This window comes from Morchella importuna (genome assembly GCF_003444635.1).
Source record: "Morchella importuna strain M04M26 chromosome Unknown Morimp01GS039, whole genome shotgun sequence".
Classification (NCBI taxonomy): Eukaryota; Fungi; Ascomycota; class Pezizomycetes; order Pezizales; family Morchellaceae; genus Morchella; species Morchella importuna.
The window spans coordinates 199,176-471,602 of record NW_025763436.1 but is presented as its reverse complement, the minus strand read 5'-3'; the positions used below and the strand labels follow the sequence as shown (position 1 = coordinate 471,602).

Genomic DNA, 272,427 nt, shown 5'->3' with positions numbered 1-272,427 from the left:
TACTAAAACAGCTACACTTTTCGACGTCCCCAGGTAGAATAGGAAGGTTATAGTTTGACTGATCAGATATAACCCTATGCCATGCATACAGGCAGCCCAGCTAGCTAGCGCTAGTGCGGATCAAGACCTGCCAACCTGGTGTGGGCACTCTATTAGGCGTAACCCTGACCCTCCCGTGAACAACGATCGTTCTACCGCCGGCCATGAAGTCCCTATAGATGAAACGCCAACGCTGGAGTAACCGCAGTACGGCTCAGCCTTAGCTGAAGAATACACCTTCACCGCATAAATACTGAAGATTTTCCCTACCCCACTCTCCAGCCACCACTATAGAGTAAAGCTCCCGGAAGGCGCAGTTGCGACGGATCTCCCGTTGCCGATAATACGCGATGATTATATAAACGTGCAGCCTTTTGAGGATCTATTTTAACCACCTCTGTGCAGAATTAAGACTATCACTTACCTATTCGAAGTCCACGGACATAGCGTCTTAGGAAGGATATGCATATCATTTGAGTTTAGAAACATGAGCATGGTTTTTAAGCATATGGTTAATTATTATAAGGGTGCTTGATCGCGGCATTAGTTAGTATCCCAGTTTAACTTCATATAAAGGTGTGTAAAGTTATTGGATTGTCCATTGCTTCAATATTGTCGGGTCTACCCCTTTCTAGACACCGAGTTGATACATGTAGTTACACGGGCAATTCGTAGCACAAGCTATTCATCCCATGAAACGGCTCTGCACACCCAGCATTTCTGTGAGGGACAGAAAGTCTTTCGTCCCGACGCATCTTATAGGCACATGTAGGCTGTTGTGATTGCGCTCATCCTATAAATAGGGTCTGTGGCCGGGTCGGCACCTGGTTGGTAACAAATGTATAGTTGGGCTAACTCAAGGAAGATTTAAGCAATCCTGATTACCAAAAACTTCGCAGGTACGATAGCTGTGCTTACAGGTTATTAATCCTCTCGGGATTTGTGATTAATGGCCATGATATTGGCATTGGCCAAGTCCCGCTTGAATTGGCTCAGGTACGCCGCAATAATAAGCTTAAAGGTGTTAGTGTAATAGGATGCTGCACCGTATCCGTTACTTCCGATTTAGTGCCTTTTGAATCCTGAGGTTGCTCCTTCCTTCTTCTCTCGCCCCATGTGAAGTTCCCTGGATGCTAGTTAGTTTACGGTGAAAAAAAGAGTCGGTCGGATTCACCAATCTCTTTTCTTACATGGATAAGGTAATATTAGATTGAGTGACTCGAAGTAGCATCCTAATGATTGAGTGTCTATAGGGTAGTTACTATATATACTGCAAGCCATACCATGGTCAGTTGACTCATATATAAACCACTCCCCCATTTCAGCTCCTTATAATACGCGTTAACGATATCACCCATTATCTTTTTGCCATCATAGAAAATTCATCCATCATGCGTTCGATCTCTTCTCTTCTCGTAGCTCTCGCGCTCTCCCCTATGTCAGCAATGGCAGCGCGTGAGGTATTTGCGCACTACATGGTACGCCTACTCAAACCAGTTTCAAATATCCGAATCATCAAGGCTAACCGATTTAGGTTGGCAATACCTACGGTCAAACCCTCGATGACTGGGCAAAAGACATCCAACTCGCCAAAGCCGCCTCCATTGATGGCTTTGCCCTTAATGCCGGTCCCACCGACTCTTACGGTGAAGAACAGCTTGATCTAGCCTACCAGGCTGCGGAGGCAAATAACTTCAAGTTATTCATCTCATTCGACATGGTGAAACACTTCAATCGTGCTTGTGACTTCTGAGCCATGCTAATGTAAATTAACTGATAGCTCTGTTGCGGAACATGGGATGTTTCCACAGTTGCGAAATTTATCAATGCCCACAAAGACAGCTCTGCGCAATTCAAGGTCGGCGGAAAGCCCATGGTTTCGACATTTGAGGGCACAAATTTTGTCTCCCAGTGGAGTGAGGTCGAGTCGAGTACTGGACAATTGTTTTTAGTTCCTGACTGGGCTTCAATGGGGCCACAGACTTTTGCTACCCATTTGGACGTCGTCGATGGTGCCTGTGAGTATATGCTATATCCCGTATTCGCATTCAGTATCCTGTGCTGATTCGTGGTGCATAGTTGTGTGGGATGCATGGCCGCTTGGTACAACCCCAGCCACAAAGACAACCGATTCCGATAATCAGTGGATTAGTGCGATCAATGGAAAGCCATACATGATGGCTGTGTCACCATGGTTTTATACCAGGCTTCCGCAGTACTCCAAAAACTGGAATTGGGACTCCGACACCCTCTGGTTTGACCGTTGGGAGTCTGTGATTGATGTTCTCCCGCAATACGTTGAGGTGAGATTTCCTACATGCATTCCCTATATTTAGCTGATTAACTCTAACCGTTAACTCCAAGATCATCACCTGGAACGACTACGGCGAATCCCACTACATTGGCCCCATACGCAGCCAAGGTATCGTCTCTGGTGCCGAGGTCTATGTCAATAACATGCCCCACGATGCCTGGCGCTTCATTCTACCGTACTACATCGCTGCCTACAAAGCCGGTACCCGCGATGTCACTGTCCCGACCGAGGGGCTATGTTTTGGTATCGGACCACGCCCAAGGCCGTCTGCGGTGATGGCTCCACAACCTGCGGTAACGCCGGTACTGGCGGATCGGCGGTCAATTGTGTTAGAGATAGCGTATTCGTTGTGACTGCAAGCAATACGGCAACAAGCGTGGAGGTGACAATCGGTGGTCAAGGGAAAACCTTCTCTGTGCCGAAGGGAGTCAAATTGGTAGAATTGCCGTTTTCAGGAAGGGTGGGCGATGTTGTGGTCAAAGTCAACGGAAAGACTGCAACAGGGCCGGCGAAAATTACAAACAGTTGCCCGTCCAGTGGGTATGTTAACTTTAACGCGGTGGTTGGATCTACTTCATAGACTTTCTATGCCTAATAAGTTTGAGTTAATGGGGTTAGACTTGTATTTTTGTATATCTTATTTCTGAAATATGTAACAGACATGTTATATGTAGTTATGTAGTTGATGGTTTCAATTAAGGCGTATTCTTGAATTCAACGTGTGTACGTACCTGCGTTCCACCACTGCGAAGGCCCCGGGCTGCTACTTCTTGGGCAATTTAATTAAATATGCTACTACATTTGGGTAGAACTGCGCTGTTATGTGTCATACTGGGAGTTACATTTAGTCCATCTGAATAAGAGCAAGTATGTAAATGGATGTACGGATAGTAATGGTGATAACTGACCCACTCTCAAGCTCACTGTAGATGTTAGCAGCCATAAGACATATATTAATGTGGCGATTACTATAAAGACAGATCTAGATGACGTCGATTAAAGGCGGCTGGCATGTGCATGGACACGTTAAAAGTTCGGCACAGATACAAGTGCTGATCTGACGGGTACGTGCATAGAGGTGCAAAACCTTATTACCTACATACATACATGTATGTAGCATGACTGCTAATGCACGCATATATACCACACAGAATGCGTACTTTGAACTCGCTAATTTATGCCCTTTGTATGCGTCCACTTTAAAGACATCGGGGAATTAAACCACACACGTTCACGTATAGTTAACCTAGATCCCTCCACATGCAATATGTAGCTCTAGTCATCTCTGAATGCTGAAGTACGCTGATTTGCATGTAGTCTGATCAGCAACCAATGGAATGGATGACCCCTACTTTCCTTACTTGCGCGACCGACGTATCCACTCCATCATACCTTACTTTCGTAATCGATCGCGAGTGATAGTCCATGAACTGAGACGAGTAATTTTGAAGTATGCCTACAAACTTCATATGAAGTCTCGGTGTGGAGCGCTCTCTATTCCTCGGACCCCTTTCTACAGTTACTTTATCTTCTAGAACCTATGCCCCCCTGCTCCCCACCCCAGCTCAGGCATTGAGTCCAGGCGTTCAATAATAATTGTTACCCCGGGCGCTAGGGGCGTAGGGTCAGATATAGAACTAGTCAGGCAGAAGACACTATGGCAGTTGATAGCTGGAAAGTTGCTCTCGTTTCAGCACCGAAAACCAGGCCGCTACATAAGTACATGTAGTCTTAGGAAAAGTGGGCGTGATTTGCGTTGCGGGCCGGGAGGTTGAAACAAGAGTACCCTTCCAGCTGTTATTGGGTTAGGGTTTCGGGCTGCATGTGTACATTAAAGCTGGATCGACATAGTTTAGACTTGTGTTATTGCCTAGAAGTAGGATGGTTTTCTCAGAAGGCTCGACCCCAAAACAGTGGGAATACATAGTATTAATCGGGCCTAACAAAGGTTTTCAAGAAACAAGGCGAAATAACCTTTTGGCTGACATCTTGTAGGTCAGAGATGAATTGATGAAACACTACCGGGGGGCTTGGTCCCTCGTTTTCAAGATTCTCTACGCAGAACTCAAATTAAACATAATACTATATAATCCACATGACTCAAATATCAAGCACCACCAAAACCAAAGATCCACTAACCTCAACATCCATTAAACTTCTCAAAAGCAATGTCATCCCGATACGCCCTAAATCTCAGACCTATGAGTCCAGAAAATCCTCAAAGACCTCCTGTTCGCCCATCAACAGGCACCTACATTTTCTGTGTCTTCTTTAGCATTTCTCTATGCTTTCTTCTGCCATTTCTCTTTTCTCGCGAGATCCGTTTCCACCGTGATGAGACCTTGTTCGCATTTGTATTCGCAGGAGTCTTCCTCATTTTGACGCTCCTCTCGGCAAAATACGATACGCTTGTGTCTTCTTCTTCGGACATTTCGGAGCGCCCCAAAGCGCCCCCCCCTGAAGGGAATGTGTATATTTGGTTGTTGTAATAATGTTTTGTGTCTTCTTTATATACCGTTATTTCGAACGGCGTTTTCAGGTCCGGATTGATTGGGCGTTTTTATATACTGGATTTGTTGTTTTTCTCCAAGAAGAGGCATGTCTTTGCCGATATTACTTTACTTACTGCTCTCCATCGAGCGATCGGGTTCGTGAGTCGAGGCAAGGCCGTATCGCTGATGTTCGCATATTTGCCTGTCTTCATTATTCAAGGTTTCATTACATATGAATAAACTCGTTTTAAATCATACATGTGATTAATTACTGGAGAGCACTTACAGTACCAAAAAAGGGCCTGTGATCCCTACCGTATCTATTCTGTCTGCCGTAAGATACCGTAGAGCTACCGTGTTTAATCGGATACCGTGTTTCGTACAATAATTATTGCGACAAAGACGTATCGCTCAGGATGCTTCTTGCTGGGAATATCGCTTTCAAAATAGTATCGCATCACTACTGTATTTTTTAAACGACGAGAGCAATATTGTAGCACTACTTCTACATATTAACTAATACGGGATTGGGCCTGTAGTGATCCGGTATTTGTGGGATTATTTGTGTGGAGTGGTGCTGATCTGGCACGCGCATAAAAACTAGGCATTTGATCTGCCATGGTTCTTTGCGAATACTAGTAGAGTATTGCCTACTGTTTATACCACCCATTTATTATTTAGGTATTGCTATAGCATTCTACCTAATACGGTAGTCTCGGCAAAACTGTAAAACGGCATGTACGTCGACAATTACTACATGCAGTTCCAAATCCATAATAACAATACCTAGATTACTTGAAATTGTTGATAACTAGGGTGACCATCGAGCGCCCTAGTATGTGAAAGGTCGTTAAAGGCTCGGTTTCCGAATTTCTTTGCGTTGTTTCGTGGCGTAAACATTGAGTCCATGATCTTGGATAGCGCTGTGCTTTATTTTCTCTTTTCAGTGAGTCATCTTGATTTTACTTCTTACGATCGGAAGACCCTGATACTTATAGTAGAACAAAGAAGCCACTGTTTCCAAACAGGGTACTGGCGACAACGTAGTATGGATTTATACCATTGACCCTGCGCGTAGGAGCTACCAAGACTAGGTGTGAAGCAAGATTTTCCGTGTTCCAAGATATGGAGATTGGTCTGTATATCCCAAATTGAAATTTGAAAGGTGATTCGAATGCAAAAATGCGGCCATATAACGGGTATATATCATCCTACCTACATGGGTATGAAAAGAAAACTCCAAAGCATTGCCCCAAACCCTTAAACTTACCAGAGTTATCGATTCATCATATATATTATAAGGCAAATTAATTTCGCTAAATGCACACAACACTTTTTCTTTCTCTGGCTCTGCTTGCGCAACCTCTCCTCATTCTCGCTGAGCCTATCCCTAGACCAAACCCTTTCTCTCGTCTCAACCAACTCCGGATCCCAGAATGCTATGCCAGTGAAACCGCTCCTCCCGTCCCCGGTCTCAAATCCATAATTGAGACGGTTAAAGAACATAGCACTGAGGATTGCGACTTCATTCCCTGGCCTGGAAAGGACGGCGACGGGACGAAGAATAGGTGCGGCTTCACGATCAGCAAAGACGGAGTCAAAGTAATGATTTGCGGGACCAGCACGGTGCCTGTGCGGATGAAATGCGAGTCAATATGGAAGGATCATTTGCGGCTTCTTCTAAACATATGCACCAGGCAGAATAATGCAGGGATTGATGTCGCTGGAGGCCGGACCGCACCACCAGCATCGAAGAAGGCACGGATTTATGCCGTCAAAGACGAATGATGTGTAAATAGATGCCATCGAAGAACGAAATTAGCTGGGCCTATTCTTCGTTTGGTTTATAGTATTTTATGCTGCAGTTTTGATAGATGTCCTTCTTCGCCTATACATGGTTACATGTAGTTAGCACTGGTAGCTGTAGTTTCCTTTAACTTTATATATACTTTATCAATGTCATTTAGAGCAAACCCACAACTAGTCCACACCTGAGCTTAAATTCAGCCCGAATGATCATGATTTTTCACCGCGTTCTACGTTAACCAGCTTGCTTGTACATACCAGCAAGGGTAGTATAATCTCTAGCATTAATAAATAATGTAGGTACATGTAATTGATGCTCGAGTGAGCGGGGCTGTAATACCTTGATCATTATGAGTGATTCCACATGACACTCCCCCTCAATTAACGCACAGTACCGCGCTTAAGCTTCTTTCCAATATTTCCGTGTGCTTCGGTGAGTGACATCTACTATATGCGCACCGTACAGGTGAGCAGGTATCGTATGAACTCATGGCGTCGAGCGGGATCAATTTTATCACTTCCTTCCTTTCACTCGAGATTTGCGGCCGCGGGATAATCTCAGATGTATCATTTATATATACATGTACTCTTCAGGTGGGGATTCTTCGGTACGCGGTATCCTTTTCGGGACTCTCGATCTCGTCTCCAATGGTCTCGCGGTCCATAATGTTGATGAATTAACTCGACACGTGTCGCCCGATCAGTTTGTGCCATATCGTTTGTGTCGTGTAAATGTGGCATCAGTCGAAACTTAATTCCTAGCAGGAGCATACCACCTCTCTCCTCACCCTGCTTCTTTCTGCACTCCTTCTTGCGCGAAAGCCTCGGCATCCTCATCAACCACAATCCATGTCCCTTTAGACACTCTGATGGCTATTGAACATATTTTCACCAATAGATTCGGTTTATTAAAATATATAGATAGAGGGTATCCATTAAAACCCCCGGAACCCCCGGCGCTTTGGTGGGATGATGACGTCCTCCGGCCGCGGTCGTATTATATATATTAACAGTCACGCTGCCGCATGCTCAAACATATGACAAAAAAAGAGTGGCATTAATATTGATTTACCATACAAAGGCTGTATACCGGTACATGTCTTTGCACTGGTTTCTTCAACAATTAAGGGGAGTCCATGAGTTAGGTCCAGTCTATCATTTATATACTCAACTTTTTCCCTTAAGGACCAACAAACTTGGTACATGTAAGGGCCTAGAGCCATGGTAATATTATCATAATCCTACTTTTTCAAGTTAACAAGCACAACCACTGGTGAATACATTTATCCACCATATTATGCTTTGAGATAAGATATCATAAAACACCTGCTCTTTGTACTGGAAAAGCCAGTTAACTCATTGACTTTCCCCCACCCCCCACCCCCCAACCCCCTCCTTTTTTTCTCCTGCGTCTTAACATATTTTTAAATTTTGGTGCAAAATAAATAATGGCTACCTCTAGGTACAATTGCCGAAAGTACCCGTGCCACTAGAGTCATGGCCAATATACGTGTATCTAACAGGGGGCTCATTATAAACACGTACATGAATGTACATCTACATGTAGTTACCGGGACAACTACATGTACATATATTCATCCACCAACTCTCATGCGCACCTTCACTTCTCTTATCTACATCTCCTCTCTGTAACATTTCTAACAGGCTTTATCAACTTCACAAGTATTTCTGCCTCATATTTACGAGATTATTCTATCAGACAAGAAAACTAGTAAGCCAGCCCCATCCCCCATCTTGTTGTTTGTTACTCACAAGCATTTAAATATATATTCTCCACAAGCTAACTTCCACTAAAGCCCATCATCAATGGCTCGCAAAATCCGCATCTCCACTCCTGAAGAGATGGCTCTCCTCCGCCAACGCGTTACTGAAACCCGTAGCTGCATCGAAAGGTTCACCAATCGTCTTGAAGCTATCACTCATGAGGAACTCCCTTCTATCACTACTCAATTTAATCAAACATCAGCGACCTTGAGAAAACAATCCAACGAGAATATGGCTCTAGACCTTATCAGCGAGCGTGAGAGACTTTCGACCGAGATGAAAGCCCTGAAGAAGGAGGAAACTAGATTAAATCATAGTCTCAAAGGATGCTTGGCTTTGAACAACATTCTGAGTTTAGAATTGGATATCTCTGAGGCTAATGTCGAGATGTCTGGTGGAAACGCTGGCACTGCCACAAGTAAACATCCTACTCGGAAGTGATTGATTCTTCGAAAATAAAGGCGTCGATAGATGCTCCCCGATGAGTACTCTTACACACGTTTTATTATCCAAGTAAGTCTGTCCACCTACTATGGAACTGCCGTCTTCTTGAAGCTCAGTTTCTAACGTAAACTTATTAGCTAAATTATAACACTGGAGTTGGGAAAGCCAAAATGAATGCAAGGTATTAGATATGTACGGAAGAAATTGCCACATTAAGGTTTTACATCAGTTATTTTTATACTTTATGTATCAGAATACGCATATTCAAGTATCAATTGTCTACTCTATAGTTTTAGGCGAAAATAAGATGTTATCTAAGTTCACACGTCACATTGAAAAAGCACGAATATATTTCTAGTAAAGTGAATCTCCTTTAAATACCTCACTCAAGAAATTCCTTACGTGATAGACCCACGTTAATGTTTCCCGGTTCTATATATGAAGTAGTTCAAACCGATTCTAAAGACAGTTTCCGCAGTGCGGTTCAACTTGATTACAGACATATAAACTTTAGCGTTGAGATAAATGGATCACTCTCAAACATGATCATGACCAGGATTAACGCTTTTGAACTTGGTCCTTGCAGGGGCCCAAACAGGTGATCAGGAAAACTAGCCCTTATCCGGCCATTTTTCAAGAGTTCTAGGGCCAATATATTAATATGAATATCATCGGTCCCCTCAAGATCATATACATACCCTGAACGAAGTAAAGGGTTATGGGTGTATTGATCTTAGAGCTTATAACTACATCGCGCTCTAATTGGCTCCATGATCTATCCAGATTATCAACCATAACCCATGTTAACATAATATCAATATTCTAAATAGTAGATTTGAGACTGTGTAGCTCATGCATGCTCTCCTTACGAGAGTGGAGAAAACAAGAATTTCCCCAGCGATGCGGGTTCCTGACTGCAAGATAGGAGGCGGTTATCTACATGTAGAAACCAGTCAATCAGGGTCTTCATTCAAGGCTTACGACTGCTCCTGTGGGATAGGGTCAGCGTCCAGTGACGAGGTTTCTAGCAGCAACAGATTAACCTCAAACACTGGCGAAGCAAGATTGGATTGGTTGATTGGTTAATTATGTCGCCTTTGGTGGCAAGATTGATTGTTGGTTAATCCAATATTAAGCACATATATGCTTATTAGTGGTCAGTTCAGTCCCGCAGTTCAGTTCAATTCGATATCAATGAAAACCACTTCTGGATTACTTACTTGAGCTACACTCTCTAGAATAAATACTGCTTACTCCATTTAAATCTCCTTCGCGATATCTCCTCTCTTTGAGATTGGTAAGGCTAGGTTTAATGCAAATTCAACCTGTAGCAGATGAAACCCTAACCTCCATAGACCCTGCCAAGCTGAGAGGCTAAACATTCCCACCAGGGCCACACCCGGCCCCTTCCAGCCATGTTTCATTTTTCGTATGGGGCCCTTAAGATCCTTCTTAAGACCTAGATGTACACTCACGTAAGCGTAAGGCAATACTTGGGTATCTCGCTGTATGTATGTCCATGTCGGTGGGTGTCACGTACGCCCAAGGCCTGAGATGACATGGCGCCTGGGTAGAGTGCGCTTGTCATCGAGATTTGAGGAGTCTCCGTCAACTGGAATAGGTTCCCAATAACTCATATATTGTAGACTTGGAGGCTTAGTGCTGAAACCCAATGGAGTGGTTAACGTTTTAGAGATGACCACGGTACAGGGCGGAAAATATTAAGGCAAACAGGGTCCATGGATCCAGGATAGACCCTGGCCCGGTTTCCAAGATCAAGGGATAACAACCACCGTCCTGCGATTTGTGGATATCTTTGCCCAGGTGTGAATATTTTGAAGATAGATTTGGAATATCCAGACGATAACTGGATAGAAACGATACCTAGGCAAAGGCTCGCATGTGAGTTGCGGTTGTGCTGGCGGTTGCAGTTGTGGTTGTGCTGGTGGCAGGGCTGTGCCACACTCATGCTCAGCTGTACCATTGACACCGAACCCACCAATCTCCGGTAGGCATATTCCCACATACTGATTCGGCGAACCACACCGAGTGGGCGGTGTTTATTCTTATCCGATGCCGGCCGGCGAATAATACATTATCACAGGGCTATTTTGAGTGAAGAATATTTTCTATATCTATGGGTGGAGGGATTCAATTTTTTCAGGATGACCTTTTGCACACTGTTTGTTTGTAAAGTGCAGGCATAATACAACAGACGTACAGAAATAACCCACAACTTCGCGCACGCAGATTACGAAAGATACACGAGAGAGAACCTATATTACACAGACGAGTAAGTGCGCCCACGATATTTTTATCGATAACATGCAGAACGTAAGCTTAACTAAAGTCAGGATTCTAGTGTTAAAATCTCGGCCATATAACAATAACGAATAAAAAACGAAATCAACAACCTTCGCAACTTATAGGAACCTTCGAAGAGATTGATTTTGTGCATCGGATATAGGCAGCCATTAGCTCGATACCCTTACCACTTGTCCATCATGAATCACAGCCTCTCACTCGCTTCTCGCCAGGATACCGGCACAACCCGCTCTTCACATAAGAGACGTCATTCACTTTCCCGGTCCTTAGCAAAGGGAGGCCGTAGAATGTCTGGTTGGGTAGCTAAAGTATATTCCAGCAGTCCACGTCGTCTGCCTCCTCCAACCCCACTACCGCCTCTCCCGTCCAGGTATCCACAAAACCCTAGATTGAGCATACTTTCGTTTTCAACTCCAGCTTTTGGTGTGCACATTTTGCCTACACCTCCTCCATCACCACCAGTATCCGTAAACTCCTTAGAGACGGAATTTACAAAGTTTGAAATGGATAAAGGCAGAAAAACAAATGGTGCAGGTGACATGAATGAAAATTCATACGTGCCCGCAAGGGTGGATCTCATTCCAAGCATGATTTCTGCTGCATCAGAGCCACTTGCAAAGCCTTCAGGCCGGTTTGCAGGTCTGCAGTCACCTACATTGTTTCCATCTTTTAGTTTCTCTCAAACTTCACCAAAATCACATACGGTAAGCAATTCCCTGTTCCCAGGTACCATAGAATCTGACATCAAACATGTAATAAAGGAAAAACCAGCTTTTTTACCAACCCCACCTGAGTCACATGCTGGCTCTAGAGGTTCTACCCCACCAATGCTACCTCAGGAATTAGGGGGGCTCTCTCAAACCCCTAGTCCTCCACGTCCCAATACGGCACAAACTACAACCCCATCCTCCATCCCAGCATCTGACAGCCAAAATTTCCCTCGAACGCCCAGACGTTCTGCATCTGTCAATCTTGTTGATTCCTTTACTCTTATCGGCCGTCGGCGCCGTGCTGCCAACCCCGCCGTCCCCACAATCCCCCCTCTCACACTTACCATTTCACCGGCCATTACCACTACCCCTCCATCGAAGCCAAACGTTTTAAGGCGACGGTCTACTACATCTCCTATTGCCCCACCTGTTCCACCAAGACATCCAAGGGGTTTGGAAATTCCTATCACGGCTCAGAAGGTCACTGTTCCACACGTACTACCAGAGCTGCGTTTCTCGACGTCTCCGCTCATGCCATCACCTCTCAATATTACAGCAGCGTCCTCTCCTCTCAGAAGGGGAGGGTTGAGATCTCCCGGCTCACCAGTTAGAACAGGTGCAGTCAGAAGTTTGAAGATGGAAAGGAGAAGCTTACTTCTGCAGCCCTCTGAGCAGGAGAACAGGGTGTTCACTAGAGCAAACACTGAGAGGCTTCAATTGCAATCAGAGGAGGACGAGGAATCAAGTGCAGATGAACTACAGAGCAATTTTGCTCTGAAAGATATGGATCAAAACTTGGAGAGTTGGGATAGCTTTCCCGGAGTTCATGCAAGTGTGGAGCCTCCGTCTCCTACCTCTCCAGAAAGGAACTTTCCCACACGTTCATCTTCACTTTTATCTAGTCCTGTGACCCCAGATAGATTTGAAAGACCTGACGTACCGCCACATCTTCATATGGCTCGTGCTGCCCCAAGACAGGCAGTCCTAGTGCACATTGGGCGCGGTGTGATTGGGGTTCTCAAATCATCTCCTGATAGTGACCATGAAAGTCCTCAAGTGGCCACCGATTCACAATCTGTCATCTCAACCTGGACGATTGATGTTGAGGCTGCTTTTTCGAGCATTAGTGGCTTAGGCACCGGTGGTATTTGGCGCAAGATTGGTGTCTATGTAAGTTCTTGGGTTCTCCCTTCTCGATCCCTGCTTGAATCAAAGATACTAATATGAGTTCAGCTTGAGCCGTGGGATCTCGCCCGTCTTCTCAGGGTTTCAAAACGTGTCAAGAAATCCATTGAGCCGCTACTTTATGAGACAATTTGGCTGCGTCCCAACCCTCCACATGGATACTCCTTCTCATATTTAAGCCGCCTGTTGAAGTCCTTGAACAACAAGGCGAATAAACCAAAACTGCAGAAATGGACAAAGAATATTCGTCTTGGGATGGGCTTTGAAGAAAACCAAACTAGGCTGATGGATAACGGCCACTTTCTCCCGGAAGAAGCTATTCTTGGTGAAAATGGAAAGGTGACGATTAGTAGAAATCGTGTTAGTGAACTCATCGAAGATGAAGGTCTCGATAGTGACGGTGGGTTCAACGGAATCAACAGTTTCCTCGGCGATATCTTAGAGAGTACCCCGGGTCTGAAGACATTCTCCCTGGATTCCCCTGTCCCGATGAATAATGAGTCTCTCTTGGCTCTGGGTGGGATTAAATCCGTCACCACCATGAAGCTAAATCTCTCGCAACCAATGAGGAAGAAACGTCAACAACAGGGATCCAATACCCCCGATTGGGTAGCTTTGCCAAAGTACCGCCCAAGCATCCTCTTGCTCTGCAATCTCCCGCTTGTGGAGCTACGATTAAACAATCTTCCCACCAGAGGTGGAACATATTGGTTACAAGTCTGGAGTACCATTATATCCATGTCTGATACCCTCCGTATCCTTGAGCTTGCAATGCCACATATTGATCAAAAGCGTTATGGTCAATTATTTGACTCCTACCACCGTGTTTCCAACCCCCCTAATTCGGCAGAGGATATCAAGACTCCTCCGATCCTCGACTGGAAGGTCTATAAACAAGCAATGTCGCCGTTAATGCAAGATCGCAAAAAGAAGTTGAAATTACACACTCTTCAGCTTACCGGCTTTATAGTTGATACAGAGTTCATCAGCAATGAGATTGAGCCCGGCTGTCTTAAAACACTCGAACTCATAGGTTGTATGGAACATAGCAAGTTCAAATTCACCAAGGAGTGCTGGAAGGGCCTTGAGGTGTTCAGGTCCAGTGGACTAGGGTTCATTGAAGTTACCATTAATGCACTCTTCACCATCCCCGGTGGGAACAAGAAGGAGCTTACTTTCCTGACTGACACCCGTGAGCGCTGTGAGCCTATTCCTCTGGGCAAGTTGCGTACAGTCGTTCTAAACGCCTTTCCGTTTTATAGCCACAAGATCGAGAAACTAGGCTTGAAGGAACAGTGGGTCCTCAACACCGATGATCTCAACAAGATATTCGCAGATGTACACAACGGCGGAGAAGGCTTTACAGAGCTTGGCCTTGCCCTGATTAATACCCCTGTTGCCTGGCGAATCTTCCTCAATGGCCTTAGACGCTGCAAGAATATCCGCAGAGTCCAGGTACTCAATGGCTTCTTCCATGACGAAAACAGCGGCTACAGAGGAAACGTCCAAGACGGCGGCCCCAGAAGACGTGTTTATGACGACGCCTTGATCATCGCGAAGAACTTCTTCGAGGCACATGCAGAAGGACTCCCGATCCAGCTAGATGGTATCATCATTGCGGTCAGTCAGTGTGCTTGGAGAATTGAGCGTATGGGAGGGAAGTGGGGAATTGTTCGTATTCGTGGGCTCTTGAAGAGATCTGCGGTTGGGTGTGAGGAGCTTCAATTTGTGTAGGTGGAGGCTTCACATCAAGTTTTTTTTTTCTTTTTTCTTTTCTTTTTTCTTTTCTTTTCTTTTTCTTTTTTTTCTCTTCTCATTTCCAAGCTACTCAAGCTTCTCATTTCCAAGCTACTCAAGTAAACACCACAATCTTTCTGGGGAAATGGCTATATTTTTCTTCCTTGCTAGCCTTTTATGTATGTTTTTGTTTCATTTAGAATGGCGCATGGGTTTTATAGGGGTTCATATGGGGGCATATGCGGTGTTTTCTTTACAGGTGTTGGTCACCTTTTTTCTTTTGTGCATTTTTTTTTTAGATTTAGCGGGTGCTCCATAGGTATAGCCTATTACTTCTCTTGGAAGAAGTATATCTGTCTGTATTATCAGCAGCGCCAAGAGTGGCACATTTCTAGCTTGCTATAATTTGATTCGCACTGATGTCTTTGATATCAAATATATAAACCGATTAAATTTCTTCTCGAGGCCACAATCTTGAACCCAGACAGACCCGCGCGAAAACCTAAATGGCACACGTGTACACGCTTAAGCGCAATATGTAACTACTCAACAACGCTCTATCACCTAGGAAAATCATGCAATTAATGAATTAAACAAGAAAAAAAGAAGAAAAAAAAAGAGCGTTAACTACATGTATATACCTACAACAAAATTGCATGTCTTCATCAATCACCCAAGTCGATCTTCAAGTACGTATATCATTGAACCTGAGCAACGGCCAACCTGATTAGCGCCTTATGAAGTTGGCTTGAAGACGGGCTAACTGACTACATACATGTATCTTCAAGCAATATACCAATATACCTAGAAGTACTCCATTGCTTTACACCTCTATCCATCCCCAAAGATTCGCTCTCAGGGCTGTTTCATATCTAATTAATTCCCGTCTCAACAGGGACGTGGAAACTGCTGCCCATCAAGGCCGAGGAAGAATCCGCCCACATCAAGATCAAGGAGGGAGCAGCCCGTCTGAAAGCAGAACAAGAAGCCGAACCCGCTCGTATCAAGGCCGAAGAAGAGGCAGCTCGTATCAAGACAGCTCGTATCATGGCCGAGGCCCGAGGAAGGGGAATCCGCCCGTATCAACAACAGGGAGGAAGCTGCCCGTATCAAGGCTGAAGAGGAGGAAGCCGCGCCATATCTTGTGTTCAAAAATGTATGAAATCATAGAATTCAGGGTTAGGGCCGCCCAGATGGATCTTTGGTTGATAGGTATACCCATCCTATTGATGGTATCTAACTAACTATCGATGAAAGGAGTTTAGGAGCTAGATTTTCAATCTGGACCAGAACGCTTCACCATGGCGACTCGCGGCTTTCCGCCCGTTCTGTCCACCATAAATCACATTACTCCGTTCCACATTATTGGGGTTTGGATACCTGAAAGGCCGCTTACTAAATTTTATTGCACCAAATTCCACCTAAATTCCCACGGAGTCGTCCAATGACGTCATGGTTCTTCGAGAGCCAATGATCGCGGGTCATTAATTAAGGTCGGTTAGGGTTAGGTTTTCGCGTTACCTTCTCTGCCAGTGAGCTGCCCGACTTTCAAGCCCTCATCTCATATCGATTCTCCATACTGGGCGAATATTAACAGAGACAGCAGACAGTCTAATTACATACATACATCCATGTAATCATACTCCATATTACCAGGTTCTCCGCCATGCATCAATCTGATTACTTGGTGTAGAGCATTATTAGAGGCTTATATAATCACCAGATTGGCGTCGTGGAATAATTAATTACTATCTAGATAACTATCACGCCTTTCTCTGTACGTATGACTGGCCACTCTGTAGCACATCGGACTCTATCACCTTTCCGACGCACTGGCAGAGATAGCAAACATCCTCAAAATAACCCACATATATACTCGCATGTATGGCTATACTGCGCCACGCGGCACAGCCTCCCTCACTCACTGAATGAAATAATGACATACCTACAATACAGAAGTTGATATAAAACCACCAATACAGAATTCAACACGGATTCCTAGTGTCACTGGTTATTCTCTCTGTTTCCCGCTTCTGAACGAAAAAAATGCCAAATCCAATGAAAACCAGCGGTTTCACAAAAGTTGTCTACACCTCCGGCGCATCGCCGATGGAGGAGGATAAGGCGGTGATTAAGGACTATACGTTTGAGTGGGACGGTATGTTTTCAATCCGCCAATTTGTCCCCGCTTTCTGTTTTATGAATATGGACGTAGGACTGACGAGACCCCGCGGTTTGTTTTGTCCAATGAGGTAGAGAAGGGAGTAGTAAAGAGGCTGGTGGTGTTTTATAGACATTTCCAGGACGCGGCGGTGCTGAGTGCGTTTTTTAAGGAAGAATCAGAGGTACTAACACATATATTTACGACCCCATACAATTGATTTTCAGAAACTGACACCTCCCACTAGAAACTCCAAAAAGGCGAATCCGCTCCCGCCCCCACAATCCGCAAAATGTCCGTTCCCCCCCCCCAATATCCAACCCCACCCCGAAAAATCCCGCCATTGACTCGACCCTAACACAATATCTGTTGTACCCACAGGCTAGTAGACCGTCAATGGGCCGTTGAAGCCGCCAAAACCGCCTTCTTCGACGGATTTGGCGTCTACAACCTCATTACCTGCATCACGGGCAAGCGCGGTCCCACGCTGCGGCGCAAAGACTCCAACGAAGTGACCCAACGGCGGAAGCTACACACCATCGACTCGCGCCTCGACGTCAGCGCGAACTGTTCAAACTTCGTGTGTTCGCAGGACAGCGGGGGCTTTGCCGGCGACCTGTATGCCGTTTTTGATACGTTTGTACTGGACGACCGCGTGCCGACAATTTCAGTGAGGAGGCCGGTGGGGAAGCGTATGGTGACACTGGATTCATACGGGGAAGGCGAAAGGAAGGACCAGACAAAGGGGTCAGAACGGGAGCGGACTGAGTGGGAGGAGACGGAGTTAGGGGTTTATAAGACGTTTGCGGAGGAGCTGGTGGCGAGTGCGCCGTCGGTGAAGGACGTGTTGCGGCAGACCAAGTCGTTCTGGATCCCGTACTCGATATCGGAAGATAGTCGGATTGCAAAGACGATAGTACTGTTTACGACGGATGTGGAGCGGTCGTGGCAGACGTTCGATGTGTCGACGGACGATGAGGTGAAGAACTTCGTAGGTATTCAGAATAAGCAGCAGGCGTTTGATTTTGTGGGCGGGCAGATGCTATTTAGGTTTTTGAGTAATGAGATAGCATCGAAGTGGGCAGAGGTAATCTCGGCGTGTGAAGAGCATGTTATATCGCTAGTACGTTATATCTTCCTACATTACCAGCTAAGTATATCGAGCTAAAGAAGGCGGGGATGTAGAAAGCTCGAGTGATTGCGGAGACCACCGCAGAACTCGCCCAGAAGATTTGGGAAGGAGAGGTCTTTTGGAAATATCTGGACCAGACAATCGACAAACAGATTGAAGTCCTGGATATGTTTTGTAGTGAGCTGCAGGCTGGGGAGGGAAGGAATTCACTCATCAATTTGGAGGATGAGGATATGAGATGGATACGAGATCAGTTTCTGAGATTGAAGCGACAGATTGTGCAGAACTTGGTTGAGCCGACGCATACGAATTTGCAAATGGTGAGCGCGGGATGGCACTTTGTGGGTGCATGTATTTACTGATCATTTACGTGGCGGGTAGCTTTTTACTATTGCGTCTCTTCGAGAGGCGCAAACGGCAAATGCATATGGAGCATCGATGAACCGTCTCAGCTGGGTAACAGTAAGTGAAAACACCCCCAAGGTCCGAATTCTTATACCAGTGGTACTAATGCTCATATCCGTCCTAGTTCATATTTCTACCTCTCACCTTCCTAACGGTACGCCTAGTTAATCCTACTCACGAACGAAAACTCCAACTAACACATATATAACGCAGGGTGTTTTTGGAATGAATGTCGACACCTTCAACAACCACCCATCAATCGTATGGTACATAGTTGGGATAATTCCCCTCCTAATCCTCGTGTTTTTGGCGTGGTTGCTTATTCGACGATTCCTGCTGGTTGATCAAAACCAAAGCAAAAACCGTGCAATATTCCAACCATGGCGCATCATTCGACGAGACGGAAGCTTCGCTTAAGCTTGTGGTTGATAGGACGCTCAGGAAACAGGGGGTTGCATGTAGAGTGATATTTTATGATCCTTCGGTGTAACAATATTCATATCGTATAGCGTTGAGGAGTTCGTTTGATTTAACGATCTGTGATAAATAATGCGCTCAAAGGATTCAGAACAAGCCCAACTATCGTCACACCCGTCAGCTGTTAACTATCCGACGGGCGTTTCTCAATTAATTGCACCGGCCCAGGGCAGTATTTAGGTTGACCATGCCCAGCCAAGACACCAGCACGCTTGGGGTTAACGGAGATAACCAAACCACCGATAAGATGTGCGGGCAGATTCTCGCCGACCACCCTACTAGCAGTGTGGAGATAGTACAAAATCCGGCTCCCGCCTTTTCCAGGGGAGACACATATTTCAAGATCTGATCGTCAGTTAGGTAGATACGTAGGTAGCCTCTTACGTAGTTGTGATTGTGAAGGGGAAAAAAAAGGGCGAGACCTCTCTGGAATACTTAAACCGCGACCCTTCTCATGAGCTTCAAATCCTCAAATCCAACTCTTTCATCTCCAATCTTCATAAGCACTGAATAGTAACTTAAACAAAGAGCCCAGACACCCTCTCCTCGCTTCATACCCATAAATTCCCAATATCTAATCATCACAAAATGTCAAACATCACAGAAATATTTCTCCAAAGCCTCCCCCTCCCATATCCCTCCTACCCGTTCGACGACAAGACCGTCATCGTCACCGGCTCCAACACTGGCCTCGGCCGCGAAGCCGCCCGCCACTTTGTCCGCCTCGGCGCCGCCCGCGTCATCCTCGCCGTGCGCAACCTCGAAAAAGGCGAATCCGCCAAGTCCTTCATCGTCTCCACCACCGACTGCAACCCCGCCGCCATCGAGGTCTGGAAACTCGACATGAGCTCCTTCGCGGGCACGAACGAGTTCATCGAGCGGGCGCTAGCGCTCCCGAAACTAGACGTCGTGGTGCTGAATGCGGCCATCGCAACCAATGGTTGGCGAGTGACGGAGGACGGGTGGGAGTCGACGCTGCAGGTGAATGTGCTTTCGACGGCGCTGCTAGCGCTGCGACTATTGCCGAAGATGGTGCGGTCGGGGAGGGAGAACCCGGGGTGGAGGCCGCACCTGGTGATTGTTGCGTCGGAGGTGCATCGGTGGGGGTCTGTGGCGGCGCAGTATAACACCTGGCCCACGCAGGCTGAGAAGGGCATCTTGGCCCATATCAATGATAGAGCAAAGACGGAGAAAGATATGGGGGCGCGGTATCCGCTGTCGAAGCTGCTGGATGTTTATCTAACGAGGGAGATTGCGAAGATCACGCCGGTGAATGAGGGCGGGAAGCCGGCGGTAGTGGTGAATACGTTGAATCCGGGGTTTTGCTATTCGGAGCTGGCGAGGGAGCTGGGGTTGGGAATGAGGGTGTTGCAGATGTTCTTTGCGAGGCCGACGGAGAAGGGGAGTAGGACGTTGGTGGATGCAGCGTGTAAGGGGCCGAGGAGCCATGGAGGCTACTTGAGTAACTGTGAGATTGAGACGTAAGTTGTTTGTCTGTTTCGTTATGTGATTGCAATTGTGAAAGCGGGTTGTGCTAATATAATTGTTGCAATATAGGCCAGCGGATTGGGTGACGAGTGAGAATGGACAGGCGACGCAGAAGAGGTTCTGGAACGAGGTTCTGGATGTCCTAGAGCCAGTGTCGCCGGGGTTGAAGAAGTCAGTTCAAGAGCTGAAGTAGTAGGAGAGGATGAGGGGAGGAGGAGGGGGAGGAGACGTTGGCTTTGTAATAGCTCATAATTTTAAAGTTATATCGGCACGTACAATACAGATGCTCACTTCTGCTTTATGCATGTCAGACTTTAGCATCGCGCATCACATGACCAGCACTATAGTTACTCTGGATCCCAATGTACCTGCAGCCAATAAAACTCCGATTCGGAGATCTGCATCTGGGATATTGGAGACTGGAATGGAGACTAGTCCCACATTGTTAAACCAGAGTATTTTCTCATCTGATTGATAAACCCGCCAAAGGTGACCGCCAAGCCTCGGGTGAACACCAGAAGATTTGAATGGTTTGAAGATCAAGATAATTATATATCTCCAATGGATGCTATGTGGAGAGATAATAGGCCTACGGAAGGTGTCCTGGGTAATTTAATGCCACGTTGAGATATGTTGTGCTGAAGAAATACCAAGGCCGGCGCTCGACCGGGACAATATCATCCCGCCAGACTGCTAACGACCTCCATGAAGAGTGGAGGTTTGAGCTCTGCTCAAATTCTGTCGTTTGAAAGAGACATAGCTAACGGTGAATGTCAGCCTATAATTCGAATGTGTGGAGGAAACAAACGTCAGTTGTGAGGACGATATAAAGTGCTCGAGTCTGGAATAAGCTTTGGGTGGTACGTACCGAGTCTTCATGAAAGCCGCGCTCAGTGTAATGCGAATGACTTGAGGAACCCTTCTATCCATCAAGATATACCAGCTAGTCTGGTATATCTGTTTCACTTGTACGTGCCGAGTGCCCTCTCTAGCTATGAATACAGTGTTGCTAATATGTATTGAAATCGGTAGTCTCGTGATCTATCCTTACACTTCATTTACAAACATGTACTCAAAAGTTCAGATAACTCGTGAGCTTAACTACGCAAACCCGCAAAAACCTTTACCTCCCCTAATCCTATAGCAAGCACTAACACCGGTGCTCAATGCAAAGCAGCCCCGAACACCCCTCACATACTTCCAGTGGACTAGCATCAGGACGGACTGGAGCCCTATCTCCCATTGAGCCCAAATCCCGCCCGAGACATTGAGCGGCCGAGTGTCGCTCCATCACCAAGCACTTGCCACCATCGTCCCGCAAAGGAAACAAAAGGATTCTTGGTATCTTGAACCACTTCCCCTTTGTCCATCAAACTCAATTCGTTGGAGGTGTACAACTTATGAAATTGGTGTGTTTAGATACGGATAAGGTCCTAGGCTCTCCATTCATCTATCTCGAGCTTTCTCCTGCTTATATTCCTACAGGGCAGCGATGTTGCATTTAAATTTTCCGGCCGTCAAACATTGTTTCTTTTTCTCTCCAGTCGAGCGGGCCCCACCACTTGACATGTCCCAGGTTTGTATCCAAGGTACACGATTAGTGGTTTGGCTGCAGGAGACTCCTTGTGCTGTCACGTTACTTTGATTCGGACACGCCACATATATACTACCCCGCCTCCGCCTCCCGCCCCGAAGGTCGGAATTACTAGTCGGCAACGACACTATCAGCTACCATTTATTGACAGAATTAAAATTAAGCTTTGAATGCTAATAAGCATCTTACAGATGCGTTTCTTTTTGTATGCCGTTAATCCGAAAAGACTCGCAACTAAGGTCCGTTCCCTACAGTCACATGGGAGCAACAACCACCCCCTCACCCATCTCTCCAGCATTCTCAAAGCCTGAAAATAACCTCCTCTGAAATTTCTATTATGAGAAAATCGTTTTGGCCGCGCGTCTTGGAAATGACTTTTCGCCGTTGCTCATGAGGTATCACTCGGAATCTCATTCTGTCGGTCGCCAACACACAAATCGTCTATGGTGCGAGAGTGCTTAAAGGGCAACACCGCCAACCCTGTTCACACCAGTTCGGTAAGATAGCCCTTACAGTCATAGAGTCGAGTTCAAGGTGAGGCTCATCAATGTTTGCTCCTCGGAGCCAATAAAGAATTAGCTGAAGTTGTGTACGTACAGGGTTGTCAAGGATTCCCTCTACTCCTTCTCGCACCATAGCTATCCCACTTACGAGTAATAAGGCTAGGTGTGAGAAAGAGCGTCGAAGGCAATAGCTTTAATTACCTCTTCGCCTTTACATGCGGGTAACAGATTGTTTATGGAATACGTACGTATACGCACATAGATTCTGAAGCTTCCTACGTTTCGAAGAAGATTCGGCGGTAATATCTATGAGCCGCGCGCTGATGACAATAGCATCAAGAAGAAAGAAGAAACTTGTGCCTACAGCATTGGGTAGCTTAACTTGGGCTGAGGCTGTGGCTAGAGAATATTTTACAGGACATAAGCGCCAGAGTTGGCGCCTGTGTTTCTCAAACCGAGTGATTATCTATGGATCCTGTCACAGGTACCAGAATTGGGTCCAATCTTACTGCAGGTCAAGGAAAGACAGAACTCGATCGATACTTTACGAAGATAAGCTTGACGTTGTCAGTCTCAGTCTTTCCTCGTCGGCAGTTCTACAGGAAGGCTCGATCAAACCTCAGGAAGCGGCTCACATGTAGGTACAGCGAACATCATCATCATCATCGCTTCAACCTTAGATAACCAACTTCAGCCTTAGATATCCAAGACAGCAACTACTCCACTCCCCCTCCAATCCCAGGTACCCCAAGATCACAATCGCGACATTCGCTTCCTCACGTTCAATCACTCGCTTCCAACACGGCTCATCCCGCATGGTTTCCCACCGCTTTAGGAACACCAGTTTCCGATCACTCCATTGACGACACCACCTGGCTTTTTCTGGAACCCCCGACAACACATTGTCGATGTCTCAGTTCAGCTACGCCGCATCCGGTACTCGTACCGACGGGGTTAGGGCTGCATGACGACCCCTCCATGCCGCTTTGGGAAACTGAGACAGCCCTTGAGGGGTTTGCGATAAGCCTTACTTGTACCCTACATACACACAGACAGACAGCGGAAGTATCTGTATCGTGGAGTATCGTTCCTGCAAATAGTGTTCGCCAGAATATGTTGCTCTGCCAGCCCTGCCAGCCCGCGCAGAGACAGGAAAAATTTTCATTGTCCTCAGTGGGAAAAAGTTTGTCGGCTCGGGTTCATGTAGGTAGAGTACACATATGAACACGGATTGACGCGAGATCTGATTTGTGGGCTCTTGAAGCCGTCTTCTGGGGAGGGTTGTTCTTTGGAGATGCGTTGTAAGTAGTGTTGACGCGTGTTTTCGTTAATACATATTCTCGGGAAGTGAATGAATCCTCGGCGTCTAGATGAGGTTTAGAGTACCGATAACCCTAACCCTACTGTGGGTAATGGCAAATTGTGCCGGATCCGAGTGCTAGGTTGTGATTGAAACAAACAACTGCGTGGGGGTAAATAAACAAACACCTGACATTGCCTGTAGAGCCGACGGAGGATCGGATGGGTTTTCTTCCCGGAGTCGTCAGCATTTGACTTCACCGGTGATTATACAGTGATTGCAATCTCCCCGCCATCTATTCACAACCAACGAAGTGTTTTCCGATATATGGTATCACGATCGAAGCAGTAGCTAGCTAGCCAGCGAGAAATGTTTCACTCATTAAATTTCCATTACGAGATACCACATCTCCATGTAAATTATCAGGATCCTCACAGGCGCTCCCACTACATTGATTGTAGCTAGCTGTCTACTGTAGTAGCGTCGTGGGAGGTCAGAATAACCTAATACCCAACCGAAGGTCCCGCTCGCTAGCTACCTCGGATTTGCCCGGTCTCGGCTATTCGGGGTCGGCATGGCTGGCCATGGTCAACGTCAGCTCTCAGAGACCGGGGGTTGGGGGGGGGGGGGGGTTGCGGGTGAGACATGTCGGCGGTGGCTGCTCCGTGTGTTGCATAACTAGGTACATGTCAGTCCGGTTTTTATGCATACATGTACTAGGTAGGCTTTATATGTAACCAGCTAGCTGGCCATACAGCTACTCTACATAGTACCTACATACTCTACTGAAAACTACGGCTGCTGGGTGGACAGTTAGGCGAAAGACTAATTGGCGGTGTGGCATGTGAAGCCGATTGACGGGAATGAGGGTTTGGAATCTAGATATTGGATTGTAATGTTTCAGTACATACATGTACTCTAGATACAGTAATGGCTTTAAAATTTCCCTAGCTAGTACAGTCGCAACTCGATATGCCAAGTTGCCAAGAACAAAGAAATGCGGGATAACAAATTGGTCTTGCAGTAAGAAAAGTAATACCCCTACACAGAGAATCCCATACAGGGCAGCATTGAGTTCTGGCATACCGAGTTGCGACTGTAGTTTTTTTTCTCGAATTCCTAGATTCTAATTAGCACCTATCTAGCTGGCAGGATCCAGGCGCCCTGATTGGCTAGAGGGCTCTGTGTCAGTTATATAGGCGGCGTCTATAGGGCCGTAATATTTCATTTATGATGATGTGGTACAATGCAATCGTGTTAACCAATTAACCGTGGCCGCGGGGGATGTGGTGATAGATTGCAGGATTGGCGCGTGGGTACTGGTGATCGATCGTGGTGGTGTTGTTGGAGGTACTTTGTGCGAATGTACTCTACCTACCGGCTTGTAGGGCGTGTGTATCTGGATCTGGTAGGTAATGGATATCACAAACTCTGCCCGCGGGGGGGATGGTTTTTTGTCTCTGGCTGGATAAGGGAGGAGAGCGCTAGCTCCATGTAGACAATCCCAATTAATCGCATCTCACCTCCAGGTGCGCCATTGATCCTGCATTCTCTACGAACCCAGGTTCGTGCTCTCAGGCCTCTAGCTCTCTCTATCGGGTTTCTACCTAGGTACTTTACCTACCGAGCCTACCATAGCATACCGGGGTTCTTCATACCTGCTCATAATATTCCCAGGTCATGAAGGGAAAAAGTGCAGTTCTGAGACTGGGATCAATAACCGCCCAAGACAAATCAGCTCCAAGGTTCCTCCCATCGGCCCCGAGTATGTGGACTTGCGAGAGAGATGGAGGTAATGAGAGGGTTTAACATGTTCATTGTGCAATTTTGTTTTTCGGACATTGGATGGAATCGTTTGGTTTAATGAGTTCTCAAGCTTTTGGATCTAGACTGGGGATGGATGGAGATGGATGGAGATGGAGATGTATGGGATGGATGGGCCCGTAGTGCTAGCTAGTAGAGCAGTGGTAGTGGGTTAGGGTTCATGAATAACCCGCATTGGGAACTGTGCTACTAGAGTAGCTAGCTCGCCGCAGACGTGCAGTGGAAACTTTATTTGAGCCTCTCTACTAGAAGCACAGTGACCAGAAGGGGGGTGAATCCAATAGAGATCGATCTCGGATCCCACACGGCTAGCGAACGAATCCATCCACCAACCAACCAACCAACGTCAGCAGTGAGATTTTTTTTGTTTCCTCGGCTTCTAATGTACACAAGCATTGTAAGCTCCCCGGTCCCCCCTTTTGCGGAAGTACGGCTAGATATCGACAATAGCTAGCTAGGCGTCACGGTGTTTTGCGAGGCGATTGACACAGTGGAAAACAAAACAGAGATTGGGGGTTATTTTCAGCCAAGGCTATGCTGGGCGGATGGTAGCTACTGCTGAAGTTGCAATTGTTGGAGGCGGTGAGAGTGGCACTGCACTTCAACTCAGTACACATGAGCTCTCATGATAACGTCTATGGATTCGACACAGAATGAACCCAGATCCTGAGAGCGGCCACCACGCGCGCGTGGGCCCTCGAGCTCTCATTCTAGCTTCTAGAAAAGAAAATGTGAATGCGTTGCCAAGTATTGGTTTAGACTTTTAATGAGGCAGGGCCCAGCTTTCGAAACAAAAGTGTTTGGGAATTGCTTAAATTTCAGTCCCGACACTAGCTGAGAGCTCACCGACCCAATCACTACTTGTCAAAATTATAGCATGTGGCTTCTACGAAGGTAAAGTTTCCCCTTTGTTTCCCTCCCACCTTCCACTTTCCCCTATCGGCGGCCCCCTCTCCCCTCCCCTCATACTGATAAAACGCCCCGCGCAAGCTAGCCTACCCGCGCGATTGGTTCATGGTTCATGTCATAGATTAAAAAGTTATGTTAAACCGAGCGCCCCCTTCTCCCTACCTACTCTACCGTAATCCCGGTTTTTTTCCTTCACATGCGGGTAATAACCTTTTTTTCTCTTTCCCTCCCAGCAAATAAGGCTTGATCGCTGGGGAGTGAGTGAGTAATCCTTGAACCCTTCAACTGTCGCTCAGGGCATGTTATGCAGCGAACGATCCCCCACGATTGGAGAGTTAGACCCCCCGGGGGTGATTACTTACAGATGTAGGTACTCGCCGTTTACATACATACAGGTGGTTATGTAGACAGCATTCCGGATTCCGGTGCCGGGATTAAGCGCTTTGATCATGAGATCTCACCCTGTGAAGTGGGAGGAATTGGAAAGAGGGAGTTTGGGAGGTGAGATTTTTGATACACACGGCTCTTTGGATATCTGACGGATGAACGTTAACGGCGGCGAGCGGACGGGTAGGGAGGGACATGTAAGTCCAACGCATGCCAATCTACATACTACATGTAACTCAAAGTGACCAAAGAAACAAAAGAAGACATAAAACGGTAGAGTTAACGATGATGCTATAGTACATAAGTTACCTACATTGAGTATACGTACTCTGCTCTACTCCTATCCAAAGTACGGTAGGCAACGGGCAACTATTATACTCTGTTGCGTTAAACCACCATCTACCCCGCCCTTCGTTTCATGACAAGCCATCATCAATAAAATCCAGGACCGACGTGGCAAATAGCTTACCCCTGTGCCCTAGAAACGAACCAGTTAGGAAAGCCTTACGAACTTCTCTACCCCTTCAAACAGTTGGCCAGGGTTTCCCCCCTTATCCCTTATCGGTCGGAGAGTATCATCATAACGCCTACATACACCTTCTCTTTTGTCCCGCGAACGAGCGCTGAGGAGGGAAGGCATGTACAGGAGGAAGAAGAAAGGAAGGAAGCAATAAGGAATGATCATATTCATGAATAGATTGAAAAACGGAAAAGCGCTCCACACGTGTGCGTTACCAACTTCCTTTGGTACCAGGAAAAGCTCCTGACTGGTTCCTTGTCTGCTGTTGCCACGCCTTTTTCGCTAGGGAAAGTTGGCGGCGGTAGTACCTGACTGTCCCTGGCTCGGCGTCTGGATCTGATAAGCCGTCCCATCGTGCTGCCACTCGTCATTGCGCGTACCTGCAGCTGGACGGCACAGCCTGTTCGCTTGTCGGTGAAATATTCAGCAGATGTTTTCCGTGTGGCTTGGCCGCGGGGAATTAATCCACTTGTAGCTAGCGGTCAGACTCATATCAGCTGGAGTGACTTTGTGGCAGTAAAGCCTGTTTAAAAGTTGCTTGTGAGCAATGGAATCGTATCTACAGCGGGAGAAGGAGGATATGGTGGTCGTCGTGGTGAAAGAACTTGGTCCATAACTACGACGGCGACGACGACGACGGACAGAAATGGATTCCAAAGTAGAGCATGTATCCTTTACCGAGAAAGGACAGCAGCTGAGGTACAGAAAAGGACCTTTCCTGCCCTTCATCCTCGGTTCCATCACTCGGTTGCTAGCGTGGACACCCCTTACTCGCGCACACTTCGTAAGACTTCTCACTACTGCAGTCTCTTCTGCTGCTCTACGTTTCATGATGGCCTCAACTCGGCCCAAAAAAAATCAAAAAGCAACGTGAAGGTAAGGGTAAGTTGGGGGTTTCACGACACTAGTGGTGACTTGTTGTGCTTATTCGGGTGCTGATTGGATCACCCAGTTTACCGCCAAGCGCTCATCCTATCTAAAAAGTCAAGCTTCAGGCATCGAGTACGTATTTAGTCTGTGCGTGGTTTAGTTGGGTCAAAAAGTAGGTACATCTTGAACAAGTACCGGGGATGTGTCCTTGTGTACCAATGACATCTACGATCAATCTCGGCGCGAAAGAGATGGAGGAATGGGCGGAACGAATGTCTCTCCATGATGAATTCAGGTTAGCAGACTGCCGACCCCTCATCATCATAGATACATATACTAATTGAGGAATTATCTACACCCAATGAGGTATTTTTAGCTAATCGTCAATTATTTTTTGAGTATCTCGAGTCGGCAAAAGAATAGAATATGCAGCTTACCTATGTAGGTACTCTACCAGCTATTTTTTCGAGATATTTACACATCAAAGAAGTGCATGTTAGGTATATTCTAGAAGTATTGATCTACTGGTATACTCTACAGCACCTGAATATTTCCCTTCGCCACTATTCTTGCAACTGAGCTTGTCCCTCCGCCACTATTTGCACGTACTTTATTTGACCATTACCGAGATTCCGCCTCTCGGAACCGAGCCGTTGGAGGAAAGCAGGCACGCAGCAGTCACTCTGCCATCTGCCTACTGCCGCGGCATGGGTTGCCCTTTTCACTCACGTATTCTTAGTTGAGTGCCGGTCTGCAATTCTCATTGGCGATGGAAACCCTAACCCCAAAAATGGTGTGCAGCGCTCTGCAGAAGGTGTCCGCTTTCGTACGACCGCGCGCTTGCCCGAAACTGCACACCCAAAGGTCCAGCCCTGATGTCCTATTGGTGTACCTGGTTCCTATCAAGGATGCAGCATTAGGACGATCGCCACACGGACAAACCAGAGGACAGAAAATTTTCCTGCGGCCAGTATCCTTGAACTGATGGGCAGGGGTCCATTCTTGGGTTTTCCAGGCTGTCAACGTTCTTTGCTAGCTTATTGGATACACCATGTGAAGGAAATATGGGCGAGCTAACTAGGTAGTCCTTAGTAGAGGTAGTGCCGAAACCTGAATCTTGGGCGGAGTCCTTCTACTGATATAAGACCCCTTCTTTCACCCCGATTCTGGTTTTTTTTATTCCACATCAGCCAGCATCCACAGCAAGCAAGTCTTCCACTGTCTTTCAGTTACTTTCGTTCTTTCACTCACTAAGCTTCTTTTCTCGAAACGACTGGGTCGTTCATTTGAATTTGTTTCCAAACACCCATCAACCATTCTTTTTGGATACCTTAAAAAACAAATTCAGTTATCTATAACCTTTTTTGGTCTTACAAATAAGCCTTAACACTTCAGAAGTACCGGTACTCTTCACGCTAGCTCCCAACAAATAACAACCTTTTTCGACAATACTCTCAACCAACTTCACAAAAATGTCTCCCTCATTCGCAACCATTTTCTGCGCTATCCTCCCCCTCTTCAGCATTGCCAATGCTCACATGAAGATGACCGACCCCGCGCCAATCCGTCTGCCAGAGAACACGTTCGCTGTCACCAAGGACTACGACTACACCTCCCCTCTTTCCGACTCCGGCTCCGACTACCCTTGCAAGGGCTACGCCTCTCTCCTCGACACTGCCGAGGGTGGTTCTGTCGCTACCTATGCTGCTGGATCCTCGCAATCAGTGACTATTGCCGGTGGTGCTAACCACAATGGTGGATCTTGCCAGCTCTCAATCTCTGAGGACGGCGGTTCAACTTTCAAGGTCATCCAATCTTACATTGGAAACTGCCCTGTTTCGGGGACATCCTCACTCTCATACACTATCCCAGCGGATACCAAGAGTGGAAAGGTCCTCTTGGCTTGGTCTTGGTTCAACAGGACTGGTAACAGGGAGATGTACATGAACTGCGCTGCTGTCACTGTCACTGGTGGTGGATCCGGTCTCTCAGCCTACCCAGATATCTTCACTGCCAACATTGGAAACGGATGCACAACCGTCGAGGGAACTGACGTGGAGTTCCCCAACCCAGGCTCTGCTATCACCACCGGCTCCGGTGCCAACCCTGGCGCTCCTGTCGGTTCTTGCGGTAGCTCTGGCTCTGGTTCCGGCTCCGGCTCCGGCTCCGGATCTGGATCTGGATCTGAATCATCAGTTGCCGCTACTCCTACTGCCGCTACATCCACCGCCGCCGCCGCTACCTCCGTCGCCGCTACCTCAACTGTCAGGCTTCCTTCAAGCTACCCAAGCTACCCCGGTGCTCCTGGCAAGACCAAGACCGCTTCCGTCCCCGAGGCCTCTCCTTCCGACACCACCGGCGAGGAGGGTGTCATTGGCAACACCGAGTGCAAGAGATCCGTCCGTTACACCCGCGCGCTCCCTGTCCAGGTTCCTTCCGGATGCCAGTGCTCTTGCGAGAACAACAAGCCCGTCCCTGTCTGCGGTGCTTAAATATTTCTCTCTTTCTCTCTCATACACACTCCTTTAGAGCTTCTTCATCTTCTTGTTCAACTTTTTTGTGAAACAATTCTTTTGGGTGTATTATTACAATTTTTTTTTTGGGGGGGGGGGCGGGCCAGCTGAGCTGAGCTGGCGGTACTTCTTGATGTACAGACCTTTTTTTTCTCTTCTTTTGTCCTTTTTTGTATTTTGCTTTCTTTTGTTAGTGTGGACTTGACTTTTTTGGGAGGGGGTGCTTGGTTGGTCGTGTGTGTTAATAGACCGGCTGGAATATATATTACCATTCAAAAATGACTTCTTTTTGCTCAAAGTGATTCTTGAACTATACGGTGATCTGTGACCATCATGACTTGCAAATTAACTCTAAACTGATCCTCGCGAGAACTTACTTACTACCTGCTACCTGCTCCATCTGGATCATGAGCCGAGTGGGGTAGTATCAGGGGGAGCTGGGGCGGGGCGGGGCCCGGGGGGGGGGTGGGCGGGGAGAAGGTAGGTGGGTTTGGTAGTTGCTAATTAGGAACCACTCAGTAGAAAAACCCAAATACGTATACGACGAAACAGAAAAATACCAGACGAGACGAGACGACATTGGTGCAGTTCAGTGCGGGGGATGGAACCCTGTCTATGGAGTACAATAATAGCATCTGATTACTAATCCCCAACTAGTTGCTAGTGTGCGCGCTACAGTCACTGGGTATCACTCGGTCAGCTCGGCGCTTGGCAGGTGGATCCGACACCGTGGAACGCAGGGTATGTGATTTGGTTGTTATTACGGATGCGGGAGTGCGGCACATGGGGTGTGTTTTTGGGTTGGTGTTGCATTCACGAGTTGGCGTGTTGGGGGTTTGGAGGTTGGGATTGGGGATTTGGAGACTGGTGAATATGTGGTCTATGGTCTGTGGAGTGTTTTTTTTTTTTTTTGGTTTTGGGGCCTCGCCTGTTAAGTAGGAACACTCATAAGTTAGGAAGATTGAAGACTGAAATATTGGGCAGTGGAAGTATGGTAAGTTAGGAGATAGGTATGTATATTAGAAATTATAAGTTACTATGAGCTATCCGTATATATAGAGACTCGTATGGTATGGATCATGCTGACGAAACGGAAACTCCAGCTGGACACATGGCAAAAAATGGGAATCGAATCACAAAACCACTCAAAGAAAGGCAAGAAAGAAAACACACCACGAAACACCGAGACCACGAAAAACAAAAGAAATAAAAAAAAGAAAAATCCTTAAATTTCCCCGGATCACAACCCCTCACTCGCCACTCACTCCCTACCACCCACCCCACCCCCACCCCCTCTCCCTCTGCGTCACCATCCCCTCCAGCCACCCCCTCCACCTCACCTCATCCTCCCCCACGCTCGCAATCTCATCGCGGACCCACTGCACCGTGTTCACAATGTCCCCCGCGCCGTCAGCAGCCAGCACCGCGCCCAGGACGCGGGCACACAGGCGCAGCAGCACGCACAGCTCGCGCGCGACGCGGATGTCGGCGTCGAGGTCGCCGGTGCGCACCGCGGACTCGGGCAGCAGCGCCCAGGCGTAGCGCTGCCGGAGGGCGCTCCAGTTGTGCGGGAGCTGCACTTCGAGGGTGTAGCGGTGGCGCCAGAGGGTGTGATAGGGGCGGAGGGAGGGCGCTGGGAGAGAAGGGGGTGTTAGTATATAGGATTGGGGGTGATGAATGGAGGGGGAAAGTGGAGATGTTATATACCCATTCCAACGATATGGATGATCGGGATCCCAACATGCCGGGCACTCACGTACCCGCTCTCAGTGACCCCTGGCCCCGCGGGGTCAAACAGCCTGATGAGCTCGCTGTCGGGGATCTGGTCGATGCGGACGTGGCCCTCTGCGGCGTTGGGCTCGGCGGAGAGGTGGTCCTCTTCTGATCTCTGGCGGCGGTGCGCGGCGTCTAGATCTTCGTTGCGGGCCATTTCAGTGATGGGAGGAGTGCTGGGGCGGAGGAGAGTGTGGAGCATGTATTTGCTCAGGCGTTTTGAGGCACGTTTGGTGGCTTGCATTGTGGTGGTGGGTGGGTGGGTGGGATGCTGTTATTGTACGGCTTTGCTTTATTGTGGGCCTTATCGCGATTGGGAGGGTTGGTGGTGGGGAGGTGTAGGGCTAGGGGTGCTGGGCGCACATGAACTGGCTATGGGGGTATTGCTTCTACGGGTTTAGTGGCTTGACTATTTGTTGATAATTGGGGGCTTGGAAGGCTATGAGCAATAGTATTGGCTGCTTGGGCCTGGGCGTGTGGTTGATTCATTGCGGTCACGGGTGGGGTAGAATGTGGGGTTGTGGGCTTTGTTCATGTGGCTCCCCTCTACCGGTGGGAGGCCTTTGTGGTTTGTCTGTATGCACATATGGCGCCGTTTGAAAGGGTAAATGATCATATCAACCAGTTCAGCGGGAAGTGCGGATAGTATTTATGGTGCCGTCTGTGGCGTGGGAAAAGGGTGCGTCGTGCCGTTGATTGGGCGGTTTTTTGGGGAAACCGTTTGTTGGGATCATAGAAGAAGAGGCCCTTATATACCGGTGGTTAAATTGGGCTTCACTTAATCAGTGTTATTGATTTCTGGGGGTAGAAGTCCTAGGCCGTTGGCTGGATACAAGGTGTTGCCTACATGCGGTTTCTTACAAAATTGTATCATGTGGGGCTAGGCTGTCAAACAGTAGATAGATCGGACTATATATGTAGCTAGCCTTGCTATCAATGGGGGTAATAATCATTTCTTTAGATGTGATGTCTGATAGGTTGTTGGGTCTTATGCTATTGTTCCATGACAAGGGTTCTGTTAAGTACCGCAAACGGAATCATGGACAAGAGCTAAGCATGATCGAAATTAAACACAAATCCGATTGAACAGACCATTTGAATCCCTGTCCTCTAATATACACCAGGCCATATAGAACGGCTAGCACGAGACATCAAGAATGGTTAGGATACGATTCATGCAAAGAGAATATTCCTAACGTCCAAGACGGAAGACAGTCAACGCCTACGGGGGTGTTTGCTTTGGAGGGGCATGAATAACTTTCTTGTTTGCAACTGGAGTTAAACCTTTATGATATAACTACGAGGTAATGATCGATATTAAGATCTAGAGTAGATAGATGGTAGCACAGGCGTATATGCGATGCAGTTGGATATAAAACGCCCTGCATAATGAAACCGGCGCACCTGCAGAAACCACTTACTCCACATCTCTATCATAATGGTTTGTACCTGAAGAGTTCAATATGGGAATCACAAGCACTTCTTTCAACTGCGATTGCCCATCTACAAACCCCCACCCCCCCCTTGTCTCCCAAGCCAATCACGATAATGATAAGGCGAGTCACGTGCGAGGGGTACATAAATACAACTTACATCTCTGACTCTTAACTCTTACATCATCCCGCACGGCAAACGACCGACGCCCACCGGTGCAATCCACCAACCACCAGAACCACCACCATACAAACCCCCCCTCCTACTCCCTCCTGTTTTCTCCCCCTCCTCCTCCACTACTTACCTATACCACACACTCACACCCAAAACCCCCCACACAAACAGACAATCAATAAAACACACACCATGGCCACAGATACACAGTACGACCAAACGCAGGAGGGCATCCCCTCGCTGCTCGACACCGACCTCTACAAGCTCACAATGCAATGCGCAGTCCTGGCAAACTACCCCGATGTTGGTTTGTTCGCCGCTCCGCCCGCTGGAACATGTTCTCTAACCCGTTCTGTCTCTCGCACGCCCAGATGTGACGTACGCCTTCACGAACCGAACCCCCGATCTGAAGCTCACGCGCGCAGCGTTCGAGTGGCTGGAGGTCCAGTGCGCAAGTACGTTTCCCGCCCGACCGACCGACCGGCCGGAACCTTCCATGATGCTGGTTTTTTCTTCTTTTCTTTCCGCTAATGAAGTGGTAGAGCTTGGCGATCTCCGTCTGACCGGCGACGAGCTCGAGTTCCTCAAGAAGGCATGTCCGTACCTGCCCGCGGCGTACATCGCGTATCTGGAGAAGTTCTACTTCCGGCCGGCGGAACAGCTGAAATTGACGTTCACGCCGGCGGGGGAGACGAGTGTGCAGATTGGCACGGAGCGGGAGGAGAGGGAGCTGGGTGCGGATAAGTTGGAGCTTGTTTGTTGCGCCGGATCTATCCGTTAGCTGGGAGGGAGGGAAGGCTAATTGTTGTAGGGTGATGTCAGGATCGACGTGGCGGGCAAGTGGGTGGAGACTATCCTTTACGAGATCCCGCTGTTGGTGTTGGTTAGTGAGGCGTTTTTCAAGTTTTCGAATACGGACTGGAATTACGATGGGCAGGAGGAGAGAGCGTATGGATATTCAATTTTCTGATATCTTTATGCTGTGCTGACGGATTTGGGGGAAAATAGATACAACAAAGCTAAAGTGCTCCTACAAAACGGCTGTGTGTTCTCAGAGTTTGGAACCAGAAGACGAAGAAGCTACCGTACGTTTTTTTTTCATGCCACTCCCCATGCCCTGAACTCTGTGGCTTATAGCTCCGGGCCCTATAGACACGCAAGAACTGGTCATCAAAGGCATCATCCGTGCAAACGAAGAGTTCAGTAAGGGCGATGGAGCTGGCCGTCTCAGTGGAACAAGCAACGTCCACTTCGCCCACAGATTCAATCTAACGCCCATCGGAACCGTCGCCCATGAATGGTTCATGGGCATTGCAGCCATCACAGACGACTACATATCCGCCAACGAAGTCGGGCTCGGGAAATGGGTCAACTGCTTCGGCGAAGGCGTAAGCTCTCCTCCCTCCCTCCCTTCCTTCCCTACAGGTTGGTACTAACACCCATCTAAAGACCCTCGGCATTGCCCTCACCGACACCTTCGGCACCGAGCAGTTCCTCCGCTGCTTTGCACAACCCTACAAGAACGGCAAGTCCTACGCCGAGACCTTCGCGGGCGTCCGCCAGGACTCTGGCGACCCCGAGATGTTCGTGAAGCGGATGCGCGGGTTCTACGACTCGCAGGGCATCAAGGAGGAGAAGACGATCGTCTTCTCGGACAGCTTGGACGTCGAGCTATGTTTGAAATACAACAAGGCTGCCCGTGCTGCGGGCTTCAATGTCAGTTTTGGCGTTGGGACCTTCTTGACCAGTGAGTTTTCACCCCCCCCCCCTCCCCTGGCTGGCCGGCTGGCTGCTCTTGATATGGTGATGGTGCTAACGCGGAAATTTAAAAGACGACTTCGTCCACCTCTCGCAGCCAAAGAAGAAGTCTACGCCGCTCAACATCGTCATCAAGATCTCGTCGGCCGGCGGTAACCCGGCGGTCAAGATCAGTGATAATATTGGCAAGAACACGGGCGATAAGGCGACGGTGGAGCGGGTCAAGCGGGATCTTGGCTACACGGAGAAGAGGTGGGAGGATGGCGATGAGAGGTTCAGGTGGGGTGGGAAGGAGTAGGAAAGTGTGGACTTTTTATTATTGTTATTATTATTATTTGTCTCTTGACATGATATGATGTGCATGGTGCATGCAATGTGGGGAGGGAAAAAGAAAAGGGGGGGGGGGGGGGTGTATACTAGCTCAAGTAGCACTTTGTATTGCTGTATTAGATACCATATGAATGCACATGTGGTTTGCAATCATCTTCTTGGCCGGATGATGGAACCCAGGAGACCCGTTTTCTGCTTTTGCGTCCTCTCTCTCCCTTCTTTCTAGCGGCGGTAGCAGTAAGTTTGTGACAGTTCCAACCCCGCGCAATTCGTAGTGATGGGTGAGAATGTGTGATGCTTGGCATATGGACCGTAGGTGTCCCCCCCCCCCCAAACCGGGCCACGTTCTGACTGAGTCGCAAGAGCGTCCTATCCACCAGGTGTTTGTTTTATCGGAATACAGAAAAAGCGCCACCCAACTCAAAAGAGATTTCACGTCCCAACCAGCAGCGATCATTAGAGTTTTGTGGATATATGGACAGACCCTGGCTTTAAATTTATGAGAGGTTTACTCTATATAAGCCGAAATAAGTACATATGTTTTTTTTTTAAAAAAAAAACATCGAATGGTAAGAGATTTCAGCAGCAAAAAAGCCCGGACTGGCCTATCGGAATCTGTTTACCATAGTCATAGGCGCCTGTCATACGACTCAAGGCTAGCAGAAAGCTTGAGCCTGGGAGCTAGTAAACTGGAGCTGGCTTTGTATGTTAAGGTAAGGGCTCGAGTATTTGGAATATGACCCCACCCCCGCTCGGCCCGTGTCAATCACTACCTGAGTATTGCAAGGGTTATAGTTAATTACTAAAGCTCCAGCTCGGTGGTTTAGGTGAAGGAAACACTTACATATACACATTTGACGCAACGTTTTAGTTCAGCTCATGATATTCCGCCAAACTTCCATAAGACCAGGAGTTGTGTCCTATCATGTTATTTATTTATTACTAAAGCATGCCTGACTACACATATCTATCTGACCAGCTATATGAACGGGTGGGACAATCTCTTACCAACGGGACAGTTTCTTACCAGTGGGAAGCTATTTTCAATGAAGTACGGTAAAGCGATCTCCTGGCGGATCATTGGGCGCCCAAGCCGTATGTTCTGGTGGATAGGACGACTTTGAATTGGATCGGTCAGAACAGCAATGATATTTTCCCCTCTCAATCAAAATCTGCGCCAACGCTAACACGCCGCTCCCAGTTTGAGACCCCCAAATTGCAAAACGTACCACCATCTGTACCAAACCAGCCGGCAGCATCCCCATGACCAGTCGATCGGGACTTATTGATCTCAGGGGAGCGCAACATTCCAATATCCTTCCCACGCACCGGAGTTCCGTGGCTTTGTCACGCCGAGTGGTCGGTGGTCAGCATCACCAAGCCTACCTAGACCGAGTACTGCATAGTGCCCGGCAGGCCCGCGATGACGCTCCAGGCAAGGTTTGGATGTGTCCTCGAGGTACATTCCTTGGTCCTTGTCTGTCATGTCCTCGAAGTCCGGCACTGCTATCTTCGAGGTCTCTCAATTGCAAGGACGACCAGGTAAACTAAAAAAAAAAAAAAAAAAAAAAAAGAGAGAGAAAAAAAATGATATATCTCAAAATGGGGTGCATATTTTAACCAGGGGCGTATCAAGTGTGTATTATATACAGCCTGCATGCAAGAATTGTTCTTGGCCGGAAGTCCTCGATCGAGCTGGTAAGGTCAGAATATTGTCCTCGAGGCATGCATGGACACAGGGACACAAGGGCGCTCATCCTCTACCTCGGAGTACCGCAACATCCTGTCCTCTCCCTCCCCCTCCCCCTCTCCTTCTCCCCTCCTCCTCCTACAGGTATCGGAGTTCCGTAGCTTTGTCGCCAGTTGCAAATATTGCCGGTGATGAGGGTCTACTGAGTACCACAGAGCGCGATATTCCATCTCTTGCGGACCGGAGTTCCGTAGCTGTATCGCAGGAGTTGGTAGTGAGCATCACAGAGAGCGGCATTCCTATTACGCTCCGGAGTTCCGTGGATGTGTCACGCTTAGTGGGTGGTGGTTAGTGTTTCTGGCGTTGTTGTTGGGGTGGGGAGGTGAGATAGGTGGATGGTGGATGGTGGATAGTGGATGGTAGATGGTAGATGGTGGATGGTGGATGTGGATGTGGATGTGGATAGTGTTGTCTACGAAGCTATTCGGGATGATAGTGGGGATTGAGCTTGTCTCGTCTCGTCTCGTCTTTTCTTATCTCTCTCATCTCATTCGTCCGAAGACAGGACTGAGGTAGGGGTCGAGTGAGTAGCTGTGACCCAAGCCCCACCACTAACAGCGTTACAAAATGAAACTGAAGTCTCTACATATTCCTTGGTACTCTTATCCAGATGTTGAATAATTAGGCGATGAAACAACTGATAAGTATGTTGCTTGGGGTTGAGAATTAAGTATCGTCTTTTTGTTGGGAGCTCGGTGGTGGATTGGGTTTTTTGCTGGCTATCTTGTCACTGATATTAGTGGTATATTTTGCAACTTTTTGAGCAAGTCTCAAAGCGAGATAAGCTCATGAGATATCCTGTCTCGTGAAGGGTACGAAATGTGGAGAGTTTGGTTGATCATGAGTTCTAGATCTGGGGTGGTTAGATTCTGCCGCAGTGTTGATATTTATGACCTGTGGTGAGCCTGGTTGGACGACTTTTGGTGATTCAAATTTTATATCACGGTAACCTTGAATTGACTGTCTACCTTAGGATTTGATCATTTCTCATGGGTTGGGTTTAGTCCTCACGGTTTATCTCAAGACGGGCGCCATATATATCGCGGACACCGGAAGATCCTCGTCGCTCAAGACACAGACACTGATATCAAATCAAAATCACGACTACTAATCATTCCAAGGTGGTTGTTTAGAGATCTCAAGAGATGTAGCCTTAGTCAGTTATCTCTTGAAGATTTATATTCTCTTCCGTTATGGCTGACGGTTCGACCATTCATGAAGTATCACTCGATAGATTCCACCCCCTTCCCCATTCACCGGCTTTTCTCTAGAGAAGATAATTGCTTACTATTCATAGACTTGTAATCAGATAATTTAAAACCCACCCACAGCAAGATGTACCTTATCCCCAACTCTCAACGGTCGTTGTGCCGCACTCCCCAGCAGTACGCGATACCCCCCCTGCGGGAAGCCCTACGTACCGTACTACATCAATATATCTCGAAACATGTGTCCAATAATCATGCGTAGCCAGATTTCACTACAGACGCCTATCACAGCATAATCAGACCTTCTCCAAGTGAGGGGTCCCGTCGGATTCAATTCGGGGCCGCGGGGTCCGGGGAATACACCTACAGGGCTAGGGTTACACATCAACGGATTCATCGTGTTCCGGATTCCGAGTCTCTTCGTGGGGGATCCACATTAGGTCTAGATGAAGATGCGGCTTTTCTATATGGGCATTTCTAATTTTTGAATTAAATTTATTTAGAGTAAAGGGGCCTAGTGGTATGATAGGCATGCGAAGAAGAAAAGAAATACCTAGGGCCCATGGTTTTGTTGGTCCTAGAATCTTCCCGGATGGGATGATCATTGCGGAGGCCGGCAGATCCGTGTGGGGTCGGTACCATAGCCCTTTCAAGGTTTCCGATATTGCTCGAATTCTTAACGGGGAGTCGGGGCGTCCGGAGGTCTTTACTGACTTCTCTATCGGTGCTGGCCTGGTTTGACGAGGTCTTCGGGCGTCTCGTCCGGCCGGTGGCAGTGCTAATGACTGGAGTATGTAATCTGGTCCTGAATTTGCTCAGACTATGTCATATGGATGGCCATCCCCCAAATCCCTAGGGGTTATCAAACCCTACCGTTTTCGTATTGGCTTTTGTCTGGCCGCATCCCGCTCTTTAGCTCGGGGGGAGGTTTCCAGAATTTTCTGGTGCCAATGACAAAAGGATTAGTAAAAATAACAATTTAAAGCTTCAGGATAATAATTTGGTTTATTATCAACAGTTTCAAAAGAAATGACAATCCGATTTCGGTTTGTGTGGGTTAGGGTTGTCCTGCGGTGCTGATTACCTATGACCTAGCTATCTTGCAGCTATCGAAAACAGTTTGTCATGAACTTTAGACATGCAATAATGTTTCAAAAACTAAGTCTAAACTGATATTACCTGACCTTTTTATTCGTTGAGATATGAAAAGCGGACTAGCGTGGTGGGGTAGATTATGCGTGACAGTGCGTGACGTACTTAAGATATCATTACTTTTTTCAAAAAGGCACACGATCACCGTTAAGAAAATGTTTAAAGCCATATTGTGGTGTTCCATACAGCCACACTCTGCCAACATACTACCTCACCTAATATCCACCCATTACTATGCATGTGTTATCGTTCCTGATGAACCCGTTTAGAGATTAGAGATTCGAGATTGAGATCGATTGGTGACACGTTGTAAGATAAATCTATAAATGACACGTTATATTCACTGCACGATACATTGATCTACCGAAGATTGAACGCTTTCATGAGTTTTTACCACCAAGACTCAAAGCTATCAACTTTATCCCGTATCATTCTATTACTTGGCTCTGGGTGGGCCCGGTATCATCGAAAGTGTTCAAACTTCAGTCCGTCAGTCCCTCCGATCGGGACCTCGGGAGAGCTCAAGGAAGTGGGTCAAATATAGGGCAATTAAGGCATCCTCGTACCGATGTGCGGTTCCACTGGGTGAGTTTACAATCCATTGCAATGGATTAATTCTGCTGACCGTTGATAGGCGTAAGTTTATTTCTATATGCCGCAACTGCCCCCGAAAGAGTTCTAGATACTTCATCCAACTCATCTAATTAAGTATGAAACGGAGTTTCTCTCCGGATTGTGGTTTGGCCTCGTTGCCGTCAATCTATACGCTGCTTATGATGGAGTTCTAGACCGAATCACCACACATGACCCACTGTTAGATACCTCAGAGAGTGCAGAAACTGTCTTGAGAGGGAAAAACGCCATTACATGGATTTGCATCCCTAGACTTACGAATATGGCTTGAAGTGCGTAGGTTTGTTCCATCTAGATATCAATATAGATGATATGGTATTCTTATCGATTCTAACCCGCTGATGACTGATTACTTCCGCAGATCAATCCCCAAAACAATCCAAAGCTGTCGAAACCCCAGGCTTAATCCCAAAATAACATCATTTGATCAATTGATCCATTGAAAAGTCTATGGTCCTATCTCACATGCTTTCGTTTCAAAAAAACTACACTTTAAATATATCACCGAAAGGGAAATTAACAATGTTTCACAAGCGTTACGACACCTCTAATAAGCTATAATTATACCAAAATGGACTTTAACCCCCTGTCCTGGCATCAACTCAATTCCCACACTTCTTTTTTACTTCATTGGCTCTTGCTTATATGTACTTGAGATTTAAAACTCCGATATAAAATAACTTAACCCTGGTCCTTCTGAGTTTTATTACAAACCCTGACAGTCGACTAAGTGTACATACTGATCGTCAGCTCATAGTCCGCGCACATAACGCACACGTCTTAGGTTTCACTATCAGCTGTTCTTGGAAACATCAAGAATCTATAATCATTCCGCCCTATCGAAACCGCATCAGGGTCGAAATTCCAGGGTTTTGCAAGGATACAAAAGTCAACCTTACCAACGAAGTGTCCTACAAAACCACATTCAAGTGTGGCAGGGATATAGGTACGCTCACGATAAGTGAGTTTTATGGCGTCCGGTCTGAATTCACATGTGAGCCATTTACGTACTTGACCACAAGGCTGGCTGAAAACGAAGCGGGTCATGAACCATCACTCGACCGGGGTAGCCCGAAAAAGACATCAAGCGGTATCTGCTCTCAATGGTTCACGGCTTACCCTGTGGACTGTAGTACAGTTTCATCATTGACTCGCTCTCTAGATCTCACTATTTGTGTTGCTCTTACGAAATGGTTACTTCATGAATTGTACCCAGAGGTATAACTCACCAATCCCCCGGTCCCCTATATCGATATACATAGGTATTTGTATTGATTGATCTGACCACCACCGAAGAATAACCTATCCAGACGTACATAAAGGTACGATCTGGGTTTCTAACTGCGCTCGAGCATCTCTCTGCCCAGCGATGCCGCTCATCCGGTACTATTGTCTAATAATGGCCCCTGATCATGTCTTGAACTCGGGAACGAGGGAAGAAAGATCAATAGCGATCCGAGCTCCCCATTTGTAAGACAAGTACCCGGTTGAATCTTCCGCAATGGCTTTTCTCCTCAACTATTGAATTTGACAGCACTGCACGGATACCAGCGGTATACGTGTATGAGATATTTACACATCGTTCACCGGAGAGACCAAACAGTACATAAGCCGGGAGTGCTTGTTTAAAACCCTGAGGTTCGGGTTGAGTGGGGAATAACTCGTGTGAGCCATACATGTACGGGATAACTTTGTTTCCAACAAGCACACAACGCACAAGGCATGAGAGACATACCCGGAAGCATGTTTTGTCAGGTGTAAGTTGGGGAAGCCTGAAAGTCTTGGGACGAAAAGCAGTGTCATTTTTCTGAGCCACTTTAATACATAGTGCCCAGCAGATAAGAAAATAACTGCTTTTTTCAGCGATATAGGGCCTGGAAGAAGCAAAGTAAAGCATTGCAACAGCGACCCTGGTAGATATCTGCAGGTCCATATACAATAAGGCTCGTAATTGATTCTAGAAGCCACCACACTGCTACCTACCATCTTTCTTTTCCACAGCCAGCCACGTTTTCCAGCCAGGCCAGGGGGAGATCGAAATAAAATATATTAACATTCTCAGCCTTACACTTACATACTCTCTACCTACCGAAAACGATAATATTTCAGCCGTAGAAGCACTATTTCTCAAGGATCGCCAAAAAGGAAAAAAAAAGGGGAGTGGCATTTATTACCAATATAGGCTAAGCAAGACCCCTTTGAAAAGAAACGCGTTAGTGAATTGCAGCTGAGAGCTGAGAGCTGAAGGTCAATGAGCCACAGATACGCGTGCGTGCCAATTAACTATTATGCAAAGACGCGCCATTAACTGAGCGAAAAACAAAAAAGCGATGCCATTACGTATGACCGTGGCTCCTCCCTCATTGAGTTCTCACCCCCGCCCCGGATCTGTTATGCGAATTCCCACGTTCCGGTTTCCCCATAGATGGGTAGATGGGTATGTAACCTAAAGCACTCAAAAAAGAAAGGCTCCTAAAAAAAGAAGCAACCCCAACCCGCCGAGGTTGACTTTTTGTCACCAAGGCCCCTCCTAGCTACATGCCCTGCCCAGTTTACCTACGACTACCTACTGCTACTGATTGTAAGATTACTCATCGCCGTCCCTGATGGCCTGACTCATTCCAATCCACTCCTCCATGATCTTACCCTTCCCCGCGCTCGCGTTCGTACTCGCACCACCCCGGCGGCGTTTGACGACGATGCACAGAATGTGGGAGTAGATATTGAAGCCCTCGTAGGATGTCTGTAGAACGAGTTTCTTCTTATCATCTCCTTCCACCTCCTCACTTAGATAGGAGAGGTTGTCGTTGTCGTCGGGGACTGTAATGGTGGGGGTCTTGTGGCGTTTCGGAGGTGGAGGTGCTGGTAGGGTGTCGTCATCGAGTGCGGATGGACGTTTGCTTTTTGTGCGGGTGCTCCTGCGCCGGGCCGATCCCAGGACCCTGGTGCTGCCCTCCTCTTCCTCATCGCGATCACCGTCGTCGTCTGGTACAATGATTGGCCCGGCGCTGGGTGCCATGGGGATGGAGTTAAGGTCGAGTTCGGGCGGCGACGACTCACGGCGGATCTCAACGAGTGTTAGCCCCCCTGCACCTCCGCCCCCTCCGGTGAGCTTTGAGGAGTTTGAGTGCAGCTTTGCAGGTGCGGTTGGGAGGGATTTCTGCTTTGTCATGACCGCATGGCGCGTGCCCGAGTTTGTGAGGAAGAGGGATAGCTCGTAATCATCTGATTGGTGTGTTGTATTAGTAGGGTGTTTGCGTGAGAGTCGCGATCAATGACATCATAGCATGTGAGCTGCTAGCTATGTGATGAGAAAGTGAACCCTTACTAAGTACCTACTCACCTTCGACAATCACATCCTTGACCGCAACAGCAGCCTTTCTACCCCCCAGTCTCACACGCTCCTGCTCCTCGTGGAGTTTTGGCAGGACGAGGGGTTTCACGCTTGCAAAGATGCGGGGAAGGACATTGGTAAGCCAGGGTGTCAGGTCAGAGGGGTTATCGAGGTAGATGCGGCACTCGAGAACTCTAAAATAATTTTTCCTGTAAGTGGTGTTTATCTGTATAATGGTGCCTGTGCCTGTGCCCCCTGCTTCAGGCAAAATTATACAATACGATATGATATATCTGGAGGAGGAGGAGGGAGAGAGAAGGTGTGCACGGGCTTACGTGTATTTTGAAACGCGACAATAGCGCCGTAGGGTGGGCATTTGATTTGAAAAACTCCAGGCACGTTTTCTTTCTTTCTTTCTCTCTCTCTCTCTCTCTCTCTCGGGGAAGGAGGGGTTGTTGGGAGATGAAGCTTTGGTGGGCGGTGAAGGTGGGGTGGGGGATTTGTGATGGGATGAATGGAAGCTAGCTAGGTAGCTAGGTAGTAAGGTTGAAAAAGGTACGAGAGATGAGGTCACGAGGGGCTCGTTTGCGGAGTGGCCGAAGGGGCAAAGAGTTGAGCCTCAACTCAACGGTTTGTAAGAAAGCAAAGGTTGAATGTCGGATAAGACCGGGGGTGGGGGGCTAATTTTCGGGGGAGTCGGAGTCAGAGTGAGGGTGCTTGCTCATTGGCTATCCCTAGCTACATCAAAGGTATTAAGGGAACGAAAATCCTCAAACTACCGCTTCAACCGCGAAAAATATATAATTCACATTCCAGAAATGGCATCTCGATGCAGTCGAGACTATTAGAGTGCAGCAGTTCAGTGTGCGCCCCCCCGCAATATAACTAACTAAAACGATGACATTTCGAAGGTTCAATTGCAAGGGCCAGGGAGCTTGCGAGAAAGATAAGCTCGCGGGAGATGAGTGACATCTCGTATGAAAGAAAAAACGCCATGCTTAGCTACATGTACATTAGTAACCTCCTCCTACTAGGCCCGGGGCAGGTAGGCAGAGTCGCACACATCGCATCGTGTATGTGCGCATCGCATATCGCATCCTTCCATCCATCCATCGGGACCATGCAGGTACCGCCGACGACGAACAGGCCAGTCCCCTTCGCTTCCCTTCCTTTTCCTGCGCACACAGGTACCGGCACATGTGAGAGAGAGGGCATTTTAGTGGATCAGTGGCAAAAAAAAACTAGTCTGTAGGTGTCGCCCATTCGTCCGGTTAAGTTGTGGCCACGAGAGTACATGAAGGTTATTGACCGGCCGGCAGGGGGAGACTTCACGATCTCGCGCAGAGGACAGGATCAGGATTCAGGATTCGAGGGCTGGGGGGGGGGGGGGGGATTAGTTAGCTTTGCTGCCTACTTTTGCCTATCCTCGGGTAAGGAAGGGAAGGGAAGGGATTGGAAGGGTTGTTTAAACGAGCACAGATTCTAATTTGATTGATTTGACGATACCCCCGGGACCGGACAGCATAGTGATAATCTGTGATATGATCCATCTCGAGTAAAGTACTCGCACCTATGAGAGAGAGAGACAGACGTATGTACCCCCACACACAGCCCCCCCCCCCCCCCATGAACCACTTTTGATGCTCCTAATGTGGGTGTGATATCCGTGGATATATCGTTAACTGCTGATGTTTTCCCTCAGATAGAGTAACATCCACGCGCGCGCCGGTCGATACGACAATTCAATTCGAAGCGAAGCGAAGGAGGCTTGCTGCCTCTTTTCTTTCTCTCTCTACCGCAGTATTACTGACTCCCCCTTTCATCTAGCTCTTTTTGCCTCTTTCTGGCGCTCTCTAGTACTCTATGTGTGGCTCTGGCGCCATGGGCTTGCGGCCTCCCGATCCCCGAGTCCGTGTGTGGTATTTCCGATCGTTCGCGAGAAAAAGCTTAAAATAAAACGGGCAGTCGAGTAATCATTCCAGGTACTTACATACATTCCCACTCTACGAGTCTAGCTCAAGTAGTGTAGAGTAGAGTGCGGTTTTGACCGAGAGAGAGAGAGAGAGACAGAGATACGATATCCGAAACGTGCTCCTCGCTAGCTATGTGCCTTGGATATTTTCTCTGGACCGGGTTATACGCTCAGATAATAGATCATCCCTCTGTCTATCTATGTCTTCGCCTTTAGACTAGAGCTCCATCGCCATACATAGACTCATAGAGTACTACATTATACCTAGATGTATTGATAGTAGCACATCCATCTGCTTGTCCTCTCTTGCAGCTCGACAATGATGTAACCTCACCCCCCAGCACTCCCATGGATGGCGTCGGATGGCGCAAACGATCCATCTATTTATCACAATTGCCGCGCCTGGCGTGGGGGGGTCGCAGATACACTCACTCACTTACTCACCGTCGTCGTCGTCGTCGTCGTCGACCTGAGCTCCTCAAGGTACTTACTCTCCAGCATGTGGTGAATCAATCCGGTATACCTAGAGTAGCTATAGTAGCAGCAGATCCCCAATCGGCCCGGGACAAAATCAAGGAAAAGCCTTATCTCTCGGACCGACCGGCGAGCACAAGAACTATTTTTATTTCTTTTTTTATTTTTATTTTTACAGTTTACGGCGGCTATCTATCGATCGAGGGAGGGGGGGGGGGGTATGTGCAGCAGCGAGCACAGAGACAGGAGTGTACCGGAAACTTCTTCGGGAACTTTTTTTTTTCAGAAAGTGAAAGTGAAGTTGAAGGGTCCGTGGTACTGTGAAGGTGAGGTCACTCATGTCTGAGCAGTGATCATGAGTACATATTACATACAGTCCTCATCGCGCGCGAATCGTCAGGGGTGGTGGTGGATAGGTATGCGTCCTGCCATTTCGCATTCCCCCGTATAATAATGTAGACTCTCTAATTATTATTCAGCAACCGTGTGTACCTCTACGGTCTACTCTTGTGTGGTGGTGGTGGTGGTGCTCAATGCTCATGCAATTCCCACGTGCGGGATCGGTTGTTTGTTTCCCCTTCCCTTCCCTTCCCCTGCCCCTGTAGATCTGCCCCCGAAAGAGGCAACAAGCCTCGAACCGAACCCGCTGCAAACAATTCCATATTTCCTTCTAGACGCCATAGAAAAACAGACGTACAGATGCTTGTTTGCTGCTCGGCGCGCCCGGACTTTTTCTCAAAAACACACATATTCTCCTATTTTTAAGGGAGAGGAGGCCGGGGGCGTGTAGGCATGTCTTGATGGGAGGGAGGATCAGAATCAGGATCAGGATCAATCGGTGGTTTGATGTTGTCGCTCGTCTATCACGGCCCACGGTCTCTGTCTGTCTGTCAGTCTGTCTGTCTGTAGGGCATGTAGGTATGGGTGTATTTCAGTTATACACTTTATAGTATATCCTACGAGTGGGTACATGTCAGTATCGAACCAACCCCCCCCCCCCTATCTCCTGCAGAGAGAGAGAGAGTCAAATCTACATTACAACATGCAGTATAAACTTTTGTAGCCGCCGCGTAAATCCGATACCTACCCTAACCTGGATACATGTACCTCTAGAATCGATCCGGTACCGTACTAGCACTCTGTCTAGAAGTATAACATGTAACGTTAATTACCTGTCGCGGGCATGGGCCGGGCGTCCAGATCGCGTGCTGTCTGATTTCAGATAGAAACCACCTCTCACCACCCCCCCCCCCTCCCCAAACGGCCGCTCCGGCGAAATGCAAATTTTGGATCGAGAAGGAAAAAAAAACTATTTGGAAGTTTAATTGGCGCCCCTAACCCCAATTGCAACTATTGCAACCTAACAATACAACCCCAACCCAACTCCCAAGCCAAGCCAACACGGAGAAAAAATAGAATCTAGAGTTAGGTAGAGAAAGGAAGGAAGCAAGGAAGGATCGAATCCGGAAAGGGGGGGGGGGGGGGGGGGCTGGGCCAGCTGGGTCCGTCCGGCCAGAGTGTTCTTTCCCCAAGCTTCTTCGACTTGTTCTTCTTCCGTCCTTCTCTTGTTCTCTCATTTCCTTCCTGACGTGACGGCCGCGCCGGTTGATGTTTGTGTCTACGCAAGCAAGAGTCAAATCTGGTTTCAGCAGTAATTTGCCCCCCCTGCTCTGCTCTGCTACCCACATGTAGCGTATGCAATGTATGCAGGTACCCTATCTAGCCCTACCTACCTGCCTAGGGGAAATAGAGGGTAATTTGCCACTCTGTGGTTGGTGGTGGAATGTTCTCTGGGTGCTTCCATCTCGAGACTCTCTCTCTGATTACCCCGGACGCGTGCTTGTTGGTCCCTGCATGGCTGCATACGGTTTGTGTGTGGTGTGTGTGTGGTGGCTGCAGCGTCTAGACTCTAGACTCCCCCCAGCAGCGCAGTGCGCGCAATGTGGTAGGTGGTGGTTTGGAGGGGTAGAGTATTTGAGTTGAGTTATGCAGTGATGGGTTGATGAGGGATGAGGGATGCAGTGGAGGGGGAGATGCGAGATGCAGTGGAGGGATAGGCTGAGAGGGGAGGGGAGGCTGAGGGTGAGGGGATGTTTCTCGTTTATCATGGGTTTCATATGGGTTCAGCGTGAAGATACTTTGTTTGTACCCTACTACTCTACAGAGTATCCCGTAGCAGAAAAGTAGACAAGATGTTCACAAACATTCAGTCATCGACTGTCAATCGCTCGTCACGATCATCACAGTATATCTCCCGGAGATTGAATGAGTGGATATGGCGTCCCTCCCCCCTCCCTCCGCCTCAAAAAAAAAAAAAAAGAAAAGAAAAACTACCGCGCCCAGGTTAGAAAATCGACAATCACGAATTTCAGCCCAAATCCCCACTCCACGTAGAAACACCCACCACCACCACCACCACCACCACCACCGCCATGATTCATGAAGGCTTCGTAGTTTCGTACCACCGGCCATACCTCGGCCCATCTCCACCGCGCTCTGATTGGCCCCTCCAGAACCGAAAGACGACAGCGGCGGTGAGACCGTCCCAGACCCGACAGTCAGCAGTTAGCGAGAGGTAAGGGGAGGGCAAAAAAGGGCGCCACAGGCAGCGGTAACCTCTCCGCGACACTGGTCACTGGGTAAAGAGACGCACAAAATCGTTGGCAATTGTGATAGATGTGCCTGTGGCACACGCCAGAGCATCTCCACTGTGGCGTTCGTTTGCCCTGTGCCTGTGCTGCGGCGGGTGTGTGAGGTCGCACAAAGATTGTAGAAGTGGAGTCTACATATCAAAAAAAGACAGCTGCCTCACCCTCACCCCTCCACTCCCAAGCCTCCGGAAAGGTCGAGGTGCGGTGCGGTGTGGTGGTGGGCCTGTAGTGTAACGAATTTAAGCAAGGGGAGGTTAAAAAAAAAAAGGTGAGAAAAAGAAAATAAGGCAAAAAAAAAACGTGGCAGCCCCGATTGATTGTCGGGCGGGCCCTGTCAAATATCGCATCGCGAGATTGAACTTTTTTTTTTCTCGCTTGATATTCCCCCGTTGAGGATGCATAAAGATTGAAGTGAGGGGCACTTATACTGTATAGTACCTAGAGAGGGGCCCTGGGGAGGGGACGGAGGGACGGAGGATAGAGTGTATCTCGAAAAATAAACGGGACCCCCACACAGGCAGAGTTGAGTGAGAGAGATATGGTTTAGGTAGTTCACGATGCAGGTAAAATGTACCGGTATCTAGATGCTGTATGCCGATGCGATATAAGATGCGATGAGATGAGAGGGGAGGGGAGTATCGGCGGAACCGACGATACTCTACTCCTCATGTAGCCTACATGGCATAGAGTATACGTTATACCTAGACAATGTACTCCATCATGTAGAAGCATCTCTTTTCTCTCTCTCTCTCTCTCTCGTCTTTTACTACTGCAATTGCCCTAGGTCCATTTACAGGGACCTCCCTCCTCAAAGAAAGAAGCGCGCATCTCGGCCTCCCTGGGCCGAAGAGCTAAAGTAATCCGTGCTAGCGTTTGAGTTCGTCTCTCGTCTAGCTGCTGCTGCAGGTACCTGACATGACGTGAAGCTGGCGAAAAAAAATTAAAACCCTTAAAGAAAGTCGTATTATTCCACGATGGGTGTGTGGTCTTCAATCCAATCATTGAACCCTGACCGCCCCTTGGCAACGCAGGGCGTTCCCTCGGTCAACAAAGACCACCGCGGCCTCACCTTGTTCCGTTTCCCTCCCCCCAGCTCTCTCTCCCTCAGGCCAGTTTCGTCACCGCCCGCCGCGACCGACCTCCCCCCCTCCCCAGATAGAGTGAAATTGGTTTCATCCTGCTAGTGCTGCCGTCATTCCTTTTTTTTTTTTTATGGTTGCTGGTTTAATTCGATATTCTGGATGTACATACCGCACAAGGGTTAAAGGGGCATGGTTTGCGGAGAGAAATGGAAGTTTCTTTTTCCTTGCCCTTTTTGGGAATTAGAAAACGTTTTTTTTCTTTGCCTTGTTCTTAAGTTGCCTTTGGCTTTTTCGCCTAGCTAGAGTGGTTAGTCACAATAGAGTACATGTACCGAAGTAGTTTGTAGTTTGATGGGCGTGGCTGCGCGCGTTTGTATCTAATTTCATTTCCGGGGAAGTGAATTTGATGCTTTTTTGCCTCCTCCTCCGAAGTCTGACTGATTGATTGACTATTGACGGCTCCTATCTTTTTTCTTACTTTCTTTTCCTTATTCAATTGATCAATTGGGATGACCGACCCGATTGACTGACCTGACTGACCGACCGACCCGCGACTGAACCGAACGTCAAACGAACGTAATAAAGTACAAACTCCTTTTTTATACATACATCTAATAATCTTTTTCTTTTGCTTGCTTTTCCGCGCGCGCCCTTTAATATTTCGGACCGGCCGGCGGTCGATATTGAAACCCGACATCTCCCGTTATTGCGGTTTCTGGTATGGGGGGGGGGGATCGATACACGATGTATTATCATACGACATGCAATTGCAATTGCAATTGCCCAACGTAGACTGAGATAACTGCAAACAAATGGGCAATAATAATAACAATAATATAATCAAGCGGTGAGTCCTTCAATGTTCGAGACTGCATTAGAGTGGTAGACGAGGCGGAAAAACAAAAAGCAATAAATCTTTATTCATAGCAGGCGGTGATATATCTGGCGTCGAGTACTAGCGCAGATAGAGTACCTTAACAGCGCGCGCGGTAGTAGCAGTACATGTAGTAGTCAGACCTTCAGTAACTATGTAGGGTAGCCCCGAGAGCGTCCAGCAGCTAGCCGACCGACGCTGCTGCAGATTCCCGACAAAACGGATCAGGAACGCCTTCACCCTCACCATCCCTCACTCATCTTTTTTTTTCTTTTCTTTTCTTCTTACGTCCCTTTCCCCCCTTGCCTTGGAGACTTGGAGTGCCATGATGCGATGACCCTGGCTGGCTGGGCATTATACGGGCACACAAGACACATCTCTTTCTTCGGGAGGCTACAGCCAGACAGGCCCCATCTCCCCATCTCCCCATCTCATCCCATGCCCATGCCATGCCATGCCATGCCATGCTATGCAACGCGCACACGACAGAACCATCCCATTGCTCTCCGTCCCCTTGTTGAGGAGGAATGTCCAGCTGATCGATCAGATGGATGCATTACGGCCGAGGTTAATCCGTTTCGTTTGAAGATTCGAGGATAACCTGCCTGCAGCACGACTCTTACTACTCGCTGTGGCTAGCTAGCTGGTAGAGTGGAGGAGAGCGCAGCTTATGCATGTGTAAGTATCTTACATTAGGGCGGCCATTTTTATGTACGGGGGAAAAAGATCACGAAATCACGGCTGCATAAGCTTGATGAGAAAAAATAGATTTGCTACTTACTGTAGCTTAGTCTATAGAGTAATGGAGTCGAAGGCTTTTTCTCGTATCTATGGCCATGAATGGAAGCACAGTAGAGCAGAACAGACTCTATCCCGTGAGCTTATTTCGTCCTTGGTTCCACGAATATCACTGTATCAGAACAGTAGACAATCGAGTGATGCCGAGTGTCTCTCTCTGTCTGGCTGGCTGGCCAAGGTAGAGGGGTATGTAAGGCAATACGTCAATTTCACCGGAGCGTACATCCTCCCAGTACGGGTGTGTAACCGTCCTCTACTAGTACATACTCTACGTAGTAAAGTCTTCCTCCCAATCCCATCCCATCCCATCCCATCCCATCCCATCCCATCCCATCCCATAATAGATCCTCTCTCATTTTCGAATCGCCGTGCGCGCCCATCTCATCCATCCCATCCCCCTGCGGGTATGTCGTCAGTGCTCCGTCGGCCACCACGAGGGAGGGAAGCTCAACAGACGGACAGGACCAGACAGGGGGATGTGCCCATCAATCGTCGTATCAGCGCAAAAGAAGAGAAAAAGGAAAAAAAAAAAAATTTGAGGGTCCCAGCTAGTTACAGTCCCGTAGTCTAGAGTACGAAACTTATCCAGGGTAGTTCGGTAGTTTACTCAATGTTGCCCTAAACCAAGCCACGCCCCATAACCCATCCCATATAACGGTCTGCATGGGGCATAAGATACCGAAGCAAATCTCGAACTCCCCGCGAAATAATTAAAAAAAAAAAAAAGTACTCGGCGTCGGCGGTGATGGGGGGGGGGGGGGTGGTGGTAAGGGAAAGAAAGAAAGAAAAAACAGTTCGTATCATTGCTTTTGCGTTCTAGCCAGGTGCACCGGGTTTGGTTCCACATTACACACAAACACCCACACACTCACACACTCACACTCACACACGCCCAACTTATCCCCACACTGGTAACAGTTACAGCGGTCCCACGGGCAGGACGAGTGATACCTCCCCCATCCATCGTTTTGTCTCTCCATCGACATCATGGAGAGACCACTTACCCACAAAGTGACATCCACCCCGTAAGTCGAGCAGAGCAGAGTACTGCATCCGACACAACCTGGGGCTGAAACACGCGCAAACTCTACGGACCCACTAACTCATCAGCACCCTTTCTTTCCCTATGTAGCGTAAGTACATGTAGAGAGTCAGTCAGTCAGTCAGTAGTAGCTTCTGGTGTCCCTTTTCGCATATTTCCCATCACATCACATCACCTCATCCACTACCTACCCTCCCACCCCATAATAGGTTCTTTTTTTTTTTTTTTGGACTGGTTCGTTTCCCCTACCCTACCTACCCTATCCGAAACCCTCTCTCTCTTGCTCTGGTTGCGCTGCCGCTTTGCTTGCTACCTAGCTTTCTGTGGTACCTGGCCTAGCCCTGGTCTAACCTAACACTCTCACTCACTCAAGTGATTGACCTTTCTGCTACTGCTGCTGCACCGCCTATTTTTGCCCCGGATGCTGAGGTCGCAGAGCCTCCAAACAATACTCACAACCGCCTCCCCTGCCTGGACTCCATAGCTGGATAAACCTGTTACTCTACCTACCACTACACTTACAACCTAGCCCTCTCCACTACACTACCTACCACACAAACCACACCCCCCCCCCCTCCCTGCCTCACCATCCCTGGTCTGGGTCTTCAGCAGGCTCCTCCGGTATATAAACTTCCAGACCTTCCGACCCCATCCTCGATCATCATCAGCAGCATCATCATCATACCAGGCTAGTTCGTCCCGACCAGTGCTACCACCACACTACCACACTACCACACTACTACTACACCACCACTACTACCACACTAGCACACTACGCAACAACTGCCAGTAACATATAAGCATCAAGCATCCCCCCCTCATCGGACATCTACTTCTCCACACAGAACAGACATCGAATCAATTCAATTGCCTACTACACCACACTACTACATACATCACTACCACTACCAACTACTACTACTACTACTACTACAAGTACAAGTACAACCCACAACCCACAACCCCTCCAGTTCAAAGCAACTTCACAGCCTTTCCAAACAACCACATACACATACACAATGCCTGCCCCTTCACAAACCCTCGTCAACCCCAACGACCCGACCTCTCTGAGCTCGCTGGGATACAACTTCAATGGCCCGGCCCCATCAAGTCTTCCCCCATGCCCAGGCCCTCCACCAAACAGGCCTCTTCCTCCCACGCCTAGCAAATAGGGACTACAGATGGCTGCTGCTGCTTGATTGCAGCTGAGCAGCCTTCTACCACCACCACCACCTCCTCCTCCTCCTCCTCCTACTACTACCTCCTACTCATACTCCTACTTCTTGGCCCGCAGTTGCAGCATTTGCCGTGGGTCTTACTCTACTACTACTACCACTACTACCACTATACCACTATTACCACCACCACCACTACTACGATATCGATAACCCAGACCTGTTCGGCGCGCGCTCTGCAGCCGGATTGGTGGGTATCGGGGAATCTAATCTTTACTTACCGCCCCACTTCCTACTATTGCTATTGCTATTGCATGCGGGGGGATTGAGAGCTGGCTCTCCTTCTCCCGAAGCCGTCTGCCGATCCCTCGATTCATAACCCAACAATCTCCACACCACTATACTACTACCACTTATTATCACAATTACTTATCCAGTACTTATTACTATTACCACACACACACACACACAAACGACGAGACGATACGGGCGAACGAAACAGAACGAGTAAAACGTACGAGGCAGATAAATAAAAAACCATCATGCACATGCAACTGAATTGAGGGGAGGAGCAGAAGCGGCGGTCAAGAAGGGAAATGGTGGTGGGAAAGTTTGGTAGAAGTGACGGAGAATGAAGGGAAGCAAACGAGCATGATGAGAAAAACAGCAATTCTTCTCTTATCACCTATCATCAATCATCAATCATCATTTCCTTTAGTCTACTCTATCTCTCTATCTCCATTTGTTTCCTTTTTTTCTTTCCTTTGTTTTTTCCTATTCCTTGTTTTTGGGTGTTCATTCATAAAGGACCGGAGCTAGTGGTTTTGATTTTTTTAACTATTTCCTTTACTTGTTTTTTGATCTATTTTTTGATTATCTGTTCCTCATATCTCTCTTATTAGTCAAGGCGTACGCATGTTTTCCGGGTTTTGCTTTTTTTTTACCCCGTGCTCCTCATTTGACACGGGATTTTGCTTTTTTTTCCTACTGGTTTTATTTTGTATTTGACTGCATTTATGGTCTGGTTTTTTTTTTTTTTTCCTTTCCCTCCTCTTGGGGCGAGGGGGGAATGCGGATGGGGATGGGGATGGGGGGTCAAAGTGGGCAGGTCGGGTCTGGCAAGGCAGGGCAGGGCAGGGACGGGCATGGTTTTAACTTGATAGTATATATTAGCTATCGGTATTACATAGCAAACATATCATAATAATCTTAATACCATAATTATCTTCACTTTCAAAAAGTTACTTTTTTATACTTTTTTGCACAAAACGTTCAACCTTCACTTTTTTTTTTTCCTCACAAAACTTTCCCAACCAGTTCCTTGTTCCTGGATTTTCCGTTCTTGGTGCCTGACGGACCTTAGCGGGACACTGGAACTGGAACTGGAAAATGTAGTCATAGCTCGTCAGTCAGTCAGCCCTAGCCTAGCTCAAAGGTACCTAGGGTAACATGTATGAGGGTATGGGTACCTGACCTGCTAGCTGAGCCACCTCCCCTTCCCCATATCCTTGTACTGCACTCCACAGGAGGAGGAACAAGTAAAATTCCAGGGCTGGTAGAGAAATAAAGGGGCCAATGTTTTTCGTGAATTATTGACGTTGCCGCGAATAGCGCTCTCTCGCTCGCACTCGACCCATGATGGGTACCCGTACGTACATGACATGCGTTCGAAATGCGTAAATGACCACTATTGCCAATTGCTACATACGTACGTAGGTACCCTATTATTGCTATTGGCATTATTGGCACCCATTATTGTGGACATCCCTGGCATCAATTCGTGCTTGTCGATTACATTCAATCTCTCTCACTCTCCGGATCCCTCTGTGTATCTCTTTTAAGATTCTGGTTCCACTTCAAGGCAGGTATGTAGTCTCCACTTTGAGGGGGGAGAGGGTCAACCGAGGTTCCGTTTTCATGATGTGTAGCATACTAGCAGTAAGGGCAAAGATACCCATTCCCCATTCGTATTATTATTGCGGTCTTAGTATTACGATCTTTTTTTTTATATTATAATCTTACTCTCGCGATCTTTTTGCGCGCGTTCGAGCTTCTTCTTCAGAGGTGAATAAGGAGGAGGACGAGGAAAAAAGGGTCTCTGTTATGTCTCGGACCCTTGCGTTCCAGAGCGCTTTCTCCTTTTTTTTGTACCCTTTCTTTCTTTGCTCTTTCGTATTGTATTATTATTCTTACTCACTTCACTGCTCCGTGCCTTTCCTTCCGGACGACGTACCTACGTCGGTCGGGCCGATCAGGACATAGGGGGGGCCGAAGCCCGGAAGCTCAAACCTCCCCCCCTCCCCCCGCATGATTTTCCAATCTGGTCAATATATACCGATTGCGTATTATTACAGTGTACGCACATTTCTCTCATTGTGGAGAGGGAGGGGAGGGGGGGTGGAGTACCTTACCTCTATTATTAAACTTGTCTTGAACTAAACTTGAGGTCTTTTATTTTGTTCGCGTGATCAACTGACTCGATTTTCATAATCTCCTGTCTCCTGTGCTACATACGTATGGCCATGATAGTTTCCCTTCTATGAGGCAGCACAGTAGAACCACCTCGACCCTCACCGTTCCCCTGGAAGGGAATCATAGCATGATCCAATATACCCTATACTGGCCCTTGATATGACCATAGGATCTGAAAGAGGAGAAAATAATTCAATATACAACCTGAGCTAGACCCGGAGAAGGAGGGGTGATGGTGTGGAGATCAGCTTTCGCGAGTTCCTCCCCCCAACAAAAAAACACCGGAGCAGATTGTAACCGCGATGCGATGATTATGGGCCAGGGTGAGAGGGAAACGTAATTTATTTTTATTTTGGCGATTTTGCGGGGTCGGGTATGGTATCTGGACTCGACTCGTGGCAGGGTCATGGCATGGGCATGGTGCAGGGTATGCGTGATGATGACTCGCCATGCCATGAATTGGGAATTGGGAATTGCTGACTTATTATTATCAGATATCATTATTGTGTTATGGGTAGAAGCAGATAGTACTTTGGAGGTACATACCAATGCTGAATGCCTACCTACTTCGTATTGACGTTCCACCGTTCCTGTGCCTGTGCCTGAGCCTTGTCCCTCCTTGGCCCTTGGACGCACGCACGCATAGCTCGTGTAACGGTCCATCCCCTCCCCCTTCCTGCAGTTTGTACGCCATCAATAGAGTGAACTTGACCGACGACGGCGAGACGATCAAAAGCAAAACCATCGAGATAAAAAGCAAATAGCAATTGTATCCATATACATTCATGATATGTCACTCGATTGACTAAACCGACTAACCAACTAATCGGTCGTGTGCCGCTTATCGGGTTCTCGGTTATCGATAGCCGCGCATATTCAGTCGATTCAAAAACCATAACAATCCGGTGCTCCATATTCGTGTATGATGTATGTATGGGGATGGGAAGAGGGGGGGGGGGGGGCGGTGAGGGTCTTGTTCGTTTTGTTCAATACAAGCCTTGCCTTGCATACCGGAAAAACTCAAGATTCTCGTTAAGATTTTCCTATATGGACCGATGTCCAAGAGAAAGGGCATGAGGTTTGGGATGTATTGTATCATACACGTGTACACCACTGTACACACGCGAGGATCATCGCTATGACCGCGCAGGGAAATCTATTTAGAGAGATGAGTGCGAAATGTGAGAGTATGGATCAATTCCTACATGGGGTCTTTCGGAGGGGGGGGGGGGGGGGGGGTCGTTTCGACCTCGTAACATACAGAGAGCGTACATGTAGTCATGTCAGTTTGGCATAGAAAGTCGGAGCAATTTAAGCCCGATTACAGATCATAAAAAGCCGGGGTAAAAATGCGGTGCGCGTAGTGCTTGGCGATAGAAGTACCATGCGATCAGGAGGGAGGAGGGTGGATAGATTAAATTTGCCTTTGCTTTGAGTGCAGACCGGCGGTGATGATCCGGAAAAACTATGCATGCGAGATCAACTTCCGCTATCTTTCTTTCTTCTGGCTAGGCAGTGGGTAAGATACCTGGGGTATTCTTGCGTGAGTTACTAAATAGAATTGAGTAATAATTTGTATAGAGGAAGGTAGCCATAGCATTGAGAATAATATCATATCAATAAATCATCCGGGCCTGCAGCAGCTCGCGATATTGTATTTTTGTGCGCACCCTCTCCATACAAGGTAGGAATAAACGTATTTTGGTGTTTATTTTTATTTTTTTATTATTGTACGTAGTTATTGTATGCACTATATAGCAATTGAATGCATAGAATATGGCTAAACTTCGGGGAGTCGGAGTCGTTTCATGGTACCGGTTCAAGTGGCATCCATTGCCTAATAGCTTGTATTGAAGATCTCTCGCAGTATGAGGTTTATCCGCATAAACTATGTTATGCCCGACAGGTCCAATTTGCTCTCGGTTCCGCAGGTACACATGCTCATGTACGATCGATGAAAAGGAAAGAAAAAAAAAAATGAGTGCATAAACTTTAAAAAAGGGATTTTGCTTAATTGCTGCGTCCGTGGTTGCATCGGCGGTGTCAGTGGTGAATCCCTGAAGCTTGGCAGTTTAGGCTTTAGGGGCTAGCTTCCGTGAGGATGAAGAGATCACCCCCTGCACACGAAGCTGCAGGGCAAAATGAAATGGTTAAACTTGGGTTATGGGTTGTCTAGACTGCCCGCCTGGGCTGTCCAGATGTTTGTTTGTGATTGTCCAGATTGTTGTATGCGTCTATGTCCAGACTGTTGTATGTCTGCATGTCCAGACTGCCCAGATTCCTGTGTATAGCTGTCCAGATCCTCTCTGTTTGTGTATATAATTGTGGCTGTATTGAACGTGGTGGTGGTTCTGGGGCGGGTTCTGGGGCGGGTTCTGGGGCGGGTTGTGGTTGGAGGTGAAGTGTGTTGCACCGTGGCGATCGGGAGTTCATCCCGTCTCTTCTTCCATAAGCTCAGGGCGCGCGCCTTCAGGCACGTCACCTCACCTGTACTGTAAATTACCCGCCCAGTGCAAGGGCCAGACCTTTTCTCACAGGGCGGATATTCTAAAATATACATACCTACAGTGTCTTATGCGTAGAGTACCTACCACAACCACAATTAACTCCAGCATAATTATAATCATAATCCACGGATGAACTCCTAGATTCCCCTACCGAGCGATCTTGGTTTGGCGCATGCAGCATGGACATGATCCGAGATCCCCGATTCTCGCGTTTAATCTATCTGGTGGGTTTTTTGATTTTTTTGGGCGTCCTCCGTCCCAAACGCTCGGGATTTCACTACATTACGGTCTCTTAGGTTATGTTTTGTGTATCATGTGTAAGTATAGGTGCAAATAATGTGTAAGGACATGTATGTATCCCGAACATTGGATGGTGTAAAGTTACCCTTAGCGAATGACTCGGCCGCGGAAACGGGAGTGAGCGAGCGAACCACTAGGCAGATCCGAGATCTGCTCGGAGGGGAATCCAACGGTAGAAGGTTTGCATGTAACCATGATCTCCTCTCCACGATAACGCAGTCCAGACTTTCGGAGCCGTTCGTTTCCTCACGCGCGGACCCTCATGTATTTTGTTTTTATATTTTGCTTTTGTTTAAACCCCACTATCGATCACGGCGTATCACCCTGCAAAAATCATTCTAGATTTTGTTTTCTGAGACCTCCGGTGAAGCCTGGACCTACTGTAATTTTGAAAATGAAAGGGAAAACAAAAGCCCTCCCCCGAAATAAGTGATGGAAAATATCATGCTTTTCGACCAATCAGAAAGAAGAGGAAGTTTGACATCTGTCCGAGCGGCGCCGTCAAGTGTCGGTAGTAAATGCCGAATATTCGCAAGCTTTTCTCCGTGAGGGAGAGGTGCACGGAGTACGTGTTGGTTCGAGACATGATCTGATTCCCCCCTTCACCTAATTCTCGTGGGGTACATACCCCTTACTACTTGACTCCGTGCACAGAAACATTTTGGTCTTCTAAATGTTTCCCAGAGGAAATTTTTCCCTTGACAAGCATAACGTTGAATGATTCATGATTCTGCCAGAAACATTTTGGGATGGAAACAAGGCCCCGGATCGAGACAAAACGGGTTGGACCTTCTGGGCTTTAATCTGATTCTTGGATGTTTCAGGAATCTGTTGAGGGGGAGGGGATACGTAGGTGGTCCTTCCCGCAACTAAGACATTTCATTTTCAGCCAATCAACGTGTATAAGCAGCGATTTCAAACGAAAAGGTTACCGTCGTTCACGGGGTATTGGCGGGTACTGGGTGTTGGCGGATAAGCCTAAAAAGAGACAGCCAAGCCAATTTTTGGCTTCAATCCGCCAACACCCAGTATCCGCCAATACCCCGTGAACGACAGTAGTTAAACCAAAGGGCTTCAAGATGCATACATGTAGCTACCTGCATAATGCAATAATTTGATATCTAGCGAAACAACCGTTTCCCTTCACGTTAATGACATGTCATTTCGGGGGAGGTGTTGCGGGTCTCACCTCAAGCCTCCGCACAGACTTAAAAACAGCTTCTACATACTGTCCTCAGAACTGGTTTGCCAACTCATGGCGAAGCACTTCCTACTCAATTTGAAGTTGTATCTTTCTCTTGACCGCTTGCTACACACATGGCTTCCGGTTGGCTGGTTAAAGGAGGAAAGTTGCCCCTTGGATGGCTTTAAATCATAGGTTATCACTTGGTCGCCGAATAAGGTCCTTTCCTTCTTTCATCACCGATGATATTAGAAAACAAGGATCGAGATGGGTATGTCCCTGTAAGTAAAGGGGAGATTTGCTCCATTTCCAGGCCATCGTAAAATATCTTATTCTACATATAAATAAGTTAGCTGATAGGTAATCCACAGAACCTTTGACAATTACCTATATGCTTTCATGACATAGCCATAGCATACGACCGGAAATATTCCCCGCGCTTGGCCTTATTTAGTTCTTAATATTAACATTAAAAGCAGACCCTGAAGCCAAAATTAGTTAGTCTCCTTCTAATTGAAATTCCCCCATCTCACCCGGAGTTTGTGGAGTTAAAGTATCATCATGATCATAGGGTGACTAACCATGACCAGTATAGTTTGAGGGGAAGAGGCGTAGGCTTGGTAGATCAGGGCGGAGAAATGTGGGGTCCTTGGTGACACGATACGGTATCCCCCGAGTATCACCATGAAATGGGAGGATGCAATGAGTGAAGGAGTCTGATTTGGGAACTTGCAGGGCTGGTGAGACGATTTGGGCCCTTCCGGGCCAGTGGCAGCGAAGTCTCTCGCCCTCGACCTCTGTTTAGTTGGGATTGTGGGGATTCAAAGCTAGTAGGCGAGCCTTGTCGTCTGGTGATGTTTTTATGGCGGCTGCCATATAGGTAATGTTTTGAAATCAATACAGCGGTACCGGGAATCTGAGATCCGACCGGTAACTCCGAACTCATCATTTAGTGGGATTGGCGAGCGAAATTCTGGAGTGATAGTGTGTGCGAGGGCGAGGGTCTGTACCGGTAGTTTTTGTGATGGTTGGTGATGGTTGATGGGATCGGAATGGAAACGAGTTAGGTGGCTGAGCTTCCAGTAGGTGCTCTATAGTTGTGACGATGATCTAGACTGGCCACCCGTGCCATTCTCTGGACTACATGTAGTCATTAAACAACATGGTATAAATACAAATTCTTCCCGCTAGCGTCCACAATAGGAAGTTTTCTAGTTTGAAAAAGCTTGTTAGTACATTAGGGAAGAAGTAGTACGCGCCATCTACGTATAAGCAGTACTTATATCTGAAAATCGGATCTAGTCACGGTGTCACTCAAAATACTCTCGTCAATCGATTTGAGAACCCTAAATAATCTAAACTAGATGCAATGAGGCGCACGCTAGCTTTAGAGTAATTAAGCCATCTGCCGATATAATTGGCTATAATTAACGCTAGAATCTACTATTAGCCACGGATCATCATTTAACCGACGTTGTTTAACAGATTTTAGAGACGTCACAGTAAATACGTTGCTTGAAAAAGTATTACATGCATGTACATGCGTATATATTCCAAGTCTTTGCGTGTATGATAGGACAGATTAGATATCATAAACAACATAATTAATGGTGTGGGGGAATATTTTCTTTCGTAACGGTGGTAGCATCAAAATTTGGTGGAGTTAGTCTATCAATGTTTTGGTCCTCAACCATATGTATTCAACTTGACTCCTACAAACGTCTTCAACTGTTCTAGATCAGGACCTATCAATCCCCTCGTAACATGGTTCACCGGATATCAAACGGCCGGGAGTTAAGCTCCCTTAATATCACTTGCCACCCTTTGCAGATCTCGCACACATGATGGGGATAGGTATATTTAGTCTCTTGCGTAGTGCACCCTCTATCTCGGGGAGGCCGAAAAGTAGCCGGCCATGTTATTGCCATCTCGATTGCCGACACGCAGATTCTGCCCCTGATCAGTATTTTAGAGTGGATTTTCAGTGGGATCGAGGCTAGAGTATAGCTAGCTGCAGATAGTCGAGAACCTACTATTGTCCCTCGGGTTTCAATGGCAAAGGAATTTTAATGAGAGGTTCGTGCGAAAATAGGTACATGTAGCTAGCTATCGTTGATGTGTTGCGACGGTCACGCTTTTTCTAGTCTCTTTTGTCTTTGGGATTTGAAAATATCCAAGCTCCCTTTTACTAACTTAGATTTGTCTGAACAGATTATATGTGGATGCATGGCATCGAATTTTAAGTATTGCTGGGTTAAATAATCTGTATTAGTTCCAACATCATAATCACAAGATCGCACTCGCTCATCAAAGGACTAAAGAATAAATACGAGTACTTTGACAAGAATAAATTTGAAGTAAAATATCTGCACATAATCCGTGCGACCAGCTAAAGAGAAATGAAATTAATCTTAAATGTCCAGAAAATCGTCAAAAAACGTCTTTTCAATAGCACCAAAAATACCAGTTAACCCGTCCCGGACCCGCAAAATAGCTAAAACAAGACATATACCCTAGAGTACAAAGTACTGGATAACTCATCCCCGGAGGCAGGATACTGTTTTCATCTCCGAAGTGGGATCTGATATCCTCCTGTAGAGAGATGCCCAATCCTCTCAGGTAGGATGTGATATCTTAACTATTGGGTACTACCCGTCGATTTTCTGGATAAGTTATCCTTTTTTACCGGGATATGATAAGATATCCCCAGTTAAGGAGAGATATTTCATGGGGGTGGGGATGTTCTGACTGGTAGGGGATACCTTACCCTTCGTAGTGGATATTATCAAGAACCTAGATTTAAAAAATATACAGGGGAATCGAGCTTAGGCATTGGCGATTGGATCTAGCAGATGTTACCAACTATGCTAGTGGTTTAGATACAAAACTAGTACAAATTGCCAATATCAACCTTGGTTTTAAAATTCGACAGCCAAAAAAAAAAACCGAATTTTTCTAAGTCCAAAATTGCTAGGGATGCGAAATACTATAAGCAGGAGAACACTTTATTCTATGTGAAAATCCGTATCCTTATCAGAGGATATTAGATTATATCCACATGAAAGGATATATATACACGGGAAAAGATAAGCTATCCCCGAATACAGTATCCTATGGTAAAGATACTACCGCCATAACTCGAAAAATTGGCTAGCTTCCAGAGATCAAAATTACTTGTATGGGAAACTTCTGATGCAGATCGATGCCATTCAACAAATCACTCGAGTGATAATCCCTGGCCGGAGATAGCCAATTTTTCGAGTTTTGGCGGTATATCCCTTTGTGGGGATAGTTTATCCAAATAAGAGCGAAATCCCCTATTTTAGCTACTTGATGCTTGGGGATCCCAAAACGCCCAAATGACTCAAACTTATCCTCCCACATGATAACCTATCCCAACCCCCGGGATGTGCTATCCCGATTCCTAACAAAGTTGGTACCCTAGGGTATATATATATATAAAAAAGAAAGAGATATCAATGAAAGTTGTAGACCGGAAATACAATTTTCCAGTCCAATAGACGACCACGCTTATTGACCAACCAATTTATCAAACTAACAACAACTCCATACCCAGATCCCTCATAACAGTCCTCCAATGGACTTCCTGCCCGCGGCCGACCCCATGCTTCAGGTCCCTTTCGTCACTTCGCTTCCATACCTCTAGCATGATTGCTGAAACCCCAGATAAAACCCCACCACATGTACAACGGCTAGCAAAATACTCGCGATCCTGCGGTTCAATGGCGATACAGCCCCCGACAAGCAATGGCCACATGATAGTTCTACTGAGCCCGATTGGAACTAATGCAACCACCACCATTAGTTCTTGCAGTAGCTGTTTGAAGAACTTGAGGCGTGGGAAGAAGCCAATCCCAATGCTCCAGAGATGTATTCTGGTTGCAGTGCGAAATGCGGCCGTGATCGCCTTAATTCTTATACCTTGGTCAGGGACTGCCTCTGGGGGTAAGGCCGATTGCTCCCTGATGGTGAAAACGCTTTCAGTCGAAGAACTTGGGGGTGTCCAAATAGAAGCTTCAACATTAGGGCTCGGTGATGTAAACGAATGATGCGGGCTCTCATATTCAGCTAAAGGGCTCCGCGGGCTCGATGTTGTCAACGATGGTGATGGTGACAGAAAGTAACCGGTGGTATCATCGTCTGAATTATAATCGTCGTGTGGTTGTAGTGACGCCTCCGGCGGTGCTGGAGAAGGGGGTAATTGTACGGTAGCGGGTAGATCTTGGTTTCTCAAGCGTGTATCCAACTCCATCGCTCTGCTCCTGCCTCTAGTCCAGCTAAGTATGCCATCGTCGAATGATCGAAATTTATAATCCTCGACACACATAACCTCGGATACAAGAAACAATACTGTATCATCACAGCCTGTCATTCCCAGCAACCCACAGTAGGGTATCTCATGTGCAGGCCGGGACAGTATCTCGCGATAGTTTGCCCATAACTGTGGGGCACGTCCAAGTGTTAGTGCCGAGAGTATGTCGAGCCAAATGACACGCGACATCATGAATTGCGTAGTAGGGGTGTGGACTGGTCTATTGAGAAGATCCATTTGAACAAGACACTCAATTGCGGCTTCAAGGTGCGGTTTCCAATTGGATAGCGTTGGTGGTACCTATGAGATCGATTAGTTACTTTTCTTATATATGAATCATTCCTAACGGTTGGTGTATGGATGATTAAACTTAGCCAAAAAGAATATGGTGGGCAGTCTAACCTCAGGGGATGTAAGTGACAACATCAAAGCGAGACTTTGTTCTGATGGCCCTTCGTCTACCAGTCTCTCATTCAGGTCCCTTATACATTCCGTGCTGTACTTGTAAGCGTCTAGTGCCAAATCCTTAATGTGTGGCACAGACTGTCCGTAAGATAAGGCCAGATGCATGGCACTATTGCTCATACATCCCTTTACGAATCCAGGACAGATACACAGCAATGGAACGATGACTTTCCGTAGTGTTTCGTGAATTCGGGATTCCGGCATACCACAGAAGATCGACCGAAAAACGTTTCGGATGTAATTCTTGATGAGTTTCATCTCTGAGGTTGGATAATCTGAGGTTTCCAATGGTCCCAGGGCTTGACTATTAGATGACATAAACGATGCTATGATAACATCATACTCATTACTGAAGGTCTCCTCCTCTTTTGTCCTTGCACAGATGGATTTTAAGGGTTTCCAGAGCGGGGGTGTAGTTACTAAAAGGACCCCGGATCTGATGTTTTCCAACAAAGGCTTCCCTGTACGTCCATCTAGCAGACCATAATCAGATGTGGGATGTTCACTCCTCGCGAAGGAATTTCTGGCTGGACAGCGAAAGCACCCGAGAGGTGGATGGGGCGAGTCGAGCATTTCAACGGCCTGAGGATTGGATTTTCCAGTTTCGTTGAAGGGCTTTAGAATCAATATTCCACCATCAATAGTTTCAAACCCAAGCATATCTTCCTTGCTATCTAGCTGTGTACTACCCCGGTTCTTCCTCTTTCGTCTACATCGCTTGCCGATTTGAAGCTTTATCTCGTCCTTCTTCACTTTTGCTGCCTCCGGATCTTTCATCCAGGCCGGCTGAGCAACGCCGTAACCATCGCACTGTATTTTCAGGTTTCGGCACTGTTGGCATGTGGGCCTGGTTTCATCGCATTTCTTCTTGCGGAGGCGACAGATCCAACAGCCTGTCAATAGTAAATAAATCAGTAGCTAGAAAACATTTGTAGGAAAACAACGACAGAACCATTGACATACCAGTTCGTGAGCGGGGGTGACGCGTTGGAGCCATGGGCACTGTTCACAAGCATGTTCATGGAAGTCCACGCAGGCAGAGCAGGATGGTGGCTACATGTAGTTATGTGCAAAGCCACGTTGTAGGATGTATGTATGTTACCATCGAGATCGATATTACCTTCCAGGCCTATCATTATGGGACCGGGGCACGGACTTGTGGTACATACTCTACTCTACTTGAATAAGACGTGGGGAACTAATGCAATGCAGTCTACACAAGCCGACGATTGGATGAGCAGCACGGAGAGTGGGGATCAAAGGGGGCCCGAGACTGAGGTGAAAATGTATCACCTACTGAGTCAAAATGATGAAGAACCTGAACATCATTTTTCTGGTACCAGCCACTTTGACCCCTGCTAGCGCGTTTTTATGTTCAGGTTCTTCATACCTGCCCCGAGTAGATAGAATAGTAGTTCACTCGTAATTGCCATGAGGTGTGACAATCTTGTTCTCAAACACGGCCAACCGCGCAGCCGTGAGTCTACCAAAGATAGTCACGCACTCACCGGTCTACACAAGAAAAAATATAAGTTCCGGTACAATTCACCTGATTTCTGCTAAGCTTTCTATCTCCCCATGCACAATACCCTGCTACGGCTAGCTGCCGTTACCCCTGTCCATGCTACCATCGAGTGTAGTTACAACTCTAGATACTCTCGGACAGTCAATGATGATTGGTGGAGAAGAGGTACGGAAGGTTGATTTTCTTTCTTTTACGTCAACTGTCCAAGTGAGGGGGTGTCCGAGTGCCAGGGAAGCCGTCTATCATAATCGAGTCCACCTCCCTACTGTTGGCACCAAGCTGCTCGTAGGGGATTGGTACGAAACTACCCCCAATAAGTAGAATTTTGCGTCTCTCCTTCTCTACAGAGATTCGACCATCCCACGGCCTTTCTTTGCGGCTTCAAACCAGCTGAGAGTACTCCATTTCCCTGCTCAGCGAGATCCCTACTGACCAAGACTTGCAGCAAAATGGACGAAGGGATACAATGGCTTGCCTTGCTCCCTTGTTATGCTACTGCAGAGCTCTTTAAAACTGTCTATCTACCAGTAAGAAAGGCCGCGGACAATTATTGCGAGTAGATATTATGTATGTATTCCGTTTTCCCTGCTCAGCGAGATCCCTACTGAGCGAGATTCACATACAAATATTTCTTGGCTGCAGACTCGATGGCCGGATTTTATGTGGTAGAGGACCCCAATAAAACATTTGTACCACTGATAATAAAAAAGAGATATCATATTATTATTTTTTGGGTTATTTCTTCCGCCTTGGTTTTTCTTCACTCCACATGTCTTAGACGGGCCGTCTCCCACGAGTTGAAATATGAAAGACAGCGGGAATTAAAAGTCCTCTAACCGAGGGCAGATGTGAACGATCAAGCGGGTGGCTTGTACTAAGTCAGTGGTACCTCTTATGTACACGCAGTTATTATATCACTGCTCAGATATCAAAGGAAAATTCCACTGGCAGGGGCAACAATAGACAACACCACCATTAGCGGAAAGTAGTCATCGAGATCATCGTCATCGACATCATTGGTTGAGCCCCCAAAAACCGTGGCGGGTGATCTGGCAGCCAATAAGCGCAGTCTTTAGATTTATTACCTTTTTTGTCTGCGGCCTAAATCACCCTCAATACTTGGCAGGAGAAATCACGATCAGGGCAGAAAACCACGTCCTGTCGCCACAGAACTTGGCGTTGGCTCTCGAACAGTGCCTAGTATAGCAACCGGAGCCTGATACAGAAAGAGGGGGCATCCTATCTTTCTGTCGACTGACACGGGGTGGCATACGCTGTCTATACCACATCCCGAACTTCTGTAGCCATACCTGATGGAACGGGCCTGTAGGAGGTGTGGGCCCAAACCCACATACTCGCGCTGCCGGATTGAAGTTGCCAGAGCCATCACATAGATTTCAATCACGGGATCTCACTCGACCACAACTATCGATAGGAAAACCGGAAAAAGACGATCGCATTAGACCGCCATTTATCTCCATCAAATTATTCTTCTAGGTGATGTTAGCAATCATTCACCGAATATTTCTTTAACAAGAATCTTTTTGTTGATCTTCCCCATCTGGTTCCTTCTGATCTCATCGACAACCTTCATTATCGATGGGACTTTATATCTGGCCAAATTTCTCTTCAAAGATTCCCGCATTTCCTTACGACCGAATTTTTCTTCCTTGCCTTCCGGGGTTAGTACGACCACGGCAGCGACCTTTTGACCCCAGATGGCATCTGAGAGGGCCACGACGGCTGCTTCTTTTACCTGGGGCCTACCGGTTCTTATTAGCTCTATCTGGAGAGAATAAGAGGAAAATGGAGAATTTACAATTTTAACAACTCTCGTTCAACTTCCAAGGCCGATATTTTTTCACCCCCAGATTTGATAACTGCCAATGATCAGCACGCCACATTTTGTGATCAAGGAATGATGAACCTACTATCGACACTCGCCCTACCCCTTATAAAATATGCCCCTCTGCTATCTCTTATCGCTACATCACCAGTCTTGAACCACTTTCGCCCGGCCTCATCCTCCACAAACTCCTTCGCGGTTGCTTCTGGTTTGCCCCAATATTCCCTAAATACTGTATCGCCCCTGATCTGGATTTCACCCTCTTTCTCTGGATCCTGAATGATACTCCCGGACTCTACATCAACTAGTCGAGCCTCCACCCCTGGAAGCGGCCACCCGACAGAATTGCTCATCCGGCAATCTAGCGCTAATTTCTGCGACAAGGCCATCCCAATCTCCGTCATCCCGTACCGCTCAAGTATCGTCCCCCCACCAAGCTCGGTCCCCGCAAGTGCCTGCCACTGATCCTTAATGCTCCCCGGAAGCGCTGCACTCCCAGAGATTGCTAACCGCAGCCTCCCAACCGCCTCTCTCCCTTTTTCCTTTGTATCTTCGGATAGGCCCGAAAACGCAGATAGAAGCCGGTTATAAACCGTTGGTACTGCCATAAATAGTGATACTTCAGGTTTTTTCACCTTTGCATCTTCACTCACGCCTGCTGCAAATCGCTCCCACACTCCTCTAGCATTAAATGGAAACATATATTCTATCGTCCCTCCCGAGAAAAGCGGCGCAAGCGTTCCATTCACCACGCCATGGATATGATGTAGCGGCAGGACATGTAAAAGGTGGTCTTTGTGCATCATCCATTCCTGTATAATAGAGCTACTCTGGGCAGTCAGTGCCTTGTGAGTGCTGACAACACCTTTGGGCAGGTTAGTCGTGCCAGAGGTGTATATTATTAACGCCCCTCTGTCAACCAATTCTGCATTGTCTGTCAGCTCGACAGGAGGCACATCAGTGCCTTCACGAGGGAGGCGTTTGGGGGGGCAATCGATGCTACAAACATAGTCTGTGGAGGAAGAAGAGGGGGGGTTGAAGATGGCTTCGCTCTGTTTCCGGAACTTGGTAGAGGTAACGAGGAGGGAAGGGGTGGAATTTGTGACGACGTAGCGCATCTCGTTTGTAGGATGGGAAGTACACAATGGGACCGCAATGCCCCCAGAGGCAAATATTCCGAGCATACTCACTTGATATCATTCTCAGTATTTTTTATTCTTTCCACATGCAAAGCCAGAGGTATAATGCCAGCTTTCTGCTATACCTCAGTAGCTAATTTGACCAACATTATACATACCTACATAGTCATATCCGTTCTCTACCAGCATCGCAACCCGTTTCTCCTCTAGGTTCTGCTGTTTTTCCGACCCAGTGAGCTTCAAAAGCTGCTCTTTATAGAGCGCGGTATCGGCGAATAAGTTCCCATAACTGAAGCTGCGCCCAGAGGCAGAATGTACTACTGCGGTATCATCTTTGGGATGAGATGCAAGGGCCTCGAATATGGGGAGTCGGGGCAGTGTCAGCTTCTGCTGTTGAAGTCCAATAGCTGTTGATGTGAATCCTCGGCGTTGGAACAAATTCTGAATGCGGGCACGTAGAATTGCCATCTTTTCGGTCTTGGAATTTCTCTTTCTGAGCTCTTGCACTGCAGTGCTCAAGGATGGTTTTATTTGCGGGTTGAAAATTAATGATCAACGTCATACATACCCAAACCTCAGCGACCGCCAAGCAAATCTCAGCCATCGGGCCATGCGGCTCCTCTCACCCCACGCACACCCCACACCCCACACATCCCAGAATCACATGATATCACCCCCCGACTGCTTCACCTCAGCGAGAAACCTCACACAAAATAATGCTCCATCTCGCCCGACGCTTCGCAACAATGGCCAGCAGCTCCCTCACGCCCATGGAGGACGCAATCCGGTCTAAAGTATGACTACCCCTCCATCAAGGCTTAAGAACAAGAAGTTATATTATCCTAACCCCCACCACCATCACCACAGCTCACGGCCGCCCTCGCACCTACCACTCTCGAGATATGGAACGACTCGCACAAACACTCGCACCACAAGGCTATGGAGGGTGTTACGAGTAAGGAGACACACTTCCGGTACTACCCCTTCATCATCTACCCCACCAATTGCTCCGACTAACCATCGCCTCCGTGATAGGCTAGTCATCACCTCCGCAGCCTTCGCCTCAAAACCACAACTTGCCCGCCATAGAGTCGTCAATTCACTCCTTAAAGAGGAGCTTGAGCGCGAAGGCGGCATCCACGCACTGCAGCTACGGACCCTCACCCCGGAGGAGGAGGAGCGGTTAATGAAGCGGGCAAAGGAGCTGGAAAGCCAGGGCGAGGAAAGCAAATAAGCATTAGGTTCGTCCCACTTCTCGGCGAACTTTCCCGGTATCACTGTCACTTAATTTACACATCCATAAAGTTTGCTTATGATATGTGTGGTAGCAGGTACATAGCAGTCCGATACTCACGCGTGAATATAACGTTTCACCTGCCGATATCGGTACCGATGTCAATGTCGATATTGATGTCGATATAGTTTTGGACACCTACTCATAACAAGATCGATCGTCGGGACGGAGCTTATATCACATGTGGATGTATATGACTGTAGAGTAATCAACTAATAAGGCGCTTGATATCAGGGTTCACCAACATTCAGATGAAAGGGAATGCCAAGTTGAAACGAGACTAAAAAACAAGTTTATCCCCTGGCCCCTCAACGACAACAGTGAGTGCGGGGAAATTATTTCTTGTGTATGATCATCGGGCTGCAAGAAGAGTGAAGCTTCGTATAGCAAATTAAAGTAAAACGACTAGAGCTACATAGTTTATTAAAAACAGTACATACATTTACCACAACAAGGAGAAAAATTTCCCAGAAGTCCAGCTCCCTTCCGAATTTCAATTCGTCAGCTATTCTTTTCAACCCGCATCTACCCCACCTGTGCGGGCCCTGAGGCTCAATCTATCGCCACCCTTCCACTGAGCCGCACCTAACCTTAACCCATCCTACACCGAGTGATATCCAATGACTCTCACGGCCAGATGCACCACAACACGTGAACATCTCAACTGCAGGCCGACAGCTCAAAGTAACGAATCTCATTGCCTATCGGAGAAAAAAAAAAAAAAATTCCGCCCCTCGCCCTGTGAGGGGGACCTCCTGACCTTAGAAAGAAAGGCATCTGTATGGAGCTCCTCCTGCCTGCCTTACTTTTGGCCTGCCTTCTCTGCCATACCTGCCCTACCCCAACTGCCATGTCCCAACCCGGTATGAATACGTTCGTAGGGCATCTACCTGCTCTGATATACCATCCATCAATCAAACGTAATGAAAAGCAACAAGTGCGCCAGTGAGAGCCCATCAGGTTCAAAGAAGCAAACACGCATGTCGCGAAAAAAGCAAAATGTCTCGACAAAGAAAAAGAAAAAGGCAGCAATGTCGAATGATTTTCGGGGGGACCCCCCCCTCAGTTTCACTCACGCGTTTCTTTTCCGCTTTTCTTTTTCTTTTGCCCTTTTTCTTTCTTCCTCGTGCAATAAAGTAACGTAGAGTAGAGTAGTATGCCAAGCAGGTCCCTTTTCATGCTCATTCAAGCCCACGAAGAGAGACGAGAGGAAAGACCACGCCGCAGAATGCAGTGAAACGAATTCCTCAGAAAAGACCACAAAAGAAATAGGAGTAGAGAGAGGAAATAAAAAAATAAAGCCCGAAAATCAAGAGATCGATAAACAAAAGATGACCGACACCTTACGCGGAAGCAAAAGAAGAAGGTAGGAAGAAAAAAAAAAGGACTTATCACAAAAACACCCGTAGGAAGCAAAAAAGCCAGAAAGAAAAATCGAAAAGGAACCACACAAAAAAAAGAACCCTCGTCAATCCCCATGAAAAATAGCAATGAACCCATCTTATAAGTACGTTTGTTACGTATGCCTCGTATCAGTACACGCGCCGCCCGCCAAAAAAGAAAATAGAAGAAAATAATGGCCGGGGTTTTTGGTTCCTCCATGTTCATATATATGATGTTTAGCAGCCCACAAGAACTCAACTAAAGACAGATTTGGTTTGTTGGAATTTTGGTCCTGCTTGATACCAGGCATGGATACCCATCGCTACTCCCCGATTTTGTTAAGAGTCGCCCCTGTGGCGTCAAGTCGTTATATCATGATTTCCGAAGTTTATATACCGAATTACCCTAGTCGAAATACAGGATAATGCTTTAGAAGCTTTGAGCAGCCATGCTTGCAGGCTAGAGAAAGATGTCAGTATCAAGCATATGGATGTAGTCGCAATCAGACATCAAATATTTGGGGGCGTGTCCCTACCGGGCTCTGGTGCATCATGGAGTTTCTCTGGCTCCTTCCTTTTTTCATTTGTTGTTTCAAAGCTGCCGAGTCCAACGGTTTGAGCAGTTCAAAACTACACAGCAGCTCGCCAGATACCGACATGACAGCACCCCAGTTATCGAATTCTCCACAATACTTTTTCAAATTGATAATTAGCTTCCGGAAGAGAATTTGTCAAAATTGGCTGTAACTTACGTTTGGTGCCGAAAACACAGTGACCAATGTCCTTTCGTTAAAAAACTCATAACCGTCTTCAACAACCATGTGCGCTCTGCACACTAGGTCGAAGTCGTGCCTCGCAAGAAAATCCAAAATAACTTTCTTTCCAAAGCAGTAGCTAACCCCTCGCTCATTGTCTGCCCAATCGTTTAACATATCCGCCGGGTCACTCCAAAGAAGATCGTTCAATAGACCAAAGTCCGGCACATCAGTTGGCCGAGCAATTTGCCGAATGTCGTCCATGTGTTGGAGGGAAGGCGAAAGGCCACCGTGAACGCAGAATATTTTGCCTGCAACAATAGATGCTATTGGGAGACAATTAAAAGTATCGACGAATGTTTTCCAGATCTTGATATTGCATCTACGTTTGCACTCATCGTAGAATCCGTATACTATTTATGAATAAAAATTTGTTAGTAAGATTTATAAATCCTATCTCTACTTCTTCTAGATGAGGTTCGTACCTCGTGTAACGTTTGCACATTCGTGGTTCCCTCGCAACAAAAAGAAGTTCTCGGGAAACTTCAATTTGTAACAAAGAAGCAGTAGAATCGTCTCAAGACTCTGTTTGCCACGATCGACGTAATCACCCAAAAAGAGATAGTTTGAGTTTGGTGGAAATCCACACATCTCAAACATACGAATCAGGTCCGTGTACTGGCCATGCACATCTCCCACGATTTTTACAGGTGGGCTCAATTCCACCAGTGCCGGTTGTGAAAGGAATATTTCTCTTGCAGCGTGACATATAGCAATAATTTCCGCATTCTTGAGGCACACAGCCTTGGTGACCTTGCCTGCGTAACCTGCGTCAAGAAGTCGTGTGATCATATCGTCGAGATCTATAGATTTTAGTGCCGACATCTGCATATGATCTGCCGCACCGGTAGCTGCATCTTCGGCAGAACCGTTTGCTCGGGTTACTGGGTTGAGTGTATTCTCTCGCTTGATCAAGATAGATTCAGTGGGTTTCTGTGTATGTGGTGGCTGCATAGAACCGGCCCCGGGGGGCACATCAGATACATGGTCCACTTCTTTATTTCCAGCTGACTGGTGTCCTTTTCCTACGGATCCATGGATGGGAGATGGGGGTGGTACCAGATCGTTTGTTGAATCGTACGGGGTGGTAGCTGTTGTGGATGGTTCTGATCCAGAAACTGGCTTGACACCATTTGTAAGTACGGGAGATGGAAGGTTGCCGTTAGAGCCCCGTGACTCCCTGCGCGAACGCCCACTAGTAGAGGATTTTATAGATGCTGCATCTGACTTGTCGATTGGGGAGGGGATGACCGCCGACGAATTCGTAGGGCTACTATCTTTGTCCTTGTTAGATGAAATCTTATTGCGAATGGATCCTCGGATAGATCTGGTCGATCCCATGGTATCCGACTTTGAGATCGGTAAAGTACTTCCATCTGGGGCAGAGGAGCTCGACGACTGGTTTCCTTTGTCACCGGAACGTTTTGATGGCTGCTGGCCCATTATCTGTCGTGGCAGCCAACCTACGCGGGTATATATAGCAGGGTTTTTGAGTTTAAGTTTACCGAAAAAGGTACCCTTCTTTTGTGGGGGAAAGGTGGAAGAGGGTGGGAGGTAATAGAGGTTGGACGATGATGTGATGACGGCAGGTAGTGGGTCTAGTTAGGAATGTGGCTGATAGGGTTGCTTTGCGAGTGGCAAATAAAGTGATGTGATTGACAAAGCCAAGGATTCTGGACTCGACGGGACTAAGATGTAGGCAAGGCAAAGGCAACAAGGAAGATGTGGTGGAAAACCTAGGTTAGGGAGGTTCAAAGAGCGAATTTAAGAAAAGGAGAAACTGCCTCTCGAGAATGGGCGTCGTCTTGAAAATCGCTCCGTGATTTCCAAGTAATAGTTTACAGAGGGGAGGTGGAAGAAAGATAGGAGGAGAATGGGGAGTTTGTTGAGGGAAGGGACGGTAGTGGTGGTCCGTGAGGATCGTGAAGGAGTCCGTGTTGAACTCGCAATTAGCAACGACGATTGAAGGAGAATGTGTCTTATTCCTCCAGCAACAATTCAACGATGATGTGGTGTTAAAAAGTCTAGTCGCAGCTAATACTGCTTACTGCTTGCTTCTGTTATATGGGTAGAGCGCTGAGCTTTGTTAGTATCCGGGAGTCTATCTCGGCAGGTACAGGCTGCACGAGTGGTATGAGGAAAAGAGGGTGAAGAGGGAGGGGGTGGGAGGTTGTTTTGAGTGAAGGAAATGTTGAGTGTGTGTGGGGGGGGGGGGGGGGGGTTGTAAGGAAGAAAGCCGTGCGTGCAGTAATGGCAAATTACAGAGCAATAGGGAAGACGGGGGAAGACGGATGATAGATTCGGGACTGGGAGATAAGCTTCGTTCTTTCGTCTCCTCTATCCATCCATCTCTACAAGCAAGCGAGACTGGTTCTCACCAATTCGGGGAGACTTTGTACAAAAGAAATGCTAGGACTAATCAAATCAATAACTCACTTTCTAAGATCTGTTTTAAGCTCTGTCGCTCAAGCTAGCGCTGTCCACTAGCAGTCCGGTTTGGTTTGATGAATACCTGTGGATAGAGCTCGTACATGTATTTCTCTGCGGAAGAACGATAGAGAGGGGAGGTGAGGGGAGATACAAGAAAGGGAAGAGGCGGCGGTTGTCCGTGATAATAGTGGAAGGTTGTGGAGATGGCGAAGGTATGAAGGTGGAGGAGGGATGGATGCACGCGAGAAAATATTATGGGGAGGGGGTAGTCTTGGAGTTTCAGTTGAGTTCACTTCAGTTACATATCATATGTAGGAGTGCAGCATGCATGTTAAGTCTCTATGTTACGTATGCCTCAAGTGGCGCCTGCCCAGTGTTTGTTGTTAGGTTTGTTTTCCACCTTCTACCTTGAGCAGCAACTGCAATTCCTTCTTTTACGAAACATCGGGGCTAAAGATGTGAATATCGAGACCGAGAGAGGAGGGTGGGAAAGCTTTACTATCGGGAACCCGAACTTGAGATGGGAGGAGGTTCAAGAAATGGTTTTTTTTTTTTTTGGTCTGGTCTGACCTGGTCTGGCCAACCTACCTACATGATACCCGCATGCCTACCTACATACCTACACCACATAGCACACAATCTACACTGTACGTATCTATCCGCCTTGCTAGAGCGATAAGTCTGATAAATAGCCTTGCACCGCGCCTCGGAGAAACAGCCAACAAGCCATAAACCCGCTCTCTCGGTCAGCGAAGGTTCCGAATCTCCGGGATCGAATGACACACAATTCCTTGAAAATGGGGAATTGCTCATGAGCAGCAACGGTAGCAGAAGCAGCACAGCACCGGATACAATCAATCTATCAATCAATGCCCCTGGTGGAGAATCAACATGCGTGCGAAGGAGCACCGATTAGATCAATCTTCGGTGACGATATCGTCAACATCGAGAGCGGGTATAGTACCATAGTGCCGCCCGGCTGAAATAAAATAATTTTTTTTTCTCCGGCAGACAATCACAGATGTTCGACCCATTGTACAAGAAATGCACCTTCGTGGGATTCTGTCACACCCGCTGAATTGAGCCGCCGAAGCTGCGGGAAGAATCATATTAAAAGACATAAAAAACCGATTACTGTCTGGTCTACTCTTCTGTTGCACTGCTTAAAAACGACGTTACAGATCGATTACCAGTTGGGTGTACTCATCACTCCTTCCAACTCATGAGTAGACGGGGATGCACAACGAACGAATCATCAGCAACCGCCGACCCAATCTGATCTTTCCTGCGGCAGATACCACATCGTGAAGGTAGTTACCCATTTAAAAAGACCACGGGGTTACGAAACATCAATATGAACGGGGGATATCTAACCCCCATATATCTATGCAATATTATATTGGCATGCCCCCCATGCCACTAAAAGAAAAATTCGTACTATACCGCGCGGGTGCTGCATAAAGCAACCACGCTGGCAATCCCCTTCGCGCTTTCGCTCGAGCATCTTCACTTCCTTCTCTTGCAGATCAAGGGAGGAGGGGGAAAGCGATTATCACCCTTGGTCACGGGTCTGGCGCACGTCTGTTAGCACGTCTGTTTAGAGTACATACATTAACTATCCCTGCAAGCCGCCCCAAAACTACATGTACCTACCGTAGAGTAGGAGAAAGTACGGGCGACATGCGCTGTTCGTGACAAGTCTAGAAGAATAATTATCTAACTAAGTACCTGCGGGGTAAGGTGGTCATATGAATACATACAAAAGGACACATTCGCCAGTACGTTAGCCACTTATTCCACTCTCGCAATTAACCTGCTACGGCGTTTATGATAGAAATTTTTTCACATCAATTGGTAAGTAAAATTCTTTCTACTTGTTCGAAAGAAGAGCATAGAACATCGGCGACTCCTTCTTTTCTTATTTTCTACAAGGGGTGACTCATGTGCAAAGAGCCGCATATAATTTTCCAGTAAGTGGAGGGAAACATGATAATACTACCCCCCCATATCCATGAGCTTCTCCTTATCAGATCAAGAGTCACTTCAACATTATTATCAGTGCTGGGACCAACAAATCAAAAACATGCTGTCTTTCGAAAGATAAGGGGAAAATTCCAGAGATGCATAAGACAACCTTGCGAGCTCGCGGGCTCGCAACTCGCAGCCTTGTCAGAAAACTAAAACCTCAGGCCTCCAACTCGTTGCACATAAAAGTTTGTTTAGTAGACTTTTTCGAAAAGGCTAGCGCGGTACGGTACGAATCGATTTTTCTGGACAGGGTTAGGGTGAGAGGTGCAACATGCAAATCACTCTCTATCACTCGTGGCAACTACCAGCGCCAATCAACATCGCTTCAAGGATGAGGGCAAAACACAGGCAGAAACAGCCTATCATTCGCCCAGCGATCTCACGTAATCCTGCGCATACAGAGAAACGTATCAAGATCGACCGAATACATAAAACGAAAGCTTTCTATTTCTCATAAATATAGGAGAGCTGAAACTACCAACAGGTCACTGGTATATAGAGCTTCACCTTTCAGCCTACTTTAGAACCTTTCGCTTGGTATATAATATATACATACATGTAGGATATATGTATGTCTTAACCCGGATCCTGGAAACAGGGATAACCACCACCACCTGAAGCGCTCGCAGTATTTGGGTTGCGCTCCTACCGGGTTAGCTAGGTACACATACCTCAATATCAACCGAGCCAGCCTCGGAGTTTCCCCCGCACCACCCGAATACCAAGAACCTTCGTGCGTGAGAGAGTTATGGGAAGTGGGATTTTTCTTGGAGCTTTCTCTTTGAGAAGGACCCTGTTTTTTTAAGGCAATTATTGGAGAATACAGGCTTTTTTCGGGCGTGGCGGAGATATGGGAGGGTTGATGCCGGGATATATAGGTTATAGGTAGGCCCCCGTCTAGACATGGTACGGTCGGTTTCCACCCCGCCAAATTCATGGGATATCACTCGGCGACAGCCGCTTGGTGGTACGGCAGACCGTTTTGTGCTCCCGCTTGGATACCACAAACCGCCGCAGATCACTCAGGACAAACTAAAATAAAGACACGATGGCTAGCAAGATGAAAATTTTGAAAATGTCGTAGATCCGACGTCGGAACCGCCACAATCCAGGATTTAGGAACACTCATCCGCGCCTACTGTCAACGGCAGCCAGTCAACTCGCGATGTACCTACTCTAGTGGATTATTTGCCGAAGTGTGATATGAACCCTACACTTGCATGGTAGAAAAAAGAGAGTTTTATGAGTGCTCTGACTCGGAGTTGAACCGAGGATCTCAGCATTACTAGTGCTGCGCCTTACCAACTTGGCCACCAGAGCAGGTGGTCATGTGATAATTTTGATGATTTTTAACTTTACTAGCTAGAGTTCTGTATAAAATTCCTGGCAAAAGCCGAACCACAACCACCACGATGAAGAGAAAACTGGAAACCAGTGGAGTGTTGGGGTATATTCGGCTACAAGCATTCATGCAGGCCTTGCGACCGTTGCCAAGATCTATGCTGCCCGGCGTCATTCCATTATTATACAACGGTTTTCGCATGACTGAAGGAAATAAGGTGAGTAAAGTAGAGACAGCCAAAGTTTTCCTCTGAATTAGGGAAATAAAATTAGATGGAATAACATGACCTTCGAGCCATATAACCCGAGTTATGAATTCCAAGCCCCTTCGGCATGACAATGATCGGAAGAACAGCCAAAATATCAAAGAGTACAGGTCAGAAATCGAACCTCGGTTCCCTGATCCGATCGAGCACAGACCAAAAACTAATGTCTAAGCGATATCAAAACGATCTGCCTGTGATCCTATTTTCAGTAAAGGCAGTAGATCTCTCTTTTAGGGTTGACTGATAGACCATCTTGCAGTGGGAGAGCAGGGATCCAACGCAATCGTTTGGGCGGAACCCCTGTAGCTGCATGCTTACATGGGAACGATACCCGTATGATTTACGTACCTCCCGGTATGTAACGGCTTTTTGCACACATCGAGATCGGGGATAATTGGAGGTGTTGGCTTAGTGGACTCAGTTGATACTAGTACTTACGCTGAACTCTGTGGGGTGGCGAGTAAGGTTTCTTGGTGTGGTGGGGTGGGTGATCTATGGAACTTTTAGATTCTGGGTCTGGACTTCCAATCAGCTCATAAGCAGAGCTCATGGTTGTGGTTTAGCTGAGTCCTCGTAGTACAATTGGAAAGTCGGATATAAATTCATCCACCGGCGAATTTATGTAATTAATGCAGGCCGCTCAAGAATAATAGTTAACCCGGGTCACGTGAATCTAGATCTGGGAACGAGACTACATGCTCAGTGGCTATCAGTAACGTGTCATGCAAGAGAACGAGACCATGAAATGGTGCCGTAGATAAGAATAGTAATACCTTATAATAGTTAAGATAGCATATCTCGTTCCTGTATCCTTTGTAGGAGCGTTGAACGAACAAAACACCCTTCTTCTGTAATTTAGAGTGCTTGATGGTAAAATATTGAGACCGGTCTTTTTTGTTATTAGCTTAGATCAATTGATCAAGGGATGTATTTAAGGTAATCATCTTTCACTATTCAAGATGTAGCTGAGCCCAATCTCCGAGCGTATACGTCGATAAGCTACAGGGCGAAGAAAAACCTACTTGTGCTAGAAAGGAAATAGATGAGCGGTACTAAGGGTACTAGGAGAGCAAAGGGGGGGGGGGTATAAAACAGGATCATAAACGATCACTCAACCTTCTGCATCATAAAAGATCACTCAGCTCTCTTGGTCGAAAAGGACTACCCAAAGGTCGGTAGCACACCTGAAGTATTCTCGCAAAAAACTCTAGGATTTCAAGAAGGCATGGAATCATAATGTGTACTTTGCTGATTTCAATCGCACTCTCACTATAGCTGGCTCCCAGGTGGCGGTGGTGGTGGATTTTTTTTTTTTTTTGGGGGGGGGGCGATATGTTCGTGAGTGTTCGGACTAGCTACATGTATATCTTGAAGGATTGACAGGCAGAGAACTTTGTATGATTGAGGCAGTGCTCTGCTTTTCTAGAAGTTGTGTTTATTTATTGGCTCGTTATATCCTGGTTTGTACACGCGCAGCGTTTTGGGGCGGAGTCAAAAGAAAAACCTTAGACTCGCCTCTGTCGAGTACACGTGGCAATATACGTATACAATATCACGTTGATCGTGGGTATAAATAATTTAGGGCTTTAGGTGCCTTTAGGAACTATAATATTTTGTCCCGGAGTTTACACGCCGTGGATTTAAAGCTAAACTGCGCTAAAGATCTAGAAGAATACATGTATTCATGAGGCTGCATCGAGTACAGTTATTATGTAATCCGAAGGGCTGACAATCTTGTCAAATTAAGAAAATGGAATGTCTTGTTTCCTTTGATTATTCATTATGGTTTCTTCCCTTTGTTCTAATGCGCATAAAAATGTCTGCTAATTATACTAAAGTACCAATCCCCTGGCACAGAGAATAATTGAGGCTCAGTTGTTTCCATGAATGTCATATACGGACAGTGTGAACCAACTACATGCGTAATACTTCATGACGTTTCTAGACTGCAGTGGCTCTGCATAGAAACAATCCGGAAACGTCACGAAACAACTGTTAGTAGGATTCGATGTTCTTGGTTGCAACCCGAATATTATACGCTTTCAGACTGCGACGACAAAGAATCCAAATATCTCTTGCTATATAGTCCTCCATATCATCGGAACCCAAATAAAAAAAGTAATACTCGTTGACTAAACAAATATGGATATGAGCACCGCCAAACCGCCGAGTGAGCCTCGATGGGATACCGAGCTTTGGGAGTTCCAAAATAATCTCCGTCACACTCGAAACCAAAAAGGCCAACGACCCAACCCGCGTGATCGTTACTCGCGTGCCCAACTCATTCAAGACCAATTGAGTTTTCAACCCAATCCTGGCGAATCGAGGTATCGAGGGGGGACACAGACCTTTGACGACGTACAGGTAACTTATATCTTTCACCGCTTTCCGCCATCAGTCGCGCCCTTGAAAAGTCTCAGAAAGACCTATATAGATAATCTTCTTTTGGAAACGAATCACCGCGGGGAGTATGTGGTCCTAAGGACGATTACACCATCTACGAGATTGACGGCGGTTATGTCTGCCGTGGAAGATGAGACTGGGGCGTGTGATCATCTGCAGATATATAACATGAATCGAGACTTGCATCCAAAGCAAATCCTACCAGAGGGGCAGGTTGTGATTATCAAGGAGCCATTTTATAAGATGAATCTAAATAGGGGGACAGGCATTCGGGTAGACCATGTGTCGGATATTATATTCCTCGATCCTGATGACGATCATATTCCAATAAAATGGCAACCAAGTATGAAGGCCCCTGGGAAAACTCCTGTTGATTGGAAAGAGGAGGGGAATTCTTATTATAGAAGCAAAAAGTTCTATGAAGCTATTGAATGGTATTAATACCCCAATTATGCAACTCATTGGATTCCATTATACTTATCCGTTATATTTCAGTTATACAAAGGTTATTAATATGGTCCCGGATGATGCTGTCTTAGCTAAGGCTTCACGACTCAATCGCTCGATATCATACTGCTCTACCGACTTTCATGAGAAAGCTGTCGAAGATGCGGAATATATTCTAAAGGACGACCCTACCAATGAGAAGGCCTTATTCCGCGCAGCGAAAGCTCTTTACCAAGGTCGAAGGTTCACGGAGTGCAAAGCCTATATCACCACTCTCCTCAAAACATACCCCGCAAAGAAAGAAACTAAGGCACTTCTTCTTAAAGTGGATAAGCGGCTATATGAGGAACGCACCGGCCAATATGATTTTGAAGAGATGAGGCGCCTCACTGGTGTCGAAAGGAAGAATGAAGCGGTTAAACTTGACTATGCTGATTTTATAGGTCCTGTGGAAATTCAAGAGAGTGTAGGTAAGGGGAGGGGATTTTTTACGACTAAGGATGTCAAATATGGGGAGCTCTTGCTCTGTACCAAAGCTTTTCAGACCTGTTATGCTCACTTGGATGGCCACTCAATCTCTATCGATACGGTAGAAAATAAGGTTGAAAAAGAATGCGGAGATGTGGTGACCACAAACATTGTTCAGAAGCTATACAACAACCCATCTACGTCAAAGGCGTTTTTGGACCTCTATACCGGAGCGTATGAAGGCGTGAAAGATGGCTTTGTTGATGGAAGACCTATTGTTGATACGTATAGCTCACCAGACTATTATATCTCTATATTGGGATCGTATGAAGTACTAAATTCGAGTTCAACTTAGGTTCCGGGTGTACCAAGCCCAACGTTTGAACAATTTCTCCTGTCCAATAATCAGCACTGCAAGCCATGCTTACTTGACAGGGCACAAGGACGGCTGTGGTCTCTGGATCACACCATCTTACATAAACCATGCGTGTTGGGGCCCCGGTGCAGTTGTTCGATCTTTCATCGGAGATATGATGCTTGTAAGAGCTGGAGGAGACATAAAAAAGGGTGTAGAGGTAACGTTCTCATACCTGAACCCTGGCGACATCAATAAACGTCGGCGCACCTGTCTCGACAATTGGAAATTTACATGTGATTGCTGTCTCTGCACGGTCGAAGAGCTGGAAACCGAAGCTGATCGAATGCACCGTGGCGAAATCCTTATAAAGATTCTCGAGTTCGAAAAGCTGCTTGAGAACCCACATCTCAGGGTTTTGATAAGCTCTTTGCCCAAACTCATCCTGCTTGTCGAGTTGCTTGAGAATACATATAAAAGACCATCCGCCGAGCAACCTCGGCATATCTTGGCCCGTGGCCTGTTGACTCTTGCTAAAATATATCGGGAGCTCAAGAGTCATGAGTTGTTCATCGAGACTACGAAGAGTCTGGTGACAGCATTGGCTTTCGATATAGAGGAAGATATGGAGCGGGGTAAGATTTCGTTCAGAAAGTATGGAGATATGTCCGCGGGAAGTGATCTCTCAGACAACTTTGCTTTGATCGCCGATGCATATTTTATGCTAAACAACCCTTTGATGTTTGGGGCCTACATAGAGATTGCAGCTCAGTTTCACGAAATTTATGTTGGTGAGAGAGAGAGCTTTTTAAATTTGGATCAGGAAACAATGCACATGGCTAGTTAAATTGGATCCGTAGTAGCTGTTGCAATTAGTAGCTAGAACATGGATCACAGGGGTGTAGTAAGACTGCAGTTGCATGATGCATGTAGTATTTTCCGCAGATTGTTAGACTGGAAAAACGTATATTAAATCTAATGCCATTAATTTACCCTGTAACAGAAAGGGCAGCCTAGACCCCGGCGCAACCTACTCAGGATGTTATCATTAATAAAAATCTTCAATGATTGAAGACCTACAGTACTTCTGAGGAGATACCAAATCGCAGAGTTTAATCACAACTTGTATGTATTAATGGAGGCCAAAGTTTTAAAGGATAAGTTTCAAAAAAGGACACTACAACCCATTGCTAGGACGATGGATTGTAATGTACAATGTTGAACGATGCGCCGTAAGGGACTCGAACCCTTCCCAGTTGCTATCAAGATTCCCAAGAGGGAGCTCAATGGAAGGCAACTATGCTACCCCTGCACCAACGGCGCTTGATATTATTGGAGCTCTGAGATTTTTAATACTGCTAGCAGGGATCGAGTGATAAGGTAAGATTGTTTCGAGTGATGGCCTATGAGTGAACACTAAAATTGATTGAGTACAAGGATACTTGATGTACCCAGTCGACCGGCCCGGTCGAGGTAGAATTTCGATAGAATACTAGATAAAATGCATAGAGTAAATTGGTGAGTCACAAACATTATGAGTTAACAAGATACCAGGAGCCAACACGGGCTTGCCCACCATTAAAAGATAAAAAACGTAGTACGAAAAGAAAGGCTGAACGACACGAATTCCACCAGCCGACAGAAGTGGATGAGGAGATAACTCTCTGACATGAAATAAAAGAACAAACACAATAAGTCAACTTTAAAATGAAGAAAGTAAACATAATTTGAGCCTTTAGGTCTTCAACAAATTCCCCATTTTGCTTGCTGCCCTTCCCAATAGGCTTTTCCTTACTTCATCGTCGTCGTCATCCCCTTCGAATTGGCTCTCAATCTTTTCCCGGACATCGTATTCCCTTTGCCTCTCATCTGTTACTAATCGTCCAGTATCATCCAGTTTCTGGTCTCGGTACTCCGAGTCATTTCTCATGGTTGTCATCATTCCCCCAGGGCCAGAGCCATGACCTGTATCAGTGGCACGATGTCTGTCCATGGATGACCTGCGGGCAGACCTCTCAGATTCTCGTTCTCGTTCAGCTTGTTCCATTTCGAGATTGGCGCGTACAGGATTATTGCGTTTGGTATCCTCAAAAGCACCAGGGATATTACCCATTCCTTCATCTCCACCACGCTTGACATCTAGCGGGCCTGGATCCTGGCTGACGAGGGAAGAGTATTTCTGTCCAGGACTGGAAATCTTTTGTGAACTGTTTGTTCCTGAAGGTTCCCCAGTGCTCCTCTCCCTTGCCAATTTGAGGGCTTCGTTTTGTGTATCCTGCATCTCTTTTTCCAATTCTTCGCGGAGACGTTCGGCTTTACGGTTGGCGTCATCGCGAGGAGCACCTCCTGTAGGGCCCGCTACCTCGTAAGTCCTTGGAATTCCTTGTGGACCTGGGTCTAGCATTGCTGCGCCTCCGTCTCTGGTGATGATGTATCTTTCTCCAAGAGACCTGCGTCGTTCAGGCCATGCTCCCGTCTGATTAGTATTGTTTCGTTCGCGATCCATGCGCTCCCTATACGTGCGTGCACGTTGCATATCATGCTCCATACGCTCACGCATCGCTCTCTCATGCTCTTTCTGCTCATGCTCTATCCTATCACGATCCAGGCTCTCACGACGTAGTCGCTGGCCCATTCGTGCCTTATCTCCTCCTCCGTCTCGACCGGTATTGAAAGGAACTTCTTCTGTATCTCTAGTTGCGTTATCGTGACTGTCATGGCCTGAAATGTATGCTCCTCCCCTATAAGAAACAAAATTTGCTCTCCTAGCGCCGCCTCCATCCATCCCCACAATGTTAGAAGAGTTGTTATAGCTATCATCAAAGCTTCCAGGCATACCGCGGGAGCGGGATTGGGGGTTGTAGCTATTGCCAGATCCAAATCCGGTTCCAGTACCAATACTGTAACCACGAGGTACAGTGTCTGAGCCTGCCTTTTTCTCGGCATAATTCCCAATATCACTGCTAGGCGTAATTCCCATACTAGAATCAACGTTTTTCGCCGTATCTACCACATAGGACGCAGTGTTTGCCATCGTGTCCGAAACTGGTCTTGCGGTAATGCCCCCACCGGAAGAATAATCACCATTTTCGGACCCCGTGTATTGTCTTTCTCCAGTTGTAGTGCTGGGGCCAGTACCAGAAGTAAGACCGATACCAGAAGCAACATCCTTAGCTGTATCTGCAACATAGGACGCCGCATTCGCCGCCGTGTCTACTATCTTCTGCGTGATAGAAGCTCTGTCACTAGAGGCGTATGTACGGCTGTCATAACCTGAGGCGTCGCCCGGAGAATAATTACTTTCATAGGCTGCAGGACCAGTTTCTGCCTGAAGATTAGAAGAAGGGCCGGCCGGAGGAGCGACGCTTCTGGCTGTATCGGCGATATATGATGCCGCATTCGCTGCAGTATCCATCGGTCTCATCTCTTTGACTGTATCTGCCATATAGGATCCAGCATTTGCAGCTGTATCCCCAGCATATGACGCTGCAGCAATTGCTGTATCCCCAACGTAGGATGCCGCATTGGCCGCTTTCTCCATTGGCCTCATGGAGGAGACAGTGTCTGCCATATAGGATCCTGCGTTTATAGCTGTGTCTCCGGCATAGGAGGCCGCACTTGCAGCCGTATCCCCAACGATTGATGCCGCGTTTGCCGCAGTATCGACTACATTCCGGGTAGCAGATGGTCCTGAATAGTCTTCTCTGGCAGCATAATCTCTATTACCAGAATGTTGCTCACCGGAACTAGGACCGAGACCAAACTGGGATGCGGTATCACGGCTGTAAGGTAACCCGCCTCCGGGATGTGGAGAGGCATGGGTTTCACCAGTTCGATGTTCGGAGGGTCCAGAACGAGAGGGGCCCACGTTTACGTTTTGCGCATACGAACGAGGGCCATAATCTTCACGAGGTGCTGAGTACGTCCGAGTTCCGGATCCAGTACCGTAGCCAGTCCCAGGAATTGAACTACCATGAGAACCAACACCACCACGACCGATCATATAAGGAGCCAAATTTGAATTAGATTCCTTGACACCGGGAGAAACATGTAATACAGAATCGCGACCAACATCAGAAACAGGAATGGGTATAGTAGAATTATTAGAACGTGCATTATCATGACCCCTGCTCATACTACCCATAATATTGGTATCAGAAGTATACCTTCCATCATATCCGCCATTTGCTCTGGAGCTCACACCACCTCCATCAGTATTCATGGAAGTGACGCCGTGTCCATATCCCCTGCCACCGTCCACCCCGCCAACACCGCTATCGCGCTTGCGAGACCTTCCATTTCCCATCTTATCATTTGTCGACACGCCACTTCTGCCGGCGTTCGACGTCTGTCAATCCGCCAGGACTGCCTCACCATCCCGAGCGTGAAGCTCAGCGCCGCCGTCATTCAAGACGGCCCCATTGCGGGCACCACGCATACCGCGAGTGCCATCACCGTCTAAGTGCCTGTGGTGGCCGTTCTCGTCATCGGTAATGTCTTCATAATCATCATCATTCTCACGATGATTGCGGTGATGATGTTCGTCAGCTGGTACCCACTCGCTGGAACCACGTTGCATGGGGCGGTCTTGATCGGCGAGAGACACTCCTTCGCCGGCGCCGGCACGGGTGACACGTCCATGGGTACGGTGTGGGCGAGACCCACGCTGGGAAAGGCGGGAGCGAACGGCAGCTTTGGCCTCGACCCAGTTTGTAAGAGCATCCTCACAGTCCTGGATAATGCTGTATAGCAGGTTTGTTAGAAAACGAATGCAAAAACGATTGACGGGGAACAATGATGTCATACCCTTTGCTAGCTTCATATCCGTCATAGGCCGGCCTCGTCTCACCAGGTGTAACTGGGGTGTCATCCACGAGCGCCAGCAGATGCTTTCCATATCCAGCAATCAATGCAAGTTTCTCAGAGTGCTCCCTAAGAGCATCAAACTGGTACGTGAATGCAGCCTTGATTTTCTCACGGGTGATATTGGACAATTGCGCCTCAGCCACAAGTGACTCGGCTTCTGCACGGACAAGCTCCTGCTCAAGCACCACGATTTTGGGAGATGTAGGGTCCTTGTATTTTAGTTGAGCGATTTGGTCGGTGATCTTTTGTTTGCCTATTTTTTTTAACCAAAGAATCAGTGAACCACCTCAGCAAAGATAATTGATAAACCTACGATCACGGCTGGGTTGAACGCTAGACTCAATGTTCCGCACACTCTTAATAGTAACTCTGTATTGATCGTATCTGTCGATAAATTGGTCCTCCAACTCACCCACCTCAAAGATGAGCACACCCAGTTTGTCCGTAATATCAGAAACATCCTCGTCACACTCCTCACCCCATATCGAGAGCTGGCGAGCAACCTCACGCCGTTCGCGTCCAACAAGTTCCATAGACCGCATAAGATTCTTCTCCATTTTCACCAGCTGAGAAAGCTTCTTGGACAGATCTGGGCCGCTACGGTGAAAGGTATAGTCAGTACTTTGGACCTTTTCTGGAAATTTATTAGAAGTGAGAATCCTACTAAGCACCCGCCATAGATTTGCGAAGATTATGTCCTGTAGAGGCTCCAAAGAAGTATGAAAACGTCAGCATGTTCCTTTGCCTCAAATGCTCGCTTTAATCATTCATTAGGATAACTCAAAGAACACCCAGAAACCAAGAAACGCCGAAAATGAACGCGAGAAACAAAGACAATTGTAGACATAGGGCGTTTAGTGGTTACCAACCTATGTTTGAGGTTCCAAACAGCCTTCCAACTTTCGTAGAGCTTTGCGGAGGAGGTGGCTTCTCGATCTGCGACTGGGTCGGCGCCCTCGACTGCCGCATGGAGTAGGTTCGATGCATTCTGAATGATTATAATTACACTAATGTGTATAAAGGCCAGAAAAATTGAGGTTTTACACTCCGATGATTGAAGTATGGTTGATAGGAAGGGCCAATTGGTAAAGTGTAGTGTTGTAAGGTCAGGGTTAAGGTTATATACAGGGAGCTATGCAGGCCACGAGAGCTAGAATTATTCCGACGTATTCCTAGCGAAGATCCAGCGACAACCAACCAGTTTCGAGAGAAACTGTAGGTGTGAAAATATGGTGATTATAGGAGGAATCAAGAAGAAGAAAAAGAAAGGAGAAGAAGATGTAGAGAAATGGGACGAGCAAGAAGCCCTTTTTCTCATCTTGTTCTTAAGATCTTCTCTTCTGAAAACGGATTTGTGGTATGACATCATATCTCAATGCGTCATGCAACAAGAACTCTGACAAGCCATCCCCGTCATACCCGAAGCTAGGGCCAGAACCTTAAGAGGCCCTGAAGGTCTGATATATTTCACCTGTGGGTATAATTGACAACTGCATAGCAGCCCCTTTCCAACGACGAGCGTTCCGTTCATTTAAAGTAAGGGATCAAACCCCGAGTTCTTTGGACCTCTGAACGAATTCATACCACTACTTGATCCAGCAAAAACCCAACAGAGAGTTGTAAAATGCGACCCTCAAAGAACAGCGGGACAGCCACTGAAAAGTGGAGAGCATCTAGTCCTCAAATTCACGTCACTCTGAGAAGGCGATGTGTGCAGAACAAGCACTAGAGAACCAATTCCGAGAGCCCAGAAGCTCAGCTCCCGTGCCGGCATCGGTTAACTTTAACCGTTACAGGATGTCATCATTTCAGATCCTTTGTTGAACTTGCTTTTCGCCTCAGATTCCTTGTGTGGCGCCATTCAGTCTCCGCATGTTTGGTTGCAGCGATTTGTTTCTTGTCCCTCCCCTGTGGGGTAATAAATTGCATGTACCCCGGCCTCTGTTGCGCGCCGCCGGATCAGTACTGCAGTGTGACCCCTACTAGTAGATGCCTGGTGGAACATCCAAAACCTACTAATTCTGCAAACCACACGCTTGGGGGAAGCTCTATTCCCCACTGGGGTTGTGACGAAATGCCAGTCCGAGTGATTTTCCATGACACGGATACAACCGCATCTTGATCATTGAACCCGTAAAAAGGGAGATTTAACTTGGACCATCGTGTTAAGTCCACCGTTAATGCTCTAGTATGAGTTTCCAAAGCTTTTCGCAAGGCATTTGGACTTTTGTCGTTTCGTGTAAAGTCTGCAAGGTAATGACCATACACTTTGGCAAATATTTACACGAGAATATCTGCTCTGGTGGCCAAGTTGGTAAGGCGCAGCGCTAGTACGAAATGCTGAGACCCTCCGTTCAACTCCGAGTCAGAGCACAAAACAGTTCGAAGAGGGACACAGGCCTCTCATGAGACCTGTAACTTTTTTCTCAATTGAGAATTCAGCGACATCCAATGGTATATAGAAGATCCCTTAAGTGATTCTGAGCTGCCCATCGTTTTGGCGATTCCTTTATTTTTTTTTTTTTTAGTTCAGGATCTTATGGCGACTTTGCTTTTTTATTCCTCGATCTGTTCTGGCCAATGAAGGAATCAATGTAGGAAGTAATGGAAGAAAAAAACGACAAGAGAACCTGTCAAAGAAATCAGTAAAACCATCATCTACCCCCCAAAACCCTAACCCACTCCATACCACATCCCTACCCACCTACACTTCCTCACCTTACCTTACCTACATCCACTCCCCAACCCCACTACCACACAACCCCCACTCTCCCCAAAAACTCAACACCACAGCCGCCGCCGCAGCAGAAATGAACATCCCCGACACCACGCCCACGCCATCGCCCTTCCTGCAATCCTTCATCTCCCGCACGCTCCGCGTCACAACCACCGACACCCGGGTGTTCCTCGGTGAGCTGAAGTGTACTGATAAAGTACGTCTCCTGTCTGCCTTTCTGGTTTTCGTTTGGAGGGTTGGGGGGAGGGTTGGGGGGCTAACGTGGGGCGGGGCGGGGGCGCGGGGTATGTAGGATAAGAACTTGATCCTCTCGTCGACACATGAGTACCGCTATCCGAGCGCGCGGGATGTGAGTGCCGCTGCGACAGCAGCAGCGGCGGCAGAGAAGGCGGCGGGGGAGGGTGGGGAGGAGAAGGAGGGCGGGGAGGGGAGGGGGAGGGGGAGGAGGGGAAGGAGGGGGGGAAAAGGTGAAGCTGGATCTGAAGAGCAGGTATATTGGGCTTGTGGTGGTGCCGGGGGAGCATGTGGTTAAGATTGAGGTGGAGGAGAAGAAGGGGGCGAGGTGACTGCGGGGGTTTGGGGGAGGGGTGGGGTGGAGGTTGCGGTGGTGGAGGAGGTGGTGGGGGTGTGAGGGGGGGGATTGGGGCTGAATGGGATGCTGGATGTAGTGTGGTTGGAGATGGTTTCAGTTCTATGGATGGGATGGCTTGTCATTAGGTGGGAGATGTTATTGGTGACGACTGGTGGTGGAGAGCTAGCTTGCAGCTCGGATTATTATGAGCCGCCGAATAGTCATCACAGGCTTTTTATCTACAGCTTTACTAAACAGCTTCGAATCCCCCGACAGAACAGAACATGTCTTGAACCCATATTCACATTCAAACTTTTTTCCCCCAGCCCCCGGCGTAGCTATATGCCCCAAAGTAAAAGACAAGAAAAAAGCTATAAAGAAAAAAGAAAAATAAAACGCCCTTTTTTTCGAATCAGATCCCAAGATATTTCTTCTTTTTTTGTGTTTCTAGTATTTTCCTTCGGTTCGGGAAATACAGATGCCTTCCCCCGTCTTTCTCTGCTGCTCTCCAAATCCCTCTTTCTTTTTTGGCCAGATTCGTTCACCATCATAGTAGTAGTAGCTGTATGCTCGCTCCGAAGCCCGCAAAAAGAAGAATATTATTTCCCCATGTTTTTTTTTTTTTTAATTGCTGTAAGAAGACAGTACTAGAGAAGCGGGGAAAAAAAAAAACACAAGACCCTTGACCCTGCATCCCCACAAAACAATCTAGAACTTCTGGAACGACTTTGTGTTCTTTCCGGTGCGCGGGAGGACGCGGAGGACGTTGAAGCGGACCTGGACACCACGGATCAGCACACTGCAGGGAGGGGTACAAGTACTCGAGGGGGGTTCTCGACGCTCGCGACGGGTTCCACCCTTATCCCGCAGCCAGTTTCCACAAAGGAAACACACATATATGGCATGGATAAAGTTTCTGGTGGTGGAACACGCGCTCGCCATCTTGCCCGTAGCTCTTCTCAAGTCTCATGTCAAGCACGCGGAACTAGGTGGGGGGTAACAAACAGTCTTGGACAAGGGCCTGCACTGGCCGACGGTGACCTGGTCGCCCTCCTCGACACGGAAGGCGGGCGAGACGTGCGCGGCGAGGTTCTTGTGGCGCTTCTCGTAACGGTTGTACTTGGGGATGTAGTGCAGGTACTCGCGGCGGATGACGAGCGTGCGGTGCATCTTTGTGGACACGACGGTGCCGGTGAGGATACGGCCGCGGATGGAGATCAGGCCGGTGAAGGGGCACTTCTTGTCTGTGGAGTTGCTGGAGGTTAGTGTTTCTGTTGTTGAAAGATGGCACGTAGTAACCCGTTTTCTGGGATATTGAATTTTCGAGAAATTCGATATAGAATCCATAGCCAGAACTTCCCCCCCCCCCCCCCCTTTCCCAATCCTCTCTTTATCCATCCATCCATCCTTCCAACGCAAAACGAAAACCAAAAATCACACACAAAAAAAAAAAAAAACTAACCGATATAATTCCCCTCAATGGCGGTCTTGGGGGTCTTGAAGCCCAACCCAATGTCCTTGTACCATCTCCTGCCGCCCTTGCCGACTCTGCGCTTCGCAGGGCGGGTCTTGCTGGCGAGGAAGATGTGGGGCTGCTTCTGGAAAGCGCGCTCGGACTGGACGGTCAATTCGGTGGCCATGGTTGCTGTATTTTTTTTTTTTTTGCTTGGGTTGGTCTTTTTTTCGTGGGGCTTGTCGGTCGGTCGGGCAGTCGTCGTTCGTTCGTTCGTCGTTCGTGATAGTGTTTTTTGCGGTGGTTTGCGCGGCCTAGGGTGCAACGGGCATGTGTGCGCGGTTGTTGCTTGGGCGTTGTGGGGTGGGACTGTGGGTGGGGAGGGAGGGGAGGGTTGGTGCCCTAGATGGAGATGGATTAGATCAGATCAAAGCAGATCAGATTACAGATTGTAGATTAGATCGGATTAGATCGGATTAGATCAGATTATACTGCATCATCCCTGCCCGCAGCAACAACAACAACAAACACCAAAAAACTCGCGACTCCCACAGCTTGAATTTCCTCACACTCGCAACCCGTGCTAGAAACCCGAGCAGCGAGCGGTACACCACACACTCACGCACAGCAGACACATGTGAACCCCCCCTCACTGGCAACACCAAACACCGAAACACCCAGAAACACAACAGAAAGGCCAGAAATGTCGTCGAGCGACAATGCAGCACCGGGGAAGCGGCGCTCCCGAAAGTCGATTGCAGTGATGCCGACGAATGCGGCCGCAACAAGCAGCAGCGGCAGCGCACCGGGGGAGGAGAGCAGGGAGAGGGAGAGGGAGAGGGAGAGGGAGAAGGAGAAGGAGAGCGCAGCGACACTGGCATTGAAGCCGAAGAAGAAGTCGAGGTCGAAGAGTCTGGGGCCGGGAGGACTGCTGGACGCGGGTGGTGGTGGTGGTGGTGGTGGTGCGGAGGCGGGGAGAAGTGGGAATGGGCTGAAGAGCGGGAGTGGGAATGGCAGGAGGGAATCTGTAGGCTTTTCTTCTTTTTCTTTTCTTTTCTTTTCTTTTCTTTCTTTCTTTTTCACCTTCTTTCTGCGGGATTGGATTGAACTGGAGTGTTTGTCTGAATATCGCTCTGCTGCTGCTGGTTCTTCAAGTACATGAGCTATGTCTACTTCTGCCCTTCCTTCCTTCTCCGTCCAAACATCTCCTCTGCTTCTAGACTGCATCTACACTCCACCGCCCCACACTCCCGCAGTCTCACTTACGGCGAATTGATTGATCACATCTTCTCCAGCTCTACTCCAGAAAGCTAACCCCTCTCACCACCACAGCTCGCCCCCGCCGCCACCGTAAAATCGATCCTCAAACCCACCCTCCCCATCTCACCCCTCAAGCCCATCCCCGCGCACCGCACACGCTCCACCCGCGCCCCCCTCCCCCCCTTCACCATGGCGCCCACCCACCAGTCCTCAGCGCCCACCGGCAAACCTTCCAAAGCACCCACCGCCACCACCACCACCCCCTCCTCCTCCTCCAGCGGCGCCCTCAACTTCAACCCCCCACCCCCCACCACCACCGTCCCCATCCGCACCGAAGAGGAGCAGCAGCGCCGCGCCGAGATCCTCGCCGCCCGCGCCGCCCGCCGCCAGTCAATGGGCAATCGCCGCGTCTCCTTCGCGCCAGAGGCAACCCTCCACACATGGGACGTCATCGAGTACTACCCCGCTGGCACCGCCGGCACGCCCTCGAGCAGTGGCAGCAGCACCGCTAGCACGCCGGCTAACAGGGCGACCGGGAACCTTAGCACCATTGAGGCGACGCCGACAGAGACGTCGCTCGCGGCGGACGACACGCCTGTGCGGCTGCCGGAGGCGCTGGGCGGCGGTGGTAGCGCGCAGGACCCGGCGACGCCGATGGGCGCGGCGCAGCAGAAGAGGAGCTTTGAGTCGCCGGTGTTTTCCTCGTCGCCGTTTTCGTCGAGCCCGGGCAGTGCGTTTGGGGGGATGGCGCAGGGGGATGATGATGGCAGTGGGCTGGACTCGGATGAGGAGTCGGAGTCCGGCTCGGAGGACGATGATGATGATGAGCCGGGAGCGGGGGATCGCACGTTTGTGACGATGGGTGGGGACGAGACGATGGGTGAGATGACGATGGATATTGCGGACGACGAGGTGACGGGCGCGGGGTTTGGCGCGTTTGGGACGCGGAAGGCGTGGAAATTGGAGGGGAGCACGGAGACTGTTGAGGACCCTGTTGACCAGGACCAGAGCGACGATGATGGGGAGGGACAGAGTGCTGCGTCAATATCTGCGAAACTGGCGGCTGCAAAGTCGCTGAAGGAAGACGGAGACCGAGACGGAGAAGATGAAGGGGGGGAAATGACGATGGAGATGACACGCGCCGTGGGCGGGCTGCTTCCGGCGGTGGTTGAGTATCCGGCGCTGCCGGTGTCGAAGGAGGACGACGCGGACCAAGAAGAAGACGAAGACGATGGCGGCGAGATGACGATGGACATGACACGCGCCATTGGCGGCGTCCTCCCACCGACGTTCAGCAACCCGTATGTCGAGAAAGAGGAGAACCAGGAGGACATGACCATGGACATGGACATGACACGTCCCATCGGCGGGATCCTGTCCAGCGCCGCCAACGCCCTTCAACGCGCAACGCGGAAATCACTCGGCTTCTTCACCTCCTCCTCCGCCCCCGCTGCGCCGGCACAGGCGGACGAAGACGGGATGACGATGGACATGACTGTCGCGCTCGGCGGCATCCTCGCGACGGCCCCCGAGACCGAGACCGAGACCGAGACCGAAACCGAAGCGGAGTTCCCGTCCTCGCCGGTAGGTGGGGATATGACGATGGATATGGATATGACGCGGCCCGTCGGCGGTATCATCTCTGCTGCACCTGCGCCTGCGAAGCCGGCTGCGCGCTTTGCGTCGTCGTCGCCGGCGGGCTCGGATGACGCGGGGAATGAGGAGATGACGATGGAGTTTACGTCTGTGCTTGGCGGGATCATTGATGGGTCGAGGACCGGTGGCGGTGGGCGGAGAAGCTCGCTGGCCAGGGGCGGTGGCGCGGGGAAGCTCATGAGTGGTGCGGAGTGGGCGAGGCAGCAGGAGGCGCAGAAGAAGGGGGAGGAGAAGAAGGGAGAGGAGGATGAAGATGAAGATGAAGATGAAGACGGAGAAGAAGGGGGTGGAGATATGGATTTCACGGTGGCGGTGGGAGGGATCATATCGAGGCAGGATGAGGCACCGCCGGCGTCGGCGTTCCCGGGCAGGGACACGGGCGTGGATGAAGGCGGAGACAGCGACGACGATGGCGATGTGGATATGGAGATGGACATGGACGGCGTCACGATGGACATCACGACCGCCATTGGCTCAATCCTGCCCTCAAAAACCGACAACAAGCAAGACGACGAATGGACACCCGCGTCGATTCCTGCCCGGACGACGGCCGAGGGGCAGGAGCAGCAGCAGGAGGAGGAGTTGGAGGCCACCTCCTCGCCCACGCCGGCCAAGCGCGGCGGGAGAAGCAGCAGGAGGAGCAACAGCAGCAGTGCTGCGAGTACTGCTACTCCTACTACTCCTACTGCTGCTTCACCACGAGTCACCCGCAGTGCTAGGAAGAAGACGCCTGATGCACCACCGCACGCTGAAGAAAAGAAAGCTGCTGAGAACACGCCCGAGGCTGAGGCCAGAGCAGAGACTCCCGTTGTTCAGAGGCGGCAGACGCCCACCAGGAAGGCGGCGACACCAAAGGCGAAGAGCGCAACACCAAAGAACCAAGGCAAGAAACCCGCCGAAACACTCACCCCACCAGCACCAGCACCAGCGCCTCAAACCTCAACCTCAACATCAACATCAACCTCCGCACCCCCCGCCGAGCCCGCAAAGCCCGACTTCGTCTTCGCAACCCCGCAGAAAAAGACGCCCGCCCCGCCCTCGCAGCCGCAGACCCCCCCCGGCCAAGCCACGCCCGCCATCCCCCCGCGCCCAAAAACACCCAGCAAGCACACACCCATGATCCAGACGCCCCTGCGCCAAGTCACAACACCCGGCTTCTTCTCCCTCAGCACAAAGCACCACAACAAACCCAGCACCTTCCCGACCTCGCCCTCGCCCGCAAACCGCATCACCGCCCCGCGCACAGACGACACCGCCCCGGACTCGCCGAGCACGACCAGGGGCGTCGGCATCAATAAGCTCGGCCTGGGCTCGCCCCGCGTCGCGGCGAAGCTCTCGGCGAGGAAGAGCCTGACGGAGATTACGCTGCCGTTCTCGCCGCAGGCGGCGGCGCCGAGGGATTTGTTGAAGGCTAGCCAGGCCGACGCTGCCGCGGAGCGCGAAGAGGCGCAGCGCGAGCGCGAGATGGAGATGGAGCGCCGCAAGGGGCTGGATCTGAAGAGCCGTATCGACCTGTTGACGCCGCGCAAGGCGGCACGAAAGAGTCTGGCCTATGGCGCGCTGCTGCAGAGGAAGCATGAGAGGGGTGAGGAGGACGAGGAGGCGGGGGATATCTGGGGGGTGGGAAGCGGAGGAAGAGCTTTGAGGCTGGTGCTGCGAAGACGATGGCGGCGACGACGCCGAGGAGGAACTTTGACTTTGATAAGGCGCCGAGTCTGCCGACGCCGGGGCAGGGGAGGACGCCGAGGAGGAAGGCGGTCACGATTGCGGAGGAGCCAGTGGTGGTGGCCGGGGCTATGTCGAGTAGTCCGATGGCGCCTCCGCCGCCGCCGTCGAAGACGAAGCCGGTGGAGGATGAGAAGATGCAAGAGTCGTCCGATGAGGAGGAGATTGAAGGGTCAGAGTCAGAGGAAGAGCAGGAGAGGATCACGCTGCAGCAGTTCTTGTCAATGACGAGCATCAGCTTCCTCGACGGTCTCACAACCACCAAGCGGCGCCAGACTGGCTTTCCGGGCCTCGATCTGCGCCGCGGCACCACCGGGCGCCGCAGCGACGTAGGCGGCGACGAGAACCCCGCCGCAGAGGCGCCAATGGCCGACTGCGTGATTGCCGGCGCCTGCACCGTGCCCATGCTCGAGCTCTTCCAGCACTCGTGCCGCGAGCTCAAGCAATACATCAAGGAGGGCCGGGCCATCGTAAAAGAGATCGAGCACGACACATCGGACGACAACCCGCCGCTGTTCCGCGAGTACCTCGACGCCCCGCCGGACGTGAAGGTGATCATGGACACGCAGTTCAAGAACGTCAAGACGCACGCGCGCCTGCTCGCGCGCGGCATCTGGTACAAGTGGCGCCGGCAGCTCATGGACGGGGTTAAGACTGCGCTGGAGGCGAACCTGGGCGATATGCGTGGGGATGAGGAAGCGCTGGAGAGTGCGAGGGTGGCGGCGGAGGAGGTGTTGCCGGGGTGGAGGGCGCGGAGGGAGGGCGCGGAGAGGACGGCGGCGAGGTTGGAGGAGGCGCGGAGGAGGTGCGAGGGTGATGATAAGGAGCAGCTGGCGAGGGCGAGGGAGGGGCTCACGGGTGTGGCGAGGCGCATCGAGGAGGTGAAGATGAAGCTGGCGCAGCGAAGTAAGGAGCTGGAGGAGGTCAATGAGGGTATTGGGGCCAGGGGCGCGCGGAAGGCGGAGCTGCAGGCGGCGATCGATGAGGCGGAGCGCGTGAAGGAGCAGAATCGGGGGTGGAGCGAGGAGGAGGTTGCGGGGTGGGCGGCGAGGGCGGATGAGCTCGAGAGGCGCTGTGGGTGGAGTGTTGTGGGCGTGCGCGGGGGGAGTGTCGTGGAGTTGTCGTTCCTGAGGCAGTTGAGGGTGCTGTGGGATGCTACTGGCGCTGCGCCGACGACCGTCGAGTATGTGGTTGAGGCTGTGCGGAAGCCCTCGGACCCGCTGCCGCTGGAGGAGGCGGAGCGGGACTTCTTCGTCGGCGCGCTGAATAGACGGCTTGTTGTGGGCGGGCGGACGCTGAAGGGCGCGGTGGCGGAGGTGGATGCGTTCTGGCGGCGGTGCCTGGGCGTTGCGGAGGAGATTGAGAGGGTGCGCGGGTGGTATCCGGTGGTTGTTAGGGAGGAGGAGGAGGAGGGACGGCTGCTGGTGGCGATTAAGGTGCTGGTGGCAGAGGTGCGGAGTAAGGTTGTGATTGAGGTTGCGGTGGACGCGGACCTAGGCGTGCAGAGTGCGGCGAGGGTCGTCTATGGCGGCGTGAATGGGGAGGCGGTGGGCGAGTTTGTGGGGAAGATGTTGGGCGTGGAGGGCGCGTGGAGGAGCGTGGTGGACGGGGTGGTGGGGAGGTGTGTTGAGGGGAGGAGGAGGGGTGGGGTGGGCGTGCCCACGAAGACGTAGGTTGATAGGGGAGAGGTTTGTGATGAGTAGTTAGTTGGCAGTAGTTAGTTGGCAGTAGTTAGTTGGCAGTAGTTAGTTGTAGGATAACTTCTTTCTATATTCCATTGTTTTCTTTACGATTATTCTTTTTTAAACGTGTGCGGGTTATGGGGCTGTACTGATGGGATGTGGGGTATGGATTATCTTGATTCTTCTTTTTCGTTTTTGTTTTTCTTTTGGTCCTCTGAGCATGAGGGGATGGAGGATGTGTGCCTGGGTGGTTATTTTGCGTTCGACTAGCTAGGCCGCCTTGAGTGTAGTAGTACTTACTTGGTTAATTGGGATTCAAGTAGTTGATTTTTCGAGTATTTGCAATTGCTGGAAGGGGCCGATTGGTTCGTGGCTATACCTACTCTAGAAAAAGGATGATTTTTCTATATATTTCTTCACTGCCCACGGAATTAAACAGAAAGACTACATATAGAGAAAGACCCAAGCGTTGGAACACTCCTGCCAACGGAATTTTGTATGTAGGACACTCGTAGTTGTGGTTAATTGCAGGATCGAGTGATCACCCGTGAGATAGACGCTTAAGCTTAAGTTTACAATATATGAAATATCGTTTTAGTTAGCCGTCTCTATGGAGGGAGGGCAGTTAATCAACGAGGCCCTTAATTTCTGCGTGTGTACTGCTTTTTTGGGCCCAATTTATAGGCAGATATGATGGATCGAGGCTCATGGATTATCACTCGCTCAGTAACCATGCTTTCCTGGGATAACATGACCACGAACAAACCGCTATTCGTTCCACTTCGTATGCTGGAGCTGCGCTACGTCAAAAACACCTATCTACAGACACATACACGCGCTATGTGGCCTAGTACATAGCTGACCAAAGTAAGTATATAAACTCATGGATTCTGACCTGGATTGATTTTTTGTGTCTATGATTATTAATTTCTAAAGACTAGCTACTTTAGGCTTTTATCTATAGTTGTGAAAGTAAATCATCTAACTACTAGAAAGAGATCAAAAAACCGAAAATATGCTTAGCCACTCCCAAAAAGTCCGTGTGCCACTCACAAAAAGAACAAAGGACAAAGAAAAATAAAACGGAAAAACTGATTTTCCGAAAGAAAAAGAAAGAAAAACCACATTTTTTCCATTGCATATGCGGAAAGGCAGACTGATTAGTCACTTTTTCCCTACGGGAACCCTGTTCCAGCAATACATACTGATTTAAATCCGGCACTGATATGTATGTATCATAGGAGGGATATTATGAATTGTAGACTACAAGGCAAGCTCCGGCAATAAGAGACCGAGCGGTAGGGCTCTGTCCTAACGTTTTGTGATGGGCTAAGATCACCGTACGTCGCTTGTTTTACGACTGCAGCTGTCGATCCGTTGATCGAGTATGACTTGGTTCAGCTCAACATGTCCCGGGACTTGCGTAACGTGATGTCACTTGTGAGTGCTTGGCGTCCTATCGTTGTAGATCATGGCTTCTACTCTAGAGTAGGTATCTACATCTATCTATACGACTTTGCTACTGTCTACTCTACTACAGTCGCAACTGGATATGCCAGATTGCGCCAAGATTCTAACAATTTTCGTATGTACAGGATATAAGCAAATTGATCTTGCACTGGTATGAAAGGTAATGGTCTCAGTGGGTCTCGTGCGTACTTATGGGACAGCAGCAAGCTAGAGATCCGGCGCATTGAGTTCCGGCCGCGACTGCAGGTAATTGACAGATTGGCTATCTCTACTCTATAAAACCCTGAGATTTATCCACACTCTCGATCACTCGAAGGTCGAAAGATGGGGGTATCGAGGCAAAAATGGCCGGGGAGTTGTACTATGCACAAGCCAAGTTGAAAACGGGGGATATGCAGTAGTCGATCCAATATTCTGGAAGAACCAATTAATAACCTGATGGGACTCATCTACATACTCTACTCTAAAGTACGATACTCTCTGCTTTTGAGACATGGCGCAACATCCATGCATGGCCCAAGTTCTTGTTTTTCTCAGGTTCTTGCCTGCTGAGATAACAAAGACGAGCGGTTATTACTGCCCCCCCCCCCCCAAAAAAAAAAAAGCCTCGGCCACCATATCTGTATAAGCGGTATCCACTGGCCGCCGTATTCACTATCAACCATACCCTCCTGATCCTCATTCATCACTAGTACTATATTAGAGTACCTACATCCTTCTTACCCACCATAACCCCAAAGATTTATACCAGCCTACCAGCGCCTATAATGAAACCCTGCGGAGTTTGTGGCGTGGATTTGGATCTTCCCGATGGTGTTACCTGCCCCGTATGTGGAGTCTAGTTAGTACACCTTTTGTCCTATTTAGACAGTATTGCTACTCTACATGTACATATATATATGTTGACACCTAGTTTTGCAGGGTTTAGGGGGTAGTATCCTTTTACATTTCTTCTCGCGGAGGATCGAAGGCGGGTTTGGGAACTAGCGGTCATTTTATTTCAGGAGTGTTCGATCTGGGGAGAGTTTGATCTGGGCCGGGGGGAAAGTCTTGGAGCTTGTTTCTTGTCCAATCAATGTCTGGCTACATATGCATGTGAGGTCAAGATGCAGCTTGTGGAACATTTACCAATATAAAGGTTATATTTCAGCGACAGTACTAAAGTTACTTGTGTCTATTGTCTGTGCCATGTCGCGATAGTTTTGGCCCTATGCAAGTGTATAGTTGTTACAAAAACTATTCGATCCAAACATCGGGATCTGTATAAGAATCGAGGCGAGATACTTAGTTGAGAAGTACCAAAAACTTCATGACCCATACACTCCGCCCAGGGACGGATACAGATACCTAGAAGAGACAGTACTAGAGCACATATAGCCCGTCATATGCAATTAATGAATTAAACAAAAAAAAAGAAAATATAGCCCGTCACGGGATATCACTCGCTCCGAGCGACGGTGCTAGTATTTCTGGATCTTGATACATGATGAGCACAATATTTAAATTATAATCTTAGCTATCTGAATTCCGGTTCGGATCAACTCGTAATAACCAATGCCACCTGAATGATGCGCGCGTACTATCCAAATAATATCCTGACAGGGCGGCCACCTAGGCGGGAACAGAACACGACCTTTGTGGCTCACATAAACCAGAAACATGAGAACACAAAAAATTATAATATACTTCTATAACAACATTCTGCCAACAGGTACAACACGCCCCTAAATCTTCGCTGCTCTCCGCCGTCTCTTCGGCGCGTTTTCCACCACCCCTCCCTCATCGTCATCCCGATACCCATCCTCGTCCTCGTCCGCCATATTCTTTCTTTTCGCCTTCGGCTTCGCTTTCGGCTTCGCCCTCTTCTGCCGCTTCGGCTTCGGCTCCACCACCTCATCCTCGTCGCCGTTGTCGTCCTCGCTACCCTCTCCTTCATCCTGTCCTTTCCGCTTCCGCACCGCCTGCTCATGCAGACTCAGCATAGCGCTCTCCAGCCGCTTACTCTTATTTTCCGCCCTCTTTCTGGGGGCGAATGCGCCGGCGCCGGTGCTGCCGTCAAAGAACTGTGTGATGTTGCTCTGCGTGCCCTCTACCTGCTTCCGGTTCATGTCGCGGATTACAGGGACGAGGACCTCGTCGGTGCGCTCTTGCGACCAGCCGATGGTAGCCATAAGGAAGTCGCGGAGCCCCTCAAGATCGGGCACACCCCACTCGAAGGGTGAGGGGTCCTTGTCGACTTCGGGGTTCAGGTAGGCTTCGTCCACCTCGGGCGCGGGGAATGAAGGTGGGAGGAAGATCTTGGTGGCGTTTTTGCGCTACGGATCGTTAGGATTATTCCTTGCTGTGTTTGTTAAGAGATGGGACTTACGAATTTCTTCTTGAATTTGTTTTTTGCGTCGTCTGTAGGCTTAGAGGTACCTTGCTGGACTGAAGTCCACCAGTCTCGAAACTTCACCAGGCCGTCCTCACCAGAAAACTCAACCAGCAACTCCAGTGCCGTGACCGGGCCAACACTGGGCAGTCCTTCCGTGTAGTCGCTCCCGAGCAGGTGTGCAATCCGGATGAGGTTTCTTCTATCTAGACTAAACTCCTTCTCGAGATCACTTGCAAGGTAGCACTCCACAAACTTGGCCTGGTTGAACATGTTTTTATACACTCTTGTACCACCAAACAGAAATGTATCTGAATCATCCGTCACAATCCCATCCACAAGCCCGAGATTCACGAGCTCGGCGCACTGCGCTTCAGCTTCCATGGGCGCAGTAATGTAGGGTATTCCAAAAAGTTTAAGAAGTTGCTGGCATTCCTGAATCATGACTTGGGTGACTTCGTCGGCATCACGGCGGTCTTTGGCTTGCTGTGCACGCAGTGATTTGAGCTCGCGCTCGTATTCCTCGCGGACCTGTTCCTGCGACTTGTTGTTCAGCTCAGCGGTAAACCGGGCGTGTTCTTCGGTCTCGGCGGCGAGGGATTGGAAGAGCTCTGCGTCTTCTTCGGGGTCTGAGTAGACGCCTTCTTCGTCCTCGAAAGGAGGTGTGACATCGCGGAAATCCGGCTCTTCGAGGTCTGGAGGTGGAGGCGTGTCCCCTGGTGCCATTGAAGCATTTGGATGGGCCACACCATGAGTTGAAGTGGCTGATTGCTTCGCCGTAGCCTCTTCGTGGTCACTATCTTCCCATCCCAATTCCGCATCACTGCCTTGATTAGCGCCGCTACCTACAGCAGATTCCCCGCCTTTCCGTGAAGTGGCCTTCTCAGGAATAGCCTTTGGGGGTACAGCTCGAGCTTTATCAGCTATATCACTCATCTTACTCTTCCCATTTGTAGGAAAGTCCAACACCATCACATCATCCTCGTCTGAGCTTTCGACCAAAACTGCATCCTCTCTTTGCTTTTCAAGCGCTTCCGTTTCTTGCCTTTGCCTCTCCTCCCTTTCCATCTTGATTCTCTCGTCATCTAGCCTTTTCTCGCGGATGTATTCCTCCTTCTCGCGATTCGCTTTCTGCATCTCTTCTTTGAGGTCCTTTGTCTCACCGACGAACCATGGCGGGAGCGGAAGCGATGGTTCATCCGGATTCTCTCGTCCACACTCTTTCTCCTTCTGTTTTAATTTCGGCTCATCCGAATTAGGCCCTTCTTTCTCTGGTTCCTTCTTCTTGGTCAAGAGACTTTTGCTTTTACTCAAATCCAACGACTCGAATGGGAGTAACCCCCCAAAGGGGTTCGAAAGGGTCGGCGCCGGAGCCATTGAGCTAGTAGCAGTAAAAGTAGTAGAGGCTCCGCTACCCTGTCCTGGTTTATTATACCCAGAATCACTTGGCTTCATATTCTGCATACGCCTTGATTCTTCCAGCGCTCTCTGGAGATCATCATCACCATCGGGTTTTGGCAGGATCGGGACCAGCTCCCTTCGAATGTATCGCCTCTCCACTGCTATGCCCTTGCCTTTGCCAACCATTGAATCGTCGTCGTCGTCGTCGTCATCGTCCTCCTCCTCCTCTTCCTCCTCCTCTTCCTCCTCTTCCTCTTCCTCAGCGATATCACTGAGGTCTCGGCCGATGAAAATATCGTTGGTTGAAAAGTCATCATTACTTATATGATGTGAGCTTGAACTCGAACCTGGCACTGCGAGTGACATCCGTATTGCTTCTTGGAGAACTTCGTCGTCATGTGGGTATTGTCCTTCATACTCTTCCTCTTCATCGCTAAGAGTATTTGAGGTATGCTTCTGAGCGAACAGTGGGTTGCTGTAATAATCATCATCATCCTCTTCCTCATCTCCACCCAGAAATAATGGGTTCGGGTTATGTGATATAGTAGCTGGGCTTTTGCCCTTTCCAAGAATTTTTGAGCGGGAGTTACCGCTGCCAAAAGCTTCTTTTCGGCTCTCATATATCGCCCGCCGAAGCATCTGTGCCTCCGGATCTTCGAATGGATTGAAAGCTTCATCTCTTTCCTCCTCAGATCCTTCCTCCTTGTCCCATCCCACATGTATTTTGGGCAGTCTGTTCAGCCCTTCAATTGGAACGTCCTCAAAATCATCCTCATCGTCATCCATGGGATCGTCTTCCTCAAGCTTCTCTGTGGTGTCTACCACAATTGGTCTAGCCTGCTCACCCTCTCTATCCCCCTTCTGGCCGACTACCCCTAGAGCCCAACCGCCTTCTACCCCATCGTTGCGTACAAGGACGTATTCCCTCCCTCGTTCACCAGCGACTCGGCTGATGTCGAGTGTGTTCACGTCATTGGCACCGTTAAGGTTCATGAGACGCTGTGTCAGCTCATTCCTTTCCGTAACTCTCTCGATCTGGAACTTTGAGAAGTCAAGGCGGTTGGGAAACATTGCATCCAACTGTTCTTTCGATAGACCCATCCGTAGACGTGATCTGAGTCTGGCAGCATTAAGGATATTGTAGCGATCAGCTGGAGGTAGTGAGCAGAAGAAGGGCGAGTCAAAATCAATCTTGGAGAAATCGTAGAGACTCATTTCCTCCCCGCCTCGAAATTGGCGTGCGTATTCTTCGAGCTCTTCCGTCGACATGATTCGAGGGTCGTTTGGCTGGCCCATGTTTTCTATTGATGTATCTAGATCTGGTAAATGGTAAGGGTCGGTCTTTCTAAACCCTCCCTGTCGATTCTTTTTGATTTGTTCTGGTGTTTGCATTAACTCGTCCACATAGACTACATCTTCTGGGATAACCTCCTCCTCTTCCTCTTCATGTTGCGTGACATCTGTCCATCCCTCTTCCCTATCCTTGGCCTTCTTCTTCCTCCTCTCATTCTCCCTATCCGCCTCTCTCTGCACTTGCAAGGCCAGAATTCTCCCCGCAGTTCTTCTCGCATCTTCCTTCCTTCCTTCTCTCCTTGACTTTCTGCCAGCGATAGTCTGCCTCTTCAAGGCCGGCGCGCCTCCATCAAACACAAACACTGGTCTCACCCCATGAAACAGCAGCTTGCATATCCTCCTGAAGAAGCCGACGATGTGAGAGTTGCGTAGCGCGTTCCCCTCGCGGTCACGGACAGCTTTGAGGAACTGGTAGATCCAGATGGAGGCGTCGACGGCGAGCCGTTTCCTAGCGAGTGTTTCGAGCTTAATAGGGCGGGCACACGGTTGGATTATGGTCCACAGGCCGGTGACACCCATTGCGAGAGGCGGTTAGGTAGAGACTGATGTTGTTAGTTGGAGAGCAGAGCATGGTTGAGAGGGGGGGGGGGTGGGGAGCTTACAAGGCTGGAGGTAAGGTTCGCAGTGAGCTCTGGGAAGTCGCGTCGGGTCTGTGTGTTACGTTGCACAGACCGGCACAGACGGGGCGTGGGTTGGTACTGTCTCAAAAACCTAATAATATGGGGTACGGGGAGCAAAACACAAAGAGCGTGATCATAGGGGAACAAGGGGCGCCGGAGGGAAAAAAAGGTAATGTGAATGAGTGAAAGAGTGAGATGGGGGGAAATGTAATCAAATCAATTCGACCGTATTAATAACAATTTTATTTTTTTCGCAAGTTAGGTAGTGAGTTCTTTGTGACCGCGTCTGCCCACTCCATACAAGCACAGAGAGGTGTCGGTTCACGTCATCGATACTTGGCGCTTGGGAGATCTCCCCTTATCGTCATCGATTATCACTCGCGATGGATCGAGGGGGGTGAGGTGGGTTTCGAATTGGTCTGGGGTTTGGTTTTGAAGGAGAGTGTTTGGAGAGTTATAATCGAGTGTTTGAATGGGAGCCGGTCAAGATGGTTGAGCATCACTTAAAATTGCACGTCTATTAATGAGAGAACCGTGTCCAGAGTGGTTGGATTAAATACATTCCGCCTTGCAGCCATGTCAGAAACCTGCCTTTTGCATTGAATTGAAATAAAGGAACGAATCCCATTTCTGCCTTGAAGCATACATACTGATTCGAAACCCAGACTGTGTCAAGGATTGGCCGTTTCAAAATGTGATAAACAGCCGGCAGACTTAACTTTGTGAGATATATCTAACCCGGCAAGTTAGAGTTTGATGGTATTACCCTGGCCCTGAAACGAGACTAGAGGAAATTCTGCACACCTTGACACATGCTCTTCTCCATCTCAAGAGAGCCTTTAACAGTTATCACCCAGCTCTGCAAACGACTGTAATGCCATGCACATCCTAGCCGTGATCTTTTGGATTCTATGCAGAGAGTCCCAGTTGGGTGGAAGGGCGCGGCTTTGATGACGTTGATGTTCCAAGATAACACATGTCAAGACACGTAGGTAATATGGATAGAGACATAAAGAAATCTTGGGATCATCCTTTCATCTTTTGGCCAATAGCGCTTCCATCTTTCAATCATCAGATACATTGAACGGCAGACCACTTGTGTTTTCGCTCGGGATATCGTTAACGGGGGAGTTTCTCTTACGTGGTAGGGCTGTAGGGAATCGCTTGATGACTGTCTACTGCTGCGAGTGACACCGTTAATTGTTTGATCCTGTGAGTGATGGTAATTGATAGTGCTTCTTCTCATAGATCTGGGTTAGTTTCAATGATCACTGATAATTAGTGGTCCCCTCCCGCACATTCATTTTCTCGAGTTCAAGACATTTACATTCTATCACCGCTCTTATCCACACACTCGATATATGCACCTGCAAACAATGCAGTTACTATGTTGTATTTGTCTCTGGCATTGAGTTAGTGCTCTCACCTCATCTATTGGGTTGAATCATGAAATTTATTGGCTTGATCGGTTGTCAATCAAAAGAGGTTTAGTTCTCATAAATTTCTCGACCCCGCACGCGCAGTTCCTCCTTGCAAAACCTGTCAGGGCGGGAGTCAATATTGGAAAGAACTCGTGCCGCTCTCTAGCCGCCAGGAACACAGCGTGTAACTGTCAATACCATGGTTCAAGCCAACCCGCAGCCAAACGTGGCTGAGCAATCCAAGACTGGGCTGGTAGTAAGCACTCTATCTTTTCCCATCTCTAGGCTCCAAGATAGCTCCTCCCACACTTCTTAAAAACTAACCGAGCCGATTACCTAGATCGCATTCCCATCTCTATCTAGAGCAGAACAGCAGCTGAATCGCTCGCCCCCTCATTCCTTATACCAAGCTGAAGAACTGCACTCTCCTTATGTATTGCGCATGTCCAACCCACAGGTGCTGACAAAGAAAAATAACAAACAGAACCTCACGTAAGTCCGAGCCAAACGACGGCGCCTCAGTACTGCCATGCCAACCCCGCTAAACCTACCACCCGGCCGAGTGACGCCTCGTGATTGAAAGACCATCTGCACAACACCCCTGTAGCCTTAAGCACAGTAACGCTGACACATATTTCTCAGCGTCAAACAGTCCATCCACACATTGGATAAGGTACTTCCTTCTGCAAACCAGGTTCATCCATAAGGCAGGTATCAACCGTCGAACGTCGATAAATTAAAGTGCATGCCATATTGCAAAACATCGCATGCTGTTGCTCCCTCGCTAAAGCGGTTTAGCCTGACTCTGCGGGCTAGGTACTTTATTCACAATCATTTCTTACTGTGCTTGTAGATATGTACTCTGCCGCACGCATCATGTACTTTATTCTGGAACGGTTCTCACCGTGTCCTCCTCAGCCTCTCAGCCGCACTGCACCGCACCGCACGGATACCGATAGCATGCTGAAAGAAAGATTCTTCTTGTCATGATCGGGTGAGCGGTAAAAGTACTAAAAGCAAAGATAAACAGTAAAGCTGAAACTAGGGCTCAAACGGGCTTTCAAAATAACTGAGACACACAGAAAAAAACGATAGCGGGTATGTACTAAGTAAAGAGCACTAAGTTGTATTGAAGCCTTTATCTTACTATTTAGTAGAAAAAAAAAAAAAAAAGTCGTAATAGACAGAAGAAGTAGAACTCTGATATCAAAAACCTTAGCGAAAGACCCAATATTCCCTTTCCCTCCCCCACCCGACCGACCGATATCCCGAAAAAAAGAACCCGATCATTCACACCGAGAGAAAAAAAACATCTCATGTAAAAAGTTAAGAAAATAACAAAAATAAAAACACCATCCCAGTTGTAGATAGAAACCCAACCCAATTCATTCAAACCACAGCTTTTTGAGCCCCCCTCCCCCACGCGCATCAACCAACCAACTAACCAACCAGCCACCCAGCCCGTAACTCAAAATAAAATAAAAAAATTTCATTCATTTCAAATCATTACTCCCTGCCCACTCCCTATCTACGCATGTCTATACGGCTCAAAACCCGCCTGCTGCTGCTTCCCCACCGACGACATCGGCAGCGCCGACCCACTTCCACCCACATACGGCGCCGCAACCCTCTCATACTTGTGGCCACCGGGCCCCTTCGTCTTCCCGTGGTCCGTCTTCATCACGCGGTCCCTCTTGCCCGAGCAGCAGCACGTCGAGAACATCCAGAACACGCTCGCAGCAAGCGCAAACGCCACGGCCAGCCACGTCAGCGTAAACATCTGGTTACCCGTCGCGGCCACGAGATTGAACTGGCTGAACGCCTTATCGTACACCGTGCGCATCGTGTAGTACAGCGCAGTGGAGATGATGCTGCCCACCAACAAGAAGAAGAACGACACATCTGCCAGGATCGTCGTGACGCAGCTGCCCCAGCGCGAGAGAAGCCCGAACCAGCCGATGGCGAAGGTGACGACGCCGGAGATGAGGCCGAGAACGTACATTGCGGCCATGACCTTTGAGGCGGCGCCGACGGCCTTGTTGACCTTCTGCACGGAGTCGGGGAAGTCGAGCTCGTCGGCGGTCATGCTGGCGTTGAGGATCTGGATGAGGTCGAAGCTGTAGGTTGCGCTGGGCTTGCCGCACTCGGTGACGGTCCAGCTGTTGTGCTCGTCGATGGTGCCGGAGCAGTAGTTCCAGAGGGAGGAGGTGTAGAAGTCGGCCAGGTTGAGGTCTTTGGCGGTCAGGTTGCCGAAGCCGGTTTTGACATCGTCGTCGAAGAGGGAGGTGGGGAGGTCGACGTTCTCGCTGAGGGTTAGGTTGCGGGTGTCGATCTGGGGGTTGGTTAGTATGGGTGGGTGAGTGGGGGAAGAGAGGGGGGGGGGGGGGGGATTGGATGGGGGGGGAGATGCGTACGGAGAAGAAGTAGAGGTTAGAGGCGAGTGATGAGGACTTGTTTGTTCCTCCGACGAGTACGAGGACGGTGCACACCAGCGAGGCCAGTGTGCAGAGCATGGGCGTGAGGATACACGCGAAACGGCCGGCTTTACCCATTGTGAACGGTGTTTTTTTTTCTCTTTTTCTTTTTGCTTTGGTTCAGTTAGGGTAGGAAAACAAGAAAAGAGAAAATAAAATAAAATAAAAAAGATCAACCAACTACTACGAGTGTGTGAAGTGAGATCTGGAAGTAAAAAAGAAGGAGGATGGAAGGGAGGATGGGTAAAATACTTATATAAAAGGATGATGATGGATGGATGGGAAAGAAGAAAGCAGAAGCGGGGGAGGGGATAAGCAAGTTAAGTATGTATGCAAGGTAAGTAAGGTATTACCTATTATTGTAAGAACGACGAACGAAGGGCATGGGCATGCTCAGCCTCGCTGCTTGCTTGCTGCTGCTGCTCTTGCTCTCCATGTATCTCTCTGGCGTTGGCGTTGATGACTTTTGTTTGGTGGGATCGCATGGCTGATCCCTGCCCTTTTCCTCCTGCAGGCGTCCCACTTTTCTCACTTTGGGGGAAGAAGAAGAAGGGTGGGCAGGCGCCCTGGTCCCATTCCGCCAAAGGCAGTGCAGCCAAGAGTAGAGTAGCATCACACACAATCGCCAAACCACCACCACAGAGGCGGTGTGAGTGGGTGTGGGTGTTGGGGTTGCGACGACTTTCTGTGTGTGTGTCTTGTCTGTGTTTCTAAGAATAGCCCCCCCTCCCCCCCTCCCCAGGCTGGCAGGCAGGCAGGCTGTCATGTTGTGGTTGAAGGGCCTGTGCTTCTCGCTCCCCTTCCCGTCTAGGGCATGGCAGGCTGGTTTTCGAGATCATCGACGTTGAACGTTCAACAACAACCTTCTTCTTCTCCGTGCGTGGTGACAGTGGGTTCAGAGGCTGCGCGTACCGGTGGGTATGCCGATATCACTCACCACTCTGCCTGCACCCTAAAGTAATTCGTAATTCGGGGAATATTCCTTCCTTCAATCTATGTACCTATCACTATCAACGACATGTCGTCTTTCACTTCTAGGTACCCTACACGTGGGCGAGTATCTAGGCAGAACCAAACACTAATCCAACCTCTCTCCCGAGAGGAGTAAGCACTAGAGTATGTATCTATCTGTATCGACCACCGTTTTCGTTTTTTTTTTTTCCCTCCCCAGCCAAGAAACTCCCCCCCCCCCCCCTCCCCTCCCCTCCCTTCAGGCTTCATGAGTTGTCAAAAAGGAAAAAAAAAACTAGGGAGGAAAGGGAAAAAAAACCCTCAGCCCTACGGACTACGGTCTGGTAATCGAGATTCAGCTCTCGGGCCAGTAAGACGCAGCTGTGGCTGGAGCGAATGGGATGGTGGGGAAGGGAAGCTTAAATATCGGGGCTTGGGCTTGGCTTGGAGGTAGGTAGGTATTACGGCTGCGGCGATGATGATGATGATGATGATGATGATGATGAATTGGAATGTTCGTATATACTGTACTCTACTTCAGCTGAAGACATGGTGTCTCCGAGTAATGACTTAATTTGTGTTCCTTCGTAAATGTTTGTGTCGCTAATGTTTGAGTACAAGCCGTGAAGCTTTCTTTCTTTGAGCATCCGCCAGAGTAAAAAACTGTCTTTGACGCGTATGCTTCCCGTATCTACATATCGCACCAAAATTAAAAGTACGTAGGATACGATACGATAGAAGGTACACATTCCCTAGCTAGGCCTCAGCCACAGCAGAACGATAACCACCGAAAATATCTCTCCCTCGCTCCCTTACAAGTAGCTACATAGCCCAAACCCAAATCCCAACCAAATCCCGAGGAACAAAGCCTAAAACCCCACTCTCTTCACTTCAGCCCTGCGCTGCGGGCTCTTCGGCAGAGGCTGAACTCAACTGATCAAAGTTACATGTATCTATCTAAATCCTGGGTATGTAAAAAGTGCTTACCGCGGTGACAAAACGTCTTGGTATGTATACCTGCAATTAAGGACGATCTGAGGGAGATTAGGTTGTGTGAAGGTGTGTGTGGGGATTAATTTGGGGGGTGGCATGGCTTGTTTCACGGGTGTGGTGATGTAACGATAGGCGGGGGTCTTGAAATCCCAAGGGCTAGGGTTTCTTCCGCACCATCTTGGGTTCTTGGCACACACCATGAAGGTTGAAATATCGCCTTGCAAACAATATCAACAAGGGCGAGCGGTCTAACGGTTTAGACGCCGACGTCGGGCGAGACACCGTGTGTTTGCCCAGGGCTGCGAGGTTCGGGCCTTCGGGGGTGGGGGTAGTAGCGGGCCGCCGTTGCAGTACCTTTTGTTCTTTTCTTTTTTTTTTCTTGTTTACTCCGTGGTAACAACTCGGGGCGGGTGATACTCGAAGAGCTGGTTTTTGGTTTTTGGTTTTGAAATTTCTCTACAGGAAGGAGCGATGATGGGTGGTGGACGGATGGGACGCCGATGGCGATCGATATCCTGGATGACCTGACCGTTCGATAACTTGCCGGTTGAAGATGTGCGCGAGAAGACCTGTCTTGTCTTTGGATACTGGTCGAAAGAATACCTTTCAAGTTCCGTACTAGCACTGATACCACAACCACTGTATCCCCCATATCATGTGTTGAGAAAATAGCAGTTCGTCAGTCGGGTCTCGGTACGGGACGAGATGCCGACTAGACTTGGAGTTGAGGCATGAGTCGAGCTTGACCGTGCCCCGATATATCCGGGCGGTGTGTACGTGACAGTACAGTGACACTGGTTGTTAGATGTCAATGTATGATCCGGGGTTGAGGAGAGGTGAGTAGAGTAGAGTAGCTGGGATGGGGCCTAGGTGCAGTGCAGTGCAGGATAGGGCAGGGCGAGATCAATTGGGAGTGGGAGTGGGAGTACTAGTGGGATTGGGGCGGTGATGTCATTGGTGCTGTGTCTGGTGAGGGTGGTTTGGTAATTGGGGTTTATTGCATGTCGAAACCCATTATCGTGGTACATGGGTCTGTGCAAGAGAACTGTATAATATGAAGTTGACTTGCAATTGCAGATATAGACATACTAAGTTACACGGCTTTGTGTTTGTTCTCGTGGGTGTATTAAATAGTTTTTACAGTCTTTGCTATCTGTTACTGTGTCAAAACAACGATTTTGGTCTTGATGATACAATTTTGTTTTATAAATTAAGGAGACTGCTCCTTCTTCTCTCGTTACTTCTTTTAATTCAATCATACTCGACTCTCTTCCGTCTCTTATAAATTTGCGACCTAATCAACATTTTTGATACTATTAAAACCTCGCAGCTATACGAGTTCTTCAAGTTTCATCCTCTAAGGTTGTTTACCCACTGCTATATTAAATCTTCAATACTCCAGGGTGCCTGGCTACAAAACCTTGGGACGATCTGCCAGAGACTATAATGGGCTCTAATTCGATGTCTCGATACTCCGCGTCGGTGCCCGTTCTACACACGCAAAGTCTATTTCTAAATGGAGAATTACAAATAATCCGGGGTTGCTTTTTCCCGGTATCGGTATCTCTGTCTACCCGGACAGACCCTTGCCAAGCACACGCAGGTCATCGACTCATCATCCCCCTCCCGTTGACATGACATTTAAGCCTCTCTTCTCTCTCCCACTCCTCCTAGGTCTCTGACTCCACGCACATCACCACCACCACCACCACCACCACCACCACCACCACCACCACCACCACCACCACCACCATCACCAATACCACCATCACCAATACCCCCACCATACCATATAACTATCCCATACCCATACCATCATGGCCACCACCGCTCAAATGTGCATCGGCGTCTCCTGCGCAAACGTCGCCGGCACCCTGCAGTGCCCCAACTGCCTCAAACTCGGCAAAGAATCCTTCTTCTGCTCACAAAACTGCTTCAAAACCAGCTGGGTGCGTCCCCCCTCCTCCTTCTTCTTCCTCCCCCGCTACCTGCTGCCCCGAACGCTGCTAACCCCTACCCGCACGTTCTCCACACCAGCCCACACACAAATCCGCCCACAAGAAAGCCCCTGCAGGTAGCTCCTCCTCCCCCCCTTCCACCCGCACCTTCCTGCAGACCCTTCGAGACCTGCGCTTACCCACGCCCCTCGCGGCCCCCTCCCAACCAGTAAGCGGCACATACGACCCCTTCCCAAACTACCCATACACCGGCGGCCTGCGCGCCACATATCCGCTGTCTGCGCGCTTCCCGCTCACCCCCGACCGCCCGCTGCCAAAGACGATTGAACGCCCGGAATATGCGCTCGACGGCATCCCGCGCAGCGAGAATGCACGTGGCCGTAGCAACCGCACCATCTCTATCCTGAGCGCTGAGGAGTGCGAGGGCATGCGCAAAGTGTGCAGGTTGGCGAGGGAGGTGCTGGATATTGCGGCTGCCGCCGTGAAGCCCGGGGTCACGACGGATGAGATTGATGCCATTGTGCATCAGGCTTGTATTGACCGCGATGTACCCTTCCCCCTCCCCCCTTCCCCCCAGCCATATATCTTCTAGCTACTAGAGGCTACTACTGCTACTAACACATAGACAGTCTTACCCGTCGCCGCTCAACTACAACCACTTCCCCAAGTCCGTGTGCACATCCATCAACGAGGTCATTTGCCACGGCATCCCCGACTCGCGTCCGCTCGCCGACGGCGACATCGTAAACATCGACGTCACCCTCTACCACAACGGCTTCCACGGCGACCTCAACGAAACATACTACGTCGGCGACGCCGCGCTGGCCAACAAGGACACCGTGCGCGTCGTCGAGACCTCGCGCGAGTGCCTCGACGAGGCGATCAAGCTCGTAAAGCCAGGGATGCTGTTTAAATCCCCAGGGGACCTGATCGAGAAGATTGCGAAGAAGAGGGCGTGTAGCGTTGTGAAGACGTATTGCGGCCATGTATTACCCCCTCCCCTCCCTTCCCCCCGCACACAGCTAACACCCCCCACCAGGGCATAAACCAACTCTTCCACTGCGCCCCCAACGTCCCGCACTACGCCAAGAACAAAGCCGTCGGCACCGCCAAGGCCGGCATGTGCTTCACCATCGAGCCGATGATCTCGCTGGGGACGTACCGCGACACGACGTGGCCCGACGACTGGACGGCTGTCACCACGGACGGGAAGATGAGCGCACAGTTTGAGCACACGCTGCTGGTGACGGAGGATGGGGTTGAGGTGCTGACGGCAAGGACGGCGAGCAGCCCGGGGGGTGCGGTGGAGGTCGAGGGCGGGAAGGTGAACGTGGTGGATGGGAAGGTGGTGGCGTAGACGGTTGAGAGGAGAGGGGAGGGGGAGGGGGGAGGGGTAGATAGGGGTGATAAAAATAAATGATGTGAGGTATGTTATGGGGGTGTTGCGGTGGCGATGGGGGATGGTGGTGCGGGGTGTGTTATGTGACTTGATAGTATAGTACGGTGCAGTGTGACGGGGGTCCTGGTGATACAATACATACGCCCGTGGACGATTGATGCTCCTTACTAAAGTATACATACATCGTAAGTATCCCACCGTGCTCTACCTACGTCAATGTAAACAAGTTCCCCCTTCCATCCACCAAGAACTCTTTGCAGCCAGCCCAAAACACGTGATGTCTCCAAAACATGCACTCTGATCATTACCCTTTACCCACACTAGTACACGTACGTATGTTCCCGGGGTTTTGATTCGGCCCTGAACTTGCAGCTTATACCCCCGGCCCTACATGACCATGTTGTAGCTGTGTGGGTCTGTTGAAGAGCTTTGTTGTGTATGTATATGTGACGGGCTGCTGTTACGTACGTACGTGTAGCTACAGTATATAGTGTTTTGCTATCTCATTAATTCAACATATAAGGCATTTATTGTACCCTCTTCAGGCAGTGAGTGGCTTGGTAGTGGTGGTGGTGGTGGTGGTGGTGGTATGTAAGAAGGAAGACAGCTATATCGGATGTAACGTCATGTAGCTGTGCTACGGCTAGATATATATTCTCCGTGACTACTTATGATCTGCATAGGAAGGGTCACTGGCTGCGTTATTTTTCGGAGCTGCACGGATCGGAGAGGCGACGTGGGCCGTGGACAGAAAACTCGCCGCTACACGCTGCGGATAGTGGAGGCGTTGTTTGATCTGGCCGTCGAACCGGGGAATAGTCGGTGGATCTATCCGGTTTGGGAGTGGAGTGCGTGTTCTGATTATACTCTATAGCTCTAAAGCAAGGGGGTGGTAGGTAGGTAGGTAGGTAGGTATCTTTACTGTTTATTATCACGATGCGAGAAATAGACTGCGTAGAGTGCTGCTTTGAAAAGAATATATCAGCGAATTTAGGATTGATGTTTTGGTCTCGAGAGTACGTCTGAATTATTCCCACAGGTGTAGGTGCTTGGCCCTAGATTTCCAGGTGAAATGTCTCGATAAGCCCGCCAATGACATCACGACCAGATTGCATCTCAGACACCCAGCAGGTCAACACCACCAAGAACAAAGACAGAACCTCCATCAGCATCATCACGGTGGCGGGTCGGGGTCTCACACACTGTCCAAGCCCGTATATATACCTTCACATCCCCCTCACCCCTCTCCATTCCCCCCAACAACACACGCACAATGTCCGCCGCCAACTTCCGCCTCCGCGTCACCGCCGGCCCCACCTACGACCGCGCCACACACACCCTCGTCCCCGTCAACACCTCCACCCCACTCACAATCACCACCCCCACCTCCACCACCACCCTTCACATCCGCTTCTCCTCCTACAAGTCCCCACCCAGCCAGCCCCTCCCCTCCACACACCCCTACTTCGCCCACCCGACGCACGCAAAGGCAAAGGACCTCTACTCCTTCCAGCTCCTCTTCACCCCCACCGCCGCAGACATCAGCGGCGCCGACCTTGTCTGGGGAAACGACTTTGACCGCCCCATCCGCGACCTGCTGCCGTTCGGCTTCAGCGTCTTTTGGAACATTGGCAAATGGATCGACCCGGGGCTTGAGGGAGACCTATATGCCGATAAGCCGTGGGTGTGGGGGAGCGTGCTTAGCAGTATGAACGTCATCGCTGTTGCATCCCCTGGCACTGCCACGCCGCAGGAGACGGAAATCAGCGACGTGGTGCAGACAGAGATGCACCCGCCCCCGCCTACGGAGCCCGGGGCGGGATGGAGCGGCGACACAGTGCTCGAGGAGGACATGTCTGCCTCTACCACCCCCGCGGGCATCCCCTCCGCAGCGGGGGCACGGAAGAAGTTCTTCCTGGAGCGGGGGCGGCGGGAGGGGTTTGTGTTTCGGCGGGGGTGGCGGTACGGGTTTGACTTTTTCGGGCCGTGGCTCGATTTTGCGGGGTTTGAGATTCGGCTGCCGGGGTATGCGCTGGATTTGTTGAAGTATTGGGATGGGCAGCCGGTGCGGTATGTTTTGCGGAATGCCCGGACGGGGGAGGTGTATTTGTGTGTGTTGCTGGACTTTGTGGAGGTGGGGGAGGGGGGGGTAGAGGTGGAGGTTGTGAGGTGAGGGGGGGAGGGGGGGAGGGGGGAGCTAGAGGTGGATTGGTTTTTATATCACTGTGTGTGTGTATCTATACATAGTTTTAGAGCACCGGGGTCAGAAGTGCGGTAGATTACAGTAATTTTAAGAGCTATTATCAGTTATGGGCTACTACGTACAGTCCTATATTCACGATTATTGAAGAGCTTCTTTATCCTTCAGTGCAGTGTAGTAGTGTCCTCATCCACCTTGCAGAAACTTTGTGCATGTCGAATCTCATTCTAGTGGTGGTAGTTATAACAGCACTTCCTTACCCTTTTTTGACTACAACATTCGCACCTGATCTTGTACGTAAAAGCTAAACTGCCTCTTTGTCTCCCACACTCGCGGCCATATACGTGTAGTGCCGTTTCCTTTTCATCGTTATCCGGATTCGCTAGGTCGCGATCCGCACCGCTATCCAGTTGAAGTCGTATATCGTATTTCTATAGGCCGCCGATATACAAGTTGCGTGGCACCATCAACGAGACATTTTGCTCTGATATTTATGCCGCTGTTTAGAAGGAACTGTACGGCCTCTAGCCTCTATCCTTCTCCATGATATATTATATCCGCACCAATATATATATTGGCTAGTAATGGTAAAAGCAAATTGGAACATCTCTACTCTACGCAATATTTATGCGTGTAAACTGCCTTGGCTCTATCGGTATTTACCTCCCTGATGCTTAACAGCAAGCATACTGCCTCCAAACACCCGCGTAAATGTACCTACATGTACGCAGTGGTCTACTGGTTTTGTGGAATGGCGATCATGGATTATCACTCGGTCTTGTTTGTCGGGGGGATTTTCTAACCACCCGCCAGATTATGGGATACGCGTGACCCTGGGGGGGGGGGGGGGGGTTTTAAGTTTTTTGGGGTCGTTAGTATGTACATGTAAGTGGGTGTGTGTTTTTTTTTTTTGGATACATGTAGTGTGCATGCATGACTTACTTTGACTTGTATATATTTTAGGAATGGTGCCCCTCCCGGAAACTCTTCGAGTTCTCCGAGCGCTTGGTTAGCTGATCTAACAGAACCACAAAGTCTTCGATATACCACTTATAGCGAGTTTTCCGTATACATATTGGGAAAACGACCTCAGTTATAACTTGAAGGGGGGGGATATTGGGCCGGCCGAGTTAGATGGTATATACAGGCACTCTACAAAATTGAGATTTCGAGCCACTTTGAAATCGAGATATAGATAAACACGCACTGATATTCTCATCTACATAATAACACTGTTCAAATAATTCAGGTGATTGCATGTTCTAATAGTTGCATATAGATGATTGGGCTCGGTAAGTTGTGCTGCGTGTACATACATAATATAGTGTCAAATTTATCATTGCCCACCAAACATTAATTGCCAAGACACACTAGAGGGCCAGGGTGAGCAAACATTGCATGTTGCTTATACCGGAGGGCAAGTAGGTCTTCTGATATTGCTAGTTGTTATGTACTGATTTTTTTAGAAAAAAGAAAAAAATATCCCAAGCACCCTAGAGAGCTCTTGTCTATTAGGGGGAGATACTAGGCCACCACCACCATACCGCCAACGCTTTTGAAGAGTGACTGTACAAATAGTAGTGCCATATATGTATTCTATTGCTTTAGAGATCACGAGTACAATCTTCGCATTTGCATATTAATTCATGGATACCAGAGATAGCAAAAAAAAAAAAAGGTTATTCAATTCGTAGACCAAGTAGAGACAAGATTTACCTGCACACAATAATAAACACCTCTCTGAACACCCACCCAACACTCGGATGGGGGAACGAGACAAGGAAAAAACACTGATACTTTCCCAACAAACTCCAGTACCCAAAGCACACAGCCCATTCATTAGCCACTAGTGAATCGTACACCAATGCACAAGATAAACACAATTATCCCCCTCAGTTAGAAACTCGCCATATCGATCCAGGTCCCCACGAAACCCAGATCGCTCGCATGCGCGCCCCTCATGATGTCCTCAAACTCCTCGAAATTGATCCTTCCGGGGCCACCTCGCTCCCTGATTTCTGCAGCATACATCGCACGCTCAGCAGCCTCCTTTTCCTGCGGCGTGGGCTCTTTCTTCTTGTACTCCTCTCCTTCAACCGGCTCCTCAGGGGTATGCGGGATCGGAGTTTCAATGAGGTATGGGTTGGTTGTCTTGCGCGACTCTTGTGCCTGTTCTTCCTTTACGGAGAAAAGGTAATCAAGGAGCTCGTTGAGGCCCCGCTGGGTGATGTGGTATAAGATCTCACTCCCTACATCCTGTTCCTCGCCTCCAACACCACTGTCGTCATCATCATCGTCATCCATGAACTCTCTCCGCCTTGCCTCCTCCCTGTCGGCCGGAGAGGACTCTGATTCGGACGATCCTGTATCTAGACTTGGCATCGTAGCGGCAACCGCAGCCGCAGAGATACTATCTTCGCCAGCGGCAAGCCAATCCGCATATGTCTGGTCAACCTCTCTAGGCGCGTGCGAATGATGGGATACATCGCTGCGGGAAAGCCGGTCGTCGCCGGAGGGAAGGACAACGGGGTTCATATCAGCGTCTGAGTCGGCTTCCCATGCCTCCTCGTCACCCTTCCCCGCGCGGCGCGTACCAGTTGGAATAGTGCCAGAGAACGCGGCAGAGATTGGCTGTGAGCCTACCAGTACGTTGGCGGCTTGGTTTGACTCGAGCATGTCGTCTTCCATAGATGCTACCATGTCCTTTACCAGGTCTTTACTTAGGGCATAGAAAGCGCGGAACATACGGAGGAAGTCATTACGGTCGACATACCCGTCGCCGTCGAGGTCATAGCCCTTGAAGATCCTCTTTAATTTCTCAGGGTTGCGGCTCTTGTTGTGGTTCAGTGCGGAAAGGCCGCGAACAAACTCTTCGAAGCCAATGAGGCCGTTGTTATCGGTGTCATAGAAGGCAAACATGCGGTCGTATATAAGGTTTGGGGGCGGAGGGCGCACGTGAGTGTTTGGGACGAAACATTTGTCAAATGTTTGGCGGGAAATTGCACCATGGAGGTGAAGAGGATCACTAACGTATTCGGTGGCGGCAAGACATTTGAACTGTTCGTAGAGGGCCTCAATTTCGGGTGGTTCGACTATGCCTGTAAGTGTCTATTAACATAAAAAAAGGCGAGGGGTTCGTACATCCCGTTTCGCCACCAAATATCTTTACAACGTTCTGTGGTAGTATTTGTGGCATGAGCCCAGGTTTTCCGGGGTACCATGGTGTCTGTGCCTGCCTCGGATTCCCCAAGAATGGGGCGGGAATTCGAACTTTGTAGAAAAGATGGGTTTTGGGGTGGGAGTCGAGTGCTTCGCAATGTTCGCAAAGATCAAAATCGACACAGTTTGCGCAACGATAGCGGATACCACGGATTGGCATTATATTACAACTATTACATGTTACTCCGCGGTGAACATATGAATCACGTTTGGATTGATCCTATAATTTACCGTTAACAGCTGAGCTCAAGCTAAAAGGGAGAGGAAGAGGGAGAGGGTTATACTTCAGCAATTAAGTATAATAAATTTAAAAGATTCTGATTTTCTTTTGTGTCTGGCGTATATGAGAAGTCACTATCATTATCCGCACCTCTTCCAGCACCACGAGCTTCTTGGGCAACAGTAGCAGCCTCTATAAGTGTTTCATGCATAGACTCCGGAATTTCTATTTCACCAAGTTGCTCGTGCTCATCCGCTATGATAGCGCCAATTTCCGGATCAGCTGTGCTCGACGAAGCTGCAGAATTCTGATTCGAGCCACTATTAGCCCTCCTTCCGGAGCGACGTGAAACTCTCCGAGCATTGGAGCGCTTTAAACGTTTGGCTACAGGGCGGGAGGAGTTGTAAATGATCTGGTATGCGACAAGGGACGCAGCGACAGCAACGACGGGAATGATGACAGGATAGAAGCGAGAGATGGAAGATTGGCGTAGGGTTGAAAGTGACATGTTTGGTCTAACTGATTATATGACGTCGCGGCGAGGGTTCATGAAGTCGAACGTGAACGTGGTTCTGAGGTAAGTTCCGGGGTTTGAAGCTTCAAGAGGCTGCGTCGAGTTACCAAAGCATGTGGCGGTGATCATCTGGGCCCTATGAAGTGTGGCGGGACCTTTTTTTTTTTTTGCGCTGCTCTTCCCTGCTTTGCCTCACGTTGAGTTGCGTCCTGACGTTGTTGGCCAAGCCTCTTTTCTTCTCTATCGAAGTTCCAGCCTGAATCTTGTCAGCATCTACATGTATTCGCACTCGTAAATCAACATCCACATCACCCCTTCTTCTTCTTCTTCTTCTACACATATCCTGCAGAGTAATATAATATCTTCCTCGTTTCTCCTGTTCTTCTTTTGCGAGTGTTTCCCGTTTCTGATCTCCAGCGCCTCCCTCCTGCAGCCTTTCCTCTTTTACTTGGGCTAGAACTTCCCCTCCCGCTCGGACCTCCCCCTGTCTAACCCGTGCGCTCTCTTTCACCGCCCGCAGATCTGTTCTTTTCACTTTTCCTCGGTGGTCTTCGTCCTTCCTGCGCCCGTTTTACCTCTCTCACTCGATCATCACTCACCTCACTCCTCATACATCTGACGACTTCTTCTAACGTCCTGCACGCGATCACGACTCGACCAACGACCCTTTTTAACGCTCTTCTCCTACTATCACAACCGTCCCAATGATGTCCGGTGAAGCATGGCTGTACCTCCTCTCGGTATTACTCAATGCCGTCAACCTATTCCTTCAGGTCTTCTTTACTATCATGTGAGGACCCTATTTTCTATTGCCCTCCCTACATTATCTGGCCTTTTCTTAGTTACTGTGCTAACAAGCAAATAAGGTACTCGGACCTGGAATGCGATTACATCAATCCCATCGATCTATGCAACCGCCTCAACACCTACATCATCCCTGAAGCTGCCGTGCACGGATTTCTCACTCTGCTATTCCTCATCAACGGATACTGGGTTGCACTGGTCCTGAACTTGCCGTTGTTGGCATTCAACATTAAGAAGTATGTGTTCCCTTTCCGTCCTACCTTGCGGCGGCTCCTCCGATAGATAAGCAGTCACGCTGGAGTTTTCTTGTAAGGCGAGAGAGATAAGAACTAACCAAAAATAGAATCCTCGACAACGCGCACCTTCTCGATGCAACGGAAATCTTCAGGACCCTGAACAAGCACAAGAAGGTTTGCCGCACCCTATTGGATCTTCTCCATGGGTACCATATTTTAGCATGTGACTAATTTTGAAATTTACCGCGACAATAGGAATCTTTCATCAAGCTCGGTTTCCATCTCGTAATGTTCTTCTTCTACCTTTACAGCATGATCGTCGCCCTCATCCGCGACGAGACCAACTAAGAATCTTACGAACCTTTCTTGCTTGGGATCGCCGGAGTTGGTTGGGAATGGTACTATTCAAATACCAAAAGAAAAGGTTTCGGACGATTGGGATTTACTGAAAAGGGTTAAGGGTGGAATGGATTGGAGACGAGCTAGAAGACTCGATGTAACGGATATGCGAATACGAATATATTGGACGGTTTAGGAGGACACTGGACTGGAGGTGAGGAGTTAATACAGACCTTCCCCTCTCTCTTTGGGAGTAGGGAAAGGATTTGGGATGATATTGCTGTATAGACACATCTATTGTTGCTATTTTACCTTTCTACTCTATCGCGACTGCTTTTTTGCCATGTTTGGAGCAGGGGCGGCGGGGTTTTCTCTAGTACTGTTTAGGTGTCTCTTTCTTTGTATTCATGCGTAGTACTCATTATTCTAGTTTCATTTATGCATGTGGTTATTTCTTTCGTTTTTCACCCCTTCTTGAAAGATGATTATTTTGCCAGTAAAACGGAGTGTGGTCAGGAAATTTGGGGATTGGGTTGGGCTAGGCTGGATCAGATTAAGGTTGATTTAATGTGAACGTTCTGTTGGAATTCTGCCTTTGGGCGTGCGTTTTTTTGATCATTTTGATGTCGCAGAACTTGCATGTGATTGGTGAACATATGCGAGTGATTTCTTGTGATGGGACCATCAGGTGGCCATTCCGCAGAATGGGTAGGGGGACGAGAAGCATAGAATAGGAGAGGATGGGATGGGATGGGATGGGATGGAAGGGAACTGGATGGGGGAATGGGACAGGAGAGTGTTCATATCCACACATTTAAATGTAGGGTAGGCGACAAAGCGGTCAAACACAGGAAGTCTTAGGTTACATGGTCCAAGAATTACAGAGCTTGAGCACTTGTACCTGCAAAAGAGTTTAAATTATGAATCAGGAGATATCACTCTGTTTCCTACAGAGCTTTCTGTATTTGGCTGGATACAAGTCATTTGCGGTCGTACTATTCAGAGTAAGCAAGCCTTAAACCAAGCAAATGGTACGCTCCTACAAGTTCTTCAATACTGTGGCCTCAGTCTTGTGACCTTTGTACAAATTTCATAGGTTAACTTTGAATGTTGATTATAATGGTTAGATTTGGGGGACATCTGGCTATACAAAATACCAATTATGCTCCGCTAGTGTAGTATCTTTTGTGGCTAGCGTATAAATTAGTGGTGTGGTGGTGTTGCTTAACTTGTAGCCACCGGCCTGTACTGTGTTTACTACATGTATGTATGCTCGACATTATTTTTGCTCTCCTCCCCCTCCACGCTCTTCATACATCTTAAGCCATCACCCCCATCTGTACTGTTTCACTATTTCCAACTCTTCAGTTCTACAGTCTCCCTTCTCTTCCTACCCCCCTGCCTTGCATCCCTACAGCCCTCACAATTGTACGATAGGAACGAGAATCACTTACTCCTTTCATTCTCATAGCATTGGCCCAATTGTACACGAGGGTATAAGAGCCCATCAGGCCTTAAACGCTCAAAACGTCTTTCGCAGCCTAGGCTTATCTCGTCAGCTTCTCGAACCATCCACACAGACATCTATAGATACCATAGCAAATAGTTGATTCCTATCACGCTGGATACAACCATGGTTGGGAAACGATCCCGTCCAAAGAGCCCTTCGGGCCCCTCGACCAACTCCCTTGACGCACTCGCGCAGTCCGCACCATCTACAGCAAAAAGTCCTTTTTCATTCAAAATCCCAAACGTCAAATCGCCAGTGCATCAGAAAAAGGTGTTAACTAAGGGGATGGGCATGAGGAGCGAGGGCAGAGTTGTTAAAATGAAACCCAAAGAACCAGATGATGCCGAAAGACTCTTAGAATCTGCCATGAAGGAGAAAGTACTGAAACATGCCGAAATTGACCTAGGAGTCCCGGAATGTGTCGACACCAAGCAGGAGGTCCCGGGTCAGCTTGAAGTTAAGAAAAAGATCCCAGATCACCTTGAAATCAAGCAAGGAGTGCCAGAACATCTTGATGATAAACATGAAGAGTTAGAAAGTTTTGACACCAAATTAGAAACTCCAGCGGTAAGATCAAAGCTAAAACATATATTGTAAAATATACTAATAGGGATTAAAATGCAGGAATGCCAGGAAAAGAAGCTACCTACTCTTATATACGACTTGATCAACGAGTTCTTATCAAAAAAGAATTACAATATCACCATGATGGTAGAAGACAAACCTTGTGTCGTCATCCGCGCTTTGAAATATGTTATTGAATCGTTGTCCGAAATGCCTGGATCAAGCGCAGGGGGTTCTTTAACGCTTACCTCGGCGAAAAATACAGCCGATGAGATATGCAGCCGTGTATCTATACCTACTAACGAGAGGATGATTTACTGCTGTATATACTGTGATTCGCACGACGATGGACTTGGCTTTGAGGAATTATTTGACCACATAGAGGCCCAGCATCACCATGAACGACAATGGCATGGAAGTTGGCGTTCAGCACCATGGCCTAGAATCTTACCAATTCGGTACGCAGCGACGGTCCCGCACCAAGATGAGGGATTTAAAATTGTTACAGACAATATGAGAGAGATTCTTTGGAAGATGAACGAGTTCCGAATGATGCACAATTACCAGCGCCTAGCATTATGGTTCCGCCTTAGCCTCGACTGGTATATCAAATTTGACGGATTCAAGGAGCCACACTGTGAATCATTCTTCCGATGCGCTCTATTCATACAAGAAGATACCGAGCACTCCATATTTAAAGCAATTCAGTGCAATCTCTGCGGCAGTAGTAGCAGCAACTACGGTACTGAGCGGTGGGACATCTATGATTTGAAACGTCACTTTAAATACGCTCATGCTCGAGACGAAGAGTTCGGAATATGGATGTACAAAATGATTGGGCTTCCTCCAGACTGGAATCTTTCTAGCTTTGGAGAGGAAATTACAGACGAAGACACTAGGAAACAATGGCTTGAGTTGTGGAAACTATCGGGTGAGGGGCTGGAAATTCTAGAAGGTCTGAGGAAAGCCAGGGAGGTGAAGCTAGCTGGTGAACATGCTGTTTCTGCTATGCCATTTGCTGGTTACGATGAGAAACATATAGTATGGCACCCGGATGATATGCTGACATAGGTGTGAAGAGCTGTAGAGAGTTGCACTTGTCAAGAGTATCAGAAAGTCTTAGGACAGAGAGCTAAACCATACCCTAATTTACAGCATTATCTCTACATACATAAGTCCTAGTTACCGGCTCAACTGTTTAATTTTTCGTTCATGATCAAGTGCAGACGACCTAGCTGCAGCTGCAGCCCACGAGTGCTAGCGATAAACCGAGCTCCGTCACACTGTAATCCCAAATAATAGTGAAAACTATGTACTCGCGGGTTAGTTAAGTCCCGAGAAATTTTGTGAGGTCGTTGCGGCTGAGAATTCTCGGGGCTTAATAAAACTCATAAGCAGGGGAAGAATTGGGGGGAGTTGTCTTGCTTGAACTATACATATAGCTATGGTTCGTAGATATCACCAACTAGGACAGTTGTTACGAAGGGACGAGGGAGAATAAGACGGCTGGTTGAGTTGACCCGCCCACCAATCCGGGGTTTACGTATAATATCAGCATATTAAACATAAGCGGTTGTTCATTTCAAATCTCTATTATCCCCCGGTTCTTCATAGGGCCCGATAGAATCCTCCCACTTCGGTCATGGACAATCACTCGGATATCTTGGCAAAGCTGCATCCTCCAGTAAATGCAGTGTCCAACCTTTACATGCCCAAAGTGATCCTTCGAACTCTATGGCCGTAAAAGGTTTTCCGAAGACCTTTACAGATCTAAACGCAGTAGTCCCTTGTCCAGACGGACTATACATGTCTCATAATATCCACTAATGGTTAGACTGGCTATAACTGATTCTCTTTGAAAGAATACGATTCTAGTGCCTCTGTAAACTTCGTTAAGGGAATTATATGGCTTCTATAGCTAGTTCTGGCCATTAATTAACTTAAGGTGTACTTCTATGGCATGAGTTTTACAGCAGCGTCGATTCCTGGTGGCCTCTTATCGTCCCGTGAAAATGTTAACCGAGCCGAAGTTATAATCAGCTTCGTTTGTGATAGATAATATAACTTCAACTCGAGTTAGGCCGTCACATCTTAGCCTGGAGACTCGGCCAGGTCATTTGCTCAGCTGGAGCCCCGCAGCTGTGATATTGAAAGGGTTTCAACACCGGAAGTTAGACCCACAGATTGTATCCGATGTTCAGGAAACAACGATACCTAAATCATGTGGTGTCTATGGTGTCTGTTGTGTTCTAGTTAATTTATATATCTGATGATCTTGCTCAGTTCTAGAGGGCCACAGGTTGACGAGCAGGTTTGCGTGAATCGTTTGATCTATAAGGAATGGGGCGGATTACTCAAATTTTGACTGGACTTTTGTATCGTAACGAACGTGAAATCGACCACATGAACTCTATCCAGACCGTTGAGGAATGGTCTTACGGAGTTGACGCGCAATTGGCTCCGATACTTCAGCCATATTCTCGTCACCGGTCCCGATATATTTTGGTGAGAATATGAGCGTTTATTGGTCAATTAGATATGTATCCTTTTAATTTTCTCGATAACTAACTATAGATGTACATGTGTATAGCTTATCCTAGCGTTGTACATCAAATATTTTTCTCCGTGGCACATGGTCTATCAGTTCGTTGTTGGGTTTACGGGTAGGGCATGTTCCAGGAAAGACCCTTTCGTGAGTGGATAGCGCCATTTCCATTCTTCAATAGAGCATAGTGCGCAGCCTGGGAATTGATAAAATTCTCAAGCCGAGCTTGAAGAAAGAAAAAAAAAAAAAAAGCAACAACCTGGTTTGGAGCTTCATTCTCTCTTAGTTCCTAGGAATTATATAGGTGGGTTATAGAACACATATCGAAAGGTCGTTTGGCGGCAGCAAAGGTTTACCGTCAAGTGAATGCTTAGAAGTTTATGTAGCGTCACTTTTCACTACATGTTTGTCACGGCCGTCCCGTGCTACGTGCTACCAACATCAACCCTGGAAACAGCATGGGTTAACAAGCTGTGGTACTTGAACGCGTTCCACAGCCAATGCAAACACATGTCATACTTTGAACCGTAGGAGACTATGGACCGCCCATCGATCCGAACTTCTACACTTCACATAGTTCAATATAATCTCTCAGATGCCATCTAACCCCCCCTTTCATTGGCATTACCTGAGCCAAGAGGATCTTTCTCACTCGTTCTCTCGCACGACTGACACGCACGATACAATTCGGCCGAGAGATATCCATGTATAGACAATACAAAAGATCAGAGAATGTGATCAGGAGAGAAGTACATCCGTTTACTTGTCCTCGTAGACCCTATCGACGTGCATATCCGGTCACCGCGTACCGATAAATCCGTACCGGCGATATGTTTTCTGCATGCATATAAGTTCTGGCGCGCTTCATTTACGTTGTAATGATGTGTGGACTTCGTTCCGACTAATGAATATATACACTGTTACGGCTATACCGGTTGGAGTAGAACCTTTGTCTGAACGGTGTAGACTATTCGTACAGGGTTTCTTAGCATCACTATCAAAATCCCATGTATAAATTTCTAGTAGTTGTCAGCAAACCTAGCAAGAGAGTTCCCTGCAGCATTCGAAATTACTAACACTCAGCATACTTCCTATAATTCCTGCTATTTTTGAGAGTTCCCCGTACAGAGCAGCCGGTGCTGACAGTTGACGTTAGGCCAGTGTGGGCACCCAGTACTCTATGTGGTACATACGATGTCTCAATTATCTGAGGAGGGTTCAAAGAACCCATAATCCTGGCTGGACTATTCCTGGGGAGTTGATATAGAAACACGGGAGCTCGCGATTAGCATCAGGACCGGACAAACTCTCCGCCAACTATTCGGCTGTTTATCACGGCCAACCAGCTGGCCAGGTTTTTGAGTATCATGCAGTCAGGCTGTTATAATACCGGCCGTGGGGCAACAATACCGTGCTAAATTATTCTCGACTTAATGCTGGATTTTCAAACTTTAGATGTATTGAAATCACTATGTGCATGGCTTTGGCATTTTTGAAGATCTGATACCTTGGTCTGCACGGACTTCACTTTCGTCTAGATCTTTGATGCACTTGCACCAGTTTGAGTTGTTAGTATGTACAAACTGAACTACAAAGCATATTTCGTGCCTTAAAACTGCATCACTATTAAGCTTTCTCTACCAATCAATAGGTTATACGTGATAGTGGCTTGTGAGGCTGTCTATTTGTGATCTGTGAGTGGTGAGTTGATCCTCTCCCCTCATCAGTGAGTGATTTCTTTTGGGGGTGCCTTTGCCGACTCACCTTCGATATTTGAGTTTGTGATATTTGAAATAGACAATGCTTTTCACTTAACGACGTGTTTCAGTCTTTCGGCATCGAGCCATCCCCCAACTTTTGTCGATCATCACCTGATTTTAATTACAAGAGGCATTGCGTGTGGCGGTTTCGTGTGTCTTGAATTGAGCCACCAACCAAGGGTTATTCCTTGTGCAATGCAGTTCGTATCTCTGTCTCTCAACTAAACCTGGGCAAAGGGTAAGTAGGCAGACGCTGATGAGCTTTAGTCCCATGATTACGCCTCGAGGATTTTAGTAACTGTGCCACAAAAGGCCCGAGCTTGCATTCAAGGCTTAATATTCTCAGCTCCACAGCTGTGTTATATCGCCATCTATGGCTTCGTCGATGTCTAGATGCTCCACTAACTTATACTTCGTCTTGTTTATTTGTGGTACATGCCATGGCCGAAAAAATAGTTATTAGCCTTGAAGGCTTGTTACAAGGTAACTGCTTTACACATTATTCATACTTTATCAGCATTAGAAATGACAAGGTACGTAATATGTTTATTAGGGGATCGCAAATAAGTTTGGTTACCAAATGCACTAGTTCATAGTGATTGCCGGAAACATTAATGAACTACTAACCATCGTGGTGCAGCGGTATTGACAGACTTGGCATGCAAATTATATTAGCGCCCGGCAACAAACAATACCGGCCGGCGTCGGCGTAATAAAAATCCCCCGCCGAACTACTATTAGATTTATTTAATATATTTTGCATAACTTGGCACCGATAATACCTCTCGGAAACTTCAGCGTAATTCACTTTATGAAATATTCACGGGCAGCCGAGATACACATTCAACGGCACGGAATCCGTTACTGAATATATGATAATATGATTTGGGACGTCTACGTAACTCGTCTAGATGTTAGCGTTTTTTCTTTCTGATTCAGGCTAAGGCTTCCATATCAGGTTTTTTCTTATGAAGTTTATTTTCCATCACAAGGACAACAAGGAGTCATTATGAGAACTCAGCTCACAGGGTACCTCGGGATGGAGTTCCTGTGCAGTTATAGCCGCACAGTGCCATTTGAATCTTATATCTTCACTTCCAGCCAAGCCCTAGTTCTTTATAGCCAGTGTTATAAACCGCTGCGTATTTTGGAAAGTACTAGGGCATTTTGGATAGCCGAAAAAATCAACCGACACGTCACTTGATTGTGTGGGCAGATGCAATCATAAAGGGTCACTCGCGATAGTAGTTCAAAGTTCAGCTACTAAAGTGGGTAGAGAGGCCGTACGTGCTTGTTACACGCCCGTGTGAGAATAGCTCACAAAATACTACCGACCAAACTTTATTAATCAACGCTCTGAATTCAGATAGTCTACTATTATAAAATAGATATTTCCCTGGAAGAGCTGGGATGAGGGGTCAATTTCTACCTAGCTGATGCGGTAGCAGCGCGCAGGTATGCCAATTCTGTACATTCCGTATAGAGTACTACTGATTTCTTTTATTAGGATATATATGCTTTTCTAGATGACGCGGGGCATTTCACATGCGGGGAACTAACTAGGGTGATCAAAGCAGGGCTTCCAGTACCCGGGTAGCTGTGGTGAATATGAGTACCAAAGAGGCGCAGTAAGCAGCCATGTCCTTCCCTTGAGATCTTTTTAAGCTGGTACTAAACTCTTTGAGTATTTTTTGTAGGTACATGTATACATGTATACAATGCCACACTCGTTACTGGTTGGCTATGGATGCTACACTAACTAGTTATCAGCAGGGTATAGATAATGGCCCAGTGCTCTACAAGGCATTCGATCTAGTATGCTATAGTAAGGAGATACACGTACATGTATGTATCATGCAGTAGGTATGGTAAATATCTCAGTTAATTTTGAATTTGATTCTGCCGGCTTGCCGGGAGGACCTGGTAGGTACATGTAGGCATGTAGGGATCAGCAACCACGGTACTAATACTAGGGAAACTATAGTTATAGCAGAGTACCTTAGTCGTGATAATAGAGCACAGTGCTCAGCTAGAGTATACGCGTATTGAGTACCTGTAGGTCGGGTACTTTAGAGTATCTAGCTGTATGGTTACTACATGTGGTAGGAGGTAGGTATGTTGACTCGGTACTATTCTCTACATTGCAATTGGCGTATACATACTCTATCTGAGTGCTCTAAAGCAGACGACTGGCTACAGACGCCTCTCCACGACGACCACTTGTAGTCATTCGTCATATCACTAAATGTAAGCCTTACTCCACCTTCCAACGCCTCATGTTCTATTTGAGAAGGAAGACTGGTGATCAATTGCGCACAAAAGAAAAGTCTGCAGAATAGTAATCTCCGAAAAAGTAGAGTAAATCCCAAAACAGTGATACTCTACATACAGACTGTAGTCGGGAGGCACAGGATAGTCTCGGAACGGCGTAGCCGCAGACCAGATCGGTTCTTTCCCTCGCTTGTGCGCGTACCTACATTTCGGGAAGATTATCCCACGCGTGATTTCTACTGAGAGTAGGGTAGCACAAGACCATGAACTGGAATTATCCGGCGCCTGCAAAGAGATGACTTTGAGGTAGACTCGACCTCACTAAACTAAAGTAAAAATATTACGACTGGAAGGAGAAAAAATACACAGATGCTAGCGCACCATTGCGCCCCGTGCAAAAAGGAGATTAGTTAACTTAGGTACCCAGAAGAACCTATAAATTGGTATATATAAGGAGGTCAATTAATGGACAAGAAGGAAGGAAAGAAAGGTCTCAAGCACAATAACATCTGCGGTCCAGAGTTATATAGTATATATTCATATCAGATATCTCCTTCTCCCAAATATGAAGACGATCAGTTTCAGTACCGCATTTCTCCTCATTGCAGGACTTGCGTCAACCGGCCTCGGCGCTCCTACTACTTCGAGACACATTGTTGCTCGTGGTGATGATAATGGTGACGGAGACTACTCTTATGGGACATGCTCGAGCCCCATTGTGAGGAAGGAATGGTATTCAAGCAACCGCTCTTCTGGTGTTTGGGAGCTTTGACTGATTACTTGTTGGTAGGCGTGCTCTTACTACTGAGCAGAAGTCCGATTACATAGATGCCGTCAAATGTATGATGGCTCTGCCTGCAATCGACACTGCAAACGTCCCCGGGGCCGTCAGCCGGTTCGATGATTTCCAGGGTGGCCATATTTTGGCAACAGAGTTCATACACTATGTTGGGCAATTCCTGCCATGGCACAGATACTTTGTATCCGTCTATGAGAAGGCGATCCGTGAAGAATGTGGCTGGACGCTCGGTCAACCGTGAGTACCTCTCCATATACATATTCCACTGCGCAGTTCAAGACAGCTAATAAAGCAAACCAGATATTGGGACTGGACACAGGACTATCAGGATTGGCCTGGCTCGGAGATCTGGGATCCTACCACTGGCTTCGGCGGGAACGGCGTCTACGTCGACTGCCCCGAGGTAACTGTGACCTGTCTCCCCGGCGGAACCGGCGGGGGGTGTATCACTGATGGGCCCTTTGCCAACATTACTGTGCACATTGGGCCCGCGGATAGCCTTGATCGTAACGACCACTGCCTGTCTAGGGACTTTCACTCCCAGTTCCCGGAACAATACTTCACACCCAGTGCCATGAATGCGACCATGAGCCTCCCCACATTCGATGGGTTCCGCCAGAGTTTGGAGGGACTCCTGAACGACATGGAGCACATTGGACAGCACGGTTCTGGCCATGGTGGAACAGGCGGTACGATGGTGGATCTTTTTGCTAGTCCTGGCGGTTAGTTTTTTCCCTCCCAACTCTAAACAGTGATTAAGTACTAATAGCCGCGATATATAGACCCCCTGTTCTACCTTCACCACGGACAGCTCGATAGGCTCTGGTGGCAGTGGCAGAACATGAACATTGACGAGCGCCTGTATGAGATTGCGGGCCCGACAAGGAACTACACAGTTGCAAGCCCAAATGTCACGCTGGATTACATGCTTGATGTGGGCGTGCTAGCAGACCAGGTGCCCATCTATGATGTTATGAACATTGGGGGCTCCTTGTGCTATACTTACGAATAATCGACTGATGGACATGAACATGGATATGGATATGAGTATGTGATGGATGTGAAACGAAGATACAAGCAGTTGTATAACGAATCTTCTCTACTCGTGTTTCTTTTTTGCTATAATGTCTACTATTGTATGTATGAAGTATGGATTGTATTAGTTCCGGCAATATCCAACTGATCAACAAACGAATAAAATGTCTCAAGCGCTATTGCAAAACACCATATTGTCATGATTACTGGTGCGTACCCTACCAAGTATAATAGTTACTTGCATCATATTATAAATACATTACCATACTCTACCGCACTCCCAGAATAGACGAACACCCTTTTAAAATTCGCAAAACAACACGAGACATCTTCCATCAAAATCTCCCGCACCCACTGTGCGGGAAAGTGCAAAACAAAAAAACGCAAAAACAAAAACAAAAGAAAGCCAGACCTCCATCCCCTGACATTAAGCTTTCCACACGGATAGCTTGGGCTGGGGTAGCTCATATTACCAGGCCATTGGGTCGATTACCCACATTAGCACTTTAAGCTTCCCAAGCTAGTCTACTCGCCTACCCACACATGGACCATCGGTGAGCACAGCACAACCCGCCTGTCTATCCATAATAACGCCGGACTACCTATCCTAGAAACCCCAATGTACTATAGCCAACCCCGGCTTTGTAGAGTACATGTGTAGATCACAGCGGCCCGAGCGCGGGAGATTAGGGAGCTGATGAGAGTGTGTACATGTAGGTAGGGCGCAGCTGATTGTAGCTAGCTAGCTTATGTATGGACTAATGTATATATGTAGCTGATCTGTCTGCCCACTCTGAATCAGTAGGCACCTACTTTAGAGTACCAGAGTTGATACTTCAGCGGGACGGGTTTCGAATAGATGTGGGGTGTGTGTGGGAGCGGATATTCTAGGGCGAGGAAGGGGGGGTCAGGACAGGGCCAGGGCTTATCCGTGGGTTTGCAGTAGCATAGATAGGAGAGTAGATGAAGGTACAGTACATATGTCCGTAAGGCGAACGGCGGATGTAGTATATATGTAGACAGATGGAACCATGGGGGTACGGGTGCTAACTGGTACTAGCTAGCTAAAATTGATACCTCTCTGAGTAATCAGCTTCTCTACTCTACTGGAGGCCGGTTAATTTTGTCTAGCTGACGTCCGGAGGGGAGGGGGAGGAGGAGCATGAGGAGCAAGAAGAGGAGGAGGGGGAGTTTATCCTTCTTTTCAGTTAGCTACATGTATGTAACTCTTAAGCTAGAGCGTGTAGAAAGTTCCTTGGCTTGACATCGTGCAGATACTTGGCAAGCAGCTGGGTGGTGCATATCGGCACATTTAGATTTAGATGCTTCTTTGCCTTACAATTCTCCCCCCTTCTAGATCACCTCAAATTCCGCGCAGGCACGGCAGCGCCTATATGGAGAGCAGAGACAGTAGAGTGGAGTACCACAAAAGGTGAGGTGCCTACATAATGTACTCTCCGAGCCAGTAACACAACTCTCCTACACACATTGTCTAAGATACATTTATATACACTGTTAACCCAGTCCTACTTCCCTCTACTCTACCACACAGCACAGACGTTACTTCAGCGACAGAAAGGAAGGGAGGAAAGAAAAGAAAAACCTCCGCCGCTTACTGCCATGGCATAGATTTAAAAGCTGAGGAGGATTCATTTCGGGCGCCATCAACCCGGGCAACTGGTTCGTTCTCAATGGGGTAACGACTTCCGACGCGACGTCGAGTATGTAGCTATGTGCAACCACATATCTAAAAAGTAGGTACTCTACTCAGTATAACTGGGATTCTGGATGCTTGACCTGAGTCGAGTGTAATAGCACACCGGCTGTTGCGGATTTTTTAGTACTCTACTCTAGCAGCATACAGCATCAGCACCAGCAAGCAGTACGAAGGAGGTTATTTTACTTGCCTGCTTTACCACGTGGAGTAAATTCCGGTTGAGACTCCGAAATTCGTCCATTTGGAGTTTATATTATTAGGACGGTTGGAAAAATAAGATCATCCAGTATGTAGCTAGCTACATACATATGCCCCAAACGTGCAACAGTTCAGAAGTCCTAGGCGAGCCCGAGCCCGAGGTCTGGAGATGTTTTACACTGGCCGGTGCCTGCAATTGCAATTGCAATTGCAGTTGTTTCCGATTTTCTCCGCCACTACCATTGACAGTGTGCCACACAGTCCAGCCAATCCGTCCGTCCATACATGTAGCTGTCGCTAAAATTTCCTCCTAGAGTGCTCGGGCATCAGTTTTCTTTTGGCCCTCTTTCTCTGGGGTAAATTGCGGCTTGATCCATCTTTTATTTCTCCCACCCCCCCCCCCCCCCAATTGGCTCGGGTTGCTATAAAGGTAGAGTGGTGTGAAATACGATACGATCTGATACATACCGGGATTTTGGAGTCGGGTGTCCGACCCAACAAATGCCCATTTCCCTGCTTTCCTGAGAAAAAGGTTGTGTGAGACCCCCCGGAGTCCCAATCGGCAGAGCGTCCAGGGCCCGGTGTGTCTCATGGGCCATACAACTTAATGCTGGGTCATGGATTTCGACTAAGGTTAAAAAGGACAAGAAAGCTATGGGGTCGCATCATCGTTCGATTTTATTCCACTCTCTTGACACTTCTCAGGAAGTGTACGAGTGGGACTACCGGACGTTCGTTATAGGATACAGTTGCAGGAACAGCCACAGGTTTTACGATTAGCAGTTCTGGGGATTTCAAGCTCAAACGGAAGGAAGGAAGGAAGGATTGGAAGGGTTGGGAGAGAGGAGACTAAAGAAGAACGAAGGATGGGTGGCTATTATAACACTGACAGAGGAAATAAGCTTATGTTAGTAGCCTGTTTGTCGTTAGTGCTCGCCACGATAGTCGTTCCAGCTCGAGTCTGGGTGCGGTTGAAAGTGGTTCGTTCTTTTGGCCCTGATGACTGGGCGGTTGTTATTGCGACTGTAAGTTTTCTCTGTTCTTCCTTTATTCTGGTGTGTTTTCGGAGAATTAATTGGCCTATGTATAGGTGTTTGGAAACTCATTCTGTGTCCTTGTAATGGTGGGTATGTTCTTTGGTTTTGGTGAACATATCGATAAAGTGCCCCCGAATGAGTACAAAATTGGCTTAATGGTATACTAAACCCCTTCTCCAATCCTAATATTAGTACGAGTACCTTTAAAGATTAACGAGAAGGAATCACCACTAGATCAGCTGGATCACCCAACTCCTCTACATCCCCGGTGTCTGCATCGCCAAAATCAGCGTTTCCCTCTTTATTCGCCGCCTCTCGCCTTACAAAACTTACACAAAGATAGCCTGGTTCATAATCGTATTCATGGTGACTTACACAATAATAATGTTCTTTTTATCTTGACGCAGTGCCACCCTTTTAATCTTGCATGGGACAAGAGCCTTCAGGGAAAATGCTTGTCACCGCAATTCATGAATGTTTTGGCTTATTCGCATAGTGGTAAGCTATTATGCTTTTCCCGCTAGACCCTCGCTTATTTAGCTTCCGATACTGATATGGTTGAGGGCGCTTTCTGTAGCGTGTAACATTACCACTGATTTTGCACTGTTGTTTTTGGTTGTTGCTATGGTGTGGAATGTGCAGATGCCGCGCAGACAGAAAATGGCGGTGTATGGCGTCTTTGGATTGGGCACTTTGTAACTCACCTGCCTGCTCCCCCACGTCTCTCAATGTAAAGACCAGTCTTTCTAACCTATTCCAGTGCAAGCTTGGCGAGCGTCGTAAAATTTACACTTTCTGTCGATTTTGGAAAGAAGGGTGACTATCTCTGTAAGTAGACATCTGGTGATCATTAACGAGATATCACATCGTACAAAGACATCTCTGCTAATAACACCTCATAGACGACATCAATGGTCTCGCAACCTGGTCCATGTATGTACTTACTCCCCTACAGCCGCCCTCTCCCACCCTCGCCCCTACTCAGCAGTAGAGCTTAACCTTCTTAAGTATGCTCACAGCCTCTAGAGTTGAGATACAAGCTGGCATCGTCGCTAGCTCCTTTCCACGATCAAACCTCTCTTCCGGAAATACTTCAAACGCGGCCTCAACTCGTCCGACGCTATCCCAAGCAATAGCAGTGAACGCCCATACCCGCTACAATATTTGTCGCCAACCTCGAGGAGCTTCCAGCACAACCTTGTCACGATGGACAGCGAGAGCGAGCAACATATTGTGAGTAGGGCCCCGGTGGGGGACATGGAGGCTTTGGAGTCGGGGGATGGGCAAAGGCCAAGGACGGATTCGGGGAGAAAGTCGCTGGAACAGTAACATCCTTGGGTAGTTATAATAGGTTGCGTATATAAGTTTTGGATGGCGGGATTTTACTTTTAAGGCGTTTGGCGGTGTTTTGTGTGTGATTAGGTTGTTATCGTTATTTTCTATAGTACGGTGAGCATGAGAGCTGAGAACTTGAGTTCTCATATCTAATGTCAATTAGCTGCAGTGCATGCCTCAAAAATCACTAAGATACGTACTTTATTTGCAATTGTGGATGAAATAATAAAATTTACTTTGCCGAACATCCTCACGGATATTTGTTTAGGACCCTACGTGATGGTAGACATGATATATCCAGACCGGACGCACAGTAATAGTAGTGGGATCCTGTTTAGGAAGGTCCCTTATTATTAGTTTGGGATCGTTGAAATTAAGTTTCTGTTGGAACCCGTGATTAGTAATTAGCACATGCTGTTTGTTAACGTTTGTTTCTTAGCGTTACCAGGACCCACTATAACCCTAAACCTGAACAATGTCCCAAATGATTCTACCTCCCGACCCGTGGGTGAAACAGACCCAGATGCTGTCAAACAGGTTTCTGTCTTGAATCGTGTCGGGCATCGTTAAAGCAGGACTCGATTCTTTACTGGTCCACATGTTGAACGCGGATCGACTGAGGATTGCCCATTCGCCTATAATTATTGTCAGCTGTATAGAATAACTGGTGAGGCTTTGGAGGAAAGAGTTTATTGGGACTGAACGTTCCTCTGAGTGGGGGTATTTGCAACGGAGGACCAAATTCCAGGCGTACGCGTGATATAACCGTTAGGAGCCTGTATAGAATGCGCTATATGAGTTTTAGAGATGTAAAGTGTTCGACCAAGCAATTGAATCAGACCTAGTACGTAGTGTGTTGACAAGTGGTTGGAACACCTCTCCTCACATGTTCTCACTCGCCTGGCTTGGCGTCAAGAGCGAATCTTACATATGTAGTTCAATTGATTTGGTTTTGTCCTCAGGGTGAACCCACCGCCAGCTTGAACTAATTACGAAATGTTCAAGGGAGTAGCCAAACGTTGATCTAAAAGAGTATCTGCGTGATCTGCCATGTATTTGTCAGTGGAACAGTGGCATTCCTCTGAGTGAGCTTTAACTAAAGTATCGGCACGACCATTATGATGTAGATCTATAGAGGCACTTACTTACCTCCATCATACTATTCGCTAGAAGCCACGAGTTTCCGTATAGATGCAGCCCTATAAACCAGTAGTCAAAGCGGTCGTGTAATTCATCTATCAGAAGAGTCATGTGGATTGAAGGATATTTGAGGGTGAAATCCCACGACCCGCCTTTGTGCTGATCATTGTGTTTCAGTGATACATATATGTGTTCTCTCGGCTGTGGCTACATGTAATTAACTGTGCGCCCTTGGTACCGGCTTGTGTGGGTTCTTTTATAGACCAACTCGCGCATGGAACATCGTTTTCTGGTCAGCTCGTTGCCACAGTGACGTTAGATTTCACTGGTTAATTATCTGTTTCGGGTTGGAAGTCTGGGGGCTAGGAGGGAGGGAGGGGCGTGCCCTTGCTATGGAAAGGGGCTTAAAATCCCATATTCACCCACTCTCTCCGTCTCCCTCTCTTCCCTCACTTGCTCATATTCTTAACATCATAAACTAGCCCGGCCCTCAAATAATCCATCCCTCAAATAATCCATCTCTGTTACAGAAACACTATGATTCTATCACACTATATCTTATTCTATCTCAGAACCTCTATTAATTTTCTAATCATTTAGGATATCTACCACGATTGGATGATTGTGACCAATATTTCACCTTTGCTCAAGACGTGACTTAAGCGCCATGTGTCATAAACACAAGACGCCGCTCATATATTCTCCGCTGACATGACTTCGGGTAAAACTAAGCCAAATACCGCCTGTCACGACCCCAACCCACATCGACCCAACACACATGAGGCTTACTACAGATCATGTACGCTGTCAGAAGGGTAATTCCATTCCCCCCAAGCACCTAACTCCGTTTAGGAGACTTAAAATTACTCAATTGCTCTCCTGGTCGTTGAGTTATCCTGACCTGAAGTGATTTCGACGTTGTCGTGAGGTGATCGGTTATTTTTGATACCCGATAATACCTACAAAAATTTCCGTCAACCTAGCCTATTAAAATGGTAGCTGCATTTACTTGCCCGCTTCCCGCTTTCTATGAGGGCACTGGTGAGAATCCTCATAGGCGTTGCGTTGGAAGGGTGTTTCCAAGATTCATGTTTGTCGTGTAAGTATATTGACCTTAGTTATGATGGGGTTGCTAGCTGATAGACCCATGTATAGTCGGCACATAAGAAGGGTATATATCAAACAAGAAAGATGTCCTGAATGTGGTTTACGCTTTGGGTACAGGTATGAGATGAGTAGACATAGAGCGAGCAGATCTAGTTGTAAGGGGTGGAATGGAGAGCCGGAGGTACCACAGATAGCCATCGACCTGTGCAGAGCTCTGTCGGAGGTTTGCGCTGGATCGATCCAGCGTACTAGAGCCGACTCCCGTAGTAGTCAGGGCTGGATCACTGGTTTCCCTTTGCGCAGGTGGGGTGAATAGAGCTTTACCCCACGAAACATCGGGATACAAAAGACTCAACCAATAAGTGAAATTACTGATTTTAAGATTGCGATGGGTAGAACTGTATACTAGTATGCGCTTTAAAAGGAGGCCAAATTATTTTTATCAGGCAAGAATTGGTCAAGTTATTAGCTGTTTAATTTTGCATCTTCTTTTGCGGATTTGTGTGTTGCAACATTCAATTAGATCTTGAACTTTGGCTTATCTTTGACTCTACGACACCCATAGACCATTTGATATTTACTTCTATCTCAACCAGGGTAGACAGACCTGATGATTCTCTTTCCAAAGATACCAAAATCATTATAATTCATTAATAATTGGCTAAGCTATTATATCTTGGGGTCTGGCAGTCAAATTTGTCGGTTTTGCAGCCAAGTGAGGGTCTAACAGACTGGATCTCTTAGTAGTATTTGGCCACCGCTAAGCATAGACTCCAGCTCTCACAGCTCAAAGGCTGTATTAGGGATCTTTTTGTATCGCCACAAATGAGTACTGCCAATTTATTGAGGCAGCCGGAGACGAAGCTAAATTTTTTGATGCAAGCGCCATAGATTCACCGTTACCTAGCGCTGAAATATGGTACAAAGGCCAGTACTGGGAGTCAGAAGGTTACCATTAGTAGCCCAATTGCATACTGAAATTGCGAGTTGTCAAAAGTAATGGGACACAACGGGATAGTACCGCAATATTATTGGGGCAGAATGACGAATTGGATCAGTCGGGTTCGGAGTGACCGCGGCCCTAGTGTTAGACACTAGGTCTAGGAGAAGGTAATGGAGCTAGATCTACAAGGGCTCGAGTGAAAACCGATTTTTGGGGCCTAGCTGGTATGGGTTTGCAAGTAAAGTTTGGCAGAGAGACGTAAAGCTTAGTCGGAAATCATCTTTTGCCCACTAAATTAAACTTACCCTTACACCACTACAGGATACATAAGATGTACTTTGCAATTTGACAAGATGGATATGAGGTTGGCCGGTACATACATGTATGAACATTAAACTGAGGAGCTAACCCCAGATATGTATGGAATAGCTCATTTTACGGAAATTAGCAAGGCCCTTCTGGGGCTAGCTGGCCGGCTTGTACCTTATAAGCTTCTACCGGCTCCGGAGTAGAGCTAAGGTATACATATATTCCTCTATCTTCTCAGATCACAATCTGTGGACCTGAACACCTACAACCAAGAAGAACAGAACCGACAATAAAAGAGACCTAGGATTACTTGCTTCTCCACTTGTATTTTCGAGGACTCGAGATTTGTTTTACAATTTACTTTGCTGGTGTTCTCGGGGATGAATTTAAAGAGTGATTTTCTGTGACGCTTGGCAGTATCATTGGCTCTCTACTAAGAACGAACGGCCGCATAATCGGGGGTTAATAAATTTAGGCTATTCATGAATAACGCCCCAGATAAACCTCCTACTATATGATGTGATTTAGTGGCAAACACTGCTCTGATAATGATAATAAAGACTCTCAATATACTTATTACTGCCTAACGATATATCATTCCATAAAATTACAGATCCATATCAACCCGCGAACGCGTGCGAACGCTCAGTGCTCAAACAAAATTATAGTCATACAATATAAACCACCTGTAGCCGGCCATCTTTGAGGGCATTCGCCGTTTAAGGTGAGGGTTCACGGCTGTGAATCTTTGTAGGCGTAAAATAGTGTTGCTCTCTTTGTACGTGTGCCTCTTGCCGCCTGGATTGCACTCTCAACCTACAGCTCAATGACCTCGGCCTCGTACCCTCTTCGGTCTTCGAGGCGGCTCTTCTTCAGACTCCTCTATTTCTGTCACGTCTGCCGTGCTGCCTAATTCAGCTACTGCTAGACTTTCCTCCGTCTCTGGTTCTGGCTCGTATTCTTCATCTACGCTTTCACCTGAAACTTCGTCTTCTTGATGGTGCGAGTCTTCTTCCGATGTTGTTTCATGTGTGGATTCTGAGCTTCTCCCTGAGCGGTCGCGGACTCTGGTAGCCGCGGTAGAAATTGGAAGGGTGGTTGTCTGTGTAGGTTTGGCTTGATTTGCCTCTGCGGCTGTGATGCGAGCACGGGAGCGCTCGGTAGTACCCTTTCCACCTTTCAGATATTCGAGTTCCTTCTTTCTAGTTCTCTTTTTCTTTGCTGCGCCTGCAGCTGCAGAGGGGTTAATCATTTCAGGAGGCTCGAATTCCTTCTGTACAAACTTGATCTGCTTGTTGTTGTACCCGTAATCAAAGAACAGTTCTTCTCCGGCGCGGAGGTCACGCCTGGCGAACATTCCGATTCGGTGTGTGCAGTTTACCATGAATACCTTTGCACCGCAATTTGGACTTGTTTTTGAATGGTTTACATAGCGAAATTTGTTGCCTGCACGGGTGGCATCGATTACATGATTTAGGTTAAGATTAAAAAGGAAGGAGACGCCTCGTTTGTCGTACAGTTTACCTCGACGGTCAGCTTCGTCAGAAGTGATTACTTCGCCCTTGTATTCGCCTAGGAAGGCGTCTTTTTTGACGTCCTCGCCCACGAAGAGTCCGAAACCTGCAACAGCAGAACGGCCAAGGAGAGTTCGCTTTGGCATATCACGTTGAAGCCATACGTTCTGGCAGCCTTCGCGGAGGAATCTTTCTTCATATCTGTTAACTGGATCCAATGCTTCCGCGGACCCACAAGAGTGACAAAGGTCAACGTCACATTCGCGATTGGCCTTGACGCATATGCAGGAGTCCTTGACGCATGCTCGGCCTTCTCTTTTACAGGCGCACCCACGCCATCGGCGGGGGCAATCGGGGCTGCAGATACAGGATTTCTCGCATGTGACATGACTGATGACACATGGGCAGCTTTCCGTGCATTGTCCTAGATGGCGGCAAGCTTGGAATGCGGACCGTCGTTCGTGGGCGTGGGTTAAGTAGCAATCTGCCGGGTAACCGGGAAGAGAAGAGACGGCGGGCTTCTTACGTTTCGTGCTTGGTCGAGGTTCATTGTGTTCTACTGTTGCGACCTGGTCTTCGGTCTGGCAGCCAGGAGGCATGAGAAGATTCTCTATCCCTAGTTGACGGTAGATTTCGGCACAGGGCTTGTTGATTACGCAGGTGATAAGACATGCGCAACGGGGGTTCATCTTTAATACCCCTGCCGAGCTTCGCAATAGCTCCAACTGCGCGGTTGACCAAACTCCCGTCACTGCTGTTTCTTTGTTGATTTCCTTCAAACGTCAGCCTTCATACAATGATCTCAAGTCTCTCCAACCCACCTTCATAAAACATCCCTCAGAGCACAGGTTCTCTTCACCCTGCTTGCCGCCCCACGGATCCTTCGTTGCCCCTTTTGCACCGTAAGACCATCCTTGAACATTAGTCGCTAATCTAAATATTGTTTTATCTTTGCCTGTGGCGGTTATAGTCGACATAGCCAGACGGTCGTGATCTTTGTTCACTACGTTATCATGAAATGTTAGCATTGAGACTTTGGGAGTCTATATCTTGTATATTTACCGTGAAAAGGACACTCGTGCCTATGTTAAGTCAGCAAATACTCCATCAGGTATTCTGTCACCAGGGCCCACTTACATGAAACATAGCAAACAGTTTAAGGCCGCATAACTGTCTAGACTGTACGGAGCAGGGTCTTCTCCTTCAATTACACCACGTCCTTCTCTCCCGCCCCACCCCCCATCTTCTCTCCCACCCCCCATCCCCGTTCTTGGTGGATCTACACGTTCCTTTACCATCTGATCTGCCCTCTTCATGATCTCCCACATGGATAGATCAGTTATTTGCATGAACACCCTACACGCGGTTTCTGCTCTATCTAGTTCATCGGCCGAAATATCTGCTTTTAGATTTTCACGACAAGCTCTCACTTTTGGATCTTGGGGATCGAAGTCATCCGGAAGTGCCTCGCGACGAATGGACTCATTGCGCGGGTGGGGTGTTAGAAGGTAGTGTGTTACAGAAGGTAGTGACAGGTCCAAATCTTTCAAGAACGAATTTATGAAAGTTGTGTACAGCGCCGCATCTAGTGGAGTCAACAAATGGACGAATTCTGAGGGGAAGGGGTCTACGATCCCGAATCTTACATTCGCTGTTCTTTCCCTCTTCTGCACTCGACTTTGTCTTATCAAGAAAAGTATCTTCCAAGTGCAATTCATCTTCTTCTACATCCTCTCCAAAGTACGGGAAATATCTCATTATCTCGTCATCATCTGCTAGAATATTGTTCCTGAGCGTGGTATAGCTGTGGTATTTCGGCATTTGCGCCAGCGTCTTTGGTGTCTCACTAATTGTGGCCGGCACCACCAATTTAATTTCACTACTAGAGTGCGCTTTCCCATGAACCCTAACACTAAACCTCCCGACATCTAACCTCTTATCTTTTGCCTCAGTTACGGCAATTTCAATGGATTTCATATCCTCAAATGGTGAGGTCTCATCATATATTATGCCCGGGGGAGGAGTGCGCGAATTTAAATCGAGTCGCGCAGCTGTAAGAGTACTGCGAACGACATAAGCGTGCGTCTTTTTCATTTCTGCGATATGATTCCGTAGAATTTCTTCAAAGCGAGCGCTTTGCGCATCAAGATTCTTCTGGCGCATATTCCCCGACTCGATATTCGTGGGATGCCTTCTTGACGAAGTATATGAATTGTGAACTGGGGTTTGCACCGGCGAGGGGACTGGAGATAGTGACGACGAGGTCTTTGGAGTGCTGGGTACGCGGCTAGATGGGGTAGTTGATTTTTGGGAGCGGCGGTTCGCCATTGGGATGGATGTGGTTGGTAGTTCTTGAGAGGTTGATCTTTCCTGCCCGCCTTCAGGGAAAGGTGTTATGGATCGTGGTTGTGGGAGCTCACTGTCGCTGTGTTCTTCATCGTCACTGTCAGCTTTAGATTTAGTAGCGGGATTGCTGCGAGAGCTTGAAGAGGTAGGGATTGTAGTTTGACGGGGAACGACCCCAGTTGAGGAAGTCGCACGTCGAGATGACCAGCGCGTCCCTGTGTCGCCGAAGTTCCAAACTTTTCCGGCCTTCGGCGCAGACTTCTTTGAGGGTTGCATTCGGGGTGAGGTGGTAGTTGTAGAAGAAGAAAAAGTTGAGGGTTTTGGTTTAAGGTGGAGAAGGCATGAGGGGTTATGACACGAGAGGGGGAAGAAGGTGACGGGGGAGCACACCTATGGTATGTCTGGGAAGAAGCAGCCAACTAAGGCTGTGCTGTTGTTTATGCACGTCTCTCGTATGTAATATTATATATAACCATTACCAAGTGATCCCCATTTGTTGCCGAGTGAGTTAGGAGGCCAGTGCTAGACAAGTAGAGATTTAAAGAGTGACCCTCGAAAGTAAAGTAAAGAACGAACAATGGAAGGGTAGGGTGGAGACTGCACAGATAGAAGGAGATGGTAAAGAGAGATACGGTATGTCGAGTGCGCGTGGATGAGGCTCGGTAAGGAGACACGATGAAGGGGGAAGAAGGAGACGCGTGCGATAACTGACTGCAATCTTACATAACTCTACTGGCTTACGGTCATGACATGTTAGGAGCATGTCATGGGTCCTGAATTTGACATGCGTTGCTGATACATAAATCTTACGACGTAGCGAAAAGGCAGTCAAAAAAAGCATGCGGATTGGAATCGCGAGATTCGATGTTACGCAGGGGTAACCACTGCGCAGTCTGTGCCGCTGAGACAGAAAAGTGGTTGCTAAGAACCCCACTGCCCCTCCTCTCAACTCAACGCACCCCACCCCACCCCACCCCCCTCTTTAAGAGACGATAAAAACTGAACAATGAGGTCGCATCTGGAGGTAAATCAGAGGAAGAAGCATCTCTTGTCCCAATAGCGCCCAAATCCCTAAGCCTATTATACACTGACTCCTAGTTTTACCCAGCACCTCTCCAACATCTCGCCCATCACCTCTCTCGCCTTTCTCGACACCAAGTCTTCTCCACCGCTCCTCCTTGCCGGCGAAGGCCCGTTCGTTAAGGTAGTTTCTACAGGTCCATCAGGTATTTTAAAATCCTTGGGGCCGGTCCGTGTCTTTACGCGCGAACGAGTTCATGGCATCACTCTCACCCACGATGAATCACACGTTCTTTTCTGGGGTGGTCGTAGCATCTTCACCACCTCTGTCTCCTCTCTGCTCTCACCAGGTCCGAAGCTAGATGAGATAAAAGCCCAGGATTGGATATTCCATGCAGTCTTTCTTCCCACAACTAATGGGAGTATCAAAATTGTTGCGATCACAGCTCACAACTCGCTCCTCCTCTACACCCCCGAGTCAGGGTGGGCCGAACTTGCATCCGGAGAGCGGTGCATGCTTTACTCGGCTCACCTCTTACACCTTCCTGCCAACTCGAGGAGCGGAGAGTCGGAAAGGATACTAATTGCAGCCGGAACTGTATTTGGGGAGATCCTCTTGTGGTCAACTGTGCTAAACCCCATCAACCAGAAGTGCTCCGCCGAACTGCATTATCGACTGCTCGGTCATGAAGGTTCTATCTTTGGTGTCAACATCTCGCCTCTGTATTCCGAGAGACGTTATCTTGCATCTTGCAGCGATGATCGTACAGTTCGTGTCTGGGATGTTTCCAATCTGTCTGTTTCAGGCACCCCCGAAGATGTGAGAGATGGCACGCTTAAAAATACTGGATTTGGCCATATCTCGTCCACAAAAGGCGGTGAATGCGTCTCCCTAGGCTGGGGTCATACCGCACGTATTTGGGGTGTCCGCTTTCTTCCAGATCTCACAGAAAATGGGCAAATTAGGATCGTCTCTATTTCCGAAGACTTAACATCTAAATTTTGGGTCTTTAACCCCTCAAGCACTAGAGTCCCTACCGGGAAGAATCCTGCAGTAGAGCTAATAAATACAGCGACATATCTTCTACATAGCGGAAAACATATTTGGTCCTATGATCTTCACTTTGAGCGTGGTCTCCTTGCGACTGGGGGAGCAGATGGGAGGGTAGGATTAGTTGAATACAATCCCATTAAAGGAAAGGAGGAAGAGGAATGGGATATGGGGACTGTTCTTTCGAATATTGGCACGAATCAGTTGAAAGGATCTAAGGATACATTCAAATCTTACGCCGTGTTGGACTCAAACCGCTTTCTTGTCACCACCTCACAAGGGAGGCTATTGACCTATAATCTATCTACAAAAGCATGGACGCTTATCACACAATGTGAGAGCTTAAGTAGTTGGAGCCTTGTAGCATCCTGGGAGGATGAAGGAATGGTAGCGCTTGGAAATGGCAGGGGAGAGGTGGGAGTGTGCTATGTTGATAGAAATGGAGAGGTGGAGTGGTGGCAGGCCGGCGGGGAAGAGGAACGCGGGAAGGTCGGTGGTATTTGGACTAGCATAGGACCCGGAGGAGGTGTGTACAAGCTCTTGCATGTATTCTTAGACAAACAGCCTGTATCTAATAGATACAAATTTCCCCCATCGCAGAAAACTCTGGGAAAACTTATAACATCCTTACAACCACCCTCTCCACGACTATTTTCACCCTTCACACATTCACTCGCGTTCTCAATACTACCACTCATTCACCCCCTCTCCAGCTCATTTCCCCCGTTGAGGAAAACACCAAGAGATTTCTTCCAACCTCTCTCTACATATCCCACACAAATACAACCCCTCTTATATTTCTTGGTTCCCGAAATGGCGCACTTGCTGTCTACTGCCGTACCACTGCTGCCCTTCTAGGAGTATATCACAATATCCACTCTAGTGACGCAATCACCTCCATCACACCCTATCCTTCTCCCACATCAAGTCTCTCAAATTCCTCCGTAAGTATACAGACCGTTGGCCGCAACGGTGGACTCGCAATTCATACCTTTGCTCTTTCCCCAGAGCCCTCACTATCAACAATCCACTCTACGGCACCAACAAATTGTAATGTTATTGAAGGCGCTTCATCTTCCTCTCATAAACACATTTGGGGCTTCCGTGGCAAGAACTTCTTTGTGCACGACGAAGGAAAGGGTGTTGATATTGCTGTTGTAGAATGCGGGGGCGCACACCGCGCTTGGTGCCTGTATTGGAAGGAAAGCACAGGCTGGTTGGTTTGGACTAAGGCTTCAAAGGTAAGCTATTCACCCTGTAGTCATGAGATCTCACTCGGCTCCCATGACTAATCATTGACCCTCAAATAGGTTCATATTGCCCCACTCCCGCTGTACCCCCAGCGTCCTCTGACACTGGGACTTCATGGACGGGAAATCAAGTCTATTGCGTTTGCGCCTTCTACGGGCCTCCTGGCTACTGGTGCAGAGGATACGCTTATCCGCATTAGTTCCGTCAACACCATTACTGGGAGCGTAGAAGGTATTGCAGTTGTAAAGTGGCACACAACGGGTGTTCAGCAGCTTGTATGGAGTGAGTGTGGGGGATGGCTCTTCTCTAGTGGTGGGGTTGAAGAGCTCGCGGTCTGGAGAGTCAGGGATGGCGGCGTAGTAAGGGAGGCGAAAGGGCCTTGCGTAGACGGAGATCTGAGGATCCTGGGCCTTGGGGTTATAGATGTCCATGGAAAGGATGATCAAAAGGTCGGGTTTGTGGTGGGCGCGGGATTGAGTGATAGTAGTATCAAGGTTTACTACTACTCACTCGCCTCGCGCTCATTCACTCTCTTGTCGCAGGGTCGGTACAAGACTAATTGTATCCTCCAAACTACCTTCACTGTACACCATAGCACTGGCAAGGTCCATCTTTTTATTGCCGCCACAGATGGGTATGTCACTGTCTACGATCTTTCGTCACTCTTGCAGTCTTTTGGGTTCAGCATTTCCCGCGGAGGACTATTGCTGCAGGAGAGTATAGGGCGGGTAGAGATGGTGAAACTTCCAGAGATACTGTTGACGAAACGAGTTCACCAGAGTGGTGTCAAGGCCTTTGAAGCTCTTGTTGGTGAGGCTGGGGACGTAGTAGTTTATACCGGAGGCGACGATTGTGCGTTAGGGATTACGAGGGTTAGGTTTAGCGGAGAAGAAGGCGCGCGGGCTGAGACCTTCATGGTGCCAAGGGCACATGCCTCTGCTGTTACGGCTATAGTGGTTATGGGGTCGAGGGTAGTGAGTTCTGCGGTTAGTCAGGAGGTTAAGGTGTGGGATATGGAGATGACTGGAGATGCCGTAAAAGTGAGGTTGTTGGAAGAGGGATATTCATGTGTTGCTGATGCGGTAGGGGCTGTAGGTGTAGAGGGTAGAGAAGGAGAAGACGGATGGGTAATTGTGGGAGGTGTTGGAGTTGACTTCTGGAAGGTTAGATGAAACTATTGATTTTTAGTAGTTAAAAGCAGAGTGCCGTTGGTGGAAAGTTAAGACCTCCTCTAGAAATAAAAGGTTATCTGCGGTTAATTACGATCCAGCTATTGGATAGGTGTGCGACTCGTTATTTAGTGGCTTGACTTCCCTAGCTCCAAGTCATTTTATCCCTCCGATGGAGCTGCCAGACGTGTGAGTTAGGTTGATCCTCCTCCTGAGGAATATTTCTGGACGTCGGGAGTCATTCAAATATAAGGAGGTTTGATCGAGCAATGGATCTATATTGTTTTGGAAGTAAAGAATTTAATTTTACGTTCCCAGGAGAATTTATGAGTGACATCAAAATCAATGCATGTATAGCTATAGATATACAACCTCATGGAAACTAGAATTACAAGTTTTAGTGGACTCAAGGGTCTGTACATGTACCTCGATTCATGCAATTCCTTGCCATGATCATCTTACTCCTGATCTTTTCCTAGAAATGCATCTCTGTCGCTCCTAATTACCACACAGGGTTCAAACACAAGGAATGTTCGGCTAGAAACCATTTCGCCAAAGATTCTTAGTTTATTCCCCTTTCCCTATCTCCCATTTTATCCGTCCCATTCATCCTCTCCATCACTCTCTTCATAATTTTCTCCATAATCGCCTCCATAATTGTCTCCATCATCCTCATTCTCTCCATTCTCTTCATTCTGTATATCCTTTCTGCCATTTGATTTCTCGCCGTATCTCTCCTTCACGCTACCGCGCCGCGGCCGACCCCGCTGGGAAGTAGCCCTCCTGTGTTCTGTAGCTTTATCAGTCAATCTCAAGAGTCTGTTCTTGATACCTCTCACCGTCCTTTCGCTCTGGAATTTTGCCCTATACTCAGCCGCAATGATCCCCCAACTGAACGACCGCCCACGAAGCCACCCGTACCCTTTTTGCGTCTCTTCCCTGGCACATGGATTTGGTCGTGCCTGGAGGACCTTTCCCGCAATGTCCAATAGCCATTCATCCTCTTCCTTCGACCACATCAAGTAAGCCCGGTTGGTAATTTGAGCGGATACAGTAACGGGTTGGGCGGACACAGAAATGGGTTGAGCAGGTGCGGTACCGGGTCGAGCAGGCACGGTAACGGGTTCAGGAGGCACAGTAACGGGTTCAGGAGGCACAGTAACGGGTCGAGCAATTTTATCAATAGTGAAAGGGTCTTTATAGATCGCTCCCATGTCCAACCTTCTCCACCCATTACTTACTTGCCAACGGAAAGCAAGGACATCCTCGTTTGGGGGGTTTGTATAGTCAGGGAAGCTGAGATTAAAAGCGTCAACGAGTTCCTGCCATGATTTGCAAGACTTCTCGTTTATGGCTTTACTGAGCCAGGAGTCGTGGATCTTCCCCCACTTGGACATAAAGTAGTGATATTTGAATATAAATATTGAGTATCGTGGCCTATATATAAAAAAGTATCTGATGTCGTTGTAAAAAGAAGAAAGATCTTTTGATTAATGGTAGTGTGCAAAAGAAGTAAGATGTTCTGATTAATGGTATATGTACGTACATCTAGTGGGAAGAAATTTAATCTAGGGCTAGTACACAAATGATTTGACTGATGTGTCGACTAGGCGGAACTGAGGATGCCTTGACACCAGAGTTTAGTGAAACTCATTGAAAATGCGTGTTAAGTACTTTCTTTCCAGCCGACAAGTTTTAAGAATACAACACGTATATTGGAGCCGTGTTAGGGCTTAACCCGAGGTAACGAGTGATATTTAGTGTTTGTGTAGGTTTACGCAACGCGTCGTAGATGAACCTTTAATCATTGGCAGTGGCTCATAGATTCTCACTCGGCCCCTCTTCAGTCCCGTACAAGCACTAAAGGTAAAGGGTCGAGCAGAATTGGTCTTGAACCCTTATATCATTATCACGGGAGATAATTCAATCAAATCAATTGTTTTTTTGAAGGATATAAGCGACACTGCATGCGTAGTATGTTCTTCCTGCCAACGTTTACCCTGTGCGATAGCGATATGGCTGGTTTATGGGTCTATGGTTTGTATTAGGCGTTATTAAATGTATATGTAATTCTCCGTCCGATTAATTCTATTCGATGCAGCACGTCTCGGATCGATGCACCTACTCCACGTAACGCTGAACTATGTTGGGAAAATGCATGTAGCATGTTTGTTCTCATCGTTTGAACAGGTGTGATTTTCATAGAATTGGTACTTACATGTATGTATACCCCTGGGGAATAGAATTTATACCACATGTTCTCGGAATGCTCGAGTAGGTAACATCGTACCCTCCTTTCTTCCTTACCTTCGGCATACATGCGAACAGCACCACATCCGTCTCAAGAACCTATACTTTCTGTACAGGAGTTAGCTTTTCGGGACGTAAAGGAGATCGGATGCTTACTACTTACGCTATCCTTACCTAACCCATTTCTCAATTAAGTATCAACTACTACCACCAAGTCTTTATCTTGACCTGAACTTTTATCAACCCACCAACCCCTCCTCATCCTCATCACATACTTCAATTCAGATATGACCGAGGGAGGCTCTTCCTGCGGAAACAAGTGTACGTGTAAGAGGGATAAAGAAGTAGAGGCTACCAGAGGATATCCAGGCGAAGACATAAAGCCCAACTTGGTATCAAACTCTCAGATCAACCAATCTCAAACCACTTCTACTCGTATACCAATAGTAAGTTGGAAAACTAGCAAATTTATCTAACACCAAACTACCTCTAACGCTTACTGTTAGGAGCTAAAACCGCCGAAAATGTCTGTTTCTGAGCCAATGCAGCATTCACTGGGATGTTTTGGAAAGCTTCCGCTCGAATGTAAGAATTTCCGCCGCTACATGTATGTTAGAAAAGGTTTCAACATCGGACTGACTTAGTGATTCTGTATCGGATAGTATTAACGATAATTGCAAAAAACCTCGAAACAGTGGATCAAGTCAGATTCATTTTTGGCACCCACAAGAGTCTTCGCCATCTAGGAACAGTGCCAACAATCTGGGAGGACCTATTTATTCATGAGAAACCTAGGAGAAATATTTGCAGAGGCTTCTCTGATAAAATAGTTCCGAATCTCCCAAGAGGGTGCGTTAGAAATCTGTCTATCCACTGTATTGGTGGTAAGGTGAGTTCATTTTACCATACATATTTAGTTGTTATTCGCTTTATAATTAGCTGTGGATTATTATTTATTTAACGTTTTAGAATCATACATACCAACCTCTTAATCTTCTTCGAGAGCTTAGACTCCATGACCAAACTTTGTCCTCCCTCACACTTAGCGGTAGCCAGAAAAGCGTTCATGAAAGTCTACTTGCCATAACGTTAGACGACATCACCGACCTCGGAAAACTCTTGAGCGGGCTTAAAACTCTCATAGCCAACCCAAATGTTCATCAACCAAATAAAAACATTCGCCCGGACCAGCTTGTTACGCTTTTTCAGCTCCTCCCCAATCTCGAAACTCTTATTTTAGAAAACTTCAAGAATATATCAAAGCCACTCTGCGGTATGGATCTCTACAGTGACATGGTAGTGACCAACCTCAAGACACTTGTCATGGAAAGTATCTCAATAACTCTCCCTATAATGAACAAGCTCGGACGCTTCTTTCCAGTCCTAGAAAAACTTCATATGGGGACAATCAGAGATGTCATGGATTATACTCAAGATGTGTATTGTCCCCTTCCGAAGCTTAAAGATTTTAGCGCCACCTATTCTGGCGTCCGAGGTGATGAAATCTCGAAGTTTTTCTTTGACCTCGTTGAAGGATCACCAGACATCCAGGAAATAAGCTTCTGCTGCCTGCGCTCTAGCTACTGGAATATCCTCTGTACGGCCAGGTTGTATGGACGGCCGATGAAGAGTCCAAACTTGAAGCAGATCCGCCTTGGGGGTTGGGGTATCCTGGAGGAGGATATGGACGGGGACTGGTTTTATGAAGATATCTGGCAGAGGCCATGTATCCAACCCAAATGGCGGGGTTGCTGTTGAGGCTAATGGGTAGAATTCCAAAGAGGGGGGCTTAATTAATTGTGCGTGCATACGTTTCCGCTTACTTCTTTTTCAATCTTGTTTTGGTTAAAAGATTTCGAACCATAATAACGCACTGCACGTTTAGCTTTGTCAGTACCCTGGCATATACTATTTCTTTGAATCTCTTGCTGTCGTTAGTTAGAGCTTTGTGCCTATTGTGTCCTGATTTATACATAGTACAACCTTTACTGTCATGTTCGTCGATGATAATAGGTAGGCCAGATTGTTGATAAAAGGCTATTATCTGGGCTCTCAACCCGTATATAAATTGTGTAAATTAACTAGAAATTGCTATAGAAATTGCGATAAAAGAAACGCTCGGAACTTTGAAAGAGGTGATATACCGGATTTTTTGGAATTAGCGGCTGGCGCGCGGTGGGTAGCTGTTCAGTTCCTTATTTCTTAATATCATGGCTTTTATTTTATATCTGGTCAATTTGCACCATTCTCGTCCATTTTGACGAGGTTTGAGGGTTTTAATTAAAGATTCTTGAGGTTTTGTGTGGTGTTTTATATGTATCAGATATGCCCAAGCTGTAGAAAACTGCAATCTTAAGTGATAGGCCTTGAATACATGATATATGGATGAGTTACTCACGTTAAATAGCTTTGGAAAGTTTAGACTGTGCAAGGTTGTGCAGACGGTATTTCAATCATGAATCACGCCGACTCATGTTAAGTATGAATTGCACGTCTTCTCTCTTTCCATGAGTCAACCTTACTAACAGGCACCTTCGTCTTGTGAAGCACTTGCTCAACCACATGTATATACTGAACGTCTTCTATCTTTCAACGGACACCATTGCAATCTATCTGTTGGTGCTGCCGGGTCCGGCTCAAGTTCGATATGATGAAAAGACTGGACCATTGGTCATATGATACTACGCAATTAATTAATGAATTAAACAAAAAAAAAATACTGTGGAATTAAGGCACCGTAGTTACCAGCTCAAGTCAGCTCATGGCGTGGGTAATGATTTAAATCGGCGCAACTCCTTCCCAGCAGTTTTCCACATCAAGGAAGCTACCCTCAGTAAATCCTAAAGCACTAGACCTAAGTGTTTCGAAGCCATGGCTTTGATATCGTCGATATCAAAATTAGAGTAGTTATGCCTCTTGTCTGGGAAATTCTTTAGTCGATGACTGTTGTTTTCAGCCGGTTGAAGTCTGTACTGGGTTTAAATGTTTTTGTAGCGCAAGAGAAGAGGCTTTAAGTTTGTGAATCGTGGTATTAGTTTTATGGAGACACCCTGAAGCGGATTTTTGCGTGTACTCGTAATTTTTTTGCGTTTCCGGACTGGACTGGGTCCGCATACCACCAAAATATGGTTGTCAAGCACGATTTACGCCCATATGCGGACCTAGTCCAGTCCGGAAACGCAAAAAAATTACGAGTAGTGTGTAATTTGTACTTGCCTAAACTCCTCATATTGACGTCACCTAATTATAGGCCAATCCGATCGACAGTTAACTAGTTATAGCTACTCCACACGTAGTTAATATCGAGCGATTGTGTAATATTTAACAAGTCCCTCATGGACGTGTTATCAGCTCTTTTTTGTACTCTAGAAGTGAGAAATCCTCAGCTGATGGTCCGGCCTACGTTTCACAACCAGTAGAGCTTGAGTATTACCTACCCCTGCCCCCACCAGTAAAAATTACTTGGCGTAACCTACCCCTGAGCTTACCCCGACGATAACCCCACCACCAGCACATCCTCACCACCAGCATCACCAGCACATCATGGACCCCTTCACCTTGCTCGGTGACTTTGAAATCGCCCACCTCGTCGAGTATCTGCCTCCTGTCGATCTTATACGCCTCCAGCTCGTCTCCAAGCACTGGCGAGCAGTCCTCAACTCCCCATACATCTCCCGGATCGCCTTACTCCACCACTTTCCACATGTTCCCCAATCACGGGATCTTCGCGACTCGCATACCCGAGCCGATGCTCCTTCACTAGATGTTACGTTGCTGTGGCGACGAGTGGTGTACCAGTACCACACGCGGAGGACAGGCCAACCGACACGTATGCACCAGGTATTGTTAAACTTTGCAGATGCGATGATGGAGTGGGACGTAGGCGAGGGAAAGGTTGCATGGATATCAAATCGGACGGATAAGGTACTGCGAGTGAAGAATTTGGAGGGAGACGGTGAGGTTCGGGAGATCGACATCAGTCCCTGGTGGCTTGAGGAGGATGAGGAGGGTGTGGCGGGATATCTGAGAGTACAAACTTTGAAGATCGTTAAAGGGCTTGTGATACTATCGATGGAGTATTCTCTTGGCTGGGGAGGATATGATCATCCTAGTTTCTCGGGGAGCCGCGCTAAGTGAGTGTACCCCAAATCCTCGCTGTGTAAAGGGAGATTGGTGGAGGATGTTAACAGTACGGAGGAGGAAAGGTTCATTGTGATCGACCTGTGTACAGGTGAGCTAGCATGGAAGTATCGAATGCACCCTCAACAGACGATCTTAGGTGAGCTCGAATGGAGCGAGGGCAAGCTCTTCTACCTCCGACGAACACCAATTCTTAGCTTTGATGGTCTTGACACCTCTGCCCGGTCGCTCGTGCATTTTGTGATACATGATATGTTCACTGGCGATATAACTGCCGAGATGCCATTGGAAAACGGGAATGATGTGGTGGCGTACAGATTTTTGAGCTACGATGTCATGGTTGTTGACCGCCCGCTGAAGCATTTTATCCTTGTGCGGGATCACTGCGAGACAGATACGCGCCTGGATTTACTGGCTACCATATATACGCTGTCCGGGAAGATTGTTGGAAAATTTCTCATCTACCCCGAAGATATCACCTCTGGTGAACGAAATGTGGCCAGGAATATATTTGTGGACTTTACGCATCGACATGATGTTTTTAACATCACTGAAACGTTCTTCTGTGATTTCTCAGAACCTATGATTCCTGCGGTTCTCCGCGAGGCAGGTATGCAGTTATCATCTCGGCAAAAGCCACCGAAAGCAGTGCTGTTCAATTCCTGGAGCATAGCTCCAGAGCGGGGTGGGACGGGGTTTGCAGTGGAGCAGAGGAGATATGAGAGCCCTATTGTTGCAGTAGACCGTGTGCAGTCACCCACGCACCATATTGCTGGGGATATAGGCTTGAGGGGCAGTGCAGAAATACTATTCTCGACGTTGGATGTCGGCGTGATATGCTACGACATGGGATCTGAGGAGATTGGAATCGATGTGGCAGTGTATGAGGAGCGGCCGAAAGAGGAGCAGAACCTGAAGGGTATTGTACGACATGAGCAGGTTACAAGACGGAGAATCACAGATAAGAGAATCGTTAATAGCCCTGGACGCGAAGTGGTGAAACAGGCTGAGGGGGACTTGCAGATCGGAAAGTTTGATAAGGACGGCGGCTTACAGGTGAAGGGCGAGGTACATTGCGACTATTGGTATTGTGTCAAGTGGCTTGACCGATATCTAACGTTCCATACGTGGTGGGGACCCTATGTCGATGATCCTCCAGAGGGCTCCGGAATTTTGGTGCTGGACTTTCACCCGCCATGGTAATTTCTTTTTGGGAGTTTTTTTCTTCTTTATTTTTTTGGAAGTTGTTTATTGGGTTGTGTCCTGCGTCGCGAATATTTTGTTGGCATCATCATCGTCGTCGTCTTGGGAGTTGGCATATAGAATTTATTTGGACTATCCAGATTATTAGTGTTGTACTTAATTTTTGCTCAGTTTCGTTCCTTCTTCCCTTCCTTTTTTCTTTACATTCGCGGGCGGTCGGAAACTTGACTTTGAATAGTCGAATATGAGCCCGTAGTGACTTTCATTTACGCACATTTGTATTTCTTTGGAAGGAATAAAACGACGATTGATCGTGTTGGGGGCCGGGAGCCCTGCACTGGTAATGTTTGACAGCTTGGCGGATAGCCCACTATGCCTGATGTGGTGTAACACAACTTATTGGTGCCTGTCCCGCGCCCAGCCAGCCTTCTTGCGATTCTTGGCAGGAAGGGATTGGGCTGGGAACGAGACAGACTGAGACAGTTTTGTTGCTACTATTAATACTATCAGTTGCAATATTCTTAATCCAGATCATTGACCTCAATGTCAATGATAGAAAATAGCTGGAGATCGCGTGTGTCTAACTCAATCGGCTCATGACGTGCAATTCGGTACGACCGACCCTTGATATCGCCGTAGCAAGCCGAGTGTGCGGAACTTCCCGCCGACAACGACATCGCCTGAGCTTAATTAAACTCTTAATCATTCACAGAGCTTCTCTCCATACTATCTGCACCACTATAATGTCAACCTCGCCCAAGAAAGTGGTCGTAATTGGCGCTGGCCCTGTTGGCTCCCTCGCAGCTCTCTATTTCTCTCACGCAAACTGGGAGGTCGAACTCTATGAGCTCCGTGGTGATTTGCGTCTTCCCGAAAATCTCTCGCTCAACTTCTCCAAGTCCATCAATCTTGCTCTCTCTGATCGCGGTATCGATGGTCTCCGGAACGTTGGTGACAATGAAGTCCTGCTGAAGAAGGTCCTTGAGGAGACAATTCCAATGCACGGGCGCATGATTCACTCCGGGAAACCAAGCGATAAGGGAATGAGCCAGGGATATGATGTCCACGGACGATTTATCAGGTCTGCAGACCGGTGGAAGCTGAACGTCCAGATTCTGGATGCTCTAGCAGAGAGGGGAAACGTCAAGATGATTTTCAACCATGGGCTGAGAAAGATGGACCTGGACGCGGGAGAGGTAGAGTTCGAGAATACGTTTGTCATCCCTCTCCTCATTCCCTGTCCCTTACCTCCTCCCATGACTAACATTCCACAGGAAAACAAAAGAGTCGGTAACAGTCCACACCGACCTTGTCGTCGGCGCCGATGGCGCTCATTCCGCCACTCGCCGTCTCCTCCAGAAAAATGTACAGATGTACTATGAGCAAACCTACATTGACACTCTTTGGCAAGAGTACCATATCCCGCCTCATCCAATTACAGGCGACTTTCAACTCTCCCCAAACCACCTCCACATCTGGCCAAAACAGACATACATGTTTATCGCCATCCCTAGCGCTGACAAGACGTTTACCTGCACCCTCTTCATGTCGCCATCTCTCTTCGCTGGTCTCGGCGAATCCCGCGAGAAACACCTTGCCTTCTTCAAGAAGAACTTTGAGGATGTTATCCCACTTGTTGGGGAAGATGCCCTGTTCGACCAATTCATGCGCAACCCCAGGCTGCCACTCATCAGTGTTAAATGCGACCCGTACCACTACAAGGACCGCGCTATCATCATCGGCGACGCAGCACACGCTATGGTCCCTTTCTACGGGCAGGGTATGAACGCTGGACTCGAGGATGTGCGCGTGCTGTTCGACCATCTAGCTCTGCATCCTGGCGATCTTGCTGCTGCTCTTGCTTCATACAGCAAGCATAGGAGGCCGGATAGCCACTGTATCAACGATCTGGCCATGCGCAACTACATAGAAATGCGTGCATCTGTGACGTCTCGGGCCTATCTTGCGCGGAAGTGGGTTGAGGAGATGCTGTATGCCTATGTTCCCTGGTTGGGTGTTAGGACGATGTATAGTATGGTGTCGTTCAGTAGTCTGAGGTATAGCGAGGTTGTAGAAAGAGTAAGGAGACAAAAACTCTGGATGGATACTATTGCTGGTGGGGTGGTACTGGCGGGTGTGTTAGGAGTGGGGTTCGTGGGGCTGAGAGGAAAGACGGGAGTAGTAGGGACCGCAAGGGCTGTCTGGAGGGCATTGAGAGAGGGACAGTAACCTTTTAGACCATTTGTGGAACTATTGAATGTCGTTAGAATTTCCGTAAAGACTTAAACCTTGGTAATAAACTTTAGCTTTACTAAAGAAATTCTCCGCAAGCTTCAGCCTAGGGATCCGTTGCCATCAAAACGGGGGCACTACTATTTTCCTGGGTTACGAACCCTGTCCCGTGGTTTATTAGCCAATCAAAACTAGCAAGACTGCGCTGCAGATGTCAACAGAAAGAGTGTGCTTCCAACGCGTAATTAATTTGTTTTAAGACCGTATCCCTATTATTATATAAGAAATTTCGAAAAGAATGACTTCAAGAGCATGAATAAATACCAAATGAGATAATAAGCCATTGCCACCATGGATTGCTCCAACCGTAGTTTGCGGTTCTTGGTTAAGAATTTAAGCGGAAAACTGTTGGTGAAGCCATGTTCCCGTTCAAAAAGAGGAATGGGTGGACAGTGAGTTCAAAGTATAGTCGTTTGGTGGTTGTGAAGGGAGACGGTGTGAATGGTTCTAAATTAAAGGGAAACCGTGCTAAGGATAGGATAGAATATTATATTGACTGTCCGGGCAAAAGGGCACTGCAAAAATTGGTATGGCCTAACGTGCTTTACTTAGCTCTATTACTACATGTATCATTGCATACTTACCATATGCTAGAGCTGTTGTTACCGCTACTATTACTACCACTGTGCATGTTGTAGAAATAAGGGCATTGCGACATCGGTTATGTACGGAATTACTCATGTATAAGGGATGACTCATAGAAGGAACAGGGATTCAGACAAGGCTTAGTGTCAGGGATTATGTAATCAGGGGATCACGTGGTATTAGAATATCTGTATATATAGGGCGCTCAAACACCCACATTGTCGCTGGAACTTCAGCGGCGCAATAGTATCTTCTTCGCACTACAAAACACATCCTCCCTCAAGGTCACGTGTCCAAACCACATTCAAGTCATTTTCTCCCACACTACAAACTTCAGGTTATGAGCCCGGGTTTTGCCAAATAAAATCCGCACAACACTCGCCACATTCGGTTAATTCAATTACACTTCATACAACATCATGTCTGATGCTGGTGAATCATCCAAGGCCGTGGAGGTTAAGTCCTCAGACAACACGAGTCCCAGTAACATTCGCATCAAGTTTGATGGACTCCCAAAATTAAAGGGACAATCCAACTACCAAACTTGGGCGTCTGCCTGGAGGATTACATTCGATGCAGCAGACTGGTGGGAAGCATTGAGCATCGAAAACCCCTCAGAAGATGACACAGACCTCACCAAGGCCGAAATCAAAAAGGCCCGAAAACAAATGCACAGCCTTCTCATTGGAGCTGTAGCCGAAGACATACAACCAACAGTCGTCTCCGCCGAAAATGCATACCACGCATGGAAGGCGCTCAAAGACCTCTACGATCGCGTATCACCAAACACGACGATCACCCTCCTCAGCCGTGTTCTAGACACGAAGATGCAAGACAACGGTAACTTAACCGAGCATCTCGAAACCTTCAACACGAACTGGAACACTCTCAAAACCAGGTGTCAGAGCGGCGACCACAAACTCGCTCAGGCCCTGCTACCCCTCACCAAATCCAACGAAGCAATGGCAGCATTCCTACTTGCCTCACTGCCGAAGTCGATGAACAACGTCGTCGATAACATCCAGACTAAACAGGATGTTACATACGAAGATGTACGCCAACGGCTACAAAACCTACAAGAGGAAACCCCTCTCACTGGCAACAACAGGGTACTTCATACCAGGAGTACCCCAACACCAAACGGCAAGGAATGCACCTGGTGCAAGAAACGGAATAACCCGTACCAGGGCCACGAGTACAAGGAGTGTAGAAAGCTCAAAGAACAGAACAAGACAAGAGATTCAAACAGAAGGAGACCAGGCAGAGATAACTCAGCGTCGGTAGTTATCAACGAATCATCCACAACAGTATGCATGGTACGCACCGATACTTCACCCTCTCTGCCCCTTACCTGGATCCTTGATTCTGGAGCTACTTCTCACGTAACACCTTTCAAAGACCAACTCTTCAACATCCGTTCTCACACCAGCACAGTCCGAACAGCCGACGGCACCATCCACGCTGTCACCGGATTGGGAAGCGCTAGTTTCGAATGCTACCTTCCCAATGGAGATAGATCCACCGTTGTCCTCACCGACGTGCTGCTGGTCCCAACCATGGGAAATGTGGGATTGGTCTCAGAAACAATACTCGACGAAAAGGGGTTTAGAACAGAGTCGGGAGGAGGAAACAAATTGGTCACGAAAGAAAAGAAAGGAATAATTTGGGCGAAATTGGATAAGGGACTTTGGAATGTACAAGTAGTTAGCAATACAGTTCGCTTGACCACTTACTCTGAATGGCATCAAGCACTAGGCCACCCTGCGACACTAGAAAACTTGTACGAAGACATCCATAAGCTACCCCCCAAACCAGAAACATTCCATTGCAGTCAATGCGCACTATCAAAAAGTTTGCACAAGAAACCTGCACCAATTAGTACAAGATCCCAGCGAGCATTCGAACTAATCCACTCTGACCTATCTGGAAAATTCGGCACAAAATCGCAAGGAAAAGCCCTGTACTATATGTCCTTCATTGACGACTATACCCGCTTCGCCTGGATATATCTGCTAAAACAGAAAGACGATGCGATAAAAGCCATCAAAGACTACGTCACGAAAATCGAGAAACAGTATAATACAACAATACTGAGATTTAGAACGGACGGTGGTGGTGAATACGTCAACAAAGACACAATGGACTACTTCAACCTACAAGGAATAGTCCACGAACAGACTCCCCCATACACTCCTGAATCAAATGGAGTTGCAGAACGATTCAACAGGACGATAACAACAATGGTCAGGTGCATGATCATGGACCATCCTAAATCGTTATGGGGTGAAGCATACTCAACCGCTGTCTACCTCAAAAATAGGCTACCCCACAGTACGCTAAAGGGAAAGACCCCCTTCGAAGCCCTGAAAGGTTCAAAGCCAAGTATCCAACATCTTCAACCATTCGGAAAGAAATGCTATGTCCACATCCCAGAAAACTCTAGGCCAGCAGGAAGCAAACTAGCACCCCGAGCACACGAAGGAATCATCGTCGGATACTCAGACAGTACCAAACATTACCGCACCTGGATAGGATCACAAAATAGGTTAGTTGTAAGTCGAGATGTCACATTCCCCCCTCCTGAATCAGGGGAAGTCTCCGTGGAACTCGACTACACCCCTATCCTGAAACCAGAAACGGCACCTGCACCGACAGACGACGGATATGAATCAGAAGACAGGCCTGATCAAGAACCCGAATCGTCAGCACTCGAAGAAGACCTTGAAACAGACGCAAGTAGACTGGGGGCCGGGCTTACGAGGCCCACTCCTGGACGTCACCTCGAACAAAGTAATAAACAGGAAGCTAATCAGGAAAACACAGAAACACCTCCCCCGGAACCACCAAGGAAATCGAAACCTTGGAAACCAACAACCGAAAAGGAGAAAGAATCTGAAGTCCCGCACCCTGTCACAACAAGAAGATCGAATCGCATCCGTGAAAGAACGGAGAAACAAGCAGCACTTGATATCGAAGGAAAAAGGAAGGAAATCCGACTGAAAATATCGGAATTAGGAACCACCTATGACAAGGAGGTATCAGAGATTCTAGCCGATGAAGATATGGACGAACAAACCAAGCAACTAGCAATGGAAGCAGCCAGTTTAGACCACAAAAAGGACAAAGCAAAGCTCCAAAGCCAGTACGACAACCTGGATTCCACCATACATCGGGTACACCTAGTAACTGAACCTACCACCTTCAATCAAGCAATGAAAAGCGATGATCAACACCTATGGAAGAAGGCAATACAGACAGAGAAAGACGCCCTCGACAAGGCCCACACCTGGGACATTGTCGACACACCAACCAACCGAGCAGTAGTCAGAGGAAAATGGGTATTTAAGGTAAAACACAACGCGGACGGAACAATCGAAAGATACAAAGCTAGATACGTCGCCAAAGGCTTCACCCAAGTACAGTATCAAGACTATGATGAAACCTTCGCCCCCGTTGCCCGATACGATTCCCTAAGACTCCTACTTGCACTAGCCGCACACAACGGTTGGATACCACAACAAATGGACGTCAAGTCAGCCTTCCTATATGGTATACTTAAGGAGGAAATCTACATGGAACTACCTGAAGGCTACAGGCAGGACCACAAGGTTTGTAAACTTCGAAAATGCATATATGGACTAAAACAATCACCCCGTGAATGGTACGCTTGCCTAGCAGACTCCCTTCAACGGAAAGGATTTGTCCCAGCCAAATTCGACCCATGTGTCTTCATACATAAGAAACACCAACTATACATATCGGTGTATGTTGACGACATCATGATATTCGGACCCGACTCCCCATTCAGAAACGAAATCAGACAACTACTTAAGGCAGATTTCGAATGTACGGATCTCGGTAATGCGAAATTCCTACTGGGAATAGAAATAACGGTAACAAAGAACGGTATCACGCTGTCACAACTAGCATACATCAACAAAATCCTAGACAAATTTGGAATGAATAACTGCAAACCAGTTGGGACACCACTCGAACCAAATCTGAGTCTTCGTAAAGGAGAACCAGAAGATCAAATCGAGAAACCAACTGAGTATCAATCCATAATTGGATCACTCATGTACGCCAGCATAGCAACCAGACCTGATATCACCCATACCGTTACTGCCCTCTCTCAGTACTCCTCATGCCCAACTGAGGACCACCTACGAGCAGCCAAACGAACCCTCCGATACCTCAACGGAACCAAAGACTGGAACCTGTTCTACCCGAAAGGAAACACTAGAACACTCGATGGTTTCTCAGACAGTTCCTACGCTTCAGACTTAGATGACAGAAAATCGTTCTCAGGATACGTGTTCAGACTAGGAAAATCAGCCATAAGCTGGAGAAGCCGGAAGCAGAAATCAGTCGCAGTCTCAACAACAGAAGCCGAATATATGGCTCTGTCCCTAACAGCTCGACAACTGGTATGGATTCGCAACGCCTTATGCGAACTCCAACAACAATACCAATACAACATCCACGCCGACAACACAGGGTCCATCGAACTCTGTCGGAACTCACGTATCCACGACCGGTCCAAACACATCGACGTTCACTATCACTACACACGTGAACAACTCGAAGCCGAAACCTTCAAACTCCTCTATGTCCCAACCGAAGACAATGTTGCAGACATAATGACCAAAGGACTACCGAAACCAGCTCACCAAAAATTGTCAGAATTGATACGATGTGGCAAGTGAGGGGAAGTGTAGAAATAAGGGCATTGCGACATCGGTTATGTACGGAATTACTCATGTATAAGGGATGACTCATAGAAGGAACAGGGATTCAGACAAGGCTTAGTGTCAGGGATTATGTAATCAGGGGATCACGTGGTATTAGAATATCTGTATATATAGGGCGCTCAAACACCCACATTGTCGCTGGAACTTCAGCGGCGCAATAGTATCTTCTTCGCACTACAAAACACATCCTCCCTCAAGGTCACGTGTCCAAACCACATTCAAGTCATTTTCTCCCACACTACAAACTTCACATGTGAGAGCTTCACAAGGTCAATGAGAGAACCAACTGTAACGGCGTTTGATAGAGAACGTTAGGCTATTAGTATTGCGCTCGGTCACAGTCTTTATTTGACCTGACCGCCAGAGGGGACCTGACCGCCAGAGGGATATAAACTTATAATCTTAATCCAACACTGGGCGCCCTTGCAATTAAATAGAGTTCAAATCTGATAGAGGGGCAGGGAGCCAGTAGGCTTAGAAGGACACACGCTCTACTCTAGATGACAGTAGTACGTGCTCTTGCATCATTTACGCACTTTGGCTGGGGGAGGAGAAATAGGATAGCTAAATAACAAGAAAAAAAAAGTTTTAGATGAGTGACTGTGGCAGGGTTCGAACCTGCGACCTTCTGCGTGTAAAGCAGACGCGCTAACCACTACGCTACACGGTCATGTCTTGATGAATTACGTTAAAATATATAAACAAATTTTTATCTACTCAGACCAGACCTCAGGTTAGCACACGGCTTTAGGATAACGTCAAAACAAAACGTGACGAGGCACGGAACTCCCCCAACCACTAGTAGCTTTAAATAGAGGTAACTGAGTGGTCACCAGCTCCCTGTCATCTTCTCGAGAAATACTAAGCACGATACACATCATATATCTCTCATTTTGAACCTAACTATTTGGTAGGTCACCGTTCCTCCAAAATATCACCAAGCAAAGAAAGAATAAGATCCTCATATAGCCTTCTCGCAATTATTCGTCAAGTAATCAGTTTTGGAAATTATGATTACTTACCGATAGTATCAGGCATGAAGAAAACTGAAGTCTAAATGGGAGTCAAACTATCTGCATGAGGTTAGTCGTCTCGAGAAACTGCCATACATGTAGGTCTTGTGCCTGTGAGGGACTTTTTATTACTTGTTTCAAAACAGATCTCGGGAGTTCTTTTAAGGTTGTCTATCATGCTAGAGTTTTAACCGCAGTATGTACTTGATCAGTACCAAAGCAGGGCCAGGGCCAAACCTACATCTAGCTAGGGTTTGGATTGTGCGTAAATTTCACAAGCCCCTAATTGCGGTACCTTAGAGCAAATAGCGGTACATGAATAAAAGTATATCCATGCAGTTGACCTCACGCTAAGTAAAAGCTTCCTTGTTGACAGCTGTCTGGTATTCAAGGCAGAGAAGAGGCAACCAGTCCTCTCCCCTCTCCTTTCTCTTTCCGTCGCCTCCATCATTATTATCGTCTCCATCATTATCATCATCACTATGTAGTGTCTTCAGTATTATAAGATGGAATACCTGATCACATGGCCTTTAACAGGGGAATAAGTACAACTACATGTAACCTTTGAAGGTTAGTTAGGAGACTTTTGAGTTTGGAAACACACGCTGAGACTTTCTTCTAGCTCCTTATAATTAAGCTCGTCTGAACTTCCCACAACGCCGAGCAATAATAGACTGAGAGTTGACATGCTTGCGTTGTCATATACATGTTGAAAGACTTGGTCCGTGAAGGAAGCATTGAGTTGCCACAATTGGATTGCGATCCGAGATGAACAGCTTAACTACAGAGGTAAATGCTTCCACTTCTGTGATACGGAGCCGGAAAACCTTACTTGATCATCACCGTCTATCAAACCATAATGAAGTACTACTCCAAAATCCATAACTGACTCTATCTGAACAAACTCAGTACCCTGAACGCCGAGCGTGAAAGGTTCCCTCCGGCGGTCGTTACCTACAGTTATTCCCTATGGCACATTCCGCTGAATATCAGGGCTAGGGTTAGCATCCTAAAGATGATCTGCACTCTACTCGGTCGTTAATTAAAAGGTCGGAAGTTTTAGTAAGCATTTGGTTGCAACGATATCCGACCATTTAATTAACGCGCGAGTAAATAGCTTTCGCTAATGCAGGAACCACCAACAAGGTTCCTGAATAAAGTGATATCTGGAGTCAAACTTGATCAACAAAACACGTATGTAGTTTATGGATCCATGGGGCGACGCGCTTTTGGTCTTGAAAGCCTGGACTGTGCCTCGCTTAAACCTCCCGGTACAGCGTTTACTTCGATAACGAGATGTTCGTAGAACATTGGACGCCGGGGGTATCCAGGGAACTAAAGATCATATGGGAAATTCCTTCCTAGCGGGTTAAGGTGTGGTCTGTGCGTCGGGTGTTTAATCCTAGGTCCCTGGCTAGCAGGAACAGGGGCCAGCTGGGATTGCGTGCACTTGTTCTCGGCGACCTGGGGAGCGATCACGTGAGCGTGGTAAAAATTTGTACTGTGGAGGCTGTGTGGATACCTCTAGGCTTTAGCTCTCTACTGGAGTAGGACATATAGATTTTACGGACATAGGGAGTAGTTGCTTCTGGACAACAATTGATAGCGTCGTGCTCCACGATTTCTACCGACTCTATGGCGCTTCAACCAATCAGACTTATTCTCAAGGAGGTGAATTGAGACTAGCAGCTTTCAAGATTTAATAGGATACAACGGTAATGATAATATCCCTACAAACATAATTGCTTGACATTAATACCATTTCATCATAGAACACCGAAAGGCCCGAAACCATCAGAAGAACCAGTTTTGAATCAACGAAACCCATATAAATATATCATAAAACAAAACCGAAAACAAAAAACACTAAAACATAAGAAAGGTACCCTTTTCATGACTGTTCCCATCATGATCCTATCGCCCAAATCCCCCTCGACCACCTACAAACCTCCCACGCACTCCCCAAACCACTCTTACCCGCTACACCTGCCCAAAACTCTAACGCCCGTTCTGCCCTCTCCACAACTTCCTCCCATCCCATCTGCATTTGAAATCCATTCCCTGCTGCTGCCCTCAGTATCAGGGTATCGCATAGCCTTGCTCTGCAGTCAAACCATACGGCAGGGCTACGGTACCACATTGCGCCTCGATCCGTACTTAGGTTATAGACTGCATAGCTCAGTGCTAACGAACTGAAATGTGACACCTCCCACTGCAGATGACTGTCAGACAGTGAATCTAGCCACGGCAGATGGTTTAGAGCTAAGTTGATATAAGGCCTATAAAGCAACTCATGGCACTCTATGAACCGCTTGCGCAGGTGTTGTTGAAACTCGTCTTCCAGCGGGGTAATATCGACCGGCGGGAAAGGGTTCGGAAAATGTACACTCGGTGGGAGGCTGCTCTGCCAGCGAGATACATATGCCTCGAACTCCCGTGTAATTGTGACCAGACTTGCAAGGCGCTGCTGGTTTAGTGCCTTTGATACGGTGACGGGGCTGTCCAGGTCACACTCAAACGATGAGACCTCATGCACAATCCGGTTGTGCAGTCTTCGAAGAAATATCTCAGCCGTGTAGTAGTACCAGGACTGGTTCTCGACATCTGTGTAGTGCTGCGGCTCAAAACTTGTTGGTGGCGCCGGGAAGTGGAGCGGGTACTCCATCTGCGAGCCCGTAGGAACTGGAAGAGAGAGGGCAGCACGGAGCTCACATTCGGCCTTGAGACAGGTCCAGTAAAGTCGCTGCTTAAGGTACTGCTCATAGGTCATTCCAGTTGCATCACAGGAATTCGAGGTGCCTGAGCCCGTTGTTACATTGTGGAGCGTCTGCCAGGTGACACAGGCGGTGTGGAAAGCCTTATACGCGGAGATTGGCTCAAGATTGTACAGATACCAGAACCTACACCTATTTATTAGAACCGCTATCCCGCCTCAAACAAGTAGCCGATAAGTTACTACCCGGATAGACATAGGCACTGTACAGCAAGCTCACTATCCTCGCTCATGGCGAGTCCTAAGCGCTGCTGCGCCATACTCCAATAGTGCCGCGCGAGCTCTGTTTCCCCCGATGAATTGCGTGGAGAGTCGAAGAGAATATAGTCGGCATAGTCTTCGGATATAGCGCCAAGCGCGCATGTTAGTGCAATGAGGCAGGAGTCGAGATCCCATAAGAAGCCAGATTTGGCGACAGAAAGCATTGCGCGCTTCAGGACGGCCAGGTCACTGATAGGGTGGCTGGGTCGCACGCGCATGACGTAGATGTCATGAAGGCGCTGGGTCGTCTGCGGTGGTGCTACGGATGCAGTTGGAGGAGGAATGGCGGTGTGTGTGGATGCGGGAATAGTTAATTGCGGGTGGTCGCGTGGAAAGACTGACCAGGCGAGGACAGAATCGAGACGGGAGGGGACGCGGAGTTCTGTGGCCGGAAGAAGACCGGATCCTGCTACAGTTGGGGTGGTGCTGGATGTGAATTCATCGATAATGACCTGATCCTCGCGGTCGACAATATGAGCGGGTGTGGAGTGAGCGGTGGCGGTGCTGAGAAGCGGAGAGGGCACGATAGAGCGTGGAGCTGGGGGGTGAGGGGGTTTATGAGCGGGTGGATTCTTCATAAGTTTCTCCAGTCTTTCAATCCCCTCCAGGATCCTCAAGCTCGTTGATTCATACCTGGCCGGCCCCGTGGTTAGCTTGAGCTATTCCGTTGGAGTACGAGCATCAACATACAAGCTCAACTCCTTCTCCTCTAACCCAGAATAATAGCACTCAATTCCGGTCCTAACGCAACTCCCACACGCTGGCTTCACATTATCACATTTTGTTTTCCTGCTCCTGCAGCTATCACACGCTGTTGGCGCCCTCTTCCTCACGGGCGTTGTCGTTGACCCCCCTCCAGCTACTCCCGCCGTGGTCGTCATGGGCATGGCGCTCGTGCTCTGCGGCGATGTTGTCGTGCTCTTACGACCTCCGCCGGCGGTACTACTGGAGCCGTCTACCCCTACTAACGATACGAAATCAGACTCTGGTTCAATTAGGCTATCTACATGCTGCAGTACAGTGCTGCCTGCAGACAAGGATTTGAATTGAAGCATGTAACACTTGCCTTCGACACGCTGCCGTTTCTGGGGGTGAATACTGGCTTCTGAACGCAACACTGTCGTAGGAACTGGTAGATCGAAGGGTGTCATTTCAGAGAGAGAAAAACCAAGATAACTTGCAAAAGAGTTAAGTTAAGCAAGCAGCACCTCTTTTTGAATTTGACTGGCGACAAGAGCCATAAGTGCTTGGGTACGTACTGTACAAGACTCACTAAGGGCTAGGTGTCCCCCAATTATTAAGCCCTGGAGCAATCTCCGCTGACCAGTTAAAATGCAGCTGTGGTTCTAGATTGCATTAAGTGGCCATACACAGCATAGCCCGTTCTCACACTACACAGTAGTCTGTATCCCTCAAAAGCCTCCTCCATACATGCTCTACAGAATGCACTCCCCACAAAACAACGCTAATTGGCGCACTATGTTCAAAATGCAATGGTGGACAGACGCTTTTGGACTGAATTAATACCTAAGAACGCCAGAATCTGGTATTTTATGCAAGATTTAGCAGGATGCGCGCCCAGCTCAGTCCAGAAACGTCAACCACTCAACTCGTGCATACCCCGGGGTTATGTAGGATGATCTGCACCTGCCAGGCATAAGGTTAGACTAACGGTAAAAACTTCCCCAGAAAGGGACGAAAAGTAAAAGGCTGCTCCGCTTGACCGTGTGATGGTTGGTTGAGTTCCCGGGGGCAGGCTTAACTCCGGGGATAATTGCCGCGGCAGCATCTTTCATCGCCGAACAAAACCAGGACTTCGGGATTGCTTTCTACGGCTACGGGAAATGGAGGGAAACATCGATCTGGTACATAATTGAGACATCCGCCCTGATAGAATTGGTCCGTCTCTCTTTTTTATTTCATTTTTCCCCGTCCCCGTTCGTTTATTAATACGTTTTGGGGTTAGGGGTTTTCGTTTTCTAAGCGTACCACGCATCCACTACCCCACGAATGGATCTACAGCACCCTCAATTTCGCCCCGGAATCGATATCCATATCGATATTGACAGTCAGTGCGCGATGTAGGACGAACTGCATCTGATAAATCTCTCAATTTCACCCCACCAGGGTACCCAGGGTGCTTCCCAGGTGATAGAATACAAACCTTCGTTTTTCTCCAAGGGAGAGAAAAAAGCCTCAACGGGGCGGTGATAAAAGCTCTATTACCTGCCATACGTCATGTCACACCATATCGGACGTTTATTTCACAAACTCAATTGCAAGCGAAACAAAACCGTATATTTGCATATCCGCATCAACGATCACTCGGCGGCCAGATGGAAAAAGAAAAGAAAAGAAAATCGTGCACAGTTTTATCAATCCCAGAATTTTCTATTCCATTAACCAAAAAGAAAATACTCCTCACATAAGAAAAAGAAAATAAAAGAAACAAACCATTTTATATACAGGAATCAAAAACACCCAGCCAAATAACTCGTAGCACGCTTAAGCAGTAGAGTTAAGAACCATCTGCCTGACGGCAGGAAGGTACTCACCCTCAACATCACCACCGAAAGCAACAGACATCTTCATGAGCTCCCTGTAGTTGCGTCCAGGAGAAACCTTTCCAACGACAGTCTCGGTCCTGGTCTCAACCTGCTGGGGAACGACCAAAGGACGTCCGAGAATAGCCTCCATACCCTGGAAAGCGAAAGTGATGGCCTCCTTGGCACCACCGTTGACACCGGCCTCGTCGAGCATGGTGAATCTGACACCCTCAGCTGCGAACTGAGACTCCATGTACTTCCAGATGTTGGGGTTGTAGGCTCCACCACCGCACATGTAGACCTCCTTGCACTTGATAGTACCGTCGGCGTTCTTGGGTCCGTACTTGCGGTAGGCCTCAACAGCGGCGCAAGCAGTGATACGGGTGATGGTGGCGACGGTGTCCTGAGGAGAGAGACCGCGGGACTCGCAGAGCTGGATGAGCTCGAAAGCCTGCTGGTCACCGAAGAGCTCACGGCCGGTGGTCTTTGGTGGGGGCTGGTCGAAGTAGGAGAGGCTCTTGAGGTACTCGGCGACAATCTCCTCAGAGACAGTTCCGGCGGCACCGAAGACACCATCTTTGTCGTACTCCTGGGCGCCGTTGGTGTAGTGACGCATGGCGAAGTCAATGAACATCTATCAATGGGTTAGCTGTGCCCAGTAGGCAGAATAGAAGGGGCAGGGATAGCTTACGTTTCCTGGGCCAGTGTCAAAGTCGTAGATTCCGCTCATTCCACCGTTCTCCTCAGAGGTAGGGGGGATGAAGCAGACGTTGGCAATACCACCAATATTCTGGCAAGCACGGGGGATGGTAGGGTGCTGGAGGAGGAGACCGTCGAAGAAGGCGATCATGGGAGCTCCCTGGCGGCCGACAGCCTGCTCAGAGATTCTGAAGTCGGTGACGGCGGTCTTTCCGAGACGGGCAGCGAGGATGGTACCCTCGGCCATGGTGAGCGCGGAGCGAGTCTGGCCCTCGTTGGGCATGGAAAGGAGCCAGATGGTCTGCCCGTGGGAGGCGATAACATCGATGTCCTTCTCAAGGTCGAATCCGTGGCGCTTGCAGAACTCCTCGACAGCGTCGGCGAAGACCTCACCGAGCTGGACGTTGATCTGGCAGAGCTCCTCGGGGGTGGTGGTGTTCTCACGGATAATACGGAAGACAGGCTTCTTGATGGACTGGGGGAGCTCAATGTCGTCGTACTTGAGGATCTTCATGTGAAGGGGAGATGAGGGGGTCTCCTGGGTGAAGTGGCAGAGGACACAGTCGACACCGTCCATGGAGGTGCCGGAGTTAAGTCCAAGAACGCGGAGAGATAGAGGGGCCATTGTAGAAGATGTTTTGCGTGGTATGGGTATCAAAGTTTGGAAAGAATTGTGAAGGAGATAAAGCTAGAATTAGGGGAGGGACTCGACTTTCACCTGAGAGCAATGAGGAGAGAGCTTGGTGATCGCCTTGAGAGCAGTTCTTCCGTCTTAATATACCCGTCGGGCATCTTCTCTCCAGCATATGACATAAAAATAATAGTCCCGAATCATCCGGGGAACGCATAATCATAGCTCTTCGCAAGTCAGTCATGCGGTGCGGGGAGCCCGCGCTATCCGCTTGTTCTCCCCGGAATTTGACTGATAGCTGTGAGCTCTCCATCCAAGTTGTTCACGCCTCAAAATCCACCTCCGAGCATCTCCCCGAGCATCTCCCCGGAAGCTCTATTGCCCAATTGAGTTTCCAAGCCTTACAATTGACCCTGTCCAAGGCTCAAAGTTATTCCGAAAAGATCTAGAAATAAAAACCACATGAGGTTGAGGGGTGGTGTCACGTTTGACGGAGAAAAAAAATTAGTTGCAGGTTGGCCGCCGCCGTCCGCAGAGGGTAGCGGTAGTAGGTGGCTTGCTCGTCTACCGGATATCCCGAGGACCTCCCCGTGAGAGGTTCCTGCAGGGATGGATCTAACGTAGCACCAAACCATGGTTCAGGGCTGGGAAGACCCCGAGACATGTGCATTTTTCCTACTCTTTTTTCTCTTTTTTCTTTTGGCCCGCCACGGGCCACGGGGCTTACCAAACAAATGGCTAAGGTCTGCTGCAGTGGACACCAAAAGTCCATCACGAGAGTAAAAAGGCTCTCTCCCAGGCTCTAGCGATCCAATGAGGAGTTACGTGGTCAAGCCTCCGCAATCCTTGAGCACATGTAAGCTGGCGCAACAGGTAATCCGTTTTTTCTTGGGACGGCGGATAAAAAAGCAATCGAGAGATTTGGGAAAGGGTCACAAATAATAATGCTTGGTATTATTATAAATGTGGCAAACGGGACTAGTGCCCTAGTGACATCAGGAACTTTGTTCCCAACTCGGGCGACGCAAAGTGACAAGCAGCAATTGAGCTCCCTGTAACACTAAACGTCTGTCTCTGAAGAAACCGTTTCACTGCCTGTAAGACCTGCAAATTTGTCTAGGTGCCCTGGGAAGTGCTAGGTTGTACCCCACCCGCACAGGACAGGTTCCCCAGGAAATTCCTAACCCACAGTCTCCACCTCCACTCTCCACCTCCACCTCCATCTTTCCATGGACCCCCCCCCCCCCTCCAATAAAGGTTTTGTGCCTGGCAAGACCACTTACCTAGAGAAGTCTTGGATGTATGCGGCTCGCTTGCCCCAGAACCGGTCTTTTCAACCGTCCATGGGGGTGGTTCGTTCTAAGGAATTGTTCGTTTGTGGCTTTCCTTTCTGTAGTATGCTAGCTGAACCCGGAAATCGGGATTCCTCTAACCAAGAGTTATGGGTCCCTAAACCTCACCGTCAAACTGGAAATCTGATAAATGCTCAACGGCCAAATGCTACCTATATAAACCTCTGTAGCATGCCGTAAACATTCCTACTCCCTCTCTCAGTATCAGCTCCTCCCCCACAAAATCCTCCCTCCCCCTACCCTCCCTCCCTCCCTCCCCACATCTCCTCTTCCCCATACTTTCTCCATACAAAAAAGTTCGCCGCCATGTTCATTTGGGGCAACGCCCGCGGGACGGCTCTCCGAGTCCTGATCTCCATCGCGAGTTCTTCAGCATTCTTGCTCTTTGGTTATGATCAAGGAGTGTTCGCCGGTCTTATTGGAGGCGACGGCTTCAAAAACACATTCAACAACCCCGACACCACCACCATTGGAACCGTCACGGCCATCTATGAGATTGGATGTTTCTTTGGTGCCATCTTCTCCTTCTGGGCTGGTAACAGGCTCGGAAGAAAGAACTCCATCTGGCTCGGGCTGTTTATCATGATGGTGGGAACGGTGCTGCAGACATCGGCGTATACTCTTGGACATATGATTGTGGGACGTATTGTGACGGGAGTCGGTAATGGAATTAACACTTCGACTGTTCCTATGTGAGTATTTTCCTTTTTTTTATTTTTTTGAGATTTGGGGGTGAAGATGAGAGTGAAGAACAATGTAGCTGACTATCATTTCTCACAGGTACCAAGCAGAGACCACAAAGGCCCGTTCTCGTGGACGTATGATTTCCATCGAAGGATGGTTCATCACAATCGGTAATCATTACCCCTCCAATGATTAATATTCAACTATTCCTAAATGTAAAACCCCCAATACTAACATTACCCACCAGGTATCGTCATCTCCTACTGGATTACCTACGCCACCTCCAAGCACACCAACCCCGACATCCAATTCCGCACGCCCATCGTCCTGCAGGCCGTCTTCGGTCTCGTCACCATGGTCATGCTCATCGGTCTCCCCGAGTCCCCCCGTTTCCTCATGGCCAAGGACCGCCGCGAGGAGGCCCTCGAGGTCCTCGCCTGCCTCGACGACGAGCCCATCGACTCCCCCAACGTCCAGCGCCAGTTCAAGTCCATCTCCGACGCCCTCGCCACCGAGGCCAACTCTACCTCCGGCGGCAAGATCCAGTTTAAGGACTACTTTGCCGGCGGCAAGAAACAGACCTTCCGCCGCCTCTGTCTCGCCTACGGTATCCAGATGATGCAGCAGCTTACCGGTATCAACGCCGTCATCTTCTACTCCGCCTACCTCCTCCAGAATGTGCTCAACATTGAGCGTGAGCTCTCCCTGATCATTGGTGGTTGCACCGGGTTAACGTTCTTTGTGTTTACCTTCATCCCGATCTTGTTTATTGACAGCTGGGGTCGTCGTAAGCCGCTCATCTACGGTGCCGCCGGACAGTCGGTTTGCATGATGTTCATCGCCGTCCTCGTCAAGCTCTCCGCCGTCGACGGTAACGACGCTGCCGGTGTTGCCGCTGTCATCTTCGTCATTGTCTACATTGCCACCTACTCTGGTTTCGCCTGGGTCGCTACTCCCTGGTTGTACCCCACCGAGATCTCGGAGCTCAAGTTCAGGTCCCAGGCCACTGCGCTCGCTACTTCCGCCAACTGGCTGTGGAACTTTGTTGTTGTCAAGATCACGCCGCTGGGTGTTGAGAACCTTGGGTGGAAGTTCTTCTTGATCTGGATGTGCTTCAACGGTGCCTTTGTGCCGATCATCTATTTCTTGTACCCCGAGACTGCCGGAAAGACGCTTGAGGAGCTCGACTCGTTGTTCTACAACACTACCAAGGCGTGGCAAATTACCGAGAAGGGGTCGCGTCTGGGAATGGAGGGAGAGGCTCCAGGCCCGGGGTCCGTCACGGATGAGGAGGATGTTAAGGAGAGCATCCAGATGCGCGAGTAGGCGAGTGTCATGTGTTGGGGATGTTGAGATTTTTTCCTGGGTTGGTTTTTTGGGTTGAGTTGTTATGCCTGATGCGACTTATGTATTATCTTTTATGTTTTTATTTCTTTTCGATGATATCTAATTTCTAGAGTCGGATTTATTTTTTATTCTTTTATTACTTTGGGGTGGGCATTGGGACGACGGGATGAGGTACAACTACATAGTAAAAATGGGCGGAACAGTCAAGTCAGGAGTGTAGATAGATAAAATGGAACTTTTACTTCACTTCATTCTGTTCACTTCACGAGAGAAACAAGAGTGGGTCTAGCCACAAAGAATTCCCCGAGTGTTTATCCGTGATCCGTCCGTCCGCAGGCCAATGATCGCCAGGGGGGAAATAATACAGCCAGGGATCAGTAGCATGGCGCTTGGCAAGCTTGGCGTTTGTATGACGTCGGTGATCCCTATAATCTGGTGAAACAAACCGCACCCCCGCCGCGCACTGTCTGTCCTCCTGAGATATCCCTGGGCTCATCTCTTTGAGCCGCCTCAACAACACGAACTTTTGCATTGTGCCCTCATGGCCCAGTCCGTTTGAATTGCCGATTGACATCCCTTGCTGCTATTAAGAGCTACGGGGAGGAAGCACCAGGAATCTACGTAAAGTGATGTCGGGTTTACCTAAAAGGCCTGGGGAAGTAGGGCAAACACCGGTCCCTCGGTGCAACTACGATTGCAAAGTATCTAAAGACTGATAAATTATAAAAGTCCCTTCAAGCCACCTACGTACTCTATGTAGAAACTGGCGATATCCGGTCGGTGGCAGCTTGGCAGCTTGGCCGTGGTTGTGGTTGTGGATCTGTGGAGTTGTGACCAACCCCACTCGAATCCTTGGTGCCCGCCACAATTTGTTCGGTACGCACGGCGAGGCACTCTGTGGGGATTCACGATGGTTTTTGGTGGGTTAGGGTCGTTGTTTAGTATGTAAGTGAGGCCAGGGATGATATTTCTAAAACCCCCGGCAAGACAGGACGTAATTGCATACAGGGGCCAGTGTGGGTTGATAGCATTTGACGATTTGGTGAGTTGGTGATTTGAGCCAGTTATTTATCAAATCTTTACCAACAGCTGGCGACTCGTCTCCTTGTATCAATTTGAAAACTGGGCCCCCCGAACCCAAAGGCCTATATATGTAATATCTGGGTCTCTACGCACATCATCAGCATCAAGTCTCTCTTATGTCATTACGCAGAAGTAGATAGGTATTAGTGCTTAACTGGTGATATTCGCCTTAAATAGAAGAAAATTCTCAAATATGGAGGTAGAATTGCAATTGCCACCTCTCTGGCGCCACCACCATGTCCCAACTCGCCCATCTCATATATAGGCACAGCTCATATTCTCACTCTTCATCGTGGGTCAGGCCAATTCACCTCTTGTTGACCCTCGGTATCATCATTAAAGAGGTGATTCGTCCTCCGATCATACCCATGTTGAAATCTATTAGGTAGCCAAACCCATAGACAGATCCTCCAGTCATCTCCTTCCAAAGCTGTGCGATCAATCATTTACCCTTCTATATTAGTAAACAGACGAAACCGAGTGATAATCCAAGATGCAGCAACCAATCCCACCCCTCGCAGCTGACTAATCACCGCACAAACTTCTCATCGGACCTTCACGCACCAAAAAAAATTTCAGATTCGCACACCAAAACCCCACAATCCATAATGGCCGCCGCAGCAGCAAGGACTCTCAGAATTGGTACGTACCTTACTTCGAATCCCTGTTCTAAGTGAGCTCAGTTAATTTTGGCTTTTTTTTTGCAGGACTCATTCCCGGTGATGGAATTGGCCGTGAGGTTATTCCCGTAAGTTGCCGAGAGATTCGTTTTCACCAATTGAGTGGGTTCAGTACTTATCAATATGTGTATTTAGGCTGGAAGGCAAATCCTTGAGGCGCTGCAGAGCTCCACAAACTTGAAGTTCTCGTTCGTGGACCTTGAGGCTGGTTTCGAGACCTTCAAGAAGACTGGAACTGCCCTGCCAGACAAGACCGTCGATGTGCTCAAGGGCGAGTGTGATGGTGCTCTTTTCGGTGCTGTAAGGTAAGCAGACTAAACATCAGGAAAACGTTGAAAAAGAGGAGGCGAACAAGTAACTAACGGTGATTCCGCAGCTCCCCAAGCACCAAGGTTGAGGGCTACTCCTCCCCCATTGTAGCCCTCCGCAAGAAGTTAGACCTCTACGCCAATGTCCGCCCAGTCAAGTCTGTCAAGGGCGGCGCTATCCCTGTCGATCTCGTCATTGTTCGTGAGAACACCGAGGACCTGGTATATCACCCCTAACATAGTCAATGATCGCGCCAACCAGCTAACCCCGCCCAGTACGTCAAAGAGGAGCGCACTTTCACCGCCCCCGACGGCACCAAGGTCGCCGAGGCAATCAAGCGCATCTCTGCCCGCGCCTCCAGCCGCATCGGAAAGATCGCTTTCGAGCTTGCGCTCAAGCGTGCCTCCCTCCGCGGCGCCGGCGCTGCCTCCCCGCTCGTGACCATCACCCACAAGTCCAACGTCCTCTCCCAGACCGACGGACTCTTCCGTGAGACTGTCCGCGCTGTCTACGAGTCCAACCCGGGCTACTCTGGAATCCGCTGTGAGGAGCAGATTGTCGACTCCATGGTCTACAAGCTCTTCCGCGAGCCCGCCTACTTCGACGTTGTTGTTGCGCCCAACCTTTACGGTGACATTCTCTCCGACGGTGCCGCCGCCCTTGTTGGATCTCTCGGATTGGTGCCATCCGCAAACGTCGGTGACAACTTCGCTATTGGTGAGCCTTGCCATGGCTCTGCCCCGGATATCATGGGCCAGGGAATTGCGAACCCGATTGCCACCATCAGAAGTGTGGGGTTGATGTTGGAGTTTATGGGCGAGACTGATGCCGCCGCCAAGATCTACGAGGCTGTTGACGGTAACTTGGTTGAGGGCAAGTACTTGTCGCCCGATTTGGGCGGTAAGGCTGGAACCAAGGAGGTTGTCGATGATATCCTGAGGAGGTTGTAGAGGTGTAGTTTGTCTGCAATTGTATATATCCACTGACATAAACTTATCCATGTCCCGAGAATAAAAGTTGTTTTATGTGTTGATGTGATTTGCTACGGTTGATGCCTAGATATGCTTATCATCTTACTACGTTTCATCAAATACTCAAGCTCTCGAGCTCGCAGTAGGGTTTGCAAACTAAGACGATATTATCAAGAGGATATAGGAAATTACCTCAACTGGCTGATATTTCTCGATCTACATCTTAGACAGAGCTACCTCAACACACAGATCCCTAATGACACACCAGGCAATCCTGGATACTACCCAATCCACTCCAGTATTTACCGCGGCGTCGGATATCAATACCCAGACCACCTTTATATCTGGAATCTCGCTTCGGTTCGACCTGAAGTACTCGGGGTGCTATTTATCTTGTACCTAAACCTAACCCTAGGACTCAGCGCATGCCGAGTGATTACCTATGAAGCCAAAAAGGAACCCACAAGGAGCCAACTCACCGAAGAATTAATAAACATTCTCAGACACACAACCCCCATAAATTCTCATACGTCCTCATCGCGAAGTAAGTATAAGCGTTATGAGACTCGTGATGATCATTGTCGTTGACGATCACCGGTATTGCTGGCTTGTTAGATCCTTGGTCGAGGAGGGGCTGAAAGGAAGAACGCCGAAGGAGGGAGGATAGTTAAGTTGAATTTCGACCAATTCTTTGCTGCAATATACTTCAGTGGTATCTATTTGCCACCTGTTGTGATACGTGTCAGACCACGTTTTCCTCACCACAAGGCCACGGCGTAATATTTCACCCTATTGAACCTCGACAAAACTCAGGAACACATAGGTTCAAAGTAAATAAAAAATACCACCATAAAATAGGGCAGGTGAGATGGTATAGCGTGTGATCAAAGCTGAAAGGCGTTCAAACCTTCTCAGCCTTTATTATCGATCTTCTTCTCCATCGCCAAGAAACCCTAGCCCACTAATTATTTTGATTCTATGTGCGATGCGAGTGTTTGAAGCATGTTTTAGCTTATAATTACGAAGATGAGTCAATAGATTAAATAAGAGTTATTGGGTTTTTAGATAACGGCGGGCAAAGTCCGGGCGGTCTCATTAGCACTGGCTGCGCAAAGGTGTCATTCCGATACTTACCAAGTTGTTCCATAGACGTCAATGGTCTTTTCAGAAACTTCGTGGTCATGAGCCAGAGAAAATACACATATACTATTCGAAAATGAGATGGATTTTGCAAACGAATATAACGCGTGAAATGTGTTTTACTAAATCATGTGGGTTAGTGTTTGTGAGGGGTGCATATATCACGCTGAGAGGCCAGTAAAATCCAATGGTAATGAGATTATTTTTTCTTTTCTCATAGAAATATCATTTAATTCAAGTAGTTCTGTAGCCTTCTCATAGCTAAACCTATCTACTCTCTAGAAAGTGCTATAACGCACACAGTCCCCAAGCCGCTAGTTCTAGCCATTCAAATAACAGGATCTTCTCAAAAGACCAAAATCCTCCCCGACTCAAACACCACCCTCCCTCCTACCCTCGGCTCCTCCTCGCCCTCAAACGTTTGCTTACACTTCCCCTCCAATCTCCACACAAAGTTCGCAATCCTCACACAATCCACGCCCCTCATTTCCCCCATCCCACAGACCGCGACACCTGCAGAGAGATGCGTGAGTAGCTTGACACACTGGTTCTCCCCCTGTGTCTCGGGACTGCACTGAGCATCCCCTTTACCACGGCTCCTGAGGACGTTGGAGGCTTCGAGAACGTCTTTAGAGAAGGGGGACCCGGCGTGCGTCTCGCAGAGGAAGTCTTTGACGATCCAGGAGTTTGTCATGCCTTTGCAGCCGCCGAGATAGCGGTTGTCTTTGTGGAGGTCGGGGGGACACTTGATTGCTAGGGTGAAATTTGGGAGGATGAGGAGAGCTATGAAGCCGGACAATATTGTGATGAGCTTCATTTTGGTTTATGGAGCGAAAAACGTTTTAATACTCGGTGGATATCACGCGGTCAGGGAGAGATATAAGTGAGGGTTTACGAACACCGTTGGAAGTCGTCTTATATGACTATGGCCATGTTCTAGACTTAAATAGCGTACGTATTGATATAATAGTTTGAGGGATACGTGTATATTCCGTCAGAGAGATAGAACACGAGTGATTTCCCATGACCAAATTTCCCAACCATACTATAAGGGTTTTGGCCTATTCGCTGCACATTTCATCATCACTAAAATCTAGATTTACTTGCAGTAGGACAAATTGTCATACTACCGCTAAGAAAATATTGTATGCTCTACCCAGAATAAGCTCCGAGGGAACTCTATTGTCTCCAAGGGTAGGGGAAGATAAGACGTCCATGCATATACTGAGCAACCTCAACCAATCAAGATACTATCTTGTATTTCCCAGATGGCGTGAGGATGCATCTTATAGAGATTCGGGAATGGGCCCACCCATTTCCAAACGCTTAATGGGCGAGTATTGTCCTTGAATGGGCCAGGACACTAACGGGCTTCTACCTTTTTTCCACCGGGTAATCGTAACACACAGCATCCCGAGAAAATACCCAGATCAAGCCAAACCCTAACACGATTGATAGAGAAAGAAATAAACCCTTATCGTACTTTATTTACAGTTCGCAAGTTTAGGCAAAACATTCTATGGGATGTCGCTAGACCCCACGTGACATAATTTCGTGGTCATCAACCTCTACCACCACCCAACCCCACATCCTCGCTCTGATATTACAGTTAGGGATTAAAAGTATTTCTTGATTACTACGTCGGCCTTTGCTCATCCCTCTCCCATGACCGGAGCGGTCCCAACTACACCGAATGGACCTGAGAACACCACCCGTCCAACAACAACGACGACCGCACAACACATCGAGTGATACCCCATGACGCACCATCCCGCGGCCGTCACTCTCATCGACCTTCCCAAAACCGACATCGCATCACACACCCCCACACACTCTTGGCGGGTCGACCCCCCCTTTCCCCCGGCCCGCTCGGCCGTCAAAAAGAAAAAAGAAAAAAAAAAAGAGTTCAGAGACACGCGCCAAGACAGGCCCCGGGAGCTCCCGGTGCTGGAACGCCCGTCGTCAGAGGAAGATTTGATCTAGGGGGTTAAGGGGACGATCATGAACCATCACTCCGTTCGCACCGCGCCGCACCTCCTCCCCCCACCCCCAAGCACCCCTCAAGCCCACGTGGGCGTGCCGTTCTAGACCCGTGCGCACGGGTGCTGGTGTCTGTACCCAGGGAGTTCTTTGTTTGGGTAGAGGTGCAGACAATGTGCGTGATGAAGGCAGGACAGGTTCGGGACCGTGGTAGAGGGCGGGCTACATACATAGGGAGGTTGGCAGTATTCCTGGGTTTGAAGGGATGAGGAGTATCCCTTACTCGGGTTATGTTACCTCGCCTTGCCTTACATCCCAATCCCCCCCCGCTCACTCACCCCTCCTCGCATTGGCATTGGCGGAAAAGCAAAACAAAGCTGATTAAAGGAATATAAAAAAGCAATTATTACCATCACATGCATAACAATTTATCCTTTATGCATAGGGCTTACATTGTGATGAGGAAAGACGTCATTCATGGGATATCACTCGCAGGATCTCACTGGGAAATGTGATAGGTTCAATATTCGATAACGTTGGCCTTCGGCTAATGCAAGGAAGAAAAAAAAAATAGTAATAAAAAGCCACCATGGAAAAATTTATAGAGTAAAGAGATAATATAGATACGTCTCGGCGGGGTTAGATCAAAGTATGCAGAAAGCACTAGCATAACTGACGCTGCTGTCTCTGACGTCTTCCACTTCGCTGCTGTGCTCGTACCTCACCCACCGGAACCTTCCCTGGGTTTCGTCCGCGTCTGTTTCTTTAAGTATACTCTCAATTCCTGCCATGACGACTCCGATTGGATGGCGCCCGCAGATGGTGTTCTTTGTCTTTCGCAGATACTCCACAAAGACATCATGACTGCCTGTGGACACAGCAGCCATGCCTTGCTTATCGAGTGCTGTGATACTCTCATAGATCGGCGGTCCATCAGCTGGTGGTGTGACCCGAGAAGATAGTTTCTGATGCGGGGGGTATGTGGAAGGTTTCACAGAAGAAGGGTCAGGCAAAGGATGGGAGCACGGTATGGGGCCAGGAACTTCGGGAAGATCAGGGTAGTAGTGGGTAAAATCGAAGCGAGTTCCCCTAATATATATCAGCGCCGGGTCCTATATCAGAATATCAACCCAGAAGGGCTGAACATACCAGTGGCAGAAGTCTGTACTGACAACTACAGCTACGTCCTCCGCACCAATCAAATCTGCAAGTAACTCCCCAAACTCTTTCTCGACTGCTGCGCCCACGGATCCTACCATGATGGGTATAATGGGTGTTCCTGTCCTCCCCGCAAGCTCAAGCATCTTGTAAACATACGGCAGGTGCATTTCGAGGGAGTGCTCTGCCTCATCGACTGCCATCGTCATGGTCTGGAACTTGCCCGTTGCTCGCAGAGATGAAACAGTAGCTGAGTCTAGTGTGAGTGGACCGAGAGGAGTCGCATATGTAGCAGTGGTAGCTGGGGGAAGAGCACAGCTGGCAAGATAAACGTGGTGGGAGGGGCCGAGAATGAGGATTCGTTTACTAGAGGTGTCAGCTAACACCTCTTTGGATTATTAGAGGGTATTTACGCTTGAGAGAGGTCCCAGGACTTGTAGGCATATGCTGCTGCTGGCCCAGAGTAAGAGTAGCCTGCATGTCTAGATGGTGTCGGTCTTCTATCAGCTCTGCTCTATATAAACCGCGAAAACGAGTTTTCTGATGGTGATAGGTGGCCGGACGTGTTCTCTTGAACTAAGAACAGGATCTAAGAAGGAGGGGTGGGGTAAAACTCCTGTAAACTGCGAAAACAGTTTGGACGAAGACAGCTCAGGAAAGCTCAAACATACGGTGCGATGATGATTCTAGCCCCGCTCACTGGCACAGGCCCCGCATCTTCTATCTCATCTCCAACAGCTTCTAGCCACTCGTTTAGCTCTGCATTCAGCGTCCTCTTATCACCCGAGTACCAGCTATTTGCATGAGTTGCACGTCGAGTCGACATCGAGAGGTAAATCAGGCTATATATGCAGAGCTTTGGGGTTCGAATCAAGGTGGAGGATCGGATAAAGGTTTGAGAGGTGGAAGTGAGGGGTGTTTATGTGAGCTATAGGAGCTGTATCCTCGACAGAAAGATGGCTGTTTATCGAGGAGGGTTGGCGGGGTAACTTGGCGGGGTACAAGCACAGATGGGTAGTAAAGTAAAGAGGAGGTTGTTACTCCTCGTTGTTACATCACATCAACAGATCCGTCAACTCCACAGCTAGCTAGACTCTAGAACACACACACTCATAACAACAGCATGCACGTCTCCATTATTTCAATCGTCTCAGGCATTTCGTCTTCGCCAAGACTTGATTGATGTACATACATGTAAGTACATGTACCTACCTACATACTTGTACCTCCTCCTCGTTCTCTGTTTGTTTGTCTGCTCACGTTGACATGCAATGGCAAGGAGGCCAATTGTAGTGGACGAAAGAGTGAAGAGTAGCCGAAGTCCCGGAGTTACTATTCACCGCGAGGGCAATTGCCTCCCAAGCAGGACGGGTTTGTGTAAGAGGAGGAGGAGGCGGTTCACCTATGAGGAAGGGGCAACGAAGAGTACATGTATTTGATATTCGGAGACATGCATACCAAGAATTTGAAACAATACTAAATTGATTGGAATATCTAGATCTTGCCCCACAACGCCTCTTTATGTACTCGTCTGTGGCTGTGTCCTTCACGTTCAAGCATCATTTCTTTGTTTCCGGATATGAGGTCGACCGGTTATGTGGCTATCCACACATCCTGTATGATGTGAGCACTCTGCACTGCATTTTGGGTAGCGGTGCTCTAGAGTATTTGTATTTCATTTATTTTCTTTTTCTTCCCACACACTTTTGCTTGTTCGTTCCCTCCTTTCCCTCTCCGAGCTCACCCTCATTTTTTGGGCGCGGGGTGGGGGGGTGGTTTTAAGTCGTGGCTTGCTTGCTTGCTGGCTAGCTGTGCGAGGCTGGCACGCGGCACCCCCGTCGTGTTCTCTTTGTGTCTCTTTTGGTAGGAGGATGAAAAGCTGGGACTCGCCTCCACCGAGGTGCTGCTGCATATTCCATGTCAGTGCATACCCACACACACTCACCTTTTTTTTTTCCCTTCCCCCCTCCGCTTTCTGAGCCATTGAAGCAGCAGCTCTTGCGTATTGGTTTTCTGCATAAACTGAATTGTGATTTCCTTTAAGGGAGGGGAGGAGGGGTGCAGGAGGGTTTCGTGTGGTGGTGGTTAATTGAATCTATATTTACTCCTTTGCTAAAGACACACATGTATGTAATGGGTTCCAGTCTTGTCAGTTCAGTTGTCCTGGCTGACTGATTACCAGACCCATCTGTTTGTTCGTCTATCTCTGTCTGAATATAGTCGTCTATCTGTCTGTGCCCCCCGGGGGGGGGGGGGGGTGGTTTGAAGACGCACTGACCCTCGCTTTTTCCTAACTCGCTACCTACAGAAATTTTTTTTGTCTTTCGCAAACACCAACAAAAGTCGTCGTGAATCCAGTCCTAAGGGCGAGATTGTGAACGTGAAGTGAGGCGTGAGACTTTGAAGTGTTGAAAGCCTGTTGTTGTTTCGCTCTCTCCATCTTTCTTTATTGATTTCTGTGGGGGAAGGAGTGAGTGGGGCCGGCCGGGGGACGAGTGATCGAGTGAGAGAGGAGAGAGGAGATTATGAGTGAAGTGAGTGAGTGAGTGAGTTAGTTATAGTAGTCGATCCTGCTTCGTCACTCGATAACTCGATTGACAAGAGAGACCCCCCCAAGCCCCAGCCTCCCTCCACCTCAACCCCCCCCCCCCATCGCCCTTCTCCCTCAAGTGGCTCACTCGATTTTGACACGCGACTGTTTCCTCGAATACCTACCCTATATACCCTATATCCCTGCTACCCCATAACTCTCTCTGTCGTGTCGCCATCACTCACTCGTCCGCTGCCCTCCACCCCCCGCCATCGAGAAGCCCTTCAACAACGACCCCCCCCCCCCTATCTATCCAAACAGCTTCCAAATATATATATTCGGTCTCCGCAGCGCGCGTAACAACCTTTTTTTCTGCCCGCCGAGGCAATCCCTCCATTTGAACATCCCCGGATCCCCCGCAACATCGCGTCGGGAAATTTAATCTTCTCTTTCTCTCCCCGGCCCAGCACTAAGGAAAAAAAAAAAAAGAAAAAAAACAAAAACAAAGATAGAGAGAGGGAGAGAGGCGAAGTGAGTAGTATCGAGTAATTCTATATCTATTACATACACATATATAAAAAGCTTTGGGGATTCTTACATACACACCGTACCAGCACTCTCGACCACCCACCTTTAACCCCCCCCTCCTCCTCCGCTCCCCTCTACTCCGGCGGGCACGTCATACATACACTAGTAACGTAACCCCGTCACCATTCACCATCTGCTTAGCAAACAAAAAAACAAATGGATCTCCGCAACATGTTAAACGAGGGCCCGCCGCCCCAATCACCTCGGAATCCTCCTCCGCCCCCTCCGCTAGCGCAGCAGCCGCTTCACTACCATCAACAGCAGCAGCATCAACAACCTTCTCTTCTTCATCATTCTACTAACCATTCTCAACACCAGCAGCAGCTACATCACCAACAACAACAGCAGCAGCACCAGCAGCAGCACCAGCAGCAGCACCAGCAGCAGCACCAGCACGTCCAGCAGCAGCAGCAGCACCAACAGCAGCAGCAACATCATCAACAACCACAGCAGCAGCAGCAGCAGCCGCACCCACAGATCCATCATCATCAGCAACAACAACACCAACAACAGCAAAACCATCGCCCTACCCCTCCTCCACCAATACAGCCCCCAAGATCCCCCGCGTTTCAATCCTCGGCGCATAGTGGCCCAGGATACCCCCATCAGCAGCAACAGCAGCATCCTCAATCTCAATCCCCCTACCACCCGAGCCCACCTCCAAATTCGAGTCGTCATTTTTTGTTCCCCCCTCCATCTCCGCTACAGCAGCAACATCATCAACCAAACTACGCACAATCGCCTAGTACGCCGCATCCAATGAGCGCACATTCAATTCACAGTCCCACACCTACGAGCTCAATCTCGAGCAGTTCGCATAATCAATTCCCCCCACCACCACCTCCACCACCCCCACCCCCGCCTTCGCAGGGACAGTCCCAGGTTCAATACGCGAATAAGCCGCAGCAGCAACCGCACCTATTACATCCCGCTCCATCCCCACACCAGTATCATAGCCAACACCACCAACAGCAGCCGCAGGCTCAACAGGTCCAGCAGCAGCCACAGGGATACCCCAGGCAGTCACCAATACAGCAATCACCTATGCACTCGCCAATTGGCCCCACAAGGCCACCATTGATACACGCGGGGAGCAGTGGTGCGAATGATAGGTCATCACCTACAATATCTACACCTATAGCACGGAGGGATCAGGAGCGGGATCGGGAACGGGAACGAGAACTACTACGTGAGAAAGAGCAACGGGATCGAGACACACGGGAAAGGGAGGACCGGGAAAGACAACGGGAAAGAGATCAGCGGGATCGGGTAGCTAGGGAGCGAGACATCAGTGTATCACCCAAAACAAGAGTCCCTACCTATCTACCCGACGACGAGCCAATTCCAGATACGCAAAAGGAGGAGTTCTCGTATCCTGCTCAGCAGCAGAAAAATTCCCGCCCGAATTCCCAGCACGGTGGTAGTCACACTGGAGGCTATAATACAAGGCCGAGACGGGGCTCTTCGGCTGCGACGACGCCGAACCACGACCGCCGTAACCACGACGCGATGGACGTTGACACCCGAGAGGCACCTCCGAGCGTCCCTGCGGTTCCAGAGCGGAAACGGGTTGGTGGTCCCGTTGTGGATAGAGGGAAACCCAATGGGTCAGCGGCCGGCGTTGGCAACGGCAGGGATGGTTCGACTCAACAGCTGGCACCACAGCAACAGCAGCATCCTTCGCCGTCTCAACAAAACACACAACAACCACCGCCGCCTCCTCCACCCCCCTTAACAACTCCTTCTACAAACAGCAACCCCAGTTCCACGTCGTCACAGCGTACTGCAACCGTTTCTCCAAATAATAAAGATCAGCCCCATCAGCCACCACCCATAGCCCGGTCAACTTCCACCCCCACAAATATCAGCGCCCGGCCACATCCCCCACCCTCTCCGAGTCCTAAGCCAAATCAGCAACTCGGCCCGCCGCCAACTCCAACTACGTCGCACGCAGTGGAGGGCAATAACAGCAGCCCCGGGTCGGGGGCCCCGCCGCGGAAGCGACCAAGGAAAGATCATGAGGCGCCGATATGGGCCCGAAAGGCTTCGCGAAGTTCCAGTAGCAGCCCCGTAATGTCTAATCGGCGGCAACCTAGTAACAGTTCAACTTCAGGGCCTCCTCCTCCCCAGAGTGCACCCCCGCAACCAAACCAACAGTCAGCACCACCATACCCCCAGCCGCCCCAGCATCAGCAGCAGCCGCAACCGCAACCGCAACAGATGCAACAGCAGGGGCAGCAGCACCAGCAGAGAATTTCAGCGCCTGCAGGTCCTCCGCGCATGGTTCCGGTTATTGGTTCTTGGGAGCCGTCAATCGGGAATACGGAGCCGCATGAAGAATTAACTAGGTCTATTGCGGACTTTTTGTGGCGGGAGGTTATCATGAGATATGAGACGCAGCCTGCTGACGAGGTTAGCGGGACTATGATTGAGATTGAGGCTAAGATTGGGCAGATAATCGATAGAAACACCAACGCAAGGGTAAACTTACCTGTATCTACGGAAACAGTCATGGTTAATGATAATCGTTGTCCGATTCAATTCAAGAGCAGCATGACCGAGGTACGTACTCATGAAAGTGGAAGACAGAAATTATTTCGGGCTGGTTGCGGGACTCGCAGGTGCAACCGCTGGTAATGAGGATATGATAAGCTAATTCGTGGCACAAACTGCAGCACCAACATAAACATGCAAACCGCTGGCTCAACAAGCTCTACGAGGAGAGCAAAACCCCCCCCACCGCTTCAGGCAGCCCTCAACCCCCCGGACCAACCCGGATACCGATGGGCTACACGCATACTCGTGAAAAGGACATGTTTTACGAGCTCCCTGCTTCGGAGGTTTCAACACTCCCCCGACTGCTGCTGGAACAACTGAACCCACGGCACAAGATAAAGGTCAGGGTAACAACGGACCAGCGCACCGGGAAGGTCTTGAATACGATAATCAAGGCCCGGATTGCAGACTGCAACATATTCTGCCCACAGTCACGCTTTGATTGGAGGGTCAGCGTGAATATGGAAATGCCGTGGGAGGGGGATATAAAATCATTGAAGGAAATGGGGGAAAGTGATGGGCCCGTGAGGCTGAAGGATCGTCTCAGCTATAAACATCTGGTGTATCAGGTTGATTTGACCCAGGTCACAGGGGTATGTTACCTGCCCCTTTTCCTCCTTCCCTAATGTCATTTCATTGGGAGTATTAACTGAGCGGGTACAATAGAACAAACCTTCCAAGGAGCACGAGCTGGAAGTGGAAGTCTCAGGAGAAGAGCTTAGGAAACATGGGCGGCTTGCAAATCATGGAAAGCCTAATGCATATGAACATATAGTGAGGGGGTTCGTCGATAATGTCAGATATATAGTCCGGCATGCAGCACCAGCCGAAGCAGGGCCCGAGTGCGGGTGCTCACCTGGTGGACCTCAAATGCGGCGATAGAATGCGGCGATAGACGTTATGAAGGAGACGGCGGAGTGCGAACCGCGGCGGTGACAGTGACAGTGTGACGAGAATGCATCTAAAAAACGCTCTTCACGAAAATTCCGAACTCAACGACATATAACCTTCGTCATGTGTATTATTTTTTTCCTTCTCATTTTTCCAACTTTTTTTTTAACCTTTCCTTCTAGTTCACCTTTTCATCTCATCATCATCATCTCTTTCCTCCCGAGTATGCGGAGAGTTAGCGGAAGAGGATCGAATGGTGGGAGGCGGGGGGAGGCGGGGGGAGGCAGGGGAGGGGGGAAAGAGGAAAGGTCATTTGTCTATTCTTGTATTCGTGTTATTTTTTTCTTTCCTTTTTTTTTTCTTTCTCTTTCTGGGGTCTTGAAACTTTGGTTACTTTGGTTGGTGGCTTGCCTGAACTTTTTCAATTTGTATTGGTATATTTTATTTTATTACCAACTTTTCTCCATTGGTTCCATTTTTTCAGTCTTTTTTTTTTTTTTTTTTTTTTTTTTTACCTTCTTTATTTTTGATTCACTTGTATTCTATGAAAGAACAGAAGAGAGCGCGAGAGGGGAGCGTCCATCCATGAGCGTCCCAATTTATGTGTATTTGGTCTTCCTCTTCTCTCCATTTATTTTTCTTTTACTGGGAACGCTCCGATACCATCCAACGTATGTAGAAATTAAAGCTCAATATGACCACACAAAAAAATTAAAAAAACGAAAACAAAAACAAAAACCTCTAGCCCTGGCCCCTGGGGGCGCAATCTGATTGGTGCCGCGTGGGCAATGATCTGCAGCAGGGATTCAGGGGCCGCGCTACTCAGAAGGGGTTAAGCGAGAAGATAAGCTTCTGTAATCGGCGTTTCGGTGTGGGGTGGTGGTGGTGGTGGTGGTGGGTGGGGGACTGGGATCGAAAGATGGGAAGTGATTACATATGTAGTCTGCTGCCCCATGTTTGGGTTTCGGGGCGCGGGTGTTTCATGGATTTGTGTATGTGTGTGTATGTGTGTATGTGTGTGTATGTGTGTGTATGTGTGTATATGTGTGTATGTGTGTGTATGTGTGTGTGTGTGTACTTGTAGCTAGCAGTCTATAGGTACATGTATTTACATATGCCTTTAGAGCGAAGAATGTACCTACTCTATGTCGTGGCCGCCGGGCTGGAAGGATTGGGAGATATCGTGATCGGGACGTACGTCGTAGTCGGTGCGGGTAGCCTGTAGGCGCGGCGTGTGTGTTCTGCCTACGGCTAGGTATCAAGATTAAGTAAATACAAAACTCAAGGGGGAGCTACACAACAGTACTATAACCGTATATACTCTACTTTGCAAACCTGATTCTACCCAGGAGTCCCCTCTTTCTTCTTCACCCCCCCACAAACCACACGCCTGGGCCCCGTATTTCTGATCATGACGGAGCTAGGGACCATGCCAAACAGCTTCGAATTATCGGCCTGACCACCCTCTCTTCCCCGTCCCTCCCCTCCGCGTTTCATTAGTCTACCTGGCCGAGAGGGGATGATGACGTGACTGTACATTGACAAGGCTCACAATCATGAGCTAGCCAGACAACGGCGACAGCTAACCTAGGCTCCCATAACACAAGCTCAGCAAAAGCCGAGGCTGGTGAAACTGCTGTGGCTAAGATGTGGCTAATGCATATCAATGATCAAAGTGAGTGTTTTACATGGGTGTCGTTTTCGTTGCTTCACTGCATTTAGGTGAAATGGTGGAACACTGCATTTTGTTTAGGTATATATTTGGCGTTTGGGAGCTACAGTACTGCTGGGGGTACTCTATCGTCATGGTCCGGCATAATACGTTCGGGGCTTACGAAGTAGGCCTTCGTCGCGGTCGGCGAAGCGGACGTCTTTATCCTTGTATTCGCTGAGGCGCTATTTGCTTCCTTATTTGGGAGGTACACGTAGTGAGGAGAGAGGATTACGTGGCTGGGATGCTGAGCTAGTATCAGCTGGGGGCATCTTTTTGGGCATGTACGAGGGGTTAGTATTGGGTGCGGGTGTTGGCTCGGGGTAGTACAGTTGGTGCGCAGTATGGTAGGAGGAAGAGCACGGGATATTCAAGGCGATATGTTAGGGCTCGAGTTTGCTAAATCACACGAGAAGGCTCGAGACATTGGAGACTAAAGAGTAGTCAGCTCAACTTGCGCTTAACGTTCCCGTGAGTCTGAACTTTGGACAGGCTCTTTTTTTTTTTTTTTTTTGTTTAATTCATTAACTTTAGACAGGCGGGGATGCGTTCTTGACACATCTTTTTCTTTTCACCCCACTCGTTCCTTTTGCTCAAGCACTTATAAACATTGGCAGCATGGGATGTATTTCAATTTCAGCTTTCCTTACTCTCTCGCTGACAGCCAGAGAGTAATGAAAAAAGAAAAGGAAAACCAAAAACCAAAAATAATGGTCGCATCAACCAGAGGCAGTGTAATACTGGTGATACTGTGAGGCAAAAGATGCACAAGTGCAGAGCCAATGCCTCGATGGCTAAAAATAAGATTAATCTTAGATAGTCCCGTAGGACGGTTTCAGAGATTAAGCTGATTAGGAGTGATACGTTAGCGGAAGGTTCGAAAGGTTGGATGGAGGAGAGAGGGGGCAGAGGAGAAACATACCTGAAAAGAACAGATACTACACTTGATCTAAGCCACTGTTAAACAGTTAGCAAACTTTCGATCAAGCGGTGGGAGGTCGAGTTGGGGGTCAACTTACAAAGGCAAAGAGAGCTGGAAAGGAAAGAAGGGTGAAGGGGAAGAGGCCCTTTTATAGCGAATGATGGGAAGGCCAAGACCGGACTGTAAGGTGTTAGGACAGATTGGCCGCTCTTAGGGCTCTGGGCTGGGGCCAAATTGTTGTAGTTGGCGGCTGGCTGCATACTATGGAGAGGTAAATTCTTAGCTGGGGACATCTGGCCCCTCCCCCGAAGAGCGTCAAACCAGGCCTTAGTACAACTCTACCGACTCAACTGTAGAATGGTGGGTACCCCGATGTGACTCTGGCGTCTATGGCATAATGTCGCCCAACCACATAACTTTAGTGCGCGCGGAAAGAAAAATCCCACATATATCGATAGATACATTCTTTACTCTACTGCGACGGGAAATTCATTAATTGCATGTATCAACGCAAAGGATTGAGGAAACGGCGCGAAATGATGATTATAGAATTAATCTTTGTGTTAATTTCCTTGATACATCTTTCGTTGTTTTGAATCTCAACTTTAATAACATCAGTATTACGGGTGCGCCACACTGCGCACTGACATTAAAACTATATCACGAACACTTTTGCTGAGTGGCTGTATGTACTTTTAAATCCTAGATTTAGTTTCCCAGACCTCCGGAGAATGATTCTGTTGTAGATGTACCTAGCGGCACAAAGCCACGCTTAGGACAGTTGTGACGGAAAGAGACCACTCACACGAATCAAAGACGGACGCTATACGTATAATTACTTACCAAGTCCAGATAAACTTAGCTTGAACCTTGACTATACATGTCAATAACTAAACGCTCGCCCTAGACGCATAATCACTAAATCATCCCTCGATTCCTCAAGTTAATTCCTTTCTTTTGTCCCTTCTAGAATGTGATAAACTAATATATCCTTCTGATTCTGATCAAGATGAGATTCTTGCCGGTACAATAACGAAAAAGATCTGTTCCATCGACGAGAAAAACGTCATTCGAGGTCCAATATATAAAGCTTATTTCCTCGGTAATAGGCAGGGGTATTTTTTTTAAATCATATAGTAATAGGCAGGGGTAATGGTAGGGGATATTACATGTCCCTATGCATGTCTCAGACCCAGAGATCTCGTCCTTCTTCACTCGCAGATACATCCTCATACCAAGATTTCTAGAAATCCATGGGATGTGTATCTCGAGGACCTCAGTCAAAATCCATTCATTGATCAAAAACTCCTGAGGCGTTCCTGCCACATGAATTGGCCCAATGAGCATACATGTAGGTTACACAGCCTGGCAGCCTTGTTGCCGACTGTAAAGTACGAATGTGCTGATTCCAATCTCATACAGATCAACCAATCTCTTCTTAACGCTCGATATTTAACTCAACTCCCTTAAACACTTGACCTAGAAATTCCTTGTTATGGCCGAGGCTGTCGGACTTGGAGCGAACATTGTCGCACTCATTCAGCTCACCGCGCAGCTAATAGCTATAAGCTACAAATATATCAGCGGGGTAAAGCAAGCTCGCGACGAAATCCGGAACTTGGCATCTGAGATGCAATCGCTCTCTATCGTCTTCTCCAACTTGGAGGTCTGCATGCAAGACGGTTCTGGATCCACACCGCTGAAGGAACTCGGAGACCCGCTACAGGAATGCACCCTGGAAATAAAGATTTTCTTGAAAAGGCTGGAGCCTGCAGGATGGTTCGCAAAGAAGATGACTTCACTTACCTGGCCTTTTAAAGAGAAGAAAACGTCAGACTTCGTTTTACGTATGGAAAGATACAAACTTCTGTTCTCACTTATGTTGGACACCATCGAAATGTAAAAATTATACCTATCGGCCGCGTACCAGGATTTAACATACTGATTTGCGAAAATATAGGCCTCGGTCAAAACTTATTGAAGCAAATGTGCAAATACTTGGAGACCATGTCCAAGATATCAAAAACGATGTACAGGAGATGAAAGTTCGCGCGGAATACTGGAGTTCAAGATGTCAAATATACTGCACAAAACATTGATACTAATGTTCAAGACGTCAAGAAAGATATTGAAGATATGATGGCAGAGTCCGAGAGGCAAAGTGATAGTAAGAATGACCACGTAATAAATTCGAACCTCTACTAATACATCGCTTGGTGTGGATAGATAAAAACCGCAACGAAGCTCTCGATTGGCTATATCCTGGGGCGTGTAACGAGAGACACCTAGAGATCAGTAGAAGAAGAAAAAAGGACACCGGACTATGGATTTTTGACATGCCAGAAGTCAAAAACTGGATTCAAAATACAGTGCCAAAATCTCGACTGATATGGGGATATGGTATTCGTAGGTTATCTAGAATTGGTTATCACCTTCTTAATAATTTGATGCTAAATAAGTTATTAATAGCGGGTGCTGGGAAAACCTTCTTAAGGTTAGTTTCGACTTTTTCATGGTTTTTAAGTCCCCAGTTTCTTCCTCTAGCACATTGGTACCTTAATGATCGGGCCTGCCCCGTTCGAAAGGAGTCGGCTTTCACAATAACGTACGAAGCACTAGAAGTCTTAAGAGTCTTTCCTCCTGGTTAGGGTAACCTCAAGATCATAATACTAATATACTTAAACTAACGATAATTTATAAACCTTCTTCAGAAATCCTTTCGAACTATCAATCTTATTGAACAAAGGCTAACTAAATCTCTCATATACTTTTGGCTCTCTCATAATCGACCGGCTCCGAGAACAAGCTTTCGCAAAACAGTATGGAGTGGCATATATCTACTTCAACTACAACGAAGAGGATAAACAAAAATCGACAGATGTTCTCGCCAATATCGTTAAGCAACTTGCCTGCCAAATTAATGCACTACCTTAGGAAGTCAAAAAGAAGCTCGAAAATATACGAAAACCTCATGAAAAGCCAACCCTTGATGATTTGAAGGAAATTCTCATTTCGATAGTTTGGTCGTTTACCCGGGTGTTTATCATATTTGATGCATTGGATGAATGCAACCCAAGATCTCGGCTGGACCTCTTTCCCCTTTTTCATCATATGGGAGAGAACGGTATAAGCTTATTTTTGACAAGCCGGGAATATCCAGAAGACATACAGGAGTCCTTTTCCAAGCCTATAAAGAACAACCTTTGGGCCAGAGATGGAGATATCACTAGCTACATAACACAAAAGATTAATGATTACCCACGGGTACGGCGTTTGGTTGAAAATGGAAACTATCAAAAAATGGTTATTTCTCAGATCACAGAATGTGCCCATGGAATGTGAGTAGCTAGGTGCTTAAATTCTACTCTAAAAATCAGTGCTGATGTATCAAATTAGGTTTCTAGTTGTCCATTTTCACATTGAGCATTTATGTAGCCAAACTACCCTTAGAGGATTTCGACAGGAGCTCCAAACACTCAAAACTTCTTTTAATGAGGCCAGCCCCTTGAATCCTATATACGGTAGAGCTATGGATATCATCAAGAATCAGTCCAAGACCCGCGTGGATCTGGCACTCAAAGTACTGTCATGGCTTGTTATGGCTAAATAGGTTCTCAGTCTTCGCCAGATTCAGATGGCAGTGTCTATGGAGGAGGGAACAACTAATTTCGATGACCAGGAGGATCTGCCAGAAATATCGACCCTACTAGAGGTTTGTGCTAGCCTGGTAACAATCGACGAGAAAAGCAAAACAATTAGACTTGCTCATTATACAATTCAAGAATATCTTGAATTGAGTTCGGATTTCTCTCAGAACGCGAAAACAATTGTTTCTATATCTTGCACGACTTTTCTTTCCCTCGATAATTTTAAATCTTACGTTTCCGGCGCCTTCTCTCGCGGTATAAGAGGTCTTATTATACTCCTCGGAAAATATCCGTTCTTGCACTACGCATTAAATCATCTTCCATACCATGTTGCAGTCTGCGGCAACGAGGCCTTGTCAATAAAAAGCTTCCTTAAATTCGTAAGCACGGATAATATCAAATTGTACAATCAGCGGGCGGAGTATAATATGTACGAAAGCGTGTGGATGTACGACAATATTAATCCCCCGCTCTCGAATCCTCTGTTACAGCTGGCAGCTATTATAGGCAACCTTTTTGCGGTACGTATATTGATTAAATACATACATATCGATACGTGTGATATTTATATGAGTACGGCACTGCACTACGCAGTATCTGCAAAAAACTTATCGATGGTGCGGCTTTTGCTTGATGAGGGGGCCGATGTCTCCTTTCAGGATAGACATGGAGATACTGCGTTACATATGGCAATTCTAGGCTCGAGATCTCTCGTCCGTATATGTGATAAATCCATATATTATGTTGGAGACACGTGCACATATCAATCTTTAATAGATAGACGTGGCGATATGGGGACTGGGCCTAACGATATATGTGGAGATGCCGATGCTTTGATGGATCCTTTACCAGTTGTCAAGTTATTGCTGGAGTATGGGGCCAAACCCAATGTTACGAATGGCACCGGGTACAGTGCGCTGCACAGCGTGAAATTTGCACAACATTCACAACATTCACACGAATCGATGGCGCGGCTTTTGCTTGATAAGGGGGCTAGTCCCAGCTCGCCATGCGGTTGGGCTTATGTTTCGCACCGGCAAAGGGTACGAACTGCTAGTACTCAAACCCTTAGTACTAGCTAGCGGATGCGGTCACAAACCGTCGCCCGTATCCCTCAATGCAAAGTCTCTAATATCCCATTTCAGTTATCCATCACTTTCTGTCAAGGATAATTAAAGCTAACGGAAAGATAATTATAGCCATCCCAAGATGAGGCGAAGACAAGTCTGGCCATGTTAGCTACCTGTAGGTATTTGTATGCATGTAAATTACAAAGTAACTCATCTTGGCACGCGAGTGATAATACATGATTCCGAAAACCCTTTGTTCTGGTTTTTGTATAACCTGGAGTATAGTACTTTATCATTTTATTATTTAACTCTGTGGTCGGTCGTGGTTGGGTGAGTTGTATGATACCAATATTGCCCGCGAGTTGCGTCTCATTATTTCGAAAACCCACAACCCCACAATATTCCCATAAAACCCGTACCCATTAGCCCAAACACGAGCCATAACTATCACCATCATTATAGCTACATAATATTGCCAAATACAAAAGTCTTGATATATTTTTCCGTAACTTCCCTTTAGCATGTGCTAGGCGTATCCCGATGCCAGCCGGAGCGGCTAAAACAACCCCATATTGGCCATCTTTGTAGAGCTATTAAAGTCACCTACTCCGTGCGGATTGACGTATGGGAGCCAAGAGAAGAATCACTGGTACGTACCGGCTCGTAGGATAAATACGGTAGACCAGTAATTAACAGATGGGTGTAAATGAGTCTTATAGATGCGTACATTGTGTTGCACTGCATTTGAATAAAAGCTGCTATCTACATGTATATGTAGAATGGATATATAGCCATTCGATTCTATAGCGGTTTCCAGCATATCTGCTTCCTATATTAGCCTCTGTATTATAAAGTCGGAAGCACCCACACACCCGACCACCTCACAACGCTCAAACACAATCCATCACTCGAGCCAATGCTGCTGAATCAGCCCCAAGCCTACAATCAATAGTAAGTAGAGATAAGATAAGATAAGATAAGATGTGCACCTCATCCCATCCCACTTCCCCCAAAAAACCCCACACCCGGGATCTGACATCTTTCGATCGCCATTGCAACCTCCAAGTCCACCCCCTCCAATGGAAATGGGATAACCAAGGGACGGAAACGCACCTAGACCAACCGAAAAGAATACCAACCACCTTTGATCCAGTCTCCGCTCCTCTCAATGGTGCTGCGTCTGCCCCCCCGGGCGCCAGCGCCATCAATCTGCCTCAGCTGTCTCTTCCAATTGCGCCAAAGCTCCCTCCCCCGCAGGTCCCTCTCCACACTGGTCCAGCAGCAACCTGTAAAGCCTCTGCGCGCCGCCCAAGTTCCCTGGAAGCCCAGCTACTTCCTCTCTAACCGCTCCCTCTCTGACGACGCCGCCCCCACCACCCCCCCGCAGCTGCTCCCCCACCGCCGCCGCCAACAACTTCACAAGACCCTCGAGAACGCCGATGATCCCAATGCTCCCCTCCCCCCAGATGCGTCGAGCCTGCTCTCCACATCCTCGGCGTCTTCGCCTACGGGCTCACTAAAGCGCCTCCTATACCCGTACCTAGCACTCTCAAAGCCGCGTCTCACCGTGCTTGTAGTCCTCTCCGCAATGGCCCCCTACGCCCTGTACCCCACGGATCCGCTTCTCGCAACAACCACCGCCCCAACTCTCTCCGCGCTCACACTCACCTTTCTCACCATCGGCACCACGCTCTCCTCCGCCTCCGCAAACGCCTTCAACATGTACCTCGAGCCCGAGCATGACCGCAAGATGTCGCGCACGCGCAACCGCCCCCTTGTCCGGGGGCTCATCAAGCCCGCGCAGGCCCTCGCGTTTGCCTTTGGCACTGGCATCATCGGCACGACCGCCCTCTACTTCGGCGTCAACCCGACCGTTGCAGCTCTGGGCGCCGCAAATATTGTGCTCTACGCCGCCGTGTATACGCCTATGAAGCGGCTGTCTGTGGTCAATACGTGGGTTGGCGCTATAGTCGGTGGTATCCCGCCACTCATGGGGTGGGCCGCTGCTGCGGGCGCTGGAAGCGTCGAGGGTGCTGGCGTGTGGGAAAATCTTGCGCACCCGGGTGGGTGGCTATTGGCGGGACTGCTGTTTGCGTGGCAGTTCCCGCACTTCAATTCGTTGAGTTGGACGATACGTGAGGAGTATCGGGCCGCGGGGTACCAGATGCTGGCGTGGAAGTATCCGAAGCTGAACGGGCGGGTGGCGTTGAGGTACAGTTTGTTATTTTTCCCCATCTGTGTGGGGTTGTGGATGGCAGGGGTTGTGGACGCGGGGTTTGTGGTGGATAGTTCGGTGGTAAATGGGTGGTTGGTGAGGGAGGCATGGAGGTTTTATAAGAAGGCCGGGGAGGGCGGAACGGCGAAGAAGTTGTTTTGGGCTAGTGTGTGGCATCTGCCAGTGGTGATGGGACTTGCGATGGTGCATAAGGCGGGCTTGTGGAGGGGCATGTGGGAGTGGGCGGTGGGTAGGGAGGAAGAGGACGAGTATGAGTATGAGGATGAGGAAGAGGAGCAGCAGGCGGCAGCGACAGTGGCCATGAGGACTAAGTGAGGTGTAGATGACCTCTTATTTTTTTAGTTGTAGTTAGTATTATTGTAAATAAAAATAAAATAGAGTAGGGAGTAGATCGACTGTTGTAGTGAATAACACATGCTAGTTATACCAATCGTTTGGCACCTTTTAGTATGCTGCCGCCAAGTTTAGTCTCTTCCTCAACTTCGAAAATTATTCTTTAGCACAACATCCGAGTATTAACATATCTTAGATGAAGCTTCTTTTATGAACATGAGAGAACACACCAAATCTCCTCAGAGCATGTCCGAAACCACTGATAGTAATCTACTTTTTTGAACTCAACTTGTGATCTGATGCCCCAAGATTCCAAAACATTGATAAGGCACATTGTATCGTTAAGTTGGGAGGGGCGACCCTGCGTGATATAACTCCAAAGCTCACTAGAGAATGATCTCTTCCTGGGGTTCAGGTATAGATGTAGGTTGGGTCCTTCCCTATCCAAAATGTACACCTAGTCCATAAGGGCTGGAAATCGATATTTTTCTCCAGCTGGCGTAGCCAGCATATTCGCCCCAGTGCCATGAAGCATGCGGTACGATACTACCACTACGCTACACATGAAGTAGAGTAGTCGGGGGCCCGAAATCAACTCATGCATGTGGATGATGAGTATCTGTGATTAAAAGGTGTAGAGTCACTTAAAACACCCAAATTTTAGTGGTCGTTCCAGACATCTGTTTGTGTGGGTGTACATGTGACTCACTAGGCTTGAAGGAGAACTCATACGATGATCAAGAAACTGCTTACTCCCACGTGGAATCTCCACAATTAAGCTTCCGACCACTAGTTAGACCACCCCTGATTCGTAGTTATAGCCGGTGCTAGACAACCAACTACTGCCCGATCGCAAGTTAACTATAATCCAAACGTGGTAGCAAATCCGCCGAGGGCTCCAGCCACGACCACTTGAGACCCATATAGTTTCCATCGTGAATCTTAGATGTGCAAATGTACGATCCATAACTTTCATCAGAGAGTTCTGCTTTTGTGTGAGAGGGAGACTTGGTCGGGCCTGCTAGACTAGTAGACGTCACCGAGCGGTTCTCTACGATGGTCTGAGTGCAATTTATACACTCCCCCTCCCGCCTGTTGCCTCTGTCCGTGCGGTGTATCGATTGACTGGCTGTGTTGGGGATCTATTAGAAAACAAAGATTATCAGCGGGGAGAGACTTTTGGGTATATACTGGTTGAGAAATTTCGAACCCAAATACCATATGTCTCCTAGCTCGATGTAGAGAAGCACGAGGAGAGGACTTGCTTTGAGACAAAACAAAACGGAAGGCTTCTTGGACTTTGAAGACCAAGGCCTAGTATTTGTAACATAAGTTTAAATTTATTTCGACAGCCGTAACCCGGCAGTGGTTGATATTTGAGACTGAGTGAGTAATGTCCGAGATTGATGTGGATGTAATATCTCCACTCCCCGAGTTTTCCCATCGTGGCTTACTTGTCGATAATTCCAAGAAGAGTCTCAAAACGAGTTGAGAAAGGCTAGCTGTTCTGGAGCGGGGCTGCGTTTTGGAGCGGGGCTGCGTTTTGGGTGCTCATGGAGTTGTATGTTCCAATACAATGGTAATGGCGAGACCAGGCTATTGGAAGCGAAGGAAGATGATAATGTTAGCTTTATAAGACGTGATTAGAGGCAGATCTTTATGCCACGTACCTCTTGCCATGAGTCCACAGCTCATGTAGTATACGTGATTGACAGTCACGAAGGTCAGCTCGGGACTTGGAGATTCTTTGATGGCCTCTCGCTAGGCGAGGACTTTCTTGAAGAGCGAGAGCTGAAGTGTACAGGAGGGCTTTGGCAGAGCACGTGTAGTTTCTGTATGCGTAGTTGCGAATGGGTACCTGCGCACGGCGTCGAACCCGGTATTGCATCTTCGAGCACCATATTCCCCCGCCTCCATCTCGAACTCCCCACCTCCCCCGCCTCAATCTTATCTACTACTTTTCAAAATTTAAAACTATACGGGCTAATGGTATTTAACTCCCTCTCCCTCGATAGGGGAAACTCACCACAAATTCCCCGCGCGCGCGCGGCCAAAAAACACCTTTCTCGACGAGCTTACAGCCAATCACCCATCCGTCTCCCTCCCCCTCCTCCGTCTTCATCTGCTCTCTCCGCTCGAATAAACGCATTGCTGAGATCCACCCGTTCCTAAAAGTACCAGACACCATGTAATGAGCAATGGAACTAAAGTCTCAGTATTACGTAACTCCGACATGTGCGATCACTCGCGGAAAATTTATCATTGACACCAACCTATTTTTCCCCCGGTTACTTTATGTGGCTCTCTGTGCTCAGGGCGATTGTTCGGTGATGTGGGGATATGAGAATAAGGGTGAGTGAAGATAGAGGCGTAGTTGTAGTGTAGGATGTGTGTGTTGGTGGTGGTGGTGGGGTGGTCATGGTCAACCTTCGATCGCAGTATGGGCATGGGATCACAATACGAGAGACGCAAAACTCAGAAATATTGTCGAAGGACATGTACTGCCTCTCACGAGCCTCAAGATGAGAGAGGGCTGGTGGATAACAGAGTGGATAAGAACACAGTACGAGCCTGATAAGAACGGAGAGCCCGCTAGTCCCAAAGCTCCCCAAGATTGACCCAACTTATCTATCGATTCCTCTCTCTCACCAGCGGCCCCCTCCCACAGCCCCAAATAATTCTATCTGCCCTCCTGTCCTTCTCCCTCCCTTATCTCTCTTTCTCTTGGCTTAACCCAGCCCTAACGCCCCGCCCCAGAAAAAAGTCTCCCCACACAAATCCGTACAAATCCGCACAAATCCACTGGTCCATCCAAGTCAACCACCACCATCCTCCACAATTTCCCAAAAATATCCCCCATCATCACCAAAAATTCTACCCCACCTGCTTCTTCATCTCCTATCATCAAAATGTCCTCCACTTCTTTGACCTCCCACCCAAACACCGGTATTGTCCCGACCCGGGACAGCCTCGAAATTAATATTGCTATCACGCCTGTCCGCCGCACCCGTAGGCCCGTGGCCGTTAGCCCTGGGAGTGAAAACATGCCAATTTCTGAGATCAATACACCCCAGCGTTCGGCTCTAGCCCGTAACAACCCTTACAACCACTTCCTCTATCCCAGTGACGGCACTGACCCTGCCTCCCCAATTAACGCCGCTGCATCCATCGACGCCGCTGCGTCTAACACCGGTGTTACTACAATTATTACTGGCGGTACTGCTACTGCCACTACCACTGGAACCACCAGCGCTGCAGCCCTCGGCCTTGCCGATAGCATTAAACAAGGAATTAAGGACCTCATTAAATCACCCATTGAGGCCATGAAGCGTCAAACTAAAAATTGGAAACGAGAGGCAACCGCCACTCAGAAGACCAATATCGCCGAGAACAAACGTCAACGCGAAGTTGACGCTGCACCCGCCAATAGTATTACTAAGGGCTCCGGCGGGGATGACGTTGCGACTCAAGCTACAATGCAAGCCGCGCACGGGGCTATCGCGGACCAGCCGGCGGGCAATCAACTCGGGGAATCATCCTCCCCTGCAACCGCCACCACCGCTACCGCCAATGTTCCCGCTGCGAGCGCTGTAGACACCACTACTGGCACAGTCAACAACACCAACTTCAGGAGCATCCTCGATATTGATCTTTATGCAAAGGTCAAGGCCGCCATGGCCAAAAGGAGGTGGAGCGCCAATCATAAACGGTTCGAGAAAACTATGGCTAAGAGAGGGGCAGCCTCCAACGGCGGAAAGTGCACCAGCAACAATCAAAAGGAACCTAAGCGCCCCCACACCGCCTAGTCTCCGCTCTCCGCCGCGCGTAGCTAGCCCGATTCGAGTTTTACCAGGCTTCCCTTTACCGGGCCGTTAAGTTTTCATTTTAAATACCCGATTTCGTTTTTTCCTTGTCTTGTATGGGTCTTCTTCGGCTGCCATAGTACAGTCAGTCATTCAGTCTGCTGTCTGTCTGTCTGTCTATCAGCCAAGCTAGTAGTAGTCCCTTAGTCGTTCGCATAGTGTAGTGTAATAAATCTCTACATTACCAGGTCACGTCATGTTTTCTCACTCGCAGTACTAGTAGCGTCTTCTCTAGCGTGTTTTTTTTTTTCTCTCTCTCTTTTATAGTGTCTTTTATAGTGTCTTTTTTGATCTTGTACCCATCAACGCGCCGTTGGTGCAGGGGTAGCATAGTTGCCTTCCATGATTCCCGTTTTCGGATTTCACTGATAGCAACTGGGAAGGGTTCGAGTCCCTTACGGCGCATTCTTCTTTTGCTCTTTTGGTGGTGATGTCTTCTGTTTTGAACTTGCATGGTGCTTTTGTCAGTGTTGGTATTTTTTCTTGAATCGCTTCACTTCGCTTCGGTTATGTGTTTAGCATCTCTCTGGCTTTCTCTTTCCCTTTCTTTTTCTGGGGCGTTTTTTTTTTTTTAACGGCGGGGCGTGTATTCGTGGAGTGTTCTGTAATCTACGTGGTTAATTGGTATTGTAATACGGTGAATACAAGTATTTATCCTCCGTCCGCAAATCTACGGCCGACTCCAGGGCTAAGTATTGCCAGGTTACAAAAATAACTACGCACCCCGCATAGCAACCAGACACGAGTCTCAATCCGTTTCATTCCGGCCATGGACAAGAGTACTACATATAGTTCTCTCTCTCTAGATTCATAGATATAGAACCATCTTTCTCATATCTATTGTGACTGTCGAAATATACCTACTCTGACGGTTGGTGGTTGCCGTTGGTGCGTAGTTATTTTTGTAACCCGACAATACTTTTAAAGTGATATATTACAGCCCGCCGATGTTCAAAAAACCCAGCAGACGAAGAAAAAAATGTTTCCTCAAGTTTACCTGTCATTTCTATTTGGAAGCCTAAGATCAGAGCCCGCTGCGGGTTTACAAAGTAAAAAAAGAAAAAAGAAGGAAAAAAGAAAAAAACAATGGGAGACGTGACTGCGCTAGAGCAGCACATACATGATTGAGTCGGACGATAACTTGGTTTCGCATGTCGCACTCTTATTTTTTTTTTTGTCAACACAGTGTAACAACGCGCTTTCCCATGACCGAAGCTACATGCATGGTATATAAACGCCTTGATTGCATTAAATTCATCAATTGCGAGATCTCTTCTCCCCCATTTTGGGTTTTGCGCGGTGCATGCTAGGAGAACGTGCTAAGAGTGGTGAAGTAGAAGAAAAGATGTGTATATACGTAAGTAGGGAATGAAATACAAGAAGAAGAAAATGGGGTGGGAAAACGGGGGGGAAATGAGAAAGAAAATCAAGGAAAACGAGCCCGACGAAACTTCCCAAAACCCGAACACTAACTCCAGTACCAGTTATCCCCAGACCGACCACAACACAGTAGTACCCAGATCATATACACTTAGTTTCCCCCAAGAATCGTTACTCAAGTTAAAACAAGAAAAAGAAAGAAAAAACGAATATGGTCGTTATGGCGGGGGTGAGGGGTGCACGAGATCGATTCATTTCCACCATTCTCCACCCGTTACTCTTCATCCGGCTTATTCAACTCTGCCTTCTTCATCTTCGACTTCTCCAGCTCCTGGAAGTGCCTAAAGAGCTTCTTCATTGGCGTATCCTTATCGTGGTACCACTCAAAATCCCCTTGATTTTTCGACCCTGAGGCTTTTTTCTCCTTTTCGCTTTTCCTTTCGTTTTCCCTTTCCCTTTCCTCGAGATTGGTCTTTGTCATAGCGCGCTGAGTCTCCGCCGAGAACAATCTCTCGGAGGAAGTCTTTACCCCAAAGTACTCCTTCCTTCTCCTGTCGAGGTCATCTTTCTGGTCCGCGGTGAGCTTCTCGTAACCCGGAACATAGATATCTCGCATGCGAAGACCGGCGTAAAGTTCTGGCTTTGATTTGGGCTGAGATGGCTCAGGTGACTCCGATTCTTCATTATCAGATACCAGGTCGATGATTTCTGGGACCATTGGCATTGGCTCGTCATCATCATCGCTGAGAATGATATCTGGGAAGCCGGCCATGGGATCATCGTTGGTAAGCTCAAAGCTCTCTTCGAGGTCTTTCTCCTCAAAATCCTTTTTAACAGAGTCTTCCCTCATACAGTCCTCCATCGTAAAATCATCTTCCTCGGAATCTCCTATCTCCCCTCTCTCATCCCCCAGGTCACCCATCCCGGGGGCCTCCATCCTTGATTTTGACGATGACTCAGTTTGGGAACTTGCTGGGGCTTTGAAGTTTCTCTGCTTTTTAGAAGAAGGCAGAGTCGTGGCAGAAGTATCTTTATATGGAGACGCATCAATGCGTGGTTTCTTGGCTGCAATAACTTTTTTGGAGGGCGATGATTGAGTGCGCTTGCGGATATTTAACTGGTCGATACCTGAAGCCATTTCCTCGTCGTTGGGTCTAGACGAATTATTTGGCGTTTCAGGGCTTTGATCATCGGGATTTAACAAATTATTTTTCTCAGGAGCTTCGACCCCAGGTTTCACAGCTGGGCGTTCGTGCATTGAAGAATTTTCCCGCTCGGTCATGCCAGTAATATCGGGAGACTCTTTGTAGTCCATGAATTCCTTCTTCTGTTTTTCAAGCATATCTGTGACACTACGGGTATTGGCCGCTGCACGGATTTCTTGGGTCCCGAAATCAACTACTTTGAGAACTTTTCTCGCCTTCCTTGGGCCTGACCTGGAAACTTGTCGAGCAGCAGCAGAGTGTGATAGAATGTCATTCTCTACTCTAGTCTTGTTTCCCTCCGACGTAGCAGGCACCTCGATCTTTTGGCGTTCTTGGGCCTCGCGCATTAGTTGCTCTTGTGATCTAGCAAAGTCGTCGGGGAGACCTTTTTGGGGATCTTTTGGTTCTACGGAGAGCCAGGGAAGATCTTGTGATGACATCTGTCTTTCAGGAATAGTTACAGGCCGAGAAGTTGGGGAACCTTGAAGTACTGGACTTCGAAGCTCTTGAGAAATATGTGGTTCTTCCATGTTTGTTCCCGGTATGAGCGTTAGGTCAAGTCCTTCATCGGCGCATACAGAATGAATACGTGACTTTGATTTTGCAATTGTAGGACTCAAGTCTTTGCCCAAAACGCCGACTCCTTTTTTGTATGGTGTCTCTTCAACTTGAATTGACGGACTCGCAGTGCTGTTGATGGATGACGAAGGTAGGGCGGGGGCAACACCTCCGCCATATTTCTGGCTTTTGGAGACGTTGACTGCTTCTGGGGCGACCGAATCTAGAACTGTACTAAGGCTGTCACCTACAGCCATTGCTTCCTCATGTTAAAACACCAGATCATTATAAATTAACTGTTCCTTTGTAATTCGAATGCTGCAGGTTAGGCACTTACTCTTGTTACCCTTGGGCTCCATCATGATCCCGGCACCATCCCCGACCTGTGAAGCATCATTTCGTTTGGGTGTCTCCGCTGGTCCCGTATACGTATGTAGGATGCCGGAGCACGGATATTGCAGGTCCGAGTTATCTAGAGCCTTTGCTGTACAGTGTAGTGCCGAGTTTAGCGGCATTAGCGGAGCTTGAGGAATCTCATCCTCTTCCTCATTTTCATCTGTATTGTCGCCCAAATGTTCGGCCATGGGTAACTCAATTGATGATCCGGGTAAGGATTCTGGGATTTTGTCGTTTTCTCCGTCTGAGAGAAGCATGCCACTGAGCTGTGAGGAAGGAAGCGGTTCGTCAGTTATAGGGTGTTGGCTTAATATAGGATGATCCACTACAATACTATGTGGTGTAGCATTTTCTGCGGGAACAATATGTTCGTTGTGCTGTTGGATTTCTGTTTGCTTGGCTCCTGGGCTCGGGCTGGGTAATTTGGAAACAATGGCTCCTACCACCTCCTTTGTAGGCGCCTCAGTTACCTTGTTTCTTTCATCTTCTGACGCCAGCTGTTTGTCCCAGGCTTCATCATCAAAGCCGCCATCACCATCATAATCAGTGTCACTTTGTGCATCCTCATTCTCATCCTCATCCTGGCGTTTCTGTGGCTGTTTTCCATTCTGTTCCCACAAATTCACCTGCTGAGCTTTTAAAATACCACCAAAAACCTCGAGCCGTGTCCGTCCATTTGGATCCACCACGCCAACTGGAAGGTTGGGGTGGTTGATAAGTTCATTAATGTTCTCATCTTCCGAAGAGGGATAATCTTCATCATCTTCTGAGCGATACTCACGACGAGGGCGCTGCTTCCGGACTGCCGCCAACTTCTGTTTCTTACTGGCCTTTGCCATTCTTGAGGGTTCCTTTATTGAGTTGTTAGAAGAATTGTTACATAAAAAAGCAAATAAATATCTTACCACATTATTCGGATCTACTGGTGTTTTTTTCGAGATTCCATTTGCTGCACGTGTGACCCGTTTGGCCTTAAATTCATACCTTTCATATGTTTCCTCGCTTTGTTGAGTACATGGGATTACATGTTCTTCCTCGACTCCTTGTACGGATATTTGGCTAGGTTGATTAAAACTACCATTGTTGCTTCTCACTTCGGCATCTGCAGAATTCGCTTTCTTGTTCAACCCTCCAGCAAGCGGAGATTGAGTACCAGAACGAAAACTGCTATCAGGTGCCGCGTTCATACCTCTCAAGGGGGAATTTACAGAACTAGACGGCCATGAAACTTGCGTACTGCCGGAGGAAGAGACTGGAGATCTAACGGGGGGCACAATAACTTGAATGTTTGATTTACGCGGTGGATGTGATTTTGGCACAAGTTGATCTTTGGAGACGAAATCGTAACCGGAGACATGGTGCCTATTTGTGTATGGATACCAAGCTACGAAGGAATTAGTAAATCTCTGAAAAGACAGGTTTTTAAGTTGGGTCTTTTGATTATAAAATGCAAAATAATTCATTCAACACTTGGTAAGTGACGTTCCATGGTGGGGGAGCAATTTGAATACAATGATATAGTGATACAAAACTACCCCAAGATACCAACCTAGCTACATTATCTATGTAACAACAGTACCAAAGACATATATAGAAAAGACAATGACCGGTAGAATAATTCAGGAAGACACTCACATTCAGGCCGATTTAATATCTCTAGCTGATCGTCAGGAATTATAGTCTGAGATAGTGTGACTTGCTCCATTTTGTCCCAACCCGGTGACTTTTTTCTACCCTTTCTTCCTACACCTGAACTTGTGAAAGATGCGGAAAGGTCGCCTCGCTTTCGCTTGCTTCGATTATTACTTTTTTGGGATTGATCCTTTGAATCCCCTTCCCAGCTAACGGCCGAGCTAACAAAAGGTCCCTCGGAATCAGACCCATCAGCATAATTGATAAATTTCGGTTCTGTATTGAGGCTCTTTGTCTGTTCTGCATTTTTCCTTGCATGGTGTGCATGTGGTTTCGGTGTCTTTTTTTTCCTTTGAGCCGAAGTCCCTAAAGACCCCCGGGTCGGGCTTTGGGGGTGGTTTGCGCCTGGTTTCTTCTTTTGACTTTTACGCTCAGGAAACTGGAGATCATCAAACGTATTCAGATGATCTGCATGGGCTTGAGTTGTGAATAGCAGCTGCGAAACGTCTTGTAAGCTGACATCGCCACGTTGTGATCGTATTTCGTCAGTTTCGTCATCTGGGCTCTCATCACCTGTCGACACCTTTGAGGACGCTGATTGCTCATTCGAATTCTTCCTTGACAAAGGTACATATTGGCTCAGTGAGAACTCTCTCCCAGAGCGCGCCTTCCTCGGCAGATCCGATAGAAGTGGTTTGAGGTCCGCTTTTAAAGATACACTCCTTGGATTCCCCCTCACTTCTGAGCATTTACCAGGAAGGAATGCAAATTCCGTGATAAAAAATATTGGTTCGGGCATAGGGAATTCGGCGTCACCATTTTTATTTCCTGTTCCCGTGTCTTGTTTTATAGACTTGTCGCCCATGTTATTCTTTTGGATTTCCTTTTTGCCCGTTTTCCTACCCTGAGATGCTGGTTTATCCGCAATTTGGGACCGATATCTAACACCTTCCCAGAACAACCTTCCGTGGACCCCAGGAAAGTAGATATCGTAGGATATGACTTTTATAATACCTCCCATGATAGTCGATATCTTGGTCTTAGAGGAAGTCTCATGTTTCCGTCTAGCATCAGAGGAAATTTTGCCGGCGATTTTAACCTTCTTGTCGGTCAAGACAACAGTACAAGGATCCTCGGTGGGGTCAATCTGTAATCAATATTACAGTGTTAGAGAATACGGAGCAAACGGTGTCTGGGAAAAGAATGAAAGCTTTATGACAAAAAAATCTTAGATATCTGGTTTTTCCCCAATAATTTTACTTCGATGCGGTTGAACGAAAGTCATGTATGTTTGGTAATCATCATATGAAATGCCAGAGTTATTTGCGGGTGAGTGGAGAATATTTGGGAAACGTACTTCAATGACCTGTAATAACTTTCCAGTACCACCTGGGAGTCGCAGTTCTCCAGACGGTCCAATTGTATCGACGATTTCATCAGCTTTAAGAGACTGCGGATCCCTATCTCGATCTCGCCTTTCGAGAGCGTCGTTTAACTTCTTGGTAATGATACCTAATACCCAGGCTTCCCGAAGCGCACGAGCCATTTGAGCTGAATCTGACGTGCTATTGCATCACACGATGCTGTAGTTGATTGTTATAGCGGTAGTGGAGCTCTTACTTGGTGATTGTCGCGTCGTCCGTCGTCTACCTGAATCCTGGGCACGCCCACGCGTTATAATTAGCTCACTTTGAAAGATAACGGCTAGACGCGCTACAGGCTACATGTAGGCACCTTCAGACTACAGTAGTACTGCTAGAGTAACAAGTACATGTAGGTACATGTAAAATACACAACACCATATATCCAGTATCAGCAATTAGGGTTTTAGAAAATTTAAGAACACGTAGAGTATGTCTTTTTACTGGGAAACACATCAGTCAAGACAATGATCTTATGATCTTGAAGGCGCCTAAAGCACGTGTACGTAGCGCAGGGTTTACTTGTGTGATTATGTCAGCTCGGCATCAAAAAGCAAGCTTTTGAAGCTGGGAATCACAGCAAGGAGCCGTCATGTGCAACTCAATCTACAATCCAATAGATAACTGGCTTGGGATAACAGCCCGTGATTCGCCCTGCAGAGAGGCCTGAACTGTCATGGTACAGGCATTTTCTACCTTACCTACTCGAGCAACGTACATTCCAGAACCATATTTCTGTCCCACTATCAGTTCCGTCAACAACTTTCTGCGAGTCGGTAGTTCAGTAGCTCCCAAAGTTCTACATAGTTCTAACAGCCTAGTTGTCTTTGCTACGGGTTTTATTATACAGAGGGACCTTGTGCATCGTGAATACTGCGATTCTTAACCCGTGCCGCGACTTGCCTCATCCATCAAACAGCAGTCAAGTGAGCTTGTCTACCCCACTTCTCACCTATACTCAAACCTATACGCTCTTCACCTCCGAAGTAACCCCGTTATAAGATCTGTCTATTCGTACTGTGGCTACAAAAGCGATTTGAACCCGGGTTTCAAATGTTTTCCTTTCGGCGGGCAGAGGCGGACCCCCAATCAGCCTCAGCTATCCCGGACCATGTTATAGAGCGCCCACGACGTGGCTCGGTGATGTCGCTCTCGCAAACTTTATATTCTCTTGACTCCACGCCTCCGCCGCCAGCAGATTTAGAACAAATCCACGCCTCCTCGTCTCAAGCTCCTGGGCTTACATCGTTCTCACTCGCATCCCCACCCAGCGGTTCCACAGAACAGCTCTCATTCAACAATTTATACTCGCGAGTCAAACGTGTTGCTTCAGCGGTCAGGGATGTTGTTAGTGTTCCAGTACGTGATGGAGCTTCGAGGATGTCACTTGGCTCGATAGGCAGCGACAGGTATCAAGGACATGCAGACAGCAGAGACTCATTCATGTCTTCAGCGACAATTGATTCTGAGGATTCGAACTACCCAGTGCTACCCACATCACCTTTATCACCTATAAAATCTCAATTTGGCAAACATTCGAGGATCACCTCTTCATCCTCTCTCCAGTCATCCTCTAGAGTATCAAGTAACAACTCCATGGCGAGCACGGCCATGGCCGGGGATTATGCCCCCCCGGCTGCATTGAGGAAAGTTAACCTTCGAGCCTCAAATTCAGGAGCTCCCGTCCCCTCATTGGCTCCAATAACTGTATTCAGAGATGGGGATGGTTCTGAATTTGTTTCACTCACTAGTCCTGGACTAGGTGTGAAAGGGATGTCAGATGTCAGTCGAAAAGACAATGAGGCCAACCTTCAAAACTCGGCGAAGGAGAAAGCAGCGGGAGTTCAAAGGACAACTGTGAATGCGCTGCTCGGAGCAGCTGGAACGGTAGTAGGTGGGACGGTTGGATACCCGCCTTTACCGGTAAGTAAAACAGTTGAGGATGAAAGTGGTGCCCGAGCAGAGAATGATGAAGAGTCCAACAGCTCTGCATCAGAGGAGGATGGGGGTGCCATTAGTGATAGTAGTGACGATGATATTATTTTGCTGAACTCCAGGCTACCAGGCGGTCACGAAGGTGACAAAATCGGAACCTATGGCAGTAAGGCAATAAAGGTCGCCGGATCTTCCTCTGAGAGCCAGCCAGTTTCAGTCCAAAGATCTTCAAGTAAAGACATACCTGCACCGCTCAATATTAATAATTCCAATCATTTACCCCCTTCCACGACCGGTAGCGATGTAGCTAGCGGAACATCATTAGAGTCAAACGCTGCCTCATTTGTAAACAACCGTCTTCAATCCCCGGGCACAAGTCCATCAGCCATCAAATCCGCTATTAATTTACCACCGAAGGGTGACAAAAATTCGCCATCCTCAAATCAACAAACAAATGTCCCTGGAAAATCTTCCCTGCCGCCACCAAATTCCCCCATGGCTGGAAGTGGAGAAACTGCCAGAAAGCAAAGACCAACAGTATCAAAAATCAGTACAGATCAAGCCAGTCTACTTCCAGGGTTCTCTGTTACTCGTGAGGCAAGCTCAGAGTCAGGATCCAGTCAGGGCGCGACTTCAACGGCAGATGTCGGGAAACATAGTGGGGGCTCTTCAATGTATCAATATAGGGAAGGCTTTCAAGATGGAATGGTCAATGGGGGTAACACAGGCCCAAATGGGGGTGTGGGAACAGGAAATTCAGAAGCTGTCAGCCAAGCTTTGAGACAACTTAGAATGGGTAACCTAACTAGCGACTTTTGGATGAAAGATGAGCTCTGCAAGGAATGCTTCTTATGCGCGAATACTTTTGGAGTTTTTCGAAGGAAACACCATTGCCGTAAGTTACTACTACTCGGTTTACTTTTGGAGAACTTCCCTTTCCTCTTCTCTCTTATTCTATTTTTATTTACAATATTCAAAACAAAACTGATCGTAGTTTTGTTTGGTAGGACTTTGCGGTCAAATATTTTGTTCGAAGTGCACTACCTTGATATCTGGGGACAGGTTTCAACACCAAGGGTCCATGCGAGTCTGTAGTCCATGTCTCGAGATTGTCAATGAGTATCAAGACGAATCAGAATCAGAGGACGATTTCTCACCAGCATCCGTTTTCCACATCCATCAGCCAATCGACCAGCGGCACGAAATGCAGTCTGGTCCTGGGAGTGTAGTTGGTACCCCAATAGGAGGACCTATGACACCTGGTTTCAGCATGCCCAGAGAGTCACGTCCCGCAACCACGCCGTTAATGGCAATCCCAGCATCCAGAATTACTGCTGGAAGCAATCCAAATAGACGTTCTCAGATCCTCGAAATAAACGCTGAGATACCATCACCCCCTCGGCCCCCGTCCTCACGATCTGGAAAGTCGCCCATGTCGTTTTCTAGACCACTTACTGCAAATGCTTTGAAGCTCCCTCAACATGGCCACTCACATTCCCATTCACACCACCACCATCACAAACACCAGCATTCCCGCTCGCATAGATGGTTCCCGGCCGCAAACGCAAACGAACGGGCACCTTTCCACCGAAACGTGGCTGACGAACTCGGGTTACAAGGAGCCCTCCCCGCGTTTCATTCTGATAGCATCATCGATCCAGATTTGGCGCCTTACATGAGTGATGATGCTAGCGACGATGAACAAATGAGCATATTCGCAACGATCGCGCCCAAATATGGAGAGGCATTTGGGAACCTGTTTTCGACTTCTGCCGCCGGTTCACAGAGTGGTCAGGCCGGAGGCATCTCTTTGGGGTTAAACGGAGCTACTTCTACAATGTCAAAGATCAGGAGAGCTGCTAGTATTAATGGAATTAATGCACTTTTGAATGCCGGTGGTAGTGATAATGGCAAGTCCGGGTTACTGCCCCCCACTAGATCGTCTAGGAAACGCAACTCGAGCTTCCTTGGAAATATTCAGCCCCGACCAGTTACCAGAGGAAAGGGACACCGCAATCTCATGCGATCGCTAGTGGGGAGTGTCAGCGATGCGTCCGCATTTGGAGGGGCTGGGAGTAGTGCCATGCCCTCTCCTCGAGCCTCAAGAAGTGCTTCCATGCGAGGACCTCTAGCACCATCTATCGAGCTCAACACAGCGAGCTTGCAACATGTTCGAACTCTGCTTCGCCAGTTACTTGGTGACGCGAACATCAAGGAAGTGGACAAATGGGAGCGGGCACTCATGCCAATTCTACTCAAAAGTACCGATGATTTGAACCCCGACATCCGCAGTGGCGACATTATCGATATTCGCCACTATGTCAAGGTCAAGAAGATTCCTGGTGGAAAACCTGGCGATACAACTTATGTTTCTGGCGTCGTATTTACCAAGAATTTGGCGTTAAAGAGTATGCCACGGAACATAGCACATCCACGAATAGTTGTTGTCACCTTCCCGATCGAGTACCAACGACACCAACAGCAGCTCATGAGTCTCGAGCCAGTAATTGCACAAGAGAAAGACTACCTTCAGAAAATGGTTGCTCGTATAACTTCTCTAAGGCCAACGCTGCTTCTTGTTGAAAAAAACATCTCCGGTGTTGCTCTCCAACTTCTCGCGCAAGCTAATGTAGCAACAACACATCTTGTAAAGCCATCAGTAATCGAAGCTGTGGCTAGATGTGCTGGTGCAGACATTTGTTCGTCGGTTGACAAGCTACTACTTCATAATTTCCGAGTCGGCCGGTGTGCTTCCTTTGACGTCAAGACATTTGTGCATGAGGATATACCAGAAAAAAAGAAGACATTCATGTACCTTTCCGGTTGTCCAAAGGAGCTCGGCTGTACAATTGTGTTGAGGGGAGGTGATATGGAAACGCTGGCAGTCCTCAAACAAATTACGGAGATGATGATTTATGTCGTTTACAACTTAAAGCTTGAGACTTGCTTGATGCGAGATGAGTTTGTGAATATTCCCTCAAGTTCTTCCATTGCGCCTACACCAACAGTGGTTCCTACAGCAGCCCCACAAACCGACGCACCAACTGCTGCTTTCGACGACCCAGAGAAAACGCTCTCGACCGAAGATGGCCAAGAAAATCTGGCTGCATCTGAAAATCAGGAGAAGTCGCCAAATTCCAGATCGGAAGAGTCTGAGCGTATGGCAGGTGGGGTACCAGATGATATTCCCAGCCCAACTTACTATGAAGATATGGTGAAGAATCACGAGACAAAAGTTCTTTCGGCATCACCCTTTGTTAAGTACATGCAGCCATACCTTTTAATGCGAGCTAGGGAACTCGAAAGAAAATTGGTGTATCTGAAGAGACTAAGAGATAGTCAAGTGGTTGAAGATGATGAACAAACCGAGTTTGGGTCTGATGGCAGGGTTGGAGAGTTGGAAGAACATGTTGAAAACGAGAAATCCGCCGATCCAGATAAACCCGTGGAAAAGTTTGAGTTGATTCAGCCAGAGATGGTCGATGCAAATGTTAAGAACGGAACCAAAAAGATGATAGAGGTACTGCGAGCAATCCACGATGCAGAATACGACAAAGCACTTCATGTCTATGAAACCCAGAAAAAACAATGGGAGAATTACTTATCCCAATATGACGATCTGTTTGATCCCTATGCTCATCAGAATATCGCCATACTATACAGTTTGGTATGCACATTAACCACTGTTCCCTGTGAAGGGCCAGAACTTCGCAGGTTAGGGTTTTATATCCAAGGCATGGATTGGCCACTCGGCAAATCAGACTGTACACTGGGGCAATATGTTGAACTTCTCTGCAACACTGCGAATAAACAATGCGAATCGGACACCTGCGACAAGAAGATGATTGACCACCACCGATCTTATGTCCACGGCCAAGCTCGGGTCAGTGTCCTAGTAAGCGACAAAATGGCATGCCCCATCCAGGGCATGCAGGATACAATTCTTATGTGGAGTTACTGCAAAGTATGTCCGAATACTAATACCCCGGCCATCCCAATGTCCGAAAGCACCTGGAAATACTCATTCGGCAAATACCTTGAGCTTGCTTTCTGGAGTTCCGAAATGAAATTGAGGGCAGGGAATTGTCCACACGATTTGAACCGCGATCATGTTAGGTGTTTTGGCTATAGAGGCTTAACAGTGGTTTTCCAATATGATCCCATTGATTTGCTAGAGATCGTCGTCCCTCGGACGAAAATCACGTATCAGCCGGAAATTGACCTACGAATTAAGAACGAGCAGTACTTACAGCATGAAGAAAGGACGGATCGTTTCTTCTCTTCAGTAAAGTCTCGTCTAAAGAGTATCAATATAGACTCTGTGCCCGCCGATAAAATCGATGCTTGCAAAGCAGAAATCGAAACGCTCACAACCCAGGCAGAAAACGAGCATAGTTGGCTGATCAAAAAACTTCAAGAAAAGTACAACAAGTCCAAGTACTTCGAGATCATACCGCTTAATAGGGCTCTGCGAGCTTTGCAAGAAAGAGTGGTGGACTGGGATGCCAGGTTCAATGCCTTCGATAATAACTACTTTCCGTCAGAAAAAGATATCCGCAGATTGGCAACACTCCAACTCAAGAAGATATTTATTGACAACCCGTCTACGCCTAACCTACAACCCGGTGAACGCACACCAACGCCTGAAAAGGAAGATCTTGGTAAAGCTGCTTCTATTGTAGATGGGTCTGCAGAAATGGTCACCTCCCCGGCCGAGATGTCACCAAAGCAGGCACACGATGTTCTTGCGTCAGTCGTTGAAGAGGATATCGAAAATAGCAAAGGGAAGTCTGCTAAGAATGAAAAGGAGGACAGCACGGAGGATAAGGAGGATGCGCCTAGTATAACTACTGTCACGCCGGAGCCGATTTCTGGCCAGGGAGGGCTCAGCCAATTTGAAAATATGGATCACCTGACTCCCAGGCAGGAAGTCTCTCTTGAGCAAGCAGCTCTAAAGACCATATCACCGGAGCCATCCGCGCCGAATAGTCCCATAGTCCCTATCCACCCGAAGATCAGGTCTAGCCCAGCAATTGTAGAATTAGAAGGGGCGAAATCGGATAGCGATACCCCAGGCCAACCCGCAAAGAACTCTGGTTCCAGGGCATCCTTTGAGGATTCCAAGGTATCCGTTGATGGCCCCAGGGCATCCTTTGAGAGTCCTCGGACATCACTTGAGGGCTCTCGGAGATCTCTTGAGGGTTCTCGAAAATCACTTGAGGGTCCCAGAACATCTCTTGAGCGACTATCTTCAGAGCGTGAGCGACCAACTAGCCACATGTCATCAATCCCGAGGTTCGTAGATGCAAGGCGAAAACTTGTAGCACCTCCACTCAATAGGACGCAATCTACCCCACACGTACCGCAACGAAAGGGCTCAGATGGAGTTCCGTCGGGACTGAGGCCTCTAACTCATACACCATCATTTCCCCTCAAGAAACCTTCGGTTACTGAAGCTATTCGAAAGCACAATGCGGAAAAGGCAAAGTCTGGTAAGGGGCCGGAAAAGTTTCGCTTCGCTTCACTAAACAAGAAATCTCCTCAATTGAGGGACACGCAAATTCCTCGTTCAGTCCCGACGCAAAGACGCAAGGACACCAAGGTTGCAACTATAGCGAAACAAATAGAACAGCTCGAACAACTCAGTAGAGAATTTGAGAAAGAGAGGGTAAGAGAGAAACGCCTCTCTGCCGCTAAGAGGACCAGGGCACTTCCGGTAGCTACCTCTAGGCCCATAGTCGAGGTTTACCGTAACGTCGCAGAAGCCGTTGAAGAGGTTTCCGATGAGGAACCTCATGAACCTATGCCCCCTAGTCGGGAAACCAGTAATATGACTGTAAGCACGGAATCAACAATTCAAACTGAGTCTCCGCAAGAGTTTTCTACTCCCGAAATAACGATGACCCCCGAACCTGTTGAGGAGCAGATTGAGGAGTATCATGCACAACCAAATCAAATGGTCCAATCTGATGTGGACATGAGTGATGGTGAAATATCCTTTTCAAGTGATCATGAAGCCAATATCCAACCACCTATTATAGACGTGCTCCCGCCAAATCCAGATACACCTCTAATCCAAAAACATGAGAAATCGGCCTGGACAAAAATGCTCTCAAATTTCTGGGCTGAGCGGTCTGCAAGTGGATGGTCTTCACTTGAGTACCCACTGTACGTCCTCTAATCGAAATATTTTACCCTAAGTTGGCAATGCTGACTTTACGAATATAGTCATCCAACAGATCATGTTTTCAACGACTCTGATGTTATTGTCCGTGAAGATGAACCTAGCTCTCTCATTGCATTTGCTCTCAACTGTGAGGATTATGCCACCAAGCTTGATGCCATTCGTAGCGCGGATGAAGGGCCAACAAGCTCAGAGGACTGTGCTCGTCCAACTGCATTTAACGCAGATGAACATCCTGAGCTTGAAAGGTCACTACTCAGAACCACTGGGACACATCTCAAATACCGTGCGTTTCACTTCCTCCCATCATTCTGTCCCAACCAATACTGATACCATTTTATGTAACAGAGTTTCAAGAGGGTTCGGCTAAGATGTTCTGCAAAATCTTTTTTGCCGAACAGTTTGATGCGCTGCGAAGAAACTGCGGTGTTGCTGATCGATACGTTGAGTCTTTGTCGCGATGCATCAAATGGGATTCCAAGGGAGGAAAAACCAAGTCCGTTTTCCTGAAGACACAGGACGAGCGATTCGTGTTGAAGGCCTTGGCGCCAATTGAGACGGCCGCGTTTATCAAATTTGCACCTGCATATTTCCAGTTCATGGCAGAAGCATTTTTCCACGAGGTGAGTTTCGGTTGCGGTGCGCACAGACGAGTGATGGTTACTGATGAGCAAATTAGCTTCCGACTGTTATTGCCAAGATGCTGGGATTCTACCAGATCATGATCAAGAACCCGACAACGGGAATAGAAATCAAATGGGATGTTTTAGTGATGGAGAACCTTTTCTATGACCGCAAGACCACGAGGGTAAACAAGATATCAATAAGAAAAGAAAAACCTGTTTATCGACCAATCACTAACTTTCTTGTTGTAGATTTTTGATCTCAAAGGTTCCATGCGCAATCGATACATGCAGTCAACTGGCGATCAGAATGAGGTTCTCCTCGATGAGAACATGATAGAATTCATATACGAGTCGCCACTGTTTGTCAGAGAACATTCGAAGAAACTACTTCGAGCATCTCTGTGGAACGATACTTTGTTCTTATCGAGGCAGAATGTGATGGACTACTCACTAATGATTGGAATCGACGAGGTCAGGAAAGAGCTTTGCGTTGGCATCATTGGTGCGTATAACCCCCCCCTTTCTGCAAGAAGCCTTAATCATGCTCGGCAGCCTTGTCTGACAGCTACGCTAGACTGCATACGTACCTTTACGTGGGACAAGAAGCTTGAAAGCTGGGTGAAGGAAAAGGGTTTCGCAGGTGGTGGAAACAAAAAGCCAACTGTCACCAGTCCTCGAGAGTACAAACATCGGTTCCGTGAGGCTATGGAACGATACGTTCTAGAAGCGCCAAGGTTTGCCTGTTCCTAAGAAGTGTTGTTTATATTAAATTGTGCGCGAGGCTCACCGGGTGGCAAATGCATTACATAGCTGTTGGCACTTGTTTCCCACAAATTACATAGGGACGATTCCTGTTCGGCTTCACCACCCACCACAGCAAACTGCGGGCATAGAAGATAATAATAATAACAACGTTAAAGAGGACAACATTAATAATTAGCTAACTAACGGGAGCTTAAGGGATGGAATTCATTTTATTTATATTTCCTGGGGCGAAATAATAGGGCGAACGAAATCTTGTTTGGCTCATGAAAAGGGGAAATGGGAGGGAGGGAAGGGACTAATACCCTATTGTATTCTATTATTTCCATGTTTTATTTGTTTTTTGTTTCTGTTTTGTAAAAACCTGGCGTTCGGATAATAAGGCGTAGACCCTTTGGTAGGGGGAAACTTGTGTTGGGTTTTTTTTTTCTTGCTTCTAACGAATGAACGACAAATATTATGACAATGCAATGTGGACGGTATGAGACTCCAGCCGCCGCTAAATACATACCCTTCTCAACGAAAGAATGCTATGCTCATCAAGGTCCATCACTGCCGTGATTGCATACATAATATGATGACTCGAAATAAGTGAGTGATGAGTGAGCATGAGCATGGGCTTCAGCTCTCTCCTTCAGCTCTTGGTGGTTGCTGTGGACCCTGCGTCGTTGTACCTACTGCTGTGATTGGCGCCTAACCCAGCCCGCACAGCCACGCCTGCGGCGGACCCATCAGTAAGCGCACGACTACGCCCCAACCACGTCGAAGATGTTGAGAGCGCACCGCACCTTGGTGCGAACAAAACAAAAAACCCAGTTCCCCCCCTTCCCTCACCTAAGAACTCAGGGGTGAGATGAGGGAAGGAACGAAGGAAAGAAAAGGGCGGTTTCCGTTTCATACAGCCTTGACAACAGCACGCGATGTGCAATATGATCGCAGCTGCAAGGTACGGACGGTACAGTACCTCCCATCTCGTTGTCTGGACTTTGACAGGCTGAGGGTGTGCTGTGTGGCTGTGGCTGTGGTGATGATGTGAATAATTAAGGGAATGGGAAGGGCTAGGGCGCGGGAGGTAGCCAGCAGAGTTAAGTTAAGGCTGCCCTATGGCTGGTTGGCAGCTACCTACCGTACCACGGCATGGGTACATACAGGCAGACAAGACATGACAGACCAGACGTTATGAGAACATTGACACAGCCGTAAATGGGTGTTTCCAAACTGAGTTGCTCTGGTACATCTCCGGATTTGGACATTGAATGGAGGTGTTCGTGCGATTACGCTCACTCACTCCCCCCCCCCCCCCCACCATGGCCCCCCTTCGCACCCGTGAAGAAATTCGCACCCACCGCCCAGATGGGCCACTAAGCCCCCCTCCTCCGTGCTTCAGGGGAAAAGAAAGCATGGCAGATGCTGCTGATGAGGATGATATAAGAGGCGTAGTCAGTAAAAAGCTTGGATTGAGATAAAAACAAGCCTTCACCCACTATCACTCTGACTCTTCAGCAGCATCAGCATCAGCATCAGCACCAAAAGCATATAATAAGATCATACCACCACTACCACTTAGTCCCATTGAGTCTAGCAGCAGCCTCTTAAGCCTTAAAAGCCTCCCACCGCCCTACTTCAAAGACATCCTTTTTGATATCAGCTACTATTCTCTCGTCAGCACTAGGCATTACTTTCCCTGCCACTGCCAGCATTAGCTACTAGTCACCACCACCACCGCTACTACTCTCACCACCATCTCCTCTTCTTCATACCATCCTGCATCTAGAGCTTCACACTAGCTAGCTATCTGCACGTCTGCCCCTGCACCGTCAGTAATCTCCAACATCAAGTAAACCAAAACCAAAACCCCACAAACCAAACCTCACAATGCCTTCCCTCCCCGTCGTCATTACCCAATCCCTCACCACCTCCTACGCCGCTTCCTCTATTGCTCCCAACAGTGCCACCTCCAGCACCTTCCCCAGCAGCAGCACCTCCGACCGCTGCTCCTCCCTCTCCAGCACGGTTAGTAGCTCCTCCGCCGGCAGCTACCACGCCCACACCTCCGCGACCCGTCCGCCGCAGGTGACTGCGCAGACGCCCTATGGCAAGAAGGAGTTCATACATACCGGCCGCCCACAGGGCGGGAACCCCCACGGCGGCCCGAGACAGAACATGGAGGGCTACGAGCGCGTGAGCAGGGGCAACGTCACGGTGCACAACACCGGCGGACAGGCGAGGGGCTTGAATTCGGTCAAGTTGGGTGTTGAGAGTGGGAATGATGAGAGGCACACCAAGGAGTGCAGGGAGTTGTCGAGGTATAGTGATAATGTTGGGTTGTGCTTTTGCCCGCCGAGCGAGAATTAGGGTAGGAGTTTGCGATTGTGGTGAGGTGGATCAGTGGGGTGTATTTTTTTTAATTGTATTTTAGAGTTTCTTTTTTTCTTTTTCTTTTTCTTTTACTTTGAGTGTGGGTTGGACTTGGCTTCTTTTTTCTTCTTCTTGGGTTAGGTTTTTTTTTAATGATTCCTGGATGATTCATGTTAGCGCTTTTGTTTTTTCGGTATTTTTGATCATTTCTCTTTAGTTTCGTACTTATTCTTTTTTTTTGCGTTTACTTCTTCTTCAGTTGATCAGGAAAAGGAGTACTTGCCTTGTTCTTTTTTTAATCTATATTTTTATCCTTTTTTATCTCTATCGCATCGTTTCCAATTGCAATATGTAGTAACAGCTCTCATCTCATCTCATCTTATGCTTCTTCATTTATAGAGTACGATACGTCCATAGAATCTGAATACGAGGTTAATCCTCTTAAAAACCGTAACATAAAACTCCAATCTGAACTCCAGTTAGCACATGGTAACAATATTGCAATACGTGGTGACACCCATAGAACAACCAACCAACACCTCAGCCTAGCAACAGCAATTGCACTTATCCCATCGCCCTCTCCCGCCTTGCCGTTGCCCATAATTAGTCTCGCCCCTGTCCCTCCCTCCCTCCCTCCCTCCCTCCCGCCCGCCCCGCTTCCCGTTGCCTCGATCGTAGAAGTGAAGTGAAGTTTGGGAGTGAAGTTTTCGGCCAGTCGGTTACCGGGTTGCCACGCAGCGGGTGGTAATGATCGCGAGGCAGGAAAAGTGAAATGTGCTGACACAGCCTTGCAAGTGATGATAGCGGTAATGGTTTTGAGTGGGTAAGTGGGTGATTGGTGAGTGAGTGATGTGAGAGTGGTACTGTGGTTTGCAAAAGGGGATGAAAAAGGGGAATTGCTACAAAGATGGGGAAACGAGGAAATACCGAAACGAAACTCCGCGGCATAACACCCTCAACAAGAACACATCTAGCTCTGCGACACATGAGATATTTGGAATCAACACAATTCAATGAGGATACATCGGATCCCGATTCTCATATATCAGAGCACCGATAATTCGATCCCCAACGCCGTGGACATGCATGGCAATGAAAGAACTTTGTGATCATACCAGATAGACAAAGTAATAGACAAAAGGTTCGATTCGATTCAGACAGAGATTTGCTTTACGTACTTGCATCTCACTGTGCCCCAATGCCAACCTCCCTTTCGAATTCCTCTTCCCTCCCTCCTCTCCCCCATTCTTAATCACCGGGTAAAACCTCAAAAACCGAGTGACAGCCCCATGACCAAACCCTCCCCAAGGCCCAAAAGTCCCAAGTAGCCAATAAGCACCCACCAGGTACCCGTTCCCCCAACCACTCAGTTATCTTCCAGGACTGACCAGGCCAGAAGGCCCGAGAAACCCAAGACCAACCCCCCTATACATATACCCCTTTCCTTTCACGCCCACTCACCCACTCACTCTCTCCTAGCAGCCAAGACCGACCGGGAGCAAAATGTCGCCAGCCAACTCATTTATACTTTTCCGCTAATCACCGCCAAAGACGGACATAGAACTTAGTAGCTAGCTAGTGGAGGGGCCAGGATGGCCTCTCGCTCGCATAATTAAGGACCTGGCACTAGTAGAGGAGAATGTCTTCCCCGCGGTGTTGGGCCTGGTAATTACTTTCCTCAGATGGTAAAGTAAGGCAAGACAGTTTCATGGCTCTCACATGGCCCTTTTATGTCGAGTAGGTACATTCGGAGCCAAGGACAAGACAAGACAACGTTAACGTTAATTAACGTTGGATTCATGATCAAGCACCTTCGATCCCCACGTCCGTATCCGACGACGTGCTTGTCGATTCTGATCAAACACAAGACAAGACATCAAGACACAGCTACCACCATCTCTATCTCTACGATACCGGTGAGCAGGTAGAGACATAGAGCACAACAAAGCACGTCTCTCACGGCCCTCTGTTTCACTTATATCTGCCCACCTTATCCACCCCACCCTATCTATCCCGGTGAGAGTACATGTAGCGCTGCTCGCCTACTCTATTTCCCCACGATCCCGTATTGCCCCGCACGGTATATCCGCCCCTCCCCGCGGGCCAGATACTGTATGCAGAGTAGTAGTATCAACACATTTCCCCACGAAATGACTATCATGGCTTAGATGACTCTAAAGCAGAGTAGAGAGAGTGCTCTATCTGTATTTTTTTCCCCATAGTGAGATCTGGGGATTTCGCTACCTGTACTTTAGAGTAGAGTCAGATCAGTGACTATCATGATCACCGTCTAGCTAGTTAACTAGTTGATTCGTTAGCAAGATATCCATACTCAAATCTTGAATTCCCCACGATCCAGTTGGCAATTAAACACCCAATTAAGCCCTACCCACCATACCTTCCCTCCCACTATTTCGCCCTATTTCCCTACCCATAAGTGTGCCACCACCACCGTTCACCACTCACTCACCACCACTCACTCACACACAGCCAAACCCCTCGGCAGCCCATTATCGTCCTTCACCCAAGCCTCGGCTTCGGAACTAAGTATTTCCTTCCTTCCACTCATCCATCTTTCCTCCCCTCTCGCCTTATCCGTCGCCCATTGATCCGCTCGATCGTGTACCTGCCAATGCCCAACGTTACATACGGACAAAAGGACCCATCTCATCGGACGAGCGGGGCGGACGGGCGCTGTGGGTGGCGTTATCTCCCATTTCTTTTCTTTTTGTCCTTTTTAGCGTTCTTGGTGTGCTTGGTGTGCTTGGTGTGCTTGGTGTGCTTGGTGTTATATATGTATGTATGGTGGCCTGAAGAACTGAAGAACCAAGAGTGGGCGGCCGGGTGGTGGTGGGCGGGCGTACCTTGGTTGCGGTTGCTTGAATGGCTGGGCGTGCTGTCAATGATGGGACTGAGACATGAGTTTGGGTATGCATGTTAGATAGAGTAGAGAGCTCTTGGTAAAAGTATCGTAGAGTAAAGTAGTATAGAGCTCAATTGTATGTAGAGTAGTAAGCCCCATAGCACTTCTTATCCCCACAGTCACCATAGCCAGCCTAGTTAGGTTTGTAGTCAATTGCACTCCAGAACCGCGCATCCAACTACGCTACCCAGCCTACATCCATACTCCAAGCCTTATGCACCCTCCAAGCCTTTCTACCTGCCCTCCAAACATCAGACGAAGTCTCGACGGCAGTAACCGAATTTAAATACTCCCACCACCACCCACCGCCCTACCCTACCAAACGCACGGTCCGGATGGCGGGGTGGAAAAACTGCGCTGCCTGCTTACAGGGGGTTCAAAACGAGCCGCACGCCATCTCTCTAGGATATATTAGGGTTAGGGGTAGCATTGTCAGCTAGGTTTGTTTATAAGTAGGTGCAGGAGAGGAGGGATTAGTTTTGTTTCAAAACAACTCAACAGAAAACTGAACCGATCTGAGTAAGTGGAATACCCGTGCGGGGGGGTGGTAAGTTAGTAGGAGCTGGGAAGGAAGGATTAAGAGAAGTTAGAGTAGAAAAAGGCAATCTAGATGGCGAGGTTTCTGATAGGTAGGATAGGTGTAGGGTCGAATCGAATCGAATCAAGTGCACGGTCGCTGGCTGGGTAAAATGCCATATCTACATAAAAATAAAAATCTCTTTTTTTCCGAAATTTAAGACTCCCATCATGGACTGGACTGGACTGGATTGGATTGGACTGGATGGATGGATGGATGGATGGAGGGAGGGCTTATTTACGCTACCGAGTTGAGGGCTTAGTATAAGATTTGCACACGTACCTACACTCTTCATTCGGTTTCATCAAAAATGTGCAATGTGCAGGCAGGCAGATTAGAGTAGGTAGAGTACATACGAGTCAAACATGAAGAGTAATCCAACCTCGATTATAATTCAATCTCCAATATAATATCGCGGCATGCAATATATCAGCTTTTAGCTAGTAGGCACTCTATCTATTAACCACGTCCAGTACCAGATCGAGATATAACCTACCCTACCCTAGCTTCCCCTACTCCCAAATACCATACTAGAATCCAGCACTGCATCCCTCCCAACATCATACCATTCGGTCCATACCCACCACCGCGCCGCCCCTCTGCATCTCAAAACGGGTAATTCACCTGTCCCCTACGCTACACCCTACCCTACCCTAGCTGACAGGTGCAGGTGCGGTGTTCTCCGGAAGACACTTTTCCCCGGGCGCCGAAGGTGACGGCAGATACTATCGGTACCGCTGCAATACGATCCACCACCACCACATACCGCCTACTTACCTAGGCCCAGCCAGCTCCCTCAAAGTACAAAATTAATGGATACAAAATAGCTACGGTGGTGGTGGTGGTGGTGGCGACTATAGAAGCGACAGTAAGGGAGGCAACAGTTACGTACCTACGACGCTTCGAGTACAGCAGCAGGAATTGGGGGTTCTGTTCCTGTCCTGTCGTGTAGTAGTAGCTCGTAGGTATTACATGCGCCATGACAGGCAGGCAGTGACCACAACGTCGTCCTGTTTCAGACAGAAAATCCAGACCAAGACGACCGAGGTACGACTTCGACCTCGCCAAAAAAAAAAATGTCAATGCGAACAGAGTAAAAAACGCAATAACAATCGCAATTGTAATTACCCGATACTTCTACTCAATTGCTCTGATCAATTAAGCCTGGGGTAATTGAAAGCACATACCTGCGCTCGTACAATTCACCGTCACATACAAAAAAACAAAAAAATCCGAGTGATAACCCGAGCATGCCAGTGCACCCACTCCTCGGCCCAAGGGGTGAGGGTAAGAAACCAATGAGTGACCAGTAGTACCAGTAACCAGTAACCAAAAGAAAGAAAAACAACCGACGATCTAGTAACTAGCTAATGTACTCTACCTGATTTCTCTTTCCCCACAACCAGTTTGCACTTCGATCCGCGCGTGCGAGATTCTGGGGAAACCCCTAGCTACCCAGTGTTCCCCGTCTGGTCCTGGTTTCCCCGGTGTCTGTCCACTTTTTCCCCATGATTTGAATGAAGTCTTAGATAAAGTTTTTTTGTTTTTTATTTTTTTGCGGGGTACAGTTATACCCTTTTCCTATTACTGAACGCTTCTCCGGCTGTGCGGAGCCTGTGGGTGCTTGCGAAAAAAAACAGGCCATGGTGAGAGTTTCATGGAGATCAGATCATTGCTCGAAAACCACCACTAGCCCTGTACGGCACGAAAACCACATTTTTGGCGTAGTGTGGCTGATGGGTCACTACAATACAAGCTTTCTCACTGATATGTGCCCAGGCTACCCCCCTCCAAAAAAGCATTTTTTGGGGTTCTCTCTCTCGCTCATTACTAATTAGTAGTCCCGCAGGGTTGTACCAGCCAACCAACAACCCATGACGCAACCCCAGTTTGGGCGATGCCGATAATTCCGGACGATACCTCACATAACCTATGAACAGCATACACCACATATCTAGAATTAGAGTACCGTACCTTTAGGTAGGTATGTTATGTAGGTAGGGAGAAGGTATGTAGGAGAGTAAAAAGGAAGAGTAATTACTCTAATTACTCTTCCCCCCCTCCCCCAATTCCACCCCCCTCCCCCAATACTATTTTTCGATCTCCCCCAGCCAAATACGCTCTGACATCTAGCACGTATTCCACCCCCCCCCCCGCCCCCAGCCGGACGAGGGGAAAAAAATGCTTTTTGGTAAAAAAAAGTTAGTAGGTAGCAACCTCCCCCCCCCCCCGGGGGAAAGAAGTGGGTTGTGTGATATGCAGCTAGTTGGGATTTTGCTCTAGATTGGGAGCTAGTTAACTAGCGAATTTCTGGAGCATATCCCGAATCTGGAGATGGCGGCAAAGGAAAGGGTAGAAAAGTAGTGCTAATCACTATCTCCGCATTATTCTACTCCACACGGACGGACGGGACGCTAATGCTGCCCCTAATTTTTGTTTATTTCGTTGGCTGGGGAGCGGGTGAGGATGGAGGGGGGTGCAGATGGTGGTGGTAGGGTGTGTTGGGATTTGAAACCTGGAAAAAAGGGTAGTGAGTGGGTAATATATATATCACGGCCCTACCCCACGACCATTGATCTTCTTCCCTTCTTTCCTTTCCCCATCATCCGCCTCCTCAATCAATCCCGACGACCTGATCACCTCCCCCCTTCACGACCTCACCTCACGACCTCCTCCTCACAACAGCACATCATCACCATGTCGGCCGCCAAAGAAGACGCTGTCCACGATGCGGGCTACAAGCAATCGAGCGACCTCGAGTACGGCGTGCGCCACCACAACAACGGCTTCAACCACACCCAGGAGGGCGGCAGCTCCCTCGCAACAAAGGAGGGAGTCATGATGCCCGCCTTTGGAGGTGCCTTCCAGCCCGGCCCGTACCAGCCCAGCTTCCGCAAGTTCGCCAACCCGGCGCCGCTGGGATTGTGCGCCTTTGCGCTGACAACCTTTGTGCTGTCGCTCATCAATGCGAATGCCAGGGGCGTGAGCACGCCCAACATCGTCGTCGGGATGGCGTACGCCTACGGAGGGTTGGTCCAGTTGCTTGCGGGAATGTGGGAAATGGCTGTCGGAAGTAAGTAAATGATTAGAAATCAACTTTTTTGTGTGTTGCTGCGGGAATGACCCTGTCCGCTTGTCTCGCTTGCGATATAGGGGGGTCCAATTGGGAAAGAGAATTGAAAGAGACTGACTCAGTGTTTTTTTTAGACACTTTCGGAGCTACTGCGTTGTCTTCGTACGGAGGATTCTGGCTCAGTTTTGCGATGATCCAAACCGGCAGCTTCGGGATTACGGCTGCATATGAGGAAGATCCGGAAGCACTCATGTCTGCCCTGGGTTTCTATCTCATCGCGTAAGTAGCTTTGAAAATAGTAATAGGTGATTGATTGAAAGGGCCCCCCGCTAATTATTTCTTATAGCTGGTGGGTGTTTACAACGATCCTCCTCTTCTGCACCCTCAAGTCGACCCTCGCCTTCTTCAGCTTGTTCTTCTTCCTCGACATCACCTTCCTGCTCCTAGCCGTCGCACACTTCGCCACTGTCGATGGCGGTATCAATGTCACCATCAACAAGGTCGCTGGTGTCTTCGGTCTGATCACCGCCTTCATTGCCTGGTGGAACGCACTTGCCGGTATCGCCGAGACCTCAAACAGCTTCTTCACCATCCCTGTAAGTACCTCCCATCGATCCTCGTTCCGCCGCGATTCCAATTGCTAATGGTAACTAGGTCGTCCACTTCCCCTGGAGCGAGAAGGTCAAGGCCGAGAGGAGGGCTTCCAAGAGCGATTAAACTCCAACATACCGCTCTAGTTGCCCATGAAATGTTTTTTCGCCATTTTCCACACTGTTTGAGATGGTTGGGAGGTTGCAATTGATTTTTTATTTTATTTATATTTTTTTCCTCTTTAATGCATGCGATGCTGCGAACGAAGCAATTTTTTTTTCACTCTAAAAAAAAAAACCTCTGTTATTGAAGGTGTTGGTAGTGGTGGGAGGTCGTCGTGGTGATAGATGATTAGATGTGGTCGTTGGTCGTCGGTCCTGTATCATGATGGATTTTATTGCCCTCTTCCTCCACATTCCCCAGTACGTTTTCGTTTACCGTTTCCGTCTAGAAAGCGAGCGAATCCTTAATACCAACGTTTCCCTCCTCCTCCTTCAGCAAGAACTACCCTTTTTTTGTAATGAAGTTGTACGTATCGGGGCGGGCGGGAATATCGATAATTCGAAAAAAATCCCTCCTTTAACCCCCCAATGATGAGATATCATGTATCTGGGGAAAAAAAAGAAGACTCCATAATTGAATCCATGAAATCATCAATTCTTTCCACATGACATCTTCCTCTGCCGTAAAACACTCAAAACATTTTTCCCTCCCAAAGGGAAGAGGTAGTCGCGGCCGGGAGTGCGCGGTGAGCATGTCTCACCCAACGTTCCCAAACATGCATTAGCTACATGTAGTCCAGGTAGGTAAGACAGCTACTGCTCTAGCTAGCTAGCTCGCGCGATCACTGATCGGTGGAAAACCAGCCAGCCATTCTATTCCATTCCTTCCATGCATGTTTGACAATTGGCAAAAAACGGCTGAACTCCTTCAACCTGCCCTAACCAGTCGGTTCGGTCGTTCGTCTAGAACAACATATCGAAACGGGTTGGGGGGGGGGGGGGGTGGTGTAAGAAAAAAATCACACCCTAGCTGGCCATGTGCCTGTGCTGCAGGGAGGGAGGAATGGATGGGTAGAGTAGAAGAGAGGTGGTTACTCTATTGCCTTGGGTGCCGATATACCCAGTGCAGTGAAAGAGGTTTCGAATTTCGTCTGGTCGGCCGGGGGAGGGAGCGAGGGAGTGGAACGCTCGATGTGGAAAGATCCTCCTTCGCTCCATTGCGCGCCGGAGTACATCTGTCTTCTAGCTAGCTGGGTAGCTGTGTGGATAGCTGGGAAGATCAGGGAGTAACTCTATCGACGAGCATCCGTCAGCAAACCTTCAAGTCGAGCTCGTAGAAGAGGGATGGATACGTACCAGCTAGCATCACGACACGAGCGAACACTTCCTTCGCTCACGCCCAAGGAAGGGGCAGCGTCGAATAAGTACCATCCATACCAACGCTGCCAAGCTCCTCCAGCCCTCCTTCCTCCTCCTTCTCCTCATTCCCACACTCCTCGTCGTCGTCGTAGTCGTCGTCGCCAAGGAATATGCTGTGTTCTTTGTGTATCGTGCATTCGTGCAACATGCATTATCCTTTCCTCCCCCACGAGCAAAAAAACAAACCATTGTCTGGCTGATTTCGCCGGCTGTTGCTTGTGACGAACTATTTCTCCTTTCTTCCTTTCTTTCTGGAAGGTCGACAATGCTGTCGCGGCGCGGCGCGGCCATGGGAAGTAGGTATTGAGGCTAATTATGGCAAGCTTAATTGAAGGTCATGACAAGCTTTTTTTCCTGAGAACAAAAAGTCTTGGGAGAACGTTAGATATTGCGCAGGGCACACACAGTCAGTCTGTCAGGGTCCCCTCCGACAACTGCAATGCAAAAAAGAAAAAAAGCGCAAAGTGCAAAAAAGCAAAACACCAACCGTACCGTTGCAGCATTGCGATTCTGGTTGACGAGTGAGCAGCGAAGACGAATAAGAATAACAATTGCAACGGTGGTTGAGGGAAAGAAAGAAAGAAAAAAATAACAATCAGGATTAAGAAAGGAATCAACGAACCATAAAGGAAAAAAAACATACCATCGGCCCTACGGCAAGCTCCCACCCCCCATGCCTTCTCTCCGAACATATCCGAGGCCGCACCTCACGCACGGAGCCCGGGGGTGGGCCGGAATAACTAATAACTAATAATCGCTGCAGGGACCCCCGGCCGGGCATACTCTAATTGAGAAAGATATCCTAACTTTCTACAATTTGCAACACTCACTACTAACTATGCTTCCGAACAGACGTCGTCGTCTTTACCTATTTTTACGTTGATAGGGTTACGTTTACTTAGCTAGCTATTCATAGTGTGTTTGTGATTCGCGGACCCAGCTATTGGAGACACGTATAATCAATCAAATCTCCTTCCCTCTCTCTCTCTCCCACTCACCCTCTTCCACAACCACGACCATCACAACCACAGGGGGAGAATCAACGGGATACTGGAGACAAGCGAGCGAGCGGGCCTCCCGTCCCTGGGGCGCGCGCGTCCAGATGCGCGCCCGTTGGGTTTGGGGTAATGATTTGGGCGGGATTTCAACTGGAGGGTAATGATCACAATGATCACGATGATTCGGATTGGGGCAGAGCAGCGGACTGTCAAGAGTCAGCTGGCCGATATAGCCATCGGGACTGGCGTGCATGGGCCGCAAGCTTTGTTTTCTATCTCTGTCCCCTATGGTCGGCCTATGAGGGGCTTGATATCAAATCTAGTTGCGCGGTATTCTGCGATGGGAGATTCGGGGGCGGTTCAGCTGGCTGCGGGTTTGGTTTGGTGGGTGGGCTACCTCATCATGACAATATCGTGCTGGGCGGCGGAGGTGTGGCAGTGAGATGATGATAATGATGATGATGATATCGATGTGGTGGTGGTACTGGCAGTAGTAGTGGTGCCGCTGGTGATTTAGTCCCAGACCGACCTGATATCAAATCTCCCCTCCTCTTCCTCTCTCCTCCACTCCCCTCATTCCGAATGTTTAATCACCAAACCTGAGTAAAGCCAAAAACCGGCTCCAACAATCCAAAGGGCCAAGACCACTATTCCATCCCATTACATCCGTTCATGCCACCCATTCCATGAGTGAGCGGCGTCCATGTGAGTGAGATATCCCGCATAATGTTTAATTACACCACCTCCACTCTACCCGCCGCACGCCGTCCAATCCCGCCGCTTCCACCACCACCCATTCCCCAAGCCAATACCCAGTAGATACCGATGAGCACCGATCACACGCCCCCCCATGCCCGGGCCCAGCTGCCATATCCATACCCATACTCATACCCATGCCAATGAAGGAATGGACTGAATACGACGCATTACGCCATGCCATCTTAAAACATAGGTGCCGGCTAACGCGCCATTCACACCGCACCGTCACCGTTACTGGTAACCCAGTTGGGATCTGGACGGGGATGGCGTGGACCGAGTGATGGTCTGTGATTGGAGATGCAGTTTTTTTGGCGCAAGTGTTTTTTTTGTTTTTTGTTTGTGCACTTGTGGGGGGTGTGATACCTGGATGATGCATGTAGCATACACGACCTGGCTATGGGGGTGCAGGAGCTTAATGGCGCTTGGTGGGTGGTGGTCGGGGTGGTGCTTGGAGGTGTTGGAGTCATGGGCTGTCACTCGGTGTTTCTACGTGCCGGCGTGCGGGTTGGGTCTTGGGTTTTTGGTTATTGGGAGGGCTTAGGTGTGTGGCTACGTATATTTAGCTAGCTACATTTTACATTCACTCGGTTAGACTTATTGATAACGTATCTTTCAGGCGTAAGGTCGTGGTGTCCAATAGCGAGCTGTCACGAGAAACGGTGTCCTATCAGGGCTCTAGTAGAATAGCTTGTTTTATCTTTAGACATCGATGACAATTGAAGCTTTGAGACTCGTCCTATTTGCCTTCAATAGGGTCATCTGTCAGTTAGAGAACAACCCCTCCAGCCCGCGTCGGGGCGGATATGGCTGCGGATATGGCCAGTGCTGCGGCATTACATATACACTCCACCAGCCACCACACTGGCCGACGCTGCCTGCTGCGCCGACGAGTGATGCTCCAATTAAAGCCAGCCCTGTCCAGAGCTGCCGAGGTGGCGGCTTATTGTATAGTACTTTACAGACTATCGCTACTAATCGTACTTTGCTGCAAAAGCTTATGTTGTAGCTAGCTAAGCCTAAGCTTAAGGCCGACAACTCCAGTCTAGATCTACCGCTCACAGCTCACACCTCAGCTCTATTTCTATCTCTATCTCTCTATCTTTCTATCTAGCCATCACATGCCTCAACAGCACCCCGTATACGTAACCAGCCCATCCCATCACCTTCCACCCCCGGCCGAACCGGGCCCGGCTAGCTACCAACCAGACACGCCCGTCCGCGATGTCACGTCTCTCCCTGCTGTATCTTGTGTATGTAGTCCCGTTTCAAAACCATCCAGCGATGTTTCCCGCGCGCGAGCGCGTGAGCGCGTGCGACTTGCGGGCATCTGCAATGTGTAATGTAATGTAGATTTGGACATGGGCTGCATGCAAAGGAAAGAAAAAGATGCAGATCATGGAGGAGGAGGATTGATGGCGATCCGTGAGTCATGACGTCTATCTGCGGTTTTTGGGCTCTTGGATTAGGTATTGGGTAATTTGGTAATTGGATAGTTGGGTTTGGAGGGAAACAGTCAGCAGCTCTTCCATGGAAATATTTTTTTTCTCGTTTTTTGTTTTTGTTTTTCTGTTGGCCCGGTGAGGGTATGTAGGTAGGTAGCTGGGAATTGGTAGGGCTAGGCAGCCGCATGGGAAACAACAGGTCAGGTAGAAGTTGTAGAATAGCTACAAACCTGGGTTACACTACAGTGACATTTACTTCACCCGGCCAGTGCACATAGAAGAAGAAGGCCATAGCCCTCTACCCTACGTGAAGATTCTGATTCTGATCCTGACTCTGAGTCTACAGCTATGACTCCCACGCCCAAGCCGGCCGCATCTCCACAGCCTGGGAGAAGAGGGGGAGGGATGTGTCTTTAAAGATTCCCCGCCCCCTCCCTCTCTTGGCATCGGCGGGCACGATACCCACCCACCAACGCGGGGAGGAGGGGCGAGAACAGAACGCGCGTGCACGTGCGCTGCAAGCCCTTACGTTTATCATTATCATTACCCTTACCCCAGCCAGTAAACAAATAAACAACACCACCACCACGGCCACCACCACGGCCACGGGGACGCGTCCAGTCATCGCGTCGCAGTTTGATGATGATAGTACTCGCCCCAGAGCTAGAGTAGGGTACATACAAGGCAGGTAGGTCAGGATGTAGGGAAGCAAAGGTAGAGTAGATCGTTGCATTGCAGGAAGGATGACGATATATACGTGGACACCGATTGGGCCCAGGTCGGCGATGGATGGATGGATGGGGTGCGAATATGTATATGCAGGAGAGGTTTAAAAAAGAGTTCTGCAGCTGTTTGGAACTGATGGGATGGGATGATGTTTTTTTTCTTTTCCTTTTCCTTCTTGCTTAGATTGCTTGGGTTGCTTGGAAGTGATAAACAATTGAACTATTTCTGATACGTTGGGCGTTTTGGCGGTTTTAAACACTCACTCACGCCCGGCCTCTACCTACACTGTCACTCCCCTAGCTAGTAGATCACTCCAACTCAAACCCCTTCACCCCTGGAGCTACGGGGAGTGTCAGTCGTATTCACAATAGGTACTTAAGTAGAGATGTTATTATTATCCTCAAAAAAAAAATAAAGGAAAGGAATGTGTGTGATTGCAATTGATTGCTGCTGCATAACATACCTACCTGCCTCACCTCACCTCTACTGCTACTCTACATCGATCACACCCATCACCCGGGGGTGGATGGGTGGTGAGCGCGCGTACCTGCCTCATCTCTGTCTCTACGCAATGGTACCCACTGTCTGTATCGCGGATCCTCCTGTCTATGTCTGTGTCGGTGTCTGTCTTGTCAAATCGCTTAATGCCCTACCAGTGTCTTCCGTAGCCGCCCTGTCCACCCTCTCTACGGGCCTTTGTGCTCTCTTGGTGTGTGGCTAGCTATAGCTAGCTGGAATGGTAAGATAGAGGAGGGTGATATGATATGGATCACCGCTTTTTGAAACAGCATGTAAACAGCCTTAGACAACCAACCCAAGGGCCAAAGCGTCTTCTGTTCTTCTCTGCTATAATATATGTGGCTAGTGCTGTGGCGCCAATCTCTCTAGTTCTCGCTCTTGGCGTGCCTCACTTCTCCAACCAGAGCAGAGGTGAAATGACGTCTATATAGGGGCCGCCGCCGGGGGAAACAAAATGTTAGCGCTACGTAGAGAAAGGGGAGGACGCCGAACGCTACGCTCGCTGCGCCTGAAATTTGACTGACCAGGAAGGAAGGAAGGAAAAGATGGAAGGCATGGTAGGTTGTGTGTGACGCCAGTGAAAGAGAGAGAGTGATGTCCGTCCCGGTAGTTAAGTTTAGTTAGATGCCAGCGCACCACACCACCCAATCAATAAGTCGTTTGGTGGTTGAGCCACCGTATGTACCGCCTCAGAGTGGCAGCCGTAGATTCGAGTGAGTGGTAGGTAGAGGAGGCCAAGGTAGGTACAGACCTGCGTGCATGAGGGAAGGTAGAGTGCTGCAGGGATGTGGTGGGACATGGGAGGGAAGAGGTCAGCCAAGAGGTTGTGCAGATACAGGTTTGGTTCGTATGTATCGTAGTCTAGCTAGGCAGTCTAGCTAGGCAGTCTAGCTAATCTAAGAACCAGTCTAGCTAGTCTAAGGACCATGAAGACCTGGGAAAACCGTTTGTCTGATAGAAGGCCTGTTTGGGGGCTTTTAACGAACCTGAACCGAACCGACCTTCAACTGCGCTGCCAAAATAACCAGATAGCTGTGCTTCTCCGTGTTTGAATCAACCCGCGTGTTTTCGTGCGTGTCCTACTCTACTTCTAGAGTTTCTACTTACATACCCATACCCATCCTACCCCGGCATGCACAATTTGGAGATGCAGGAGGGGGGGGGGGGGGGGCGCTGGGAAAGGAAAGAAAAGGAAAGGAGAAAAGGGAGCAAGGGGAGAAACGGAGAATACCTACTGGTTATTGGATGGGATGGATGACTGGATTTGCATATGGCCTAGCTGGCACGAGGTTCAGTCAGCTAGGTAGGTCGTAGAAGAGGTCGTAGAAGATGTAGAGATGGTAGAATTGTAGAGAAGGAGATGTAGATGTAGGTAACATGTAACGACATACATCCTTTTTTTTGCCCCCCAATGCTGATTGGATCTCCACAAACCGGGGGGCCCCTGGTCCATGTTCATGTCGACTTTTACACCTCCGCATAAAAAGAGAGGAGGGCTCAGCTTGCCTTTTTTTGTGAAATTGGGGAAAGCGAAACAGTTGCAAAGTTATATGTAGCTGTAGCTACTTCATACATATTCACACACTCCACACCCCTTCTGCTAATTGTGCATGCCTCATGGAGAGATGATCTTAATTCAATTGATTTATGACTGACTTACTGATTGACTGACATGGCTGAGGTAGGTGGAGTGAGTACCTACAACAACCTCAAGCTGTCGAATAACCCCTCTAGATCCCCCCACTACAACTTGGATCGGTAAAGTAGTCGGTTTTTTATTCAAAAAAACCAAATACATCATGAACTTGGGGTAAGCTTGCTTCTACGCGGAAACGCTAGAGCTAGTGGTGCTACCGCCGCCGTTGCTTGCAAGCAAGCAGTTTCTAGCTTTCTTCAGCGGCGGATAGATTAAATAAAGTAATCCTTTCCCTTCATCGTTTTACAAAGTGCAGTGTGTGTTTCTCCATCTCTCTCTTCTTTCTCTCGAGAAATCTCGCCATTCTTTCTTTCCCTCCCCCTCCCTCCACCCCCGCCATATTTCCCTGGGTCTTCACCCCCACCGCCCGGCAGGAGATTTCTTCCAATCGATTGAACGAGGGTAAAAAGGAGAGCTAGTATTTGGACGCACTGGCAGGCACTCCTTCTGGATTATTTCCTCTTCGTGTCCTCGAACCCAATTTGTTGTTCGAGCCGGCCGGGTCGACATTCTCTCGCTCATCAATCTTTTATTTTCCCTCCGCCGGTTAACGCATAGCATAGCATAGCATAATACGGGGGTGTGATCTGCGCATATACAGCACAAAAAAGGGCACATTACAACAGCTACTCCCCCTACCCCAGTCGTTCTGCTGGTGAAGCTCGACCTGGAATAGTTCAGAGGGTTTGTGAATGCAGTTTTGGGTGGATTGAAAGCGACGGTTACTACTTACCTGTCACTTTTTTCTGGTGGTGGAAAATACTTCAATTTAATCACACACAAGACAAGAAAAAAAGTGTTAGTGAAACCCCATTTTCTTTTTTGTTTCTTTTTCTTCTTTCCTTTTTCTTTTTGTTTCCTTGTGTTTGGTTGTGTGGTTTATTGGATACCGCTGTTTCTGGGTATTCTGGAATGATCTGGTTGTTTTGTCATTTTTTTATTTTTTTATTTTTTTTGTGGCTCAATATCCTTCATATCCCTCCCTTCCCCAAAGCACGAAATTGGGTCTATCTCGTCATGTATGGATGGCCACAGCAGGTTGGGCAAGCCTCAGCAGCAGTATCGCGATTATGTGAAGCCGCAGTTGTGACCAATCTATCAACCCAACCACACTCTTGGGAATTTCTTGAGGTCCATTTATCAGTGGTTGATCGAGCTGCGTTGGCTTGTTGGGATGATGTGTGCCTCTGGGTCGTATGTCCGGTCCGAGGCACTTTCCCTCCTCCTCTTGTCGATTCAGGAGCCGTATGTACCACGGGCCCGCCGCGCCCCTCTCACCCCCTGGGGCTGCGCTGCGCTGAGAATCCCACCTTAACAGTCTGCAAATAATACAGACCCTCCCCATTCATGTTCCACTCTGAATAAACTCTGCCAGTCTGTCTTTCGCATTCGGGCTTCCACTCTTTCGTTCATTGTTCATTCATTTTTTTCCCTGTATTTCAAGAGTCTTGTTGTGTTCTTGCTAACCAGCCCCTATCCCCTTGGTTGTTGGTTGTTGCATCGACATACAGACTACCACGCTCTTTCCGATATCACTACCGTCTCACTCATTCCTTTTCAACTCCCTTCCCGACATATTCTCCCCCATCAGGGCCTTCGAGAACCTCCTCTCAACTAGGCTATTCAGACACAGGACGGCTTTCGCATAGTCATTCCCGTGACCTGTCCAGTCCAGTCCAGTCCTGCTATCTCTCGGCACCCCGTCCTTCGCCCTTGCGCTCTGCCACATCTCCCTCCCTCCACACACCACCTCCCCCACACCCACATACATCCACTACCACAACCCACCCCTGATCCATCAAGTTAGGTTCGCATCTGGCAACCTTCGCTTCCTCAGAGACGTTAGCTCGTTATTTTTCTGAGTGAGGACAGGTACTTCTCTGCATCTACAAAATTACCCATTCTTGCAGAGCATTGTCGGTTGTTCTCGTCTGTTTTTAACGCAGGTCCACGGGATTTTTTTCTTTTCTTTTATTTCTCTCTCTCTCTCTCGAGTAAGGGGTTATCTATCACACGGGTCCTCCTGACGCGCGCTGTATCCCAAAAGGCATTCCTTCTTGCTCCACTACTTTGTTTCTCCCAAAGGTATGGATCCAGTGAATATGCACTGTCCCTCTCCCTCCCTCCCTCCCTCCCTCCCTCCCTCCCTCCCACCACACCCCCCCTCACTCACTCGAATCAATCAATGGCATTGGTAGACAAGCTTGCTTACACAGTAACCCCCCGTCACTAGAAACCTTTAATATCCGATTCTTATCCTCCCAGATTAGTCTTGGTTAGAGAGTCACCCTACTTCTAGCGGTCATCCTGTCACTCTCTAGTCACCCTCGACATTTTTTTCCTTCTTGTCCCTCATTTTTGTCGTTCTTTTGAAATACTTCCGAATCTTTTTTTTCTTTCTTTTTTTTGCAACGACCCTTTTTTAGTCCTTGCTTAGTCCCTCATTACGGAATATTTCGAATTTTCGACGTCCACTCTCTAATACACATAACACACCCCCAACCCCCTTATCATAATCACTCATCATGGCCTGGCACACAACCTGTGATTCCTTCTTCGTCGAGTCGGCTGAACCGGAACGGGATGGAATCTATGCTGCCCGCAAGAAGAGACAGGAGAAGGCCCGTATCGACGCCGAGACTCAGATGGAGATTGCTGATGAGATGTCCCGAATGGTTTCCGAGGAGTACCAGGAAGATATTTTAGACCACATGGAGGTCATGGAGGTCAGTGGTTTCCCGTTTCCCGATATCGGGATGTGTTCTTCCTGGCCTTGGGCCAACACCCCCCTAACTTAAACTTATCTCCCGTGTTTTATACAGTCCGAAACCTTGCCAGATGTTGCTAGCATCGACATTCAGACCGAGATCCAATGGTTTATGCGACCTTACCTTTTAGACTTTCTCATTGAAGCTCACACAGCGTTCCAACTGTTACCGGATACACTATTCCTTACCGTCAACCTCTTGGACAGGTACTGCTCGAAGCGAGTTGTTTACAAGCGCCATTACCAATTGGTTGGATGTGCAGCGATGCTCATTGCTGCTAAGTATGGTGACAAGAAGGACAGGGTACCGACTATCAGGGAATTGAAGGCGATGTGCTGCAACCTTTACGACGAAGACATGTTCATCCAGATGGAGTGGCACGTTCTTCAAACGTTGGACTGGGTTGTTGGGCACCCGACTGTGGATAGTTTTCTGCAAATGGTTCTGCAGGAGGTCAACTACGATCCCGAGGTGGAATGCATGGCCAGGTATCTTTCGGAAATAGCGCTTTTCCACAAGGACTTTGTTAGCACCCGACCATCCGTCATGGCAAGGTCTTCGCTGGCTCTTGCGCGCCACATTCTTGGCCGGGCTATGCCTCGTCACTCGGATTGGGCTGGAAAATATGATACCACAGTTGTTGTCCTCTTGTCTCAACAACTTCACCGACCTTCCCAGATCCTCATCCGAAAGTACTCTAGCCCGGAATATGCATGCGTATCAACTATCCTGGAAGACTTCATGGCCCGTCGGGCCGCTGTTGATAGGAACACGCGTGGACCTCCTACGCCACCATCCGAGGAGGTTTACGAGGCGACCAAGGCTGCTATCGAAGAAAGGAAGCATGATCAAAACTCAAACTGCATGACCCCTCAACCCAAAAACCAGTCATCTTTAGGATACATCACTCCTCCTGTGTCACCTAATGGTGGATATTATGTCGACGAAGACCTTGTGCTGCCAAGTCAGATGGACGTAACGCCTTCGATCCCCCAATACCATTAGTGAAACTTGTTCTTTTTTGACGGTTGTCTTTTTGATGTTTGAGCTTTCATATTAAACTGTTATCAACTTGCGTTTTTTTTAAAAAAATTATTCTTCGTTCATACAACCTCGTACAACCCTATCCCTCTCACTCTCTCATCTCTCAAATCAGCGTCGTTATCAAAAAAACGCACTTTCCAAGTTTCCGAAATTGCAAAAGTTCTCATCATTCGGCATAAATTGAAAAATAATTAAGGATATGGCAAATTAGGGGGAAGGGGTGGAGGGAAAGGGAAGGCACTGGGCCGGTTTATTTTGTCCATTTTTTTTTTAAATCTTCGCTTTTTGGGCTTTATAAGTCATTTCCTTTGTCGTTTTTGACGCATTCTGCTATTGTTGTTGGTTTATTTTCTTCGCATCTGCAGCTGTGTTGTATGGGCATTTGCATATTCAGTGTTGTTCTTTTTTTATAACTTATCTATCATTTGAGCGTATATTTCATTTTCATTTTCTTCCCTTTTTTTTCTTTTCACTTTTCTTTCTTCCTGTTTCGTTTCCCTCCTCAAATTTCCTTACATTTATATACTAAATAGTTTGGCGGATAGTGACGCATCTTTGGATGTCCTTCGGGATTTGAAATAGCTTTGGGAGAGAAAAAAGGAGTTGGAAAATGGGAAATCGGGGAGTCGACGGTTTGGTGGTTTTAAAGGGGCAGAAAGGGAGCGGGGGACATACGGTTGGGAGATTGTTATTGGCGTGCGCGCGAGTGGAGGGAGAATAATGGAGGGGAAAAAACATTATTGAGCAGAAATTTCTGAAGAAAACCAAAGATTGCAAGACGTTTTTTTTTTATTACTGCCTATGGGCCAGGAACGAAATTGAATCTTTCCTCTTTTTTATTTTTGCTCTTTCTCGATTCTTATTCTTCTTCTCCTGCTGCTTCCTTCTTTCTGCTGCTCATTTTGATGCTTCTTTAATCCTCACCATCTCATCGTTTCCCTTTTTTACTTTTTTTACTTTTTCTCAAACTTTTTTTTGCGATATTGTAATTCTCTCGGGGACCCGGCAATAACGGTCGTCGTCCCCAATAAGTAGGCCTGCATCTAGAGGTCTCTTTTACTTCTAATACCCCCCTATACCTCTACCTATCTAACTCACTATATCATCATCCTCTATCTACTTACCCACATCTACCTTATCTCACATCACACCATCTACCCCATCTAAAGGAAGGAAACCCCCCCCCCCCCCCTCTTTCCCCCTCGCTTCTTCATCTGTATATCTAAATAGCACGATCTGACGAGGAAATCACCCCCCCAATCTATTTCTCTAGCTAGGGGTGGGGAGCATCTTCGTTGAATCTTATGTTTCTTATGCGGCTATTATTCATTATTTTTTCTTCTAACCAAAAAACTCTAAACTAAACCTAAAAAAAATTCTATTATTTTCTGAGAGGTCGAGTTGGAGTGGGTGGAGTAGGGGAAATTTGGCTGGCTCATTTTTCCCCCGCCTCATCGCCATGATGACTTCTCAGATTATTCTTTTCTCTATCTTGCTCTCTATCTCTCATGAACTGAATTGAACTGAACTGGATCTGTTTGTTTTATTGTGTTTTATTGTTTTTGTTTTTTTTCGTCCGAGATGATGCATTGGGAAGGCCTGGCCAGATGTGGATAGGGTGATTGTCTGGTGATGGAAGGGAAGGAAAGGGAAGGGGAAGCTGCATGAGGGAGGAGTAGGGGAGAAAAAAGATGGAGAGGGTTTGTAAACTGTACATATAATTTCTGTTGTGGCTGGGGAATGTAACTACATACTACAATACCACCATTATCACTAGTAACTGATATACATGCTCTCAAACGTTAATGTCCTAGAGTAGTTGCTTTGTGGTACAAGAGACCAACCAGGAGAAAGACAGCAACAACAATGACTATCTACTTCTTTCCATGCGCTGCACTGTGAGGGACAACTGCGTTGAATACTGAGTTGGATGAATCTCGATTAAATGTAAGGCGGTTGCCCTCTTCTACCCTACAGACAGTACATACGCCTCACGACCGGACGGGCTGGCGCACAAACTGGAGCTGTATGGATAAACAATTAACGGCCACAATGGAAGGTCGGGAGAAGCGTGGAATGTTGCTGCCTACTGGTGGGTGGGAATGTGCAGCGCAGACGCAGACGCAGTTGTGGTTGAGCTTCATATCATCTTCTCATGTACATTATTATCATTGTAGCATGCCAGGCCAGGCATGAGGCGGGATCGATGGAGATTTCTTTGTAAAGTAAACATTTTATAGTTGAGTTTTTGTTTATTGCTTTTTCACTGCTTTCCAAGACCCAGATACCGGGCTCTGACTGGCTGGGAGTGTTTGCTTTTTTGTTCGTATTCATTTCGTTTTTTTCTTTCGTTTTTCGTTTTTTTCGTTATTTTTTTTTTGTTTCGCAGCGCACATATATGGTTATCAGCTGATTGTGACACCGACACTGGATGATATCGAAACATATAGTTAGCCCTAAAGAATTTTATATGTTTTTTTTTAAATAGTTGCTAACTGCCATGTACTGCTAGTACTACTACGTGTATATGTTTGCACCATATCTATAAATGTTTCACCGATATGACCGGCTCAATATCAGAAACAGCAGATTGGTATATATAGGTTATGTGGTACAATAGTACAATTGCGGCGCATAGTGACATGGAAACATTGCACTTGAAAATATGCATGTACCGCTGGAAGATTAACAGCCTCCAGCGAACCCATTTGGAGGAAACAGATCCCATACTGCGGTGTTACGAGTGGACGTTGTAGATATATGAACCACTGCCATCAACATAATCTCGTGGACATTGACGAGAAAAGGACACTAACTAGTCAGCGTCAGCTAGACAGGGAGCCGTTTGTGAACCTGAAACCTACCTGTCTGTAGTGCATATAGTAGTTGTTGGCCTTGGATAAGTGGATAAGGGTGGGTTGAGGTCAAGGAATGCGCGCCGCTAGATCTTGCTGGCCCTGGTGCGCACCACGGTGAGATCTGGACCAATTATTGGAGTCGGATCCTCAATGTACGTGGGATTCATCTTTTCCCGAATACCCAGAATCATGATCACGGTTTTGTTCCTCATATTTTGGGATCTTCGTCCAGGGGGGGTATGCATACATGTACATACATCGAGAAATGCGCTGTAAGTACATACGTCGCCCCACCATTGGGACCCCGAGGGCAGCGACCACTTCACTGTACGTACTGCTTCTTTCCTTCGGAAAATATCGATCTCCATTCATCCATTTTCCTACTCTGCGCTCCCCTGTGACATACCATACAATTCCGAAACAAAGCGTTCAGACGCAGTCCGACAATGTTAGATTAAACGTCACGTCCGCCCCACAATAGGGGATTGCATATATATAGATTGCCTAGGGAATCGTATGCACACAGAACCCCTCCAACGCCGAAGAGGTGGAAAATAAACCTCCCGTGGTTACTATGGGCTGCAGCTGGTGAGCGTAATACATGAACGTCCTGTTTCGTTAGTTATGCCTGTCAATATATGCACCGTCCCGGGCCTCGCTTTTGGATAGACGCCGGCGGGGTTCTTTGGAATTATTCATGCTGAGGATCGTTCCAGCGGAGAGGACAAGACAGGACGTTCACGGCCGTAGATCGATCTGGTCCGTGTTTCACTCATGCTCGCCCACGAGGGTTTGATCCGAGATATGAAGGGAATTTAGGGCTAGCAAACAAACAAAATCTTGGTCTTCCAAGTAGAACAACCACTCGCACACAGGGGTTCGATCTGCTCAAGGGCTACTCTACCGGAAAATCTGTTACCGCCCACCTTACCCGCTACCCCCTACTCTAAATATCCGTTGCTGAAAATAATACTAAAGGGGGGCATTTGAATTTTGCTCCAATCTCCGGCCGAGTGGTTATATAATGCGGGTTGCATATCATATGTGGAATTTCTGAATTGGGAACGCCGACCAGCCAGGGGGGTTAATAATCATCCACAGAAGCCACACTTGCAGAAGGCTTGGCGAAATTGAAAGTGATCTTTTGCTTGGTTACTTCTTGGATTTAGTTGAATGATGTTTGTCTCTAGTATGTGAGTTGAGTGAATGGGACCGGGGTGTCGAGGATGAAGGTCGAGGATGAAGTCGATCATGAGAAATCACTCGGACCCGGCTGATCCATTCCCAGCGTGCCCCTATGAATGAGCGTATATTTAACGAAGCGCCCTACGCGCTGGCCGGATGCAGTAATTATATATTGCTGGTTAACGTTCTTGGGTAGGATGTTCTCTCTTGCCCCGCCATCTAGTCATATGTGGCTGATTAAGTTAACAGATGACATGATGTTTCAAAAGGTTCCTTACGGTCGGGGCCGGCTTACGTAGAAGTAACAGTAGCCTTTTCCATCTCCTAAAATTAATATCATTAACACTTAAAATCATCGTTTATCTTTAACGAGGATCCTTTACTTCCCATGGCATGTAACGATATCTAAAGCATTCTATATATAGTACTCCACCATAACTTATGACCAAAAACTCATAATAATCCCACTTCTTTAGTGGATTCTACTAAAGCGGGGTGCTTCTAACAAACTGACTAATCTTTATGCTGAACACTCCTATGGGCAGAACGCCCATCCGGCATGACACCCTGTAAATAGCTATCGATTGAGTCTTGCACTCTAACAGAGGGCTCAAGTATATCTAAGAACAAGCTTCTTTCTTGTTAATCTGGGGTGAGATAATAAACGAATTAAGAGCAACAAAGTCTGGGTGAGATTTGCTTCATGAATGATCACTCGGGGTGGTAATAATTTAGAATAGACGGAGTAGTAACTCGCCCTATCGTCAATTATATAAGGTAATTCTCACCCGGCTTTCTAGAGAACCGGGCATGTACGAAGGGATACTTGTAAACACGAAACTTCAAGAAAGGTCACTTCAAAAGCTGAAGTTGAAAAAAAGGGGGGGTTGAGGGGCGCGACAAAAGGAATTACCTGAGCGGGAATCGAACCCGGGCCTCGCTGTCGTCATGTTTCTTTCCGAGGGCATGCACCAGCATGCCAAACTGCCACTGTGCTACAGAACCTGAAAGAACAGTGTGCTAGAGGGGATTATAAAGATAGCTTTTACTCTAGGTACAAGATCTTGGCACACTGCCAAGCCCAAGTATCTACTAATCCACGGCCTTTTTTCAGACTTCATTTTTTTGCTGGTTAGCTGCGTTCCCCTGCGCGATCATGATATCCCAAAGTTTGTATCACCGGGTTGGTCAATCCGGCAACTATGAAAGGGTATCCCCCGAGTTGTCAACCCTACAGCAACATCAGAAGCGGTTCTCCAAGATAGATGTACGGTCTGGGATTGCGCATTGGGCCATGTTAATTCTCCGGGCGGCGTGAATTGAACCGTTCCGGAAGGAGGGATTAGGCTAGTATGTTCCCTTCGGTCCTGGGAATACGAAAAATGGTCGTATCGGGAAGCAGCAGTTACATGTAGTTACCGCGCTGGGTTTTATCTGTAGTAGAAAGAAATAAACATACCCTAATATGATATAACAAAACAATTTCCCGGGAATAGCCATATTGGTTGTAGCAGAATGCTGGATCACTGCCAATGTCGGCACTACACTGGCAGCAGAAGTTTGGCAGAGGGGTAATGAGCAACTCTCCACTAGCCGAGTACTAATAAAAGATCAATACCTTGATTGAATGAAACGGAAGAGACGCCTAGATACTTCGGTGATTGTTCGCACTCTTTGTCTTATATAGGTGGGATAGCTGTGTGGAGCGGGATAGGTGGTTTGTGACCCGGGGGATGATATGTAGCTTGATGTGTATGCTAGTTTTTTTTGTTTAATTCATGTGTGTATGCTAGTGATAAATCTGGCTGTCCTAGTACTATCAGCCACCACGATCTAATTGTGATATAATTTCTTTGTGGGCCTTGCTAGAATCAATGTCTGGTTGTCAACAACTCACAAGATTATTCGTTTGGGGTACTGCGAATATGCTTTCTTACACCACAAGCCTATTTCTCTATGCACGCCCCAATTAAGTGCAAATAGAAACGCCAGACCAGCTAAACCAGTAACCACATGTACATGTAGATACAGATATCGATATCATCAAATATGCACATAAAAAATTCCATGCCATCATTTTACCGTCCCATTTACAGTTGAAGCCCAATTGATATAAACATACACAGCCAAAGTCCTGCTCTCAACCCATTTACGCCAGTAAAAACAAAACGATACAACAGAATATCAGTCCTTCTTCGCGGAAGCTCTATTCGCCCACCCATTCATACTCCTTCTGATCCCCAGAGTCCTCTTCTTTGGCGGGCCCTCTGCCGCCGCCGCCGCCGCCGCCGCTAACTTCTCCGCAGTGGTCAGCTTCCCCACCAGTCTCTGCTCAGTCGTCGGCCTTGATGAAAGTGCAGATGTGAACCCAGTGGAAGACGAAGGCCCAGATGCACGAGCGGCGGCGTTAGCAGCTTCAGCAGCTACCTCTTCCTCAATACTTTTACAAAACTCTTCAAACACAGGACTACTAGGGATTTCCAGATCAGGGCTCATTTTTCTCTTTCTATCGACTGATCTGGCCGGAGAACTACTCAACAGCACCACTTCGTTCTTCGGTGGCCGAACAGGAAACCTGGGCTGCGGAAGTACCTCTATCTGTTCCCTTAGGCTCAACTTCAATCCTGCCTTGCGACTCTGTCTCATCACCTCTGACGCCGTCACCTCTTTCTCTTTTGGTGGTGGCGGCTTGGGGGCAAAATAAGACATGAGGCTTCCCTGACCTGTAGCACGCTTATTTGTCTTTGTCCCCGCAGTAGTCTTCTTCTCGATAGTAGTCTTCTTCTCAACAGCGAGTTTAGCTGACAAAGCTGCTCTCTTCTCCACAGCAGCAGTAGAGGTGGCCAGCATGGCATCTTGGCGTGCCCTCTTCTCCACACGCTCCTTATCAGCTTCACATGTAAGGCGGTTCTGTTTCAGCGCCTCCATATGCGAGCCAGCACTCTTGAAACCTGCAGCTGGCCTTTCAGCTGTAGTCGTCCTTGCAGCGAGTCTCTCGGCTGTAGTCATTTTTTCCTTGAGGCGCTGCTCGGTAGTCATGAACCCGGTGAAGTTCCCTCCACCACGATTCAATCCCACTGCTGCTGCTTGCCCGCCAAGGTCGTAGACGGCCTCCGCTACGTCTTCTGCTCTACGCCGTTTGCGGCTTCGCCAGTCGCCCTCTGCATCTTCGGCCGCTTCTTCACGCTCTTCCCATTCTTCTTTTTCGGGGATTTGATCGTCGAGCAGTGATTGGAGACCCACTGTTTCTACTAATGTGTTGATAGCGGACTCGCTTGGGCAAGTGCGGCCGAGAATTTGGAGAATACTCTGAACCGATGAGAAGCGTAGAGGGGGTGCACGCTTGTCTAGAAGTTTTACAAGAGATTGTGGCGTAAGAAAGGGGCATGGAGTTGTTTTTTCTTCAACGGTTTCACATCAGTACACCACGAGTGATAATTCATGATCGAAGAGTTTACCTTTTGAGGAGCTGCGCCTAGGACACGACATGTACAGTAGACCCTGCGCACGTGTCATAGCAACATAGAGGAGTCGCCGCTCTTCATCAGTATCATCCGCTCTCGAATGGGGGATCGAGCCCTCATAGACTGCCGGGATGAACACAACGGGCCACTCGAGCCCCTTTGCAGCGTGGATGGTCGATATCGTGACCTGACCCAAAGCTTTCTTCTCCTGATCCTCCGGTACCTCACTCAGCGCCGTATTCGACAGAAAACGTTCCAGCACGGCTTGCAGACCTGTCGCAACAGCATCACTCTGTGGAACGCCATCAAGGAGTGGTAGTGCGTCTTCGTCTTCGTCGCCTACCACCATGTCTCGCGCCTGTGTTAGCAGCTCCGTAATGTTTGACCAGCGCCCCTCCCAGTCTTCAGGGTAATGCCTAATGAGGTGCTCCTCGTAAGACAGCTTGCGGAGGAGATGCTCGATGATATCAACAAGCGTCTTCTCGTCGCCTGGTACCTGCTCCTGGCCCAGAAGCCGCTGAGTAGACAGTATCAAACCGACAAAGTCGCCCAGACCATTGTCAGCGACCTTGCTAATCTTGAGATCCCGCCAGCCACCGCTGACACCGGACCTGATGATGTCCCAGAGGGTTTTTCCCTTCTTGTCGGCCTCGTCAAGAAGCGCCTTAATTGTTACATCCCCCACTTTGCGTGATGGGACATTTACAATACGTGCTACAGCGTCATTGTTCAGCGGGTTATGTATAACCCGCAGGTAGTCCAATAATGTCTTGATCTCTACGCGGTCATAGAACTTGAGTCCTCCTACCATCTTATACGCCATTCCCGCCCTCACAAGGGACGTTTCAATCAACCTAGTCAGACTCGCGCTCCTCACCAGCACCGCCACATCTCCCAACCCCACCGCCTCACCAGAGAGTATACGAATACGAGCAATCTCACTAGCGATCCAGGCCGCTTCTTTCTCCGCATTAGGGAGCTCACGAAGCACTGGCCGCGTCCCGACCGCATGTGTAGGTGTGAGCGGTTTCTGTGGCCGCGAATCATCCTGCTGTATTACCTCTAGCGCAGCTAAGAGGATCGACGCAGAGCTTCGGTAGTTCTCCTCCAGATGTACAACGAGTGTGTCTGGGTAAACACGCAACATGCGGGTGAGGTTGCGGATCTCGGCGGCCCGGAATCCGTAGATAGATTGATCCGGGTCGCCGACAATAGTAATGCAGTTCTTCTTAGAAGCTAGCAGGCGCATGAGTTCGAACTGCACCAGGTTTGTGTCTTGGAACTCGTCGATCAGGACTGCCTCGACGTTGCCTACACATTCTGGATGCTCCTTTAATAGCTCCAGACACTTGAGCAGTAGGTCGTCGTAGTCTAGCAGGTTCGATGCCTCAAGCCCTGATGCATAGTCTTTGAATATTCCTACAAACTCCTCCGTTGATATGCCCTTCTCCTTCTGCTGTGTACTCTGCTGTGTCAACTGTGTCCCCACAACCTTCGCCCGCGCATTCGCAGCAGGAACACTATTCCGTGCTTTGAAATGGCTTATTCTGCTCCTTACCGCCTTCGCATCCGTGATAGGCAGTTCTTTCTTTTTGAGTATCCTTTTTACGATGCCAATGCTATCACCATTATCCGCGATTCCCCAGCCGCTACGTAGCCCCAATAAATGTCCATATCGGACTAGATAGCGCCGCGCAATGCTGTGGAAGGTACCGAGAACAAGCTTGGCCTCAACACCATTGCCAACCAGCTTTGAAATACGCTCCTTCATCTCGCGGGCAGCCTTCACAGTAAATGTTGCCACAATTACATTCTGCGGGGCAAGGCCCTGCGCGGGAGAGAGCAGGTAAGCGACACGGGATGTCAGCGTGCGGGTTTTTCCAGATCCAGCTATATATACAAAAAGAATCTCATTAGCCATCTATATATAGCAGTCCAATAATGGTAAAGAGTATATGGGATATCAGACGAGGAGCGAGTATCTGGACCACTGGCGCGGGATTGGTGACAGCGATTGATTGCGCGATATTCAGGCCCGCCAGTATGGGGTCTTGCTCCTTCTCGGGCTCTTGTACAAAGTATTTAGAGGCCATGTTTCGGGCCTTCAATATGCGATTGTGCTGCTTCATGGTGAGTGATGTGTGGTGAAGGTCGCGAGGTTTGTCGAGGAGACGCGTCGGCCTTGGCTAGGAAGCTCATATCACGTGTCTGCTATAAAAACACCCTGCACAATTCACAACGGTAGACTAGGGCCTAGGGTTATGATGAACCAAATCTTGATGACTAGAATCAAAGGATTCGATGGGATTCAAGAAGAACAGTGCTATTTAGAGTACGGATTCGAACAGGACACATACATATATCTAGCTAACATAAATAGTATCAAAGACACATTTATAGAACGGGGCGCAGCAGTCACATCTGTCTTGACAACCGTGTACCGTAGGTCCACAACGAACGGTAACGAGCTAGACTATCAAACTCTGGGGAACCTCAAAAAAAATACTCGGGCTCTATGACGTCTGCAGGAGATCTATCGGCATAATCTGATTGACACCTTAGCCACAGGTGCAAGCGATAGGTGTTTCTGCTATTTGCCTGCGCATCAATCATTACCGGTAAACTCAATCATTACCATCACGACAACCAGCCATATTACTTGAAGTACTAGCCTCTCAAGTCCCTAGGCCTATTACACGGACCCAATCGGATGGATGTTAAGCATAATAGCCTATTGGCCACTGCACGAACAATGAGAAACCGCATTTAAGCTTATTAAGAAGTAATATCAGAAACCCAATGTATGTACTCATGCATTAAATGGTCGGAATTCTTAGTTTGCAACGATATTCGACCATTTAATGAACGCCCTAGCATACCGATATATCCTAGTGGAGCTCGGAATTCCAGGTGGGTAAAGGTAATTAATAGTGGCTAGGCTCTAGATCTATGATACAGTTCAACCACGTCTTTTTGCTGGCGGTATTTCCACCAAGCACCTGTGCTAATCTAAACACCTGCGAAACATACGTACATACCGTGAAAATTACAGAAAATAAACATGAAGCAATAAAAAGAAAGAAAAAAGAAATACCGTCCAACGCCATTAATTTCAAAAACCCCGCTGTTACCGGAGGAAAACTTCAACATTCCGAACAGCGCAACTACCTCTCACAATGCTTGTCCGGGACGATGGGAAGGCCCCCTCCCCATATTGAACCAGCAAGGAAGAATTTTCCTACCTCATGGCACACTCCAAGCAGGAGCGCCCCTCGTCCCTCGCAATCGAGCACCCACCGTCACAAACTCTCCTCCCACACCCAACGCACCTTCCCTCATCGTCCGCACAATCACCCATGGGCCTATCACAATCCTCACAACTCGTCACCGCAGGAGCCTGCAAAAACTTGAACCCGCCCGAACCCCTCTGTGGCTGCAGCGCCGCGAACGCGTTACGTGGTTTCTGGCCGGTGTGGGTCTGTGTCTTTGGTGGTGGGGGAGCGAATTGCTGGATGGACTGGACAGATTGGGCCTGTAGCGGTGCGGGGTGAGGAGGATGTGAGGATTGTGCGGACTGCGCGGAAAAGAGCTTTTGAAGCGTGTATTCTGGACCCCGTCGTTCGAGTCAGTCAGTTCAATAAGCTCGTTCACAGGTTCCAGTGGTGGTCTGGTGACTCTTGAGTACTCATGGACAACTGACGATAAACCTCCTCCTCCTTCGGCTTATTCCTCCACCGCTTCATCGTACGCCCGTTCCCTTGAAACTCATGCATCTGATTTTGAATCATGCCTCCCGGTCCCATACCCCCAGATCCAGGCCCAAGGTCGTCGCCATAATCGCGCTTCCGCTTCGAATTCCCAGCAGGAATTGCGAGGCCGCTCTGCGTCTGCATTTGCGTAATCGCTGTGGCAAAGAGTGACGACGCCATATGAGGGGGTGATTTCGGAGATATCTCTATCACACGACAAAGAAAAATTTCCGGTGGGAAATTTGGAATTTTAAATTGATGGTCAATGATAATGATCGTGTAAAGTAGGTATCTGTCACGACGGCGGCGACGACGCGTTGAGGTCTGAAGAGCACAATCTAATCTAACCCATTGCAACTACGCTGCTGCATCCCCTTTCACGCGCCATGTGTGGTGGCTGAGTGGCAGGCGGTGGCGCGAGAAGAGCGAGACCTCCCTGGCTGGGCCGGCTGCCCTACAAAGCAGACCAGTGGTTGGTCGGTGTTCCTAAAATAGGCGGGTCACGGACGGCTCCTAGATCTGCTCTAACACGCACCTTATTGCAAAACGCGTAAGCCCTAGCAGGCACACATCCATGTACAAACGATCATGACTGGAGAAGCTCGCTTGCTCGTTCTGGATTCTCCAAACGAGAGACAAAGGACAAGACTCGAGCAAGAAAGAAAAAAAAGAGCAGATCTGTGCCCATTAGAGACTTTAGGGTATGTATCATATGCTAACTCTATCATAGCTACACAAAGCTACACAAAGCTACACAAATAACCTCTGATTCTTCACCTCGCTCCCGCAAAAGCCAAGCCCAACTCAAAACCCTAACCTTCACCTACGTGTCCGAAGATTCTTGATCATGATCGACCATTACGCGTTTTCCCGGGGTGGTTGAGATTGGCATCATGTACAGAGGCATACCTTCTCCATGGGGTAATTGTCTTGCGCTTGCGCCAAGTTGTTGTTTGATAATCGAGCTCTGGAGGTTATCAGTTCTCTCGAACTCTTTTTTCCGATCTGTCTGTTTCTGATTCTGTTTCTTGATAGATGTGTGCCCTGGTTGTGGGATCCAGAATTTCGAAAATCCCAAGTGATGACTGATAGATTACGATTGCATCCAAAGCGGGGATGGGATGGGGACATCCACATCCATCGATATTGACGCAGGTCACCTTAGATTGGTCAGTTCATCATCTTGGATTAGGGCTTCCGTTCCGAGCTGTCGCTGTCACTTATGCAGCTCACTTATGCAGCCACGGGGTAATTCTGTCCGGTGGGTGGAGTATGTAAGTTACACATGGTGGAGCAGGCTGAGAAATGTGCCTACATAACAGACAGTTTCCAGTCGTGAAAAAACCCTAGCGGAGACAGCAGTCGACAACCGAATTGACAACGGAGGCGACTCCAGACTGTGTCATTGGTCAGATCGCATTATTAGACTGTCTAAGCAGTACTTTAACTTCTAGGGCGGGAGGCGTCTGTATGGATGATGGTGTGTCCTACAAAACCTAACCCAAACTACCTAGGGTCTTGCTACTCTAGCTCAGAGCCTCAGTTAACGGGGTGGATTCCTGAATCCCATACGATCGGGACAGTCAGTATTACGTCTCACCTGCTACCTAGGTACTACAGACGTACATACGCAAAATCAAAATCAAAATCAAGACTCACAGAAGTAGCGGTACAAGTCGCCACAGGTGGTAGGTACGCAAGAAACTTGCGAAGTCGAATCTAAAGGCGGGGGGCACTCCGTCAAGATAAACAACCAAGGTCGTGGCTTAGGCTCCCCCCGAAGGAAGCAGCTGGCGAAGAAGATCTATTGTCACCTGGCCAGGCCGACGTCGTTGATATCACAAACCTAAGCTGGACTTTTAAAGCATGAAGCCCACGGGCCTCCGAGCAGCAGCATCAGCAGCATCACACTGCGTTATGTGCATAGATACCTTACGAGTCAGTCACAGAGTTGACAATCACAGCTTGGTTAGTAAGTACTTACACAGCTGCTGCAGAAGGGACGCGTGGATGCTGTAACCGGCAGCCAGCAACCACGTATTTTAAACGTGTCGGGAAATCATCAAACGCGCGGGCCAATGATTGTCGATCTTGGCAGAATAGGCGAGAAAGAGAATGGCTTACTAACAGGTGGAAAAGGGACTTGGAAGTCTTGATTACCCCTGCCGCGCGTCTTGGGTGGGTTGCGTATGCAGCAGCTCAAAACAGAAGAAAGATAGGGTTCGATGGATTTGACCACAGGAATTTTTCGCTTGGGGGGGGGGGGGCACCGGTGTAGGTACAACCGTAGAAGTAAGGTGTAGATGACACTGATACCAAGAAAAAATGCTAGGGTTTGCGTCTTGGGCTGCGTGTACTGCCTCTGCCTGTGGTGGCACTGCACTGTTTTTGGGAGGAGAGGGAAAGAGTAAGAAGTCTGCCTCTTTCTTGTATCTTCTGCTCTCAAGGCTGCCCGATAGAACGGTTTTATCCCAGTAGTAGTTCGCATCGCCGCAATTCTCAATCACAAAAAGCCTCTCCCACCCATACTCCGCCCGTCACTCATAATATACGCTTTTTTTTTTTCGTTTCTCCATTCTCTGAACCAGGCTATTCCTCGAAAGTTCGCTTCCGTCTTTTTTTGGACAACCTGTCGGACGGTTTCATCTAGATCTACTGGGGTTATTTTTTGCCCTTTTCTCTTTCCGCGGTTGTCACTTCTCACACACCTGCTACTCTCACCACTTACATGTGTAATCTATTATTCGTATTCACTTGAAGGAAGGGGGGTCCACAGTTACTCACGTCCCCAGCGCTTTCGTTACATCCCCTCAAGTATTTTCATCCTCTGTTATAAAGCCACCCTCTCTCTCTACACTTTCCCAAGCCCCAATTTTTCCCGGGCTCTTACAAAGTAAGTAGAAGAGTAGCCGTTGAGCCGTCGTCTTGAGGGTTTGTTTCGTGCGCGTTCGGCTAGGCAGAATAGGTTGTTAAGTAGGTCAGGTCAGGGTTGTAAGGAAAAGAAGGTCGAGCTGCGTAAGCCTCTCTCGCGCTACTCTAGAAACCCTTCATCCCCCCCAGCCCAAGCCCCCCAAAAAAGAACGTCGACTCCCCCATCCATCATCCTTTCCTGTCGGCGCGAAACCTACAAACCCTACCACCTACATACCCTTCATTACACACCCACGGGCCATCTATCGAAAGGGAAATCCCCACCCACCATTACCACCACCTCCGCCTACCTCCACTGCCATAATCTGGGCCCCCATACCATACCAGTCCCATACCATTCACTCTACCACCATCCCACAACCCTCAACCCTCGACGACATCTACATACTTACTCACTCCTCCTCCAGAATACTTTCGTCGTCGTCTATCACTCGATTCATCTATCCAACATCTTAGATACCGATATTCCTCGGTTGTTGGTTTTTTGGTTTGGTTTCGTGTGTGTGTGTGTAGAGAGTAGACTATTGAGTGCAGTGCAGTTGCTTCTTTGGAATACTCCACTCCAACACCCTCCACTCGATCACTTACCCACTCCTGTTGTGGTTCTGCCTGCTCCTCTTCGGGTCCTGCAACACTCACTCGATCACTTCCACCCCCAACCCAACGGCAGCCAACCCGGGCCCCGTCACCTGTCGTCGTCATATCGATTGTGTAGACTAGCAGCCTCTGAGCCTTCTTCTCTTCTCAACCATCCACAGCGACAATAACAACACCAACCTTCCACTCATTAGCAGTGCAATAATATAGCAACGAACAATTCTCCTCACACTCTTCGAGAAAGAGAAGAGAGAGAGAGAGAACAACCACCTAACCGCTCGACATATATCTCACCCTCTACCCTCGTTATAGCATCAATATATCCACAATGTCAGGATTCCCAAATCCTTCCGAAGACCACGAAGCGTGGGCAAAGCACTTGACGAGCCGCTATCAAGATGTCATGCACAACAAGCGTACCGACGTGCTAACAAAGCAGACGCGCAACCTTTCGCTAGGAGGTTCCTCTTCATCACGACCGTCACCATCGCCACAACGTCCAGCGCTTTACCCGCCATGCCCTACACACACCCCCCCTCCTCCACCTCCTCCACCACCACCACAACTTCAGAAATCAAGGTCGAAATTCCAACTCACATCGGCGAGCACCTCAAGATCGCAGGAAGTTGGCCCGGATGGTCTACCGGCGTATACAAGGACCGCACCAAAGATTCCTGTAGCCCCAACCGACTCGGCATCAATAAAATTCCGAAGTATGTTGATTTCGCTGTCAGCGACGCCGACAAGATATGAGAATCCGGGGCTATTAGATGAAGCGCTTGGAGTGATTCCGTTGAACAGGATATATCAGGAGGCGGAGGAAGAGAGCCAGATCTTGTTGGTAGAGGCTAGGAGTTTAGGGAAGGAGAAGGCGAAATGGGGATACCAGGATTGCGTTATCCAGGCTTTATTGAGGTGGGTTTTGCTGGCTCTTTTTATCCCGAGAGATTCTCTTTGTGCTTTTGGGGTGGTGGATATTCGGGAGCCTGCGTTGGCGTATCACGAATTTGGGAGGGATGCAGGGTTTCTTCATGGATGAGACGAACTACAGCCGCTGAATTGTCGTTTTTTGCCGGGGTTTCTTTGTCTTGCGGGTGGATTGCTGACTTGGGATTTCTTGATATCTAGATGGTTCCGACGGGATTTCTTCACATGGGTCAACAACCCCCCATGTGCACGCTGCTACTCAGAAACGACGCCAGAAGGATTATCACCAGTGACGGATGAGGAATCGGCTCGAGGTGCATCACGGGCGGAGATATTCAAGTGCAATCAGTGTGGACAATATGAGCGATTCCCTCGATACAGCGATGTATGGACGTTGTTGGATACACGCCGGGGCAGATGCGGGGAGTGGGCAAACTGTTTCTCAATGCTGTGTCGGGCAGTCGGAAGTCGCGTGCGCTGGGTATGGAACAGCGAGGACCACGTAAGTGTATTCCGTTATACAAAACGTAAACGAAGTATACGGTTACTGACATTTAAATCAGGTCTGGACCGAGGTATACTCAGAACACGCCCGCCGTTGGGTGCATGTTGACGCCTGCGAGGAGGTATGGAACCAGCCACGGCTGTACGCTGAAGGCTGGGGTAAGAAGATGGCATACTGTATCGCCTTTTCACACGACGGTGTAACCGACGTTACCCGCCGCTATGTCCGCAACACCCGCACACAAGCCCTTCCACGAACACGATGCCCTGAGGAGGTCCTCCACTACATCATCAAAGAGTTACGCGAGAAGCGCCGTGAGAAGCTCAGTCCCGAGGACGTCAAGCGTTTGGAGAAGGAGGACCGTGCTGAGGAGAGGGAACTTCAGTTGTATGTGTCACAGGGCCAGGCACAGGAGAAGTTGTTAGCTGGTTCGACGTCATCGAGGGGTGATGTGGCACATGGCGACCTGAAGAGACCCATTGGAAGACAGAGTGGTAAGATTGCCTTGGCATCTGGGTTCTATCGCTTTTACTAACTTTGCTACTAAAGGATCAACGGACTGGAAACATCGACGAGGTGAGGATGGCGTCAATGTAAATGCCGAATCCCCATTGGGGATTAACGAGCATAGGATGCATGAAGGCTATTAATCTCGGCCCGCATTTTTCGGGGATGTTTTTGTTTGTTTGGTCTCTAGTCGGAATTCGGGGCTGTAGGTCGCATTGCAACAATGGGCAAGATTTTTTGGAAGGGCTTCTCACAACCGGGCTTGAATTTGGATGGGGAGGTTTCAACATTTGCATGGATATAAGCGAACGACCAACGGGCATACCGCACCACAACAATAACCCACTCACTCCACTGTAAGGAGTCTCTACATGAAGGACCATCACCACCGTCAGCACTTTCTGCAACTTTTATGTTGCTGTTTTTATTTTTCGTTTCTTTACTTCCCTTTTGGGGGGGTTATCCATCCAACAACCACCAACCATCGGTGACGAATGTATGGATTTTGGGGCGCGGGAATTAAAAGGCGTTTCGTTTATTTTGTCTTGTTTTATATCAAGAATTCTTTTTTCACTTTTTTTTTACATTCGGGGTTGGGGGACTTTTTTTGGGAGGTTTTTATGTTTGGTTCGTTTTCTGTTTTGGTTTCTTTGGGGGAGCTGTGACGTCTGTTCGTTTGGTTTTGGCAATTGGGCGGGCTAATCTTTATAGCTTATTGCTTATTTCTTGTGTATATTCTTTCTTTCCTTCTTCTTTTTACACATTCTCTATTCTTCTTCTACTTTATATGTGTGGTGTCTTCTCCACCTCATCGCAGACAGACATACCTACCTACTCTAACATTTATTTCTCTTCCCTTTGTTTTAGCTCTCTTTTTGTCATTTGGATTTCCAGATCGGATATATAAGTGTGTATACAGCAAGCAGCGCGGGTATATTGGTTGGCGAGGGGCGGGTACAGGTATCTGCGAAATTCTATATTTGGGTGGAGGCTTTTTCTGAGGAAACCAGCCTTACTACTGTGTTGATCTTCATTTTTTATTTTTTATTTTCTAGTTGTGCCTGGATGGCGTTCGACTTTGTGGCCCTCCGTTTCTAGGCCATTTCTCTGGATTATCATATCCTTCTATCATGATACGTTTCCCATGTTTATTGCTTTATATCTTTGCGACGGTGTACTTAGGAGTTCTTTTTATTTCTCGTTTTTCGATTCTTACCTTTTTTTTACTTCTTCTGGAGCTGGGTGGGTTGTGCATTTTTTTAGACATCTTTTTTTTTTATATAACTTGCAGGAGGGCAGCTTAGTTAGAGACCACTGAATTCAAAAACTGGGCCAGCGGGATATCGCAAGGTCAAGGGGGTGTATTTACATATTTTTTTCTTCTCAGCGGTCCTAAAAGCTTAGCTAGTTGGTAATCAACAACAACAAAAGATCTTAAGAGTACTTGAGAGCAATATATCAAAGCAAGCCCTAGTTAGAAATACCACTTGTTTTTTTTGAGTCTTCATCTTACTCCTTCGTTGAATTCCTCCGATAGGTGACGAATCCTCTGCGGTCTGTCGACTTGAAGTTACTATGGAGGCCTGGGCAGGATGACAACTCAGTCACTCGTGCCACTTTACTTAGTGTCATCACTTGTGATTGTGAGGGGGCAGAGGTAAAATAGACTCAAAAGAGTACTAACTAGCGGTGGTGACGAGGCCTGAGCGGCCTCATCATCGTCATTATCAACATCGAGGGGTGACCTCCGGTAACAAGGTGCCACATATATATCGCCCAGCAGCGGCCACTTCCCCTCACTCACGCTCTGGGGTGGCAGGTTACGCACATGGGTTATAGTGGGGGAAGTGGCAGGGCGACAGAAAAAAAGTGACTCGCCGGTTTGCGCACAAGGAAAGAGGGGGAGAACGCAGGTAGGGGGTCGAGTGATCCCTCATGAGTCCGAAGAAAAGAAAATATTAAGCGGATAAATATAATTCCTTTCCTCATTCCAGTAAATTCCGAAGAACGCGTGTCCCCCCAAGGCCTAAGCCGGATATTGCTTAGTGGGGGTTCATTTTAAAGGTGGCTGGATGGGGAATAAATAAATGAAGGGCATAATCCGAGTTCTCGTGTTTTATCCTCTAAACCGGCATGCTGATCTGAGTACATAGGGCTGTAGTGAGATCGGATAAGAGCATTTTGAATCGTTGGTTCCATATTCATTTCTATGTATCCATGATGTTGAGGTTTGAGGTTTTAAGATTGGTTCTTGGCCCCAACCAGGAAACTAGGAAACAAAACCTCCTCGCTAGTTGGCTAGAGCGCGGGCCCTAGCTGCGGCCCAGCACATCCGAGATTCGAGTGTTTGCCGAGTTGTTTTAGTGCGGTAGTTTATCGATCGAGTAAAGCTTAAAAAGTTCGCTCAAGGCCGTGCGGGTTGAAACATGCAGACCTTTGAAAGCAGCAATGCAGAATATATTTCGTCCTCCTAAAAATACCTTTGCTGTTTGCGATCTCTGACTGGGGTTTGGTGTTGGCAGACAAGCGGATCCTAATAGATATTTTTTATAAAAAGGGTTTCTTTCTTCCTGGGGGTGACCTGGTCAATTGTCTTAATTGCACACCGCCGGAGTACTGCCGCCGCTGTATATCGTTCGATAGGGCGCAGACAGACCTATTGATTAGCCAGACTTGCGGTTAAACTCGGTAAAGATATGGAGTTTTTCCTTTATTCTCTCAACATACTAGACAAATCTTACTGCTAGAGTTATCCCCATTGTAGTTGTGTTTGTGGCGGAGGTTACGAGTGATATCGCATGATTTGAGGCTTGCCAGCCACAGTAGTATTACATCATGCCGCTCCCGGGGCCAGGGGGGACGCGTATGCCCACGCTCCTTTACTAATCAGAATGCCACCATCTTTTATTTTTGCTCCCCCCTTATAATTACCTGCAGGTGTACATATGCACGGATTTCCTGCGTATGTGATGTGAGGTTCTTGCATGATGTGTAGGTATTGGACGTCTCGGTAGTACACCATAGAGAATGTAGAGAATGGTAAGTGAGGCGTATGTACCTATATAATCAATCGGGCCGGCCCGTTAGTTCAAAGATTTGAAGGCTTGAGTGGGTTCTTACTAGCTACGACTAACTTTCGTTAAGTCGGTGAGAAATCCTCTGCGGAGACTTTTCGTACCTACGATATTAACAAGTAAAAAGACCACATCAAGCTTAATTCGGCATCTCAATGGCCGAGTCATGGATGATCCCACTATATCACGACAGCGATGGTTACCTCTCAGCCGCTATTAAGATTGCCTTCTTTCATGTGCTCCTAGGGGAGTTGGCGAGGACTACGGACGTAAGGATTGCCTTGGTATGTGTATACGTCAATTGGAAGATATTACAAGCCTTTTCTATTAGCGAAACTCGGAGGCGCAAAGATAGGAAGAAAGTAACTCAATGAGAGTAAGATCTCCTTTCTGCATAGCTCTCTGTGGAGTCCATCTTGTCAACGGGGGTGTTTTATAATACTGCCAGGGTGAAGTAAAGCACCCCCGGAGTTCCGTTGAGAGAGACCAGTTCTACCTGACGTTCGCACATATATGTACGGTATCATAGTTTGTACAATTAAAGGTGCATTCGTTTTACGTGGAATAAGTAACCCTAATCAACGTTAGAATAACTATTAAACCAAGAAATTATGGGACTGTGGGTAACTTACCTATATATAAACATGAAGAATTAAAGGTTTAAGGTATAATGTGGAATAATATAATTGAATATATATATTATCACACCACATTTGAAGCTTGCATGAGATGAAATAGTGTGTATCCTGCCCCCATAACCATCGGAAAATTAAATCCTGATAAGTCTATATCAGTTCTTTATATAATATCTGTGAACACCCGGGCTTATCACGTTTAACTATAAAGTGAAAAATGGGTAGGTACATGTAGTGTTGGATAACCGATCCAATTGAATAAAATATTAGACTCGATGCATAAGTGGTAGTTCGGATTATCGCACACCACTAGGCCAGAAGCTTCTGTAGCTGGAATTGATCCAACTGATATCACCGTTGACGTAGCTTCTAGGTAAGTTAAGTTATGCAGTCTTCCTATAAATATTTGGCTAGTTTTATAACACCTGTATAGTACCTTCAACCTCTCCAAAACGTAGACAATATAGTTGGAAGAACCCTATTCTAACAGTGTGAGTTCTCCTACGATAACATATTCGTATGTCATCCCAGATAAATAGCGATGTTTACACAATTGAGAACGGTCTCACCTGGGGTGATCCACCATTAGCGGTGTGGTTTTATATAACCACAATTTCTCGGCTATGAACTATCTGTTGGATCATCAGTTTAACCAATAAAGAACACTTAGTAGCTGTTAATCTTCATAGGAAGTTGATTAACCTAGATCTTTGCAAGATTTAGTGAGCATGAGATGGTTTGTGATAGTTTGTGATGGCCATGGAAGTGTTAAGTAACATCAATAGCAAGACAAGAGGCTCACAGCGTAGCGATTCAAAAGTTTATCTTTTTAAGACACGTACGCAAGACAGTATAGCGAAGTTTTTAGAGTGTGGCTTCTTTGTATCCTAACTACCACCTGTAATAAACACTCCAAATTAGCCTGTATATTCCATCCCCATTATATAAACAGGAAGCGGGTAGATAACCTACATGTAGCTTCAGATTGGAGTAAACAATATGATAGTGTGATTCAAATCGATATATCCGTGTTTGAATCTAGTCTCTACGTCTAGTGCACGTGCAATAGAGTACATGTGCATGTGGTTCCATTAATTCTACAACATGGGCCGTGTCCGATCATGCCTCTGGGGTGGTGGGAATCATGCTTGGTTTTGAGTATGTGTGAGATTGTAAGTATAAATTATGGTTGCAGTTCTTATTTATGCCAACCAAAGATCTGAGTCTCTCATTTTGCCCTTCTTGTTGACACTGAGAAAGAGATAGTCGACGCGAGTGATCCCTGGTGATAGAGGCTCAACAAAAGTACACCCTATACTACATGTTTAAGTACATATAGGTGCAAGTTCTTCTTGCGCTGATCATAAAACCTGTATACATGTACCGGATTAAGGTTTCGAGATTGATATAATACCCAAGGACTCAAACTTGCGGCGCATTGAAATATATATATATATAGTGAAGTGATGCTTAATCGAGGTCTCGCTTTATAGGGGCTGCTCAGTACAACAATCGCAGCGGATATACACTTGAAATATGTCTGATAACCTTATTCGATATTACCAGGAAGTCTTTCTTTTACCATCCTTTTAATTTTAAATACGCCAGCAGAGTTATGTTGTTGACGGGTCGAGTGTCACCGTCAATCAAAATAAAGAAGGGGAGAGGGACAATTGTCTCTCTCCCTCTCCCTCTCCCTCTTCGACTCTCCCTAATGTTTAGTATCATTCTTATGCACTCGCTCGCAACATATTTTTAAATTCTATCATAATATGAGAAATTCCGGTAAGATAGGATGCTTGGTAAGGCCTAAGAGCGACCTCTCACCTCACCCTCAACGAGGAGCTAAGCTTCTTATTTCTCGACCTAATTAATACACAATTAGAATGCCCTTTTGATATGTGTGATATATCATCACTCAGCGCGTTTAAAATTGCATATATGGCTAACAAATAAGTTGGCAGAGAATGGTTTGTGTTTTGTTTTAGCTTTTTAGACCATTCAGCTCTGAGAAGTGTACTCTACTGTTGATTAAATACCTTGTGTTGCATCGCCTAACAACCCCTAACACCCAAAACTTGAAAGTCTCATCAACTACACCACCATGATCCCCGGAATCGGTGTCGACCTCCTCCACCTCCCCCGACTATCCACTCTCCTCTCCCGGCGCAACGGCCACTATCTCAACCGGTTCGCCCGACGCATTCTCACCCGGAATGAGCTCGCCACATTCCAGCGAAAGCTCGGGGAAGCAGATGGCGCCACCCGCGAATGGGGAAGAGAAGGTGGATTGGTGAGATGGCTTGGTGTGCGCTGGGCTGCCAAAGAAGCTGCATTCAAGGCTACTGGAGGTGTTAGAGGTGCCCTGGGTTGGAAAGAAGTCCAGGTGGAGTATCATCCTTCGGGTAGGTACCTGCGCTGCATGCAAGGTTGTTGTAGGAATATTGGGTCGGACTAATTGGAACAGGACAACCATATTTGTCGGTTTCGAGAGGGTCGGAAAAGGCAGTTGGCGGGTTAAGTATCTCCCATGATGGGGAATACGTTATAGCGATGGCGATGCTGCCAGCTACTCCTGCTCAAAGATGAGGCGGCGAACTGTAAGGTTTTAGGGGAGGCTAGACGGAGGTCGACTTCCTGGTCCTTTAGTTTGAACTTTTAGAATAGAGGGCGGTGGTAATGATGTAGATCTATAGATTGTATATAAATCTAGATGTTTGCACCGAAAGTCTGTATGATAAACTCCCAGTTTTGATATCAATAATACTTGGGGCTAGAGAGCTCCTACCCAACGCACCACTGAATACTAGGCCTGGCCATGATGGCCTTTTGAATCAGGAAAAAGCTGCATTGCTTTCTCAGGTATCTTCTCTATTTAATCCCCTCTCCATACTAGCCCGTCTATAGCGGCCCAAACCCCCAGCACTCAGCAACATAGATGCTAAAGTGGAGAATCTTTCCTCTTATTCTAAGATACACACATACAGATCTAGAAGCCAATCCAGCCCACAAAAAGACCCACGGAAATAATTTTTACAAGAAGCAAACCGGAGAAACCCAATCACGCACGAAAAAGGAAGAAAGAAGCCAGAAGCCCAACCCAGTCCAAAACCACTACATATACAAAAATGGCTACGGAGAGAAAGAAATTGAAATAAAAAAGCAATATATATATACGCCAACCAGCCCGTATCATAGTAAGTAGTAACTAGAATCCCTTTTTTTTCTTTTCTTACTCAATCTCCTCCATCAATCCGTCTAAATCTACTTTTGGTGCTTCTTCAGCCTCTCCTTCTCATACTCTGCAATGAGCTCCTTCTGCATATGAGGTGGCGCGGCTGCGTAGTGCGAGAACTCCATGCTGAATTCACCCTTGCCCTGGGTACCAGCTCTCAACATGCTTGAGAAGCCAAACATGGCATTCAGCGAGCACATGGCAGTAAGTGTGAAGTCCTCCACACCGATCTCAGAGTCCTCAATGACAGCGTTACGCTTGTTCATCAGGCCAACGATGTTACCCTGGAACTCATTGGGTGAAGAAATGGCAACCTTCATGATGGGCTCGAGGATGACTGGCTTAGCTTCCTTGAAAGCCTTGCGGAAGGCTTGCTCAGTGGCCATTTTGAAGGACATTTCGGAAGAATCCGTCATGTGAGTGGCACCATCGTTAACAACCATGTGTGTACCAAGGACTCTATGACCTACAAGAGGACCTTTCTCGCAAGAGCGCATGAAACCCTAGGAATAATCAGAACGTGTTATTGGCAATTGAAATGCGGGTATAGTCACCTTCTCACACGCAAACAAGAACTTCTCAGAAATGGTTCCACCAATAACCTCCTGCTCGAACTTGTTGAAGGCAAGATCTCCAGTGGGCTCCATGAATCCCATAACTCTGGCGTAATCACCAGCACCACCAGTCTGCTTCTTGAGGGTATGGTCGAAATCGATACGCTCGGTAATGGTTTCTCTGTACGCAACCTCGGGCTTACCAGTAATGCAGTCGACGTTGTATTCACGACGCATACGCTCGACGTAGATATCAAGATGCAGCTCTCCCATTCCTGAGATAATGGTCTGCTGTGATTCAGGGTCGACGTGGCAGCGGAAAGTGGGATCTTCACGCTGGAAGCGGTTGATGGCCTTGGAGAAGTTTGCAGTTTCTTTGGAGTTCTTGGGAGTAATAGAAAGGGAGATGACGGGTTCGGGAACAAACATGGAAGTCTTCCCATAGCGTTAGTAAAGAGTGGGTCTCAAAACGTATGGGATGGTGAGGGTTTACCATAGTGTACGGCAATCCACCATCTGTGAAAGTGTCGCCAGACGCACAATCTACACCAAACACGGCACAGATTTCACCAGCACCAATCTCCGAAACCTCCTCCATCTCGTTCGAGTGCATTCTCACGATTCTGGGAACCTTGATCTTCTTCTGCGTCTTCGCATTAAACACATACATCCCCTTCTTGAGCATACCCTGGTACACCCTGATGTAGGTCAACTGTCCAAAGTTGCCCTCTTCGAGCTTGAAAGCCAGTCCTACAAACGGCATGCTGTTGTACGGAATCAACGACACTGGTGCCTCAGCCCTGCGTCTATCGAGGGCAAGATTTGGTACTTCAGCCGGGTTAGGTAGATAGTCTACTACGGCATCAAGCATGGGCTGAACACCCTTATCCGCAAGGGCAGAGCCCATGCACACCGGTGCAAATTTACGTGCAATAGTCTGGCGACGGATAGCAGCCTTGAGCTGATCGATAGAGGGGGTCTGCTCCTCGAGCCACAGCTCAGCGATCTCGTCATCAACATCGGCAAGGGCCGCAATGAGGACGCCGCGTTTCTCCTCACAGAGAGCCTGGAGGTCTGCCGGAATGTCCTTTTCGACGACGTTGATACTAAGAAAATGTGAGTGACAATCCATGAAGATGGCAAGTATAACTTACCCTTTCGGTCCCTCGAAGTAGAGGGCTCTCATCTTGATCAAATCAACCACACCCTGGAACGAGTCCTCACCGCCGATCGGGACCTGAATAGCTGCCGCCGGTAGTTTCAGCTTGTGGTTGATCTGCTCAATTGCCTTCCACGGGTTCGCACCCATGCGGTCCATCTTATTCACAAAGCACACTCTCGGAACATCGTAACGTTTCATCTGCCTATCTACGGTGATGGTCTGCGACTGTACACCGCTGACAGCACACAAGATCATGACAGCACCATCCAGCACTCGGAGAGCTCTCTCCACCTCGATCGTGAAATCAATATGTCCTGGTGTGTCGATAAGATTGATGTGGTACTTCTGTTCGACGCCGTCCTCCTTCTTGACCCAGTCACAGAACGTCGCTGCAGACTGAATGGTAATTCCCTTCTCACGCTCAAGATCCATGGAGTCCATCTTTGCGCCGACGGCGTCTTTACCGCGGACTTCATGGATGGCTTTGATACGACCGGTGTAATAGAGGACACGCTCTGTGCAAGTGGTTTTTCCGGAATCGATGTGCGCCTATAAGGTGTGAAGGGATATTTAGCAATTTGCTTCAATTATTTGGCAAGTAAGTAAATAGGTATTACTAACCGCAATGCCAATATTGCGCACTGTGCGTAACCGCTCAGCTTCCACGGGGTCCATCTTGCTGTGAATTTCCTCCAGCGAGACCAACTCTGGAGGTTCCTCAGCTCTGCAATCAAGAGCCGAATTAGCATCCTCGTGCCCACTGTATTCAATTGAAGCCACAAAAAAAAATTAAAAAAATTAAAAACCTACACAATGGCTTCTGCAACGCTTGCGTACCCCCTAGTCCTCATCCTCAACGCCGGCAGTGCAGCTCTCGCCAGCACTGGCGCCGCGAACGACGAAACCTGCTTCACGGTTCCCAATCTTGCAACCGGGCGCGCAAGAGGCGCCATCGTCCTCAGAGCAGAGGAGGAAAAGGACCGGAAAGCCCGGCATTGGGATCTGGAAATCGCAGCTCTCATGATTGCAATGCTTCCTGGAGTGGAGTTTGGGGGTGGCGGGTGAAATCGAGATTTGCTCTACTCCAGGGACGGGTGAGGCAGGGTTGGAAAGAAAAAAAAAAGACCCGGCAATGGTGGGTTGCTTATCTTATCTATCAGATCTAGGTGGGGCAGGGAGCCGCAGGGCCGAGTGAGGGTCCCTAACCCTTGTAGGTTCATGATATATCACTCGCAGAGACTTATTCTCTCTTTCGCGAATCGATATTTGGAACAAATTATCGCAAAAAATTTATTTCTCATTAAGAAGAGACCAAACAAAGAGTTGGTAATCAAAGTGAAGTACCACATTTATCCCATGAATAAAAAGAATTAAAGAGAAGGAAAAAAAAGTTCCCAACTCCCATCCCCTGCGGCCGGGGTGAAAGCTGGTAATCTTCCGCCGAAATCACCACCGGATGGTGTGAAGTCAGCGCGGGTTGAACGTACACGCATTATTTAAGACACAGCTGGTATTGAGACAATGGCTCGGCCAAATACTGCTGGGGCATCCAACCCGATGTCGATAGCATGTTTTTTGGTACACTTAGCCTTGAATCTTTAGTATACGCGTACACGGTTCCAGAAATACTTCTTACTGGGGTATTTTTACACCTTTGCTCTGAATTAAGCTTTTAATGGTGACCCGGCTTTCAGTAACTTTGCGCCATCTTCTGGGCCACTTCCCTACCGACTCTAGTCTCGTGAAGCAGAGGGGTTTGGGGGACGAGCCTATACCGACTCCTGTCTGGTGATGAGAACACTATGGACTGGTGTCTCGAGACTTCAGTCATCACGACAGAGTAATCGACCAACACTAGAGCTCGAGGTTATGGCGCCCCAAATAGATCAACCTCACTACAAGCCGCCAAGCCGACACAAATCAAAACCGCCCCCTCATTTCGTCTGAAGCAACCGGAAAGATGAGTTCAAATATGTGTAAATGGTGACGACGCCATGGAGAGACTTCGAGAGATAGACATCTCCTCATCGACTTGTCATGTTTATCATTTAGCCAGCCACAATCTTCGGTCTTATGAAGGAGGAAGAGCAGGAAGAGGAAGATATGGGGGCTGTATATAGATACGCTTGGGGGGGGGGGGGGAGTTGCGTGAGTTAGGTTTGGCGAGTGATAATTCATGATGATGATGATGATGATGGAGAGTTTGTTGTGATCACCATATATCACTCGTTTGAATTACTTGCTCCGTGTTGAGGATAATGTCCGAGTCTAGGATCATTTACTATATGGGTATTTACAGATCGTCCTTAATATTTAGAGCAGATGATTCTGTTATAGTCAATTGAGTCACTTCTCATCGTTTTCGCACCTCATTTAACATCAGTGTGGCTAATTCACGAAATATATGAGAGAGGAAGTCCCGAAGCAGCACGTACGTCGCAGGAGTGAGATTGAGGTGGGTCTTGAGGGTAGGATTAATTAATGGTGGATGTATAGGCTATCTGCTCAATGGAAAGGCCAAAGACCAAAGGTCGTCGATTCTTGGGTGCCGCTAGATGCCAAGTCGATTATTTTAGGGGGAGAAAGCTAGGCGAGGTGCTTGCAGATACTGTCCACACTGTACAGCAGCTAGCTGCAATCTAAACCTTGCAATGGCACATTGAGGGGCTGATATGCCTTCAATTATACTTAAAGAACTGGAGCTCTTATCTTGCAGAGCTACGGGCTTGACGGTTGAGTCCTCTCCCGCAATCTCGTGATATCTGCTAGTTGGGGATAGAAGTTACACCTCAGAAACACCAGATACATCCCTCATAAGATTACGGATCACTAAGTCTTAAGTACTAAAGGGCGCACGGGCGATTTTTATATGTAGCCATCGCACCTCCCCGCTCTAGTAGTCAGCCATCTGGCCAAAAACAGAAAGAGCAACAAGATCAAATAAGGGTTATAACCCGGGTGGTTACTGCTCACATTGTCACGTACATACCTCCAGCCGAGACAATCCACTACTTGGAGAAATCAGTTCCCGTAATCACTGATCCCGAGTGCTACGAAAGCCCGGCCCTTGCTTCGTAAATATCATTAATGCCAGTACGTGGTGGTAGATATCCGAGAGTTCAGCTGCTGATTGGGTAATGATTTTTTTGAGAGCGATAGGTTTACGACGACCGGGGGGGGGGGGGGGGGTAGAGATATCCTCATCAATGAAAAAGGGTGCGCAAGAGATAGTGCCCCTGCGATGCGGCCCATTATGGTAGAGCTTAACCTTGTTGCGTGATTTTTCTGTATGTTCTCAAGGCCGAGTGATAATCTATGAATATTATACTCTACACCCGAGCCAGGCAATCGACTGGTTGCGTACCATCACCGGTGGCCTCCTTTTTTCACTTGCTCGAGAAGACCTAGGAGATGGGAGCTTAAATACCAGACAATTGTAGCGGAAAAGAGAAAATGAATGGTCATCATCCGCTCGCTAAAGGGGTTTCTATCTAATAATAGCGGTTAGATGACCTAACACCACCTTGCATGTTCTACTGTGTGGCCGTGGCGGCCGCGGCCAGTTAAAGGGCCGGGTCAATTGCAAAACCTTCATATTTCTCATTCCAAGTAAAAAAAAAACACCAGAGCTAAATAAGTAGCTAGCTAGTCATAAATCACAATCTCGAGATATTTCCCTTCATAACAGCAGTACCAAATGGAGACTTTACGCCCGCGCCCGTCCCCGCCAGATGTACTAGATTCGCAGCTTGTCAAAGATGGACAATCGCACCCGCCTCCCACACATTCTGCGGCTCCAGCTTGTGCCATTTCGAGACCGCGCCGGCTTCAATGCAGACTATATAGAATTATATATTAATTGCACCGCCTCTTGTAATAGAATATAACAGAGGCCGAAAAAAAAAGGATCAACTTACTCATGTTCTTGTACCCATCACTCGGGCCAAAGTCCGCAATATTCGCACAGCTCTCCCACGGATTCCACACCACCACATCCTCCAAGTTCGATCTCTCAACCCGATACAACGGCGTGCCACCACTCTTAACCACAACCGACCCGGGGACATCCGCATACACACGGTCAACCTCCTGCTGAATCGACAGCTCCGGCATCTCCTGGACCGCCTCGGTCCCCGTGACCTTGCACCTGTACGCAATGTCCTTCAGGCCCTCGATGCTGACATTGCCGACGTTCGGGACGCGCAGGTACGTGTGGAAGAGGAGGTTGAAGTCGAACGTCTCGTTGCCCTCGTTGCGCACCAGGATCTTGGTCTCCAGGCTGGTGCGCGTGAGCGTGACGGAGTAGATCAGGCCGAAGGCGTACGGCCAGGCTTTGCGCAGGTCCACGGTGAGGTTCTCGGGGCCGAGGCCGAAGTCGACTTGGATCGAGGACTCGTTCTCGCTGGTCTTGCCGAGCAGCTCCCATTTGCAGATGCGGGCGAAGCCGTGCTGGGCGAGGGCGGCGGTGGGGCCATCGGTGGACTTGCCGAATACCTGCGGAATGGGTCAGTATTGTGTATATAGATCACGCACCGGTGGTGCGCTGTGAAGACTGGAGGGGTAAAAAGACGTACCGGGAATACGAGTGGAATTCCACCACGGACAGCTTTGGTCCCGTCTGTAGGCAATTTGTTAGCAACTGGCTACATAGCTACGGAATGGTGGAATCAATCCTTGGTAGTGATTAGGACGACGGTGGGGGGTTGAGTACCAAGGCAGGCTTTCTCGCTCAAGAACAGCTTCTCCTCCCCGCCCGCGATCCAAGAAACCACCGTCGCGCCGTAAAGCAGCACATCAGCGGACTCTCCGGACGGCAATGACAGCTACACACATTCCCATCAACCCAATTTAACCAGTCAGCCTGTACTGTTTCTGTTTCCCCCACGCATATCGAAAACAACCAAAGAGAAACAAAAAGAAACAAAAGCTCCGCCATATATTTATTACCTTGACCCTGCCGTCCTCAACGCTCATGCCGCCGTGTGCAGACGCACCGCCAGCGCTGACGGGAATGGGAGCGGGCTTCTTGCGTTCATGAACCATATTTGCTAATTTTTCGGGCTTGTTGTTTGTTTGTGGTGATGAGATGGACGAGATGGACCGAGATGGATGAGAGGGGGAAGGTTGTTATAGGGTGATGTATGGTAGGAGATGTAGGTACGTTACAGACAGGACTGGACCTCCTACCCCGCCATCCATGATTCCAGTTCTATGCAAGAGCTCATGATCAAGGCGCTGAATGCGGCTGCATGGCTTGGCGCGTGGAGGGGTGGGATGGATCCATGTTTCGGAATACATATACTTGACCGGGTGTGGAGGTCAACGGAGCTTCTGCGATCTGGGGGGTTTACATATTGACCGGGGGATATATGTGCAATTGAAATTGGGGAGGCCTTGTTACTAGTGGTGTGCTTGATATATATATATATGTGGGGTTTCTTGGGAATTAAAGTGGGTTGTTATGATACTGCTAGCTACATGTAGTCTTGGGAATTGAGATTCCTCAAGTGATCGTAGAGTATATGTCGAGGAAACAAAGATAGGCGCAGATAGAAATGATAAAATAAATAAACAGAGCCGGACACACTAGCTAAACCTCTCAAAAGGAGGACGTCTTGTGGCTCCAAGTCGGTAATATAAACGTCGTTATATATATAATTATTTGAATTGCTACTTAATCATGCGGATAGATATAAGGCCGACTAGCTGGGATCAATTCCAATAAGCCCTTCGACGTTTTATACGGATTAACTTGCTTTGCAGGTTGACAGTTACTCTCGGTGAAGCATAAACAAGCAAGAGAAATCA

General features: G+C 48.0%; 54 protein-coding genes across 54 annotated transcripts; 34 read left to right on the top strand and 20 right to left on the bottom strand.

The window, feature by feature from the left end:
* Positions 1-1,229: 1,229 nt before the first annotated feature.
* LAJ45_09883 (uncharacterized protein) lies at positions 1,230-2,933 on the top strand (the record flags this gene model as incomplete). The annotated part of the gene is made up of 8 exons (XM_046119414.1): positions 1,230-1,238; positions 1,293-1,326; positions 1,417-1,517; positions 1,574-1,759; positions 1,820-2,057; positions 2,119-2,342; positions 2,404-2,672; positions 2,729-2,933. The coding sequence occupies 8 exons, from the start codon at positions 1,230-1,232 to the stop codon at positions 2,931-2,933; spliced, it is 1,266 nt and encodes a 421-aa protein (XP_045967489.1).
* Positions 2,934-6,165: 3,232 nt separating this feature from the next.
* Positions 6,166-6,633, top strand: LAJ45_09882 (uncharacterized protein; the record flags this gene model as incomplete). The annotated part of the gene is made up of 1 exon (XM_046119413.1): positions 6,166-6,633. One exon carries the CDS (start codon positions 6,166-6,168, stop codon positions 6,631-6,633), a length of 468 nt encoding a protein of 155 aa, XP_045967488.1.
* Positions 6,634-8,478: 1,845 nt separating this feature from the next.
* Positions 8,479-8,877, top strand: LAJ45_09881 (uncharacterized protein; the record flags this gene model as incomplete). Its single annotated transcript, XM_046119412.1, has 1 exon — positions 8,479-8,877. One exon carries the CDS (start codon positions 8,479-8,481, stop codon positions 8,875-8,877), a length of 399 nt encoding a protein of 132 aa, XP_045967487.1.
* Positions 8,878-10,011: 1,134 nt separating this feature from the next.
* On the bottom strand, positions 10,012-10,517 carry LAJ45_09880 (uncharacterized protein; the record flags this gene model as incomplete). Its single annotated transcript, XM_046119411.1, has 4 exons — positions 10,012-10,026; positions 10,101-10,105; positions 10,238-10,339; positions 10,421-10,517. 4 exons carry the CDS (start codon positions 10,515-10,517, stop codon positions 10,012-10,014), a joined length of 219 nt encoding a protein of 72 aa, XP_045967486.1.
* Positions 10,518-12,032: 1,515 nt separating this feature from the next.
* On the top strand, positions 12,033-14,834 carry LAJ45_09879 (uncharacterized protein; the record flags this gene model as incomplete). The annotated part of the gene is made up of 2 exons (XM_046119410.1): positions 12,033-13,085; positions 13,149-14,834. 2 exons carry the CDS (start codon positions 12,033-12,035, stop codon positions 14,832-14,834), a joined length of 2,739 nt encoding a protein of 912 aa, XP_045967485.1.
* A 2,049-nt stretch (positions 14,835-16,883) lies between these two features.
* On the top strand, positions 16,884-18,952 carry LAJ45_09878 (uncharacterized protein; the record flags this gene model as incomplete). The annotated part of the gene is made up of 8 exons (XM_046119409.1): positions 16,884-16,995; positions 17,094-17,182; positions 17,246-17,292; positions 17,380-18,121; positions 18,184-18,450; positions 18,512-18,592; positions 18,660-18,689; positions 18,749-18,952. The coding sequence occupies 8 exons, from the start codon at positions 16,884-16,886 to the stop codon at positions 18,950-18,952; spliced, it is 1,572 nt and encodes a 523-aa protein (XP_045967484.1).
* Positions 18,953-19,600: 648 nt separating this feature from the next.
* LAJ45_09877 (uncharacterized protein) lies at positions 19,601-23,460 on the top strand (the record flags this gene model as incomplete). Its single annotated transcript, XM_046119408.1, has 16 exons — positions 19,601-20,493; positions 20,570-20,671; positions 21,448-21,468; positions 21,533-21,591; positions 21,675-21,703; positions 21,773-21,841; positions 21,920-21,930; positions 21,986-22,076; positions 22,286-22,333; positions 22,616-22,628; positions 22,694-22,762; positions 22,826-22,841; positions 22,931-22,969; positions 23,023-23,055; positions 23,118-23,234; positions 23,298-23,460. 16 exons carry the CDS (start codon positions 19,601-19,603, stop codon positions 23,458-23,460), a joined length of 1,773 nt encoding a protein of 590 aa, XP_045967483.1.
* Positions 23,461-28,625: 5,165 nt separating this feature from the next.
* Positions 28,626-29,327, top strand: LAJ45_09876 (uncharacterized protein; the record flags this gene model as incomplete). Its single annotated transcript, XM_046119407.1, has 4 exons — positions 28,626-28,702; positions 28,826-28,848; positions 28,948-29,145; positions 29,209-29,327. 4 exons carry the CDS (start codon positions 28,626-28,628, stop codon positions 29,325-29,327), a joined length of 417 nt encoding a protein of 138 aa, XP_045967482.1.
* Positions 29,328-29,879: 552 nt separating this feature from the next.
* Positions 29,880-30,899, top strand: LAJ45_09875 (uncharacterized protein; the record flags this gene model as incomplete). The annotated part of the gene is made up of 1 exon (XM_046119406.1): positions 29,880-30,899. One exon carries the CDS (start codon positions 29,880-29,882, stop codon positions 30,897-30,899), a length of 1,020 nt encoding a protein of 339 aa, XP_045967481.1.
* Positions 30,900-32,188: 1,289 nt separating this feature from the next.
* LAJ45_09874 (uncharacterized protein) lies at positions 32,189-32,937 on the bottom strand (the record flags this gene model as incomplete). Its single annotated transcript, XM_046119405.1, has 2 exons — positions 32,189-32,553; positions 32,628-32,937. 2 exons carry the CDS (start codon positions 32,935-32,937, stop codon positions 32,189-32,191), a joined length of 675 nt encoding a protein of 224 aa, XP_045967480.1.
* Positions 32,938-85,268: 52,331 nt separating this feature from the next.
* On the bottom strand, positions 85,269-87,839 carry LAJ45_09865 (uncharacterized protein; the record flags this gene model as incomplete). The annotated part of the gene is made up of 1 exon (XM_046119404.1): positions 85,269-87,839. One exon carries the CDS (start codon positions 87,837-87,839, stop codon positions 85,269-85,271), a length of 2,571 nt encoding a protein of 856 aa, XP_045967479.1.
* Positions 87,840-87,884: 45 nt separating this feature from the next.
* Positions 87,885-89,134, bottom strand: LAJ45_09864 (uncharacterized protein; the record flags this gene model as incomplete). The annotated part of the gene is made up of 4 exons (XM_046119403.1): positions 87,885-88,275; positions 88,340-88,652; positions 88,713-88,996; positions 89,064-89,134. 4 exons carry the CDS (start codon positions 89,132-89,134, stop codon positions 87,885-87,887), a joined length of 1,059 nt encoding a protein of 352 aa, XP_045967478.1.
* Positions 89,135-89,213: 79 nt separating this feature from the next.
* On the top strand, positions 89,214-89,575 carry LAJ45_09863 (uncharacterized protein; the record flags this gene model as incomplete). The annotated part of the gene is made up of 3 exons (XM_046119402.1): positions 89,214-89,371; positions 89,422-89,458; positions 89,528-89,575. The coding sequence occupies 3 exons, from the start codon at positions 89,214-89,216 to the stop codon at positions 89,573-89,575; spliced, it is 243 nt and encodes an 80-aa protein (XP_045967477.1).
* A 1,634-nt stretch (positions 89,576-91,209) lies between these two features.
* LAJ45_09862 (uncharacterized protein) lies at positions 91,210-91,668 on the top strand (the record flags this gene model as incomplete). The annotated part of the gene is made up of 2 exons (XM_046119401.1): positions 91,210-91,332; positions 91,429-91,668. The coding sequence occupies 2 exons, from the start codon at positions 91,210-91,212 to the stop codon at positions 91,666-91,668; spliced, it is 363 nt and encodes a 120-aa protein (XP_045967476.1).
* Positions 91,669-92,415: 747 nt separating this feature from the next.
* LAJ45_09861 (uncharacterized protein) lies at positions 92,416-93,347 on the bottom strand (the record flags this gene model as incomplete). The annotated part of the gene is made up of 3 exons (XM_046119400.1): positions 92,416-92,484; positions 92,713-92,951; positions 93,170-93,347. The coding sequence occupies 3 exons, from the start codon at positions 93,345-93,347 to the stop codon at positions 92,416-92,418; spliced, it is 486 nt and encodes a 161-aa protein (XP_045967475.1).
* Positions 93,348-93,863: 516 nt separating this feature from the next.
* LAJ45_09860 (uncharacterized protein) lies at positions 93,864-99,474 on the top strand (the record flags this gene model as incomplete). The annotated part of the gene is made up of 3 exons (XM_046119399.1): positions 93,864-94,187; positions 94,493-97,696; positions 97,783-99,474. 3 exons carry the CDS (start codon positions 93,864-93,866, stop codon positions 99,472-99,474), a joined length of 5,220 nt encoding a protein of 1,739 aa, XP_045967474.1.
* A 3,203-nt stretch (positions 99,475-102,677) lies between these two features.
* LAJ45_09859 (uncharacterized protein) lies at positions 102,678-106,597 on the bottom strand (the record flags this gene model as incomplete). Its single annotated transcript, XM_046119398.1, has 2 exons — positions 102,678-103,268; positions 103,322-106,597. The coding sequence occupies 2 exons, from the start codon at positions 106,595-106,597 to the stop codon at positions 102,678-102,680; spliced, it is 3,867 nt and encodes a 1,288-aa protein (XP_045967473.1).
* A 3,050-nt stretch (positions 106,598-109,647) lies between these two features.
* On the bottom strand, positions 109,648-110,671 carry LAJ45_09858 (uncharacterized protein; the record flags this gene model as incomplete). Its single annotated transcript, XM_046119397.1, has 2 exons — positions 109,648-110,451; positions 110,534-110,671. 2 exons carry the CDS (start codon positions 110,669-110,671, stop codon positions 109,648-109,650), a joined length of 942 nt encoding a protein of 313 aa, XP_045967472.1.
* Positions 110,672-114,354: 3,683 nt separating this feature from the next.
* On the top strand, positions 114,355-115,852 carry LAJ45_09857 (uncharacterized protein; the record flags this gene model as incomplete). The annotated part of the gene is made up of 5 exons (XM_046119396.1): positions 114,355-114,486; positions 114,575-114,611; positions 114,705-115,042; positions 115,125-115,481; positions 115,535-115,852. 5 exons carry the CDS (start codon positions 114,355-114,357, stop codon positions 115,850-115,852), a joined length of 1,182 nt encoding a protein of 393 aa, XP_045967471.1.
* Positions 115,853-117,167: 1,315 nt separating this feature from the next.
* LAJ45_09856 (uncharacterized protein) lies at positions 117,168-118,067 on the top strand (the record flags this gene model as incomplete). Its single annotated transcript, XM_046119395.1, has 1 exon — positions 117,168-118,067. One exon carries the CDS (start codon positions 117,168-117,170, stop codon positions 118,065-118,067), a length of 900 nt encoding a protein of 299 aa, XP_045967470.1.
* A 1,923-nt stretch (positions 118,068-119,990) lies between these two features.
* LAJ45_09855 (uncharacterized protein) lies at positions 119,991-122,041 on the bottom strand (the record flags this gene model as incomplete). The annotated part of the gene is made up of 3 exons (XM_046119394.1): positions 119,991-121,186; positions 121,236-121,533; positions 121,598-122,041. The coding sequence occupies 3 exons, from the start codon at positions 122,039-122,041 to the stop codon at positions 119,991-119,993; spliced, it is 1,938 nt and encodes a 645-aa protein (XP_045967469.1).
* Positions 122,042-122,751: 710 nt separating this feature from the next.
* Positions 122,752-123,435, top strand: LAJ45_09854 (uncharacterized protein; the record flags this gene model as incomplete). Its single annotated transcript, XM_046119393.1, has 4 exons — positions 122,752-122,837; positions 122,914-123,087; positions 123,195-123,261; positions 123,343-123,435. The coding sequence occupies 4 exons, from the start codon at positions 122,752-122,754 to the stop codon at positions 123,433-123,435; spliced, it is 420 nt and encodes a 139-aa protein (XP_045967468.1).
* Positions 123,436-125,059: 1,624 nt separating this feature from the next.
* Positions 125,060-126,571, top strand: LAJ45_09853 (uncharacterized protein; the record flags this gene model as incomplete). Its single annotated transcript, XM_046119392.1, has 2 exons — positions 125,060-125,503; positions 125,561-126,571. The coding sequence occupies 2 exons, from the start codon at positions 125,060-125,062 to the stop codon at positions 126,569-126,571; spliced, it is 1,455 nt and encodes a 484-aa protein (XP_045967467.1).
* A 6,070-nt stretch (positions 126,572-132,641) lies between these two features.
* Positions 132,642-133,887, top strand: LAJ45_09852 (uncharacterized protein; the record flags this gene model as incomplete). The annotated part of the gene is made up of 4 exons (XM_046119391.1): positions 132,642-132,808; positions 132,867-133,112; positions 133,176-133,597; positions 133,658-133,887. 4 exons carry the CDS (start codon positions 132,642-132,644, stop codon positions 133,885-133,887), a joined length of 1,065 nt encoding a protein of 354 aa, XP_045967466.1.
* A 2,804-nt stretch (positions 133,888-136,691) lies between these two features.
* Positions 136,692-138,099, top strand: LAJ45_09851 (uncharacterized protein; the record flags this gene model as incomplete). The annotated part of the gene is made up of 8 exons (XM_046119390.1): positions 136,692-136,850; positions 136,916-137,020; positions 137,097-137,228; positions 137,300-137,360; positions 137,440-137,557; positions 137,623-137,690; positions 137,765-137,795; positions 137,889-138,099. The coding sequence occupies 8 exons, from the start codon at positions 136,692-136,694 to the stop codon at positions 138,097-138,099; spliced, it is 885 nt and encodes a 294-aa protein (XP_045967465.1).
* A 2,230-nt stretch (positions 138,100-140,329) lies between these two features.
* On the top strand, positions 140,330-140,760 carry LAJ45_09850 (uncharacterized protein; the record flags this gene model as incomplete). The annotated part of the gene is made up of 2 exons (XM_046119389.1): positions 140,330-140,436; positions 140,493-140,760. The coding sequence occupies 2 exons, from the start codon at positions 140,330-140,332 to the stop codon at positions 140,758-140,760; spliced, it is 375 nt and encodes a 124-aa protein (XP_045967464.1).
* Positions 140,761-142,519: 1,759 nt separating this feature from the next.
* On the bottom strand, positions 142,520-146,049 carry LAJ45_09849 (uncharacterized protein; the record flags this gene model as incomplete). Its single annotated transcript, XM_046119388.1, has 7 exons — positions 142,520-143,983; positions 144,032-144,213; positions 144,273-144,292; positions 144,348-144,795; positions 144,857-145,642; positions 145,947-145,981; positions 146,036-146,049. The coding sequence occupies 7 exons, from the start codon at positions 146,047-146,049 to the stop codon at positions 142,520-142,522; spliced, it is 2,949 nt and encodes a 982-aa protein (XP_045967463.1).
* A 513-nt stretch (positions 146,050-146,562) lies between these two features.
* Positions 146,563-150,050, top strand: LAJ45_09848 (uncharacterized protein; the record flags this gene model as incomplete). Its single annotated transcript, XM_046119387.1, has 4 exons — positions 146,563-146,580; positions 146,665-148,153; positions 148,228-148,868; positions 148,938-150,050. 4 exons carry the CDS (start codon positions 146,563-146,565, stop codon positions 150,048-150,050), a joined length of 3,261 nt encoding a protein of 1,086 aa, XP_045967462.1.
* Positions 150,051-150,640: 590 nt separating this feature from the next.
* Positions 150,641-151,444, bottom strand: LAJ45_09847 (uncharacterized protein; the record flags this gene model as incomplete). The annotated part of the gene is made up of 1 exon (XM_046119386.1): positions 150,641-151,444. One exon carries the CDS (start codon positions 151,442-151,444, stop codon positions 150,641-150,643), a length of 804 nt encoding a protein of 267 aa, XP_045967461.1.
* A 4,396-nt stretch (positions 151,445-155,840) lies between these two features.
* On the top strand, positions 155,841-157,640 carry LAJ45_09846 (uncharacterized protein; the record flags this gene model as incomplete). Its single annotated transcript, XM_046119385.1, has 2 exons — positions 155,841-156,430; positions 156,503-157,640. The coding sequence occupies 2 exons, from the start codon at positions 155,841-155,843 to the stop codon at positions 157,638-157,640; spliced, it is 1,728 nt and encodes a 575-aa protein (XP_045967460.1).
* A 743-nt stretch (positions 157,641-158,383) lies between these two features.
* LAJ45_09845 (uncharacterized protein) lies at positions 158,384-159,869 on the top strand (the record flags this gene model as incomplete). The annotated part of the gene is made up of 2 exons (XM_046119384.1): positions 158,384-158,853; positions 158,915-159,869. The coding sequence occupies 2 exons, from the start codon at positions 158,384-158,386 to the stop codon at positions 159,867-159,869; spliced, it is 1,425 nt and encodes a 474-aa protein (XP_045967459.1).
* Positions 159,870-168,187: 8,318 nt separating this feature from the next.
* Positions 168,188-170,466, bottom strand: LAJ45_09844 (uncharacterized protein; the record flags this gene model as incomplete). Its single annotated transcript, XM_046119383.1, has 3 exons — positions 168,188-169,181; positions 169,241-169,948; positions 170,006-170,466. The coding sequence occupies 3 exons, from the start codon at positions 170,464-170,466 to the stop codon at positions 168,188-168,190; spliced, it is 2,163 nt and encodes a 720-aa protein (XP_045967458.1).
* Positions 170,467-171,820: 1,354 nt separating this feature from the next.
* LAJ45_09843 (uncharacterized protein) lies at positions 171,821-173,185 on the bottom strand (the record flags this gene model as incomplete). The annotated part of the gene is made up of 2 exons (XM_046119382.1): positions 171,821-172,495; positions 172,553-173,185. 2 exons carry the CDS (start codon positions 173,183-173,185, stop codon positions 171,821-171,823), a joined length of 1,308 nt encoding a protein of 435 aa, XP_045967457.1.
* A 1,664-nt stretch (positions 173,186-174,849) lies between these two features.
* On the top strand, positions 174,850-176,553 carry LAJ45_09842 (uncharacterized protein; the record flags this gene model as incomplete). Its single annotated transcript, XM_046119381.1, has 3 exons — positions 174,850-175,235; positions 175,324-175,397; positions 175,475-176,553. 3 exons carry the CDS (start codon positions 174,850-174,852, stop codon positions 176,551-176,553), a joined length of 1,539 nt encoding a protein of 512 aa, XP_045967456.1.
* A 1,712-nt stretch (positions 176,554-178,265) lies between these two features.
* Positions 178,266-179,596, top strand: LAJ45_09841 (uncharacterized protein; the record flags this gene model as incomplete). Its single annotated transcript, XM_046119380.1, has 5 exons — positions 178,266-178,299; positions 178,365-178,405; positions 178,473-178,642; positions 178,714-178,867; positions 178,922-179,596. 5 exons carry the CDS (start codon positions 178,266-178,268, stop codon positions 179,594-179,596), a joined length of 1,074 nt encoding a protein of 357 aa, XP_045967455.1.
* A 1,507-nt stretch (positions 179,597-181,103) lies between these two features.
* LAJ45_09840 (uncharacterized protein) lies at positions 181,104-181,574 on the bottom strand (the record flags this gene model as incomplete). The annotated part of the gene is made up of 1 exon (XM_046119379.1): positions 181,104-181,574. One exon carries the CDS (start codon positions 181,572-181,574, stop codon positions 181,104-181,106), a length of 471 nt encoding a protein of 156 aa, XP_045967454.1.
* A 1,807-nt stretch (positions 181,575-183,381) lies between these two features.
* LAJ45_09839 (uncharacterized protein) lies at positions 183,382-184,721 on the bottom strand (the record flags this gene model as incomplete). Its single annotated transcript, XM_046119378.1, has 4 exons — positions 183,382-183,826; positions 183,887-184,261; positions 184,309-184,377; positions 184,567-184,721. 4 exons carry the CDS (start codon positions 184,719-184,721, stop codon positions 183,382-183,384), a joined length of 1,044 nt encoding a protein of 347 aa, XP_045967453.1.
* Positions 184,722-187,169: 2,448 nt separating this feature from the next.
* On the top strand, positions 187,170-190,451 carry LAJ45_09838 (uncharacterized protein; the record flags this gene model as incomplete). The annotated part of the gene is made up of 4 exons (XM_046119377.1): positions 187,170-189,072; positions 189,127-189,575; positions 189,689-190,162; positions 190,236-190,451. 4 exons carry the CDS (start codon positions 187,170-187,172, stop codon positions 190,449-190,451), a joined length of 3,042 nt encoding a protein of 1,013 aa, XP_045967452.1.
* A 4,137-nt stretch (positions 190,452-194,588) lies between these two features.
* Positions 194,589-195,192, top strand: LAJ45_09837 (uncharacterized protein; the record flags this gene model as incomplete). The annotated part of the gene is made up of 2 exons (XM_046119376.1): positions 194,589-194,992; positions 195,054-195,192. 2 exons carry the CDS (start codon positions 194,589-194,591, stop codon positions 195,190-195,192), a joined length of 543 nt encoding a protein of 180 aa, XP_045967451.1.
* A 3,786-nt stretch (positions 195,193-198,978) lies between these two features.
* Positions 198,979-200,361, top strand: LAJ45_09836 (uncharacterized protein; the record flags this gene model as incomplete). The annotated part of the gene is made up of 1 exon (XM_046119375.1): positions 198,979-200,361. The coding sequence occupies one exon, from the start codon at positions 198,979-198,981 to the stop codon at positions 200,359-200,361; it is 1,383 nt and encodes a 460-aa protein (XP_045967450.1).
* A 2,927-nt stretch (positions 200,362-203,288) lies between these two features.
* LAJ45_09835 (uncharacterized protein) lies at positions 203,289-204,185 on the top strand (the record flags this gene model as incomplete). The annotated part of the gene is made up of 1 exon (XM_046119374.1): positions 203,289-204,185. One exon carries the CDS (start codon positions 203,289-203,291, stop codon positions 204,183-204,185), a length of 897 nt encoding a protein of 298 aa, XP_045967449.1.
* A 1,711-nt stretch (positions 204,186-205,896) lies between these two features.
* Positions 205,897-210,959, bottom strand: LAJ45_09834 (uncharacterized protein; the record flags this gene model as incomplete). The annotated part of the gene is made up of 6 exons (XM_046119373.1): positions 205,897-207,644; positions 207,723-208,047; positions 208,111-208,632; positions 208,687-209,165; positions 209,417-210,560; positions 210,771-210,959. The coding sequence occupies 6 exons, from the start codon at positions 210,957-210,959 to the stop codon at positions 205,897-205,899; spliced, it is 4,407 nt and encodes a 1,468-aa protein (XP_045967448.1).
* A 928-nt stretch (positions 210,960-211,887) lies between these two features.
* Positions 211,888-220,519, top strand: LAJ45_09833 (uncharacterized protein; the record flags this gene model as incomplete). The annotated part of the gene is made up of 8 exons (XM_046119372.1): positions 211,888-213,565; positions 213,777-218,937; positions 218,998-219,239; positions 219,302-219,576; positions 219,633-219,761; positions 219,829-220,081; positions 220,154-220,313; positions 220,390-220,519. The coding sequence occupies 8 exons, from the start codon at positions 211,888-211,890 to the stop codon at positions 220,517-220,519; spliced, it is 8,028 nt and encodes a 2,675-aa protein (XP_045967447.1).
* A 1,697-nt stretch (positions 220,520-222,216) lies between these two features.
* Positions 222,217-222,696, top strand: LAJ45_09832 (uncharacterized protein; the record flags this gene model as incomplete). Its single annotated transcript, XM_046119371.1, has 1 exon — positions 222,217-222,696. The coding sequence occupies one exon, from the start codon at positions 222,217-222,219 to the stop codon at positions 222,694-222,696; it is 480 nt and encodes a 159-aa protein (XP_045967446.1).
* A 6,200-nt stretch (positions 222,697-228,896) lies between these two features.
* LAJ45_09831 (uncharacterized protein) lies at positions 228,897-229,989 on the top strand (the record flags this gene model as incomplete). The annotated part of the gene is made up of 4 exons (XM_046119370.1): positions 228,897-229,272; positions 229,407-229,551; positions 229,619-229,868; positions 229,927-229,989. 4 exons carry the CDS (start codon positions 228,897-228,899, stop codon positions 229,987-229,989), a joined length of 834 nt encoding a protein of 277 aa, XP_045967445.1.
* Positions 229,990-236,376: 6,387 nt separating this feature from the next.
* On the bottom strand, positions 236,377-236,998 carry LAJ45_09830 (uncharacterized protein; the record flags this gene model as incomplete). Its single annotated transcript, XM_046119369.1, has 3 exons — positions 236,377-236,505; positions 236,715-236,760; positions 236,964-236,998. 3 exons carry the CDS (start codon positions 236,996-236,998, stop codon positions 236,377-236,379), a joined length of 210 nt encoding a protein of 69 aa, XP_045967444.1.
* Positions 236,999-238,441: 1,443 nt separating this feature from the next.
* LAJ45_09829 (uncharacterized protein) lies at positions 238,442-239,704 on the top strand (the record flags this gene model as incomplete). Its single annotated transcript, XM_046119368.1, has 4 exons — positions 238,442-238,669; positions 239,095-239,231; positions 239,472-239,509; positions 239,658-239,704. 4 exons carry the CDS (start codon positions 238,442-238,444, stop codon positions 239,702-239,704), a joined length of 450 nt encoding a protein of 149 aa, XP_045967443.1.
* A 245-nt stretch (positions 239,705-239,949) lies between these two features.
* Positions 239,950-241,197, top strand: LAJ45_09828 (uncharacterized protein; the record flags this gene model as incomplete). Its single annotated transcript, XM_046119367.1, has 2 exons — positions 239,950-240,150; positions 240,247-241,197. 2 exons carry the CDS (start codon positions 239,950-239,952, stop codon positions 241,195-241,197), a joined length of 1,152 nt encoding a protein of 383 aa, XP_045967442.1.
* Positions 241,198-247,463: 6,266 nt separating this feature from the next.
* On the bottom strand, positions 247,464-250,872 carry LAJ45_09827 (uncharacterized protein; the record flags this gene model as incomplete). The annotated part of the gene is made up of 3 exons (XM_046119366.1): positions 247,464-248,680; positions 248,738-250,633; positions 250,713-250,872. 3 exons carry the CDS (start codon positions 250,870-250,872, stop codon positions 247,464-247,466), a joined length of 3,273 nt encoding a protein of 1,090 aa, XP_045967441.1.
* Positions 250,873-251,981: 1,109 nt separating this feature from the next.
* On the bottom strand, positions 251,982-252,672 carry LAJ45_09826 (uncharacterized protein; the record flags this gene model as incomplete). Its single annotated transcript, XM_046119365.1, has 2 exons — positions 251,982-252,349; positions 252,444-252,672. The coding sequence occupies 2 exons, from the start codon at positions 252,670-252,672 to the stop codon at positions 251,982-251,984; spliced, it is 597 nt and encodes a 198-aa protein (XP_045967440.1).
* A 3,676-nt stretch (positions 252,673-256,348) lies between these two features.
* Positions 256,349-258,102, top strand: LAJ45_09825 (uncharacterized protein; the record flags this gene model as incomplete). Its single annotated transcript, XM_046119364.1, has 5 exons — positions 256,349-256,935; positions 257,149-257,449; positions 257,511-257,946; positions 258,002-258,028; positions 258,095-258,102. 5 exons carry the CDS (start codon positions 256,349-256,351, stop codon positions 258,100-258,102), a joined length of 1,359 nt encoding a protein of 452 aa, XP_045967439.1.
* A 5,670-nt stretch (positions 258,103-263,772) lies between these two features.
* LAJ45_09824 (uncharacterized protein) lies at positions 263,773-264,257 on the top strand (the record flags this gene model as incomplete). The annotated part of the gene is made up of 2 exons (XM_046119363.1): positions 263,773-264,073; positions 264,136-264,257. 2 exons carry the CDS (start codon positions 263,773-263,775, stop codon positions 264,255-264,257), a joined length of 423 nt encoding a protein of 140 aa, XP_045967438.1.
* A 675-nt stretch (positions 264,258-264,932) lies between these two features.
* On the bottom strand, positions 264,933-267,641 carry LAJ45_09823 (uncharacterized protein; the record flags this gene model as incomplete). Its single annotated transcript, XM_046119362.1, has 6 exons — positions 264,933-265,406; positions 265,458-265,892; positions 265,951-266,563; positions 266,612-267,168; positions 267,241-267,343; positions 267,430-267,641. The coding sequence occupies 6 exons, from the start codon at positions 267,639-267,641 to the stop codon at positions 264,933-264,935; spliced, it is 2,394 nt and encodes a 797-aa protein (XP_045967437.1).
* A 2,730-nt stretch (positions 267,642-270,371) lies between these two features.
* LAJ45_09822 (uncharacterized protein) lies at positions 270,372-271,662 on the bottom strand (the record flags this gene model as incomplete). The annotated part of the gene is made up of 5 exons (XM_046119361.1): positions 270,372-270,457; positions 270,537-271,113; positions 271,194-271,237; positions 271,331-271,442; positions 271,567-271,662. 5 exons carry the CDS (start codon positions 271,660-271,662, stop codon positions 270,372-270,374), a joined length of 915 nt encoding a protein of 304 aa, XP_045967436.1.
* Between the last annotated feature and the right edge of the window lie 765 nt (positions 271,663-272,427).